Source organism: Loxodonta africana, chromosome 4 (genome assembly GCF_030014295.1).
Source record: "Loxodonta africana isolate mLoxAfr1 chromosome 4, mLoxAfr1.hap2, whole genome shotgun sequence".
NCBI classification, from domain to species: Eukaryota; Metazoa; Chordata; class Mammalia; order Proboscidea; family Elephantidae; genus Loxodonta; species Loxodonta africana.
The window spans coordinates 141971382-142215174 of record NC_087345.1 but is presented as its reverse complement, the minus strand read 5'-3'; the positions used below and the strand labels follow the sequence as shown (position 1 = coordinate 142215174).

General features: G+C 40.4%; 5 protein-coding genes across 18 annotated transcripts in view; 2 read left to right on the top strand and 3 right to left on the bottom strand.

Moving 5' to 3' along the window:
* Positions 1-245: 245 nt before the first annotated feature.
* On the top strand, positions 246-41021 carry BID (BH3 interacting domain death agonist). Of its 3 annotated transcripts, none has more exons than XM_023548970.2 (7): positions 246-356; positions 16580-16693; positions 28354-28433; positions 32532-32754; positions 36280-36419; positions 37719-37931; positions 40376-41021. In XM_023548970.2, the coding sequence occupies exons 3-7, from the start codon at positions 28422-28424 to the stop codon at positions 40385-40387; spliced, it is 600 nt and encodes a 199-aa protein (XP_023404738.1). In that variant the 5' UTR covers positions 246-356; positions 16580-16693; positions 28354-28421; the 3' UTR covers positions 40388-41021. The 3 variants fall into 3 exon arrangements, with proteins under 3 accessions (XP_023404738.1, XP_023404737.1, XP_010589079.1); XM_023548969.2 differs by having other exon boundaries at positions 16580-16709; XM_010590777.3 differs by lacking the exon at positions 16580-16693 and having other exon boundaries at positions 250-356.
* A 1798-nt stretch (positions 41022-42819) lies between these two features.
* On the bottom strand, positions 42820-138082 carry BCL2L13 (BCL2 like 13). 4 transcript variants are annotated; one of them, XM_010590778.3, is made up of 7 exons: positions 137626-138074; positions 121125-121295; positions 87748-87855; positions 85324-85480; positions 80835-80904; positions 71029-71172; positions 42820-49663 (listed from the first exon to the last, which is right to left on the bottom strand). In XM_010590778.3, the coding sequence occupies exons 2-7, from the start codon at positions 121243-121245 to the stop codon at positions 48857-48859; spliced, it is 1407 nt and encodes a 468-aa protein (XP_010589080.2). In that variant the 5' UTR covers positions 121246-121295; positions 137626-138074; the 3' UTR covers positions 42820-48856. The 4 variants fall into 4 exon arrangements, with proteins under 4 accessions (XP_010589080.2, XP_064140877.1, XP_003410803.2 ...); XM_064284807.1 differs by having other exon boundaries at positions 137630-138074; XM_003410755.4 differs by having other exon boundaries at positions 137747-138073.
* A 6026-nt stretch (positions 138083-144108) lies between these two features.
* Positions 144109-166375, top strand: ATP6V1E1 (ATPase H+ transporting V1 subunit E1). The gene is made up of 9 exons (XM_003410608.4): positions 144109-144299; positions 149451-149516; positions 152350-152459; positions 152899-152965; positions 160404-160493; positions 161031-161099; positions 162708-162802; positions 164523-164610; positions 165787-166375. The coding sequence occupies exons 1-9, from the start codon at positions 144267-144269 to the stop codon at positions 165847-165849; spliced, it is 681 nt and encodes a 226-aa protein (XP_003410656.1). The 5' UTR covers positions 144109-144266; the 3' UTR covers positions 165850-166375.
* Positions 166376-166619: 244 nt separating this feature from the next.
* On the bottom strand, positions 166620-175996 carry SLC25A18 (solute carrier family 25 member 18). The gene is made up of 8 exons (XM_023548972.2): positions 175650-175996; positions 175380-175435; positions 174257-174347; positions 173045-173163; positions 170650-170815; positions 169313-169467; positions 168572-168647; positions 166620-168130 (listed from the first exon to the last, which is right to left on the bottom strand). Exons 1-8 carry the CDS (start codon positions 175853-175855, stop codon positions 167989-167991), a joined length of 1011 nt encoding a protein of 336 aa, XP_023404740.1. The 5' UTR covers positions 175856-175996; the 3' UTR covers positions 166620-167988.
* A 16201-nt stretch (positions 175997-192197) lies between these two features.
* LOC104845975 (chromatin remodeling regulator CECR2) overlaps positions 192198-243793 on the bottom strand; it is a 172668-nt gene continuing 121072 nt past the window's right edge. For 5 of the 9 annotated variants that reach the window (XM_064284793.1, XM_064284798.1, XM_064284801.1 and 2 more), the window contains 17 exons: positions 241767-241950; positions 240229-240368; positions 239383-239487; positions 237189-237238; positions 235840-236009; positions 229531-229614; positions 221611-221764; positions 214991-215120; positions 214033-214070; positions 213855-213946; positions 213480-213606; positions 212017-212408; positions 211054-211182; positions 210018-210858; positions 206752-208174; positions 205416-205527; positions 192198-197322 (listed from right to left, as the gene is read on the bottom strand). In XM_064284793.1, the coding sequence (XP_064140863.1) occupies positions 197317-197322; positions 205416-205527; positions 206752-208174; positions 210018-210858; positions 211054-211182; positions 212017-212408; positions 213480-213606; positions 213855-213946; positions 214033-214070; positions 214991-215120; positions 221611-221764; positions 229531-229614; positions 235840-236009; positions 237189-237238; positions 239383-239487; positions 240229-240368; positions 241767-241950 (4177 nt within the window). In that variant the 3' untranslated portion in view covers positions 192198-197316. The other 4 variants (XM_064284795.1, XM_064284796.1, XM_064284797.1 and 1 more) reach the window with 4 other exon arrangements.

Genomic DNA, 243793 nt, shown 5'->3' with positions numbered 1-243793 from the left:
AGCCAAAGACATTCTTACTGTACTATCGTCTTATCTGCCAGGCGGAAATCAGGGTCCCACCCCCAGCTCTCGTCGTGGGCAGGGGGCACCGGCTTTGAGGACTAGCTCAGACACCAGAGTGCCAGGGACTCCCTGGGACTCGCCCAGAGGAATTTTCTCCCGGTGAGGCGGGAGCGGGAGGCGGGCCGGGGGTGGGGCCGGCAGTGGCGGGCTGGCCCGAGGCGGGCCGGGGAGTGCGGGTAGAGGGAGAGAGAGAGAGGAAGTTAGCGGAGCGGCGGCTGGTGCTGTGCCGTCTCGGCGCCTTGGGGACTCTGCCTCCATCTCGGCTTCCGCGCCCCCCGCTCCCGCCGCGGCAGGTGAGTGAATTCACTGCCCCTCTGGCGTCCCCGCGCTCCTGCGCTCCCGCAGTGGTCTGAGCTAAGCTGAAGTTGGGGGTCCCCCGTTCTCCCCCACAGGGCTCTGTGCCCCGCGCTGCAGGCCCAGCCCTCCTAGGCCCGGCCCCAGACCCCCTGCGCCTTGGGGTGGGAGCCGAGGCGGGGGGAGGGGAAATGCCGGCCGCGGCCTGAAGCGCCCCCCGCCCCTGCACACCTCAGACCCCCGCCGCTCGCAGCCGGCGCGACCTTCCGGTCAGAGCCTCCCGGCTCTCGGTACCGACTTGGGCTCCTCCGGGGCCGCCCTTCACCCCCGTCCGTTGTCCGCCTGGGTTCCCCTTCCTGGGGCGGGGAGGAGGGCAGAGTCCCCAGGTTCCAGTTACCGCCGGAGGGCTTCCCCGCTCGGGAGCCCGCCCTGCACTGGGGAACCAGGAACGGGAGACGAGCGGAGTCTGCGTGCGGCTGTTTCATTCTTTTCTGTTGCCAGAGCAGCCCTCCTTTTAGCGAGACGGGAGAAGCCTTTGTTGTCCCCTCTCCACGTGTGCCTCAGGTTTTCCTGGTGGTTTGTGAGCCCACCGCCAGGCCGCGATGGAGGTGGGGCGTCCGGCTCCTGACTGGCAGGTGTGCAGGGACCGCTGGGATGGATGGGTGGGGACTTGGACACCCCCCAGAGAAGAGAAAATCTACGGGAAGGGAAGGACTCAAGGTCACACTTCTCCTTCAGCACCAGATCGAGGACCCAAACCCAAACGCAGACAGTGGACTCTGGCCTGAGCGCTTTCCTCCCCTACCCGCCCCACACCCCCCGCCCACCTGCCGGCTTCTGATGTTCCCTTTTAACTGTTCAGAGCCTATGGTTAGCCAAGCCTGGCCAGAGTGGGCTCCTGCCAGACTTATTCAGTTCCTGTCTTAGAAGGTTTGAAATTCCTGTGCAAGTAATCGCTGCTGACAAAAGTTTGTTGAATGGCTAATGGCCCCTGAGGACCCTGGAAGAGGGCCGAAGCCCTCAGCCACCAAGTGGCTGGGCAGTTAGAGGTTCATCTCTTCATTCACTCAGCGAGTACGAATGTGTCAGCCAGTGATGGGAAGTGGTGGTGGCAGTGAAGGGAGGGCCTTGAGAAGACGGCTAAGGCATCTGTAGAGTTGGCCTTGGGTTTGGACCTGGGCTTCTGGGGTTGGATTGGCCTTAATCTGGCAGGTCAGGGAAGGGAGGGGGTGGGTAAGGAGTGAATGAGGACCCAGCACAGAGCTCCCCATCCCCCAGGCAGCTGCTTAATCCAACCCAGAACTTCTGCCATTGTCAGGCTTGCCTGCCCTTCCTCAAGTGTCTTATCTGCTTGCTCAAGCCTCATCTCAGTGGCAACTCCTCTGGCCTCTCTCTCTAGGATGGAGCTTCAGGAGAAGAATGTGATTTTTGCACATTCCATCTCCATCCATACTGGGTGCGTGGCTGGCTCCACGAGGGAGAGGGCTCTCCGGGCCTGGGTCCGTGCCATCTTGGGCAGACCCCGAGCCAGGGCCCCTGGAGTCCATTGGGAATTGGTGATGACTGGGTCTGCCTGTCCTGATCAGGGAGTTGGGAGGCAAGTGGAAGGGGGAATGCTCTGATTTCAGACCTATAGGTGGGCAGAGTTCTAGTGAGGCATGTTGGGAAGAGAACATCTGCCCGCCCTTTACCCTGCTACCCAGGGAGTGGCTTGTTCTTACTTCTCTGTTACACCTGCCCGGGAAAGGAATGTCAGCCCAGGCAGGAGGGGCTGTGCAGCACGGCGCAGTTGGGGGTTAAAAGCAGGCATCTCACAGCTTCCTTGAGCACGCTGGCTGCCTGTGCTGGGCACTGGAGGTGAATGGATCAGAGTGCTGTCTCAGGGGGAATGGAGAGGTGAGCCCAGCAACTGTGATAGGTTGGTATACAGGCTTTGGTGGTGTTTGATGCAAAGAGCTGCGCAAACATGAGGAGAGTTGCTGTTTGTTCTGTCTGAGGAGCTTTGTTCTGGGCTGGCAGAGGTGAGGCTATGCGAGGTGGACTCTGAAGGATGAACAGGAGCTTGCCAGATAGAGAAGATGGGGAGGTGCACTCAGGCTAGAGGCATGAAGGGGACCCTGGTGAGTGCAGAGAATGCTGGGGGAGGGGTGCCGAGGGGGTAAGGGACATTGTATGCCCTGCTTCAAGCCCAAGGGGGGCCTGGGGGAAAGAGGTGTCTCTAGGTGGGAAGGGGCACTGTATGCTCTGCCGGGGGAAGCCGCAGATTTGGCTGACCTGGGGAGACTAATAGTGGAGCTGGAGGCCCCGCCATTTGTAGAGGGAAATGGCCTGCCCAGGAGCCCTGCACTGCCAAGGCCCCTGGACTCAGAAGGAAGGATGAGGGCAGGTGGAGGAGTGTGGACATTTGATGACTGAGCCTTCTGGGAGTGTCAGCCTTGCAAAACGGCAATGAGTGCCAATACCACAGTTCTTCAAGGTGGAGGGATTAGCGACTGGGCCGACTCACCGTTTTGCAAGGTTGAGGTGGGATAATACCTTGTGAGATGGCTGCTGTGGCCTTGAAAACTAACAGAATCAGCCTGATTGTGGAGTGTGTGTTAGTGGTGGCAGCCAGGATGCTAGGTCTAGGAAGCCTCATTCTAGAGCTGTGGCCACTGGAGGTGCTTTCTCTACTTTGTAGGATGTGAAGAGCAGCTCAGGCCTGGAGTGCCCTGAAGCCAGCTGGCATGTCTGCCTCCCTCCACTGTGCACGGGCCTCCCCATGCACAGGCTCTGATTAACAGCATTCTTGGTTGCCACAGCTTCTGGCCACATGTACCCTTGCCCAAAGCCACTGACATGTCTGAAAAGACAGCTAACTAAGGCCCAAGAGGAAGAAGATGATCAAACACAACTGACAGAGCTCACTGTGTGTCAGGCACATAGAGAACTTTACATATGTTAATTAGCTTGTTTAGACATCACAGTAATCAGAGACTAGGTTATCATCCCCATTTTTCAGATGGAGAAATTGAGGCATGGAGAGGTTAAGTAACTTGCCCTAGGTCACAACCCAGGGAGTTAGACTCAAGAGTCCCAGCTATAACCCTTGTATGTACTGCCTGGATTCCCAGGCCTCTCACTGCTCCATTTCCCAAATTCGGCCCATCCACCTCCACACTCCGCCCTGTTAAACCTCAAGGGGTGAGGAATATTGAGAATGACAGTGACCATGGTCTTATGGGCTTGCTAGTCCCAGGGAAGAGAGACAGGCAGCCCATGTTAGAATACAGCTTTGCCAGCCATTGATGCTCATGGTGGGGGGGTGGGGATGAAGCTTCTGGGGGTAGTGCAGACAGTGGGGTTTGCCCTCCCACAACCCGTTCCCCCTCACCCCCAGTCTTCCCTCCCCTCCCTGCCTGGGCTGGCCAAAGTGGGGAAGTTTCAAATGAAAAGCAAACATGGTCATCATATGAACCACAAAGCAACCATTTCTAGAGGTACTACTGCCTTGCAAATTGAATTCTTGGGTGTTTCGTTCCATGGTCCTTTCCTGTAAAAAGAAGCCATCAACTTAGAAAACAAAAGAGTGGTTTGTTTTTTAAACTCCCCTCTGGGGTTTAGACCTGTTTCTCCAGGGAGAGCCAGTTGAGGTCAAAGCTGGGGGGACTGGGGTTCAGCGAGGAGCTTGGGGGCAGCAGGAGAACACACAGGACTCAGTGCCTGGTGGGGGCTGGCGCTCTGTGGACCGAGGAATGAGGGGAGTGGCAGCTTGGGGGGAGAGGGCTGTGGCATGAAGGCACCCAGGCCTGGCTGGTGGGGCCAGGAGGTGGTACACGTTCGTCCATGTGGGAGAGAGTCCAGGAGAGTGACCTAGAGGCAAGGGGCTCTGGTGCTGTGACACTACAGCGGGCTCTGAGGTGGGGGGCACTGCGTGACTCAGTTGGGGAAAAAGCCAGCTGGGTGGATGACTCATGCCCCACCATCAGCTTCGACAGCATTGGTGAGTGAGCTAATGAAGGAGCTGCCATCTGGGAAGTCAGATCTGGCATTAGAAGGCATGGAGGAGAGGCTCCCACACCAAGCAGGCGTCTCCTTAGAGACAGGAAGAAGAAAGTGGCCTATTCTAGGGTGCAACTGGGGAAACCCCAAGCTTTGGTGCTGGCTTCTGGTAGGGAGTTGGGGGACTACCTCCCCTTCCTTCCTCCTCCACTGGGCCCAGCTGCCTCTGTGAGTGTGTATGTGTGTGAGGAAGGAGGTGGAGGGACCACCGCCAGGCTCAGCTCCATTCTGGGACCCTAGAATCAAGGCAGGCCCATTTCTGGTTGAGGAGAGAACTAACCTTGGCTGGAACTTTTCCAGGAACTTTCCAACAGACATTTCCTCATCCTATCCTGTAAAGGGCAGGGTGTGGGCTGTGAGGCCGGCCCATGTGGGCACGACTGGCTAACAGCACCTGCTCCAGGAGGATGCCTCTCTGTAGCCCACCACACCCTCTCCCACCTGGCAAATGTCTTCATTCGGCTCACCTCCAAGCCTGGCTTCAGCTGAGTTCTAGGCAACAAAGTGAGGCTACCTGGCCTCCAGGTGTCCCATAACGTCTCAGAAAGCCTTGTTTTCTCTCGCCCTTATCTCCTACATGGCTTGGAGACATGTGAGCTCTAGTGCTCTTTCCTCCCAGACCAGGGAGCCGAGTTCCAGGGCCCTTGGTAACAGCATCTCGCGGGGGGTGGTGCTGTACAGTGCATAAAGTGATTGCACGAGCTGCCTCTGCTCTTCCCACCTTTCGTAGGTGAGAAAACCAAATTTCTGCCAGAATCTTGGGAGGCCAAGGGCTTTCTTTACCCATTGAAGGCCCCTCTGCTCGTGTCACTGGCTGTCTTTTTGCTCCTGCTATACATACCCTGGGCCACCCCACTCCTGGTTTTGACCCAGAGGACAGTGTGGGAACCAGGTCTGCCTTGGTTCTGGGGCTCTGCCTTGGCCTCGGTAACGTCACTTTTCTTCTCCATGACTCAGCTCTTACAGGAGAATTGTTATTAGCTGCTGTGAGTCCATTTCAACTCATGACAACCACACATGTGCAGAGTGGAACTGCCCCATAGGGTTTCCTAGGCTGGATTCTTTACAGCAGCAGATTGCCAGGTCTTTCTCCTGCAGAGTGGTTGGGTGCATTTAAACCACCAACCTTTCAGTTAGCAGCGAACGTTTAACCATTGCACTACCAGTATTCCTTTAAAAGAGGATAGTTGTGGAGTATTCAGAGAGGCAGTGGGACAGACAGAAGCTAACCTAGAAATTTTGGAGCACCCTCTGGAATGCTTCTCTCCCCTACCTTCCAGCCCATCTTGCCCCACCCAATGTTCACAGATCCCTCGGAAGCCCAGGGTCTGGACAGGTGAGGGGGAAGCAGGAGGGCCTGCTTTAGCATCCCAGAGGGCCTGGGCTGGAACAGCAGACCTATGTGAGAGGCTGTGCTGAGTTATCTGGTAAAGAGGCCCCACCTCCTTCTACTTCTTTATACAGTCTTCCCTCTGGCTGCTGTTTTTTTTTTTATTGAGATATCTCACAGACCATAAAACTTACCCATTTAAAATGTGCAGTTCAGTGGTTTTTAGTATATTCACAGAGTTGTACAATCATGACCACGATCTAATTTTAGAACATTTTTCAATGCCCTAAAAAGAAACCGTGTGCCGTGCCAAACCAAAAAAACCAAACCCGTTGCTGTTGAGCTGATTAGGACTCAGTGCTACACTGTAGGACTGAGTAGAACTGGCCCCGTAGTGTTTATAAGGGTGTAGTCTTTATGGAAGCACACTGCCACATCTTTCTCCCCCAGAGTGCCTGGTGGGTTCAAAGCTCTGACCTTTTGGTTACAGCTGAACGCTTAGCCACTGCGCCACTAAGGCTCCTTATACATTGCCGGTCATTTCCCTTCCCCATTTTCCCCTAGCCTTGTTTTGGTTGTTATTGTTAGGTTCCTGTTCCGACTCATAGCGACCCTATGTACAACAGAACAAACCACTGCTGGGTCCTTAACCATCCTTACAATCGTTATTATGCTTGAGCCCATTGTTGCAGCCACTGTGTCAGTCTTTCTTGCTGAGGGTTATCTTAGCCATCTAGTGCTACTGTAACAGAAATATCAAACAAGTGGATGGGTTTAACAAAGAGAAATTTATTCTGTCACAGTTTAGGAGGCTAGAAGTCCAAATTCAGGGTGCCAGCTCTAGGGGGAGGCTTTCTCTCTCTGTGGGTTCTGGGAGAAGGTCCTTGTCATCAATCTTCCCCTGGTCTAGGAACTTCTCAGCACAGGAACCCAGGGTCCAAAGGACATGCTCTGCTCCCAGCACTGCTTTCTTGGTGGTATGAGGTCTTCCCCCGACCTCATTCTCTGCCCACTTCTTTCTTTTATATCTCAAAAGAGAGTGACTTAAGACACAACTTAATTTTGTAGATTGAGTCTTGCCTCATTAACATAACTGTCTCTAATCCTGCCTCATTAAGATCATAGAGGCAGGATTTACAACACATAGGAAAATCACATTAAATGACAAAATGGTTGGACAGTCACACAATACTGGGAATCATGACCTAGCCAAATTGACACAAATTTTGGGGGGACACAATTCAATCCATAACAAGGGTCTTCCTCTTTTTCGTTGACCATCTACTTTACCAAGCATGATGTCCTCTTGCAGGGACTGGTCCCTGCTAATAACATGTCCAAAGTATGTTGCCCATATGTTAGGCAACCACTAAATCTGCTTTCTACTTCTATAGGTTTGCCTGTTCTGGACAATTTAAAAGGATTCATATAATATGTGGCCTTTTGTGTCTGGCTTCTTTCACTGGGCATACTGTTTTCAAGGTTCATCCTTGTTGTAGCATGTATCAGTACTTCATTCTGTTTTATTACCTAATAATATTCTGTTGTGTGCATACACCACATTTTGTTTATCCAGCATTGGTGGACATTTGGGCTGTTTGCACTTTCTGGCTATCATGAATGATGCTGCTAGGAACATCAGTGTGTAAGTTTTTGTGTGGATGTAAGTTTTCATTTCTCTTGAGTGTATACCTGGGAGTGGAATTCCTGGATCATGTGGCAACTTCATGTTTAACACTGAGGAGCTGCCAAACTTTCTGAAGTTACTGCATCACTTACATTCCCACCACAAAGTAGGATGGTTCTGATTTCTCCACATCCTTGACAACGCTTAGTTGTCTGTCTTTTTTATTATACCCATCTGGTAGGTGTGAAGTAGTATATCCTTGTAGGTTTTTTTCTTTTTTAATTGTACTTTAGGTGAAAGTTTACAGTGCAAATTAGTTACCCATTCAAAAGTTTATAGACAAATTGTTTTGTGACATTGGTTGCAATCTCCACAATGTATCAGCACTCTCCCCCTTTCCACTCCAGGTTCCCTATATCCTTTCAGCCGGTTTTCCTGTTCCTCTTTGCCTTCTTGTCTTGCTTTTGGGCAGAAGTTGCCCATTTGGTGTTATGTATTTGATGGAACTAAAAAGTGTGTTCCTTACATGTGTTGTTTGTTTTATAGGCCTGTCTAATCTTTGGCTGAAAGGTGGACTTCAGGAATGCCTTCAGTTCTGAGTTACCAGGGTGTTGGAGGGCCGTAGTCTCGGGGTTCCTCTAGTCTCTGTCAGACCAGTAAGTCTGGTCTTTCTTTGTGAATTTCACTTTTGTTCTACATTGTTCTCCCACTCTACCCAATACCCTCTATTGTGATTCCTGTCAGAGCTGTAGGTGTGGTAACTGGGCGCCATCTAGTTCTTCTGGGCTCAGGCTGGTGGAGGCTGTGGTTCATGTGGTCCATTAGTCCTTTGGACTAATATTTTCCTTGTGTCTTTGGGATTTTCAATTCTCTTTTGCTCTGGACAGGATGGGACCAATAGATGTATCTTAGATGGCCGCTCACAAGCTTTTAAGACCCCAGATGCAGCTCGTCAAAGTAGGATGTAGACATTTTCTTTATGAACTATGTTATGCCAGTTGACCTAGATGTCCCCCGAGACTATGGTCCCCAGCCCTCAGCCCCAGTAACTCGGTTCCTTAAGGTGTTTGATTGTGTCTAGGAAGCTTCTATGACTTTGCCTTGGTCAAGTTGTGCTTACTTTTCTTGTATTGTATGTTGTCTTTCCCTTCACCAAAGTTAACACTTGTCGACTATTAGGGATTTCCCCTCCCCACACACCTCCTCCCTCACCTAACCATCAAAGTTGCTTTTTTTCTGTGTAAATGTTTTCTTAATAGTGGTTTCATATAATATTTGTCCATTCGTGGTTGACTTATCTCACTCAGCATAATGCCCTCCGGATTCATCCATGTTATGAGATGTTTCGCGGGTTCATCATTGTTCTTTATTGTTGCACAGTATTCTGTTGTATGTATGTACCATTGCTGTAGTTTTTATATGCATTTCTGTAATGACTAATGATGTTGAGCAGCTTTTCATGTGCTTATTGACTGTATTTTTTGGGGGGGAAATGTCTATTTGAATCTCTTGTCCATTTTTTTAATCGAGTTGTCTTTTTATTGTTGACTTACTAAAGAATTCTAATGAGAGCTGTTTAATTTTGATGATGTTTGATTTATCTATTTTTTCTTTTATTATTTGTGCTTTTGGTGGTGTACCTAAGAAATCATTGCCTAACCTAAGGTCATGAAGATTTGTTCTGTATTTATTCTAAGAGTTTTACAGTTTCAGCTCTCACATTTAGGTCTATGACTTTCTTTGAGTTATTTCTGTGTATGGTGTGAGGGAGGAGTCCAAATACATATTTGCTTGTGCATAGCTAATTGTCCTTATACTGTTTGTTGAAAAGACTATTCCTCCCCCCTTGAATTGGGTTGGCCCCTTTGTTGAAGATCAATTGACCATAAATTTTATGGTTTATTTCTGGACTGTCAATTCTGTTCTATTCATCTTTGTGTCTATTCTATGCCGGTGCTAATCTGTCTTGATTACTGTAGCTTTGTAGTTAAGTTTTGAAATTGGGAAGTGTGAGTCTTCTAACTGTTCTTTTTCAAGATTGTTTTGGCTATTCTGAGTCATTTGCATTTCCACATGAATTTTAGGATCAGTTTGCCACTTTCTGCAAAAAAGCAAGCTTGGGTTTTGGTAGGAATTTCACTGACTCTGTAGATCAGTTTAGGGAGTGTTGCTATCTTAAAAAATATTAAGTCTTCTGATCCATGAGCACAGGATTTCTTTCCATTTATTTGGATCTTTTTAAAATTTCTTTCAACGGTGTTTTATAGTTTTAAGTGTATACTTCTTTTGTTAAATTTGTTCCTGTTTTATTTTTCTTGGTGCTATTACATAAAAATATATGTAATTGTTTTCTTAATTTCACTTTCGGATTGTTTATTGCTGTGTAGAGAAATACAGTTGACCTTTGTAAATTAATCTCGTATCTTGCAACTTTGCTAAACTCATTTGTTTGTTCCAGTAGTTTTTTTTTTTTTTGGCCTTTTCTGTATACAAGATCATGTCATTTGTGAACAGAGATATTTTTACCTTTCTCTCTTTCCAAATCAGTATGTTTTAAAGCTCCTCAGTTGACTCCAGTGTGCTGCCAAGTTTGAGAACGCTTGGGCTAAGTAAGTTGTTCCTTTCCCTGGGAATTGGGGGTGGGGGAGGGGGAGGCAGAGTAAATAGACAGTGTATTTGCATTTCTGGGGAATCCCCTTTACCCCCAGAAGGCTTCAGGGGATTGGAGCTCAGACAGCCTGGGGACAAAGAATGTAGACTTGCTCAGTGTCCTAAACACCAGCTTCCTCTTTTCTCAGTGAATTCCACTTGAGCTGAGTGAATGAAAGTGTGGCCTAAAATGTGTTCTCGGGTAAGAGTGGAAATTCCCCCTCCTCCACTCCAATACATTGTCAGAAAGAGCCACGTGAAAAGCAGTAAGTCAAAACCCAAAGGAAGAAATAGATAGGTTAGGGATCTCTGTGGTCTTCTTGGGAACTGTGGAAAGGGTGAAGTCTATGGGGCTGACCGCTCTGAGTGACCAGGGCTGTCAGGGCTGTCCTTGTAGGTCTGCCTTGGCCCTATCCACCCCAGATAATGGAACTCCCATACCCCACCATTCTCAGAACCCAAGGACTGTCTTCATGCAGCTCTAAACTGTTGGTTTTTTATTTATGAAAGTGGTTATTAGACACATTATTAAGAAACTAAACTGTATCATCTTACTGGCTCCTTCATTAATAAATGAACTTAATAAAATCTTTGACACGTTTATTTTATATTTGTATGAAAGTCATCGTTTCACCTTTTTAAAAAATCATTCTCTAGCAGTTTTGGTGCTCATCCACTGGATTCACGTAGTCTTTTCTTGGCTATCGGGTGAATGAATTCCAGGTGGCAGTAGAACTTTGCTGACTGATGCTGTTTCTCTGGGTTGTTTTTTCTTTCTGGACTTCGTGCTTTGTTTTGGTTTCTGGTTTGCACACAATGGAGAAATTATTCCCTGTTGGTGGAGCAATGACTGAGAATTTGGTTTTATGGTCTGACTGTTGGGTGATCTTTATAGCTGGAAGACAGAGATTTATTCTCTGTTGAATGAGAATTGACAGAGAATCTGGGTTGTTGGACTTTCTTGTTTCTGTCCTTAGCTTTTGAAGCTCAAACCAGTTCAGAAGTTTGCACCCACCACAAAGAACAGCTCAGCAGCTCTTTGACATCAGGACCAGTGTGTCTTTGTGTTTCTGTGTTTACTTTTGAGTTGGGGCTGAAGTTGTAGAACTGAAACCATAAGCCCTTTGTGTGTCTGTGATTCAGAAAGGCCTTTGCCTCTTGTGTGAATGTGAAAAAAAAAATGTGTTTTTATCTCTGGGAATTAGGTTATAAAGTCTCTTAAAATTGAAGAAACCCTGTTCTGACTGGCTTGTGGAGCTCAGTAAGAACAAATATTTTTTAAATTTTCAGAAAATAAGGAAATTGGACTTCTAATATTTTAAAGCACTAGAATTAAAAAAAAACTTACAGAAGTAAACTTAAAACAGAAATGTTTTAAGAATCCACATTCATATAATTAAATCTTTAGCAAATAAGACTAAAAAAATAATTTTGGTTTTTAAAAAAGCTATATATTTTCTCTGATTTATTAATATTAAATATAATATAACCAAAAACCAAACCCACTGCCATCGATTCCGACTCACAGCGACCCTACAGGACAGAGTAGAACTGCCCCATAGAGTTTCCAAGGAGCGCCTGGTGGATTTGAACTGCCAGCCTCTTGGTTAGCAGCTGTAGCACTTAACCACTACGCCACCAGGGTTTCCAAATATAATAAAGGTATACATTTTATTCTACTTGAGTTTTTTCCCCATAAAGTTCGATAAGTTTAATCATCAACCAAGCTAACATTCTCCTTTTTTTTTTTTAATTGTGCTTTAAGTGAAAGTTCACAGTCAAGTCAGTTCCTCATACAAAAATTTATACACACATTGTTATGTGACCCTAGTTGCTCTCCCTACAATGTGACAGCACAGTCCTCCTTACCACGCTGTATTTCCTGTGTCCATTCAGCCAGCTCCTGCCCCTCTCTGCCTTCTCATCTCGCCTCCGGACAGGAGCTTGCCCACTTAGTCTCCTGTATCTACTTGAGCTAAGAAGCGCATTCTTCACAAGTATCATTTTAGCTAACATTACTCTTACATACTGTTTAAGTATTATGAAAAATGTAAATTTGTGTTCAATTAAATCGAATAATGATTCTGACAATTTAAAAATTTTAACAGTAATTTTGTTATGAGCATGTCAGCTTGAAGATAATTTCCAAGATAAAGCTTAGGTAACTTAAAACCTTGAGGTTGATCAAGTTGGATTAATTAACGGGTAATCGTTTCATACTTAGGTGATTTCTAAATCAGACAGAATATTGAAACATTGATTATTAAGTATAAATTTTAAGCTTATGTCATTTTGCTTTAAAAAAAATGCTATGGAGAAACTATATCTGTGGTTAATGGGAATGAATGTGTTTTCACCACCTTGAGAAGGTATAAAGGAGACATGTGTGGCAGGAGAAAGTTGTGTTGTCTTTTCATTAGCTGTTATCATTAGGTGCTGTCGAGGTGGTTCTGACTCATAGTGGCCCCGCGTACAACAACAAAACAACGCCTGGCCCTGTGCCATCCTCACAACCGTTGCTATGTCTGAGCCTATTATTGCAGCCACAGTGTCAGTCCGTCTCTTCAGGGGAGAGTTCATGAGCTAGTCTACAGACATGATTGTGTATGACAGAATTACAGACAGTTCTCAATTATCTACTTCCAGTTCTGTGTGACATAGAAGTCAGTTAACTTTGGTTAAACGGCCTTGGCTGCTAACTGAAAGGTTGAAGGTTTGAGTCTACCCAGAGACGCCTCTGAAGAAACGCCTGACGAACTACTTCTGAAAAAATCAGCCATTGAAAATCCTGTGGAGCACAGTTCTACACACATTGAGTCCCCATGAGTTGGAATTGACTTGATAATTGGTTATTTTCATTAAAAGTTATAATTAATATGTATGAAAGAAAAAAACAGTTGTGTATATACTTCTTTTTTTTCAAGGGGAAAAGGTAGTTTTTCCCCTAAAGCAACATTTCTCAAACTTTTTGGTCTTCAGAACCTTTTATATATAAAAATTTTTGAGGACTTCAGAAAGCTTTTGAGTAAGTAGGTTCTATCTGTTGGTATTTACTGTATTAGAAATTAAAACAGAAATTAAAAAAATATTTGTTGATTCACTTGAAAATAGCAGTGTCCATTTTTCATCAAGTAAATATGTTTTTGAAAAATAACTCACAAAACAAAGCATAGAAACAGAGAAATAGCATTGTTTGACATTTTTGCAAATCTCTTAAATGACTGGCTCAATAGAAGATACTTGGATTCTCAATTTGTTGTGCTTTCTATGCCATTATCGCCTTTGGAGAACTACACTGTAGCTTCATGAGAGAATAAATAAAATAATTTTAGTATTAATTATGAAATATATTTTACACTGAGATCTTCTGAAAAGTGTCTCCAAGACTCTTGAGATTTCCTGGACTGCACTTTATCCTAAAATAACTTGTCAGTGTATGCCAGAATGTGAAAAAACATAATGAAGAATAAAACTTGGAAAATACATTCTATTGCCATGGTTTATAATACCTGAGTCTGAAAAGAAGCTCTGAAATAATGTCACAATTTAGGCATAGTTTTCTTGTGTTGATGCTCTTGCTTCCTTGGTTTACTCATTTCATGCCTTGGCTTCAAAACAAAAGGTCCTTCCCTTCTTTCTGTGTAATCTACCTATAGAGCAGAGATTCTAGATAGCATAAAAAAAATTGGTGCTTTATGCCAACTCTATTATGTCCTTAACTACTTAAGGAAAACGCACACACACAAAGAATGAAGATTCCTCGCTTACGGAAGAGCTAAGGTTTTGTTAATTCACTGAATACGTAACCAAGTTTCGTTTCTCTGGCACCCATGATCTTACCTTAATCAAGGGCCCAAATAGCCTCTGATAACGCTTTCGACCTGGCCTTTCAAAAACTGAACCCCACATTTAGGAAAAAAAAATTTTTTTTCAGCATTTCTTTTATACCTAAAACTATCATTGGCATTTCCCAGAGGGCCCCTGGAATGTCACAAAGATTTGGTCTTTTCACCTTATAAAACGGAGAAATGCTATAAAAAATAATTAGATTTGTTTCAGGTGTTACTCTTGTAAGAGGTACTTGCTTAGCCTTCACTGGGTTAAGTTCGTGTAGGTACAATGTTAATATAAATATTTCAGAAATCGTGTGCTGTATGGGAAGCCCCTTGTCAGTGCCCAGGCTGTCATGATGTGACTTCCTCTCAGGAGAAGCACAGGTCAAAGCTGTCATGAAACAGTTGTGTGCAGTAACCCAAAAGAGAAGGCGGCTTTCTTCCATTCTGATATTATTGGCCACCTGTTGCCGTCGAGTTGATTGCAACTCCTAGCGACCCTATAGGACAGAGGAGAAGTGCCCCATAGAATTTCCAAGGAGTGGCTGGTGGATTCAAACTGCTGACCTTTTGGTGAGCCAGCCGAGCTCTTAACCACTGAGCCACCAGAGCTCCATTACTGGTTAGAGTACTGAATTAACCCTGGCCAGTCAGTCTCTGCCATCTATAGATGATTTTTATTTTTTTGTTGTTGTTGAGAACATACACAGCAAAGCCCATACCAGTTTCACCATTTCCGTGTGTACAATTCAGTGACGTGGATTACATTCGAGCTGTGCAGCCATTCTCACCCTCCTTTTCTCAGTTGTTCTTCCCCCATTAATATAAACTCACTGCCCGCTAAGGTTCCTATCTAATCTTCCTAGTTGCTGTTGTCATTTTGATCCCGTATAGATAGTTCTTAAAAGAGCATAATGCTCCAGGCAGACGTTTTTTTACCAGTTAAGCTACACTATTGTTTGGTATTAAGAAGACTTCAGGGGATATTTTAGATGAAGGTTTACAGAACAAACTGCACATTTATAGGTACTGCAGGTGAAACCTGGTGGAGAGAATTTCTTAGGCTTGGTTTCCTACCTTCATGATAGCAAAAACAGAGGCTTTCAATTAAAAGCCCAATCTAGATTTCTGATTAAAATTTCTAGAGGAAGTTTCTTCTTGGCCTTGGTAGTTGTTCAATACTGCATGGCTCTAAATTTTGCAAGAGAAGCCTGAGGAGGCTTTTCTGGTTAATTAGCACTCTTGCTGCACCTATGTAAATTACCCGGCCAGCCTGATGAGACTGTCACCAGCACCACCACCAACAGTTGCCATCGGGTTGACTCGGATTGATGGCGACCAGCCCCCCTTTTTGGATGAAGAATAATTTTTGACATTTTTATCACGGGTAGGGATTGGGGGAAGGGAGTCAGGATACTGTCAGGAAAAAAAATTGTGAAAGACTTTGAAATGAACAAAAAAGATAACTGGATGTTCCTACTGGTACCCTCCTCTGAGTTTTAGTCCATGCCTTTCATTGTCTTCAAGCCACTTGTAAACAAAACCCCTTACCATGGAGTCAGTTCCGATTCACGGCGACCCCATGTGTTACAGAGTAAAACTGCTCTGTAGAGTTGTCATGGCTGTAATCTTTATGACTTCTCTTCCATGGTGCTGCAAATGAACTTTGTCCAGTGGAATGCACTTGATTATTGCCTTGTGGATCTCGATCAGTTTTACGTCTGTGTGTAAATTCAGTTCAGCATTCTTGATTGCTTATATGAATGGTTCTTTGACTTCTTTGAAGGGTTGTAACATTTTACTGTTTCCCCACCAATTAATGAGTTAAATAAATTCTTGATATGTGTTCCTTTAAGAAAACAACCAAAAAAGGAAATCTACCTCCTCCAAGTGCATTATTTTTCTGGACTCCAGGGACCAGAAAAGTGAAGTGATACTGGGAACTCTCCCTTCCCTGTCCCTGCCCTTTTCCGGGTTAATTCCTGCACATCCTTCAGCCCTCAGCCCAGAGAGCACTCTCTCCCCTCTGGGTCTGCAGCCTAGGCTCCCGTTCCACCTCTACTGTAAATCCCCTGGTCTAAGCTTTTCCCCTGCACCTGGCACATAGTAGGTGCGCTGAATATTTAATGGCTGTATTAATGGCTGGGTGCTATAGCAGCACATGCTTTTCTTTCATACTGTTTATCATATTTACAATTATACATTTTTTTGTAAATAGGCTGCTCTGGGGGAGTCCCTGGGTGGAGCAAATGGTTAAGCACCCAACTAACAGCTGAAAGGTTGGAGGTTCGAACCTACTTAGAGGCACCTCAGAAGACAAGCCTGTCTTCTTCAGAAGCTTGATCTGCTTCTGAAAGGTCCCAGCCTTGAAAACCCCATGGAGACGTTCTACTGTGCACTCATGGGGTCGCCACTAATAACAGCAGGCTGCCTTGGGGCAGACGCCTGTGTGTCATTTTTACCATTGTTCCTCAGCTCCACGGACATTGAACAAGCTCAAAATGTCTGTCAGTTGGTGAATGCTACACTCAGAGTCACACAGCTAGTTAAGTGCTGAGCCAGGGGACAGTAGAGTTGGGTTCTCCCAGCTTCCGGTCCAGGGTGCCCTTCTGGTGCAATGTTTGGGTGACCTGGAGGTAGGATGAGTGCTTGATGTGGTGAGGGGACTCAGGGAATGCGTGTTGCCCAAGGAGAAGCCTGTGCTCTGGAGGCTTTGTCCTGTAAAGATCTTTTTCCTTCTAGGAGCACTGTGTCTGCTTGCTCCTGCCCCATGTGGCCCGTGCTTGTGCGTTGACTGTGGGATGGTACTGGAGCCCTGGTGGTGCGGTGATTAAGAGCTTGGCTGTTAAACAAAAGGTCGGTTAACAAAAAGGTAAGCACCCACCAGCTGCTCCTTAGAAACCGTAGGGGGCAGTTCTACTCTGTCCTATAGGGTCACTGTGCGTCAGAATCGACTCGACAGCAAGGGGTTTGTTTTGGTTTGGGGTGGTACTGAGCTGTGGCTTTTGTGAACTTTGAGGTTTTCAGTTAATTGAGGGACATTTGGCTTCCAGGGTATGTGGGAAACTCCTGGGGCCTTAGAGAAGGGTGGCTAGAATCTGAGTAGGCACCAAGCCAAAAACAAACAAACAAACCCATTGCCGTTGAGCCGATCCCAACTCATAGCAACCCTGTAGGACAGAGTAGAACTGCCCCACAGAGTTTCCAAGGAGCGCCTGGTGGGTTCAAACTGCTGACCTTTTGGTTAGCAGCTGAGCTCTTAAGCATTAAGCCACCAGGGTTTCCAGTGAGGTATGTATTGTCTTGTCTTACTCATGAAAAAGAGGCCCTGAGGGGTTCCCGCCTTCCCTGCATCTTCAGAAATATCTTCTGGGTAAAGAAGCTGTGAGGATTGGAGAGATTCTCATAAGAACCACCTGGGGATCTTGTTTAAAATGTAGATTCTAATTCAGTTTATATGGGGTGGAAATGCAAATTATCAGTGGAGATTCGAACCACGGGGAATGAACCAGTTCAAAGCCCTGGAGAGGGCAGGAGAAGAATGAACCAGTTCAAAGCCCTGGAGAGGGCAGGAGAAGCTGGCCGGTATCGTGCCTGGTGCCTTCGGATGTTAATATTAGATGGTAGTTGCTGGGATGGTTGTTGTTCTTAGTAAAAATAGTTGTTAGCCCCGCACCACAGAGGCCTTGACTGTTAAAAGGGCGGGAGAGTGCAGGTTTCCAAGAGATAACCCAGAAAGGGACCAACGGTCCGGTCCCAGCCTTGCCTTATCACCAGTGAAATCCTGGCTTTGAACTTGTCTGGTAACAGGAAAGCGTTGTACAGATGTGAGGTGGTGGATTATTTCCAGCTTTCTGCCCACCTGGCCAGTTTCCCACTTGGGTCTCAGAAGAAGTGGAGGGTGGGGAATGAACTCTTGGTGGCTTGCATTTTCCTTCTTATGGAACTACTTTGGTTAGCATTGGGGTGTGGGGGTGAAACCATGGCTGACCTTAAGGATGCTGGTGGGTGCCCTCATCCCCATCCTCCTGGGCTCCACTCACAGCTGACAGTTGACTCCCTGAACTTCTCCTTAAGTAACAGAAAAGATAAGCCTGAGGTAAACTGAGGCAGACCTACTAAGGGTTTGTGCCCTGCCCTGATGGTAAATCGCAGATCTCCAAAGCCGCACCAGCCAGGCCTAGGAATGCGCCCCCTCCCCGTTTCAAAGACAGCTGCTGGCCAGGAGCCAGGGACCTTCATCCCTAGCGTGGATTCTGTGGCTGTGAGCCTGAGGCCTATGTGATTTGAGGACGCAACCCAGGCAAACTAGCCCCTTTTGTCTTTGCCTACCACCCCGGTGAGGCCTGTAGAGCAGATGGCATGCTGTACTTTCACATATGTTACCTCAATTGATTCTGGATTTAATAGGAAAATGCCACACCAGGATAATCCACCACAGTGCCTTTTTTAATAGTGAAAAATTGGAAACCATTTAAATGTCCAACAAGACGGGATAATTGCATTTTGGGGCATATGTCGATTTGGGGGCAATAGAACTGTCAGACTTGACATTATTGACATTTATGATGCTTTGTTAAGAGGCTCTTCTGTGCATTGTAGGGTGTTTAGTAGTATCCGCTAGATACCAGTAGCACCCCTCCCCGAGCTGTGACAACCAAAAATGTGTCTAGACACTGCCAGATGTCCTCTGGGGACAAAATAGCTCCTCATTGAGAACCATTGCAATAGAATAATATTTAAAAAAAACAAAAAATAAGCATTAAAATATTTTTCAAGAACGTTTATTGAGGTGGGAAAATGAGCACAATATAAGTGAAAGTAGAAGAATATTAACCTGTATGTAGATGTGGGGCATGTGTATAAAATTCTGGAAGGATATCAGCTGAACGAAAGTAATGGGATGATGGGTGAATATTTTCTCCTACGTAATTTTTTAAAAAATAATTTTTATTGTGCTTTAAGTGAAAGTTTACAAATCAAGTCAGTCTCTCACACAAAAACCCATGTACACCTTGCTACACACTCCCAATTACTCTCCCCCTAATGAGACAGCCCGCCCTCTCCCTGCACTCTCTCTGTTCGTGTCCATTTCGCCAGCTTCTAACCCCTCCACCTTCTCATCTCCCCTCCAGGCAGGAGATGCCAACGTAGTCTCAAGGTCCACCTGATCCAAGAGGCTCACTCCTCACCAGCATCCCTCTCCAACCCATTGTCCAGTCCAATCCATGTCTGAAGAGTTGGCTTTGGGAACGGTTCCTGTCCTGGGCCAACAGAAGGTCTAGGGGCCATGACCACCGGGGTCCTTCTAGTCTCAGTCAGACCGTTAAGTCTGCTCTTATGAGAATTTGGGGTCTACATCCCACTGCTCTCCTGCTCCCTCAGGGTTTCTCTGTTGTGTTCCCTGTCAGGGCAGTCAGCTGGGCACCATCTAGTTCTTCTGGTCTCAGGATGATGTAGTCTCTGGTTCATGTGGCCCTTTCTGTCTCTTGGGCTCATAATCGCCTTGTGTCCTTGGTGTTCTTCATTCTCCTTTGATCCAGGTGGTTTGAGACCAATTGATGCATCTTAGATGGCTGCTTGCTAGCGTTTAAGACCCCAGACGCCACTCTTCAAAGTGGGATGGAGAATGTTTTCTTAATAGATTTTATTGTGCCAGTTGACTTAGACGTCCCTTGAAACCATGGTCCCCAGACCCCTGCCCCCTGCTATGCTGGCCTTCGAAGCATTCAGTTTATTCAGGGAACTTCTTTGCTTTTGGTTTAGTCCAATTGTGCTGATCTCCCCTGTATTGTGTGCTGTCTTTCCCTTCACCTAAAGTAGTTCTGATCTACTATCTAGTTAGTGAATGACCCTCTCCCACTCTCCCTCCCTCCCCCCTCTCCTAACCACAAAAGAATGTTTTCTTCTCAGCTTAAACTATTTCTCAAGTTCTTTTAATAGTGGTCTTATGCAATATTTGTCCTTTTGCAAATAATTTCACTCAGCATAATGCCTTCCAGATTCCTCCATGTTATGAAATGTTTCACAGATTCCTCACTGTTCTTTATCAATGCGTAGTATTCCATTGCGTGAATATACAATAATTTATTTATCCATTCATCTGTTGATGGGCACCTTGGTTGCTTCCATCTTTTTGCTCTTGTAAACAGAGCTGCAGTAAACATGGGTGTGCATATATCTGTTCGTGTAAATGCTCTTATTTCTCTAGGATATATTCCAAGGAGTTGGATTTCTGGATCGTATGGGAGTTCTATTTCTAGTTTTTTAAGGAAACGCCAAATCGATTTCCAAAGTGGTTGTACCATTTTACATTCCCACCAGCAGCATATAAGTGTTCCAATCTCTCCACAGGCTCTCTAACATTTATTCTTTTGTGTTTTTTTGGATTAATGCCAGCCTTGTTGGAGTGAGATGAAATCTTATTGTAGTTTTGATCTGCATTTCTCTAATGGCTAATGATGGTGAACGTTTCCTCATATATCTGTTAGCTACCTGAATATCTTCTTTAGTGAAGTGTCTATTCATATCTTTTGCCCATTTTTTAATTGGGTTATTTGTCTTTTTGCAGTATCATGTAGATTTTAGAGATCAGATGCTGATCAGAAATGTCATAGCTAAAAACTTTTTCCCGGTCCGTAGGTAGTCTTTTTACTCTTTTGGTGAAGTCTTTGGATGAACATAGGTGCTTGATTTTTAGGAGCTCCCAGTTACCTAGTTTTTCTTCTACATTCTTTATAATGCTTTGTATACTGTTTATGCCAGGTAGTAGGGCTCCTAACATTGCCCCTATTTTTTCTTCCATGATATTTATTGTTTTAGATTTTATATTTAGGTCTTTGATCCATTTTGAGTTAGTTTTTGTGCATGGATTGCAGTATGGGTCTTGTTTCATTTTTTTTTTTTTCAGATGGATATCCAGTTATGCCAGCACCATTCGTTAAAAAGACTGTCTTTTCCCCATTTAACTGTTTTGGGGCCTTTGTCAAATATTAACTGCTCATATGTGGATGGATTTATGTCTGGATTCTCAATTCTGTTCCATTGGTCCATGTATCTGTTGTTGTACCAGTACCAGGCTGTTTTGACTACTGTGGCAGTATAATAGGTTCTAAAATAAGGTAAAGTAAGGCCTCCCACTTTGTTCTTCTTTTTCAGTAATGCCTTATTTATCCAGGGCCTCTTTCCCTTCCATATGAAGTTGGTGATTTGTTTCTCCATCTCATTGAAGAATGTCTTTGGGATTTGGATCAGAATTGCATTAAATGTATAGATCGCTTTTTGTAGAATAGACATTTTTATAATGTTAAGTCTTCCTATCCACGAGCAAGGTATGTTCTTCCACTTACGTAAGTCTCTTTCGGTTTCTTGCAGAAGTGTACTGTAGTTTTCTTTGTATAAGTCTTTTACATCTCTGGTAAGATTTATTCCTAAGTATTTTATCTTCTTGGGGGCTACTGTAAATGGCATTGATTTGGTGATTTTCTCTTCGATGTTCTTTTTGTTGGTGTAGAGGAATCCAGCTGATTTTTGTATGTTTATCTTGTATCCCGATACTCTACTGAACTATTCGTTTCAGTAGTATTCTGGAGGATTCCTTAGGGTTTTCTGTGTATAAGATCATGTCATCTGCAAATAGAGATACTGTTACTTCTTCCTTGGCAATCTGGATGCCCTTTATTTCTTGATCTAGCCTAATTGCTCTGGCTAGGACCTCCAGCACAATGTTGAGTAAGAGTGGTGATAAAGGGCATCCTTGTCTGGTTCCCAATCTCAGTGGGAATGTTTTCAGGCTCTCTCCATTTAGGGTGATGTTGGCTGTTGGCTTTGTATAAATGCCCTTTATTGTGTTGAGGAATTTTCCTTCTACGCCTATTTTGCTGAGAGTTTTTATCATGAATGAGTGTTGAACTTTGTCAAATTCCTTTTCTGCATTAATTGATAAAATCATGTGATTCTTGTCTTTTGCTTTATTTATGTGGTGGATTACATTAATTGTTTTTCTAATGTTGAACCATCCCTGCATACCTGGTATGAATCCCACTTGGTCATGGTGAATTATTTTTTTGATATGTTGTTGAATTCTATTGGCTAGAATTTTGTTGAGGATTTTTGCATCTACATTCATGAGGGATATAGTTCTATAATTTTCTTGTGGTGTCCTTACCTGGTTTTGGTATCAGGGATATGGTGGCTTCACAGAATGAGTTTGGTAGTATTCTGTCCTTTTCTATGCTCTGAAATACCTTTAGTAGTAGTGGTGTTAACTCTTCTCTGAAAGTTTGGTAGAACTCTGGAGTGAAGCTGTCCGGACCAGGGCTTTTTTTTTTGTTGGGAGTTTTTCGATTACCTTTTCCATCTCTTCTTTTGCTATGGGTCTATTTAGCTGTTCTACCTCTGTGTTAGTTTAATTAGGTAATGTGTTTCTAGGAATTCATCCATTTCTTCTAGGTTTTCAAATTCGTTTGAGTATAATTTTTCGTAGTAATCTGATATGATTCTTTTAATTTCAGTTGGGTCTGTTGTAATATCGCCCATCTCATTTCTTTTTTGGGTTATTTGCTTCCTCTCCTGTTTTTCTTTTGTCAGTTTGGCCAGTGGTTTATCAATTTTGTTGATTTTTTCAAAAAACCCCAGCTTTTGGTCTTGTTAATTCTTTCAATGTTTTTTCTATTTTCTATTTCATTTAGTTCAGCTCTAATTTGTATTATTTGTTTTCTTCCGGTGCCTGTGGGTCTCTTTTGTTGCTCTCTTTCTATTGTTCAAGTTGTAGGGATATTTCTTTGATTTTGGCCCTTTCTTCTTTTTGGATGTGTGCATTTATTGATATAAATTGGCCTCTGAGCACCGCTTTTGCTGTGTCCCGAAGGTTCTGATAGGAAGTGTTTTCATTCTCATTGGATTCTCTGAATTTCTTTATTCCATCCTTAATGTATTCTATAATCCAGTCTTTTTTGAGCAGGGTATTGTTCAGTTTCCAAGTGTTTGATTTCTCTTCCCTGCTTTTCTTGTTATCGATTTCCACTTTTATGGCCTAATGGTCAGAGAAGATGCTTTGTAATATTTCAATGTTTTGGATTCTGCTAAGGCTTGCTTTATGACCTAATATGTGGTCTATTCTAGAGAATGTTCCATGTGCACTAGAAAAGAAAGTATAGTTGGTTGCTGTTGGGTGGAGTGTTCTGTATATGTCTAGGAGGTCAAGTTGGTTGACTGTGGCATTTAGATCTTCCGTGTCTTTATTGAACTTCTTTCTGGATGTCCTGTCCTTTACCGAAAGTGGTGTGTTGAAGTCTCCTACTATTATTGTGGAGCTGTCTATCTCACTTTTCAATGCTGATAGAGTTTGTTTTATGTATCTTGCAGCCCTGTCACTGGGTGCATAAATATTTAATATGGTTATATCTTCTTGGTGTATTGTCCCTTTAATCACTATATAGTGTCCTTTCTTATCTTTTCTGATGGATTTAACTTTAAAGTCTATTTTGTCAGAAATTAATATTGCCAGTCCTGCTCTTTTTTGATTGTTGTTTGCTTGATATATTTTTTTCCATCCTTTGAGTTTTAGTTTGTTTGTGTCTCTAAGTCTAAGGTGTGTCTCTTGTAGGCAGCATATAGACGGATCTTGTTTTTTAATCCATTCTGCCACTCTCTGTCTCTTTATTGGTGCATGTAGTCCATTTACATTCAGGGTAATTAAGGATAGGTATGAGTTTAGTGCTATCATTTTGATGTCTTTTTGTGTGTGTTGACAGTTTCTTTTTCCCACTTGATTTTATGTGTTGAGTAATTTTTTTTATATATTGTCCTTTTCTCATATTGTTGTTGTTAATTTTGTTTCTGCTGAGTCTGTATTTTTCCCTTGTATTTTATTTTGATGAGTAGGCTATTTTGTCTCCTTTGTGGTTACCTTATTATTTACCCTTATTTTTCTAAATTTAAGCCTAACTTTTATTTCTTTGTATCGCCATATTGTCCTCTCCATATGGAAGGTGTATGATTACATTTCTTAGTCCCTCTTTATTATTTTAATGTTGTCTTCTTTATATAGTAATATCGTTGTTACCCTGTTTTGGGCTTTTTTTTTTTTTTTTTTTTATAATCTTGCTTTGTTTTTTTGACTTCTGATTGCTCTGCCCAGTGTTCTAGTCTTGGGTTGATACCTGATACTATTGATTTTCTAACCAAAGAACTCCCTTTAGTATTTCTTGTAGTTTTGGTTTGGTTTTTACAAATCCCCTCAACTTGTTTATCTGGAAATGTCCTAATTTCACCTTCATGTTTAAGAGACAGTTTTGCTGGATATATGATTCTTGGCAGGCAATTTTTTTCCTTCAATTTTTTAAATATGTCATCCCATTGCCGGCATGGTTTCTGCCGAGTAGTCCGAGCTTATTCTTATTGGCTCTCCTTTGTAGGTGACTTTTCATTTATCCCTCGCTGCTCTTATAATTCTCTCTTTATCTTTGGTTTTGGCAAGTTTGATTATGTCTTGGTGACTTTCTTTTCAGATTTACCTCATGTGGAGTTCGATGAGCTTCTTGGATAGATACGTTCTCATCTTTCACAATATCAGGGAAGTTTTCTGCCAACAAACCTTCAACAATTTTCTCTGTTATCCCTCCCTGTTCTGGTACTCCAATCAGTCATAGGTTATTTCTCTTGATAGAGTTCCACATGATTCGTAAGGTTTCTTCATTTTTTTAAATTCTTTTATCTGATTTTTCTTCAAATGTATTAATGCCAAGTGATTTATCTTCGAGTTCAGAAATTCTAGCCTCTACTTGCTCAATTCTGCTCCTCTGACTTTCTATTGAGTTGTCCAATTCTGTAATTTTATTGTTAATCTTCTGAATTTCTGATTGCTGCCTGTCTATGGATTTTTCCAGCTTATTAAACTTTTCATTATGTTCCTGAATAATCTTTAATTTCTTCAGTTGCTTTATCTGTGTGTTCCTTGGCTTGTTCTGCATATTGCCTTATTTCCTTCCTTATGTCTTGAAGGGTTCTGTGTATTAAACTTTTGTATTCTCCATCTCGTAATTCCAGGAAGGCACTTTCATCTAGAAGATCCCTGGGTTCTTTGTTCTGACAGCCTGTTGAGGTGATCATGCTGTGTTTCTTTATGTGACTTGATATTGACTGTTGTCTCTGAGCCATCTATTAGTTATTGTATTAGTTTATGCTTGCTTACTGTGTCATAGCTGCTTGCTTTGTTTTGTTTTGGTATACCCTTATGGGTTGCTTGAGTGAGCTAGCTTGATTATTTTTGCTTTTGGAGCTCTGGTGTCCTGTCCCCAGCTGGCTAGAGCTGTTATCAGGTATATCAGTCTAGGAGTCCATTCAGTTTTCTTGTATGAGTTCAGCTTAGGTTTCCGGGTAGCTGATCATCAAGTGTGTGGTACAGGCTCTGTCCTACAGTGTTAGAGGGGCAGGGGTGATTGGCGTATATACCAGTATCTGATTGTAGCAGGGGATCATGCTCTGAACAAGAAAATGCATCTCTGTTCCCTAGAGCATGCTGGTGGGTGGGTTCTGCAGAGGGACTATGGGCACCCAAAGTTTTTGGTTGTAAGGACTAGGAGGTACCAGGTATCTTTGGACCCCTGTTGCGGGTGGCTGAGTGACCTGAGTGGAGCTTCCAGTCCTTCGGTCCCTGATGTGATCTCCTAAGTAATTTTTTGAAGTTGCTTCTCTGCAGGAACATGGTGGTGGAGGGGAGGGGCACTGGACTAAGAGTCAGGAGGCCAGGGTTCTGGTCCAACAGTGCTGTTACCTTGGTAGCAACTCTGGGAAAATGGTTTGGCTGCTGTGGGCCTATTTCCTGAGGGCGGGCTTTGTTTTGTTCTTTGTCCTGATCCTGGCTCTGGCTCTGGCTCTTACCTCTTGCCCTGTGAAGGGCCTACTGGTGGCCTGTGAGCCAATCCTTGGGGCATTCTTCTCTGTCCACGCACACCCTGAGTCATTTGTTGTTGGTCACTTTTCCTCCCTAGCACAGCCGCAAACCCAGCCTGTAGGGTGTGCACTTCCAGACTCCCCAGTGGGAGGTTTGGAATGCAGCCTCTAGCTGTGTAGGTTCCCCAAGGCCAGTGTGAGCACCTAAGACAGAGACAGGGGCAGTGCCAAGAGTGGGAACACGTGTTCCAAGCTCCATAAGTACAGGGCTGCCTGGCGGGCCGGAAGCAGAATGTGTGCCCTCACCTGCCCCTTCACTGTAGGTGGGGACTTTGCTTACCCTTTCTTCCTGGAAACAAGTTGGTTGTCTGTTCTTCTGTTTGTTTTTAATTTCCTTTATATTTACGAACCAGATGAAATCGCCAATATTTGAGATTTTGCTGTACAAGACAAGTTTCATTTGGTTCATCCTAATACTGTGGAAGCACACACACACACATATACATACACACAGGCAAATACATTTTAAAATAGAACCATTCTATTTAGACTGTTCTGCAGGAATTTTTGTTCAGTCTGATTTGGTTGTCCTTCTATACTGGTACACACATAGATCTCTCACTCTTTTTAATGGTTATACATATCCCATTGTATAGGCCTCAGAGCTTTTTTTTTAATCCAACCACCAGTTTTTTCTGGTTAGTTGCTTGTGGCGGGTTATTTAGTTGGTGTATTTGTCATATAGCAGCTTTAATCTTTTAGGTAATTGTTAAGTGTATCAATCTTTTTCTTTCTTTATAAACATTTTGTAAAAAGCTATTTATATTTGGGACAGCAGTGGAATTCTTGCCTTCCATGTGGGAGACCCTGTTCAATTCCCAGCTGTGTGTCTCAAGCTCAGCCACCATCCAGCTGTCAGTGGAGGCTTGCATGTGACTATGATGCTGAATGTGTTTTATCAGAGCTTCCAGACTGACAGACTAGGAAGAAAGGCCTGGAGAGCTACTTCTGAAAACCAGCCAGTGAAAACCCTATGGATCACAACGGCCTGAGCTATAAGCGATCATGGGGATGATGCAGGACCGGGCAGGGTTTTGTTGTGTTGTGTGTGGGGTCGCCATGAATCAGGGACTGACTCAACAGCAGCTAACAACGATAACGTCTATATGTGAATGACTGCCCTGTCAGTTCCAGCAGCTCTTATCTAACCAGTGAAGCCAAGTGACTTGGCATTGAGAACTGACGTGCCCCTTCCTGGCTGTCACTTCCACTCTGTGACCTCAGCATATTATTCTCCGGTCCTTATTTTCTCATCCATTAAGTCAGGATTAGGTAATACCCTGCTTACTTCTCAGGATAGCTGTGTGGAACAAATGAGATAGTGATGTGCTCTGAGAACGGTTGCATGTTAAAGGAATGGGTTGGTAAGAGCCTTCAGTATGGATTGCACCTCACCATAAAGAAAACAAAAATCCTCACAACTGGACCGATAAGCAACATCCTGAAGGGGAGAAAATATTGACATTGTCAAGGATTTTATTTTACTTGGATCCAAAATCAATGCCCATGAAAGCAGCAGTCAAGAAATCAAAAGATGCCTTGCTCTGGGCAAATCTGCTTCAAAAGACCACTTCGAAGTGTTAAAAAGCAAAGATGTTACTTTGAAGACTAAGGTGCGCCTGATCCAAGCCATAGTGTTTTCATTCGCCTCATATGCACTCGAAGGTTGGACGATGAATAAGGAAGACCAAAGAAGAACTGATGGCTTTGAATTATGGTGCTGGTGAAGAATATTGAATATACCATGGGCTGTCAAAAGAACGAACAAATCTGTCTTAGAAGAAGTACAACCAGAATGCTTAGAAGCCAGGATGGTGAGGCTTCATCTCATGTACTTTAGACCTGTTATCAGGAGGGACCAGTTCCTGGAGAAGGACGCCATGCTTGGTAAAGTAGAGGGTCAGTGAAAAAGAAGAAGACCCTCAACAAGGTGGATTGACACAGTGGCTGCAACAATGGGCTCAAGCATAACAACGATTGTGAGGATGGTGCAGGACTGGGCAGTGTTTCGTTCTGTTGTACAGGGGATTGCTATGAGTTGGAATCAACTCAATGGCACCTAACAACAACAAAGAATAGTTGTGACAGTGGTTGTATTAGTAGTCATGATAAATAATAAACAGGTTCCCTGAAAACATCTAGGTACATTTTGTTAGCCAAGTTTATTATTGTAGGAAACTTACTAATGTATTTGTTTGAAAATACTTCCTAAATCATACTGCCCCTATTTGTCTGATCAGTGAGGTCTTACTGAGCTTGGAGTAAAAGAGTTGAATTCTGAGGGGAAGGGCTGGCTCTGGGGACTCTATGATGCCTTGGAAAGGCTCTGGAATGAGGGAAATCCAAAGCTTATCCCCTGGGTGTCTGTACACGGTCTGTGCTGAGAAGAAACCCCCAGGTAAGTGCTGGTTTCGGTGAGTAACAGAGATCAGCTGGGTTGGTTCAAGCTCCTTGCAGCCCAAACCCAGAACCGCATCTGTGAGTGGTTCCTGATAGGGGTTGTCTCTGAAAGGGGAACAGCTGCCCACTCCTTTTGTGTATGTATGTCTGTCCTCTTTCAGGCCGCTGACCTGACCGGGGTCACCTGTGAGCCAGAAGTGACTTGGAACTTCCCAACAGTGACAGTACCATGGCGCTTACGGTCAGACTCTAAAATTGTTTTGAAGGAACGCTTTGAGATGGGGAGGGAAGGTGGCTGGGGCCAGCTGTTCTTCGTTTGTGTGTCTGTCGGTGTTCCACAGCTCTGCGAAGAGGAGCCTCAGATTCACAGCTTTCCTGGGCACCGTAAAAGAAACACCCTTCCTCATTTTCCCTTGCCTCCGTCTTCCCTTTCTTTCCCTGCTTTTCCTACTGCTCTCCATCCCTTCCTCTCTCCTACACAGAGTACCTGGTCACTAACTGAGAGGGTGGGGGCTTTCTGATTTAAGAGCATTTAGAAGCCACTGTTCTTGGGTTGGAAATGTTACCCAGAGGTCATATAAGCCATTCCCCTGCCTCTGATAGGATGGTACCTATACTTTTCCTCCTCAACACCTTGGAATGGCCTTGAAGAGAAAATCATAGCATCTAATCATAAGCTTTTGGTTTGTCTACTTTCCACAGCTCTCCTTTGGTAAGTTCCACAGGCTCTTGAAACCACCCAGCACCAGGGCGTTTGCTATACATTAACCTGCTGCTCTTCGCACCAGGCACTATGGGCACAGCTACAGCAGTCCAGTGAACAGGCAGCAGTACCTGGTGCCCAGAAGGTTCTCAGCGGGTACTTGCTGACTACCCTTTTCAAAGGACGATAACCTGGTGGTTGGCCTGCTTCTAGCTGGAGGGCCTAAGACATAGTAGACAGAGAGAATAGGTGTCAGCTGCATGAACAAAAGGGATTTTGGAGGGTTCTCCCTTGTCCTGATAAAGGCGTTTTATCGGTATCCAAAATACTCTTCCATTTAGTGCTATTTACACCTGCCCGTGGAAACCCTGGTGGCATAATGGTTAAGAGCTACAGCTGCTAACCAAAAGGTTGGCAGTTTGAATCCACCAGGTGCTCCTTGGAAACTCTGTAGAGCAGCTCTGCTCTCTCCTGGAGGGTCGCTATGTGTCGGAATTGACTCGACGGCAGTGAGTTTGGTTTTTTTATTTATTATGTCTTCCACCCTGACACTGTTGTATCCTCTTCCCTCTTCTTGAGATGTCTGTGACTTAAAAGACAGCCACTTTAGACCCCAGAAGCACTTTAACTTGTAGGAAGTACTTTCTCCCACATGGTCCCATTTGTCCGTGCTCCTGCTGACCCTTCAGTGTAGGCAGGTGGAGATCATTACTCCCCAGGTTTTTCTTTTTATTTCCTTAAAAGTGAAAAAACGGAGACTCAGGAGTTAGGTGGCTTGCCCAGAGTCCCACAGAGTTGGGGTTCACAGTGAAAGCATTGATCAGTGTTATATTTAGAGGGGTTTGATTTTTTTTTTTTTTACATCAGAACTTCATCCTGCTGTAGATTTTTCTCACTTTCTCCTTTGAGTTCTTGATACTTGGAAAAAGAACATTGTGAGGTTGGTTTTGTTTGCTGCTGTTTTTATCAAGTTTGGGCACCAGGATTATTTTATGAGATACACTGCGTGGCTTTCTGCCTTTTTCTCTGCACTGGCACTGATTTCATAGCATGAGGATTATTTTTGCCTTTTCAGATCATTTTGTTATACGTCCAGCAGTGTTTCCTAAGTCTTGATCATTTTCCTTTGTTATGATTTAAAAAGGATGGACACCTAGCTAATCTTACATCTTCTGAGACACATCCCATTTCACCTTATCACTAGAAGATCAAAAAAAGGTCATCGTTCATACTTGGCATGTTATAAGCTCTATTTGTTCTCGGAAGTAAATGTGATCAGTCTTTAAGCCCCCTTCCATTTGCGTGGGCAGTCCAGCTGTTCTTGACACGCCCATCCAGACCGGGTCTGTCCACCTGCCGGTACTAACCATTTCAGACCACTCATGGCTTCTGAACCCATCATTCTCTAACATGAAAACCTTTCCTTTCCCTCCCCGCCAACTGTATTTTTTCTCCTTTGTAGAAAGACAAATATTGCTGAACTTATATTTGATAGCCTGATCTGGCATAATTGATAACTTCTGCTCTGCATTTAATCTTTAGACAGCTGTTTACCAACCCCTAACCCTGGTGGCACAAACGGTTGCGTGCTCGGCTGCTAACCAAAAGTTTGGCAGTTTGAACCCACCTGGAGAACGTGGCAGTCTGCTCCTGTAGAGATTAAAACCCACAGCCGTCGAGTTGATTCCGACTCATAGTGACCTTACAGGACAGAGTAGAACTGCCCGATAGAGTTTCCAAGGAGCACCTGGTGGATTTGAGCTGCTGACCTCTTGGTTAGCAGCCATAGCACTTAACCACTATGCCACCAGGGTTTCCCCCATAAAGATCACAGCTTAGAAAATCCTATGGGGCAGTGCTGTGACATGGGGTAGCTCCTGACACTCCAAGGCACCTAACAACAACAAGAAGATCAAAATGAAGCCCACAGGCAAAGATTGTCTGTGTTCATTTCCTAGAGTTGCTGTAACAAAATCCCACGAATGGGTGCCTTAAAACAACAAATTTATTCTTTCACATTCTGAGGCCAGAAGTCTGAAATAAAGGTGTTGTCAGGGTTAGTTCCTTCTGGGAGCTCTGAAGGAGGACGTTTTGTGAGTCTTATAGGTTCCTTAGTTTGTAGCTGCATCACTCTCATCTCTGCCGTGGTCTTCACGTGGTGCTGTGTGTGTGTCTGTGTGTAAATCCCTTCTTTCTCTTATGCCAGCCATTGGATTTAGGACCCATCCTAATGCAGTATGACCTTGTCTTAACTGAATTCCATCTGCAAAGACCCTATTTCCAAATATGGTCACAGTTACAGGAACCAGGGGTTAAGACTTCCAGATATCTTTTTGGGGAACACAACACTGCCCCAGTCCTCCTCTAATTTCTCCTGCCCAGGACGTCTTCTTGAGGCGGAAGTGAAGCCTGTTCGTGGGTTTCTAAGCTGTCTAGTACCTCATGGCCTCACTGTATAGGAATTGTAAGGATTTGATAGAGCAGGGCTTTTACATAAAACTTTTCTTTTTAGAAGAAATTTTGGAGGTATGAAGATTAAATAGCAATATGTAGCGCCTTATTTTAAGCATTTTATTTTAAACAATTTGCCTGTCTAACAGTTGTCCTCTAGTTTTCCAACTTTTCTCATGAAAAATAGTAAGGATTTGGAGGATAGAAGCAATTTTTACCTGGATCTTCTCTTACTGACCTTCTCTGAAAGCCCAGGATGTCTGCTTTGCATTTATATGGGCAGATCTCAGTACCCCTAGCCTTCCGGGTCATTTCATGCCAGGTCTCTGGTTGCTCTGGGCACACCTGGGCGCACCTGACTGCATGCTACAAGTGCTCACCTTTGTTTGCCGAGAATACCGCCCCAAATTCAGTCAAGGCACAGAAATGTCCCTGTTGACTCCCAAAGCACAGAGGCTGAACTGAGCTGCTACCGCAAGTGCTGCTCATGGGAATGGGGAGCTGAAGGGCCTGAGTAATCACCAGCTCTTCAGGTTAGACCAGGAGTCACCCTCGTGGCTCTCTGTGGCGGGGGGGAGGGGTGTTGGTAAAAAAGCATACACAACTGAAGTCAACCAAACCTGCCTGAAGGCAGGTGTTTTATATTCCTCCTGGGGTTAACACTACCCAGTAGTTATTGAAAACCTGTTTCCACAGTGCCATCCTGGCCCTACAAAGGGGATTATGGAAACAGAGAGCTTCTAGATGCGTAGCCACTAAAGGTGGGCCTGAGTTGGTAACAGGTACATGAGACTTGGCAAAAGGAATGTGAATACATGGACGGGCATCTAAATGATGATACTTGCTTAACTCCCTAACACAGCCTGTGGACCGTCCTGCCCTGATGAGGTGCACTCCAACCAGATGTTCTCAGGAGGCCACGCAAATGAATAGATAAGCCGCCACCTGCAGCTTTCTCTTTGGAATCTGCAGGTGGCTTTGCTTAACACAGGTGCTGTAAACCTGGCCCCTGCCCACGGAGATGAAACCTCTTGCAGAGCTCTCGTAGGCATAGAGCTATTCAGAACCTGTGGGCCAGTGAGGCTGTTTCAGGCCAGGCTGTACCCTGGAGCCCTTCAGGCAGCCAGAAGGGCTTCTGGCCCTGGACCGGGTTCCCACAGGTCACCATCTCTCCTTTCTTCTTAGGTCAGCAATGGTTCAGGCCTCCAGAACGAGCGCATCACAAACCTGCTGGTGTTCAGCTTTCTCAAAAACTGCCCCAGCTGTCATTTCCACGAAGAGCTGGCGGAGTTGAGCTACGAGCTTCCCCTGCCAGCTCACCTGCGGGAGGAGTATGATGAACTGCAGACAGACGGCAACCGGAACAGCCACTTCCACTTCCAAAGTTTTCAGGGAAGACTTGAGCAAGGTCGGCATCAGGCCCAGCCTGCTTTGCCCCGTATCTGGGCTTTGTTGTCACCAGTAACATTTAGGGAACCTAAAGGGCTGGCAGGGACCTTTGGGCTCAGGTTTTCAGTCTACCATATTTGGTCTGTACTTGGCTACCTCTGGTGGTGTTACACTCATCTACCATTTTTGGATGACTGTTAGAAATTTTTTTTCCTTCTGATGTGCCGAAATCTCCCTCCATGGTTCCGATTCTGCTGTCTGGGCCAGTACTTAATAATAACAGGTGATTCTGATATAGCCAAAGCTTGGGAACCACTGATCTAGATGATGTAACTCCAGGGCTCTTAAGCATGGGTTATATAATTGGAAGAATGAGTGGGCTTTAAAAACTACTGATACCTGGGTCCTCCCCCAAGAGATTCTGATTTGGTCTGCTGAAAGCCCCACAGGTGATTCTGCTAACACAGCCCCAGACTGCCTTGACCAGGCCTGGCTGAATCTCCATCAATTAAAATCCACTTGGCTTCTTTATAACAATGCTTCTGTATAGTGCCTTACACTTTTATTTTCATATATATTTATGAAATATGTATCTATGTTTACTTTAATAAACTTTTTATTATCTATAAGATAATTAAAGAGCCCTGGTGGAGCAGCTGTTAAGCACTCAGCTGCTAATTGAAAGGGCAGCCATTGGAACCGAGCCGCTCAATGGGAGAAAGATGTGGCAGTCTGCTCCCGTAAAGATCTGCAGCCTTGGAAACCCTATGGGGCAGTTCTACTCTGTCTTATGGGGCTGCTATGAGTCGGAATTGACACCGGTTTATTTTTTTTAATATGATGACTAGGCTAGGCCAGTGAAGTATTGTGAACCACTTTTCCAGATGAGGAAACTGAGGCCCAAAGAAAAAGGTAAATAACTAGCCCCCAAACAAATAGCTAATAGATGCGGCAGAGCCGGGACCTAGAGCCGCAGGCCTCTTGCCTTGAGCTTGGGCTCGGTTTCTTTACCCTTCCCTTGGACCTGCTGCCAGCCTCTGCCTTCATTCTCCTTTGCCACCAGTGCTGCTGCCACTGACACAGACTGTGGGGCTGAAGGCTGGGGAGCGTGTGGAGGTCTGATGACTCTCAGATCTGGCTCTCGGAGAGTGGTTCTCAATAGCATGCATGTTGGAATTATGTGAGAAAGTTTTTCAAAATGCCCAGGTCCTGGGCCGTACTCCAGTAGGATGGGGGACTCCGCAGGTGTTCTGATGCACACCCAGTTTAGAATCAACCACTGCCCTAAAAGTCTAATGTGACTCTGAGGGTCTCAGCGGAACCCAGGCCCTCTAAACTAGCAGGCAGAACATGGTCTGTGCCCTGAACTCTCCTGGCATAAAGGTTGCACTGCCCTCTGGTGGCCTTGGAGAAGATGCAGCTGATCCAGGCTTTTGGCCTCCGCCCTGCCTGGAATGGGGTGGGCGGGGATGGGACAGAAGTTCCTCCCCGGCCAGGGCGTGCCAAAGACTTTCTCTGCCTCAGAATCCAGCCAGCACGTCTTCTGGGCAGCTCCACACTGGAGTAAGAGCATCTGGCACCATGCAGCTTCCTTTTGGAAAGGTTTAGGAAGGGGTGGCGGAGGGATCGGGGTGAGGGAATGGCTTTGCTACCAGACGCTGCTGCAGGGGTAACTGCAACCAGAGGCTGTCCCCTGTGCTGTTCTCTTGCTCTTCTCTGCACTGGCCCCTGCCCATAGACTGCAAAGCCTGGCTTGACCCAAATGGCATTTGCAAAAGTGATTATGGGTTGTTCACTTAACTCAGGGGCAGATTAACCAGTAAGCAAGGTGTGCACAGGCTTGTTTAATTACCAATCTGTATTGCACAACTTCACGTGGGTTTCACCAAGTCTTTGATGAGTGAGTTTGGTTAGAACATTTGAAGGGAACAGTGGGAGGTAAGGTCAAAGGCAAGTCGAGGTTAGGTCATGACTTCCCACTGAAGCAAAAGTGAGTATATGAAAGGTTTTGAGCATAGAAGTGATGTAATATCCATACTTGTCCAAGTCTCATGGTCAGAACTAGAGGGAAGCCACTGAAACACCTGGGGCACAACATTTGAGACCTCACTCCCAGGGGGCACTCAATCCTCCTAATGGCCTCCTTAAAGCTTGCACCCAAAGTGCCTTGCTTGCCCTGCTCCAGTCCCGGCCCTGAGGAGTATATGGTGGAGAGTGGAGAATGGTCCTGGAGGGCAGTGGAGCAAGGAGTGGGGTTAGGGGATGGTTGTAATTAGCCAGATGAGAGGCGATGGCAGACCCATGCTGAAGTGGTGGCAGCGGCAATGGGTAGGAGAGATAAGTATGTCTGCCCTGTAAGACAGGACCCGACAGTTGGGTGCAGAGGCAGTAACAAAGATGAGGTAAGTATGAGGTTTCTGTGCTGGGTCAGTAAGAAGCCAGAGGGGAGCTGCAAGCACAGAAAAATATATAAGATTTAATGGGAGAAATAACATAGCTGGTATTTATTGAATAATTTCTAGGAGCTAGGTACTGGGCCCATCGGTTTACTCATTTATTTATTGAGCACCTGCTGTGTGCCATGCACTGTTTCAGATGCTGGATATTTGGCAGTGAACAAAACAGATGAAAAAATTGTGGCCCTTATGAGACTTACGTTATGACAAATAGCGTAAGGTAAAATATAAAGTAGTAAGTGCCAAAGAAGACAGAGGGCAGTAGGGGGGACAAGGAATAGGGGTTATTAAATTGGCCTGAATAGTGGTCAGAAAAGGCCTCCCTGAGACTGGCTGAGCCCGATGTGAAGGAAGTGAGAGAATGAGCCCTGCTCCCTGGGGATGAAGGCATTTAGGCAGAAGGAACAGCAGGTGGGGAGGCCAGTATAGCTGAGAAGAAGGGTTAAGGGGGCAAGTAGGGAGAGTTCCAGTTAGAGAAGTAGGGGAAGATTATATAGAGCCTTTTAGTCATAGGGAAGACTCGGGGTTTTACTGAGTTAGATGGGGTTGGAAGAGGAGTGGTCTCCACAACCACCGTGCGAGGAAGGTAGGAGACGAAAAGTTCAAGGTCTTGTGGCTAGGAAACGGTGCGGGTGGGACTCAGACACGGTCAGACTGCAGAGCCTGTCCTCACAGTGTCTAAGGCTGACGTCTGCTAGCTGTTGGGGTATAGAACTGGCAGCCATATAGGCTGCTGCCAGGTTTATGCTTCAGATGCCCAGTTATGAATGCCCCCAGCATCACTGAACCTTCCTGAGAGCAGATGTTGACTCTGTATTCGGGGAGAGACCCGTTTCTCAAGCCAGTATTCTGCTCACTCAGGCCGGTCTCTGGGCCCGATCCCGTGGCCCGAGCCACTGCTCCCATGTCCTCACCCTGTGGCCCTCGTGGAGCAAAGCCCACCATGGTGTGCTATGGAAGCAGGAACGGGGTCTGTTCCAGAGCTGAAGTCTTTCCTTTTTGGGGGTGGGGAGGAGTAGGGTAAGTGTGTTGAACAGGGCCATTGTCTGAATCTGCTTTGTCTCTCCTGCCCCTGCCTGAACATTCAGATTCTGGAAGTCAAGAGGAAGTCATCCAGAGCATCGCTGAGCGTCTTGCCCAAATAGGAGACGAGATGGAAAGCCAGGTCCACCCAAGTCTGGTGCAAAACCTGGCAAGGCAGTTTATGGACAGGAACCTGTCAGAAGAAGTAAGTAATCAGACTTACTGGTGCCTTTTCTGGGTCAGTGGGGAAGTGTGAGGATTTTCTCACTTGTAAGTTGAACCAACAAGATCTGTCTTTTGTTACCTATTAGGTAGGTAGACCAGTGACCAGTCAGGTGACCCAGTTCACCACTGTCAGGTCGGGGGCTTAATGGTCTTTGACAAAAGAATTGGAAATGGAGTCAGAAGGGATTTTCAGAAGATTGCTGGTTGACATTTAACAACTCTGAACCTTAAGTCAGAGCCAAGAATTTTTAGGGATAAAAGGCCTCCAAAAAGATTGTTAGCAAAATGTACATGGCTCTCCCAGAAATAACTTATGTTTCTTCAGTTCTAGGCAGGTGTGTAAAAATGCCAATAGAACTTACCCAGGTACGACAAGAAAAGCCAGCTACTTTTGGCTTTGTGGTCATAGCCAGTCAATATACAAATAATTACTGAGCTTCTACATTTGCTGGGCACCTTGAGGGATTCAAGATTAAGTCCAAGGCACTCTGTCCTCCCTGAAGAAACTTAATGGGAGAAATAAATGAATGATACCCCGATGCTGTCAAAAAAACTGCCTGTAGCTACAGGAGCTCAGAGGACAGAAAGGTTTTCTTTTGACTTCTACCTGCTGCAAATGCAGACACCTCTACATCTATAAATTTATTCATCTTTCAGGGGTCAGTCAGGTCAAGCCTTCTGTCCTCCAAGAAGTCATCTCCACTCTAGTGATGTCTCTTGGTCTGATGTCCTACAGCAGCTGTCACAGTATAAGCATCTCTCCTGCTCTGCCTTGCGACCACTCCCACAATCTGTTCACTTATGTTACTTAATTTCGTATGTGAGTCAGTGAACTTAAGGCCTTTTTAAGTCTAATGGTCTATGGTCTGCCTCTCCTGTGTAGGTTGTAACGTAACTTGTAGCTCCTTCGTCCCATTCCCGTAGCTAGATCTGCACCAGTAAGATGGGCCTAAGACACAGGGTCAGGGACTGACTTGGCTTTTTGTATTGCATCATTGTCTATAGTGAGCACGCTGTGCTCAGTCAGCATGTATTTGGTTAACGAACATCCCATTCTAGGGAGTGAGCTCAGACTTCTCTTTCCACTGCCTCTCAGAACTAAATTATTTCCCCGTCTCTCTGCTCGTCCTCCTTAGCTTTTTGATAAATACTTCCTACCGAAATGAAAGCATATCTTCATACTCATGGTTGAGGGGCTGTCTGGGACAGTTTTTCCTTTAAGAGGAAAGGATTTCAGTAAACTGTTCTGTGTGGCGCTTCTCTTTTTCCTCTTGTCCAGGACAGAAGGAAGCACCTGGCAACTGCCGTGGACCGGGTGATGCAGACCTGTCTCCTGGACATGGAGTTGGAAAAGAAAAAGCTCATGTTGACCATGCTGTTGGCCAAAAAAGTAGCCGATCACATGCCTTCCTTGCTCCGTGATGTCTTTCGCACAACTGTGAATTTTATTAACCAGAACCTACTCACCTATGTGAGGAACTTAGCCAGAAATGTAAGAACCAGTGATATCAGCTCCTTGGCCTTTCTAAGTCCTCTTGGTTCTCTGCCTGCCCCCCACCAGTTTCCCTCTCCAGTCTGGTGACCAGTAGCACCCTCTGCTTTGGGCTACCTGCAGCCCTTCTATGCTTGCTTCTCGTGACCAAACTGCTGCTTCCTGCTCAGAAAGGAAGGCTTGGGTTTGCTCTCCTGAGCAATAAAGTTATATAGTATAAGGTACTAACGGACACCTAGTATCATTTGAGCTTTAGCAGCTTTATGTTTAAGACATACTACTGTCCGGGGCTGGTGCAGCTTACTCTATACTGCTGGTAGAATCATAACCGCATGGTGTGGACATGGAGAACACAAGCTTCCTCAGTCTGGTCTCGTGACTTTCTCACAAAAATAAGTGTAATTTAAATTTTTAAAAACATGCTTACCAAGGATGATGGGGAGAGACCAAAAAGAATAGGAAAAAAAAAAAGGAGGGGGGGGTTCTTTTCCTCAGAACATGTCTGTCCCATAACCAGCATATTAAAAGTTACAGTTCTGAAAAATCTATGAGGACCACATGGTGAGCGATTAAAGCAAAGATGTAAAGGAAAGGGGGCAGGGAAACTAGGTTACTGGAAATGGAACAACTGGAATGGAAAAATGAGAATGTTGACACATTGTGAAGCATGTAACCAAAGTCACCGAACAATTCTGTAGAAATTGGTGAATGGGAACCTAATTTGTTGCATAAACTTTCACCAAAAACACATTATTTAAAAAGTTATAGTTCTTCAGGATGCTGTCCCAAAAGCCTGGATAAGCCTGAGTCTGGTGCTTTAAGTTCCACGGACCCAGATCAAAGTGCAGTGGATGGATTTTATCTGTAAATTTGAAAATATTAGTAATAGGTGTTTTTATGTGTCAAAAGCATTACTCAGGTATTCTTATTTTTTAAGTAAAATAGGTAGCATCTAATCCTCTTAATATTTACTGCTAAGCCTTAAAAACACTATCTGCCGTGGTCTTTAGTTATATAGGCGTTTTAAAACACGTATGACAGTAAATCTTAAGTCAGATGTTAAGCCAGGCTGAACTGCTGGAAGGAGGCACAGCCAGACCTAGACAGCCTTCACCAACAACCATCTACAGGGGGAGTAAGTGGGCAAGACGTCAACAGCAATTTGTATAGACAGCCTACCAACTACTGAAACCAAAAGAAAAAAAACCCAAACCGGTTGTCTTTGTCGATTCTGACTCATAGTGTCCCTTTAGGGCAGGGCAGAACTGCCCCATAGGGTTTCCAAGGCTGTAATCTTTATGGGAGCAGACTGCTACATCTTTTTCCCATGGAGCGGCTTAGTGGGTTTGAACCCCCTACCTCTTAGCAGCTGAGGGCTTTAACCACTGCACCACCAGGGCTCCTTACTGATTACTGAGAGGGTGAAAAACAATCCTTCTGACCTGCTAAGATGCCTTTATGGCACCTTAAGTGATTTAGCAGATGTGACTATCCAGTTGTAGAATGCAGTGATAATAAGGATCACAGGGCTCTGAAGATGTTTTTTAAATATTGTTTTTGGTCAAAGTTTACACAGCAAATTAGGTTCTCATTTAACAATTTTATACAAAAATATTTCAGTGACATTGGTGATGTTTTTCAGTCTGTCAGCATTCTCATTGTTTGTTGTTTCTATTAATCTAGCTTCCCTGCCCTCTTACCTTCTCATCTTTGTTTTAGGGTGAATGTTGATAGCCTGGTCTCTCTCATACAGATGATTTTTTAAGGAAGTACACAGTACTCACAGGTGATGTTTACGAGTCATCCTGTTATTAGCTAAAAGGTAACCTCAGGGGACAGTATTAGTTCAAAGTTTAGAGTATCAGGGCAGTAGTCTTCAATAGTTTTAACTGGTCCAGTAAGTTTGAATTTTTTAAGAATTTGAGTTCTTTCCCACATTTTTCTCCCATTCTATCAGACTCTATCATATCCCTGATCAGAATGGTTGGCAGTGGGAGCCAGGCACCACCTAGTTTTTTTGGTCTCAGAGCAGATGAGGCCTTGGTTCACATAGATAGTCCTGGAAACTACTTTCTTCTGTGAGTGTTTGGTTTCCTTCTTTCTCTTTTACTCTGGATGAGTAGAGACCAATAGTCATATCTTAGATGGCCACTTGCGAGCTTTTAAGACCCCAGACACTACTCACCAGAGTAGGATATAGAACATAAACTATGAATTAATAATACCGATTGACCAAGTTGTCCCACAAGACTATGGTCCTAAGCCCTCAAACGTTGAAAACCAACCCGGTGAAGTATTTAAGCCTAAGATGTATCGGTAACTGTGCGTGGAAAATGTTTCTGCACAAATCTCAAATTTACTTCAGCACTAAAATTCTTAAGTCTGGAGTCCTAGCTTGTGCATTAGACTGGCTAATTCTGGCTCTTGTTCCTTTCTTGCTCTAGGAGATGGACTGAATGGATGACCCTGCAAGAGCGACTGGTTAAAACTTTCTGTGGTGACAGCAGTACAGCTGCCGCAAAGGAAATGGAGCCGTGGCTGTTTAAGCAAAGTTCCTAGAGAACACAGGCACTAGATAATAGCTATTTATTTCTATTTTAAAGATGATTTTTAAGCTGGTGACCCATTTAGGAATTTCCAATTATACTTGAAAGAAAATGTTAACCTGCACATATTTGAATGGGTTTCATACCATCTCCCAAATTCATCTACAAATGGTGCCTTTATCTTGTTTTGGCTGTATAGGTTCCCACCTGAAATTTAAATTTAAAAACAGGTTGTAATGCAGAAGGAAAAAAACAGTGTTTGTTTTTCTGTAAGAAAGAAAAAAATCTTTACGGTTTATTAAATTGCACCCTTGGGGCATGATCTTACAGCAAGCAGTGTCCTATCTGAGGAGAGTGAAGATTGGAGAAGAAATGCTCACACCCCTTACAAATGGAGAATTCCACTCAAAATGGGGAACGTCTTAATACTGAGGAAGTAACAGTCTTCCTGTTAAAAACCAAATGACACAAGAGCTTTTGGGATAAAGTGCTGTATTTCAAATGATGGAAAAATCAGACCTCAATAAATAGGTTTTTTACTTTTTTCGATTCGATTTCCTTTGAGTCACGAGCCAAAGGCAGTTAAAAGGTATGAAGGTGCTATAAGGGCCCATGTCAATCACTGTTTCCAAAATCAGGTAACTGAAATGCACTTCTGTCTTTCCAAGAAGTCAGGCTTCGATAAGCATTTCAAGCTGATGGGGTACCAGAAGGTACTGCATGTACCCTGTGGGGCTGTTAATAATCTACAGCTTCCAATTCCAGTCACAGTCCTCAGCTAATGCCAAAAAACCTGCACCTGGAGAGGACAGGTGTGTGGAGATAAAAGCTGAAAGGGCAGTTAGACTTTTTGAAAGTCAACACTTTGCAGCGGTTCCTTTCCTCGGGGGCACAACTGGAATACAAGTGATGGCAAAAGCAAATCACTCAAGTAGCGCCAAAATGAGAGAGAGAAAGCTCTGGGTTTAGAAGCCACACAACACCGACCCGTTGCTCCCAACTACAGGCGAGTGCTTAAGGGTCCGTCTGCAGGTATGCCAGTGGCTGCTGGGTCTGTGTCACAGACATTGCCCTCACTTCACCACCACAGGTGCGGCTCTTGTTATTGTGAACATGCTGCTCCTGGGAAGCGTGCGAACAAGAGTAATGACCGTGCTGATAAGTTGTGTTTCTTGTTACCAAAAGCACTTCTGTTCTTTGAGAGTTTAAATTCACCAGAAAAGAAAGATGACTCCACATCGTAAGCTACAGGGGTGCACTTAAGCTGGTTTCAATCTGGTGTCTGCACTGTTGTTATTGTTAGTTGCCACCTAGTGGATTCCAACTCACAGCGACCTACTGCATTAAATTAGAAATATGAAAAGGAAAGACACTGCTGTGCAGTAGGAAGGCCACCATCTGGAAATCTTCCAGTAATGCTATTACAGTGAGTGTTTTGGAGTGGATTTTTTTCTTTTAAAGGATTCCTACCACAGTGGAAACAAGTGGAATCACACAGACACACACACTCAAACGTACACAAAGCAGTACCATCAAGTTCTCACTAAGGGGAGTTATTTTCTTCCAAAAGTTGCAATTTAAATACAAGAAGTCAACTCTACATTAATGGAAAAGTGCTCTAAAACACAACCCCAGACTGCATCTTGTAATACATTTAATCTTTCATAGCATCCTTACCCTCTGGTGTTTCACTTAGATTAACACAGTAGACCACCATTTTAATGCAGTTTACACATTTTGATGTAATGTTTTCCAGATCAAGTCTGATATGCTTTCTCAGTCCTAAAGCAAAATTGTCATCCCCTCCCCAAACCAGCCTTATAAAAAGATCCCACCGTATAAAACAGCCAATGTTCTGATCACGAGCACATCATGGCCACGGTGACTTAGGTGTATCCTGGAAGTTGGTGGGTTTTGCCCTGATAACATAATCCTTTGGATATAATTGAGAGGTAACTGTCTAGTGCAGAGAATGTGCTTTCCATTCTGTTTTTAAAATATCTGAATTAAGTGAAATTCCTTGATTAAAACTGGAACGTTTCCTCCTCCAAAAGACACTTGACGTATCTGAAAGTCAGGTGGTGTACTCAGAAGGTCAAATCATTCCTGCCCTCACCTCTTAGGATCCAGCATTAACTCCTGAGATGCTCAAGGCTGCCCGGTTTTATTTTCCAATAACTCAATTATCCGTACTGACTGAGAACTACAGTAGTGTCCTTTGGATGTTACTGTATTTTCAGGACCTGACGTCAAACCCAGTCAGTAAGACTGATGATCTGAAATGACCCCTCCCAAGTCAAGGGCATAAGGTTACCACATGAAGAGAAAGATGAATCTGTGGATTATCTTCAAATCTCATTTTATTACAACCTCCAATGTGGTTTCCCCAATACATTGCTTCTAACAGAAAGCACAATTCATAGATTCGAATTTTTATTCTTCTGGGTTTCTTCCCTCTCATGAAGAGTAGAATGGTCAAAAGGCAGGCAAGCAGGAGGCAAAAGGAGCCAGACTAATCCACGATAATAAATTCGGCAAATCAGAACTGTAACAAGAAGAGCTAATGGTACTTAAACAGAAAAGGGGGATACATATTGCTTAAGTGAAATAGTTGTATTAACTACATTATCAAAATTTCCATTTGATTCCAGTATTTCTGAGAGCACTAGAACCAATAACTGAACTCAGTTGAGTAACGAGTTAGGAAGAGGCACTTTTAATCTGAAGAAAGAAGTGGAAGACAACAGCAGGAAAAATGCAAGTGTAAGAAAAAAATTATTTTCTTTAGTGCAGGCCCAGGAACGATCTACATAATACAGTTCTCTTGCTAGAACTCAACAGAACTGAGTTATTCCAGATTCTGTAACAGGGAGATTGTACTTCAACTTCCTTTATTTCTGGGGAAGGAGGCAATAAACTAATCCTAAAATGTCAGAACTTTTGTTCTAAACTGTGTATTAACCAATTTCTTCCAATGGTGCAAAGAATACTCACTAAAGTGAGTGGTTATCACTTTAAAATCTTCCACTTAGAAGTGAGAACAGGGTAAGAATCACCTTGACCCTGCTGCTACTTTTTAACTTACTACAAGGCCTTGCAAATATCCCTGAGAACAATTCCAACCTGAGCTAACTATGAAGCAGCTGCCTGGCTAGGACTCTGTGAACAAACATGTGAAGGACCCTGATGGTTTTAATCCACTGAACATGACGATACAGGCTGAGGTTTAGTCTTGTGGGAAGACAGAATTGATGGTTTCCAACTCCATGGAGCTTTATATCTGAGCTAACTAAAATACTAAATTTTGAGAAATCAGTATTCTATAGCCAAGGCTACTATCGATTTTACATTCCTCAGGGTAGTGGGGAATGCTGTACGTGATCTTTCACTGGAAGTCACCTACTGCCAGTTTCTGAACAAGCTGTGCCTGTGGCTTTGTCTAGTCAACCCTCCTTACTGAGTCAGTGACCTCTTTGAGTATCTAGAGGCCAAGTGATGCCTAGAGGTATCACTTGTTCTAGGGGAACCCCCCTCTGGGCCCCACATTTCCACTCCAGGTTCAAGGCATAGGCAGGAGAGGAGGAACAGAAGGGAACACGTTAGGAGAAAGGGAAGAGGGAAAAGAAAAGTGTCATGGTGCTGCCTTCAATTGCCTCACTTCGCACTCGGTGGTGGTTCCCGTGCCAGACTGCCTAATCCTATTAAAAAGCAAAAACATTTAACGCATTAACCAAGAAAAGCTAATGAAAAGATCTGTACCAGGGGTAACTGTTAATTCTCTAACTAAAAGGCATCTCATTCGCTATCTAGAGAAAACAGCTGGTACCATCAGAAGTTGGAAACAGCCCTAAACAAAACGTTCACTCCCATTTTTCTGTACAATAACATACTCGAGAGCTGCCATTGAACCCTACAGTACTTCCGTACAAACTTGATGGCGCTCCTCCCAGGTGAGACCCAGGTAGACCTACATTAGGGCACAGGGTGTGGTAAGTGGAGCACAGGGCGCCAACGGTGCTTTGCAGGGTCACAGAAATAACTGGTAACAACGGGAAAAAGCACTAGACTTGGAGTCAGAAAAATTCAAATCATTGCCTTGCTTCTCATGCTAAAAGACTTTGGAAAAGTTAATAAACTATAATTAGGTTTCCTCAACCTGTAAAGTCGGAATAAAAGGAGTATCAATAGCTATTAAAGCTACAGAGTCCTGGTGGTGCAGTGGTTAAGAGCTACAGCTACTAACCAAGAGGTCAGCAGTTCGAATCTACCAGCCACTGCTTGGAAACCCTACGGGGCAGTTCTACTCTGTCCTATAGGGATGCTATGAGTTGGAATCAATGGCAGCAGGTTTGGTTTGGTTTTTACTAGAGCTATGAAGGTGAAATTAGGTATGTGACAGAACTAGAACAATCTCTGATACACTGCAAATGCCCAATTAATATTTGATAAAAATATTATTTACACAAAGGACTTTTGGGAAAAGGATATTCTAATATGGAAAAAATACGCACCCAAAACTCTAACCAATCCCAGCTGAACCTTCTCATTGATGAATGGTTTAACAGGAGTTATCACTAATGACAGATCTTGTTATTCCAGGGAAGAGGAAACACTTTTCTGGCATCAAGTGTGTTGCTGAGACTAAATGAGATAATGCCTGTGGGTGAATTAGTCTGGCGGCTTTAAGTTGGTTTTATAAACGATCAGATAGCCTACAATGAATGAATGTGATCACCACCTCAGATTCTTTGAGAGATAAGTTTGTGTGAAAAGACATGATAAAAAGAAGGAAACAAAATTCTTACCCATAATACCTTTCATTTCTGTGAAACATCTCAAAATAATTGAAGAAATTCTATGTGTAGTATATCTGTTCTCGTGACATGCCTTTAGAGAAAAAGGCAAGGAGCAGGCATTGCTTTTATATTAGTACAGGACATTAGCACAAAGGCTGAGAAAATGAATTTCCATAGGAAATTAACGGTAGCTATGTTTCTGGATTTACTGCTTATGCCCCTCAGGACAAGCCTAGGTAGTGGCTGTATTTGATGTAACAGACGGGTCAGAAATAGAGGCAAGAGGAGGTATCAGGGATGCCTTTGGGTGGAGAATGTGGGAACCAGAAGGTCGACAGTTGCATTTCTTTATTAGAAAGCTCTCTAAAGGGCACGGGTGATCAGGAGAGACCCCGCTAAGGCACACTGTAGGCACTGGCTGATTTCTGTAGGCCCAGAATATTATCACTTTAGTACAGAGAAGATACATGATAAATTGGCATTCTTTAGTTCTGGTATTCTTCTCAAGAGACCTTCACTGGCTTCTTGCCAAGTGATCAGAAATCACTACATTCAATAAAGCAGTAAAGAAGAGTTCTAGGGAACTTACCAATAAAACTTTTCCTCAGTAGTTCAAAGACTAAGGAATAATAAACAGGAAATGAAATTCTTAATTCTGACATTTGAGTTCCATAAACAAGTTGGATTTATTCTAATCTTTCCTTTACCTTAGATTTAGATGCTATACAAATCAGGGGGCAAGAATGAATAGCCTCCTACTACCAACCCCCACCAAAAAAGGGGGCAGGAAGCCGAGGAATAAGTTTTTAAAAGAGCAACAACCAGGAGCTACTGTAAGCAGCAGCCCTCATTAGGGCTAAGCCTGTCCGCTGCCAGAGGCAGAGGGGAAGGAAATGAGGAGGAATGAGGACACTGACCTATCCCATTACTCGGGAACTTCGGAAGATCGGCTGACACATTCAGCTGCTAACTGAAAGGCTGGAGGTTTGAGTCCACCCAGAGGCACCTTGGAAGAAAGTCCTGGTGATCTACGTTTGAAAAACTTAGCCACTGAAAACCCTGTGGAGCATGGTTCTCTCGACAGCAACTGGTCTCACGGAAGAGCCTGTCTGGAGAAAGCCAGTGGAGAGGGGTGTTTGCCACTACCCAGCAAGATACAACTGGCCAGAATAGTTCGGGGTAATGTTCGACAGGTGGGGAAATAACGCAGCAAGCATCACCATCAATATCGTACTGCCTTATATTCTTTCCTTTTGTGGAAAACAGTCCCAGATATCCTAAGCTGAAGATGTCATTTTTGCAGCTCAGAAACGAACCCGGCTTCTAACAGTGCTTAAATGTGCTTAGCGACTGTCAGCGGGTTTGAGGTCCAGGGTTTAAAAGTGTTCAACACTGGAAGGAATATATTTATTTTTCAAGGAAAAAAAATAACATACCAGTTTTCTCAGCTATTAACCTATATGAATAGCGATTAAAATGCACGCCAAAGGGAAAAAAGGTTCTTTACTTCACTAATACCATTTTTTCCCTCACCTCTAGCTATTAACCAAGGTGCACCCAAGCCCTTAAAACCATCACTCCCAAAATGGGGCACTAAAACTCAGAACATAAAGATACATTGCATCGTTGAGCTGTAACAGACACACAAACATACTTTCAGATCTTTTTTTTTTTTTTTTTTACCACCTTTTAAATAGTATTGCTTTAGGGAGAAAGAGCCCTGGTGGCACAATGGTTATAGCGCTCATCTGCTAACCAAAAGGTCGACGGTTTGAACCCACCAGCTGCTCCTCAGGAGAAAGATGTGGCAGTCTACTTCCATAAAGATTTACAGTCTTGGAAACCCTATGCAGCAGCTTTACCCTGTCCTATGGGGTCGCTGAGTCAGAACGGACTCGACGACAGTGGGTTTTTTTTTTTTAATGGGGAAGGTTTAATTAAAAAAAAAAATAATAAAACAAATGTCAAAAAGAAAGCACATTTAAAACATCAAGTTTGGGTGATCAGGGAAGGTAAAGTAATTTTATTATAAACTTCAGGACCTAAAAAGTAATTTGTTACATTTACTGCGATAAATCCGAGATGACTTTCTGTACCTAGTATGTATGCCCTCCATAGTGACACTGGGTCCTCAGGCATGAAAGGACACAGCTCCACCCCTCCTTTAGGGACAAGAGGTTGGCGGGATGAGAGAAAAGTATGCCGACTCACAACTAGCATACACTGACTGGGATCATTCTGGTCTATCACTCTGGCATATGGGCTGTGAAGAGTTCAGACTAAGAGGGTTCTGTTCTTGAACTCTGAAAGCCAGACTAGAATTTTGAGGGTAGCCTCAGTTTTGAAATGGAAGCCTCTCTTTTCCCACTTTTATTTTGATGATACTTAGGAGACTTTCTGTGTTTAATAAGAATTATGATTCAGATGGTTCTGTAAGCCCAAGTCTGGAAATCCTTACTACATGGCAAAAGACCCACAGAGGCGCTGGATGACTAGTAGTCAGACTGAGGCCAGATAAAAGCATACTAGTTCAGGGTCATAGGCAGTGACCATCCAACAACACAAACACTGCTGGCTGGCACGTAACCATAAGGTAAGTGGGGTGACCACAGACAAAAAGGGCGAGAAGAGACCTGAATAGGTCATTTAGGCCATCCTCCTGCCTCTACACAAGACAAATGCCTTTCTCTGGCCAGGGTTATTTACCCTTGGCACTCGTAGGCAGGAAACCTTAGGTCTCTTTTATTCTATTTTTAAATTTAATTTTTTTAAAAGATTCCTAAAGGCAGCATCTTTACAAGGTGGGTCTGAGCAGAAGTACAGAGCAAGCACTCCCACGGGATCTCAGAAGGAACATGGGGTGAAGAGGAGCAGTGCAGTACCTGAGGCAGCTGAGACATAAGGGAGAATGCCCTCATGCTACAGGACTACAAAGGTGGGAAGAGAAAAAGGGCCAAAAGGAGTGGCTGCAAAATTCCACCTGCTCATTAGGAAAGACGAAATTACAAGGGGATGAAGAGCTGACAAGTCAGTAGCTGAAGAGCCCACAGCTAAGCCCTCTTGCCTAGGAATTTCTCTCCCAGGTTCTCCTAAATTAACCCTCTCCCTCTAGAGCAGTAGCTCTCAATGGGAAAATTTTGCCCCCCAGGGGACATTTGGCAATATCTGGAGATGTTTTGGTTGACTTAACTAGGGGGAGGGTACTACTGGCATCTAGTGGGTAGAAGCCAGGGATGTTGCTAAATATCCTATAATGCACAGGACAGCCTCTTAGAACAAAGAATTGTCAAAATGTCGGTAATGTCAAGGTTGAGAGACCTTGTCCTAGAGGGAGTACTTCACTCACATGATTCTCAGTCTAGCATGAGCCCAAACCCCTGCAACCTATGATCAGACAAACACAAACTCCCTTTACCTCAAGCCCTAAAGTATGGATCAATCCCCTTGCTTTGTTTGATGGAAGTCTCCATTATCCCAGAGTGTTCCATAAATGTCCAATCAGCTCCTGAAGGGCGGTTCAAATTCCTATCAGTACAACTAAAACTTAGATCCTTTTTGTCTTCTTTCTCTTCTGGAAATCCTGCTATTTCTTTCTCAGAGCCAGTGCTACCCCAACTGCCACTGCTAGAATGGCAACAGCAGCGGCCCCTCCAAACAGCAGTATAGACTTGCCCTCAGACAGTGGGATGACCTTCTCTTCTCTAGCCAGGGAGGACTCTGCTCTAAGACTCTCTTTCCTGACACTTCTCTCCCCTTTGCTCAGCAGTGTTTTTGTGGGCTCCAGTGCAGGGACCACCTCCTCCTCCAGTTTAACAGCTTCAGTTGTTGCTGCCTTCACCTCTTCTTCATCAAGCTCTACAAACAAAGATGTAGCAGGGCTGGTTTTCTCAACTGCAACCACTTCTGCGTCAGGTTCCCTTGTCTCCAGCATGGAAGTGGCAGTGATATGTGGAAGCAAAGGGGCTGGGGTTTCGGAGAATGCCTCTTGCAGCTCCCTGGCCGGCAAGCCTGCAGAAGCTGCAGCAGCCTCTTGCACACTCTCGGGGATTTCTTCTTTCTCCACGTGCACAATGTCAGAATTCGAAGAGTTGTTCTCACTCTTCTCTCCAGCTTCATTGCTATCTAAGCTTTTGACTTCTTCAGGATCCATGGCAATCTGCTGCCAGGACTCAGGACCTAAGGACACTGGCAGGCTTTCAGCGTGCCAACTCTGGCTGGCTGACAGGGAGACAGGTAAGCTCTCTGATTGCCAAGAAGTGGTCACAGTTGGAGACTCTGGAGGACTGATTTGTCCAGAGTTGTCACTGGGCAGGATATAAATGTCATTGCTATCTTCTGCAATGACTCCAGGGTACTCCTCCTCCTCTGACTCGAGATTAAAAACAGTGCCCTAGAAAAGAAGGAAGAGAGTCAATATAAAGAACAGTAAATATGTTAAAGTAAATATAAATCTGGAAAAAAATTTCTTTCCTAAGCTGAAGTTTCAGGAATAAATATAAAGTTTAAGCCTATGTAGTTTTCTGGATGCAATGCATTTATTTGTAAACCAGTGTATAGGAACGATTTTTAACAAGACTACAGTTCTCTGACCCATTTCTCTGAAGCTAAAAAATGAATTAGTTTATATTCAAGTTAATTTATATTTATTCAATGAAATAATTAAAAAAGCCAAGAACCTTGTTGTCAAGGGATCTATCACTTAGTAGGGTACAAAAATAACAATTTCAAATGCTGTGTCATAAAGTGCTATTAAGAGTTCAGATGGGGAAATGACTTGGTAGCGGTTAGAGAGGCAGGCAGGGAGATTACAGGAAGATTCATGAGGAACCAGCATTTAAATTGGACATCTGAGGGATGAGTAAGATTTTGACAAGTGAAGGCCATGCAGAGGACACAATATGGGCAAAGGAATAGAGATTAAAAAAAAAGGAGACTAGCAAGTAGCCCAGTTTTAAGTTGTGAAATCACCTTGCAAAAAGCCTTTGTTTTTAGTTGGTTCTTTGAGCAGGTCAACACCCAAGGCTAATGAGTTGGGGCTGACCAGTCCAAGAGGGACCACATGGGGACGTGCTGCTGACTAAGCCTCATGAGGCATGGCGTAATCTACCATAGCCACATGATGAGGCCGATAAGAGCCCTGAACCCCGAGGCTCAGACGGAGCTTCCTGGTTGGTAAGAGCAAACACCTGCTCTTGGAACGGTAGCATGTCCCCTTGGGACACGAAAGCTCTACACTGGAGCCTCTCCCAGACTTTGCCCTATATATCCTTTTTTTTTTTTTTTCATTTCATTTGTATTCTTCTGTTGTTATATTAAAGTTGTTATTGTAGATATGGTGTTCTCATGAGCTCTGTGAGTTATTCCAGTGAATTACAGGACCCAAAGGAATAGTGAGGGCTGGCTGGTCTGAAGTGGAGGGAGTCATATGGACTCCTGAGCTTGTGGCTGATACCCACTTATCTAACCCCGGGTGGCTAGGGTCAGAAAGGAGGGCTGCATGGGCAGCTGGGTGTGAAATGAACAGGGAAGGGAAGCTGAGATTTCCACGGGATGCAGCTGGTGTATGGAATGGCATTTGTCATCTACCACACATCAGTTTAATTAGTGCACAGTGCACATAAAAAGGAGTAGAAAGTTCAGTCAGGATAGGATAGTGAAGGAAACTGAATGACAGATTCCTCTGCTAGCAGTGCCAGAACAGTCTAGAATGTCTAACCAAAAGTAATAAAGACCAATAGTGTAGGCCTTCATTTCCATGTTCAACAGTTTAGCAGGTACCACTGTGTGTCTGCTGCATATCAAGTGCTGTGTCAGGCACTAGGATTATAAGGAAGAATGAGAACCATTTTTTGTTCTTACAAAATTTACTATATAGCTGTGAAAACTGACATAAGAGTAACTAATTTCAATGATATTAAGCATTAACATAAGTGTATGCACAGGGTGCTAGCGGAAACCAGAGGTTAAGACATGATCAGAAAGGCAGGAAGATAACCAAAGGAACATTATGTTATAGAGATCCACAGAAAATTTTACCAAAAGGCTAGATGACACTCATATATGCTATGGAGAGTTTGAATAGGTTATGTAAAGCAAATTACTTCCTACTTTTTTTATGATTATGGTTGGTTGCTATTCATGTGAATTTGAGTAACTTTATTCTTTAGCCAAGACCAAAAACTAACTGTGTGCACCAAGGCTCTAATATACATCAGAAGTTCCTCTATCAGCCCCACAAAAATGATACCAGAAACATAACTAACCAAATCAGATAATCATGTCAACATTCTATTGCCCCAAATTCTACTTTGTTTCAGACTCCTTAATAAGAGGTCCTAGTAGGCAATGAATATAAGCAGAGAGACAAAACAGTACAGTGACTGAGAACACAAATTTTGCAGTCAAAAAGACCTGATTTGAATTTCTGCCCCACCACATACTAGCCAGTGAATACGGATGATTTGCTAATTTTTAACCTCAATTTCTTCATAAAAATGAGGACAACAGACTTGGTAAGAGTGTTACAAAATTAGACAAAGTATTTATAGTATCTAGCATAGTACCTTGCACACAGAAAGTAATCAATACATAGTGGCTGCTATTATTATCGGTGGAGCTTCCAGACTAAGATGGACTAGGAAGAAAGACCCACTAGTCTACTTCTGAAAATCAGCCAATGAAAACTCTATGGATCACAATGGTTTGATCCACAACAAATCATGAGGATGGCGCAGGGGACTGTTTCATTGTTGTACATGAGGTCGTTGATTTGATGGCAGCTAACAACAACAACAAACATCATTATTGTTTGTGTTACTGTTTTCAATGTCACTGTTGTTTTTGATGATACAGTGGTGGGACAAAGAACTACTCTAAAATGTCGAACAGGTAGCACAATACAAAAAGTAAAAACAATCTGAAACAATACCCTCTCCGGGGTAGAGAAGGTAATTTACAAACTCTTCTCTTCTCCATTTCTTCTAAGTAGAGGTATCACAAAAGTGCCACGTACAGTCTCTCTTTAGAAATTACAATACTATACAGTTAGGAAAATGGAAGGAGGGAAAACTGGAGGGGCCTTGGTTTTGAAGGTGGAAGAGGCTTCTAGGGCTGCCAGTTTTTTGCGATGATGGCTCACTCCAGCCCTGGTGAGGTAACTTTGAAGCAAGACCATTGGAAAGGTCCAGAAGAGAAAGTATTCAGGTAACAGAGAGACAGAGAGAGAGAGAGAAAGGAGGGGGAAGGCCTTTCAGGTTTTTTGGGCTGATTCATTCATTTCAGTTAAGTAGGAAAAGAGATATTCAGACTAGAGACTATAATCAGGACTTGAGTGTATATATTTAGCAAGGATTTTCATTAGTTTGAATCTTAATATGGAGGGTTTTAAAATGCTTTTCAATAGAGAAAAAGTTGAAAAGAAAAATATGCTCCATCCAAACTACTTACCTGTTAAAAAAAAAGAAGAAATAAGCAGATTTTTAAGTCTGATGTGAAAAGAATTCCGTGATATATCGTACAAAACCTCTACACAAAAAAACTAGAAAGCATTACTGAGAGAAATTAAAGATGATCTAAATTAATGGAAAACCAAAAAAAACCAACGGTTATTTCTGAGTTGATTCTGACTCACAGTGACCCTACAGGACAGAGTAGAGTTGCCCCCTAGGGTTTCCAAGGAGCACCTGGAGGATTCAAACTGCTGACCTTTGGGTTAGCAGCCATAGCTTTTAACAACAATGCCACCAGGGAGGAATATGTCATACTCAGGGGCCCCTAGGTGGTACGAATGGTTAATGTATTCCGCTAGATGTTCGAGTTCACCCAGAGGTGCCTCAGGAGAAAGACATAGCAATCTACTTCTGAAAAATCAGCCACTGAAAACCCCATGGAGCACAGTCCTATTCTAACGTGTGGAGTTGCCATGAGTCAAGAATTCATTTGATGGCAACTGGTTTGGTTTTTGGTTTCTATCATATTCATGGATTGGAAGACTAAATATTGTAAAGATTTCAATTATCCTCCAAATTATCTATTGGTTCAATGCAATGCCCAATAAAAAATGCTACCAAGTTTTTTCTTATGAAAATTGATACCCTGATTCTAAAACTCACATGGAAATAAAAAGGGTCAAGAACTACTATGCTATTGTTGAAGATCAACAAAGTTAGAAGGCTCATACTACCAGATACCAACATTTACTACACAAAGACAGCATGGTAATAGTTTAAGGAGAGACAGAACAGAATTCAGAAGCAGATACACACATGACCACTTGACTTATAGCAAAGATGACATTACAGTACAGTGGGAAAAGGAATGGCATGGTTCCATTTATGTTAAATACGATCCCATTGATGTCAAATACACACACATTGATTTATTTGCACACACCGAAACATACTTAAATGTTCATATAAGCATAAAAACATTTGCAAAAAATGTACACCAAATCACTATAGACGTTATTTCTGAGGGGCGAGATTAGAAGAAAAATGTGCATTATCTGAATTTTTTACAATAATCATAGATGAGTAAAAAAATAATGTAAATATAATGGGGTTCTGCTGGCAGGAAACTTGAGATTAGTAGCTATTCAACAATCAACCCGGCTGTGAAATAACTTGAATAGCAAGAGTCAGGTGAACCTTCTGAATTTCTTTTGCACATGTCTCTAGGGACAAAAAGCAGAGCATATATGGATATACTATTACAAGATGGTGTTTTGATATTTTATTCTTTTTTTTTTGAGATATAATTAATGTAACATAAAATTCATCATTTTAAAGTGTACAATACAGTAGGTTTTAGTACATTCACAATGTGGTACAAGCATCACTCTTTAATTCCAGAACATTTTTATCACCCCAAAAAGAAACCCTGTACTCTTTAGCAGTCACTCCCAACCCCCTATACTCTATCTTCTTCCTGGTCCCCTGGCAACCACTAATCTTTCTGTCTCTATGGATTTGCCTATTCTGGACATTTCATATAAATGGAATCATACAATATATGGCCTCTTGCGTCTGGCTTCTTTCACTTAGCATACTGTTTTCAAGGTTAATCCATGCTGTAGTATGTATCAGTACTTCATTCCTTCTATGCCAGAGTAATATTCCATTGTATGGATATAGTGAAACCTTTGAGAGCCCAAACTCAAGGAGATTCAGAGGCATGGGGGGGTAATTTGCCAGGAGGCCTTGTCTGGTACCCCCTTGGACTTGCGTACCCCCTACCCCGTGCCTCTGATGGGACTGCCTTGTTTTTCTTGGTCTTGCAAGTTTTTTTGCTTTTGACAGGGTGCAGTCTTACCACTTTTCTATTGCTCTCTATTAGTGGAAAATACTTGAGTTTTCTTTCTCTGACAGGTTTCCACCTTACACAGGTTCAGCCTTTTGCAGGTTTTACTGTACTACATTTTCTTTATTCATTCATCAGTTAATGGACATTTGAGCTGTTTCCACTTTTTGGTTATTATGAATCATGGTGCTACAAACATTTGTGTCCAAGTTTTTGCGTGAATGCATGTTTTCAATTCTCTCTGATACATATACCAAGGAGTGGGACTGCGGGGTCACACAGTAGTTCTATGTTTAACTGTTTCCAAAGTGCCTGCATCATTTTACATCCTACCAGCCACTGTATGTCAGTTCCAGTCTCTCCACATTCTCCACAACACTTGCTGCTGTCTTGTTTATTACAGTTCTTCTGGTGGGTGTGAAGTGGTCTATCACTGCGGTTTTGACATGCATTTCCCTGATGACTAATGAGGTGCATCTTTTCATGTGATTATTGGCCATTTGTACAACTTCTTTGGAGGAATGCCTGTTCAAAACTTTTGCTCATTTTAAAACTGGGTTAGTTGTCTTTTCATTGTTGAATTGTAAGTTTTATTTTCTATTCTTAAACAAGACTGCTACACAATTGGATATTAAAGCCAATTTTAGGGGGAGGAGGTGCTTGTAATTAGGTTGAGCCTAAAGGAAACAAGAGATAAACAGGTGTCGTGAAAAGCAGTTCTAAGACAGTGGCTGATAATCTACGCTATTTAATAATTCTTTTCTTTCTTTTTTTTAAGTTCTCTGCCATTAGTGCCATTCCTCATATGGACTCGTTTCCCAAGCCTCAAACCCCACATGACTAGAAAAGGGCTTCACAACTATAACCTTATGAGATTTCATCTCTTTTAAACTCTCATTATATTTTCATGAGTGTAATGGTAATGTAAAACCACTCAACATTTCTGGGACTATCATCAATAATGAATGCTAACAAAGAGTCCCTTCACAACCAAATGTAGCACAAAAAGACCGTATACCCATGAATAGCACGGCTTATTGATGACAGATAGCCAGAAGATAATGCTTGTCCCACTCAAGAATATAAACTACAAATATCACTTCTACATCATTTCTCTGCCTTACTCCATGCATAACAACTCTTTAATCTTAGCTACCATCTATCTCATCATCTTTCTTCTCCCTTTATTTAACCATTAAGTCCTAAATGTATCAATATATTTATCTCTAAATGTTATCTTAATATATTTAGAAGTCTCTCCTCCCCTTCTCCCACTATTTTCTGCTATTACTCTAACACCAACGATCTCTGTCTTTCACCATTACTAATGCAAAAGATCCTCATTGTCTCTTCACCTCTGCAATTCGATTTAAAGATGAAAAGCACACCATTTCACTGGATTTCTCCTATTCAGGAAGTAGCGAATTCTTACCGCCAGGAACTGTGCTATTTAGGTGCTAGTAATAAAGAAATATTGTCTCTGCCCTCGAAGAATTTAAAATACAATTTAAAACCCAGCGAAGGAGACAAACACAGAAGAGAGGAACTTATCTGAAGACTCACGAAAGGCTTCCTAGAGGAGAGAACAGAGTTGGATCTTAAAGAATGAATATGAACCAACCAGGTCAGAGAAAGATGAAAGATGCTCCAGGCAAGAGAAAAAGTATAAACAAAAATGTGGTGCTGAGAAATATCACACTATACACAAGCAACTACTAGCTCTTTAGTATCCTAAATCCTAAGTTCAAGTGCGAAGTGAAGGAAGATGAAGCTGGAGAAGTAGGAAGAGGCCAAAATGATGTGAACGCACAGAAAGTAAAATGTCAATGCGTATCTGGATATAAAACAGAGGCACATCTCTATCTCATGAAGTCTTGCTGAGATTGACAAAGATCTTGGTTTTATTGAGAAATAAATTCAACTTTCTCTTCGTATGGCCTCTTCTAGACACTATCAATAACTCAGGGCAGAAAAGGTGAATCTAAGGAACCATCTGACCATTAGGTAAAGGCTCAGTTTGAATTTTATAAAATAGAGTGGCGCTGCATTTGAAATCTATTTTTAATTATCTGACTCCTTTAGTTAAAAAAGGGAGCCCTGGTGGCACAGTGGCTAAGTGTTAAGGCTGCTAACCAAAAGGTCAGCAGTTCAACACCACCAGCCACTCCTGGAAAACCCTATGGGGCAGTTCTGCTCCGTCCTATAGGGTCACTATGAGCTGGAATTGACTCAATGGCAACGGGTTTGGTTTTAGTTAAAAAGAGAGGAAAATCATACATTTACAATAAGACACTATTCCCTCCTGAGCATATTAGCAATGTTTTCTTAGAAAACAAAATATATAAATTTAAAAGTTACAGCACAGAGGTAAGGCCAATCTTTCCTCTCTATCCCTAGAAAAAAAAAAAAAGCTACCATTTAAGCCCAAATTTGCCTTAATTACTTATCAGATGCCCCACTTAAGAGAGAAGGCCGATATTGGCGAGGTTGCTCACTGTCCCCTAAAAGTGCTGTACTAAATTCTCAAACCCTGTCTTCTGAATCATGTAGATACTGGTGTTCTTAACATTTTGGGGGAGCAGAGAACATTTTGCAAATATAATGAAACGTTTGAGACCTCTCCCTTAAAAATGTGAATCCACACAAGGCAACATACCATGTTAGGAGAAATTTCAGACTCCCTGAAGCATATCCACGGGCCCTGGCTCCTTCAGGATCTAGTTCAAATTCTGTCCTCTTTGGACCACTCAATTCAATCACCCTCTCTTATTTCTTCAAAACTTCTACAATAGCTCTGAGTCTGGGCCACACAAAGTATCATAATTATACATTTTGTATCATATTTCTCATTTTTTTTTTTACATGGATCACTAATCTCCCAACTAGATTATAAATACCTTAAAGGGATAAAACATGCTTTAAGCTTCTTTATCATCCCCCATGTGATGCCTCACACATGCTGACCAAATAGTTGTACTCAATAAATGCTTGGCTGACAGGAAAACTGGTCCCATCTTTGGATATAAAAGAAGCTCTGAACATGAGCTATTTTTAATTTCTCAGGCACTGCTAGGTACAGCTCTTTGTTCATCTCTTATTTCTACAAACAGGAGCTACACCTGGGTTTTGTACCTCAGGGTCACACAGTCCTGGTGCTCAACACTGAATTCAGTCTCCCATCTTTTGACTCAAATCACACTGTTCCCATTCATTCAGAATTCCCTCCTTCTCAATTCTGCCTTTCTGAATCCTTCGTATTATCTCTAAACTCTTACAGGATTCACCTGTTCCTCTTTGTTATAAAACATGGAGTAAATGGTATGCATCTGTCTTATATCCCACTAACTATAAACTCCTGGAGATCAAGGATATGTTTTATAATAACATCTTTGTTGTATCTGTTTCTTTTCCCAGTTCCCTTCTTTCCATATGCTGTACAGAATTCCACGTACATTTATTATATTAATGCCTAATCTTAAATTCCTTGGAAATTTAGACAAACTGGACCAGTTTTTCAACCTGGGGTCTCTTCCACTGAGAAACAGATGTCACTTCTCTTTTTTGCATGACTGTTGCCTTGGAATCACCAACCCGTACAAATGAAATGTTCTTTATGTACAACATAATGTGTACTACAAACTGCTGTGCTAGACCTGCAAGCTTCTCTGAAGAGGAAGTACATCTGTTTTCCAACTTCTGCTACATACAAAGAAGAAAGATACTCAGTGGAGTTCTAAGCAGGGCTGAATAGTTTCAAGACTTCTTTTTCTTAACAACGTAGCATATGTCCTAAATGGTTTAAACACAGAAGATACAGAACATAAGAAACATCTATGCCCTGGCAGCCCCTCCAAACTACCTAAGCTAGACACCAAATTCATCTAATTTCTTGCCATTTTCCAATATAAGTTCATCACCTCCTTCAAGCCTAGACTTCTTTCAAGAAGTTTTTCCTGATTAAGCACTACTTTATTGTATAACTATCATTTCCTTTCTTTGCATTTTACAACACCTAGTAAAACATCTGCACTTTACTGTGGCTTCCTTGACATTTGGTTAGTTTGAACAATTAAATAACTGGGCTTCTTTATGTTTAGGGTTGTGTTTAACTGTTCAGTATAACCAGCAATCTAGTAAATTCATGGTACACACTGTTATGTTTAAGAGAGAGTATAAAATCATGATCTCTGCTTTCAAGGAGTCTGTAATCTAGCTGGGGAGACTATGTAACACAGTGGTCATCAAATTTTGCTGTCTTATTAGTTAACTGTGGAACTTTCAAGGACTCCTACACTGAAGTTGCAATCCATAACAAATCAGAATCTGTGAAGGTGGGACCTAGGCATCATACCTTGCCAAATGAAAAAGAGTATAATTCTGCTATAATCAAGGTAAAAAATGGGCACTGGTAAATTCAACAGCTCCTCCAAACACAGTACAAAATGGGAGACCTAAAGGTCGCTCGGAAACCCTGCTGGCATAGTGGTTAAGTGCTACGGCTGCTAACCAAGAGGTCAGCAGTTTGAATCCGCCAGGCGCTCCTTGGAAACTCTGTGGGGCAGTTCTACTCTGTCCTGTAGGGTTGCTATGAGTTGGAATCAACTCAACGACAGTGGGCAGTGGTGGAAAAGCTAGTTTGCAGTCACAAGGCAGCCTTTTTTTTAAAGAATCCTTCCCAGGCTCCTGCCTTCACCTCTGTTAATAATTTGATGAGCAGCACTTACGGGGAGTTAGTTCTGTCACCCTTCAGAGTACTATTCCAAATTGTTTTCATCTCCTCTGCGGACCCATGTAAAACAGGACTACTGTGGGCAGATTAATCTCATCTCTTACCGTCCTTGCTCTCAGAGCCAAAGCCCGGACATCCTCTAGCACATTAACAGGCAGAGGTATGATAGACTTTTGGGTTATTGTTAAGGATATCCCTGAGCTTTGTTGATTAAATCAGCAATAATGAAGAATGACGGTAGGCAACACAACTGAAAATAGCTACTATTTGCTCAGGGAACTCTATCTGTAACTTTCTCAGAAAACTACTTGTGGAATTCCAAGAGTGAGGAAGACCCAGTCATCAAATCCAGATTGACAATGAAGCTACATCTTTCTGTAAAGGTTGTATTTGCCTACGTCTTTGCAAACACTGGTGGTGTAGTGGTTAAGAGCTACGCTGGTAACCGAAAGTTCGGCAGTTCGAATTCCACAGGTGCTCCCTGGAAACCCTATGGGGCAGTTCTACTCTGTCGTATAGGGTTGCTATGAGATAGAATCGACTTGACAGCAGTGGGTTTGGTTTGGCTTTTGGCTGCAGAACGGAATTCTAATGAGCCATACGGATCCTCCCACACCTGTTACAAGTTCTTTGTACTACATAATTTATATACTCAAAGGTTTATCTGTTTATTATATCATCTCTTCAGGAGCTCTACCTTGTGAAGACCAGAAATAAACCTTACATACATGATACTTGTGCAAAGAGGAAGGAAAAGGTAGTAAAGAAGAGCAGTTAATAATATAAAGTAACACAAAGGTCATATTTTTACTAACTTTTCTTTGGGGCCCTGGTGGCGCAGTGATTAAGCATTCATTCAGCTGCTAACCAAAAGGTCAACAGTTTGAATCCACCAGCCACTCCTTGGAAACCCTGTAGAACAGTTCTACTCTGTCCTATACGGCCACTATAAGTTGGAATCAACTTGAGAGCAACAACTTTACTTTAGTACACTTTTTTATTTATTTGTTTCCTCAAGAGTCTTCAAATGAGAAGCTATTAGTATGGCTTAAACCCATTGCCTCGAGTTGATTCCAACTCATGGCAATCCTATGCGTAGCTGTGTAATCCTCCACCCTCAAACCTCTGCAGAGTAGATAAAAAGGAAAGACATGACACTGATGATGACTAAAAACTTCTCTTCATTATTGAAACGCTGGACATTTTTAAATTGGGCTAAGTTTTTTTGTTAAGTGAAGAGAAAAAGTTTGGGGAAAAAAGTCAACAGAATTACGATACTGAATAAACCAATCACAGTCTGCCACCCTCAAAAGAAAATACCCACCCACTGCTGTTAAGTCGATTCTAACTCATATCCTACTTTACAGGACAGAGTAGAACTGCTTCATAGGGCTTCCAAGGCTGTAAATCTTTACGGAGGCGTACTACCACATCCCTCTCCCTCGGTTCAAACTGCAAACCTTTTGGTTAGCAGTCAAGCGCTTTAACCACTGTGCCATCAGGGCTCCTAAAAGAAAGTAAGATCATCCTACTTTCTCAAAAGAATTTGTATTTCAGAGTTATGCAAAATACTCAAAGAACATCAGTTACTTCACTACCCAGAACCCCACCTACAAGTGACTTAAAAGAGTGTATTCTTATAAATCTTTCATTTATACTTTAAAGTTTTCATCTAAAGTACCCAAAAATTTTATTGACTATCCTCACCCTACTTGAGTTATTCTGAAAAAAGGAATGTACTTTCTTATATCTTTATTCTTAGTCTTGGTATCACATCTGCTCTCACTCTGTTCACACTCTCTAAGTTTGTCATCTATTTTCATGCCATTTCAAAAGCTGTACATTCCAGTTGGATTCACAAAGCAGCCTTACAATTACACAGATGTTCAAACAGAAGGGTTATCCAAGGGTCAGAGAGTTTCTAAGTGCTCCCTGATAGGAATTCTCAACAAGTTACTTATCTTAACTTCTAAAAACAGAATGTCTAATACCAAAAACTGATTAAAAAAGCAAAACCAAAACAGAACAAACAAAAAGAGTCATAACAAAAAGGTAAGATTTTTAATCCTCAGAAAGGATATCTTTGCTACTTTTTTCTTTAGGGTTCTAAGCCAAGACAAGTAAAACAGAAATTTCAAAATTCTACCATGAAGAAATAAGGGAAAAGTTAACAAATATAGTGTAAGATGTCTTTCCCCTTACTTTTAACAGCTCAAAGCCAACAAAGCATTTAGGATGATTCTTTGTTCCACATCTAGAGAACGTTTTCATCTCATCCATGATTCTAGATCATCGGCTTCGTCAAATTAAAACTGTGAAGTACTGCTTCAAAAGCTAACTCTTTGCTGTCATGGCCTCCCTAACTGACAGCTTATTTTTGTATATAGCGCATGTGACATTTTCATGAAGATTCACCAAATATTTTTTGCTCTTATGTAAAAAGTCTTAAAGAAAGAACGAATGACCACTGGGACTTTTATTGCTGGGGACAGCTGTTGAGACTTTTACTACACAAGAGATCAGTTCATATAAAGCAAAAATATAAAGAGAGGCCTTTCTCTTGACAATTACTGTCATTTATGAAGAATAGGCTTTCACTAAAAGATAAAGAGCTGCTTTAGGAAATAACTAAAACTTAGCACATTAGGGGAATAACATCTCCAAAAAGTCTTAGAACCATTCCAATAATTTAAATTGTTTTTAACACAAAATATTTACCTCGTTGGAATTATCTGTTTCTTTGGCCCCACTGAAGAAAAACACAGGGGAGTAATTTCAAGGGCTCAAAAATATAAAACTAATTGGGACCAACCATCACAGTTTAAGCAGGCAAAAGGAATCTGAAAACGGCGTTTTTTTCTTCTTCTTCTTATTTTAAAGATGAAGCCCAGAGAGATTAAGACACTTGTCCACAGTCCCTTAGCTTGCTGGAAGAACTGGATGTCAATAAAAACAGCTAACGTTTATATATAGTTCTTACTATGTGCCATTCTCAAAACCTTATTTAATCTTTTTAAATCTCACAACAACCCTGTGAGGTAAGTCTTATTATTATTTCCATTTTACAGATGGGGAAACTGAAGCACAAAAAGAGGATAAATGACTTGTTCAACGTCATGAAACTGTGATATGACTGCTGGGATTAAAGGCCAGGCAGTTTGCCTCCAGAGTCCATGCTTTTATCAACTATGTTATTAACTCTTAGACTAAAGGTCTTCGATTCCCATCCAGGGCTTTCCCTACTGTATCATAGTGCCTCTTAAGTTTATGATCAGAAATAGATGGAAAAGGTTACTCTTGGTGTTTTTGTCAAGCAAAGACACAAAGATATGTGCATGAAACTCTTCAATTACACAGAGAAATAAAGAAGAAACTGAGATTTGGAGATGAAGAGATTATTTCTTAAAATGTGTTTTATATGAAATATAACTTTAGCTCTGGTGGTAGGAGCTAGGTAAACAAACAGCTCAGCGATTATTCAAAGAACCATTTAAAATTGTACAGAAGTTGATTCGTGATGCATTTTTTGTTTAACTTTTTTGGGGGTTCATGTCAATTACAAATTATCCTGTCACTTCAAGCAGTATTTCACCTTCCATAAGTCACAGCTGCTGCTAAGTAGGGCTCCTACAGACTTTTCCATCTGAAGCCCCTGTGGCAGAACTCCAAAGTCCATCTACATTGGTAAACTCATCTCTCTCTTCAGACATGTTGGCACAGACCTTTACCATTACTTCTCAGCCTTTACACAATCTCTCTCTTTCAAGTATTCACCGTATAAAATGAAAGCAGATATCTGCTTTTCTACATTCAAACAGGACACCGACAACTAAATGTCTCTTAGACCACTGTTAACCTAAGAAAACGGAGAGTGCGAAAGAAATTCTAGAGAAGCAATTTTCCACCTAACTCGATGACCAAAGCCCACAAAAAAATACATTTTAAAACACAACCCACTAAATACCCACACTCATATATGTAACAAACATGCTTCATGAAACAGTACTTACCCTTGCTACACTAAATTGATTTGTTTCTGTTCTAACGAATTCTTAACTTGAAAATTTCCAAGAGGAAGTATTCTGATATCCTAGATTTGAAAAAGCAAGACTTTTCAAGGTCTGCTCTTAAAATAGAAATACGAAGCTTCACGCCAAAGAGAAAAAACAAAAATTAACTTTATTTGAACTACTTAAATATTATGATATTCATTAGATAAATTTCTCCCAAGTAAGCTTTTATATAATCTAAAACAAAATCTTTCAAAGAATTTAGTTTAGCACATGACAAAAGGAGAAGAATAAAAGAGCAGCCTTACCACAGTGGACTTCCACTGCCCTTTTCAGGAGACAGGCTTACTTCTAAGGTAGCGACACAATCCGAGCAAATGAAAAGGAGTGAGAAAGAGGAGGGAGGGAACAAGGATGAGTCAGGAAGAAGTGAGCACACCAACCAGTCTGTGTCCTAACTGGGCTACAGGGCAAATAAAAGTCATAACTCAAAGGAAACTTCGATCAGGCTTAAGGAGAGGGTAAACAAATGCAAACTCTTATGCCTGAAAACTTGACATTTATAAAAATATAATGTTTTCACAAAACACTTTTATATCATAATCTCTGTGAGATAGAGAAGGAGTTCTTCCCTTTTTGAGGCTGAAGAAACAGGCTTAAATTCCCCTAAAACACAAGACTAGTATTTAGCAGAGCCGGGACTAGAAATAAATCTTGTGATTTCTCGACCCACCATTCTCTGGCTGAAAAGGCCAGGGTGAAACGACAAGGTTGAGAGAGAAAATAAACAAAATATAATAATACAAACAAACCCCAAACCCCCTTATCTTGTAACTTTAACGCCAGCGTAAACAGTAATAAAAGTTATACTCCAGTTCAACTCTGAAAAGCTAATTGCTAATTATAGTTATGTGTTTGTAATTGAACCTATATTTCTAGTCACGCCCCAATTAATCATTCCTTCCTTTTGCCCGCCCACTGCACTTTAAACAGATCTCCATCTCACAGCACCTAACACACTACATATGGTTATTTACATTTCTGTCTCCCAGTCAGATCTGAGCTCATAAGTAGGGCCCATATTTTATTCAAATTTTGTATATTCTGCATCTAGCATAATGCCTAGCATACATACCCAACCAATGCCGTCGAGTCAATTCTGACTCATATCAACCATATAGGACAGAGTAGAACTGCCCCAACAATCAATTAAGGTTTATCGCATACTGAAAATTAATCCCTGAAGGGCTTAAGTAGCATTATAGACATTAATTAATCTTCACAAAATCCTTACAAAATGGGCAGACACGATTAGTGATTTCATTAGTAAGCTAGCTTTATAAATATTCTGAAGAACACGAAGGGAGATGATTCACCTAAGGCCACACAGTTAAACAAGAACAAACACTACGAGGTCACTCCATTTCTCAAGGGAAGAACATGATTTGGTGTGCCTGTGATTACTGCCCCAAAGAACAGAAGTCTCAGCTTCCATATTCTATGTAGGGCATATAGGGATATGCTTCACCCTCACATGACAGTGAGTATCAGTAACTGGGAATGCTCAGAAGTAGGTCAAGAATCTTTCACACCTAAGGTATAGACTGTTGTTGTTCGCTGCCGTCTAAATATCCCCAGTTCATGGTGATCCCAAGCATAATGGAACTGAACTGTTGTGATACACAGGGTTTTCACTGGCTGATTTTTTTCAATAGAAGCTGCAACTATATGACCTAAGTCTAAATCTGAGGAATAAAGCCCATGGTTGAAGCAATTAAACACAAAACAACTTATATCATTTTAAAAAACACCCATAAAATAAATAATAAAACTTAAGAGGAACGTGGTCCTTAGAACAATCAATTATATGAGATCAAAAGGGCAACATTTGCCCAAAAGCAAAGATGAGATGGCAGGGAGGGACAGAAAATCAGAACGAAAGGAAACTAGGATGGAAATGAGGAGTGCTGACACATTGTGGGGAATGAAACCAACGTCACAGAACACCTTGTGTACAAACTACGGAATGAGAAACTGAGTGGGCCCTAAATCCAATGACTAGTGTTCTTATAAGAAAAAAGAACACAGACACAAGAAGGCTGTGTAAATAAGGCAGCAGAGGTTAGACTTATCCTGCCACATGCCCAGCCACATGCCCAGGAACAGCAGTAGCCACCAGAAAACGGGAGAGGCAAGGAAGGAATCTCCCTAGAACCTACAGAGGGAACGTGACCTTAATTTCAGACTCCTGGCCTCCAGAACCATAACAGAATAAATTTCTGTTGTTTTAAGCCACCAAGTCTGTGGTAATTTGCTGCATCAGCCTAGGAAGATAATATACCTAGCCACTTCTGTTTGTAACTCAGAGAACAAAATACTATTTTTCTCCCTGCAAATCTGTATGTCCAAAGCCCACCTGCTCCTAACCAACTACATGCTACTACTCTGCAATCACTCAACACATTTCAGCTGCCAGCACCTCCTCCTTTTCTGTAACCCACTAATCCACTGCTGTCAAGTATATTTCGATTCACAGAGACCTTACAGGACAGAGTAGAACTGCCCCATTGGGTTTCCAAGGAGTGGCTGATGGATTTGAACTGTCAACCTTTCAGTTAGCAGCCAAATGCTTAACCACTGTGCCACAGGGCTCCTCCTTTTCTGTAGACTTTCAAAACTAGTTTCACTTTGTAAGCTAGACAGTTTGCTTCACCCTGACGAGTGGCTAAAGACATACACACTGCCTGTGGAAACGGCGATACAAACATATATAACAGACATGCAACATCATGTAGTTAAAATGATTCTCCTCTGAAACTTAAGGGGCAGTGAGTTGATGTTAATGGCGGGGGGAACAACTCAGAAAGGAGGGTGGGAATGGTTGCACAACTTGAAAAATGTTATCAGTATCACTGAATTCTACATGTAGAAATCGTTGAATTGGTATATGTTCTGCAGGTATGTTCTTAACAACAACAAAGAATAATTTAAAAAAAAGAAAAGATTCTCCTCTGGAAGGGCAGTGTGATGATACTAAGACCTGCCAATGTAGTTGTTCAACTCAAATTACCTAAAAGATGATTCAGGTTGACATCTTGTATCAGAGGGTATGTCACCTAGCCAAACTAGTCTTCACCAACTAGCCAAAAACACAACTCTTCATTTTAAACATGAGCAAATGGACAGCTTAGACCTAACAATATGAAATTCAGATTAGGCATCCAAATTTAAAAATAAAAACATTTTAACATTAATGAACTAATGACCCAAATTACTGCTCTTTTCTATTATTAGCACAGATATTTGAGTTGAATAAGATACTTACCTTTCTCTGTAAAAAAGTATGATCACCCAAGAAGCTTTGGAGGACTACATCATAACAAAACCAGAAATCAAGAAGGGGATACATAACATTCCCTGCATTTTTCTTCTTCCTTTGTGGTAAAGCACTACAAAGGCTAAGTGGAAATTAATTTGGGGTGCCCCCTGGCTCTCACACACATCATAGACCATACTGGTCAAAACAGAAGAAAAAATACTACTAATGAAAGAAAATAATTTTTCACAGTTCTTATTTTTTAAAACAATATTTCTATTCTAAGACAAATGCTCAGCATTTCATTCAACGGGCCTTTACCAAGCACCTAAATCTAACACGCTCCAGATTAACATTGGAATTGTTTAAACTTCCACTTAAAAAAAAAAAGCCAAACCCCTAGATTTAGATGTGTAAGAGGCTACAAAGCAGTAATGTATACTATATATTCTGAAAAATATTCCCACTACAAAATCACTAAACATAGCTTAAAAAAAAAAAGAACAGAAAACATTTCTGGTCTCAAAGAAAGAAACTCCCAGGACAACAGCAGAAGGGGAAAAAAGTAACAACCAACAGTCAGATGAAACCAGGAGATAAACAAAGTGTGCTCAAACATCATTTTCTCGGTCAAGTTTCCCCTGGCGACCATATGAAAAACTTCAATCCCTATACTGTTTCCCTGCTTTATTGTTCTTCATAGCACTTACTGACATCTGACATACTATGTTGTTGTGAGCCGCTGAGTTGATTCCGACTGATGGCAACCCTACAGGACAGAGTAGAGCTTCCCCATAGGGTTTCCTAAGCTGTAATCATTATGGGGCAAATCAGCAGGTCTTTTCTCTGGTGGAGCAGCTGGTGGGTTTAAACTGCCAATCTTTAGTTTGCGGCTAAGCGCTTAACTGTTGTGCCACCAGGGCTCCTTCTGACATACTACATATCTTGATTATTTGTTTGTCTTGTATCCCTCCCCCAGAATATAAACTTCTATTGGGTCAAGGATTTTCTCTGTTCATAGTTGTCTACCCAGAATCTAGAACAAGGCATTGCTTGTAGAAGGCACTCAACAAATTGTTAAATGATGAAATGACTGTTTGGTATAAGAGAAGCTGGAGTTGAAAGGATATAGAAAGATTAGGGCTAAATGCTGGCACAGACGTATTAATATTAGAAAGAACAGACTTTAAGACAAAAATACTGCTTTAGGGACTAAGACTGTAACGATAATGACAAAAAGTTAAACTCACCAAAAAGAATGAAAAATTACAATTTGCAGTGGCCCAACAAAATAACCTGCAAATATATAAAGCCCAAACTGACAAAACTACAAGGAAAACTGAAAATCTATCACCATAGTAACACATTTCAACATATTTCTCTTAGTAAGCGATAGGTCAATTAGACAAAAAATTGGTAATGATATAAAAGATTTAAACCACAATTACCAAGATTGTTTGAATGGACATATTAGAACTCTGCATCAACAATTACAGAATATACATTCTTCTGAAGCACATGTGAATTTTATGTGTGTGTGTGTATATATATATATACATAAACCATGTACTAGGCCATAAAACAAGTTTTCAGTACATTTCAGAGATTCAGTACCATTCAGTAGCATGACGGCCATGCTTTCTGATGAAAATGCCAATTAAATTAGAAATCTGTAACAACAACATAATTTTAAACTCCCAAACCTTTACGAGTTTTTTTGAAACTCAAAATTATATTTCTAAATAATTCAAGCTTCAAAGATGATATTGTAACAGAAATTTAAAAATAATTGAACAGTAATGAAAAAACTATCAAAAATTCATGAGATGGAGCTGAAGTGGTAAAACTTATAGCCTCAAATACCTATGACAGAAAAAAAAAGGCTGACAATTAACGAGTTAAACAATCAACTTCAGAAGTTTGAGAAAAAAATGAATACATCTAAAGAAAGTAAAAGGAAGAAGGTAAAGATAAAAGCAGAAATTATATAATAGAAAAAATATAAAAGCATAAATGAAAATGAAAAGTTTGTTCTTTGAAGATACCTACAAGATACACAAATCTCAGAAAAGATATAAAATGGGGCACCAGGGAACTTTCTGGGTGGTAGAAATATTCTCTATTTTGTATTGGAAAGTTGTTACACAAGAGTATACAACTGTCAGAACTCAACGAACTAAATACTTAAAAAAAAAAAAAAAAACCTTAGGGTCTGTTAATGTTAAAAACAAAAGAAAGAAGGAATTAATAATATTAGAAATGAAAAAAGGAGATATAATTCCTTAAATTGCAGAGATTAAAAGAGAAAAAAGGATATTTTTGAGACATTCGGAAACCCGAATATTGATGGGATATTTAATGATACTAAAGTATTATTTTTTTTCATGTGTTAATGGCATTGTGGTTATATTAAAATAAAAAGAGAACCCTGATCTTCTAGAGATCTATACTAAAAATTCTATTAAGTAAAACACATGTCTGAACTTTGCTTCAAAATAACATTAAGGGCGAAAATGATTAGGGTGTGAATAAGGCATGACTGGCAACAGTTGATCGTTGTTGGGTGAGTGATGGGGGTTCATTATAATATCCTCTTCAAACACATATGTTCAAAATTCTCCAAAATAAAGTTTTCTAAAAAACGAAGTAGTAAAAAATGATTAAGAAATAAAAATTTAGTGCACCCTCCCACCAAAATCAAAAGCACTATGCCAACAGTTGATCGTTGTTGGGTGAGTGATGGGGGTTCATTATAATATCCTCTTCAAACACATATGTTCAAAATTCTCCAAAATAAAGTTTTCTAAAAAACGAAGTAGTAAAAAATGATTAAGAAATAAAAATTTAGTGCACCCTCCCACCAAAATCAAAAGCACTATGCCAACAAAAAATTTAGGGAAAAAAATGGAAATATTGCTAGAAAAATAATAAAAATTTCCAAAGAAAAAACAGAAGCCTTCCTCAAAGAACATTCTAGACAGTTTTACAGGCAAGCAAGGTACAAGTAATTCTAACTTTACAAAAACTATTCAAGAGTATAGAAAAAGAAGAAATGCTCTCTCCAACTCTAAATTCTTTTATGAAGCCACATACCCTTAATACTGAAACCAGACAAGAAAAATTACAGGCCACCCTCACTCACGCAATAAAAATCTCAGGCCAGCCTCACTCACTGACATTGATACAATTTAATGGTGAAACAATTAAAAACATTCTTTTTCAGTATCAGGAAAAAGACAAGCATGCTTGCTAACCCCAGTTCCATTATACTACACTGGAGGTCTAGGTTAGTATAATAATAATTTTTTTTTTAAAGATATAAGAATCATAAAGAAAAAAAAATTATTCATCGATGGTATGATTGTCTATGTAGAAAACTTAAAGGAACCTAGAGATAATCATAATTAATAAGAGAGTTCAGCAAAGTTGCTGGACATAAAATTAATATAGGAAAGTCTACTGCATTTCTATATACCAGCAAAGAAAAAAATTTTTTAGGAATATAACTAAATATGTATAAGACTTCTGTGCAAGAAATTAAAAACTTTATTGAGGCTTTTAAAAAAATCTAAATAAATGAAAGGATATATCATATTGATAAACTGAGAGACTCAATAGCATAAATAGTACATAAACTGATTTACAAAAATGTCTAAAAAGCCTCCTTAAGAGAGTGATAATGAAAAAGAGGTTGAGAAACAGTATCTAGGTGAATTTCAAAACCATATGGTTGAATGAAAAACAAGTTATGGAAGAATATATACACTATAATACCATTTGTAAAAAGCTGAAAAATATACAAAATAATATATTATCTAGGGATATGTACAAAGATATGAAACCCTGGCAGCGTAGCAGTTAAGTGCTATGGCTGCTACCAAAGGGTCAGCAGTTCGAATCCACCAGGTGCTCCTTGGAAACTCTACGGGGCAGTTCTACTCTGTCCTATAGAGTCACTATGAGTCAGAATCGACTCGACGGCACTGGGTTTGGTTTTGGTTTTTTGGTATGTACGAAGATGGTTAAACCATAAAAAAAAAAAACCACAAAATTCAGAAATGGGGTAGGTAGAAGCACAACGAAATCGAGGAGGGGCATATAAGGAGATTCAAAAGTGCTGGCTGTGTTCTTTCTTGGACTAGGATGGTAGTCATAAGCGTTTATTATTTCTCATCCCTTATTTATATATTTTTGTACGTATTAATGTTTTATAATTAAAAACTTTTAAAATATCATGAATCAGTTTACTATAAGTAAAATCTTAGTAATTTCACTTTAGCTATATGAATACCCTTTCCACTGATCATTACTCGATATTAAATCTATGCTGTTAACAACAACAACAAAGGGGCTTAATTTCTTTTTTTAAAGAAAAGGTTTTAAAAATGCATTACAGCTCATACCCAGCCACCTTGCTGAATGATGTACTCTGCTGCATGGTCCTCCAGATAAGTCACACCAAACTGTAGCAGTGCACTCAAGGGCTCTTGACCACGTCTTGTCAACTCCAAAAGCATTTGTCGTAGCAAAACCAGAGGCACCAAAATCTTCAACGCAAAGATGAGAGAATCAGAAACAAACTGAAATTCTTATCATTTGTTTTATATATTCAACTACTGAAAATTATACTCAGCTGCATCATTACAGAATTCTACTTTATTACAATAAAGGAAATAAAACACTAAATAGTAATAGGATTTTTCTGAATATTGTATATAGGTTTATATAATGGGGTGGCAAAAAATAATATATGAAAATAAGGGGGTTCCTACTATATAAAAAAAATATAAAAAGTACTCTGAATTTCACTAAAACACTTAATTTCATAACAATCCTAGGAAACAAGTATCATTATTGCCATCTCTACAGATGAGGAATTGAGGGTTCATGAAGTCAAACAAACTTTGAGTCCCGTTTTGCAATACAGGATTCAGAGTCAGATGTAACTTCAAAGCCCATGATTTTTCTTTACGTGAATACCATGGAAAAGCAAAGAGTCTATTCTTAGGTGATTTAAAAAGCAAAACAGGTTGGCCCAGGACAGGAACCATTCCCGAAGACTACTCATCAGACATGGAAGGGACTGGACAATGGGCTGGAGAGAGATGCTGATGAAGAGTGAGCTACTTGTATCAGGTGGACACCTGAGACTGTATTTGCATCTCCTGTCTGGAGGGGAGATAGGAGGGCAGAGAGGGTTAGAAACTGGCAAAACGGTCATGAAAGGAGAGACTGGAAGAAGGGAGCGAGCTGACTCATTAGGGGGAGAGTAAATGGGAGTATGTAGTAAGGTGTATATAAGCTTGTATGTGACAGACTGACTTGATTTGTAAACTTTCACTTAAAGCACAATAAAAACTATTTACAAAAAAAAAAAGCAAAACAGTAATTGTATGTTTAAACAATAATTCAACCAATTAAACTATAGCTTTCATTTTAAATATAAATAAAGGTATACATACAAGCACACATATATTTGACTAAGCAAAATGTTTCCAGTGTTAATCCCTGCTGGATTACCTGGATGGTGAAAGTCTGAATCTTTTTTTTTTTTAATCTCTATTTTCCATAATTAACAAGTGTTACTTTAATAGTAAGAAAATAAACACTTGATTCTTCTTTGACATATAGAAGCTAATCATATTTTTAAAGGTCACTGTGTAACATGTATACTCTTTGTAGTAAGATTATATTTTAGCAAATAAACATGTATTGAAAGAGATCATGAGAGAAATATCAAAATATAAATAGTGGGGTTGTGGGGGTGCTGGAAGTGGCTCACACTGGTAGCTGCTTATCCAAGAGCCATTCCCTGCAACTCCATCCGCCTTGGTACAGAGTCTTGATTTTAGTCAGGGGAACAATACACCTAGCCCAGACAAGAAATGATGGCTGATTAAAGTCAATTATGACGATGCTATTTCCTGTTGCTAAATACTTGCTTTCTCAGACTGCTTTGCAGCTGGGGTTGACCACATAATCCAGTGCTGACAACTCTGCTAGAGGGCTTCTGGGAAAGCTTTGGTATTCTCACAAGAGATGAGCTTGAGAGGAGAGCACACTGGTGCTCCCCCATCCCCCCTTTATTCTGTCAAACGTAGATGTGACAACTAAAGCTGTAATAGTCATCTTGTAGCAATTAGGAAAGAAGCATGATGACAAAAACTGCTGGCAGAGCAGAAAGAACAACGCTGAAACTCTGAGGCCACTGTTGAACTGTTGCTGCAACTAAGAGTACTACTGAGAACACTATTAGCTAGGATTTCTCTTACTTGCAGCCAAACATAACACAATTCTGGATTATTTTCTATTCTTGCACATCTGAATTTTCTCAAATAAATATTTCTCATATATTTGTATAATTTAAAAAACGGCTTTTTCAAGGTATTAGCTTTTCTTTAATTTTGTCTGTATAATAGATAATTTATTCATCACCTGTTAGAAAGTACTGATGTTCCTGGAATGTATTTTTTTGTCCTTTTTAAAAAATATATATATATATTTAAGATTACAAGATCATTTAGAAAACAATTTTCAGGTTATTAACCATGGCACCTGACCAAGAAATTTTATATAAACAAAGCTCTTCAGGCTATGAAACTTAAATTAAGCTGCATCACTAAACAGATTTGCCAGTTTGGCATTTTAGGGTATTGGAATAATGAATTATGACTATGTTTTCAGATAGCCATATAATTAACTTGACTTTTGGATGACTCAAAACTAGAAATCATCCAGGTAGAAAACTCCTTTTTTAAAAAATTTTTAATAGCTTTATACCATAAAATTTACCCACTTAGAAGTATACAGTTAGGGGTTTTCAGAACATTCACAGATTTGTGCCACGATCACTGGAGTCTAATTTAAATTTTTCCAATACTCCAACAAGAAACCTCGTACCCAGCAGCTGTACTCCCTATTGCCTTTCTTTCCTCAGTCCCTGGAAACCACTAAGCTGCTTTCTGTCTCTATAGATCGAACTATTCTGTACCTTTCAGATGAGGAAAACAACACATCCAGCTTCTCCACATCCTTGCCAACACTTGTTCTTGCCTATCTCTTTGCCATCTTAGTGGGTACGAAGTGGTATCTGACTGACGTTTTGATCTGCATTTCCCTGATGGCTCGCAGAGTACAGCATCTTTTTATGTGCCTATCGGCCATTTGTATATCTTTATTGGAAAAATGTTTATTCAAATTCTTTGCCTATTTTTAATTATGCTATTTGTCTTTTTATTGTTGCATTATAAAAGTTACCTATATATTCTGGATACCTTTGTCAGATATGTGATTTGCAAATATTTTCTCATTCTGTGAGTTCTCTTTTCACTTTTTTATGGTGTCCACTGAAGTGTAAACATTCTAAATTTTGATGAAATCAAATGTATCTATTTTTTTCAAGTGTCACTTGGGCTTTTGATGTCACATCAAAGAAACCAAAACCTAACCCAAGATCACGGAGATTTATTCCTATGTTTTCTTCTAAGAATTTCATAGTTTTTAAAAGTCATAATGTATAATAAAAATTGTTTCTGATCTTACTAAACTTGGTACCTTTTCCTTACATGCTGCTCAAAAATAACACATTTTTAAGAGAAAATATCAACTACTTGATATTAAAATATTTTAAAATGTGATTCTAAGAATCATGAAAAAAAAACCCACTTAATTTAACCATTGTACTTCTAAATCTCTACTTCCCATCTACTAAAGGAACAATGAATGAAATAAGTGAATAATATGGAAAAGTTTGGTGTTTTCTAAATTCTAACTGCATTAATTTTTACCTTAAAGTTTTTTTAACCTTAAAAAAAATCCTAGATCTTTTATAGAAAGATGAATATTAAATCAGTAAAAGTGAATACATCAACAGAAAATGACCAAAAACTGAAAACAGGTAATTCATAGAAAAGGAAACACAAATGCTCCTAAACATAAAAATACCCTTACCCTCATTTAAAATAACAGAAATGCAGACAAAAATGAAACGAAGATATCATTTTTCACCCGTAAAGTAACTCAATGTGTTGGCAGGGATGTAAGGAAACAGGCACTCGTATACACTACCAGTGGAGTATAAAATGATATGACCTTCCATTGAGAAAACTTTGGCAAAACCTATAGAGCTTTAAAGCTTCTCATATCCTTTGACTTAGCATTCCACTTCTGGAATTTATCAAATATAAGTATTCAGATAGATAGACGGGGAGAGAGAAACATATGAAACAACATATATACAAGAAAATTCACTGAAGCATTGTTTATAAGAGCAAAAGACTAGAAACAACCCAATAGGGGCTGGTAAAATAAATTTTGGTTATCCATAAAATATTATGCAATTGTTTAAAGTAATTAGGTTGTTTACTGGCCCAACCTCCAAGGCTTACTTTAGTGAATTACTAAGCAAAAAAGCAAGATAGAGAAGAGTGTGTACAATATGCTACCATTTGTGTAAAGACAAAATAAATACATAAACACACATATATGTTTGTATAATCCTATAGTATCTCTAGAAAAATACATAAGAAACTGGTAATAGTGGTTGCCTATCAGGAAGGGAGGAAACCCTGATGGTATAGTGGTTAAGAGCTACAGCTGCTAAACAAAAGGCTGGCAGTTCAAATCCACCAGGTGCTCCTTGGAAACCCTATGGGGCAGATCTACTCTGTCCTATAGGGTCGCTATGAGTTGGAATCAACTTGACAGCAACAGGTATGAGGAAGGGGAACTAGGTAACTGGTGGCAAGGATAAGAAATAAATTTTCTTTTCACTGTATATCTTTCTTTTTATATTCTGTATCATGTGCTTTTACCGTCTATTTGAAAATAAGAATTTTTAAAAATTATGGGCCATTAGACAAAAGTCATCAAAAACCTATAATAAGACAGTATTACCCATACCTAAAAACCCTATGCTCAATACTGAAAAGTCAAACCCATTGCCATGGAGTCGATTCCGACTCATAGCAACCCCATAGGACAGACAGAACTGCCCCACAGGGTTTCCAAGGAGCAGCTGGTGGATTCAAACTGCCGACCTTTTGGTTAGCAGCTGAACACTTAACCACTGTGCCACCAGGGCTCCCACTATTGAAAAGTCATCAAAGTCTATGACGAAAACTAACTTGAGTCCCTTGCCTTCCTAAAAAAAATTACATACCGAAAAGAACTAAATATTTTCAGTTAACCATCTGCAGATATTCCCTTTTGTCTAAAACATCAAAAGGTCTCCACATGAGTGGAAAAGGAATGCAAAAGGAAATTGAATCGATTTCAGTTCCTCGTTACTGGATTGCCAAGGTAATAACTGAGGAATGACAAAATATTTCTGCAAAAGAGGACAAACAGAAAAAACACTGAGTTTGTATCTCATATTAATAACCTTTGGCTTTTAAGTAAAAGCAGTCCAGAGGAAGTCTGTATTAAAGTCTGAATGAAACAAACGCAACAAACACTCCATTTTTGTACATTCTAAAAGAACTTTAGCCCAAAATATACTGAAAACCCTTTCTTAACAATAATGGAGAGGTAATGGGCTATAAAGAATAATATACTAGGTTTTTTCCACAATAAGAAAACCCGTCATACTTTTAAGGTGAAAACAACCACTGTTTTCCATCTAGCCCAGTATTTTGCCCCTGGCAGGAGCACTAAGGAATGGCTTGTGAATCTGCTTCACTGTCCTTTATACCAACTTCAAAGTCCTGGACGTTCTGTACCTTACAACATCCCAGTGCACCAGCAGGTAACATTTTAAAGTTATTTATGTTTAAGCTCTATTACCTCTTGAGGAGCTGAGTTGCAAACATTTTACACTAGCTATATAAAATAGTACTTTGTTCCAAATTTACCTCTTCCATACTCTAGTTTACAATAATCCAATGATAAATCTGCAATTCTCTTTTATTCCTTTAGTCATTAATCATATTTCATCTCATTGACTGTATTTCCAGGTTAGAATCTAATCTTTTATTCTGTCCTCATATGACAACTCCTCTACTGCTTTCATCATTTAAATTATCTTTTCCTGGCTCTTCGCCATCCCAGTTATATCCTTCTTGAGACGTAGTAACCATAGTGAAGAAACTTCACTTTACAGGAGAACCAACATTTTGTTTGGTTAAGAGTATTTTCCTCGGTGATACATGTTATGGCTGATGACGGCTGTTTTACCTTTTACTCCTCATACAATTATTGAATGACTTGTACACCAGGCTGATCATCTATTTGACCTGTTATACTATCTTCAGGGACCTGAATGATGACTTCCAGGTCCATGATCTTTTAAGTACAGTTCAGACAATTTTCTTTAAACGGTTAAACCTACTTCCCCTCTAATTTCTGTGCCACATACAAAGCTTCCTGAATTAGTTCTACACCTGATCTCCGTGAACATGGTAGTTTACTACACACAAGAATGTGACATAATCTGTACACCTGATATTTTGAACTCCCTCTCTCATATCATTAAAAGAAGAAAATGTTAAAACTAGATTCCCAAGCATCCATTCCTAGGAGTTCTCACTATGCATATTTCTAAGTCTAAAAAGCAACCAAATAGTCTTATCTTTTGAATTCCTTTTTCTAAGTCATTTCCTTACTAGTAATCCCCACAAGGCACATAAGTTTTTTTTTTCTTTCTTTCTTTCCTTCAACAGCTTTTGTGATGGAATGCTAAGGTACTTTTTTTTTTTTTAACAAATGTTAGTTTTTTTAATTGACGTCTTTCTATAATTCAGCTAATCTTTGAACATACAATGTTTAAATTGGAAGGGATGACAAGATTAATTGGGACATTTTAGCTTGTTAGAGCATGGTGCTTATATCATTAGTATTTGTCCAGGGGTGAATTACCCAGTAAGCGTGGTAAGTACTGGTTTACTTGCGCTTACTTACTAATCTTTAGTAACCAATTTCATATGGAATGTGACTTAAGATATTTCTTTTTATTTTTTTAATATAATTTTTATTGTGCTCTAAGTGAAAGTTTACAAATCAAGTCCGTCTCTCACATAAAAACTTATATACACCTTGCTAAAAAAAAAAACTTATATACACCTTGCTACATACTCCCAATTACTCTCCCCCTAATGAGACAGCCCGCCCTCTCCCTGCACTCTCTTTTCATGTCCATTTTGTCAGCTTCTAACTCCCTCTACCATCTCATCTACCCTCCAGGCAGGAGATGAGAACATAGTCTCAAGGTCCACCTGATCCAAGAAGCTCACTCCTCAGCAGCATCCCTCTCTAACCCATTGTCCAGTCCAATCCATGTCTGAAGAGTTGGCTTCGGGAATGGTTCCTGTCCTGGGCCAACAGAAGGTCTGGGGGCCATGACCACCAGGGTCCTTCCAGTCTCAGACAGACCATTAAGTCTGGTCTTTTTATGAGAATTTGGGGTCTGCATCCCACTGCTCTCCTGCTCCCTCAGGGGTTCTCTGTTGTGTTCCCTGTCAGGGCAGTCATCGGTTGTAGCCAGGTACCACCTAGTTCTTCTGGTCTCAGGATGATGTAGTCTCTGGTTCATGTGGCCCTTTCCGTCTCTTGGGCTCATAATTACCTTGTGTCCTTGGCGTTCTTCATTCTTGCTAAGGTACTTTTAACCATTGAAAGAGATTACTTCCACTGGTTCACCTTTATTTACATACTTTATCCAATCCCCTGACAGCTCATATATACATTGTAGTCTCTTCCTCCAACAGGTTAGTTTAAGTTAAATTTAATAATTTTATCCTTTTATTAACAAATACATGAGTTTGCCTGGTGTAGAAATAATGCACGCAAATTCACAGCGCTGATGGATCCTTCCAGTAAAATGGATATTTATGATGATAAATTACATATTTTGGCCCATCAATCTACCACCTTACCTTCCTGTGCCTTAACAATTCTAGTAAATGTCACAGCCCACAAATTTTACCTGCACTAATTTACTGATTAGGTCTGAATAATGTCCTTGACCTGTCTGCTTCAAAATATGACTTAAAAAAACAGTAAGACATTATGTGCCATCCAGTGTTAAAAAGCAAAGATGTCACTTTGAGGACTAAGGTATACCTGACCCAAGCCATGGTATTTCTAATCATCTCATGTGCATGCAAAAATTGAACAATGAATAGGGAAGACCACTGAAAAATTGATGCCTTTGAATTACAGTGTTGGTGAAGAATACTGAATATATCATGGGCTGTGAGAAGAATGAACAAATCTGTCTTTGAAGAAGTACAGCCAGGATGCTCCTTAGAAGCAAGAATGGCAAGACTCTGTCTCGTGTATTTTGGACATGTTATCAGGAAGGACCAGTCCCTGGAGAATGGTATCATGCTTGGCAAAGTAAAGGGTCAGTGAAAAAGAGGAAGATTCCCAACAAGATGGACTGACATGGTGGCTGCAACAATAGGCTCAAACACAGCAACGATTGTGAGGATGGCTCAGGTTCCAGGCGGTGTTTCATTCTGTACATACAGTCGCTATGAGTTGGAAGCAACTCAACACCACCTAACAAGTGTGATGCAGTAGGAAATACAAAACATCACCAAAGAAGTATTTTTGCCAAAAAGATTAAACCTGAATTTGATCAAGCCTCCACATCTATCTATCAATGGAAAAGTAATACAGGTATAGAGGAAAATGTTCAGTGACACTTCACGGATGCAGTCAATAAAATCCAGAAGGTAGGAAATTCTACAGGATAAAGAACTTATAAGTAAATTACAGGGGAAAAAGTAGAGTAGGGGGAGTGTTAAGACTATATATAAAAGAGACTTAAGCCACATATTACGTGTTTCTGCTTATATGAAATGTCCAGAAAACTAACATTTAGAGAGTTTAATTAACCTACCCCAAATTAAACATCCAGTCTTTGGTAAAGATGAGATTCAAAACAAGTCTGGTACCAAAGCCTATACTACTAATTATTATACTAAATGCCTCCGAAGTCTATATTAAGGTAAGGAAAAATAATATACATCAATTAGGTATCTAAGGTCACATGGCCTGACCCATATCATAAACAATTCTGAGTAGTAGGAGTAGCTATTTGTAAAATAATTTTACTGAATTTGTTCATCCCGAGTACCATGTTGGAGCCCTGGCTGCACAGCAGTTAAGCACTTGGCTGCTAACCAAAAAGCCAGCAAGTTTAAATCCACCAGCTGCTCCTTGGAAACCCTATGGGGCAGTTCTACTATGTCCTATAGGGTCACTATGAATATAGGGTCACTGTAAGTCGGAATCGACTCAATGGCACCGTATCATTAAGGGGCACACTTTCTTCTCATATTGAGCTCAGCAACAACAAAACCAAACCCACAGCTGTCCATTCCCACTCACAGCACACCTGCAGGATAGAGTAGAACTGCCCCATAGGGTTTCCAAGGCTGTAAATCTTTACAGGAGCAGGCTGTCATGCTTTTCTCTTGAGGAATGGCTGGTGGGTTCGAACTGCTGACGTATTGGTTAGCAGCTGAGTGCTTAACCACTGTGCCACCAGGGCTCCTACATGTTGCACTTAGCCACCTACACTGCATTCCCTTAGGCTTTCTGCCTTTTTGAGGTGATAAGTAGATAATACAGCCTGAGAAAATGGATGAGCAGTATGGCTTAGTGGAAAAAAAAAAAACACTGAAACTGGAATCAGAATATCTTAGTGTTGGTTGCAGTACTTCCAAGTCAAAGAGTCCTAGGCAAGTCATTTAATTTTTCTGATTCTCTAATTATACACCTGAACTAAGTAAGGAAACGAATAAATAAAAGCTAATAAAATCCATTCTGCCCTCTGCAACGAATGGTTGTGATGATGAAATGAGATATTTTGTAAACTATAAAACACAAATGGCATTATTCATTTAAGAGAATCAGAAGAGAGTGTTTGCCAACTGAAGTCCTTATTCTTTTCCCCCAAGACATACGCACATGTTAACAAATAACCATCTGGAGATAAATGTCACATCAAACACAGAGAAATTACAAAATTATGGGAAATTCAGGACAGACAGGAAGAAAGGATGACACACTATGGGAGATGGATTTTGGGGCCAGGCAGAACATTTCAGCATTAATGAGATAATCCACTTAACATAGTTGGCTTTATTTATACCCTACATAATGAGCTCTACTGGTTTTCTGCTATATCATGTGATCAATTCCTTCTGTACTTTATCATTAACACACTAAAGTCTTGTAAGAAAAAAGATAATTTGGTTAATACCTTATTCCAGCCGCTGGCATGAACTGCAGTCTCCAGTGTACATTCCCGATAAGCCTGATATGTCACTGGCCTGTAGAGATTTTTTTAAAAGTCTGTGTCACAAAGAAGGAAAATTCTAAATCTCCAGAGGAATAAATATACAGTTATTACTACGTTGTTGAACTTTTTGCTAAAGTGACAAAATATGTTATTTGGGGTAAGATGTGGCTTTCAGCACTTAGTATGCATTTTTCTGCAAGCACTTCCTGTAGGCTGAGATACATGCTGCCAGTACGGGAGAGCAGTTAGTAATATAACAAGATAAATATTTATTCTAATAAATATTTTTGTAATTGCTTGAAGTTTCTTTGGTAGGATTTCCTTGTTACAAATAAATGGGTTATTAATATAGGTTCATATAAAAATAATAAAAACGACTTCATTAGTGTGTGTGTGTGTGTATATATATATAGTACAATTTGAACATTTTTAAAAGGCAAATCATCTAAAATATTTAAAAACAAGAGACATATCACCTGGAAGATTTTTCAAACTGAGGATACATGGAGTTGGAATAAGTAAGAGTAATAAACAGAGCTCCATTTTTAACTTGGCATCTTATGATATAAAATCCTAAAGGGCATAAAAAAAATCCTTTCTGATTATTCCTATGTAAATCCTGTTCATACCAAAAACTCAAATAATTGATCTAACACTAACTTGTTGAGTGACTTTTAAGTGCTATATTCCAAGCCTTGTTTCACATGCAAATTAAGGGAAAAAAATACTTGATACAAAGTAATGTAAGGCGGCATCTATAGTTTGGACGGCAGACTTAATAAAATCTACCTCCCCCCACCCCCCGTCCGCCATCCTTTTTCACCAAGGTATTAACACGTGTAAAAAGGAGGGGGAGGAGTCTTGCTTACATGGGATTCAAAAATCTCATTCCAAAGGCATTTTCTGCTCTGAGCACTCAGAAAAGATAAAACTATCCCAAGACCACACAGCTGACAAGCAGCTGAGTAGGAATTACATACCTAATTCAATCTGGCTCCAAAAGCTACCCTGCTCCCATTTCAAGTTAGGATTTTAACACTTGCCATGACAATGTCTAGATACCACAAGTGGCTAATGAACTTCTGAAATGTGGCTAGTGATGTGCTGAAAGTGTGATACACACAGTAGATTTCAAAGACTTTGAGAGAAAAAGAGAATATAAAATATTTCATTAATAATTTTTTATAGTGATTACATGTTGAAATGATAGTAGTTTGGCTATATTGGATTAAATAAAATATATTATTGAAATTAGAAAAAATTACCCTATGTTTACTTTTATATTTTTAATCTGTTTTTAACGTGGCTGTTTGAAAAATTAAAATTACATACGTTGCTTATATTTGTGTTGGATAGACAGAGCTGATATAGAGATTTCAAGAAAACAGTTCTGGTGACAGGCACATCATTCTTTAAGACAAGTCAATATGAAATCAGTACTACAGTGATGCTAAAGGAGACGAGTTACCAGAGATGACCTTTTGTAATGATAAGGTGTTATGTACTACCTTCCTGATATCACTTTTCCATTAAAGTAACCTTTTCGTAGTTTTTAGAACACCTGGGCTAAATGCTAACTCTTGTAAAAGCTGAAGTTCAGCAGACACTGTATACAGGGATGGATCACCCAGTAAGCAAGGTAAGCGTGTGTTTGAGGCATCAACAAAACAGGGGCACTAGTTGTCCAAAGCAAAGACTAACAGATGCCAAGCAGACAGGACACAAGGAAAAGCGAGCGCCACAGTGGAAGGGAACTGGCAGGGCACTAAATGAAACTGATACCAGCTCCCATGTATACGAATGTGCCAGTCAGAAATAAAACTCATTCAGGGTCACAAGGGTGCCCATGCACAAGTCTGTTTAAGCTATGAGGCCCCTACCAGTTCAGTGCCTTCGTTGACATCTGTCTCCTATGGTCCCCTCCTATGTAAATGAAACTCCTTATCTCAGTGGGTCTTTTGAGAGTACACTACTTCTTTCTGATAAACAAGAGGTAGGGGTGGGCTTTCAAGTCTAACTCTTGCAAAATTCACCCACTGAAAATCTTACAATCCAGTTCATCCATTCCACTAAAATGGCATACGCCACTTTTACATTCAATTGTTAATATTATAGTTGCACTGAAAAACAGTTACATGGTGGACAGCTAAGACACACACACACCTATATACATATATACACACATGTGTGTATGTGTATATATACATATATATATAAATAAAACTCACATATCCCGTTTGAATGTGTGAGTAAGCATAGGAGGGGGTACCACAGATTATCAGTGTTTAGGGCCCTCACATGCCTTAATCCGGCCCTGACTATACAGTCTACCTACCTATAATTCTCCCTGAAGCTTTACTTGCGTGTAATCAGTCCCTTCACTTCCTTTCCTGAACTGTTTCACGCTGCTGTGGGTCACAGTAGTCTTTACTGGTAGCTTGTCTATCAGGTTAAAGTACTTTAGCATCCTTCAGAATGAAATACAACTTGAAACATTACACGTACACACATACATGCATGTAAGTGACTCAGTATATTAAACATTCAAAGGAAACCTAATGCACAGCAAAGTTAAGCAGCTGAACGACCAGCCCTACCTAAAGAAGAAAAGGGGGTTGGGGCACCATTCTGAAACTGTTGGTGCTCTTCTCTACGAGGAGTTCGGGATTAATTTCTCATTTTAATAAAACAGTTTAGAGGAGTAGGGGATATATTCTACCTTAAAAGATATTACCTTCAACCAGTATAGTACTTACAGTTCATAATCAATTAGTTATTTTTAAGGTATTAGTAATAAAGCTTAACAACTTCCAAACTAGAAAAAAAAATTATTCATAAAGAAACCTGACTGGGATATGCAACCAGAAACACTAATTTCAAAAATAATTGTTTTGGTATTCAAGGTTTGGGGGGAAAACAAAAACAAAATAAATATTCATCCAATATAATTTTCTTTTAAGTATAATTTACTTTACAGTGAGAAAGACAGCAATTTTTCCTGTAGACTATGAAAAGGACTGCAGAAACAATAATATTGGGTTGTTTACTTTTTTAACTACAGAACACTGTTCTCTGGAGAGCTTATTACAGATAGTAAAGTTAAAATTAGCAGATGAAGAAATCGAGATATAAAGTGAAATGGTTTGCTCAAAGTCTGCAGCAAATTTGGAAACAGTTTTTTTTTTGCCTTAAACCTCTCACTTAGTTATTTAACTCCCAGGCCCAATAGTTTTTATAAGGGCTGTTTTTTTTCCTCCCTCTTTTTTAATATAAAGCAGATTTCCTTCTTCAAATCTTATATGAAACCTCAATATATAAAACAGATGAAAGTATACTGGTTTTGGTTGAAGAAAAATGAAAAGGAGCTATAAGTCCCACCCACTCAACAGATCCCTCACCTCTTCAAGGACCCCTAAAGTACCTCAGTGGAATCCTAAGGCTCATAGAATACTTTTTGAAAACCACTGCTATAACCCCAAATTTCCTACCTAAGTTTTATTGTCTGACACCTGTATTCTTCTCTCCAGTTATTTATAAGATTAAAAAAATTTTTTCATGCCACTCTTTCCTAAGTGTTAAGTAAAATTTTTATATTTGCTCAATTCACCAGAATATGAAGAAACAAACAGAATTTTCTTAAGACCCAAATTGCTTCCTTCTAACAAATAGTAAACTATAAACTTTACTTAGTTGAAGGTAAGGAACTACCTTACAATAATCATTTAGCATCTGAATTTTGGCCCTTTCAGTGAAGGAGCAGTCTTCGATTCATCCTGTTTTAGAAAGTTGTCAATCTTTGTTAAGACAAAAAAAAAAAAACTTTTTTCCTAATTCATACCAATTCCTTAAAGGTTCTCAGCAAAGAATTAGGGGAAATGAATTTTTGATATTTACAATAAATTACTTGGTCTATTTTAATATACTTTCACTATTTATTACTTGCTTCTTGCCTTTAGCACTAACTGTCAAAACCACAGCTAGGAGCTAAGTGCCCACTATAAGTGTGTGGAAGTAGTTATACGGGCAAATGTGCAACCCCAAACTTTAGCAACATCTGGGACACCTAAAATACAAACATAACGTTAATCTCACATTACAATGTAATATACAAAACCCTCGGCACTATATCTACATGGGCCAGGGAATGGTAAGACAAGTGGTTAGGACAAACAAAACAGCTTGTATTTACAACTCGGTAAAAGCATTTGTTGAAACCTAACAGCACAACAAGTAAATAAAAATGATCAACTCCATGCTGAACAACTACATTACTGCTCTGATGCAAAGTTGTCACTCCAAACCACAAACAGAGATGCTTTGGGAAAACAAAAGTGAAGAAAAATAAGTCAGAAAAGAAGTGACAACGTTCACCTAAAACAAAGCCTTAACCAAACTGGTGCTGCACGAGCAATCCAGAGAAGCACAATCCCACTCAGCAATGGTAACTCACTGGCTGAGGAGCATTTGCAATGCTTTATGCAGAGGCTCTTTCAGTTCCTGGGACACTTTCCGTCCAAGATGGGCCAAGCAGTCTTCTATTGAGCTTTCTGGGTTAGCAGGGCTGAACACTGGAGAAGTATGACGGTCAAAGCCTGTGCTGGTGAAGGCTGAAGAGAGAACAAAATAAAAACCTAACGTAACTTAATAAACATCAAAGGTTATGTTCTAAAGCCCAGGAGTTAAGACATCTAATACTGGGAACAAGCTAACAGTTATGCACCACATAAAAATGTCAGATAATCATTATGGATATTAATCTTTCTTGGAATATAAAAATATACCAACCAATTTCATATAGTATTACTGCCCAATTTAGTATAAGCATGATAAATGAGAGGCAATTCTTGGTTCTATCATCCTTATCTTAATAATTTATAAGGTCTTGTTTTTACCTTAAAAATGTGGCACTTTTTAAACCAGATTCTAATCGGTTTATACCACCTTAGAGGAATAATCAATTACTTTCCCTTTCAAGGAAACCCTGTGGCATAGTGAGGAGGAGCTATGGCTGCTAACCCAAAGGTTGGCAGTTGGAATCTACCAGGCGCTGCTTGGAACCTCTATGGGACAGTTCTACTCTGTCCTATAGGGTCGCTATGAGTCAGAATCGACTCAACAGCAATGGGTTCAGTTTTTTGTTTTTTTTCCCCTTTTAAACTCAATATTCGCACACAGGGATAAAATTAATAACTGTGAAAGCTATACGTGAAGTATAAAAGTTGCACATTGAAAAGAAAAAGTCATATCCTATCTTTCTTCAGTTCAAACTATCAGGCTTATCTCCTTCCTAACTCCATGTTATACAGACCTAGCTATTTGGAAGAAAATACATAATAAGTGTTTCAAGATACAAATGAGATGAAAGGCAGAGAACCCTCGTAAAGCATGAGGTTTGCATCTAATTTTCAACAGTCTTCAATCACTTTTTTTAAAATGATTTATTGTGCTTTAAGTGAAGCTTTACAGAGCAAAATAGTTTCCCATTTAATAATTTGTACACAGAATTTTCCAAGATGCTGGTCGCAGTCCCCTCAGTGTGTCAGCACTCTCCCCATTTCTGCCCTGGGTTCCCTGTTACATTGTGTCTGGTTTTCCTACCCCTTCCTGCCTTTGTGTCTTTGCTTTTGGGCAGATTTTGCCCTTTGGTCTCATATAATTAACAGTTCTAAGGAGTTTGTTCCTCTCTATTATGTAGGCCTGTCTATTGTTTGGTTGAAAGGTGGTCTTCAGAAACAGCTTCAGGTCCAAGTTAGAAGGTTGTCTTAGGGCCATAGTCTCAGGGAATACTCCAGGGTTTACCAGGCCAGTGAGTCTGGTCTTTTTCATGGATTTGATTTTTGTTCTACATTTTCTCCCACTTTTCTGCCTAGGACCCTCTATCGTGATCCCAGTCAGAGCAGTCAGTTTAATTGCTTTCATAATGAAAAAATAATAGGATGCATTTTATAGTATGTGAAATATATAAAAATAAAGCTGTAACATTTGTGTACAAGTTTCTGTGTGGACATATATTATACTCATGAATTGTTACTTACGTAAAGCAAAACAGGAAATAATCCAAATGCTCCCCTCAATAACAGGGAAAAAATTAAGTAACTATTCATTCAATCCATGGAAATGATTACAATAATAACTATTTAAAAAAGATCATGCCAAGGCCTCCAGCTCTTGACCTTTCGTAGGAATAATAAAGCACTCTAGGAGTTTGAAAACCTTTTTTAAAAAGGCTTATGATGTAATATTACAACAATCTATCTAGAATTCTCACCTTTTATGCACGAGACCAGGGTTTGGTTCCCAGCCAATGTACTTTAAGTGGAGCCACCACCCATCTATCAGTGGAGGCTTGAAGTGTTGCTGTGATACTGGAAGGTTTCACTGGAGCTTCCAGACTAAGATAGGCTATGAAGGGAGCCCTGGTGATCTAGTTCTGAAAAATCAGCCAGTGAAAACCCTTTGGATCACAGTGGTACAATCCTATTGTGCACGAGGTCACCAGGAGCTAAGGGCTGATTCAACAGCAGCAAACAACAAAAGAGCATTTATACGTATGAAAATGAAATGTCCTGATTGGTACATAAAAATGCCAAAATCAAACCATATTGAATGGAAAGGACTTTAACGTGATCATTTAGCCCATTACTTAACACTAGAAAGAGTTACATCTAAACTATTGGGAAGAGTTAGGAAACTTTTACAAACATAACCCCAGGTGAGAAAAAGGCTACCTTCGAGTTTCATCATTATAAGCATATACCAAAAAAGTTTGTAATATTCAGAACACCCTACTATAAAAGCCAAGTTAAAATGACAATAATCAAACCGCACCAAAACAGAATCTACTAATTAACTAGGAAAATAAAAACAAACTGACCTTCAGAAATTTCTTTGTCCAAAGACTTCAGCTCTTCTTCAATTTCAGTTTTAACTTTTAATTGAACTTCTTGATCCAGAGATTGTGAAGCTATATCTAGCTGAGGCCCTAAAATAAAAAAAGGTTACTATAGAGAGAGGGAAACAGAAGCCAGAAGAATACTATATTAGTATTTTAACTACTAAAGCAGAAAATACAAAATCAAAACTCACTGCCAAGGGTACACCTACTGGAGTTTAGTAGGAGGTATTTTTTACAAAATAATTTAAAAAAGAAAACCCTTAGTAGAAGTATTTGGGCCTATTATTGAGAATGAAGTCTGTTACGTATAGAAACATGGAAGGGGTGCAGAACCATCAGAAACACATTAATTCAACAGAGGTTGGGAAAAGGCTCGTATTAATATGTACAAATCCTCTACTTTTATGCACAATGCAGACTTAAAAAAGTATGTATGGAACCCTCATCTATTGCTCAAGGAAGTATAAAATGGTATAGCCTGCTATGGAAGACAGTTTGCCGGTTCCTCAAAAAGTTAAACCCAGAACTACCGTATGATCCAGCAATTCCACTCCGAGGTATATACTCAAAAGAAGTGAGCAGGAAAGTAAATAGATACTTGTACATCAATGTTCATTGCAGCACTATTCACAATTGCCAAAAGGTGGAAACAGCCTAAATATCCATCAACAGATGAATGGATAAACAAAATATGTTACATACACATAAAGAAAACAAGTTTCAGAGTCTCTTCTGACATGTATTTTGGGCTTTTCTTTCCTGCTTTTTAATAACCTCTTAATTTTTCTGCTCTTTGATCACTAGCGTTCAATGCATCAAATCTATTCTTGAGATGGTATCTAAATTCAGGTGGGATATATTCAAGGTCATACTTTGGCTCTTGTGGACTTGTTTCAGTTTTCTTCAGTTTCAGCTTGAGTTTGCATATGAGCAGTTGATGGCCTGTCCCGCAGTCAGCCCCTGGCCTTGTTTTGACGGATGATATTGAGCTTCTCCACAGTTTCTTTCCACAGAAGTAGCTGATTTGATAACAGTGTATTCCATTCCATCCATATGTTTAGTTCCCGTTTGTGTTATTGAAAAAAGTTATTTCCAACGAATAGGTTGTTGGTCTTGCAAAATTCTATCACGTGATATCCGGTGTCATTTCTATCGCCAGCTACTGATCCTCCTCCTTTGTTCCCAACTTTCACATTCCAATCACCAGTAATTATCAAAGCATCTTGATTGCATGTTTGATTAATTTCTGACCACAGAAGTTGATAAAAATCTTCAATTTCTTCATCTTTGGCATTAGTGGTGGGTGCGTGAATTTCAACAACAGTCGTATTAACTGGTCTTCCCTGTAGGCATATGGATATTATCCCATCACTGACAGCATTCTACCTCAGGATAGATCTTGAAATATTCTTTTTGTCAATTAATATGCCATTCCTCTTCAATTTGTCATTCCCGGCATAGCAGACCATATGATTCTGTGATTCAAAATGGCCGATACCAGTCCATTTCAGCTCACTAATGCCTAGGAGATCGATTTTCAAACGTTTCATTTCTGACAACTTCCCAATTTTCCTAGATTCACACTTTGTACATTCCATGTTCCAACTATTAATGGGTACTTGCAGCCACTTTTCTCATTTTAAGTCGTGCCACCTCAGCAAATGAAGGCCCCGAAAGCTCTACTCCATCCACATCATTAACGTCAGCTGTACTCTGAGAAGGCAGCCCTTTACCAGTGGTATTTTGAGTGCCTTCCAACCTGAGGGGCTCATCTTCTGTCACTATATCAGACATTGTTTGCTGTTATTCCTAAGGTTTTCACTGGCCAATTTTTTTTAGAAGTAGGTCACCAGGTCCTTCTTCCTAGTCTTAGTCTGTGTCAGAAGAGACTCTGAAACTTGTTCTTGAACACAGAGTACCTAAAGTGAATGGAAGAAATGATAGAAGTAGAAGAGCTGAACAGAAGATTTCAAAGGGCAGCTTGAGACGACAAAGTATTATAACGAAATGAGCAAAGGCCTGGAGTTAGGAAACCAAAAGGGGAGAATATGCTCAGCATTTCTCAAGCTGAAAGAACTGAAGAAAAAATTCAAGCCTCAGGTTGCAATACTGATGGATTCTATGGGCAAAATATTGAACAATGCAGGAAGTATCAAAAGAAGATGGAAGGAATATACAGAGTAACTATACCAAAAAGAATTAGTCAGCATTCAACCATTTCAGAAAATACCACATGATCAGGAACTGACAGTACTAAACAAAGAAGTCCAAGCTGTACTGAAGGCACTGGCGAAAAACAAGGCTCCAGGAATTAAAGGATGCCAATCGAGATGTTTCAACAAACGGATGCAATGCCGGAAGCACTCACTCATCTATGCCAAGAAATTTGAAAGTCAGCTACCTGGCAAATCAACTGGAAGAAATCCATTATTTGTGCCCATTCTAGAGAAACATGATCCAATGGAATGGGGAAATTATCTAACAATGTCATTAATATCACACCCAAGTAAAATTTTGCTGAAGATCCTTCAAAAGCAGTTGCAGCAGTACATCGACAGGAAACGGCCAGAAATTCAAGCCAGGTTCAAAAGAGGATGTGGAATGAGGGATATCATTACAGATGTCAGATGGATCTTGGCAGAAAGCAGAAAATACCAGAAAGATGTTTACCTGTGTTTTACTGACTATGCAAAGACATTTGACTGTGTGGATAATAACAAATTATGGGTAACACTGTGAGGAATGGGAATTCCAGAACACTTAATTGTGCATAATCGGACCCTATACATAGACCAAGAGGCAGTCATTCCAACAGAACAAGGGGATGCTGCGTGGTTTAAAATCGGGAAAGGTGTGCACCAGGGTTGTACTCTTTCACCATACTTATTCAATCTGTATGCTGAGCACATAATCCGAGAAGATGGACTATACGAAGAAGAATGCAACATCAGGACTAGAGGAAGATTCATTAACAACCTGCGATATGCAGATGACACAACCTTTCTTGCTGAAATCCAAAAGGACTCGAAGCACTTACTGATAAAGATCAAAGACTACAGCCTTCTATATGGATTACACCTCAACATAAAGAAAGCAAAAATCCTCACAACTGGACCAATAAGCAACATCATGATAAATGGAGAAAAGACTGACGTCGTCAAGGATTTCATTTTACTTGGATACACAATCAATGCCCATGAAAGCAGTGGTCAAGAACTCAAACAACATATTACATTGGGCAAACCTGCTGCAAAAGACCTCTTTAAAGTGTTAAAAGCCAAGATGTCACTTTGAGGACTAAGGTGCACCTGACCCAAACCGTGGCATTTTCAACCACCTCATATGCATGCAAAAGCTGATGATGAATAAGGAAGATCGAAGAAAAACTGTTTTGAACTATGGTGTTGGTGAAGAATATTGAATATACTATGGACTGCAAGAAGAATGAACAAATCTGTTTTGGCAGAAGTACAGCCAGAATGCTCCACAGATGCAAGGACGATGGCAAGACCTTGTCTCACGATCTTTGGATATGTTATTAGGAAGGACCGGTTCCTGGGGAAGGACATCATGCTTGGTAAAGTAGACGGTCCGTAAAAAGAAGACGACTCTCAAAAAGACAGCCACACAGTGGCTGCAACAATGGCCTCAAACACGGCAATAATTGTGAGTATGGTACAGGACCGGGCAGGACCAGGCAGGACTGGACGGTGTTTTGTTCTGTTGTACATAGGGTTGCTACGAGCTGGAACTGACGACACCTAACACCACCACCACACATAAAGAGAAATGAAGTCCAGATACATACTACAGCATAAACCTTGAAAACATTACGCTGAATGAAATACGTCTGTCATAAAAGGACAAATGCTGTATGATCCCACTTGCAAAATATCTAAAATATGCAAGCACATATAGACCAAAGTTTATTAGTGGTTATGGGGTGGAGGTAGGGGGGTGTTGCACGCATGTTGGTGGAAGAGAGGGGATTCAGTGCTTACGGGACACTGAGCTTCTATTAAGGGTGATGGAAGAATTTGAAAACGGTGATGAGTGAACAACATAACGAATACATAATTAATGTCACTGAACTGTACATGTAAAAGATGTTGAACTGGTAAGTGTTTTGTTAAATTTACCACAATTAAAAAAAGACATGTAGGAAAGTTAAATATGATAAAGGCAAATAACAGAATTACAAGTTATTTTGGTGGTGGTGGGAGCTGTCTGTATTTTCTCACATCAAATTATACAGATTCCTGATTCTTTCTCACTTTTGGACACACTTTCAAATAGTATACTTCTGGCATTTTACACATGGTTCGTTAATTTTCTTGTTTTTCACATTTGAACATGGCTGATAATTGCTTACAAAGCATTCAACTGAGGCTAAAGTTTCACTACCTTGGGCATACTTAATTGTTATCTTTGTCTCAATCATATTAGGTTTACAAGAGTCACATTCATCACCAGTCTCTTATGCTTATTACTGGTATTTCCTTTTTGCACTAATGTCTTCAAAAAATTCAACAAACAAGTTATGTATCTCTGCAAGTCCCCAGATTACAAAGAAGTTCTGTTCCTAAGATTGTCTTTAGGTTGAATTTGTACATAAGTAGAACAGTCATGGACGGTTTGTACCTAACATCAGTTAGTCAAAAGTCTTAGTATACAGTACACCTTTGCATGCATAAAAAACTAATGATTAAAGACAAACTTCCAGATACACTGAAACACCTTTAACATAATAATACAGTAATAATAATAATGTTTTGATGTGCTTTGCAAAGTAGTGCTCATTTGTTATTATGAACCACGATATGTACCTCGAATTTTTAATATAGGCTTCACTGGGGTTGATTAAAAACTAAGGGTTGTAAGTAAGTCTTGTAACCAGTGGACTGCCTGTACTAAAAAGAAGATACTGCTGAACCCTGAAAGTGGCACCCCTGTCACAGCTTCACATATAACAGCCCAAATTCATTTAATAAAAGTTTGTTTTGGTGATATCAAGGTATCGTAATAATAGCCAATACTAAGTGCCAGGCACTATACTAAGTATTTTGTGTCTGTGTGTGTATATATATATATATGTATATAATATATATAAATAAACTCATTAAATCCTCATATCAACCCTTTGAGATAGGTACTATTATTATACCCATTTTGTAGATGAGAAAACAGGCACATGGAAGTTATATTACCTCCCCAAAGGACACAGACAGCAAGCGGTAAAGCTGGGATTCAAACCCAGGCAGTCTAGCTCTAGGATCTGAGCTCTCAACTGCTATCCTACATTGCCTCTCATAAAGCTTCAAAGTACAAACTCTAAAAATCAAAAACACCAAAAGCTAAGGACTGCCAATATAATGCCAATATAATAATGATCTCCAAATCACAGCAGTTCTTAGGCTTTCTTTTTTTTCTAGCCCCTTAGAGGTTTTGAATAAAATAATAAATGCCCCTCTTCCCAGAATGTTCTGTAAGCAGTATTAGGGCACAAATGGACTCTCTAGAGTGTCATAAGCCTTGGTTAAAAAATTGACTGATTAGCATCTCGTTCTCTTTCTTTCTCCTCCTGGTAGTCCACATACTCATTAAATAATATAGTCCTTTCATTCAGTTAATGTACTATATTTCTGTGCTGTAGGGTGACCTGATCTATAGCTTTGTATTATTGGCTGACTTTACTTAATGTGGAGGGGTCAATGATCAACCCTAAAGGGCCAAGGATATCAATCAAGAAGAGGGATCTAGGCCTGGAGGAAAAAAGAAAAGAAAGAGACTTGTATCCAGAGAATAATGTACGAAGAAGATCAAGAAAGATTCTCCAGAAGGTTAAAAGCAGGCACATTGTAAAACATATTCTTTCTTCATCAGATAAATTCTTCTTGTTTCAGATGATTTCAGCACTGTACAGCAAAGATTTTCATTTGGACAAGAAATTTTTAATACAACGAAGAGGTAAGTTGATACATTCAGCAGAATCCACATTCCTGCGACATACGTCAGAGTCACAATCACACCAATAATCCTAGACTGGTTTCCGCTGAAGTTGTTCATGAACGGCAGAATAATTCTGAGTCACTGTAGAAACCTGGATCATTTCTGGGACACACATACAAATTTATCTGAACATCCAGGGGATGTTTGAATCAGATACTTAGTAACCAAGCTTTAGAGTAGTACTTTATTTCCCTAAAGTCTTAAGATAAAAAACCAAAAACCAAACCCACTCATAGCAACCCTATAGAAATATGTGGTTATGAGTAACAGTGAATTCTTTATCTGGGTGAAGGGGAAGGGCCTTGCTTTCAACTATACTCTTTTTCTTTGCAAGAATCTCAACAAAAGGAGCAGCAGCACGATTTAGGCCACCAAGCTGTAGCTCCATCTACTATTCATTCATTCACTGAAAAAGCCAGTGTGTAGGGAACGCAGCAGCTGTGGGTGGAACGTGGGTTTTCCAGGTAGTGTGTAATGCTTCATCAGGGGACATCAGAGAGTCATGACTGGGGTAGTCTTGACTCAGTTTGCACTCTCAAGAGATTATCTGACTCCAACCAAAATCCCCAAATACATGTCTTTGATGTTTGCTGATTCCAGGCTAATTAGCTATATATCCTGTGAGTATTCTTTGAAATTGTGGCCCTCTCTCTCCAGGACCTATATCTATAAAACAAAGGTCCTATAACATAATGAAGTATATAAGCAAAGGTTACAGAGTTTATGAAAACTGGAATAGTCCCTGTTCCTTTCATTTATAAGTTAGTCATTCATCCCCAAACTTAGTGGCTTATAACAAGCATTTTATTATTTTTTGCAATGCCTTGAGTGGGCCAGCCAGGTGGCTCTTCTGGCTTGGGCCAGCTTGGCTGGGCTTGGGTGGTCTAGTACAGCCTCATTCCTGGGTGGCAGCTGGCTTGACGCCAACTAAGGCAAAGGGGATGGTTTGTTGGCCTGGACTCCTTCACAGGCTCTTATGCAGAGTTCCCCCAGAATGGCAAGTGTGCAAGCCCTAATGTGCAAACCTCTTTCGAATCTCTGTGGGTGTCGTATGTCCCATTGGCAAAAACACATCACATGACCAAGCACAGATTCAAGGGATAAACAGGCTCTAACTCTTGGTGGGAAGAACTGCAGAATTACATTTCAAGGGGGCATGAGTAGAGGGCAGGAATAACTAAAACAGTTTCTAAATCTACTCCACATCTAAAATAGCAAAGATTAACACACCATCTCCAACCTCACAAGATTCAGAGTCTAGCCTAGGGGGTGGTGATGGGGGTGGGAGTGGGGAACATTACTACAGTCACCATGGCACCTAACTAGTTTAACTACCACAAAATGAATACAATTTGTCCCATCCTCAAACTATTTATACCCTGGGAAGTTTAGGAGGAGAAGGAAACAGCAAGCAAATATCTCATATGCATTATTTCAGTTAATTTTCATGTCAACCCTATGAGAGATGAAATAACAGCTCCATTCAAAGAAGAAGAAGCTGAGGGTCGCAAAGGTTGCATCACTACTACAGAGGAGTTGTGCTCTGAACCCAGGTCAGTCTGGCTACAAAGCCATTAATCCATGCTGTGTCCTCTTCATCTTATAGTTGGAGGCCTCTGCAAGAGTTAAGCCATTCCAAGGAAAGAAACATCTCAGAGCCATTTTGAAAATAGTTAAACAGTAAAGGAAACCAGGAAGGTTGTCTAGATCAGTAATAGTATCTTCTGATGCTGACATTTGTGGCCCTTTATTTAATCTTCACTTCTTCATGCAATTTGCAGCCCAAGAGAAGACCTATGATCATCAACAGGTTCATATCCTACAACTTAAGAAAACTATGACTATACCAAAAGTACTGGGCACTAGCTATCTTCATGCAATAAAAAGAAAAATAAATTGAGAACAAAGGAAAAAATGAGGCAGATACTTGACAATTCACCAACTTCCTCTGCCTCAGATATTTGGAGCAGAGCTTCATCATTTCATTTAAAACACTGAATCCAGGCCTGACACCCCTCTCATTCAGACTGTATTTACAGAGGTATTTCCAGCAGTCTTCCTGTAGTTCATATCACTGTTTTCTACCACTGACAAGTTTTACAAAGAGAGAGACAAGCCTGTTGTGCAGTTTTCATTTTTTGCAAGCAAAGTAAAAAATTCTGAGTTCAGAAGTGGATTTACACATTTAGGTCAAGAAACTTGATTATTCCAATATCTGTAGATTTTTAGAATACTTTTGATATTATATACTCATTTTGTTGATAGACTGTTTTCCTGATTTCCTGTAGTTCTTTGTTCATGTATTCCTTTAGTTCCTTGAGCATATTTAAAGCAGTTGTTTTAAAGTCTTTAATAACAGCAGGCAAGAACTATTTTATGTGAAGGGAAAGACAACACACAATACAGGTGAGGTCAGCACAATTGGACTAAACTAAAAGCAAAGAACTTTCTGAAGACAACCGAGTGCTTTGAAGGGGCGGGGGTTTGGGGACTGTGGTTTCAGGGGACATCTAGGTCAATGAACATTAATATGTTCTGCATCCCACTTTGGTGAGTGGCTTCTGGGGTCTTAAACATTAGCAAGCGGCCATCTAAGATGCATCAATGGGTCTCAACCCACCTGGAGCAAAGGAGAATGAAGAACACCAAAGACACAAGGTAAAGATGAGCCCAAGAGACAGAAAGGGCCACATAAACCAGAGACTACACATCAGCCTGAGACCAGAAGAACTAGATGGTGCCTGGCTACCACCAATGACTGCCCTGACAGGGAACACAACAGAATCCCTGATGGAGCAGGAGAACAGTGGGATGCAGACCCCAAATTCTCGTAAAAAGACCAGACTTAATGGTCTGACTGAGACTAGGGGGATCACAGAGGTCACGGTCCCTGGATCCTTCGTTAAACCAAGACTGGAACCATTCCCAAAGCCAACTCTTCAGACAAGGATTGGACTGGACGATAAGCCAGAAAATGATACTGCTGAGTAGTGAGCCTCTTGACTCAAGTAGACAGATGAGACTATGTGGATGGCTTCCGTATGGAAGTGAGAAGGGAGGGCAAAGGGGGATAGGAGCTGGTTGAATGGACACAGGGAATACAGGGTAGAGAAGGGGAGTGTGCTGTCTCACTGTTGGGAGAGCAGCTAGGAGTATACAGCAAGGTGTGTACAAGTTTTTGTATGAGAGACTGACTTGATCTGTAAACCTTCTCTTAAAGCACAATTAAAAAAAATTAAGTCTCTAATAAGTGCAATATATCTTGGCTTTCTCAGATGATCTCCTTCTTTTGTTTCTTTGAATGGGCCATCCTTCCCACTTTCTCTGCATGCCTTTTGACTTTTTGTTGTTGAAAACAGGACATTTCAGTAATATAATGTGTTAACTCTGGGAATCAGCTTCTCCCCCTTCCTTGCAATTTGGTGGGTTTTGTTGTTGAAGGCTGTAAGTAGTCCGTTGGTTTAGTGACTTTTTCCAAACTATTTTTACAAAGAATAATCCCTTGCAGTCTTTGCAGGTTGGCTCTGTGCTGGGGCACCCCTTCCTCTCCTGCCCCAGGCAACAGACCTTTCAGGTCGCCCTCCAGTGTCCACAGCTCCTCCAGCCTGTGCTACCTTCAAGATGGAGAAAACAGAGACAAACACTTTGCTTCAGTCTTTTAGGTAGCAACCTGACAGATTCAAACAAACACAATAACACATAAGGTGTGGTCTGCACCCTTAAAAACTCAAGACCAGGAACCCAAGCTGGAAACAGGAGCTGCTGTTTCAAGCCAGCTGCCGAGCAGGATAGGTGGCCCGTGGTTTAGTAACAAAAGGCCACAGAGATTTCCTACCATTTTCTTGATGTTGTCTTTTTCTCAATTCAGCATTCGCTTGGTTGCTGTGAGCTTCTGACTGTTTACCAGAGTTCTAATAAAGTCAGGTCTGACACCTTCAGCTTGTTTTTTCGTGTTTCTTTGGGTGATGAGTGCATGAAGCTTCTTACTCCTCCACCTTGGTGATGTCACAGTCCACCAATTCTTTCAATTTTCTAAAATGTTATTACTTGACAATGATATTTCCCCCAATCCTTGTGTCTGTGAACAGAATCAGCTTGTCACAGATTACTAATCACCGATCCTTCTACAGAACCTGCTTTCAATACTTTAAGAGTTAGGATCAGCAGGAATGGCCTGTGGACAATTTAGATAATTTCAGGCAATATAAATAGCACTGTTACAATATAAACTAAAAGAAATGTTGATAGACAATTAATTTTGCTCTTCAATTGCTGCTAAAGAGAATGGCCCAAAATTGCAATAGATCTGAAACCAAAATCTTTTTTTTCCCAAGCATATGTCCAGCAGAGTTTAGTTGGTTTATATTTAAAAATTCAGAAGGAAGGTTAAGTTCTTTTATTATTTGAGGATATATGTCACAAGAAATTCATCTGAGAAGTTTTACTAAGATGCTACATTCTTTCATACCAGATGTTCCACACTCTTCTGTGATTCCAGGGATGATCGGCCACTAAGAAACTAGCCTCCAAGTTAAAATAATCTCTGCCATATTCAACAACGTCGATTTCTGATCAATCACTGCCATGAGCTTTAGTGAATGAAGCTGGTTTTAACAGGAATCCTTATTTTATCTACTGGTATTCCTTCAATACACTTCCATGGCAGAAACAGGATAACTACCATGTTGGGGGAAAAAAAAATCGGTTACACCCTTCCTATTCTACAGAAACATTTCAAACTAAATACCTACCATTTTGCTCTTGATTTTCCCTTAATCAGAAACACAGAATATCCGAACACTTCAGATCCTTGCCAGAGAATACAACTTTTTGGATCCAATTTTTTATAAGGTTTTCTAAAACAACAGTTTCTTCATTCCTCTGCACTCTAGATTTTATCCTCATTTTCAGCTGGACCATCAGAAAACTGCATACATATAGTCTAGGCCCCTAGATAGTATTAACTACATGTTTAACCTGAGTTGCACTTTGGTGTCATTTCCTTAGCTTTTATCTAGAATCACATTAAAAGACAGTGTTTTGAAACCCAATGTTGTATTTGATGTTAATTTTTTCTATTGTATTCCTGTGTGCTATATATTATAAAACTCTAAGTGAAAAAGTATTTTTTAAAAAATCAACACGCTTCCCAAAAGGAACAGTATAGTATCTAGTTATAGACAGAAAGACTCCTGAAACTAAGCATCCTTTCAGGTTTTTTTTTTTTTTTTTTCCGGGGGGGGGGGGGGGGTGGTTTGCCTCGGAACCATATTTACTACTAAATGCCAGTACAACTGAATAGGTCCTTATAGATGACATATCTGTGATCTATTATTTCCACTATGGAAATGTATAGTTTCCCTATTCTTGATTTTATTTATTATTTAGATTTTGTCATTATGTATTATTATTTTTAATAAATTATTTTTGTCGTTGATGAGAATATAGACAGCAAAGCATACACCAATTCAAGTTTCTACACAGACAATTCGGCAATACTGATTATATTCTTTGAGTTGTGCAACATTCGGACCCTCCTTTTCTCGCTCCCATTAACATAAACTCACTGCCCCCTAAGGTTCCTATCTAATCTTTTGAGTTGCTGTTGTCAATTTGATCCCATATATATAGATCTTAAAAGAGCACAATGCTCAAGGCAGATATTCTTTACTGGTTAAGCTAAATTATTGTTTGGTTTTAAGAAGACTCCCGGGAATATTTTTGGTTTAAAGACTATTTTAGCGCAATAGTTTTGGGGGTTCATCCAACCTCCAGAAAGATTGAATTCTACAAGAATTTGAAATTCTGTTCTCCATTTCCCCCCCTTTTGATCATGATTCCTTTATAAATCTTTGATTAAAATGTTCAGTAATGGTAGCAGGGCACCATCCAGTTGTTCATGGAGGCAATTAGTCACACATTCTATTTTCCCCTCCTATTCCTGACTCTCCTTCTTCCTCTGTTGCTCCAGGCGAACACAGACCAATTTTTGTGCCTTGGATGGCTGCTTGCAAGCTTCTAAGACCCCAGGGGCATTATACATTATTATGCCGTTGTTACTATTGGGTGCCATCAAGTCAATCCTGACTCACAGCAACCCGATAAGAAAGAGAAGAACTGCCCTATAGGGTTTTCCAGGCTGTAATCTTTACAGGAGCAAATCACCAGGTCTTTCTCCCACCGAGCCACTGGTGGGTTCAAACTGCCAACCTTTCGGTTAGTAGCCAGGTACCTAACCGTTGTTCTGCTACCAGGATGCCTTATGTATTATAAGCCTAAGTCACCTTATACATTGTGAGGAATAAAAAAAAAAAAAATCCATTTCTGTTTCTACCCAGTGTTAACTCAACGCCAGTGATTAAGAACTACAGCAAACTACAGCTACTAACCAAAAGGTCAACAATTCAAATCCACCAGCTGTTTCTTGGAAACCCTATAGGGCAGTTCTACTCTGTCCTATAGGGTCACTATGAATCAGAATTAACTCAACAGCAATGGGTTTTTGTTTCTTTTTTTTTGTTTTTGTTTTCTAAGTGTCTTCACTAACAAACAAGATATTACCTAAACTGTACTGTGCTTTTTTTCCCTGATTATTCAAATTCTATTCACCCTTCACGGATCAATTTAAGTCTCTACTTCTCCACTGACTACTTCCAACACCACTGACCTTTGGACATTTACGTCATTTAATCTGTGCCACATAGTTTGATACTTAAACATATACTATCCTATACTGTACAATGATTTCATACTTTGTTACCATTATTCTGACAAGATTACAAACTTCTTGGGATATTTCCTTTGTCCTAGACTTGTGTCAAGCATGCACTGAAAAAGTACTCAAATACCTGACTGATAAGTGATGTTCTAGAAAACACAAAGAATCACAAAGCCTTTCTGTTCTACGTATTGACGACAACCTAGCTGGGGAGAGAGGATACTTAAAAAAAAGATAAGACAATAAAATGAAAGTTATTCATAATTCAGAGGAACACAAAACAATAAAATTACCAGTGTATTTTGAAGTTATTGCAAATGAAAGAAGTTACAAGAAATAAAGAAAATGAGAGGTCATTTTAAACAAGACTATATGGGAACAGACCAACCCTATATACGTGGGACAGTAAATAGACCATTTAATTATGGTGATGGAACTGTGATAGAGAATATTGAGAACTGACTGATGGAAAGAATAAGACCTCATCTGTTATCTCTATGCTTATAAGAGTTTCAATCAATGACTGGATTACAGAATTTTAGAGTTTAAAGGGTCTATAGAGGCTGTTTTTTTGGTGTTATAGAGGCTGTTATAAGATTTAGAGAGTTTAAATGACTTGCCTAGGTATAAAGAAATTATGCCAAAACAAGATTAGAAATTAGGTCTTCTAATAAGTAAAGTTATTCATAAATACTAGAACTTGTGATTATAATTTTTGATGCACAGTGAAAAATAAGGAATACATGAATGCTTCATCTGCCATCTGCCTCTTTTTGGAAAATCTACATACCTAAAGCATGCACACACCCAATCACACCACCACCAATAAATAACAATAATGTCTTGGTTACCATATGCCCTACCCTGCCAAACTAAAGAAAAGCAGCTGATTAAAGGAGTGCCTATTCTCATGAGACTAATGTGATACTGACTACACAAGACAAGTTGTCATACTTGATAATAAACCATGTGGAAAACCTAACCCAGAAAATATCTACTGCTGTCAGGACACAAAAGGCTATTTATTCAGCTAACCAATGACATGGACAGATTCAGTGATTTTCATTTAATTAAATCCCCTCACCTAGACTTCCAAAAGCACAGAGCTACTCAGTGGGACCAACGCAGCATAAATCAAGCACTATAAACCCAAACAAAAATATTTCAAAGACAAACAGACTTTAGCACACTAATTCCCACCCACTTCAGCTTAAAATGAAGAGTCAAGTGAGTCAGCAATCATCATGTTCCAATCCTAAAAATCCATTTAAGAGCTTTCAAAATAAATGTGATTACCAAAATTTAGACCACTGCATGGACTAGAGCACCAAGACCAAAATACTCTTTAAACAGCTGGTTACCCTAACTACGTGTACATTAAAATCACCTAGAGAACTGATTAAAAATACAGATTCCCAGGCCCCACCATGGCAAAGTCTGGTTCAGTAAATCTGGGTAACTAACGTTCATGGTCTCTGCTTTCATAACTAGGCAATTAGCTTTGGAAAATACTACTCTTGACAGCCCAAGTAACTATAATCAAATTAAAAACCACTGAACACGTAAACAACTTGGTTCAATTTACTCAATCAACAGCAAAAATAAGTTTCCCCAAGTGACACTTTGCTGGACCACTAAGTTAAAAATCAGATTTTTTTAAAAAGCAACTAAATTCCAAAAAAAGCCAATGGTAACACTTTTCAGTTTCTAGTGTTACCACATCCATCAGATTGGGAACCGGATTTGATGGCAGACAAATTTGAGAGGGAAGAACACAGAGAAACACATAGAAACTCCACCATTCACCCACAGTCTAGATCAAACATCTCCTGTTCCTGGTAGACAGTCTGAGAGGAATGAAACAGTACACATCATCAGAAAGAATGACTTGTGACCCATAGTTTGATATGGGATTTAGATTTTTCCATTCCTAGTCATTACCTAGGGCTGGGATGGAGTTATAAAGAATTTTTCCTGAAAAGCTGATTTGAGATAGCGATACTACCCAAACTTATATACAGATTCAATGCAATCTCTATCAAAATTCCACTGCCCTTTTTTTTTGCAGAAGTGGACAAGCCGATTCTAAAATTTATGTGGAATTGCAAGGAGCACGGAATAGTCAAAGCTATCTTGAAAAAGAAGAATGATATTCTTCAGAATATATAATTCTGATCAGGATTAACCATATTCAGCACAAACTAGCACAAAGTTAATGAGTTAACTATTTCCGGAAAAGTATATACCAAGCATCCTCACATCACTCACTAAGGAAATAAGGAAATGCAAGTAATGTGACAGAAATCTTGAGTCATGAATAGGTTCACCTCCCTTGGCCTCTTCTTCTCACACTTACTGCTTCATGTACTTGAAACCAAGCCCTACCACATTACACCAATAAGCTCTTTTGGCAGATTCGATTTATAACAACTTGGCAAAGGAGTGAGTTCTATACCACATTTTAGATAACAAATAAGATAGCAAAGAAGAAAAGACAGCAATAAGAACCTAATCTTTTCTTCTAAAAAATTAGCCTACATGTTTGTATATACACTTCTACTTGGACTTCCAAAAAAAAAAAAAGTATGGACAACATCCAGGGGGAAAAAAATTAAAAAGGGTAAACTCCTCAGATCCTACAATGTTCAGGTGGGAAAAAATTCTATGCTCATGCAGAAACAAAAGTTAATAAGTACAGACTTACAAAATCTCTAAGGGCCTTACAAATTAGTAAACCACCATAGTTGAAAAGACCTGTCTTTTTGTGGAATATGAAGTTTACTACCATTGAGAAATAACACAAATAAGTAGAATTTGGATAGGTGGAGTAATGTGTATTAGGGTGACCAATTCATCCCAATATACCTGGGATTTTCCCAGTTTTACTCAGTCCTGGGCAAACCGGGATGGTTGGTCACCCTAGTATGTATAATTGGAAGACATATTAATTAGGATGGCACAGTGTTTAAGAGCTCGGCTATTAACCAAAAAGGTCAGCAGTTTGAATCCTCTAGCTATTCCTTGGAAACCCTATGAGGCAGTTCTACTCTGCTCTATAAGGTCGCTATGAGTTGGAACTGACTCGACGGCAATGGGTTTGGCTTGGTTTTTGGTTAATTAGGGCAGGCTAGTCTATGCTGCGGTAATAAATAAAGCCTGACATTTCAGTGCTTAACTCAAAGGTATATTCCTCCCTCATGTTATATGTCTAACCTTGGAGGTGGAAGAAAGGAAGCTGTTCCACAAAGCCACTCAGAAACTCAGACTGATGGTGGCTCTGCCCTGCTGTAACTATATCCTTAGGAACATATGCCCTCCCATCCCCCAAAGCCCCACAAGGCAAGGGAAAAAGAACACAGAAAAGGCATACGGGTTCTTAAATGCCACAGCCTACAAATGACATAAATAACTTCCACTCACATTTCACTGGCTAGAATTAGTTGCATGGCTCTGCCTAAATACAATTTTCCTATGTGCCCATGAAGGACAGATGAATTACATATGGGTAAGCACTAGTAATCACTACCACAGGAAGCTACTCTTCTAGAGCAACTCAGCTCAAATGACAAAATACCGATAGGAATAAGCATGGTATATTTAAAGTAAAAGCTGATTTCAGACATAAGACACACACATAATGAGACCAGATCATGGAAAACAATTAAAATGTTTAGGGTAGTTTTAGGCGAAAGCCAAGAATCATGGATTCTTAATGAAAGTGGGAGTGTTAAGAAGTGCACTCTGACTCCACAATGTAAAATGGATCATGGAAAGAAGTGAAGAAGGCAAATTAGCAGGTATTTGCAATAATTTACCTGTGAGGCAGGACCTGTAGTAAAATAACGGCAGAACTGTCACAGAAAGAAATGGCAGAACTTACTAACAGGTGAGAAAGAAAGAGGGCATGAAACAGAGAGAAGAGCTAAAGAATAATTTCTATGTTCTTAAGCCTCGGTGGCAGGTGGTATCACTAAGTTACTGTAAAAATAAGGGCTGGCACTATTCACAATGGCCAAAATGTTTAAACAAATGAAATGTCCATCAACTGATGACTGGATTAACAAAATATGGTACATACAAATAATGGAATATTACTCAGCCTTAAAGAGAAATGAAGTCCTGATGCACAACACGACATAAATGAACCTATAGGACAAAAGGCTGAGTGAAGTCAGACACAAAAGAACAAAAACTATATGCAACACTTACATTAAATTAGCAAATATATAGAAACCATAATTAATTGGTAGTTATATGAGGGGCGGGAGGGTGAAAGTTTCGACTTAAAGTGCATTGAATATGTGTTAATGGTGGTGTGATAATTTGGAGAAAGACAGGAAGAATGGTTGTACAACTTGAAGAATGTAATCAATGCCACTGAAGTATACATGTAGAAATTGGTGAAATGTTGTATGTTTTGTTGTATGTATATCATTATTTAAAAAAAAACAGACAACTAAAAAAGGTGGATAGAAAAAAAAGTACAAGGGTGCATATAATACCCCAAAATTAAAGGAAATATACCAAAAGAAAAATAAGACCCAAGGAGTCATAAAAAAGGATACAGTTATTGAGATTAAAACTGTGAATAATTAGAGTGGTATAAATGTTTTAGGAAAGAAAGGGAGAATCATGCAATAGTAAAAACCAAACCAAACCAACCCACTGCCGTCGAGCCGATGCCAACTCATAGCAACCGTATAGGACAGAGTAGAACTGCCCCAGAGAGTTTCCAAGGAGCGCCCGGCGGATTCAAACTGTCGACCCTTTGGTTAGCAGCCATAGCACTTAACTACTACGCCACCAGGGTGTCTATGCAACACCAAAGAAAATGAAAATTAGGTTGCAGCAGATAAAAGGATAACTAGAAAAAAAAAATGCAATTGACCAAATGATAGAGGAATGTGAAGAGGAAGGAACTGGAAGTAAAGAAAGAGAAGGGAATAAAAGGAGAGGGGATGGTAGGAGAGAGGCAGATAGATGAGGGGAGGGAGGGATGACTGAAGGAAGGGGGAGGGGAGGGGAGGAAAAAAGAGGGCAGGAGAGAAAAAGAGAGTTATGGATAACCAAAAAAAAAAAAAAAAACCAACACTGTTGCTGTTGAGTCAATTCCGACTCATAGCGACCCTAGAGACCACAACAGAACTGTCCCATAGGGTTTCCAAGGAGCGGCTGGTGGATTTGAACTGCCAAATTTTTGGTTAATAGCTGTAGCTCTTAACCACTTAACCACCAGGGCTCCGAGTTATGGATAAAAAAACCAAAAATGAAACCCATTGCTGCTGAGTTGATTTCTACTCATAGCAACCCTATAGGACAGAACAGAACCGCCCCATGGAGTTTCCAAGGAGCGCCAAGTGGACTCGAACTGCCGACCATTTGGTTAGCAGCCACAGCTCTTAACCACTACACCATCAAGAATCAGGAAAATGCATATGAGCATTAGGCTGTAACTTAAAAGACTTGATTAATAAAAAAAATTTCTTTAAAATAAAAAAAATATATGGGAGCTCCTAAAAATCAAACACCTATGCTCATCCAAAGACTTCACCAAAAGAGTAAAAAGACAACCTACAGACTGGGAAAAAGTTTTTAGCTATAACATTGCCAGTCAGTGCCTGATCTCTAAAAGCTACATGATACTGCAAAAACTCAACTACAAAAAGACAAATAACCCAATTGAAAAATGGGCAAAAGACATGAACAGACACTTCACTAAAGATGACATTCAGGTAGCTAACACATACATGAGGCAATGCTCACCATCATTAGCCATTAGAAAAATGCAAATCAAAACTACAATGAGATTCCATCTCACTCCAACAAGGCTGGCATTAATCAAAAAAAACACTAAATAATAAATGTCGGAGAGGTTGTGGAGAGATTGGAACACTTATACACTGCTGGTAGGAATGCAAAATGGTACAACCACTTTGGAAATTTGGCGCTTCCATAAAAAGGTAGAAATACAACTACCATATGATCCAGCAATCCCACTACTTGGAATATATTCTAGAGAAATAAGAGCCTTTACACGAACAGATACACGCACACCTATGTTCACTGTAGCACGGTTTACAATACCAAAAAGATGGAAGCAACGCAAGGTGCCCATCGATGGATGAATGGATAAATAAATTATGGTATATTCACACAATGGAATACTATGCATCGAAAAAGAACAGTGATGAATCTGTGAAACATTTCATAACAGGGAGGAATCTGGAAGGCATTATGCTGAATGAAATTAGTCAGTTGCAAAAGGACAAATATTGTATAAGACCACTATTGTAAGAACTCGAGAAACAGTTCAAACAGAGAAGAAAATATTCTTTGATGGTTACGAGAAGGGGGAGGGAGGGAGGGAAGGTGAGAGCGGGTATTAACTAATTAGATAGTAGATAAGAACTACTTTAGGTGACGGGAAAGACAACACACAATACAGGAGAGGACAGCACAACTGGACTAAACCAAAAGCAAAGAAGTTTCCTGAACAAACTGAATGCTTCGAAGGCCAGTGTAGCAGGGGTCGGGGCTTGGGGACCATGGTTGCAGAGGACATCTAACTCAATTGGCATAATAAAATCTCCTAAGAAAACATTCTGCATCCCGCTTTGGAAAGTGGCATCTGGGGTCTTAAACACTAGCAAGTGGCCATTTAAGATGCATCAATTGGCCTCAACCCATCTGGACCAAAGGAGAATGAAGAACACCAGGGATATGAGGTAATTACAAGCCCAAGAGACAGAAAGGGGCACATAAACCAGAGACTACATCAGCCAGAGACCAGAACAACTAGATGCTGCCCAGCTACAACTGATGACTGCCCTGACAGGGAACACAACAGAGAATCACTGAGGGAGCATGAGAGCAGTGGGATGCAAACACCAAATTCTCATAAAAAGACCAAACTTAATGGTCTGACGGAGACTAGAAGAACCCCAGTGGTCACAGCCCCCAGACCTTCTGTTGGCCCAGGACAGGAACCATTCCCAAAGCCAACTCTTCAGACAGGGACTGGACTGGACAATAGGATGGAGAGGGATGCTGGTGAGGAATGAGCTTCTTGAATCAGGTGGACACTTGACACTGTGTTGGCTTCTCCTGTGTGGAGGGGAAATGAGAGGGTAGAGGGGGTTAGAAGCTAGCGAAATGGACATGAAAAGAGAGAGTGGAGGGAGGGAGCAGGCTATCTCATTAGGAGGAGAGCAATTAGGAGTATGTAGCAAGGTGTACGGAAACCCTGGTGGCGTAGTGGTTAAGTGCTACGGCTGCTAACCAAAGGGTCTGCAGTTCAAATCCCCCAGGCACTCCTTGGAAACTCTATGGGGCAGTTCTACTTTGTCCTATAGGGTCGCTATGAGTTGGAATCGACTCGACGGCATTGGGTTGGTTTTGGTTGGTTGGTTAGCAGGGTGTACATAAGTTTTTGTGTGAGAGAATGACTTAATTTGTAAACTTTCAGTTAAGGCACAATACAAATTAAAAAAATAAAATAAAATACTTAAAATGACCACCAAACTTCAAGAACAAAACATTTTAAATATTTTTTATTTTCTCTGTGTACCCCTTGATGATGTGTTCATTATTCCCATTCATGTGTTCATACTTTTACTATAAAAGTTCATAACGCAGTTTTTCAGGTTATGTTATTTCATATACATGGCCAAGTCCAATGCTGTCGAGTCCATTCCAACTCACAATGGCCTACGTGCTATCTCCTGTAAGTTGCTTTTTCTCTAATCATTTGGGGAGATCGGTCCGTGATGACTTTCTTCCCTCGTTCATACATTTTCACTGCTACACGTTACTCCATTAGAGACTATATTATAATTCACTGATCTATTTTCTTTGATGGTCATCTATTTTGTTTCTATTACTTTTCTATAATAAAACAATGCTGTTATTAAAACAAGGGGGCTGGCTTGAAGGGGAAGATACAAAACTGAATTTTAGACTGTGCTGTCCAATACTGCAGTCGCTAGTCAAATGTGCCTACTTACATTTAAATAAAAATTAAATAAAATTAAAATTCAATTCCTCAGTCACACTAGTAACATTTCAAATATTCAATAACCACAAGAGACTTGTAACTATTGTATTTTCATCACTGTAGAAAATTTTACTAAACAGTGCTTCTCCAAATGTATCAATCTATATCTAGTAAGGATAAGGTTTTAAAAAGGTAAAAGAAAAATTTTAAGGAATTCATATATTAAAATATTTGAAGGACTATCATGTGTCCACTTCAGAGGATGCAAAGAGAACTGATGATTATCGTTTAACAGCAAACACTGATGAATATCCTATTCCCTACAGTAGGGAACTGCTTAAATAATTTATGGTACTTCCATTCAAGGAAATGTATACAGCCATTAAAAACAATATAGGTATTTACCGTCATGGAGAGATATTCAAATGTTATTAATTTTAAAAAACATTACAAAATATCATATATAATATTATCCTATTTTTATAAGCCATAAATTCAAATTCTTGTGTACTTAAAAAATTGTCTGGAGAAACAATTATGAAAATGTTACAGTTCATAATGTCAGCAACTAGAATCAGGATTTTTTCTTTCTCTAAATATTTTCATATATATCTATATGTATACATATATATATGTGTGTGTATATACATATATATACACACACAAAATACATACAAAACTTGTATAACACAAATAAATGTTTTAATTGATTTAATGTAATTTTTTTTTTTAGACCTACATACCTGAACTTAGAACAGTGGTATCTGGCATTTTCAGAAGTTATGTCTAGTTCCAAAGGCAATATGTGAAAACTTAAAAAGATATGCTATGATGATTTGCAGGGTACCTATTTATTTTAAATGACAAGCTACCCATAAAAATATTATTCCTCTCTGATTCAGCAGTTTGACTCTAAATAAGCTAGCTAAAGTAAATAACTCAAATAATTAAAAACAACAACAAAAAAAAAGGGCAATACACTGTAGAAGCACTCTTAATTGACCTCCACTTACGTGATTTGCTGGATTAAGCGACCGGCTCCATTCTCTCTGTAAAATTCACTGAATATGCCCATAGGAGACTGAATACATGCAGCTAGTACAACACGCTCTATGACATTTTCATAAGCATAAGCTATATTACTGCCAAGAATAAGTTATTTCACACCCAACCTGCACATGAAAGTTATACTTGTCACTGTAATTGTGAAATTTATTTAAAATGATGGACACCATTGAAATATGTGCAAAGAGACTTGCTAGTTCTATGAAAACTAAATTAAATACTTTGGAAAGATGCTTTAAAATAACTTATCAAACTAGGTGTGGGAGAAACAACTGTAAACAATTGGGGGGAAATCCTAAAAATTCAGAATGATTCTCTAATCAGACTGTTCTTTATGTTCCTACCCCACTTTAAAGAAACAAATTGGAGGTAATAAATACTAGGTATGGTTTATGCTAGAAAGATGACATGGAATTTCATTCAGCAGAATTGTGTTCAAAGAAAAAGCCTTGGCCCTACATCAACACTGGTATATAAATATGTTTATATTTTAAATTAAAAAATAACCTATTTACTAATGATTCTCTCTTCAGCTGACTTTTTCAAATAAAGCCCTACTATCAATTTTAGTGACCTAGGTAAGAAAGCTTTTATGAAAAACCAAAAAATTTTATAACAGCCCTATTGATTAAAAAAAAAAAAAAAAACTGAAACCATATAGACATATGACAATGCAGGAGATTAAGTACAGAAATATGTAAATATGTTTTAAAATAAAATTCAGTGAAAAAATAAAAATGACAAATAAATAATTACAATTATGTAAAAACTGTATATACATATTGATAAAGATTAGAACATAATAGAAATTAAAATAGTTGCTGTGTGACTTTGGTGAGATAATAAATATTTGGTGCCATATTTTCTTTTATGAATCTTTAAAATTATTTTGATGGATTTTGTTTAAATAGCAATCTATCCAAGGGTGTTTAAGATAATATTTAATTTACAAAAACAGAACATACCCACTAGTTACATGCAGCTATTTATATAACCATTGTCAGGATACCTATCACCCCATCTAATTTTTAGAAAGGATTCTACCATTTTTGAATGCTCAACATTACCCCTTATTGAGGTAGAATGGCAGCACATAATAAATAAAATAAAAACTACCTCCAGGACTGTAGTAGAAATTTACAGATAAAAATATTTAAGAAAGATGGGGGGCGGGGCCAAGATGGCAGATTAGCCAGACACTTCCGGTTAACCGTCTTACAACAAAGACCCAAAAAACAAATGAAAAGATTGTATTTATGACAAGCTAGAAGCCCTGAACATCAAAGGCAAAGTTAGAAAATGGACTGAGTGGCAGGGGGAGGGAGAGACGGTTCAGAAGCAGAGAGGAGTTGCAGGGCCCAAATCGCCAGGAACCCTCAGGCACCACTCCTGGGAATGGTTGCGGTGGGCTGGTGCTAGGGTTCGACAGCAGTCTCCTCAGGGAGAGACATCCAGATGCACTGCCTACTCACACCTCTGGAACCAGAGAAGAACGGCACGCTCAGCAAACACTAAGTATTTGCATATATTTTACTGTGCCCCCCTGCCCCGAAGTTGCCTTCAGTGGCTGTTGATTTCCTGGGGCCTGAGATAAGCCCTGTTATGCGACCTGAGCCATTCTCCTGGCCTTGGAAAAGGAATAAATTCACAATTGGGAAAAAGATAATCTGCCAGCTGTACTAACCTGGAGAGCTCAGGACAGAAGCGGCTCCTGTCCACGCATAAACAGTATGTGGGCTTTGATTACCTTTCCCCCTGAATGGACCTGTGCAGGACTATTTCAGGAGAACAGGCCCGTGGTGGCAGACTGCAACTGTATCAGCTGTGCAGTGCAGAGGTGAGTGTTTGATGTTTGACACCACTTTGCCTATTAAACAGGGACCTCACCTACCCATATCAGGGGCCTAAGGACTGGTGGCTCCACTCTGGTCACCCAGCCACCTGCAACTGGGGTCCAAGGATAACTGGTACCTCCCAGTCCTTACAACCAAAAGCACTGGATGCCCAAGATCTGTCTGCAGAACCCACCCATTTGTGTGCTCTAGGGAACAGGGATGGACTTTCCTCACACTTGGGGGATGGTTGTCAACCCCCTGCCTCGTTCAGAGCGTGACCCCCTGCTGCAACCAGATACCAGTACCTACACTAATCACCCCTGCATGCTAAGACTGTATGACAGAGCCTATACCACACACCTGATGACCAATTACCTGGACGACTCAGCTGAATCCATACAAAAAAAAGTGAATGGACCTCTAGGCTCATACACCTGGTAACACCTCTAGTCACCCAGTGACAGGACGTTAGAGCTTCAAAGGCGAAAATAATCAAGCTAGCTCACTCAAGCAACCTATTTGGGCATACCAAAACAAAACAAAGCAAGAAGCTAGGATACAGCAAGCAAATATAAACTAATACACTAACTTTAGATGGCTCAGAGACAACAGTCAATATCAAATCACATAAAGAAGCAGACACTTCAACAAGCTCTCAAAACAGGAAATCGAGGGACCTTCTGGATCAAAGTGCCTTCCTGGAATTTCTGCATGAAGAATACAAAAGATCAATATACAGAACTCTTCAAGACGTCAGGACAGAGATCTGGCAATATGCAGAACAAGCCAAGAACACACAGATAAAGCAGCTGAAGAAATTAAAAAGGTTATTCAAGAACACAAAGAAAAATTTAATAAGCTGCAAGAATCCATAGAGAGACAGCAATCAGAAATTCAAAATATTAACAGTAATATTACAGAATTAGACAACAGAAAGTCAGAGGAGCAGAACTGAGGAAGTGAAACGCAGAATTTGAGAGACTGAAGATAAAGAACCTACCACCAATATACTTGAAGAAAAATCAGATAAAAGAATTTAAAAAAGTGAAGAAACCCAAAGAATCATGTGGGACTCTATCAAGAGAAATAACCTACGAGTGATTGGAGTACCAGAACCCGGAGGGATAACAGAAAATACGGAGAGAATTGTTCAAGATTTGTTGGCAGAAAACGTCCCTGATATGAAAGATGAGAAGGTATCTATCCAAGATGCTCATCAAACTCCCCATATGGTAGATCTTAAAAGAAAGTAACCAAGACATATTATAATCAAACTTGCCAAACAAAAGATGAAGGGAATTTTAAGAGCACTTACGGATAAACAAAAAGTCACCTACAGAGGAGAGTCAATAAGAATAAGCTCAGGCTATTCAAGCAGAAACCATGCAGCCAAGAAGACAGTGGGATGACTTATATAAAGCACTGATGGAAAAAAACTGCCAGCCAGGAATCATATATCCAGCAAAACTGTCTTTCAAATATGAAGGTGAAATTAGGACACTTTCAGATAAAAAGAAGTTTAGGGAATTCATAAAAACCAAACCAAAACTACGAGAAATACTAAAGGCAGTTCTCAGGTTAGAAAATCAATAATATATCAACCTAGGACTAGAACACTGGACAGAGCAATCAAATCTCAACTCAGATAGGGAAATCACAAAAATAAATCAAGATTAAAAAAATGCTCAAAACAGGGAAACAGCAATATCATTATATAAAAGAAGACAACATTAAAACAATAAAGACAGACTAAAAAATGTAATCATAGATCTTTCATATGGAAAGAAAGACAAGGTGATATAAAGAAATCAAAGTTATGTTTAAACTTAGAAAAATAGGGGTAAATATTAAGGAAACCACAAAGGAGACTAACAATCCTGCTCATCAAAATAAAATACGAGAAAAAAATAAAGACTCAGCAGAAACAAAATCAACTACAACAAATAAGAGGAAAAGACAATATATAAACATTAGCTACTCAGCACAAAAAGTTAAGTAGGAAAAAGAAATTGTCAACAACACACAAAAAAAGACATCAAAATGACAGCACTAAACTCATACCTATCCATAAATACGCTGAATGTAAATAGACTAAATGCACTAACAAAGAGATAGACAGTGACAGGGTAAATTAAAAACATGATCCTTCTATATGCTGCTTACAAGAGACACACCTTAGACTTAGAGACACAAACTAAAGCTCAAAGGATGGGAAAAAATATATCAAGCAAACAACAATCAAAAAAGAGCAGGAGTGGCAAATATTAATTTCTGCCAAAACAGACTTCAAAGTTAAAACTACCACAAAGGATAAGGAAAGACACTATATAATGATAAAAGGGACAATATACCAGGAGAATATAACCATATTAAATATTTATGCATCCAATGACAGGGCTGCAAGATACATAAAACAAACTCTAATAGCACTGAAAAGTGAGACAGACAGCACCAAAATTATAGTAGGAGACTTCAATACACTACTTTTGGCGAAGGACAGAACATCCAGAAAGAAGCTTACTAAGGACACAGAAGATCTAAATGCCACAACCAACGAAGGTGACCTCATAGACATATATAGAACGCTCCACCCAACAGCAGCCAAGTATGCTTTCTTTTCCAATGCACATGGAACATTCTCCAGAATAGACCACATATTAGGTCATAAAGCAAGCCTTAGCAGAATTCAAAACACTGAAATATTAAAAAGCATCTTCTCTGACCAAAAGGTCGTAAGACTAGAAATCCGTAACAGAAAAAGGAGGGAAAAGAAATCAAACACTTGGAAACTGAACAATAAGCTGCTCAAAAAAGATTGGGTTACAGAAGACATCAAGGATGGAATAAATTCATAGAATCCATTGAGAATGAAAACACTTAATATCAGAACCTTTGGGACACAGCAAAAGCAGTGCTCAGAGGTCAATTTATATCAATAAATCACACATATAAAAAGAAGAAAGGGCCAAAATCAAACAATGCGAACAAATAGAGAGCAACAAAAGAAACCCTCAGGCACCAGAAGAAAGCAAATAATAAAATTAAAGCAGAATTAAATGAAATAGAAACAGAAAAACAACTGGAAGAATTAACAAGACCAAAAGCTGGCTCTTTGAAAAAATTAACAAAACTGATAAACCAATGACCAAACTGACAAAAGGGAAACAGGAGAGGAAGCAATCCAAGTAAGAAATGAGATGGGCGATATTACAACAGACCCAACCGAAATTAAAAGAATCATATCAGATTACTATGAAAAATTATACTCTTAACAAATTCGAAAACCTAGAAGAATGGATGAATTCCTAGAAACACACTACCTACCTAAACCAACACAAAACAGAGGGAGAACAACAAAATAAACCCATAACGAAAGAAGAGATTGAAAAGGTAATTTAAAAACTCCCAACAAAAAAAAAAGCCCTGGCCCTGGTGGCTTCACTGCAGAGTTCTATCAAACATTCAGAGAACAGTTAACACCACTACTACTAAAGGTATTTCAAAGCATAGAGAAGGACTGAAAACTCCCAAACTCATTCTATGAAGCCAGCATACCCCTGATACCAAAACCAGGTAAAGACACCACAAAAAAAAAGCAAATTACAGACCTATATCCCTCATGAACTGAGACGCAAAAATCCTCAACAAAATTCTAGCCAATATAATTCAACAACATATCAAAAAAATAATTCACCATGACCAAATGGGATTCATACCAGGTCTGCAGGGATGGTTCAACATTAGAAAAACAATTACTGGAATCCATCATATAAGTAAAGCAAAAGACAAGAACCACATGATCTTATCAACTGATGCAGAAAAGGCATTTGACAAAGCTCAACACCCATTCATCATAAAAACTCTCAGCAAAATAGGAATAGAAGGAAAATTCCTCAACATAGTAAAAGGCGTTTATACAAAGCCAACAGCCAACATCAGCCTAAATGGAGAGAGTCTAAAAGTATTCCCCTTGAGATCGGGAACCAGGCAAGGATGCTCTTTATCACCACTCTTATTCAACACTGTGCTGGAGGTCCTAGCCAGGACAATTGGGCTAGATAAAGAAATAAACGACATCCAGGTTGGTAAGGAAGAAGTATCTCTATTTGCAGATGACATGATCTTATACACAGAAAACCCTAAAGATTCCTCAAGAAAACTATTGAAACTAATAGAAGAGTTCAGCAAAATATCAGGATACAAGATAAACATACAAAAATCAGTTGGATTCCCCTACACCAACAAAGAGAACATTTAAGAGGAAATCACTAAATCAATACCATTTACAGTAGCCCCCAAGAAGATAAAATATTTAGGAATACATCTTACCAGAGACATAAAATACCTATACAAAGCAAACCACAAGACACTACTGCAAGAAACCAAAAGAGACCTACGTAAGAGGAAAAACATACCTTGCCCATGGATGTAAAAATGTCTATTCTACCAAAAGCCATCTATAGATACAACACAATTCCAATCCAAATTCCAATGACATTTTTTAATGAGATGGAGAAACAAATCACCAACTTCATGGTGAAGGGAAAGAGGCCCCAAATAAGCAAACCATTACTAAAAAAGAAGAACAAAGTGGGAGGCCTCACTCTACCTGACTTTAGAACCTATTACAGTACCACAGGAGTCAAAACAGCCTGTTAACTGGTTCAACAACAGATACATAGGCCAATGGAACTCAATTGAGAATCCAGACATAAATCCAACCACATATGAGCAGCTGATATTTGACAAAGGCCCAAAGTCAGTTAAATGGGAAAAGACATTCTCTTTAATAAATGGCGCTGGCATAACTGTACATCCATCCGCAAAAAAATGAAACAAGACCCATACCTCACACCATGCACAAAAACTAACTCAAAATGGATCAAAGACCTAAATATAAAATCTAAAACAATAAAGATCATGGAAGAAAAAATAGGGACACTGGTAGGAGCCCTAATACATGGCATAAACAGCACACAAAACATTACTAACAATGCAGAAGAGGAACTACATAACTGGGACCTCCTAAAAATCAAACAGCTACGCTCATCCAAAGAGTTCACCAAAAGAGTAAAAAGATTACCTACAGACTGGGAAAAAATTTTTAGCTATGACATTTCCGATCAGCGTCTGATCTCTAAAATCTACATGATACTGCAAAAACTCAATTACAAAAAGACAACCCAATTAAAAAATGGGCAAAGGACATGAAGAGGCACTTCACTAAAGAAGATACTCAGGTAGCTAACAGATACATGAGATAATGTTCACCATCATTAGCCATTAAAACAAAACAAAAAAAAAAAAACCCCAGTGCAGTCCAGTCGATTCCGACCCATTAGCCATTAGAGAGATGCAAATCAAAACTACAATGAGATTCCATCTCACTCCAACAAGGCTGGCATTAATCTAAAAAACACAAAATAATAAATGTTGGAGAGGTTTTAGAGATACTGGGACACTTATACATTGCTGGTGGGAATGTAAAATAGTACAACCACTTTGAAAATAGATTTGGCTCTTCCTTAAAAAGCTAGAAATACAACTACCATACAATCCAGCAATCCCACTCCTTGGAATATATCCTAGAGTAATAAGAGCCTTTACACGAACAGATATATGCACACCCATGTTCACTGCAGCACTGTCTCTAACAGCAAAAAGATGGAAGCAACCAAGGTGCCCAGCAACGGATGAATGGATAAATAAATTATGGCATATTCACACAATGGAATACTATGCATCGATAAAGACAATGACGAATCCATGGAACATTTCATAACATGGTGGAATCTGGAAGGCATTATGCTGAGTGAAATTAGGCAGCTGAGAAAGGACAAATATTGTATGAGACCACTATTATAAGAACTCGAACAATAGTTTAAACAGAGAAGAAAATATTCTTTCATGGTTATGAAAGCTAGGAGGGATTTTCACTAATTAGATAGTAAATAAGAACTATTTTAGATGAAGAGAAAGACAATACACGATACAGGAGAGGTCAGCACAGCTGGACTAAACCAAAAGCAAAGAAGTTTCCTGAATAAACTGAACACCTCGAAGACCAGCGTAACAGGGGTGGGGGTTTGGGAACCATGGTCTCAGGGAATATTTAAGTAATTGGCATAATAAAATTTACTAAGAAAACATTCTGCATCCTCTTTGGAGAGTGGCGTCTGGGGTCTTAAATGCTAGCAAGCGGCCATCTAAGATGCATCAATTGGTCTCAACCCACCTGGACCAGAGGAGAATGAAGAACACCAAAGACACAAGGTAATTATGAGCCCAAGAGGCAGAAAGGGCCACATAAACCAGAGACTACATCAGCCTGAGACCAGAAGAACTAGACGGTGCCCGGCTACAACTAATGACTGCCGTGACAGGGAACACAACAGAAAACCCCTGAGGAAGCAGGAGACAAGTGGGATGCAGACCCCAAATTCCTGCAAAAAGATCAGACTTAATGGTCCAACCGAGACTAGAAGGACCCCAGAGGTCATGGTCCTCAGACCATCTGTCAGCTGAAGACAGGAACCATTCCCAAAGCCAACTCCTCACAAAGGGATTGGACTAGACTATGGGACAGAAAATGATACTGGTGAAGAGTGAGCTCCTTGGATCAAGTAGTAGATACATGAAACTATGTGGGCAGCTACTGTCTGGAGAAGAGATGAGAGGGCAAAGTGGGGTAGAAGCTGGCCAAATGGACATGAAAATAGAGAGTGGGGGGAAGAAGTGTGCTGTCTCATTACGGGGAGAGGAACTAGGAGTATATAAAAAAAAAAAAATTTTTTTTTTTTTTTATATAGCAAGGTGTATATAAGCTTTTGTATGAGAGGCTGACTTGGTTTGTAAACTTTCACTTAAAGCACAATAAAAATTAAAAACAAAAATTAAGGAGATGAAGTTACATCTTAATATCTTATGAAGAAGACTACTTCAGATTCCAATAACTGTTTTAAGCTTGGTCTGGCAAATTATTTTTTAAAGGACATATATAACTTCACAATAAAAAGAATAAAATAATCCCTAAAGCTAAAAACTCTCTAAGTCTATCAGACATATGAATTAACTGTGTAAATCTAATATCCCTGAAATAAAGCCAATTTAAGAAACTTAATTCTATTATAAATTTTCATACAATTATATAATTCTTTTCAGAATGCTCACAGCTGATATACAGAAACCTGACTGATTTTTGTGTGCTGGGTTTCTATACATCAGCAATGAGCATTCTGAAAGGGAAACTGAGAAAACAATTGCATTTACGACATCATCTAAATGAATAAAATACACAGTAATAAATTTAACCTTGACCAGAGAACCAGTTACCATCGAGTCTATTCCAATTCATGGTGAACCCATGTATTGCAGAGTAGAACTGCTGTTCATAAGGTTTTCATGCCTGTGACCTTTCAGAAGCATACTGCCAAGCCTTTCGTTTAACAGTTAAGTGCTTAACTGTTTGTACCACCCAGAGACTCCTAAATTTAATCAACCAAAACCAAATCCATTGCCATCAAGTCAGTTCAGACTCAGAGCAACCCTATAGGACAGAGCAAAACTGCCGTATAGGGTTTCCCAGGCTGTAACTCTTCACGGAAGCAGACTGCCACATCTTTCTCCTACGGAGCTGCTGGTGGGTTCGAACTGCAGACCTTTCAGTTAGCAGCCCAGTGCTTTAAATCACTGTGCCACCAGGGTTCTAAATTTAACCAAGGAAGTGAAAAACTTACACAATGAAAACTAGAAATCATTACTGAAATTAATTAAAGAAGACCTAAATAAATGGAAGGAAATTTTGTGTTCATGGACTGGAAGATTTAATATTGTTGAGATGTCAACACTACCCAAAGCAATCTATACATTCAATGCAATCCCAGCCTTCTTTGCAGAAATGAAAAACTCAATCCTCAAATTTATGTGGAAGTGCAAGGGACCCTGAATAGCCAAAGCAAACTTGAAAAAGAACAAAGTAGAAGGACTCACACTCCCCAATCTCAGAACATACTATAAAGCTAAGCATACTATGAAGCTACAGTAATCAAAACAGTTTGATACTGGTACAACAACAGACATACAAACCAATGGAATAGAATTGAGAGTCCAGAAATAAACACACATCTATTGTCAATTGATTTCAACAAGAGTACTAAGTCTATCCAATGAGGAATGAATAGTCTCTTTAAATAAATGGTGCTGCGACAACTGGGTTTCCACATACAAAAAAATGAAGCTGGATGTATACCTCACACCATATACGAAAACTAACTCAAAACTGACCAAGGACCTAAATGTAAGAATTAAAACCATAAAACTCTTAGAAGAAAACATATGGGTAATGCTTCAAGACTTAGTATTTAGCAATGGATTCTTAGATATGATACCAAAAGCACAAGCAATGAAAGACAAAATAAGATAAATAAGACTTTATCAAAATTAAAAACTTCTGTTCACCAAAGGGCTTTATCAACAAAGTGAAGAGACAGCCTACAGATTGGGAAAAAAAAACTGTGATAACTACATATGATAAAGGTTTAATATCCCGAATATATGAAGAGCTTCTACAACTTAACAACAAAAAGACAAATAACCCAATCAAAAACTGGGCAAAGGACTTAAGTGAACATTCGCCAAGGAAGAAATACAAATGGCCAGGAGAGGATCAATGTCATTAGCATTAGGGAAATGCAAATTAAAACCACAAGGAGATATCACTTTATCCTCACTAACATGGCTATGGCTATGATTTAAAAAAAAAAGAAAAAGGAGAACAATAGGTATTAGCAAGGATACCAGTGGAATGAAAAATGGTACAGCCACTGTGGAAAACAGTTTGGAGGTTGTGTTGAGTATAGAAGACCAGCACACAAAAATTCCACAGAATTATCTAGCACATAATCCAGAATTTCAAAAGAACTGTAAGCAGGAACTCAAACAGATATATGTACACCAATGTTCACTGAAGCACTATTCAGACTACCCAAAAGGTGAAAAAATTTAAATGCCCCTCGACAGAGGACTGTGTACACAAAATGTGCTACACACACACAACGGACTATTACTCGGCCACAAAGAGAAATGAAGTCCTGATACGTGCTACAACATGATGAACCTTAACAACATTACACTGAGTGAAATAAGTCAGTCACAAAGAGACAAATATTGTACTATCTCACGTATATGAAATATCTAAAATATGTCAATGTATAGAAAGCAAAGTTTATTAGTGGTTACCAAGGAAAGGGAAAGAGGCAGTCACTACTCAAGGGCATTGAGCTTATGTTAAGGGTGATGGAAAATTTTGGAACCGAGTAGTGGTGACGGTTGTACAACACTATGAATGTAATTAATGTCACTGAATTACACATATAAAAAATGTTCAAATAAAAAAATAACGATGCAATTCTAAGCCATGTCTTGTTCGACGTGAAAACTCTAAAAACATACAGATTTCTATTTATTTATATGTATATAATACATTTTTACCTGTACCAATACCAATCATTTGAAGTATCAAGCTCTTAGAAAGCATTAAAATAGTTGCTTCTGGGTTCTGGAACTGGAGTGTGGGAAAAGCTAAAGTGTTATTTTCTTTATAAGCCTCTTAGTATTATTTGATTTTATAAACACATATAAATTATTTAGATATAAATTAAAATATATTTTTATATATAAAGCCCTCATTGCTATTTAATATCACCATTATAACCAAACCATAAGCCAAAGACAATACCTTGGGATGAGGAAAGATGCTGCTCCCGCAGCTTCTCCTGAGAGAAGAGTCCCAAGTAGCTGAGAACAACATACTTTGTTTCATAGTGAAATCCTAGAGGCACAGCAGTAGAGGACGCCATTGAGTTGGCTGGCAGAACTCCAAAGAGGTCTACTTACAGGTGTATAAAACCTAAAAACATAAAATACATTTTTTCAGTTTAAAGTTGATTAGATACTAGTACATTTTCCCATAACAAAATAAATGTTTCTCAGGTTTTTCTACACAGTAATCATAAAAAATTTAAGTTTCATTTACTTATGACTGGGAATTTACTCAGATTTCAGATCAAAAGGAAATTTCTCTTTCCGTTTCTAAGAAGCCCTGGTGGCCCAACAGTTAAGTATTCAGCTGCTAATGGAAAGGCTGGCAGTTTGAACCCACCCAGGGGCTCCACGTGAGAAAGACTGGCAATCTGCTTCTGTAAAGGTTACAGCCAAGAAAACACTATGGGGCAGTGCTGCTCTGTCACATAGGGTCACTATGAGTTGGAATCTACTCCAAGACACCAACAAGAAGTTTCCTTCTAGCTACTCTGTTTTCACCTAAGTAGGGAATACACTACTTTACTCCCCAACCTCTCCCTGAGCCCCTCACAGTATATGTTTTCTTATTTCCTTTCGCAACAAAACCTTCTAAATTTTAGCTAGGGCCATGGCCACAGAGCTGCAGACTAAATTTCCCAGGGGAAGCAGGCAAGTCTCTCTGGTGGAAGGGAAAAAGGAAGTGGAGATCAGGAAAGGCTTTATAAAGTAAAACCTGACCCAGTGTTGGAACAGGAGGTGTCCACTAATTGCACCAGTAGAGTATGGGATGGGGATGACTGTTAGACATAAAGAAAACTAGGAACAGGTACAGAAAGAAGCCTTTTGAAAACAGCATGAAGCAATACAAAAACTAAGGAGTTTAGCATGTCTAGATCATAAGATATACAGGGGCTTTGCTGTGTCTTGTACACCATGGCATGCTAGGAAGTTTGGATTTTACCCCAGAAGCCAGGAATTATTTTAACTATGTCAATGAATGGGCATTTATGAACCCCCTAAACTATATGCAAATTCTGTGGACGTGAGCATTTTTCTGGAAAGTCACTCCATTTCTTTCATCAGATTCTCAAACTACTCTATGATGCAAAACAGATTAAAAACTACAGTAGAACTCTGGAAGGAGGCACTGAAGGGTTTGAAATAAGGGATGTACCTTAATAGATTATAGAAAAACCATCCTAGAGGCAGTATGGAAGACAGTATGGAGAACGGAGGCAAGAAGATAATTTAGGACTGAGCCAGGGCCAAGATGGCGGAGTAGTCAGACGCTTCCAGTGATCCCACTTACACAAAAGACCCGAAAAAACAAGTGAAACAATTATTCATACGACAAGCTAGGAGTCCTGAACATCAAAGGCAAAGTTAGAAAATGGACTAAGCGGCAGGCGGAGGGACAGACCATTCAGATATGGCCAAGTACCAGACTTGACTTGGCGAGAACCCTTAGGCATGATCCCCTGGAGCAGCCATGCAGGGCTGGCGGTAGCATTCCAGATATGGTTTCCTCAGGGAGAGACAACGAGCCCCACAGCCTACTCACACCTCCAGAACCAGAGAAGAACAGCGCTCTTGGCAAAAGCTAAGTACTGTTGTTTATTTTACTGCACCCTCAGCCCCCAAGCCGGCTTCAGTGGCTATCGATTTCCCTGGGCCTGAGATAGGTCCTGCTGCATTCGCTGAGCCATTCTCCCACCTTGCAAAAGGAATAAATTAACAACTGGGGACAAAGATAATCTGCCAGCTCCACTAAGCTGGGAAGATCAGGACAGAAATTGCTCCTGTCCAGGCACAAAGGCTCCATGGGCTTTCAATAACTTTCACCCCTGCATGGGCCTCTGCAAGCCAATTTCAAAAGAACAGGCCCTTGGTGGGAGACTGCAACTGTTTCAGCTGTGCAGTGAAGAGTTGGGTTATTGATGTTTGACACCACTTATGCCTATTAAACAGGGTCCTTACCTACCCACATCAGGGTCCTAAGGAATGGTGGCACCACCCTTGTCACCAAGCCTCCTGCAACAGTGGTCCAAGGATACGTGGTACCTCCCAGTCCTTACAACCAAAAGCACTGGGTGCCCATGGTCCGGCTGCAGAACCCACCCACTTGTGCATTCTAGGGCACAGGGACGCGTTTTCCTCACAAACGCTCAGGGGACAGTTCTCACCCCCCTGCCTTGTTCAGAGTGTGACTCCCTGCTACAACCAGATACCAGTACCTACACCAATCACCCCCGCCCCTCTAAGACTGTAGGAAAGAGCCTGTACCACACATTTGATGACCAACTACCTGGACACCTGAGCTGAATCCATACAAGGTAAGTGAATGGACTCCTACACTCATATACTTGGTAACAGCTCTAGCCATCTGGTGACAGGATGTTAGAGCTTCAAAGGCGAAAATAATCAAGCTGGCTCGCTCAAGCAGGCTATCTGGGCATATCAAAACAAAACAAATCCCGAAGCTCGGATACAGCAAGCAAACATAAAATAAATTAATAAAATAACTTATAGATGGCTCGGAGACAACAGTCAACATCAAATCACATAAAGAATAAGACCACGATTGCTTCAACAAGCTCTCAAAACAAACATTCAAGGAATCTTCCGGATGAAGGTGTCTTCCGGGAATTACCAGATGCACAATACAAAAGATTAATATACAGAACCCTCAAGACATCAGGAACAAGATCAGGCAAAATGCAGGACAAGCCTAGGAACACACAGATAAAGCAGCTGAAGAAATTTAAAAGGTTATTCAAGAACATAACGAAAAAATTTAACATGCTGAAGAATCCATAGAGAGACCAAAAAACCCAGCGCTGCCGAGTCGATTCCAACTCATAGCGACCCTATAGAACACAGTAGAGCTTCCAAGGAGCACCTGGCAGATTCCAACTGCCAAACCTTTGGTTAGCGGCCATAGCACTTAACCACTACACCACCAGGGTTTCCCCATAGAGGGACAGCAATCAGAAATTCAGATTAACAATAAAATTACAGAATTAGACAACTCAACAGAAAGTCAGAGGAGCAGAACTGAGAAAGTGAAAGGCAGAATTAGCGAGATTAAAGATAAAACACTTGGCACCAACATATTTGGAAAAAACTCAGGTAAAAGCATTAAAAAAAAAATGAAGAAACCCTAAGAATCATGTGGGACTCTATCAAGAGAAACAACCTACGAGTGATTGGAGTACCAAAACAGGGAGGGATAACAGAAAATACAGAGAGAATTGCTGAAGATTTGTTGGCAGAAAACTTCCCTGATATCATAAAAGATGAGAAGATATCTATCCAAGATGCTCATCAAACTCCATACAAGGTAGATGCCAAAAGAAAGTCACCAAGACATATCATAATCAAACTTGCCAAAACCAAAGACAAAGAGAGAATTTTAAGAGCAGCTAGGGATAAACGAAAAGTCATCTACAGAAGGGAGTCAATAAGAATAAACTCAGACTACTCAGCAGAAACCATGCAGGCAAGATGGCAATGGGATGCCTTAAATAAAACACTGAAGGAAAAAAACTGCCAGCCAAGAATCATGTATCCAGCAAAACTGTCTCTCATATATGAAGGTGAAATTAAGACATTTCCAGATACAGAGAAGTTTAGGGAATTCATAAAAAGCAAACCAAAACTACAAGAAACACTAAAGGGAGTTCACTGGTTAGAAAATCAATAATATCAGGTGTCAACCCAAGACCAGAACACAGGACAGAGCAACGAGATGTCAGCCCACACAGGGAAATCACAAAAATAAATCAAAATTATACAAACACTCAAATCAGGGATACAGTGATGTCGTTATGTAAAAGAAGACAACATTAAAACAATAAAGACGGACTAAGAAATGTAGTCACAGATCTTTCACATGGAGAAGTCAAGGTGATATAAAGAAATAAAAGTTAGGTTTAAACTTAGAAAAATAGGGGTAAATTCTTAAGGTAAACACAAAGGAGACTAACCATCTTACTCATCGAAATAAAATACAAGAAAAAAATACTCAGCAAAAACAAAACCAACAACGAGTAGGAGGAAAAGACAATATATACTCAGCACAAAAAATTCAGTGGCAAAAAGAAACTGTCAACAACACACACAAAAAAACATCAAAATGACAGCACTAAACTCGTACCTACCCATAATTACACTGAATGTAAATGGACTAAATGCACCAATAAAGAGACAGAGAGTGGCTGAACAGATTAAAAAAAAACACGATCCGTCTATATGCTACCTACAAGAGACACACCTTAGACTTAAAGACACAAACTAAAATTCAAAGGATGGAAAAAAAAAAATCACAGAAACAGCAATCAAATGAGAGCAGGAGTCGCAATATTAATTTCTGACAAAATAGACTTTAAAGTTAAATCCACCACAAAGGATAAGGATACTATATACTGATTTAAAGGGACAATATACCAGGAGGATATAACCATATTAAATACTTATGCACCCAATGACAGGGCTGCAAGATACATAAAACAAATTCTAACAGAATTGAAAAGTGAAACAGACAGCTCCACAGTAAAAGTAGGAGACTTAACACACTACTTTTGAAGGACAGAACATCCAGAAAGAAACTTAATAAAGACACCAAACTAAAAACCAACTGCCGTTGAGTCGATTCCAACTCATAGCAACCCTATAGGACAGAGCAGAACTGCCCCATAGAGTTTCCAAGGAGCGCCTCGCAGATCTGAACTGCCGACCTCTTGGTTAGCAGCCGTAGCGCTTAATCACTATGCCACCAGGGTTTCCTAATAAAGACACAGAAGATCTAAATGCCACAATCAATTAATGTGACCTCATAGACATACACATAACACTCCACCCAACAGTAGCCAAGTATACGTTCTTTTCTAGCACACATAGGCCACAGATTAGGTCATAAAGCAAGCCTTAACAGAATCCAAAACACTGAAATATTACAAAGCACCTTCTCTGACCATAAGCCCATACAAGTAGAAACTAGTAACAGAAAAAGCAGGGAAAAGAAATCAAACACATGGAAGTTGAAGAATACGCTGCTCAAAAACAACTGGGTTAGAGAATAAATTAAGGATGGGATAAACAAATTCATGGAATCCAATGAGAACGAAAACACTTCATATCAGAACCTTTGGGACACAGCTAAAGCAGTGCTCTGAGATCAATTTATATCAATAAATGCACACATCCAAAAAGGAGAAAGGGCCAAAAACAAGAATTATCCCTACAACTTGAACAAATAGAAAGAGAGCAACAAAAGAAGCCCTCAGGCACCAGAAGAAAGCAAATAATAAAAATTATAGCAGAATTAAATGAAATAGAGAATAGAAAATCAATTGAAGGGATTAAGAAGACCAAAAGCTGGTTTTTTGAAAAAATTAATGAAATTGATAAAACATCAGCCAAACTGACAAAACAAAAACAGGAGAAGAAGCAAATAACCCAAATAGGAAATACGACGGGCAATATCACAACAGACCCAACTGAAATTAAAAGAATCATATCAGATTACTATGAAAAATTGTACTCTAACAAATCTGAAAACCTAAAACAAATGGGTGAATTTCTAGAAACACACTACCTACCTAAACTAATATAAACAGAGGTCGAACAACCAAATAAGCCCATGACAAAAGAAGAGATTGAAAACATAATTTAAAAACTCCCAACAACAAAAAAATCCTGGCCCTGATGGCTTTACTGGAGAGTTCTACCAAGCTTTCGAAGGGTTAACATCGCTACTACTAAAGGTATTTTAGAGCATAGAAAAGGAAGGAATACTCCCAAACTCATTCTATGAAGCCAGCATATCCCTGATACCAAAACCAGGTGAAGACACCACAAGAAAAGAAAATTACAGACCTACATCCCTCATGAACTGAGATGCAAGAATCCTCAATAAAATTCTAGCCAATAGAATTCAACAATGTATCAAAAAAAATAATTCACCATAACCAGGTGGGATTCATACAAGGTATGAAGGGATGGTTCAACAGTAGAAAAACAATTAATGTAATCCATCATATAAATAAAAGACAAGAACAGCATAATTTTATTAATTGATGCAGAAAAGACATCTGACAAACTCCAACACCCATTCATAATAAAAACTCTCAGCAAAATACAAATAGAAAGAAAATTCCTCAAAAAATAAAGGGCATTTATACAAAGCCAACAGCTAACATCACCCTAAATGGAGAGTCTGAAAGCATTCCCCTTGAGAAGGGGAACTAGACAAGGATGCCCTTTATCACCACTCTTATTCAACATTGTGCTGGAGGTCCTAGCCAGAGCAATTAGGCTAGATAAAGAAATAAAGGGCATCCAGGTTGGTAAGGAAGAAGTAAAAATACCTCTATTTGTAGATGACACGATCTTATATACAGAAAACCCTGAAGAATCCTCAAGAAAACTACTGGAACTAATAGAAGAGTTCAGCAGAGTGTGAGGATACAAGATAAACACACAAAAGTCAGTTGGGTTCCTCTACATCAACAAAGAGAACATCGAAGATGAAATCACCAAATCAGTACTTAGGAACAAATCTTACTAGAGATGTAAAAGACCTATACAAAGAAAACCATAAGACACTACTGCAAGAAACCAAAAGAGACCTACATAAGTCAAAAAATATACTTTGCTCATGGATAAGACTCAACATTGTAAAAATGTCTATTCTACCAAAAGCCATCTATAGATACAACACAATTCCAATCCAAATTCCAATGACATTTTTTAATGAGATAGAGAAACAAATCACCAACTTCATATGGAAGCGAAAGAGGCCCCGGATAAGTAAAGCATTACTGAAAAAGAAGAACAAAGTGGGGGGACTCACACTACCTGATTTTAGAACCTATTATACCACCACGGTAGTCAAAACAGCATGGTACTGGTATAACAACAGATACATAGACCAATGGAACAGAATTGAGAATCCAGGCATAAATCCATCCACGTATGAGCAGCTGATATTTGACAAAGGCCCCAAGTCAGTTAAATGGGAAAAGATGGTCTCTTTAACAAATGGCGCTGGCATAACTGTATATCCATCTGCAAAAAAAATGAAACAAGACCCATACCTTACACCATGCACAAAAACTAACTCAAAATGGATCAAAGACCTAAATATAAAATCTAAAACAATAAAGATCATGGAAGAAAAAATAGGGACAATGCTAGGAGCCCTAATACATGGCATAAACAGTATACAAAACATTACTAACGATGCACAAATACCAGAAGGGAAACTAGATAACTGGGAGTTTCTAAAAATCAAACACCTATGCTCATCCAAAGACTTCACACCAAAAGAGTAAAAAGATTACTACAGACTGGGAAAAAGTTTTTAGCTATGACATTTCTGATCAGCAACTGATCTCTAAAATCTATATGATACTGCAAAAACTCAACTACAAAAAGACAAATAACCCAATTGAAAAATGGGCAAAGGATATGAACAGACACTTCACTGAAGAAGACATTCAGGTAGCTAACAGATACATGAGGAAATGCTCACCGTCCGTCATTAGCCATTAGAAAAATGCAAATCAAAACTACAATGAGATTCCATCTCACTCCAACAAGGCTGGCATTAATCTAAAAAACACAAAATAATCAATGTTGGAGAGGTTATGGAGAGACTGGAACACTTATACACTGTTGGTGGGAATGTAAAATGGTAAAACCCCTTTGGAAATCAATTTGGCACTTTCTTAAAAAGCTAGAAATACAACTACCATATGATCCAGCAATCCCACTCCTTGGAATACATCCTAGAGAAATAAGAGCCTTTACACGAACAGATAAATGCACACCCATGTTCATCGCAGCACTGTTTACAATAGCAAAAAGATGGAAGCAACCAAGATGCCCAGCAACAGATGAATGGATAAATTCTGGCATATTCACACTATGGAATACTACGCACTGATAAAGAACAATGATGAATCCGTGAAACATTTTATAACATGGAGAAACCTGGAAGCCATTATGCTTAGTGAAATTAGTCAGTTGCAAAAGGACAAATATTGTATGAGAACACTATTATAATAACTCAAGGAATATTTTAAACAGAGAAGAAAATATTTCTAGATGGTTGAGAGTGGGGAGGGAGGGAGGGAGGGAGATGGGTATTCACTACTTAGATAGTAGACAAAAACTAGGTGAAGGGGAAGGGGAAGACAACACATTATACAGAAGAGGTCAGCACAACTGGACTAAGCCACAAAGAAGTTTCCTTAATAAACAGAGTGCTTCAAAGGCCAGCATAGCAGTGGCAGGCGTTTGGGGACCATGGTTTCAGGGGACATTTAGGTCAACTGACATAATATATTAACAAAACACTCTGCATCCCACTTTGGAGAGGGGTATCTGGGGTCTTAAACGCTAGCAAGCGGCCATCTAAGACTCATCAATCAGTCTCAACCCACCTGGAGCAAAGGAGAATGAAGTACACCAAAGACAAAAGGTAATTATGAGCCCAGGAGACAGGAAGGGCCACATAAACCAGACACTACATTAGCCCGAGAACAGAAGAGCTAGATGGTGCCCGGCTATAACCGATGACTGCCCTGACAGTGAACAAAACAGAGAATCCTTGATAGAGCAGGAGAACAGTTGGATGTAGACCTCAAATTCTCATAAAAAGACTAGACTTAATGGTCTGAGACTAGAAGGAACCTGGAGATCACAGTTCCCGAACCTTCTGTTAGCCCAAGACTGGAACCAATGCCAAAGCCAACTCTTTAGACAGGGATTGGACTGGATTGTAAGATAGAAAATGACACTGGTGAAGAGTGAGCTTCTTGGCTCAAGGAGACACATGAGACTATGTGGGCAGCTCCTGTCTGGAGGGGAGATGAGAAAGCAGAGGGGGACAGAAGCTGGCTGAAAGGACATGGAAATACAGGACAGAGATAAGGACTGTGCTGTCTCATTATGGGCAGAACAACTAGGAGTATACAGCAAGGTGTATATAAATTTTTATAAGACAGACTGACTTGATTTGTAAACTTTCACTTAAAGCACAATAAAAATTTTTAAAAAGATGATGATTAGGGAAATACTGGAAAATTTTGAACAAAAGAGGTATGAGAACCTGAAGTAGAGCAGAATACTAGAAAGAAGATGGGGATGGGTAGGAAAAACGTTAAGGAAGAGAATGCAAAGACATTAACATGTAATCCAAATAGGTTTATGTAATCCAAATAGGTTTATACTCCCATTTCTCCAACAAGATAATACAGGAAGAGATGGTTTTGTGGAAAGGATAACAAGTTCACTTTGGGGCATACTGCATTTTAAAGTCATATGGGCTGTCCAAAGAGCCGCACTGGCGCAGTGGTTGAACACTAAGCTGCTAACCAAGAGACTTGCAGTTCAAATCCACCAGCCGCTCAGCAGGAGGAGGATGCAGCAATCTGGTTTCCAAAAAGATTACAGCCTTGGAAATCCCCTAGGGCAGTTCTACTCTGTCCTATAACGTTACTATGAGTAGGAACTGACTCTTCAGCACACAACAACAACACATGGGTTGTCCAGGTGGAAATGTACAGTAAGTAGTTGGACAAACAGGTCTCCAACTAGGACAGAGGTCTGGACTGGAAATATAAGATTGTAAATACACTGCACAGATGCCAAGTCAATGAAATTACCTAAGAAGAGTGTATGAAAAGCAGTTATTGTTAATGGGAAGGAAGTTTCCGAATTTCAGGAGGGAAGAATACAGTTTGAAAAAGCATATTCAATATAGAGTTTCATACCTGGAAAATGACAAATTATCTATTGTTCTCAGATTACAAACTATACAAAGTAAAGCACAGTAAATCTTCAATCTTATCTGTATCTATGACTCTCATAAAGGGACAGGAGAGAAAAATAACTACATCCCTCTTACCAGAATAGAAGCAAGGGAAATTTTTATTTACCAAAATGGGACATGGGTTAAAAAAATATGTTGAGAAATACTGGTGTAATCTGAAAAAGAAACATAATTAGAACTCAGAGCAACACTAACATTTACAGGGCAAGCCAAAAATGAGAAAAGCCTTCTCAGTCTGGATTGGAACAGTCAGAGAGGTAAGAGGAAAACCAGGAACAGGTGGAGTAACAGAAGCCAGAGGGCATTTTAACAACAAGGTAGTGAACAAACGTGTCCAATGTAACAACACATCAAGAAGAATGAATAAGGGTGATGGGTGAACAAGAAAAACATACGTTAATATCACCGAACTGTATATGCAATGAATGTTTTGTTACTTATATATTTACAATAAATAAGAGTGAAAATGGAAAATCAACTGGATTTCGGCATTAGGAAGTTATCTGTAATCTCTGACAGAACAGTTGTGGTTGACTGGCAGGGGCAAGGATGAGAAGGCAGGGAGCTGAGGAATGAACGGGAAGAAGCAGGTAAAGTGAGTTTTAGTCTATTCTTTCAAAGAAAGAGTTTACTTTGAAGCGAAAAAAGGATGCCAGAGAGAGACAAAGGTTACCAGAGTTCATTTGTTTAGTTTTGTTTTTGTACACAATGAAAGAGACTTAAGCCTGTTTATACTCAATGGAAAAGGAGCCAATAAGGAGTTATAAATAAATATAGAGAGCAAGGAATAAATTATGGCGTAAAGTCCTAAAATAGAGGGGAGGAACAGATCAAATCAGTAATAATTTAAGCTTTAAAAAGTGTATTTGCATGGTAACAGACGTAAAGAAGTATTCATATTTTGAATAACGCTTTAAAGAAAAAAATTGATGTTCTCCAATTTGTTGTATTTCAATTTCTTGGATTTATCAAGAATAGAATCCATATTATTGAAGATACTTTTACTCATTCCCCCACTAATTTCCCAAATTTGAATCTTAGCCTAATGCTTTTCAAATTTTCTTACAAATCCCAACTGACAAATCATAAATGCAATCTTACTCATGGATTTCATAACTTCCCATCTTCCACATTTACTACCTCATTTATAATAAAAGTCCTTAGCTCCACTATATACGCCATACATTAATATCCATACCGCCACATAATTTGGTGAAATTAATCATGCATTTCTTAATTATGCACACTTATGGAGAATATGATCAAACTCTAATCATTTAAACCGTAGGATATAATTTTTAAATTCTAAATACGTATTTGGCATTCTAGTTATAAACGTGCCATACCCACAATACAAAATACTCATCCTAATTTAGCTTGAGTTTCCAATATAGCAGTGAAGCAGCTCATTCTGGCCTGTGGTTAGGTGATGGGGTAAACTGATACCAGAAACACTACTATACGTCTCATGTGTTTGTATTAAATTAAATTACAGGACAAAGGCATAGAGAATACGCCAGATGTAAACTCCACAGCACTACTACAGGGCCATGTACGCTAAGGGCAACCTGGGATGAGAGAGTATCCACTTCCCTCGCAACATTCTGCAGAGCCTAAATAGCATATTGCACAATGGGCTCTTGCATTTCTAACAAATACTATAAATAAATTACATCTGTACAACACCTCTATTTCCAAAGCACTTTACCATGTGTTGTCACAGAAATCCTCTACATCAGAAAGAAAAGGTAACAGTCTCAATTTTATAGATGGAGAAACCAGAATAGGCTATTTATAGTCACTTGGTTAGGTGCATCCTCTTCATTTCTTAACTCTCAGCCCTTAACCACATTCATTCAACTCAAATTTACTGCATGCCAGGCAGTGCGCTAGGTGAGAGGAAAGCAGAGGTGAAACACTAACATTAGGGGGAGGCAATGGCAGAAAAACAAAGTTGTTTTCCTAGTATCAGTTGGTGGTTTTCCTAATATTGAACACTCAAGAGAACTGAAATAAGCAAATTTGTCAATTTTGAGGATGGGTAAGGAACAAAAAATAGATTATTTTATTTTTTAAGGAAAAAAAAAAACAGATTACGTAGAAGGAAAATACGATCTGGGAACTAGTATCCAGCGCTTTCCTGGAAATGGGAGAATACTCAGGTCTCCGTTCCACTATCGCCTCACCAACACAAGCAGATTATATTTCATATCTATAAGACAGGCACTTCAAGCTTCTTTTTAAATGATGAAAAGGACAAATTGCTTGTACTCTTTAAATTTTACTTAATAGAACCCTTTATGATTGAAATTAAATCTTGGTATCAAAAACTGATTAAATATATGAATAATTTTAAAAATAAAAGTTCGTACCTTTTGCACAATTCAAATAAGCTACTGAATACATTTGTGTGACCCATCTGTTTCTTTCCCTGTCACAGATTTTTAGTCTGTTCGAGTAGTTGTCAGCCAGATGGGCAGTCTGAGGAAGCTTAGGGTAACTTAATCCTTTGTTTCTACATCAATTTGGTGGCATCTCTACAACTAACCCCAAAACATGTTGCCCTTCAGTCAATTCCAACTCATAGTGACCCTATAGGACAAAGCAGGACTGCCCCCTGGGGTTTCCGAGGAGTGGCTGATGGATTTGAAGTGCCGATCCTTTGTTTAGCAGCCAAGCTCTTAACCACCGCACCACCAGGGTTCCTTTCCACAACTAGTAGCAAGTAAGACACTATGATCCTTCGATAACAAATGCAATATCCACAGTCCTACAATAAATGGTTTGCTTTTTTAGACTAGACTTGAGTTATGGCTACAAAAACCAAATCCATTGCCATTGAGTTGATTCCAACTCATAGAGACCCTACAGGATGGAGGCGAACTGCACCCTAGAGTTTCCAAGGCTGTGACCTTTATGGAAGCAGAGTACATCTTTCTTCTGCAGAGAGGCTGGTGGGTTTGAACCACCAACCTTTCAGTTAGCAGCCAATCACTTAATCACTGCACCACCAATACTCCATTTCAATTATGGATACTAGTGCAAATTCAAGGATGCCAGCACTGATGTTACTAGATGGTGCTGCACAAGTTAAATAGATACATTTTACTTATGAACTATAACCAGAAAGTATGCAGCAACTATTGCATTCTATTGTAAATTCTCAAGAAAAGCAAATCTGCAACACTATCAGAGCTTTTTGCAGTTTTTTCCCAAACTTGTCTGACCATAATCATTTTGGATGCTTGTTAAAAACAGAAAATTCCTAGCACCCACCTCAGACGTATTAATTTAGAACACTTACGTTTTATTACTTAACCCTATAGAACAATAACCAAAATGCATTACAATTTGTTTTTTAGTTAAATTATTTCAGTAAGCTCTTTGTTTTTAAACCACTTACTTCCACTAAAATAAAATTATAACGTAATAAGATTGTTAAATACTCTAGTAACAGTTGAACTTACCTGTAATCCCAGTTTATAAAAACAAAAAAACCAAACCTACTGCTGTCGAGTCGATTCTGACTCATAGCAACCCTATAGGACAGAGTTGAACTGCCCCACAGAGTTTCCAAGTAGTGCCTGGCAGATTCGAACTGCCGACCTCTTGGTTAGCAGCCACAGCACTTAACTGCTATGCCACCAGGGTTTCCAATTCCAGCTTATGGAGAGAAAAATAAAAACCTAAAAATCCACAGATAACTCAGTCCTAAATTAAGACTCTGGAATTTTAAACATTAACACTTCTTGACTACCAGATCTCTAGACTCAAGGCTGATAGTTTGAGCAGGTAAGTTTTTTTTTTTTTTTTTAATTCTGCAAATTAACATGAAATCCAATAACTGCATTTTCTAAGCCATGTTTTACTTATTTTTTTTTTTATACAGTCCTGTCGACTTGAAGGCACAGAACAACAAGATAGAATCCTAAGACTTTCTTCAGAAGAAGCAGAATAATCCTAAAAAAGATTGCGGAAACCCTGGTGGCGTATGGTTAAGCGCTACGGCTGCCAACCAAAGAGTCAGCAGTTCGACTCCACCAGGCGCTCCTTGGAAACTCTATGGGGCAGTTCTACTCTGTCCTATAGGGTCGCTATGAGTCAGAGCCAACTCGATGGCACTGGGTTTTCTAATAAAGATTGTGAAGCTGCAAATTCATCCCACCCACCTGCGAAACGCAAGACAAGCAAGGTGTCATTTTTTTAAAACTCAGCAGACAGTAAGTTGTTATGTAGGCTCTCTTCTTCCAACTGAACATACATGCCTAATGGAAACACTCTAGTTCAATCTCGTGTTAAGAGCTGTCCCCAAAATATTTTCACTCAGCAGTTGGCATTTCTAGGTAATATATGTAGAGTTGCTACATATATTCGGAATCTAATCCACGGCAGTGGGTGGTTATATGTAGAGAGGAAGGCCTCATTCTCAAGTCTTCCCACAAACACACACAAAAAATCTGACTCCCACAACAGGTTAATTAAGCTTCCCATTTATATGTATATAGCTTGAGGACACAGAATTTTACATAAACATAACAGTCGTTAAAGACACAAATCCAAATAGACATAAAATTTGATTACTCTTTCACTTCCAGGTATATACCCAAGAGAAAACGAAACACAAGAATTTATACACAAATGTTCGTAACAGCATTACATATTCATTATTCATAAGAGCCAAAAAGTACAACTAACCTAAACCGACTAATGAATAAAATGTAGTATATTCATACAACGGAATATTATTTGGCCATAAAATGGAAAGAAATCACGATACATGCTACAAAATGGATGAATCCTGAAAATACTCTGCTAAGTCAAAGAAATCACCTACAAAAGACCAAATGTTGTGTATTCCATTTATGTGAAATTTCCAGAACAGGCAAGTCTATACACAGACAAAAAATAGATTAGTGGTTGCCTGGGATGGGGAGGGAATGGGTGAGGGCCAGGCATGGGGAACGACTACCAATGGCTATGGTGTTTCTTTTTGGAGTAATGAAAATGCTTGTACAACTCTGTGAATGTAGTAAAAAATCACTGAATTGTACAATTCGTAGATTGTATGGAATACTCATTATGTCTCAATGAAGCTGTTAAAAAAAATCAGCTACTCTGGAAATGGCTCCCCTTCAACTCTGTAATATACATTAAGTAAGAACTCTTGATGACCGTTTATTTGGATTAAGATATGGATCAAAATCATGTATGAAAAAGTAATAAGCAGCAGGGTGGGTACTAAGTGATTATTTAAAAATTGTCTAAAATATTTAAGAAAAATATTTTTAAAACAATGATTATTACTGAATAAATATATTATCTGATTTATTAACTGATGAGCTACTAAGCACACTTTTCTTTACAAAGCTGGCTGGATTCAACCTTAAACAAAAAAAACCTGTTGCGGTCAAGTTGATTCCGACTCATAACGACCCATCTTAAGTTGAATTCAACTTCTATGTCACATTCCTCCATAAGAAAATAAGTCATTTAAAAAAAAAATTTAGAATGGTACCGGGCCATTCAGATTAAAGAGGATTTACAAAACGCTTAACTGCCTATTATCAAATGAAGAGTACTTCATAATGGCTTAAGTATTTTCAGTCTGCAGGATCAAATGTGCAGGTACAAATGTCCAACTGTGTACGTGAAGTCTAAGCAGTTCACACAATACTTAATTTTCTGGGTTTTTTTTAAAAAAAGGCATCAGAAGGGTGTGGCATCTCATCCAAGGTCACACAACAAGTCAGGGCAGAGGTCAACATTCTGGTTTATACCAAGCCTCCGGGGAAAAATTCTACAGACAATTTCGTAAAAAAGGCTTTTTGTTTGTTTTGCTTTAAACCATAAAGCCAAAAAAAGAGGGAGGGGACAAACTGTCAGCTCAGTTCAAAACTTCTACGTAGAGACAGAAATAGTGATTACGGATAAACAACTTGTGCAGGGAGCGGTTAAGAGCTAAACAGAGCTAATATCAGTCAAGAGCATGTGAACAACTAGTCAGATCCGTCCGATTTTCAAAAACATTACGCTAAGTCAAAGAAATCAGCTTCAACTCAAAAATTCCAAATTCTCCCTCATGTTCGGTTATGAAGGAAAGAAACTTGGGATCTCCTTATCCTCTCCTTGGAATGTTGCGAGCAAAGAAGGACTCAGTGTGAACGGTATTGCCTCTGAGGGTAAGAATGCAGGTTTTTATGAAAAAATAATGGGCGTCAGAACAACAGTGAATTTAGAATAAGAAGTCCAAGATTTCTAACTATCTGTGACAATGAGCGACTGACAGAGCGGATCTATAATCATTCCAAGTGAGTCGCATAAAAACCTTTTTTGAGACCAAGAGAAGTCCACTCTCCCCAGTCTGGTCCTAAAAATGGAACCGGTTTTCCACGTGAAGACAGCCGTGGAGAATAACAGCGGTGCGGAGAATGGGCCAAGTTCCTGCGCCTCAGGCAGCCCACTCAGGGAGACGCTCCGCTCAACACGCGTTCACGGCGAGACCACGCTGGATAAGTCCGGTTATAATGAAACGGACCCCGTGGCTTCGCGAGCTCTCAGGCGAAGGGTCGTCGGCACACACACACACTCTTTTACTCACTCACGCTTCGCTGGGACCACTGGGGAGCCGGTGGGGTCGGCACAGTCTCTGGACACCGTCCTACGGAGGTGAAACCGCCTCCTAGCCCAGCTCTGCGTGCCCAGAACCCCACTCCCCTCACCTGGCCCTGGCCCCTGCCCCAGAAGAGATGAAAGTGGCGGCGACAGCGGCAGTTGCTTCCGACAGGGTCCCCCAGCGGCTGTGCCTGCTTTGACCCACGGCCCTAATCTACCGCCGCCGCCATCCGTCACCGCCAGCGTCAGGGCGGGCCCGGGACGCCGAGGAGCGCGGGAAGGGGGCGGTTCTGTTCTCCCAAACGGAAGCTGGGACAACTGAGATCTGGAGTTTCTTCGCGCAGACCTGACCCGGAAGAGCAGACCCTTTCTAGCTCGCTCTTCCCGGGAGTCGCTCAAATCTATGATCCATGGGATTTCGGAGGCGCCCTCGCCTCGAGTCATTTCCGGTCATAGAGGGCTAGGAGAGAGAGAGGGGAAAACGTTGGAGAGCCAATCGCGATGTTGGGAGAGAGGCTGGAGATGGCGCGCAGTGGAGCTTCGCTGCGTCCAAAGGATTATGTTCAGTTCTGCAGATGTGTGTTGAGCTTCGAGTATGTGCAAGCGAGCCAATTAGATAAGTGTCAAGAGCTTCTCAAGTGCTGCGGGATTTGGACCCACTCCTTAGGGAAGATAGTCCTTGAAGGTTGGGCAAGATTTCCGAGGGCATGATGAGGGGGTAAGATAGAGGGAACCTTCTAGGCAGAGGCAACTTCCTGAGCGGAGACGCTATGGCGATAACAGAAGCCTTCAGTACTAATCCATTTTTAATAGAGTGTAGGAAAATAGAGAAGTCAAGGCTGCCTTGGAGCCATTTGTTCCTAGCACCTAGCACGGTGCCTGGAATACATTGTGTGGCTATTAATCAAAGGGTCGGCAGTTCAACCCCACCAGGCGCTCCTTGGAAACTATGGGGCAGTTCTACTCTGTCCTATAGGGTCGCTATGAGTCGGAATCGACTCGACGGCACTGGGGTTCACTGGGTAATGGGTATTTGTTTACTTCAATCGAAGCGTCCTTTGGGGGAGTCACTGAAGGTATCTAGGGAAGAGGGTATAATAGCTAAACCATGTTTTAGGGCAGTCACATCGTCTGTGGTGTAGATGAGTCGAATTGGAACAAAGAGAGTTGAAGATGCGGAGTTAGGCTGTTGTAAGAAGCCAGATCAGAAGTGATAAAAACCTGATGAGGAGTGCCTTAGTTATCTAGTATGGCTGTAACAGAAATACCACAAGTGAATGGCTTTAACAAACAAATTTATTCTCTCAAATTTATTCTTCTAGGAGGGTGGAAGTCCGAATTCAGGGCGTCAGCTATAGGGGAAGGCTTTCTCTCTCTCTCTCTCTCTCTCTAGGTTCTGGGGGGAAGGTCTCTGTCATCAATCTTCCTCTGGTCTAGGAGCTTCTTAGCACAGGGACCCTGGGTCCAGAGGACTCACTCAGCTTCTGCATCTTGTTTGATGGTAAGGAGGTTCCTGTCCTCTATTATATCTCAAAAGAGATAATCCTGTAGATTGTCCTGCCTTATTAACATAAAAAAAAATAAATGCCTCTAATCCTGCCTCATTAACATCATAGAGGTTAGAATTTACAACACATAGAATGATTACATCGAATCAAAAAATGGAGGACTGCCACACACTATTGAGAACCATGGTGTAACCAAGTTGACACATTTCAGGGGGAAACAATTCAATCCTTAAAAAGGAGTGACTGCTAACGAGTACAGGGGTTCTTTTAGGGGTGGTAAAAGTGTTCTAAAATTGATTGTAGTGATGGTTGGGTAACTAAATGTTGAATTGTATGATATGTGAGGTATCTCAATAAAGCTGTTAAAAAGGAAGTGATGAAAACCTGTACTGACAGAGGTGTGGTGGAAATGAAGAGAAGACTGAGATGGGTGTCATAGGATTCTTTAAGCCTGACTGGCAGAAAATGGTGGTGCCATTATCAGAGAAATAGGGAAGAGATTTGCCAAGAAAAGGCTTAGTCAACCTCTAAGAGATTTACCCGTAATTTCCTAGTATTATGTAATAATCTAGTCCATATTTACATATCCCCAACTGCCCAAGTATTTCCTTCATAATTTTGTTTATTTTTAAGCCAGGATTTAATCAATGTTTATGCACTGCATTTGGTTATCTTTTATTAGTTTCTTAAGCCTTTTTTAATTTTTTAAAATGACATTGGCTTTTTGAGAGACCAGATGTAAAGACTTGATTAGATTCAGATTAAACATTTCTGGAGAAAAATTCTTCATACATGAGGCTGTGTACTTCAGGTTACATTATGTAGGAGCATTTAGTGTGCCTGGAGTCCTGTTATTACTGATGCTAAAGTTGATCCTGTTCCCCAATAACCTTTCACCTAATACTTTCAGCATTCATGTGTTATTCTTGCTTAAATAGTTTTCACTGAGCATTGAAAATAGTGATTTTCTAATTGCATCTTTCTACATTTATTAGCTGGCATTCTGTAAATAAGAAATTTTTTTATTTACAGAATCAACTGGGAATAAGTTCCACATGCTTTTGGCCGGGTGGGGGCGGGGTGAAGCAGAGTAAATACTTGAGTATTTCCTGTAATTGTCAATTTTTAGAGTCTGGAATTAGTGTAATAATCACTGTATGCTGAAACGAGTATTTTCATTTGTTTTTATTGTTTAACACTATGGACAAATGGATTTTTATTTATTAAATGCTTTAAAATACATTACAGTCATTGTTCTTTTTGACTTCCAAATTGTCCCTAATTTGGCCAGTGAGAGCCCTTTCAAGCACACTTCTATGTCAAAGGACACAGGAGTCTTTTTGAGAGCTTTCTTGCTCGCTGGTAAAATAAGATGTCCAGACTCACCTCATACCTTCCCCGCCCCAGACTGGGAATCAGCCATTTCTCCAAGGGCCTGTGGTTCCTTTTAGAGGGAAATAGGAGTTAGAAACCAAGTTGTGGATGTATTCTTATTTCTACCAGGTGTCCTTACTTCTAGGCCCTCTCAGTGGACAGATCTAGGAAATAGATATATATTTTTTAAGTCATAAATTCAAGTAGATACCTTCAATTCAAATATAACAAATATAACATGAAGGATTTTTCTTTTCTTATTCTGTATTTGTGTCTCTTGGTTCCTAATAACATTAATGTCAACTTGTTTGTTTTACCCTACAATATAATAATTTCAAAATTAATACATGGCTACTAATACAATAAAACTGAATAAAGTGTAAGATTTCTTTGCAGTTTTTTTGCCCACAGAATAGATCTTAGTAAGGATTTACAGTCCGTTCTGTTTAAAACATCAAACTTTAGGTATTGTTTACATAGAAAATCCTGTAGGACCTAAAAACAACTACTAGAACCAGGAACCAATAAGTGTATTTAGAAAGGTCACAAGATATAAAAATCAATTTGATTTCTATACTAGCGGCCAACAACTGGAAAGTAAAAAAAAAAAAAAAAATTAGATATTCCATTTACATAGCATCAAAAAATGAAAGTTATAACTTTTTTAAAAGACATGAAAACTCTACACAAACTAAAACATTGCTGAGAGAAATAAAGCTTTAAGTAAATGCAGAGCTATACCATGTTCAGAAATTAGAAGACTCAATATTGATAAAATATCAGTTTTCTAAATTGATCTATCTGCATATTCAATGCAGTCCCCAACAAAATCCCTACAGTTTTTTTGTGGGGGGAGGGGGGAGTTGACAAGTTGATTCTAAACACTAATGCAGAAATGCAAAGGACCTAGAATAGCCAAAATGATCTTTTTAAAAATTGCAAGTCTCACTACCTGATTATAAGATTTAATATAAAGCTGTAATATCCAAGATGGTTTATTGGCATACCAAACCCATTTCCATCAAGTCTCATAATGAACTTATAAGACAAAGTAGGGTTTGCCAAGAAGGAGCTGGTGTGTTCGAACTGTTAACTTTTTGGTTAGCAGCCGATCTCTTAACCACTGCACCACCAGGGCTCCATATGGGCATAAGGATAGACAAATCAGTAGAACATCAAGTCCAGAAATGGACCCCCACACATATGGTCAATTGGTATTTGATAAAAGGCACCAGTGTAATTCAATGAGGAAGGGCAAGTCTTTTCAGCTAATGGCTGTGGAACAGCTAGATAAACGTATGGAAAAAAATGGACCTCGATCTCTATCTCACACTATTTTAAAAAATTGAGATGGGTCATAGATCTAAATGTAATAGCAAAAACTGTAAAGCTTTTAGAAAAAAACAAAGGAATATCTTCACAACCTTGGAGTAGGTCAAGATTTCTTAGGACACCAAAAGCATGGACAATGTAAGAAAAGTTATTAAATTGAGCATCATCAAAATTAAAGGCTTCTGCTTATCACAATATACCATTAAGAAAATGAAAAGGCAAACCACAGACTGGGAGAAAATATTCACAAAACATGTATCTGACAAAGAACTTGTATCCAGAAAATTAAAGAAGTGTCTTGTTGAAAGGCCTGATCAGGCAGCACCCATAGAGGCCACGTTTGTGAGGTGTTCAGGAGCAAATGGAAGCTACTAGAGGATTATATATTGGGGAGTAAATGGATGCTACCTGGGTTTTAAATCACTGTTTTGTGGAAAATTGGTTAGAAAAGGGCAAAAGTGCAGGCACCTGAGTTAGAGATGTGCTACTTTCTGCTACAATTTGTTTTTCCTTTTTAAATTGATTCCTCAAACATTCAAAGACAGAAATTATCTACATTAATTTCTAGTCTTCCCCTTTATGTCCTACCCAGCAAACAAATTCATGAGTTAGCTCTTCTATTCTGCTGACTCAATTTCTAATTTAACCACATAGTGAAGCCTCAGCATGGTAGTAGGTGAGACAATGCCACAAATTATCGCTTTGTAACTAACCTAACAGTTATCTAGGCCAGTGATTTTGGTGAAGCCATAGGCAAATAGGCTTATCCAGGAGTGAGGATTTTTTAAATATTTCTAAAAAGCTGTTTTAATATTTCTTCACAAGACCTAAAGCAGTGTAGGAGGAAATTCAATTTGGAAAACTACTGATTGGTTACTCTTTGCGTGTACTCATTATAACTTTTTCACTCCAGGGATTCTCTCTGTGAAGTTTACCACGTTCTTATCAGACAGGTCCTGGCCTGTTCCTTAGTGCATCAGCAAAACACTGCAGAAGCTGTGGTCTTAGAGAGTATTAACATGGGGGATGGGCAGGGCTCAAAAGGGGGATGTTAACTGTATTTGTAAAAGTATTTCTTTTATTTAAAAATTAAAATCTTGAAGCAAATGTGATAAATGCTAATTGTCAATTATGGGTGGTAGCACATGGTACATGCATATTTCCAAACCTATTTGATATGTGGTATTAAATTGCTGCTCTCACTCCCCAACTCATTATTTGCAGAATATTTTAAAAATAAACTGGAGGGGGATTGTAATCCAAATGAGTGAATGCTACCTTATTCTGGCCTACGAATACCAAAGCAAGGCATAATCCTAGGAATCTGTTCTTTGGGATAGTGAAGAATGAAGTTATTAATGCAAAAATTAACAAAGTGAAAGAAACAATCCTATCATCTGGTTTAGCTCAGTTATCAGAATACTGATGAAGTTAAGGTCAACTTTAACTTGTTGCCCCGTTAATTCTATTGTCCTGTGGTTAAATCCAGAAACCCTGGTTGGTGTAATGGTTAAGAGCTATGGCTTTTAATCAAAAGGTTAGCAGTTCAGATCTACCAGGTGCTCCCTGGAAACTCCATGGGGCAGTTCTAATCTGTCATATAGACAGTCGCTATGAGTCGGAATCGACTCGACGGCAACGGGTTTGGTTTTGGTTGGTGGTTAAATTCTTTCCTTATCCAACATACCTGTCTTCTCAGATAAGTGTAACACTCCGTCACACACTACAAGGAACACAACTGGAAAACAACTTGGTAGCATATTGCAAAACTCTTGAAAATGTGTGCTATTCTCATTAAAAGGACAAACTGACACGTGCTGTTTGCTGTAATGCGCTAATGACACAATGTCACACGTGTAGTCCTCCTGCCATAGTGCACAACCTGAATCTAATAATGAGTTAAATATTAGACAAAACCAAATTGAGGCACTTTCCACAACCACCCTGGCCTCTTCAAAAATATCAATGTCAGGAAAGACAAAGTCTGAGGAACTATTTCAAATTAAAAGAGGCAAAAAAAAAAAAAAAAAAGGCCTGGTAACTAATGACTAATTTCAGACGCCAGAACTCATTTTCTGTGTTCTACAAGGCAGCAGGCGTTTCAGGAAAGCACCGCAGAATGAAGGCAAGAGCCAGTGATATAAAAGGACACCGCAGCGGGGCAGCCTGCGCAAACGCCTAGTCAAGAAAGAGCCAACCTGAGCCGGGCGGGGGCGGGACTTCCCGGAGTCCGCTTTTCTCCCATTGGCTGAGAAGAAGCTTGGGGTATGGGCTGCGCTGTCACCTGGCAGGAACCGGAAGCCAGGGTTATAAAGCCGAAACCTACGCTGGGTTTTCCTCTCTAGTTCCTTCCACCGCCCCCTTCAAACCCAAACTCCAGCCTGTTGCCCACCTGCATAGCAAATCTTTCGCCATGGCCCTCAGCGATGCTGACGTGCAAAAGCAGGTAAGGGCCTGGGGCTGGGTCCCGCGAAGCCGGGACGCGGGTTCTGGGGGTGGTGGGCTGAGGCCCGGGCTTAGGGAGGGCGGGGGCCTTGAGCAGCTCAGATGCTGGAGGAGGGCCCTTTTCCCAAGTCTTCGGGTCTGTCTGCGGGAGGGTGACTTGCTGACCGGCATTAACCCGTAGCTCGTGTGACTCCTGCGTGGGTCTTGCGCGCTGCCCACTTGCCTGCGCGCCGCCGCCTCCTTGATCGCCCAGTGCCTGTTTTCCCTGAGTATTTCGTGCGTAACAGAGCCGAGATCTATGCAACGTTTGAAAACAGCCCCTTCCCTTATTTTTAACTCTGAAGGAAGGGATTACGGTATATGGAAGGAAAGAAAGTGCTGAGGGAAGAGACCTGCCGCTAATGTTGTTTTGAGGCCGTCTGCTTTATGAATTGTTAAAATCGTCATCGTAGAGGAGTCTCTTCTATTATAATGAGTTGTAATGGTTTGACTCCCACGAGTCAGTATGTTAATATTTGTCACATGTTGGTACTTCTCTTTTTCGTCCATTTATGAGCCGCAGCACCTAACAGTGTTTGGCACAAACTAGATGAGTCAAGGTTTATGGAAAGAATCGTTAGGGAAGTCTTGAACCGACATCAACTTTGCCAGGTGTATACTCGGTACTGGGAAACTTTTTTAGTTTTTTAAAACGTTCCGTACCTTCAAGACTATGGGCTCTGGGAAATACTGTAATGCAAAAGTCTTTCAGGGGAATAGGCTTTGATAGACCTATAACAAACGCGACAAACGGGGTTGTCCTGTCAATAGATACTCTGAAACCAGGGACCTTGCCTTTAGTAGTATATTTAGTAGTCATATTGCCAATAAGATTTTTCAGAGGAGGAAGCTTAAGTCTGCTATTTAATCTCTGCACAGTTTAGAGAACTAACCCTACTTCTTTTTGAAGTACTAGGAAAATTCTCTGACTAAAGCACACTGGTTTATGAATCTTCTTAGATGAGCAATGGGATAAAATGCTTTTTTCCTTGGAAGTTTCCATTTCCTTGAAAATGCCTTTTCATTTTATTCTTTTTTTTTATTGTACTTTAGATGAAGGTTTACAGAACAAACTAGCTTCTCATTAAACAGTACACATATTGTTTTATGACATTGGTTAACAACCCCACAACATGTCAACACACCCCCTTCTCGACCTTGGGTTCCCTATTACCAGCATTCCTGTCCCCAGCTGCCTTCTAGCCCTTGCCACTGGGCTGGTGTGCCCCTTTAGTCTTGTTTTATGGGCCTGTCTAATCTTTGGTTGAAGGGTGAACCTCAAGAGTGACTTCATTACTGAGCCAAAAGGATGTCCAGGGGTCATTTTATTCTTAACCTAATATGCACTAGGAAGAATGGAATGCTTCTTCATTTCAGTGATTCTAGAGCTAATCACAGAGGGGAAGAGGGTTAATAAAAATAGTATCTGCAGAGAAATTTAAGAAATCTTCCAATATTCTTAGAGAATAATGAGCCTTTTTTTTTTTTACATTTGTCATCACTACTTCTGGCTTTTAATAGGGATAAACTTGATGTGGTAGAAAGGTGCGAGACCCTCCACGTACTCTGGTAGTCACAATTTTAGTACTAATTCTCTTCCTCTTGTTCCTTCATCGTCCCTCTTGTTACAATATACTGAAGACTAAGCCTTCACCAGGAGCCCTGGTGGTGCAATGGTTAAAAGCTTGACTGCTAACTGAAAGGTTGGCAGTTTGAACCCCCTCAGTGGCTCCAAGAGAGAAGACCTGGAGATCTGCTCCTGTAAAGATTACAGGCAAGAAAATACTATGGGGCAGTTCTACACTGTCCCATGGGGTCGCGATGAGCTGAAATCGACACATAGCAAGGCTGCGCCAGAAAGATATAAAGGCAAAGCAATGTATTTTCTTGGAATCTAGACCAAATCATTGTTTTTTCTGTGAGATGAAAGAATGAAGAAATGTTATGTATTGTCTGTACCCTTCTACACTAGAATGTAGGCTCCATGAAAATAGTGTGTTTTGTTCACTGGGTTCCCAATAGTGAATAGGCCAAATGCCAAGCACATACTAGGCGCTTAATAATTCCTGGATTCCCTGACTTTTTCCTCATTGTATCAAAGTATTTGTGTGTGTTTCTTTTTTGTTTGGGGAGTGTGGTCATCTATTTCATCAAATTTTCAAAGGAATTCAACCTTTCAAAAAGCTTAATTACTGGGTTAACAGGAAGAAGAAAGCTATGCTTTTAAAGACTTAAGATTTTCTGTATTAGGTGGCATAAATGTCCTTAAGGGTTTGGCTATTTCTTATCTTGGAACTCTTGAAAGCCTGAATATGACTGTGTTGACTGGTAAATAGTAAGGCTTCTCTGACCTGAGTTAAAATCAGTGTGTTTTGCTCTAAGCCATGCTGATCTAGTTAAATCTGGTAGCTGAGGGTCCAGCAGCAGCAATAAAGGCAGATAATGCAGGTTTGAAATAGCTCACCTTTATAGGCCAGAATGTGTTTTGTAGCATTTGTAAACAGCTGTTTTGATTACTGTATTTAGCTAAACTACTTGTAAAATTCCAGACTGAATAAGTTCAGCGAGGCTTCATACTGAATTTATGGAGACACCTTTCCTCACTACCCCCACTACCCTACAAACCTGGTCATCCTTTTAGCAAGGTCACAATAATTTTCCATAAATGAGCTCTGTACTGGTTATGCCAAATACTTCTAGGCTTGAGATTTTATATTAGTGTTGTGTTATTTATAAACAAGCTTTGGCTATCAAAATTATTTTGGCTTTTCAAGAGTAGTAGGATAATAATTTTGATAAAAGAATAAATCTGCCCCTTTTAAAATCATACTATGCCTTCTTTAAGACTTTGATGCCAGAAGACTGTATTCTTAACTCATATTGTACACATATGTGTGCCTTAGATTTATGGTATCTTTGTGTTACATGGAAAAGCTGCTATGGGAATCATTTCCCGATTGTTAAACCGGAAAGAGTATCTGGGATACCTTGTACTCCTCAGAAGGCTTGAAATTCCTGACTGATTCTCATTCACTCACAAGTATTTATTGAGCACATATTATTTTTACAGTTGTTACATGTTCTGGGGTTAGAGTGGTCTAAAAGACAGACAAGATTCCTATACTGATGGAACCTAGTGGGAGAAATTGAGCAATAATCAAAATGAATTCATAACCTTGGGCTCGTACATAATTATTTTTTAGTACGTTATTTCTTTTAGGTAGTGCCTCTGTGAAATGAAACTACTGTCCCACTGCCATGAAAACCCTGTGAAGCACAGTTGTACTCTGACACCCAAGGGGTTGCCATAAGTTGGAATTGACTTGATGGCAACTCGCTTGGGTTTTTTGTTTTTTTTTTTTTTTTGGCTTAACTCATAGTTTAGTTGGGAATAGGGACAAGTAAGCAAGTAATTACTAATCTGTGCTTAGGTGCCATGATAAAGGAAATACAGAGTGTCTTAAGGCACATAGATGAGGGGCTCAGAGGAGATTTCCCACAGGAGGTGACAGTTGAGTAAGCTGGGGCTGAGAAGTTTCCCATGAAGAAGGGGAAGAAGAGTGTTCCAAATGGAAAGAACAGTTTGTTTGACATCTTGGAGGTGAGAAAGAGAATGATGACTTTAAGGAACCGAAAAACTGAAATAAGCTTAGTATGGCAGGAACTAAGAGTTTGAAGAGCAGTGAGTGGGAAAGGGTTATTATATGTGATGCTGGAAAAGTAGGCAGTGATCACATCATTGACCTTCTAACATCTTTGTACTTTATCTTAAAAGGCAGTGAGAAGTCTGGGGAGGGGTTGTGATACTTGATAAGACATTTTAAAAAGCTCTCTCTGCAGTGTAGAGTACATTAGAGAAGGAAGAAGACTGGAGGCAGGAAAACAAATTTGGAAGCTATTCAAATAATTCGTCTGAGAAATGATGATGGCAGGGATTAGAGTAGTGGCTGTGAAGGTACAGAAATGTGGATAAATTAAAGAACTACTGATTATTGTTGTGTGCCGTCAGTTTGATTCCGACTATTGGAAGGGAGATTTGGTAGAACTTGGTGATTGATTGGATGTGAGGATTGAGGTACGAGAAGAGTCAAAATTGAGTGTTGGTACTATTAGAGATGCTGCAGGATAGAGATCAAAGTGGGGGGAGGAGGGGAGTAATAAGGAGTTCAGTATTGAATATGTTGAATTTGAGGTTACTGGGAGTAGTATATCCAAGAAGAGCTGTCTAGGAAGCAGTGGAAGATGAGTGACCCCAAAGGAGACTGAGCAGGAGTAACCAAAGAACAGAGGAGGAAGTCATGGAACCAGAGGGAAGAGATTGTTCAAGAAGGGAAAGTTCATCAACGTATCAAGTAAGATTAGGCCAAGTTTTAAGGGCAAAGAGAGTGTTGTGACTTTATGAGAGTACTTCTAGTGGAGTGAAGGGGGCAGAAGTCAGATTGAAGTGTGGTGAGAGTAGGAGGTAAGGAAGTTGAAAAAGAGTAAACATAGATAGCTCTTGGACACATTAGTGATGGAGAAAAGAAGGGATGCTGGCTGAAGTGTGATGTGACCTCCCTCTCCCATAGACTCTGAGTTCCTTGAGAGTAGGATGTTGTCCCATTCATCTTTGTTATTGTATATCGCAGGGGACGTTAGTGGTTCAGTGTTAGAACTCCCACCGTCCATGCTGGAGACCCAGTTCAGTTCCCAGCAGTGTACCCCATGTGGAGCCACCGCTCATCTGTCAGTGGAGGCTTGCATGTAGCTATGATGCTGAACAGGTTTCAGCAGAGCTTCTAGACTAAGATAGACAAGAAAGAAAGGCCTGGCAGTCTACTTCCAAAAATAGCCAGTGAAAACCATATGGATCACAGTGGTCTGATCCTGTTGTGCATGGGGCTCCATGATTCAGGGGCCAACTTGACAGCAGCTAACAACAACATTGTATATTGCATTTTGTTCATTTGGTAGTGCAAATTCCAGATGTAAATTCCCTGAGGGCATTTATCTTTGTACACAGAGCTTAGCACATAATATTTAATAATGTGTGCTTGTTGAATGAATCAGAAAACATAGATGTCATGTTTTCTCCTCATTAAATTCAAAAATAATCTTTTCTTTTTCCTCATAGATTAAGCACATGATGGCTTTTATTGAACAAGAAGCCAATGAGAAGGCAGAAGAAATAGATGCAAAGGTGAGCATCTGTTTTCTAATTTTAAGAAGTTATCACAGTTTCATGTTGTCTTGCCTTGTTAAATAGTATTGTAAGTAAACTCGTTTAGCTACATGTTGCATAGGACTATAAGAATGTCACTCAGTCAGAATCAACTTGACAGCAACAGGTTTGATATAAGAATATAAGTATCTTTAAAGTTAAAAAAATAAATTTCTCCTTCTGATTGTTTCTGATTGCCAATTAAAAAAAAAAAACCGAACCCGTTGCTGTCGAGTTGATTCGGACTCATAGTAACCCTATAGGACAGAGTAGAACTGCCCCACAGGGTTTCCAAGGAGCGCCTGGTGGATTTGAGCTCCTGACCTTTTGGTTAGCAGCTGTAGCGCTTAACACTATACCACCAGGGTTTCCCTAAGTGTCCTATAATTTTATGATAGGGGATAGAAATGGATGGGTTACTTTTCTCATGGAATCCATACTTCAGAAATTTAGCATCTGTGGTTGACTGGGATAATTAGATAGGGAAAGGTATAGTATTTTATGTTTGTTTGTTTTTGCTTCTTTATTAATCTGTGCTCATTACCGAAAAAAGAAATAGTTGGGAAATATAAAAACCAAAACCCAGTGCCGTCAGGTCGATTCCGACTCATAGCGACCCTATAGGACAGAGTAGAACTGCCCCATAGAGTTTCCAAGGAGCGCCTGATGGATTTGAACTGCCAACCCTTTGGTTAGCAGCCGTAGCCCTTAACCGCTACACCACTGGGGTTTCCTGTTTAGAAGTACATGAGGTATAAAATGAAAGCCTGTCCATCACAAAGATGACATTCCTTCAGCATTTAAAATTTTTATAGACATTTCCAGTTATACATTATCTATACCACTTTACCTTCCCTAACAGTGCATTGAATTTTTCTTTTCCCTAGGTGTAGTCATACAGACATTTTAAAAGTTTGCTGTTAATTTATGATTAGAATGTATTGTCTGTTTTATTTTCATCATCCTTTTAATTTGATTCTACTTTAGTTACACATTTGTTACTTACCAGGACAGCCTTAACATTGTATGGGCATGGTACTCCAGGACTAAAACTTTCTGAAACTTTGAACCATTTGACTAATTTATCATTTAAGAACAAAAAAAAGAGACTATTTTCCTTCCGCTAATATGTAATGGTTGCCAGGCTGTTATTTAATGTTGCTTTGACGGTCATAGACTCATTGCAGTATTAATGTCCTTTATTTCTTTTTGGACCAAATGTAGAAATTCATTTTGGATCAAATAGGTAAATGCATTATTATTTAAAGTTGTCTTCACCTTGTATACCACTGTCATCTGTACTTATTTCCAATGACAGGTATAGATATAAGATGTTAACCATTTACGTCAAATCCACCAACTGCTCCTTGGAAACCCTATGGGGCAATTCCACTCGATCCTGTAAGGTCTCTATGAGTCAGAATGATGATAAACCTTTGAGTTTGCATTGCATAAGGAATCCAGGTGAACAGGTATGAGTAAGGGGCTCAGGAGAGAGATTGGGACTTACGTATAAGAGAAGAGGGCCATGTAAACAAACTGAGAAGCTTCAAATTCAATAGGCAAGAAAATAAGAGACTGCTAAGGAAACAAACAGGGTAAAAGCAGTCATGTTGGAGGAGAATAAGAAACCAAGAGGACAGAAAATTTGAAGGACAAACTGGTAATCTAATTAGTGTTTAATGCTTCAGGAAATCACAGAAGAGCTCAAGTGCCTGTGCTGAACATCAAACATCCTGAACCAACAAATTCAGTTAATTTTTCCAAAATTACAATTTTTTACTGCTTGAAATCACAGAAAAGTAATTGCTCAGTAATTTTCACCAATAAAACTAATAACTTTTTATAATGGTTTATAATTTTAAAAGGTCTGTCACATTTATCTTGTTTATTCAACGTATGAAGAAAGAATACTTTTTTTTTTTTTTCCGTTTTAAAAGGGAGGACACTAAGACTGAGATGAGTTGACCTATCAGATTCCATAGGTGGTAACCCAGATCTTCTAAACTCTCAGTTCTGTGTTCTTTTCAGACCCCACTAGTAAACAAATGGATTAAATTTAGAGTACACAATACATTTTTCATGAACATAATCTTCTATCAGATTGTGTCCTTTGTAACTTTGCTGCTGGGTGCTATTATGCTTGGTCAGATTTTTCATTTTCTGGCTCATTGTTTATGATGAAAACTGCTGGTGTTTATTTTTGAATAAATTAGAAGTACTCTTTGAAGACAAGGGTCACAATATAGTCCCCATTTTACATATGGAATAGTCAAATACCCTTGATCATCAGCTCCTTAAAAATAGAACTGTTCATCAGAATCTGATGTAATGTATATACCCAAAAGAACTGAAAGCAGGAACACAAACAGGTACGTGTACACTGGTGTTCATTGCAGCACTATTCACGATAGCAAAAAGATGGAAACAACCTAAATGTCCACCAACAAATTAATCTTGAAACCATCATGCTGAATAAAATCAGTCAGTTACAAAAGGACAAATAGTGTATGATTCCATTTATATAAAATACCTAGAATGGACAAGTGTATACAGACCAAGGTTGATTAATGGTTACCAGGGGCAGGCAAGAGAGAGACTTACTGCTTAGGGGAACACTGAGCTGCTTTTAAGGGAGATGAAAAAATTTGGAGATGAATAATGACGGTTGCACAATATGATGAATGCAATTAGTGTCATTGAATTGTACATGTGAAGAATGTTGAGATGGCAAATGTTGTGTTACGTGTATATTTACCACAATTTAAAAGATCTGGATGAAATGAATTCATATGAATGAATCCCCCGGTAGGCAGAAGAAGAGTTCAACATTGAGAAAGGTCGTCTTGTGCAAACCCAAAGACTGAAGATTATGGAATACTATGAGAAGAAGGAGAAGCAAATTGAGCAGCAGAAGAAAATGTAAGTAGATCCTTGTCACAGTATTAAGCTAAAAAAGGTTTCTAAGGTCTGTGGGACAAGAGGACAAAGCAGGGGCTTGGGAGTCATGCAGATAGAGTTCAGGTCCTGACTTGACCGCATATTGTTTCTCTGACCTTGGGCAAGTGGCTTAACTTTGCTTTCTTCATTTGTAAAAATGGAAGCCTCACAGGATTATTGAAAATTTTAGTTGGAATAACAGATATGAAAGTGCTTGTCATTTGGTAAGCACTCAATAAGTATTTCCTATCTTTGAAAACAAGCTGGTAGCAACCACCAAATGTGTCTCATTGGGGTTCTCTTTGGTCATCAGAAAGAAAAGAATTGTCATTTACCAAATCTTCATTGTACTGTATAGGAAGCTATATATTTGTTTTGTTTTTTATGCTGTACTGATACCATTTTTCCATACTTTTTGCAGTCAGATGTCCAATTTGATGAATCAAGCAAGACTGAAAGTCCTCAGAGCAAGAGATGACCTTATCACAGTGAGTAATTAGCTCCTATTAGCTATAAAATTATTATGAGGGCAACAGGGACTTATAATAAGTCCAGAGAGGTAGAATGTCGGGTTAGTATAGGGACCACGAATACAACAGTAAAGAGCTTCACCTGTTTTGAATGGGCAGTCATTGAAGTTGTTTAGTTTTGTCTTTTTTTTTTTTTTTTTTCCTGGTGTGAAATATCATAAGTAGGGCTCATGTTATGGGTGTGTAGATTAATAACAGGGGAGGGAGAAGTTAGAAACAAGAAAACCAGTATTGCATCATTCAAGGAAGAGGGCAGACACCTACAGAAACTTATCACTTAGTCAAGAAGCTCTAAAGGTATTTGAATTATATTCAGGAACTAAATTGGGATGCCTGCTGCTTCCTCTGTTGCTCATTGTCATTGTGGAGTAAGTTTTAACTTGTTATTTCTTATCCTTATTTTCTCTTTGCCTGGATCTTTTCATTTACTTATTTGTATTTTGTTAGTTATTTTTTCTGATTTATTTTATATCTAATTTAAATTTTTTATTGGATATGTTTCTATAAGCTGTTTTAAATTCTTCTAAGTAAATAAATGGAAACCCTGGTAACATAGTGGTTCAGGGCTGTGGCTGCTAACCAGAAGGCTGGCAGTTCAAATCCACCAACTGCTCTTTGGAAACCCTATGGGGTTCCTTACGTATAAGAGAAGAGGGCCATGTAAACAAACTGAGAAGCTTCAAATTCAATAGGCAAGAAAATAAGAGACTGCTAGGGAAACAAACAGGGTAAAAGCAGTCAAGTTGGAGGAGAATAAGAAACCAAGAGGACAGAAAATTTGAACGACAAACTGGTAATCTAATTAGTGTTTAATGCTTCAGGAAATCACAGAAGAGCACAGTGATCTTTGGATTTGGCAATTGTTGTGGACAGAATTGACGCCCCCAACCCCCCCATAACCTGTGACTGTGACCTTGTCTAGAAATAGGGTCTTTGAAGATGTTATCAGTTAACATCTTTAAAGACCTTTAAAGGAGGTCAAACTGGAGTAAATTGAGTCCTCATCCCATCTGAGTGCTGTCTTTATAAAAGAGGAAAAGAGATAGGGAGAGACAAAAAAGGGTCATGTGACTGAGAAGTTAATGCTGCAGCTGCAAACCAAGGAATGCCTGAGGCTACTAGAAGCAGAGCCCCACCCAAAAACCAAAACAAAAACTGATTGCCATGGAGTTGATTCCCACTAGTAGGGACTCCATAGGGCAGAGTAGAACTGCCCCATAGTGTTTCCAGGGAGCAGCTGGTGGATCTGAACTTACAACCTTTGGTTAACAGCAGAGCTTTTAATGAGTGCACAACTAGGGCTCCAACCAGAAGCAAAGAGACAAGAAAAAGATCTTCCCCAGAGACTTCAGAGAGTGCATGGCCCTGCCAATACTCTAGATTTGAACTATTAGCTTCCAGAACCCTAAGAATAAATTTGTGTTGTTTGAAGCCCCCACTTTGTGGTGACTTGTTCGAGCAGCCCTGGAAACTAAGTAGCAGTCAAGGTGAATTGTAATGGAATTGGAATGATGAAGGCCCACAGCCAGATGAATGAAAAGTAGTATCAGGTGAGGAACTGAAGGCAGTATGTGTGGCCTCTTAAGAAGTTTGGTTATCAAAAGCAAAGAAGTTTCCTGAATAAACTGAACACTTCAAAGGCCAGTGAAGCAGGGGCAGGGGTTTGAGGACCATGGTTTCAGGGGACATCTAAGTCAATTGGCATAATAAAATCTATTAAGAAAACATTCTGCATCCCAGTTTGGAGAGGGGTGTCTGGGGTCTTAAATGCTAGCAAGCGGCCATCTAAGATGCATCAATTGGTCTCAACCCACCTGGAGCAAAGAAGAATGAAGAACACCAAAGACACAAGGTAATTATGAGCCTAAGAGACAGAAAGGACCACATAAACCAGAGACTACATCAGCCTCAGACCAGAAGAACTAGAGGGTGCCCAGCTACAACCGATGACTGCCCTGACAGGGAACACAACAGAAAACCCCTGAGGTAGCATGAGAGCAGTGGGATGCAGACCCCAAATTCTCGTAAAAAGACCAGACTTAATGGTCAAATTGGGGCTAGAAGGACCCCTGAGGCCATGGTCCCCAGGCCTTCTGTTAGCCCAAGACTGGAACCATTCCCAAAGCTAACTCTTCAGACAGGGATTGGACTGGAATATGGGATGGAAAATGATACTGGTGAAGAACGAGCTTCTTGGATCAAGTGGACACATGAGACTATATTGGCATCTCCTGTCTGGAGGGGAGATGAGAGGGCAGAGGGGGCCAGAAGCTACCTGAGTGGATACGAGGAGAGAGAGTGGAGGGAAGAACTGTGCTATCTCATTAGAGGGAGAGAATTAGGAGTGAAAAGCAAGGTGTATGTAAATTTTTGTGTAAGAGACTGATCTGTAAACTTTCACTGAAGGCACAATAAAAATTAATTTTAAAAAATGCAAAGAAAAAATAAGTTTGGTTATGTGGACTGTCAGTGTTTTCATCTCTTTCTGCCACATGAAGTCCAAGTGTACACAACTTGAGTTTTTATCTTTCTGATTTATAATGGAATTGTGTGAAAATAAAACATTTAATGTTTTTAATTATTCTAGATGTTCTTTCCTTTCTAGTTAACTTCTTTCCATCAAGTTACATACAGTTTAGCAAACCACATAAATAAGAGACTGGAAGGATAAGAAAACAAAGAATAAAGTGATAGGTCAAACAGTTACCTAAACTCGTTGGCTTCGAGTCAATTCTGACTCATACTCACCGTATAGGACAGAGAGAACTTGCCCCAAAGGGTTTCCAAGGCTGTAAATCTTTATGGAAACAGACTGCCACATCTTTCTCCTGCAGAGCGGCTGGTGGGTATGAACCACTGACCTATCATTTAGCAGCTGAGCGTTTAACCATTGTACCACCAGGGCTTCTTCAGACAGGGTTACACACAGATAAAAGTACACACATGCTTGGAATGGATTGTTATTTTAAAACATTTTATTTCTAGTTTTTATCCATAGAATAAGAAATTATGAAAAGAAGGGAGTTGTCAAGCAGTTAAAATAAAAACATAATGACAAGGTAGAAGGAGAAAAATACAGAACTAGGTAAAAATGGAAAGAAAAGGGCAAAAAAAAAAGAGGAAGACCCTCAATGAGATGGATTGACGCAGTGACTACAACAATGGGCTCAAACATAGCAATGATTGTGAGGATGGTGCGGGACTGGGCAGTGTTTTGTTCTCTTGCACATAGGGTTGCTATGAGTTGGGACCGACTTGATACCACCTAACAACTACCAACCACCCTCTTGACCTGTAAAATGGAAAACCATCTACCTGAAGGTTACTTAGAATTAAATGAGATAACCTAGGTAAAGTAACTAGTATAGCTCCTGACACAAAACAGTTGAATAAATGATAGTTCTTTATTATCATTTTCTTAAACCTCACAGCTTATTTATGTCTTCTTTGAAAAGGAAAATAAAGAACTATTTAAATTCTGATTTCATTAGTCCTGACATAGAGCTTTCTAGTGTGGTGGTTAAAGAGATACGAGATAGAAATATCTTCTAGGGAGGCCAGCTGACCCCTCAGTCTAGGCAGGACCCGAGAGACATGGTTTTGATGTTGTCATCATCATCATGCTTTGGTTTCCTGCTTTTCTGGACCAGGATCCTTAGTGGCAGTTAGGTTTAGGTGGGCAGAAATACCAAACTCAAAATACTGGTATATAATTTGAAATACGAGCTGCAGTATTTTACAATGAGGTATGCAACAGTGAAGAGCCATCTCCTTAATAGCTGCTTTGGGAGCCAGATTATAATTTGAAAGTTGTTTGAATTTAAAATCAAACCAAAGCGTATCACTAGGATATTCGTGATTGCAACATTGATCATAATTTACTCACCTCTAGTGACGTAAATTTTTTTTTTTTTTTTTTAGTGACGTAGCTGTTAAGCGACGGGAACACTCCTTAGAAAGGGTCAATTGGATTTATATCCACTAAGTTTCAGCCTTCTTAGCTGGAGTTTGGTTTATTCAGACCTCCTTACATCCTTAGAGTTTTGGATGGTGATAAAATTCCTCAATTACCGATTTCCAGATTATTTTCCAATGTGGGTTACTTTTAGACATAGTTAATACTGCCCTTTACAAGTTGATTTTTATGTAATGTTATTCTCTTAGAGCAAACGTGTCACCGTACTCATACGGTCCATCTCTGATTGATTCCAGCACAGAGAGAAAATTGGTTGAGGGATCTCTGGTAGGGAGGGGCTGAGATCTTTGTGGCTAAATGTTTTATAAAGTATATGCTTCAAATCCTGTGCCTATAAGCTTCCTCCATTTGAAAGGCTGTATTCCCAGGCTATTAGGATTTAGCTAATAAAACTTCTAGAGGTTAGGTTGTTTTGATGGACACCTAAAGTTATTTATCTATTAACAACTCTTAATGATTTCACTGTGTCATTGAGAAGTTTTAATTCTGAAAATGTCAAGGCACATGATATTCTCAGTTTATTTGATACCCCCAAAAATAAGTTTTCTCACTTTTTTTTTTTTTAAATACGTATTTTTCCTTTGAACTGAAGACATTCTTCACAGTGCTCTTGTATCACTTCTTTCCATTTCTGGTCTCACTCAGAATTATAACCCTTTGTCTTTAGTCTAGATCTTTGTAAGGCCATGAATTACTGTTTAAATATTTCTTGCTATGATGGTTTAGTCTGACTTATGCAGAATACATTTGAGAAGGGCTGTTGCTGTGGGGAGATTCTGAGATTCTGCTTTCTCTTGAGTCTTTGGGGACTGGAAAAATCTTAAAGCTAATGACATACAATATATTTAGAAGGGTAATGGCCTTACCGTTTCTCTGGTGAGTTCCTTTAATAGCAGTTGTCATATAAATACCTCTGTTAGCTAAATGCTTATGGTAAAAGCTGGCCAAGGACTGAAAGGAAGCGAAATACAGCCAACACTAGTATAACCACTAAGATGATCCCACCAATGGGAAGAAAAAAGTGACTGTCATCTAGTAATATTTAGAAGAGGAAGAAAAATGATTGTCCTGTTTGGACATTTTGTTGTAAACTTTAAAAGCACTTGTTTTTGCTTGGTAGATAAAATTAGCAAAACTTGCCTGCTAACTTGTTTCAGTCTTTCAAACTACTCTGGGAATTTTAATCATTTTATCAATTTTATGTGGAATGTAATAAAGAATGATTTTTAAGAAAAAATTAATCTGCATATGAAAGACTGAACTTTAAAGTTTATTTAAAATAGTTACAATACAAAATTCCTGCTTTTTCTCCACTTAACAAGCAGTGTGCTCCATTTAATTTACTAAAAATGAATTATAAATGATGAAAACATGATTCATTGACCAGTGAAGGGCATTCATTCATGTTTGGTTTGGGGACAGTATGTATTATAATGTAGAATGAAGTCTAAGAAGAAAAAATGTTTACATGTTAAAAGTTTCTAAAGTAGACAGAAACTTCATTACTTGATATTAAGGTCAACTGGTTTATTTTTGCCCTTTGGGAGAGAAGTTTCTTTTGTATTTATTTGTCTGTAAATAACTCATTTTTGGGGTGGTTAGCCTTTATTTCCAGGTATATTTTTTTCTTTCACATAGTTTTGAGTGTCCTGTTGTTGTTAGGTGCTGTGGAGTCAATTTCGACTCATAGGGACCCCATGTAACAGAGTAGAACTGCCCCATAGGGTTTCCTTGGGTATAATCTACAGAAGCAGATTACCAGGTCTTTCTCCGTTGGAGCTGCTGAGTGAGTTCGAACCACAAACCCTTCAGTTAGCAGCAGAGCACTTAACCATTTGCACCACCGTGGTGTTTTAGAAACATTAGAATGTGTAATATAAGAATTTCATTTAGATGTTTAATCCAGTGAAGATAATGTTAAGGCATATGTGAGATACACTGTTTATTAAGCAATCATTTGTTTTTTTTTTTAAATAGAAATTTAGTAGCCTTCATGACAATCTTGGATGACATGGATCCTCAGAATACCTTTGTGAAACTCTTGGGGGTTGTCCAACCACAGATTTAAAACCTTCCACAGTAGTGCATACTTACTGTTTAAAAATAAAATTCATATGGAGATTGTTTTGAATGCACTAATGAACTCAGCGTGTTTGCAACAGTCTTCATAAATCATGAGTGTGTTTGTAATTCTATTAGCTGTCTAATACCAGATTTGACTCTAAAAACTTTTCCTTGCAAAGTAAGTGTGTTGAGGATGGAAGAGCCACCATTTGTTACAATATACCATATTTAAATACTAGGTGGTGCTGTTTTGAGGTATTTGAATTTATCTTACTGTTTATTTTGTAAAAAAAAAAAAAAAAAATTTAATTGGCCCATGAAATGAGTACTCCCGATTTTTTTTTTTTTTTTTTTGGCATACTTGCACTTCCCACTGCCGTCGAGTCGATTCTGACTCATAGTGACCCTATAGGACAGAGTAGAACTACCCCATGGGGTTTTCAGGGAGCGCCTGACAGATTTGAACTGCCAGCCTTTTGGTTAGCAGCCGTAGCACTTAACCACTACACCACCAGGGTTTCCTACTTGCACGTAGCAGTTGTCTAAATAAATATTTGTTTTAAATTAGATGTGTGAATGAATTTTAGACAGTTCTCACTTGGAGAGTCTCAGTCATAAAACTTGGGGTGGGGGAGAAATGAGTAACAGCTGCCCTTGTACTCTTCTGGTAGATTGTTCAACTAACTCTCTGCCTTAGACCTTAGCAGCCAGAACTAGACGGGGAGGCAGTGTAGAGTTTTGAAGTCAGTCTGGATTGGAGCCCCAGCTCTGTCACTTGCTAATTGTGTTATATACACTTTATACAGATAAAGAAGATATTTAACAGTGGGTAAATTGTCTGACTAGTTTGCCATTAAACATGACAATTTGTCACATGTATCAACACCACAGTAAATTAAAAAATGCAAACTAGCATAAAGAAAATTTAAGTCATTGGTAATCCAGCCTCCCAGAGGTAAACATTGTCGATTTTTTGGTCTCTGGATTTCTTTATATGCATCATCTTTTTTGCTTCCTAAAAGTGGGATCATATTTTATAACTGTCTGAATAACTTGTTTTTCAAATCTGTATCATCTTTCCATGTCAGTTGTGTAGGTTTCTAAACCGATTGATAACTGAGCTATTCTTCCACTAAGCTGTAAGCTCCTTGGGAGCAGGACTGGTGCTTCATGCTTCATATATCAACCTACTTAGAACAGAGTCTGATTTATCATAGATCTTCAGGGCATGTATTGAATGACAACCTAGCGGTGAAATGTGAAGCGATTGGGCAGGGGACAGGACCAGCCTCACAGTGGGTTCTGAGCCAGCTATCCAGATGTGTAGATAACTTTTTTCTTTTCCATTCTTTGTAGGACCTACTAAATGAGGCAAAACAGAGGCTCAGCAAGGTGGTAAAAGATACAACCAGGTACCAAGTGCTGCTGGATGGACTGGTCCTCCAGGTACCCTTCCAGGCCAGGGCTGCCAGCTCTGGCCACCATTCTTAGAAGAGTTACAGGATATATTAGAGACCAGTTCTGTTTTTCCTTTTTTCTCAGCTTTTTTCCTTTTCCTTGTCTAATATGGAAATATGTGTTGCATAGGAGGATAGTAATGTCTGCCTGGTATGATCAGACTTACAGAGTTTTATAACTCGAGTCAAATTTGCGTACAGCCTCAGCTTTAGACTTCCTTAATTTGCTCGCCACTAAAATGCTTCCGTATTGGGGTTTAGACCAAAGACTGTATGCATTTTAATTGCTTACCGCTAGGCTGTGAGTCCATAATTTAATTAATTATAGTATTTGTCCTCAGCCTGGTTGATGTAAGACTGCCATATGAATTTTGTCTATACCACCAGAGCAGTGGATATATTTATCTTATATGTGATATCAAGATCTTATTTCCATGTTCTGAAAAGAACTGTAAAAATATTTTATTTTGTTGCTTTATTTTATGGTTTGCATTTTTTAAGAATTACATCTGATTGTATTCTGTAGGGTTTGTACCAGTTGCTGGAGCCCCGGATGATTGTTCGTTGCAGAAAACAGGATTTCCCTCTGGTAAAGGTAAAGAGCTTAGAAGAAATCTCTCTCTAAGATCAAAATGTTAGGGATGCAGTGAATGCTCTAATAGATGGCATCTTAACATAGGAATTTGAGGAGTCTTAGCACGCTATGGATATTGTTAATTTAATCTTACTCAAGCCTCTTAAGAATTTTTCTTAAAGAGTTCAAGTTGCCATCTGAGCTAATGCCCTCCTCCCTTTATAGGAACTTTATAGGGTTATAATCTTCTAAAAATCAAACAATAAAAGCAGCGCCTACTAGATTGGAGCAAAGGTAGGCATCTTAAAGAGACAAACCACTCCCAGGCCAGTGAGTCATGGCTATAAATTATAACCTAGTTAAATATATTCACATACCTAGAGAAAGAACATGGGTGCCAGAAAGGAGGTTGGACAGCAGTGAAAAATACACAGTCCGGAGGCAGCCAGTGCAGTCCTTCTCCCTGTGCTGTCTAAGGAGAAGCAGCCCCGGCCTGTGGGTGTGGCCCATCTAGCCCCATGGCAGGTACGCAGGCCGTAGTAATAGGTGGATGCTTCAGACAAAAGGAACCCTGGTGGCACAGTGGTTAAGTGCTCAGCTGCTAACTGAAAGGTTTGCAGTTTGAACCCACCAGCCACTCCACAGGAGAAAGATGTGGCAGTCTGCTTCCATAAAGATTACAGCCTTGGGAACCCTATGGGGCAGCTCTACTCTGTCCAGTAGAGTCACTGTGAATCAAAATTGACTCAGTGGAAACGGGTTTGGTTTTTGGTTAATGGACTCCCCTAGCTCTGATTCTGTGTCATCACGTTGCTCTTTAGACTATTATTCTTTTTCCATGTAGTTTGCTTTAAGGCAAAGATGTGAATTGTTAGTCCCCTGGCAATTACATTTCATATTATAAATAAATTTGTAATACACAGTACATTTACATTCTCATTATGATTTGTCTCCCCCAAGCAACTTGTCTCCTAGGAAAGAAAATGTGCCAGCGAGAGAACATAGGTGTTCATCCCCCTCAGTTGTACATTGTCCACTATAAATGTGGTTCCAGTGTATAAACCACCTCAGTGACCTAGGTCCATGTTTGTGCTGACAGCCTTGTTCGTGAACCCATAAAAGAGAGGGCTGGGCATTATAATGGAGAGTTCACCAAGGCAATGAAGGCCTGACTGAGTTGCCAGCTAGTCTTCTTAGGATTGCACCAAAATACTGCTGGGTACAAGCAAATTTTTTTCTTGAAACTTCCACAGTGTCCAGTGTCGGTGAGCAGCTCCCCAGAGTAGTGCTGCATTAGATTTGAGAAGCAGGCGAGAGTTGAATATATGCATCAATTTGTTCAGCTAGTAATATAGTCAGAAAAATATTTTAAGTTGCTTTAACTCCTTCAAGAAAATGTTATTTACATGTGTATTAGAGTGTGTATAATATTATTCAAAGACAAGGCTTGCCACTAATTATGTTTTGCCCCACTCACTGTAGCACAGCAGTGAAAACCCACTTCCATGTATTCTTTTACTTGGAATAAATGGGAATATCCGTACTTGTATACTTAGTGTATTGATTTTTTTTTTGGTATCTGCTCCATAGTTTTCTGCCAGAACCTCCCATAGCTTTCTTTTTTTCCAGGCTGCAGTGCAAAAAGCAATCCCTATGTACAAAATTGCCACCAAAAGAGATGTTGATGTCCAAATTGATCAGGAGGCCTACCTGCCCGAGGACATGTAAGGAGTATACCTGCTTTAACATGGGTGCTATCTCAGTGGGAGACAGGACTTAACACTGGGCTGTGATGGAAGTGTGTTTTCTGCAAGGTGCTCTCCGCCACAAGGAGCAGGGGTGTAGTTGTGTTCCACTTGCAACTATTGCTGCAGTTTCTGTCAGTGCTCTGTTGTTTGTTGTTGTTTGTGAAGATGAAGTGAGAAGCCCTTGTTAAGTTTACGTTTAGTGAGTATTTGGCACACAGTAGACATTCTCACTTAGTGTTAGCCTTCCTTCCCTCCCTCTCCCAACATGGAGAAAGAATTTATCACAGACACTGGGTCAGGATTAGCAAAGAACTAACCATGTGTCTTAGTTATCTAATGCTGCTGTAAAAGAAACACCACAAGTAGATGGCTTTAACAAAAAGAAGTTTATTTTCTCACAGTAAAGTAGGCTAAAAGTCCAAATTCAGGGCGTCAACTCCAGGGGAAAGCTTTCTCTCTCTGTTGGCCTTCTCATCAATCTTCGCCCAGACTAGGAGCTTCTTTGCACAGGAACCCTGGGTCCAAAGGATGTGCTCTGCTCACAGCACTGCTTTCTTGGTGTATGAGGTCCTGTCTCTCTGCTCCTTCTTTCTTTTATATCTCAAGAGATTGCCTCAAGACACAATCCAATCTTGTAGGTTGAGGCCTGCCTCACTAACACAACTGCCATCCATCCTCCCTCATTAACATCATAGAGGCAAGATTTACAACATACAGGAAAGTCATATAATACCAGGAATCATGGCCTAGCCAAATTGATAACACACATTTTTGGGGGGACATAATTCAATCCATGACAGCATGCCTGTATGAAGAATATATATAGTCTGTTTAGAGAAACTGAAGATAGGTGAAACAAAGCGGGAGAGAGGGGTAAGAAAATAATACTAAGGTCATATGTAGTCTGTTAAAATATTCCACAGAAAATGTGCAAAACCTTTCCCATTCCCAGCCTTTGGCCGATGGCCTGCTTATTTCAAGCAGTATTTGATGAAATAAAATTCTAATGCTGTAAAACCATTTCATTCACTGAAGTTCCTTGTAATAAAATTTGACCTGCTGACCTTAGGTTTCTTAAGTGCTGAGGAACTTTGAGGAAAGGAATGGCAGAAGTGAGGTGTGGCTAGAGGCAGAACTTTCTGAGGGTGAGCTTAGCAGAAGGCAGCAATGATACCTTTTATCTGATACACAAAGCAGTTAAAAGTGTTGCCTTATCAAAGTTACCTGGTAATTAGCAGTGTTGGGCTGTAAGAAATATTGAGAAGTGGAATCTTCAAATGCTATCAGTGAAGTCATTTTGTAGCAATTTATGGACTAATATGAATCCTGAATCTACCACTCAGCATCAGCTCTGTGACCTTTATCTGTCTTAATTTACAAAATGGGACTCAATTCTATCCTCTTCATTTTGTTGGAGAGGGCTGGTTAGAATTAAGTCAGGTGCTATAACATAAAATCAAATTGGCACATAGCAGGCACTCAGTAAATGAGTTATCGTCAACACACATACCTTAATTGTCAGAAGCTTCTAAAGTTAATTTTAAGCCTATTCCTTATGTTTATTGGCTATTTACACTATTTAGACACTCCACACACACCAAAATGGTATTCCTCCGAGGGAATAAAATAAGTGAACCATGTGTGTTTCTGCCTTCCTCAAATTTATAAAAATTGTTTTTTGCTCTGTTCTCTGTAGAGCTGGTGGTGTTGAGATCTATAATGGGGATCGTAAAATAAAGGTTTCCAACACCCTGGAAAGCAGGCTGGACCTCATAGCCCAGCAGGTGAGTGTGGGAATACTTCTCTTTAGCTGGTCTGTTGTTACTTTGAAGAGGCAGAGAAAATTTTTCCATTCAGTGATATTTGGGATTTGTCACTCTTCATATTTTCTTAAAAGGGATGAGGATTAGGCATTCAGTGGCATTTACAGAGGTGACACCATTCACCTGAGGGAGGATTTGGGGTCAGAAAAAGGGTTTTGTTTACCTAGGACTCCAGTGTATACATTTTACTACAAGTAGAGTTGGTGACCTCTCTCCAGCAAGAATGATGGAAACTGAACACTTATTTAAAGAAATTACCTTAGGGCGGCCGGCTCTTCCATTGTTTCCAGGTTTGCGTAAATGAATTCTAGGAAACAAGCTGGAAAAATTCCAGTTGTTCCAAAATACTGGGCAGTTGTCAGTAGTGGTTGTCTGTTTCTATGGCTGCTAACTTAGTTATTGCTAACTTAGAAGAGCGATTTCCTGTTTGTACGAGAACTTTTATACCTAAAGCACTTGGACCTTGAGTATGATTTTCTGATAACTTAAACCTTAGAGCTGTGCTGCCCAATACAGCAGCCACCAGTTACATCTGGCTATTTAAGTGTAATTAAAAGTTCAGTTTCTCTGTCAGGCTAGCCACATTCCAAGTGTTCAGTAGACACAGTGGCTAGTGGCTGCTATATTGGGCAGGACAGCCATAGAAATTTGAGGCCGAATCCTCCTAAGGACTTTTCAGTTGCCATAACAAGTGCTTCGCTGTGCTTGTGCACAAACTTGCATTTTCAGTTTTCTGTTCAGTCACTCCACACAGAGTAGGTACACAATAAATATTTGCTGAAAGAATGTAGATGAGGTTTATGATGAGGTAATAACTCTTAGTAAGTTCATCTCTTCTCCCTTCATCACAGTATAACAGAGGCCTTAGGCAGTAACGACTTCAGTTGTTTTTCATCATCCTCTTCCTTCTTTACGAAGCTTTGTAAGCAGTCAGATTTAATTCCAAGCGTGTGATTAGTTAATTCTTACCAAGGACTCTGTTACAGTGCTTCAGAGAAGTAAAGGACATATTTGATGTGCTTAGCTTTGTGCCCAGCCACATAGGGGTTGATGACTTGCCTGAGGTTAAGATGAGCAGTTCTTCACAAGTTCTCCAGTTGACAACACTTATTTATTAAAGAAAATTATTCTTCACAGATGATGCCAGAAGTACGGGAAGCCTTGTTTGGTGCTAATGCCAACAGGAAGTTTTTGGACTAAGCGTTTTGGAGGTGGAGTTCATGCCACTCTTACTGATACGACATGGAAGTTTCTGATATTTGAAGAACCAAGATTATCTGTGTAACCTCCTCTTTGCCGTTCTAATATTGTTCTGTATTTATCAATGGAATACCCTACTGTAGTCAGTGCCCTTGGCCCAGTTGTTACCAATAGGAGCAAGTTTCAGTTAAAATGATTGGGAGCCTACTCTAGTTCATTTAAAAGAACACAGCTTTCAGTTCTGCAGCATCAAGGTGAGGTGATCAGATGGTGGTTGCATGAACTTCACCGGGTCCCCCGCTTTTTCTGGCTCCAGTTACCTAGTCTCAACGGTGACGTGTTGGTGTTCTCTGCCTTCAGGTTCCTGTGCTTTAAGTTTAAAATCCATGTGGGGCATGCATTCCTTCCGGCTGCAATAGCTTCACCGTTACCTAGTTGGTCCTAGAAGCTTTGCTCATCTGTAAATGTGATTTAAAATCTAAACCATGAAAATATGCTTTATTTATTAAAAGAAAAGGTTTATGTGGATTTTATTGTGATTTCTTATGCAAGGCGTTACAAATGTGTGGTTTGAGAGAGAAAAGTTCTTACCAAGCTAACTAGAAAAGGACCATTTTCCAAGTTCCTATCACATTTGATAATTTACAGCTGTAACTACTTGGGTCCACTAACTTCTGTGTGTCCTGGCACTTTCTGGTCACTTTACCAGACCTTAACCAGCAAGTATTCTTTCCCACCCCTGATGATCCCATACGCACCCCCACCCACCCACCCCCACACACAGGTGTCCTCTACAAGAGTTTTACAGCTTTATGAGAATAAGGACACTAAAGATTTTGGGGGTTACTGCGTGCTAGGCCTAAACCCTCTCACAAAGCTCCTGTTTTTCTCTCAACCCTTCTCCTCTAGCTAGTTTTCCCTTGGATGACTACTGAGCTCTGCCCACGGTCTTACAAAGTTAGTAAATAACACAGCTGGAACTTTAACTCGAATCTAACTGGAGCCCGTGCTCAAATGCAGTCATCTTAATAAAAATGTCACCAAGGCTGACCATCTTAGCACCATCCTCTTCCTCATTCACCCTAGTTTTACATTAGGTGAGGACTTATGTAAATAACTCCTGGAACAGGTATTTTTTCCTCAGAACCTGACCCCACTTGTGTGACATTTCTCTCTAGCAGCCCTGTGGGGGAAGGAATTGAGGCACATGGGGAAAACTCTGTCACAGCAAACTCAGCTCCTCAAGACAATGCAATGAAGTTATCATTAACCAAGGCTTTAAATCCAAGGTAATTTAAAGTATCCCTATGGTTATTGTTCTCCATCCTCATAAGTAACAATTTGAAGTATAACTGATAGTGATCTGTCCAGTGTTTATTTTAATGTTGTTTGGTTCTGAAATGGACACAGAAAAGTAAATGACAATGTTCGTTGCATTTGAGATATTTCACCAGTCAACTTTATTTCAACTACTGTTCCCATGGACACAGGAAAGGGTGGCTTTGAGAGAGCCTGTGCTCCAGGTGGAAGATTGTGACAGATGGCTGACCTGACTTTGCCCAGGCTCTTAATTAGAGTCAACCTAACCCCTTAACCAGAGCAATTTGGAAGGGTTTACTTGGTTTCAACTAAGTCCTGACTTTGAGGGCTTTTGTGGTCCCCTTGAATTTATGATCCTCCCTTTCCCCAGTGGTAGAACTAACCATAAATTACTGTATTCAGGATTAGCAAAACTAAATCTTAAAACTGACTTGAGTATACTGAGTTTGAGTGTGAAATAGAAATAAAATATAGAAACAACCCTTATACCTCTACTGTTCGTTAAGGCCCTGCCATTAATACAACCAAATCAGGTACCATATTTGTTACTGTTGGAAAATAGGTAGTTAAGGGCTTCTAAAGATCCTTGGTAGTTATACCCCAAAGGAAACAAATACAGGTATCATGTAGGGAGAATGGGGTGATATCCAGCTTACTTATTAGAATAGGGTTGTTTCTTCCCAGATTGAGGTAGCACTACAAGTTAGAGGACAAAATACAACACGGGTGGGCCAGTTTGCTCTCACCCCCATCTAGTCTAGTAAAATGGGGGAGATAGAGAGATGGCACCAAGTGAAAAGACTCCAGCTCCAGCAGCATCTACTCAAAAGACTTTAAGATACGCTCTCCAATACCAATGAAATAGACACCTTGGGCAATCCCAAAGAGAGGTGCTATGACAAGGGCCCGGCAGCCTGCTCCTTTCATGAAGGCAGATGGTCCCTCCTGAATCCAGAGTTTCCTAGGCAGAAAGAAGAGCCTTGTGAGCTGCAAGGCAGAAGCACATGGCAAGCAGTACTGCCTGGTATATCCTCTTGAAACATATATACTTTGAGATAGGTGTCACTTTCCACAGCAACAAGATTCCCAGATGTCTGGAAGCCATACCTTGCCTATGATGTGTATACAGTTTGATTACTTAGCAATTGAATCGAGGCTCTGGAAAACAGGCTTGATCTGGCTAGAATCTTTGGGAGAAAGATGGTATAGGGATAAAAGGGAAAAAGAAAAAAGCTCCGAGTACATGCGGTTTTTTGTTGAGTGGTGAGGTAAAGTGACATTTCAAGGAAATCCAGAGCTCAGTGTAAAGTGATAAAATTGGTCTCTAGATCTGACATAGGTAGACATCAGTACAGAGGTAACTGCCCCAGCTACTGTCAGTAAAGGGATACTGAGCTCTCACCTGGCACAGTCTATGATCCCGCTGTAGACTTCCTCATCCAGGCCTTTCTTGAGGGTTTGGATTCGAGTTTTCAAAACTAAATTGAGGAAAGGTGAAAATAAGTAGTGGCTATCTTGCTTTTGGTGCCCTCTCAACATGAAGCAGGTGGGTTTTGTTTTAGAACCAACATACATAAAACTGAGTCATCAGGCCAGCCTACCATTGTGTTACCTATAATAGAGGATCTTCCCCACTTTGGGCCTCGTGAAGTGAGGGAATTAGAGACAACATGATCTTTGAGGTTATTCATGCTGAAGAAAGGTCTACCCCCAGGCCCTACCTGTGTGTCAGAGAAATAGGATGCTGCCCCAAATACAGAGCAAACCTTGTCCTCTCACTCTTTGTTTAGTTCCCGCTTTTGGTCTCGAATTTTAAAATGTCAGCATTTATAGCTGATGCTAATAACTCTGCTGGGGGACAGAAAGCTAATGAAATCAGCAGCTCAGCTAGAAGGTGAAGGAATTTGTCAGTGATAAGAAGCAGAGTGAAGGTCTCCTTGGCCCCTCATTCTCTAGAGAACCTTTGGTGCATTTCTGCCAGTGATCACAGGCTGAGACTCCAGGAGGGTTTTTAGGGTTGGGACTATTGCATCTTTATCCTGAATGTGCAAAAGTACTGTTTACCCTATAGACTACTACACAAATACCTAATGTCAGCCCTTGAACCCTAGGTACTCAGCCCCTATGTCTCCCATGCACTTACCATCCAGAGGTGTTACTGCAGTAGCAGCTACAGAACCTGCAACACAGCCTGACATAAAGGAATGAGCAAAGGAAGCCTTTCCAGTAAGCTCGTTGAGCCCAAGGTTGTTAAGGTTGGCGAACAGTGGGAAGTAGATGATGGAGAAGGGAATATCTCTGCAGGAGAAGAAGAAGAAACTGAGCTACATGCACCTCTGGGGCTTACCCCTAAGGTCATCCAGAAAGCCTTTCCCATAAGCTGTAGTCTGATGGGTCAGAGACAAGCCACAGCTACCTATTCCTACTCTGGCACCCCATGATAATGTAGAGGGGTAGACAATATAAAAGAAACCCATCTGCCCATCCCACCCTCCCAGTTCATTGCTCTGCAGCCTCTTAATGAGGAACCAGGTGCATATTCAAAGACAGTTAACCCATTCTACTAAAGGGGTAGGCAGGCAGGTAAGGGTTAAACTGAGCAAGTAGCTGGTGAAGAGCTATACCTGTTGAAAGGTAGGGATAAGTAGGAAGGTAAAGTTCAAGAATCTATTGCCTAGGTGACATGAGAAGACTAGTCCCTAGCCTGAGACTCTTCTGATCAACTTTAAGGATTTTGGCCAAAAGCTTGGTGGCTTAATTAAAAGCCAGGTAGCAAGGTAAGATGAGGGGTTATATTTACTCATTTGTAAAAGATCACAATCGTGGGCCACACAATACTAAATACTCAGTACTCATGTGGGCCTAGCTACTGAAGAGGGGACCTAAAGTTTGTCCTCTGGGGACCTAAAGTTTGTCCTCCAGGTACCCATTCTGTACAACCCTGTCAAATTCCGGACAAAATATGAAGTATGATCCCTGGACACCCCCTTAACTCAGTACTGAAGTAACTCCTGAGGTTCACCCTTTAGCCAAAGATGATACAGGTCTATGGGGCCACCAATAATACACGTGAAGGACATGCTTCATAGTTCAATCGTGTATACAAGACTAATGGGCACACCAGCCCAAAAGCAAAGATGAGAAGGCAGGAAGGGACAGGAAAACTGGACAAATGGACACGGAAGATTGTGCGGTTGGCAACCAATGTCAAAAAACAATTTGTGTACTAACTGTTTAATAAGAAACTGATTTGCTCTGTAAAGTTTCACCTAAATCAAAATTTTAAAAAAGACCACTCATACACACACACATATATATATATATGAAGCACGGAAACGGTTTGCTATCCTGGGTGTGGAATGGGAAGAATACAGAGGCAGATTAGAGCAGCAATTTCTCTGGCCTTCTGTTCCCTCTCCCTGTTCACTCAGGCCCCAGGAAGCCAAGGCTGCTTATGTCCCAAGTTCAGAAGAGCATCACCTGAGCAGAGTGGCCCCCAGGCCCTTGTAGAGGCCAGCCAGGCCGTGAGTGCGAAGCAGCTCCCGGGCAATGAGGGTGGCAGATGGGCGCTGGTGGGCGGGAGCCAAGCCAGTAGTGTAGGACACAGAGGAGGAAAGTGCTGAGGCTGGACCCTGATGGCGGACAGCTGAAAGGGAAAGGACAGACTCCCCATCACAGTCCAGTCCCAACAGGTGCTGCAAAACATTTCCCCAGAGTATGGCTCCCAAGGCCCACACCCGAGACACGTCAGAGCCAAGGCTGACAGTCCAATTAGAATGCTGAGGATTGTCCTAGTTTTGGAACATTAATTTTTGGCTCGAAGGAAATCCAAAGTCTCTATCTAATGAGTTACCCCTGCATAAGAACAGGACAGATGCCACTGAGTTGGACAGACTGACCAGCCATCCCTGGATTTGATTACACTGTGGTGGCAGCTGCACAAGATGCTTCCCAAGAACATCGCCGTTTCCTGTCCCGTTGTCCTACAGGAAGCTGTAGCAGTACTCCCAACTGCCTCATCCTGTTAATACTGTGTCTTTGGTCTACCTTCCATATCTAAACCATTTAGGAGTCGCATACGTCTCCCACCTAATATGTAGAGCAGCAAATTCCTTTTGTTTCTCCAAAAACTCTCTCCTTCAGTCTTCCGGGGTGACTTCTCCCTCTGATTCTCCAAGATTCTCCCTCTGAACTTGTCCTTCTTTCCCCTTGTTGTATCCTTATATGGAATCTGAGCCTTTAGATAGCAAACCATTTTAGTTGATTAATTCAGAGCCCATGATTTGATGACTTCAACACTGAGTAAATCAGATGTAATTTTTTTGTTTTTTTCCTGAGCATACCCATTGCAGTTGAGTCGCTTCCAATTCATAGTGACCCTATAGGACAGAGTAGAACTGCCCCATAGGGTTTTCAAGGAGCAGCTGGTGGACAGTAAATACAAAACCAAAATCAAACCCGTTGCCGTTGAGTCAGTTCTGACTCAAGCAGTTTCAGACGTGGGTGAGTTCCAGTAATCACCACAGAACAGGTATTTTCTTAAAGCTCAGTATCGGAGGAGTTTTGCTTATATTATAAGCCCTTGCTAAAAGGAAGCTTTTAATTTCTGAATTTTGTTCGGTGTCCAGCAGGGCAACATTTCCTACAAGGAAGATAGTTACTGTACATATTTTCCTATGGTAGTAATCTAGGTGCAGGGCTCAAACAATTAGCTTTGCAAATGGTTAACTTGCTCACTGCTAACTGAAAAGCTGGTGGTTCGAGTCTACCCAGAGGCACCTTGGAAGAAAGACCTGGCAATCTACTTCAGAAAAATCAGCCATTGAAAACCCTATGAAGTACAGTTCTACTCTGACACACATGGGGTCACTGTGAGCGAGAATCAGCTTGACGGTGACAGGTGTTTTTTTAGGCCAACATTTCAGACTAGGAAGACAGTTACTGTACACGTTTCCCTCTGGCAGTAATGTAGATGCAGGGCTCAAACATTAGCTGTCAGTAGTTAATCACTGTGGACGTTATTTTCCCTGTCATCTTTGAATGCACATAATTAACTCATATCCTTTCACTGCTTTTTAGTTTTAGGAATAACTAAAGCTACTCTCCCAGGTAGAGAAACTAAACATTATAGGCTTTTACCCTTTCTAGCCCCTGAACTTTATTCTTTCTGCAGTTTATATTTGCTTTGGGCCGGTCTAATCCACCTTAAAAATCTGGTTGAATTCTAGCTTGTTGAGGAGGGAAAAGGCACATACACTTACTGAGAACAGTTGGCTGCATGCCAGGTGCTCTGTTAGGCGCATTACCTGTTAGCTTATCTAACTTGGACAGTGTGGTTTTGCCCCAGCTGAGAGGAACGTCTGTGTCTTCCACTAGGGCTGGCTTCCTAGATGGCTAGTCCAAAGCACTTACCTATACACTTTGGTACCTACTCCACTCTGTTTCTGAGAGGGCCAGGATTTAGGAAATGGCCAAGCTTCTCTTCCAGGGAACGCCAAAAGAATAGAAGTGGCTCTCTTCTTCCTTTTTTATGCCTTCCCACTGAAGGTCAGCTTCCATGGCATAAAATTCCTAGTGACTGAAGTGTTAGTGAACGGGCCTTTGGCATTTCTTAAAATCTTTAGGAAATCAAGTCTGAGTGTCAAGGCGTTATGATAGTGGTATTAGGTTCTCCATCCCCCAAATCAAGATTCTTGTTTCTGCTGTTTGTTCTAGAGCTGGAAGTGTTGAAATCTCGAGTGGTAGTCATGAAGACTTCAGTGGCCTAGAAAGCCGACTGGATCACACAGTTTAACAGATGAGGATGGGGGTATAGGGAGTCTATTCTGATCACAGCCCTTTACTGATCCCATGTAAAGTCAGAGCTAGGGCTCACCCCATCGTCCAGCATCCTGTAGCTGAATCTTGAGCATTTCCATGGGACAGGTCACCAGCACCTGGCACATTCCAGCTCCACATCCAGCTAGCATCTCCATCTTCAGATTCCGCTGCCCCCTGTGGAACCAAGAGTCAGGATCCTCCAGTCACACACCAGCCCTGTACCCACCTTGGCCCTTCTACCCTTTCCTGGTGGTTGGGACTTCTTGTGGATGGTATTTAGCCCCGTTCCCATCAGCTGCCCCTCACCCAGCGGGGTAATTATCACCTGACTTCAGGCTTGGCCTCCTTAAAGACATGAGACTGTATTTAAAACAGGCTGCTAGGGAGGTAGCACCTGCGTTGAAGCTAAACCAGTAACAATGAAACCACCTATCCCGGGTATTTGATGCTTCCTGGTCCCTTAAGCGATACCACAGAGAGAATAGAAAGTATTTGGGGGCTGATTAAAACTCGTCAGCTAGCTGATGAGTGTATGTGTGTTTGAATGTGTGTGTATATAGCCTGACAATCTACTTCCAAAGATCAGCTAGCAAAAACACTATGGTTTACAACAATCCAATCTGCAAGTGCTCATAGGGATGGTGCAGGATCAGGCAGTGTTTCATCCACTGTGCATGGGTCACCACGCGTCAGGCCGAGTTGACGGCAGCCAACAACAACATATATTCTGTTATATATAATAGAATATATATATATTCTATTGGTTCCATATGTTCTCTATATATATCTATGTCTACTTCTGTCTCTCTCCATATGTATATATATATATAGTGGGAGCCCTGGTGGCACAGTAGTTAAGCTCTCGGCTGCTAACCAAAAGGTCAGCAGTTTGAACCCACCAGCCACTCCACTAGAGAAAGATGTGGCAATCTGCTTCTGTAAAGATTATAGCCTTGGAAACCCTATGGGGCAGTTCTCTTTGGTCATGCAGGGTCTCTATGAGCCAGGATGGACTCAGTAGCAATGGGTTTAACTCTCTATACACAGAGGGAGAGAAAGTAAGAACCTTCAAATTATACTAGCTCATTCTCTCCCCTCCCTTTACACCTGCTGTAACACACACTAACCCTCAGCCATGGGTGTACATATTTATATACATGCACACAGGTAAGTTGAGGCATAGCTGCCATTCTCCCCTTGCCTCTCCCCCCAGAAACCACAGACACTCCGTGAAGGATCTCCATCCCACCCCCAACCTGGCCCGTACCCATCTTCCATGAGCAGCTGCCGGAAGAAGTCATTGGCTGCCAGCTTGATGGCCTTTTCTGGAGTGACCAAGGTCAGGTTCACTGCAGCCCCTGGAAGTGAAAAACAAAAATGAGGTGTTTGTTCCTTCATTCATAGCAGAAGGAACAGCCCCACATCTGCCCACTTCTCTAGGCGGCCTGCTCTCAGCCCTAGCCAGGTAAATCTCTGGGGGCACAGGGAGTCTCTCGGGATCAAGGAGGACACCTCTGGCCTATTTTATTGAAACATAAATTTTCTTTTTATCCCTGCTGCGCCCCTCTCTCCACATTTTCCTTTTTTCTGTATTTGTTTTCTTTATAGGCTCATTAGTCTAAGTTGCCAGGAAGTCATTTTATTTTTGTCCTTGCTGGTACTGTCCTCCTTTAATGATAAAGGAGCAGTCCCAACATGAAAGCCAATAATAAACCCCTGGAGGACAGGGATGGTGTCTCAATTTCTCTCTGCTGCACTAGCCCAGCTCCACTGGCAGCTTTGTGGTTCCTGGAGGTTTCCATTTTATTCTTCGGGGCAATTAGCAATTCAGCTGTTTTCCAAGCATAATCACGGCGGTGTTGCCCTGGCATGGGGACACTGCACCGTGTTAGGGAAGAACCACCTCATGACTCCTCCCCAAGGAACTCAAAGCCCTTTCTATTCTCTGTCCCTTTCAGCTCCGCCTTCTTCTCCAGCTTTTAGTAGCTGGATGCCCTACAGCCCTGGAAAGAGGCAGGGGAGGGAGAAAAGAGGCAGGAGGGAAGAAGAAAGAGGAAGACAGGTTGGGGCTCGCTTGCTTTTGTCATCACAGAGTGAGGTAGTGTTGGTGCCAGGATTGGAACCCAGGCTCCAGGCACTGCAAGGGGTGACCACAGTGTGCTCTCTGTGCCCCCTGAAGCCTCAGCAGGAGTCAGAACTACCTCTATCTCCACCAAAGGACAGGAGGGCTAGTGAAAAGCACCTGTACTCCAGGATTACCTAGAATCCCCAGCCCCATCCCAGGAGTCCCCTGGGCAGAGGGAACACCAATTCCCAGTTTTATAACCTCACAAGGGCTGACACCCCTGCATCCTACCCGCAGGCCTCCCAGGGATGCCTGACAAGCCTACCTCTGTACATGCCCAGGAAGCCCTCCGCCCGGGCCGTCTTCATCAGACAATCTATCCTATGGAGAAAGAAGTTAGTGGTGAACAGGAGGCTGCTCCACCAGCCCCGTCCCCATCCCTAATCCTGCTGGGTACACCCCAGTTGACTGCCTCCCCAGCTCCCACACACATTCATTCACACACCCTCTAAAGAAACTGTGGAAAGAGCGAGGCCCCATACCCTCCTCTCGGAGTCCAGCTCCCCCGCCACCCACCACCCTCACCAGTACCTACATTCCTTTGTAGATATCATTGCAGTGCTGGTTTTGCAGTCGAGTCTTGGCCAAGTCGATGGGGAACACGCAGGTCACCCCCACGAGTCCTGCCACACCTCCGTTGATGAGCTTTGCTGTGACACTGAGGCCAGGGGAGGAGGAAGGCAGGGAGTGAGTGAAGGAAACAGAGACAAAAGCACAGAGCTGCACAGAGCTGCGGGACATGGGAGGTCCGAGAGAGACAGAACAGATGGGGGAGCAGGAACAGAGCAGAGAAAGGGTAGGAACGGACCTCACCCCCACAGGTCACCAGAGACCCCTCTCCCCAGCTTCCTGCCTCACCCCCCAGCAGCCCCTGGCCCCCTCCCACCCAGAGGCTCCAGTTCAGAGATGGGTTGGGGGCAGGAAGCTGGAGTGCCTGGCCCACCCGCTCCAGGAGAACGGCACTCACCAAGCCTGAAGCATCTTGGCCCAACCCGACAAGGAAGTGCCCATGAAGCCAAGGTGCTGCAAGGACTTCTGGGAAGGAGGTCCAGAGTGCCAACTCTACCCTCTGGGGCCCCACCTGGGCACAGGAAGCTCTCAGCTCAGGCCTGGAACAGTCCCCTCACCAAAGCTCTCTGGTTTTTTCCCACCCTTGGAGCCATGTGTGGAAGGGTTTTCAAACAAACCACATTCTTATTTTGAGCTTAAAGTCAGCCAGAACTGAGTTTGGCCGAGCTGTGCCACTTACTAGCTGTCTGAGGCAGGAACAGATTTCCCAATAAGTACGGTGTGCATAGGCTTAATTGTGTTTACCATGTCAAAGAAGTGGTGAAACCCATGTGAAGTTGTGCACTACAGATTAGTAAGTAAACACGATTAAGCCCGTTCGTAGCTGCCTTGCTGACTTACTGTAAACTGCTGCATACTGTGCTTATTGGCTAATCCACCCCTGGCTGTTTCCTTAAGCAAGTTACCCCACTTCTCTGATCCTTCTTTTCCCCTCTGTAAAACTGGCCTCAAGGGAATTAAATTGCTAATACACTCAGTAAACGATAGCTATTATTGTTAATAATAAAAGAACAGGTATTTCTGACAATCAGGGCTTCTAGTCAGCATGAGATAGAGATTATCTAATGCTAGCCAAAAGTAAAGAAATAAAACACTTTAGATAATCTGAGCTCCCTCATCCTGGTTAAGTTAATGAGTTTTAAAAGACTGAAAACAGAAAATAAAGCTTCCTCCAACTCCACTGAACCTCGTAAAATTTTTTCAGGACAGAGGCAGGCTGGGAGCAACATACTTGGAGATAGAGTACCCGGAAGTGATTAGAGTAGCAGTAGGTTTTCCCACACATGAACCTTGATAAGCAAGTAAGAAACTTCATGATGAACACACACACACACAAAGACTTTAAATTTGCAACCTAAGAAGCTGTATTCCCAGCAGTTAGAAACATGTATAGTTTTCCATTTGAAGAAAACAGTCCTCGCTTGGCCCACCCCAGGACTCAGCTAGTACTTCAGGAATCTGGAAGAAAAGCTGAGTGATGTGCTGTTGCCACAGCAACCCCAAACCTGGCCCAACCGACCGCCTGCTGAGCTTACTTCAGATCCTGGTTGGACATTCTGCTGGGGTCGTGGAGGGCTGGGGCAGCCCGGGCTGTTCGCTGCTCAGAGGCGGTGGCTGTCCCGGCCGGCTGAGGGGGGAAGAAGTTCTGTCATCTCCTTGACTCCAGCCCACCGTGGCGGAGTGGACAGAGCATGCGGGTTTTGAGAGGAGACCGGCCTGGGCCACCTACTGGCTTTGAGATCCGGCAAGTCACACAGCCTCCCTGAGCTGCAGTTTTCTTTTCTATGGAGTGGTCAGGACAACACTCACCTCAAGGGATGAGAACCACGTATGTGATGGGAAAAACATTACTAATGCTGACAGCTCACTTGTTCCTTCTCTATCTAGACCTTTGGGGCTTTAGGGTTTGAGAATCTGAAGAAAATGAAATGGGAGGGGGAAGGATAGGGACACAAATTAAGGCTCCAGGAGAGGAAATTTGGTGGCTTTTTGGAAGGAGAAGGAAGTGGGTGCAGCTTCGGCAAGGAAAGCTGATGGGATATGAAAGGAGGATTAAAATTGTGTGTGTGTGTGTGTGTGTGTGGTAAAACATGTAACATAAAAATTTCCATCTTAACCACTTTTAAGTGTACAATTCAGTGGCACTGATTACATTCACAATGTTGTGCAACCCTCACCACTATTTCCAAAATGTTTTCATCACTCACAAAAGAGGGATTTTAAGGAGAGTTGCTACGGACTAGGAATTCCCCTCCCAGTGTTCAAGACCCACAATAAAATACTTCAGCTGTTCTTTAGTTACTTTTTGGCTCTTAAATTGTGTTTTCTGAACTTCATATGACTCTAGAGAGAGACTAAGCTGCACTAAGTCTCTGAATTTATTTATAATTGTAATATATGGAAACCACTGGAACAGTGCTCAGAAAATGGAAGCTACAACATGTAACTATTATTTCTGCTTCTGAGGAGGGTCTGGGTTTAATTCCAGAGGGGCAGGGTCAGCAACAATTCTCCTGATGCTACAAAATGGAGGCTGGTCTGAGCTATGAGAAGCCTCTTTTCTTCCAGCCCCCTTCAAGCTACTTTAGGGCTCGCCGCTTTGTGCCTCACTGTTCCTGGAGGCTGCCAATAATTCTTTATTGTCTGAGGTATTATATTTTGGGGAGAGAGAAAAAGAGAGCTTAGTCATCCTCCAGGTGGTTTTACTAATCCATTCAAGAAAAAAAAATTGTTGAGTGCCAGGCACAGTTCTAAGTCTGGAGATACAGAAGTGAAACAAAAGACTAAAATCCTAGTTCTCAGGGACTTACATTGTAGAGAAGACAGGCAATAAATGAGATAAGTAAATCCTCATGGTTATCAATAGTGATAAATGCTGTGAAGAAAAATATTCAGAAGGGAAGAGGGATAGGAAATGGCAGTGGGGCGGGGCTGTTGGGGCTTGACCAAGGAAGGAAGCACTGAAGTGACTTCTGAGGATCAAAGGAAGTGAGGGAGTGAGCCATGCACATATCTGGGTTAAGAACATTTGCCATAAAGCAAGTGCAGAGGCCCTGAGGGCAGACTGAGGCCGGTGAGCTGAAGATAGCAAGGTGGTCAATGAGGAGTGAACAAGGGGTGAGTACTGAAACACAGAGAGATGATGAGGTGGAGGCATGATCAGGTAAGGCCTTTAGCTTTTACTCTGTAAAGAGAAGCAAATAGAGAGCTTCGAGCAGTGACAGGATCATTTTGACTGCTGTATTGAGAACAGACTGCAGGGGGTCCAGATAGAAGCAGAAATTCTTATTACTGCAATAACCTGAGCAAGAGATGATGGCAGCTTATACCTGGGTGGTGGCAGTGGCGGTGGTGAGAAGTGGCTAAATTATGGACATATGTTCAATGTAGGGTCAACAAAATTTCCAGGTGGACCAGACTTGAGAGAGAAAAAAAGCAATCAAGGGGACACCAAGGGTTTTGGTCTGAGAAACTGGAAGAATGGACTTGTAACATGGAGTGTGGACCTATAACCTGTACAGCTCAGATCTGTTGGAGAAGCAGAAGAAGTTGGTCTGCAGCCAGAAAGAGAAGTGAAGCAAGCACATCTGGAAGAGAGACAAAAGATGGAGACATTCCTAAAGTTTAAACCCTGGTTGCAGTTCATTCCTCTCCTTGGGTTCTGAGACACGCCACTGTTCTGCTAGTAAATTGACCTTATTGCTTCCCTTGCCAGATTTGGTTCTGTTACTTCCAACCAAAAATCTTAATTAGCCCTTAAATTAGTAATGGAAGTGGGAATTTGCAAATTACAGATCCCAAAGTATGGAATCGGCTGAGACAATGTAGAGTATAGGTCATGACAACTCTCCCATCCTGGGTTGGGACACTGGCAGTTCCTGTGCAGGATCATTTGTCTTCTTTTGAGACTTGAACCCTCTGCCTCTGAAAGCAAGAGCTTTAGGGTTTTTGGTGGCAAAATGTCAGGAAATTGAAGGGTGTTGGCTGTTCTCTGATTTAACAAGTTAATTATTATTATTATTAATCAACTAATAAGTTGTTATGAGAAAGTCACACTCTGATCTCAGGTAGCTGTCTTAAACATTGATTAAAAAAAAAAAAGGACATGTTGGTAAATATGTTCAAAGAAACCTTTTCTGTCTGAAGCCAATGAGTCAAAAGAATTGGGAACCTTCCATCTGCCCTAGCAGCCATATTCCATGCTGTTTCTAGAGCTAACTTGGTATTTTAGAAATTGTGGTTCCCTGGCTACTGGAATAAGATATTTAAGAGAAGCCAGAGAATTAGGGAGATCCAATCCCAGGGCCACTCCATAGCACCGCCAATGAACAGGTGTGATAGTGTCTCCACTATAATTGTTGTGGATGTGTCTGTGTGGGTGGGTGGGTACATTTCAGAGCTCCTAGCCTCATCGCCCCAGCTTTCAGAGATTTTGCCAAGCCACTGTAAATGCTAGCCCTGGCAGTTGCCTTTAACAGATTTAGGTATTCAAAAAGTATGACTTGACAAGATTTCTGGCATTAGAAAATGTATTAGTAAAGAGAGTCCCCAAAGAAGAAACTGATAGCCAGCTAAGGATTTAAAGGAGCCATATCACCATAAAAAAAATCACACTTGGCAACAGTGTCATAAGATCGAGTGCTTTGTCATTCTACAAAAACTTGTTGAATGCCTACTACGTGCTTGTTATTCTAACAAAAACAAGGTCCCTGCCTTCACTGAGTTTACCTTCTATTAGTGCCAGCAGTAATGGGAATAGACATTTAAAGAGATACAGTTCACCCTTCAACCTCCTACTGGGAACTCACATCCTCAGTGATCTCTCAATATAGGCCCCAAAAGATCCTGAGCAAAGGAAATTCTTCCGGCAAGTAGGCTTGAGGCAGCCAGATCGCCTGGCCAAAGAACTCACTAAACTGCTGAAGAATTTAGTAAACACAAGGACATTCATTAAATTATTTGGTCCTATCACTTATCACTTAAGGTGAGCCCTGGCAGCACAGCGGTTAAGAGCTCAGGCAGCTAACCAGTTTGAGTCCACCAGCCACTCCTTGGAAATCCTATGGGGCAGTTCTACTCTGTCCTATAGGGTCGCTATGAGTTGGAATCGGCAACGGGCTATCACATAAGGAATAAGCCCTGGTGACAATGGTTAAGCATTTGGCTGCTAACCGAAAGGTTGGCAGTCCAAATCTACCCAGGGATTCTGCAGGAGGGAGACATGGTGCTCTGCTTCTGTAAAGATTACAGCCAAGAAAACCCTATGGAGTTCTACTGTGTCGCACGGGGTCACTGTGAGTCAAAAATCGACTAGACAGCACCCAACAACAATCACTTAAAGTGTGTTCTATGCCTCAGACTGTTCTATTTCCTTTTCTTCCTTTCTAAGTGGAATTAGAAGGAGCCATATCTGGAAATCTTTGGGACCAAAGTAGAGACGAGATTGGATAAACGAAAGAACTTGGATGGACTTGGATGACAGAGGCTCCACGTCATTGCCTCTGGATGCAGTATCTGGTCATGGCATTGAGTTATTTCACACTGGGAAGACAAGTGCATTTACAGTTTTACAGGGGATAATTTACATGTGATAACTGAACCATATCAGGAGGAAGAAATTTGGATGTATGGAAAATAGCATGGGTTTGCATGTTCCTAGACATCAAATGGTAGAATGTAGTAGACAACTATTGTGTCTTTTCATTACTCCATTTCCAGGAACTAACACTCTCCCGTTCACCATTTTACCTGGCTGCAGTGGAAACCGCCATATTCCTAAAATGTGACCGCATACCCCTGGCTAATATTGATTGTCTGAGGATGGGCACCTGACTTACACTAGGTTATTCAATCCCTTCCATAGGAATTTTAAGAGTATGTAGCCTCTCTCAGAGTTTTTATCTGTCACATATAAAACTTGGGACTGGTCAGCAGTCATGTTTACTGCCATATGGTTTGTGAAACAGAGAAATGATTTGTAGTAATATTAAAGAATAAAGTAGATCCCACAGAGATAAGAGAATTCTAGTTGTGTCTGAAACCCTGATTACACAGCAACCCACTTCATTCTGCTCTTCGGCACCAAAGAGATAGCTCAGTACCCTTCTAATGAATTGACTTAGTGTCTTAAGATAGTTAGAGATAATTTCTGTAAATCATTAACCAAAGAATCCTTAACTAACAAACTCATAAAAAAGCAAACAAAGAAAAAAAAACCCTCAGGTTCCATTTAATGGCAATCGAGTGGCTTAGACGCTAAGTGCTAAGAGTTCAGAGAGGGACAAGGTTGTTAAGGGCTGGCTTGGAGAAGAAGGCAGAACTGGAAGTGGGCCTTAAAAAAAATAAGGGAAAATTTAAAAGCAGAAGAATAAAGGGTGGGCAGTCTGGACGTGAGTGCTGTGAGAAGAGGTGGAGCCAAGCAAAGTGGGCTCCTGGAGCAGTCAACCACCCTGGCTGGCACAAGTAGAACTGTGGGAAAGTAGGTTGCAAAGGTTGGTTAGGCCAGGTCATGGAAGACTTTGGTTGCTAGATATAGTATGTGTCCCCACAAATTAAGCAAATATTTTATTTGGTCCTGTACACAGAAAATGCTGAATATTTTTAAGTTGGAAACTATCATATTGAATGTGAATTGAGAACAATTATTTTTGAAAAATAGGCTGAGGGAAGGAAACAGGGAAAGAGGCCAGTTAGGAAGGCATCAGGATAAAGCAATGAGGTGGACAGGGAAGGATTAGGGTGTGGAGAGGGGGGCAGAAGGGTTGGCTGACAGAGAGCTTTTTACAGGAAAAAAAGGGCTTGGACTTAGGGCTGAAAGAGAAGGAAGAACAAAGGAGGTGGCTAAGGATGGTACTGTGCATGGACTCAGAAGCAGACAGGTTCTGGTGGTGGCTGAGAGGAAGTGAGTGTGTCAAAGTACAGTCCTCTTATCACTGATCTTACCACACTGACTGCAGCATTCCAGGGACTTCTCAGGCCTCCTCCCCATTTCACAGGGACTCCACTTGTTCAAACACATCTGCTCTGTGACTCACCCTGTCTGCTTTACTAGGTGAGAGAGCTCATTACACATCTTAGGGAGTGATCAATTCTTTTTTAATAATAAGGAATGTTTGTTCTATTTCTTAAAGTACTTAAATAGAAAAAAAAGTTTAGAAAATTCTGGAAGCACAGAAAATTGTAGTTTGATTCTTAATACATGGTTAATCATGATTTTATTTTCAACAAGATCATGCAGAGACACAACCCTTTAGAGAAGGCCAGTGTTTCCTGAGCTCATCAGATTACACTACTTTTTATTCTACCCATCTTAATTCTGTTTCCTGGACTTCTGTGACTCCTGTGATTCTCCCTAGTGGCTCTTCAGCTTCTATTGGTACCCTTGGGTCACTGACACTGAGTCCTGCCTAAGGTCCTTGACTCCCACTCATCCTGAGCAAGTCCTTCTTCTCCTGGCTTAATTATCATCTACTTGCTGATGACTCCAAAGTACCTCCAGCTGTCTCTCTCCCTCGAAACCCAGGATCATAATTTTAACTGCCTCCTGGACATTCCCACCTTAGTGGTCCATCCACACTCAACACTAAATATCCAACAGAACTTCTCCTGTTCCTCCTCTTTGTTCTCTAGCTCCGAGAACGGCACTGATATCCACTTGGTGATCCAGGCCAATCTGCACACCATCCTTGATTCTCCCTCCTTGCTCTTCCACAGCCATCATGTTCTGTCAAATCTACCACCTAAGGCCAGTGCCACCAAAGGGTGGCATGTGGTTTGGTGCTGGTTTGTGATGAGTACACATATTGAGAATAAATGTTTAGAAATTTTTATAGCAGTTCAGCAGAGTAATTTTGTTTGTGGAATCTATTAATTTAAAAAGTGGGCTTATATCTTCTTTTTTAGTTCTATTTTTCCAGTAATTCATTTTTATTGTATTTTACAAAAATATTTTTCCATATAAGCAGTCCTGGTGGTACAGTGATTAAGTGCTCAGCTGCTAACTGAAAGATTGGTGGTTCAAAGCCACCAGCTGCTCTGCAGGAGAAAAAATGTGCCACTTTGCTTCCGTAAAGACTTACTGCCTTGGAAACCCTATGGGCAGTTCTACTCTGCCCTATAGTGTCGCTATGAGTTGGAATTGACTTGAAAGCAACAGGTTTTATTGCTCCATATGGACTGGGGGAAAAACTGGGTCCTCATCATAGTAAAGCACTGTCCTATGTCTCTCTAGAGCCTATTAATGGCTCCCGTTCCCGGCAGCCACTGCTAGGCCACATCAGTGTCACCAATTGTCTGAGCACCTGGCAGCTTTCTCACTTGGCTGCTGCTTCCAGCCTTGTTCCCCTCAAATCTATTCTGCACAACATAGCCAAGTGGCCTAACGGGCAAATCTGGGCGCCGTGTCCAGCCTGTTTAAGCACTTCCCTGTCTAACGTTCTTCGCTAACATCCCACTGCGGGGATCTGGCCCCTACGCGTCCTAGTTAGTCCCCTCTCCAAGCTCACCATGCTGAACTTTCACTTCTGGGAACACATTTGCCTGGTGCGTCTAAGCCTTGCATCTACTGTCCCCTCCGCCTAGAACACTCTTTCCCCATCTACACCTGCTGAATTACAAATGGTTCTTTGGGCTTTAGCTCAGACATCACTTTCTCCCATAAGCCTTTTTGAACTCTTCAAACTTGGCTAGGAGCCCTTTTCTGTGATTTCACTTTAATACCTAGTTATAGTACGTACCATGTTGTATCACAACTGCTTGCTTACTGGCCTATACCCGTTGCCGTCCAGCCGATTCTGACTCATAGCGACCCTATAGGACAAAGTAGAACTGCCCCACAGGGTTGCCAAGGAGCAGCTGGTGGATTTCAACTGCCAAACCTTTTGGTTAGCAGCCTGAGCTCTTAACCACTGCGCCACCACTGGCCTATATCCCCATGGAAACTCTAAGTTACTTAAGGGAAAAGACGCTCTGATGGCTGGATCCCTGAGCCTGGTGCAGAGACATTCAATACACACTGTTGAACCAATTAACCATGACGGTGACTACCTCTTTCCTTTACCTTTGCAGAGTCGGTCTTATCAGGAGATAAGACAATTATAATCTTTAGCTACCTTTAAGTTGTGAGGAGCTGCGGAGTGGGGTTGGGGCTCAGGGATGAGGGATGAGGACCATCAGGACCACCTGTCTACCTCTTATTAGCAGGGCGAGCAGTTCTCTCAGGAATGAGCCCCTCACACTAGTAGACGAGAGCCAGTTCTTGACTCGGTGCCAAGGACATGACTTGCTTCCTGGCTTAGATGTTGCCTGGGATGCCCCAGAGCCAGGGAGAGGGCACCTTCTTCTGCCCACCCACTTCCTATTCGTGCAGCAAATGAGAGATGAGAGACCTTTTTCTACTGGCTGTGGGAAAGTGTTTACTGGGATGAGGTGTTGCTAGGAGCTGGTCTTTTCCTATCACCTCTAAGCTTGATACAAACAAGACGTACACTTACCTGCTTTCAGTAAGAACCTCCTGCCTTTTCCCAACTCCAAGATATAGGCCAGATTACTTTGAACTGCAGGTGTTTGTTTACAATCCTGGACAGCTGGTGTGTTTTTTCCCTTGGATTTTGTTAGTAACCCTCCCTCCTCATCTCCACAGCAGCACTTTAACCTTGACAAAGCAGAAGGAGTGGGCAATTCTAACCCCTCCTCCTTCTGGTGTTGCAGCTTCAAACAGGTTGGGTTTGACTCAAACCCCAAAGAGGCTACTACACAGCCAAACCCTAACTCCGCAGCTGGAAAGCAGGCGGCTGTCCACTTAAGTGCTGGTACGCCTGGGACAAATGTTTGGGGTAGAAAGATATTACTGAGCTAGCTTAGGGGGTGAGTGGAGACTCATCACCCACTCAGAGCCCTAAAGGCCAGGGAGGATAAACAACTGAAAATCAATGCGGTACAGACTGGGCAAAGGGCACTTGGTGCCAGTAGCTAACGTGCTGCTCAGTTTCATCCACTTTTCTAATTGATGGTGATCAACTGCTTCATTGGCTCTGTAATTTCAGTGAGAACATCTTCCTTAAGCTGAGTTTCTGAAAGGCAGGAACCAGTACTTCATAGCATTTCCTTGCCTACAAGGCTCACTGTCTGCAGGGATACATTTTCTGTTGTAGCATTGATTTGTCAGGGACTAACATGTTTTTTAACATGCACTAGGAGCCCTGGTGGCACAGTAGTTAAGGGCTACGGCTGCTCACCAAAAAGCTGGCAGTTTGAATCCACCAGCTGCTTCTGTCCTACAGAGTCATTAAAGAGTCAGAATCGACTCGGTGACAGTGGGTTGTCAACGGGTACCACGCATTCAGCCGTGGGAGGGCTGCATGTTGCTTTGGCATATTCCCTGCTCTCAAGGTTGCTACAATTGCGTCGTGAACCCAGGGCTGGGGTTTGGAGAGCTGGGAAGGTTTCGCTAAGTGGCATTGGGGCTTTGAAGACTAAGCTGTTGAAGAAATTAAAAGAGGAGCAGAGAGGTAAAACTGAAACCCAGGTTGCTCTTCAGGGACAGGTTAGATAAGGGAAGAGAGGGCAGATTAAAGCTGGTCAATCACATTGCATCCAGATGGTATAGGACCTTGTTGTCAGGCCAACCTAGGATTTGGGAAGAAATGAGGAACCAGATGGAACAAAATCTGGAGTCAGAATCTCATGTTCAAAGATCAACACCCAACTTGTTAACAATCTCACAACCTACGAAATTTAGTGCCCTTCTTCCTCTCTCGACAGGAGATGGGATATCTACTTCACAGGAGTACCATGAGCCCCTCACTCTTAGTGAGGTACTTAAAATGGGCTTGCGGGGAGGGGGGAGGCTATTTTTGAGTTGGCTTGAATCTCAGTTTTATTACTAGCTGTGTGACCTTAAACAAACTAGTTAAGGTCTCTATGCCTGCTTCCTCATCTATGAAGTGGGTGGGACTCATACCTACTTGTAGAGCACTTAGAACAGTGCATGGTATATAAAGGGTGGCCACTAAATGATCATTTTCTTCTCCCTTTTTCTAGTGGACAATGGAAAGAAAGCTGATATGGGATGCTGAATAGGGGCTCAAAGGGTCCAGGTTTATGGGAGTGGTAATTTTTAAGCACAGAAGCTACTAGATTACATTTAAATGGGTGGTCTTGAGGTAAGGGGTAGAAGGTCAGCATTACATGGGAATTACATTAATCATTAAGAAAGGATTTTTAAAAAATAGGCAAGCTGTAGTGAAGTAGTCTGGAAATAAAATTAAAACCACCTCAGTAAGAAAAAACAAAAACAGTGGCAAACAAATCACTGAACAGTGGCAGCAGGATGTCCAGGTGGCCACGTCCAGAACAGGAATTTGGATAGGGTGAACAGAATATGGCAAAGAAGTTTAGACTGAAGATGGACATTCTTGTCAACTGCATAGAATGACACACCTGCAAGGTAAAAACGAAATCATCCAGAGAAGCATAAAGAAAAGGACTGCATCTTAGGAAGTGCCTACCTTAGGGAAGCAAAAGAAAGGTAAAGACGGAAGACAAGTATATGAGAGAACTGGGACAATGTGGCCTTGTGGCACCAATGAGGGCCAGTTTCGGGACGGGGTCAATCGTGTGAATGGCTACACAGGGGAACTAGAGAGCCGAGAAAGGTATCTGGAAGAGGCTCTAAGTTAGCAGTTCTCCAAAGGTAGGGAAGCCACACTGCAGGGGGCTGGCAGTAGAGAAAATAAGTGTAAATTATGTTGTAAGGAGTCTGGATGGTGATATGCTGTAGCTGGGTGCCTTTAAGTCAGACAGTCAATTCCAACTCATAGCAACCCCACGTGACAGAACAGAACTGCCCAGTGGTTGTCTTGGCTGTAATCTTTAAGGAAGCAAATCATCGGGTCTTCCTCTAGTGCAGCTGCTGGTTGGGTTCAAACTGCCAATGTCTCAGCTACCAGCTTAGCACTTAACCACTATGCCACCAGAACACCTTAGATGGCAGCAGACAGAGATAAGTAGGCCCTATTTAGCAGAAACTGCAGCAACATTCACAGGCAGAGAAGAATCCAGTGACATGGAATCATGGATGGGATTTAGTCATGAAGGAGACAGGGAAGGTTGGAATCCAAGCACAGGTAAGACAGTCAGCTTCGGCAAGAACATTACTGGCAGGGAAAAAAAAAAAAAAAGAAGATGGTTTGGAAAACACATGAAAGTCAGAGGAATATGTCAGGTGGCCTCCCTCGATAAGTAACAAGGTAAGATAATTAGCGTTGGAGAGTCTGGCCACTCTGCAAGTGTGGTCTGGCGAACAGCAGCACCTAGATTACTAGAAATGCAGAACTCAGGTCCCAGCCCGGACCTAAAGAACCAGGGAAACTGATTTTAGCAAGACTCTGACTCATGCACATATTGCAGTTTGCAAGGCACTGGTTTGGACAGTGGTTTACAATACTGGCTGTATGATATAATTACCCGAGGAGCTTTAAAAAATCTTGTTGTCCAGACTATACCCCAGACCAATTAACACAGAATCTCAGGGTGCAGCCCAAACACCTCGTATTCTTTAAGGGCTAGATAACCCCTAATGAGCGGCCTAGAGTGATAACCCTTGGTTTAAAGGCATTGCAAAGCCAAACATGAGCTCACTACAGTTTGCTGAATAAATACATTGCAACGGCAGCTGCAGGAGATGTCACAGGGACCACAAAGGAGCTTGTTAAACAACAGCGAGGGCCTTGCATTGGTGGATAGCAAGATGCTGGAACAGGACTGGTCTCTTGGGTTTAGATTCTAAAAAATACCACATAGTCCAGAAGATGGAGCAGAGAAAGCTGAAACTGGGAATGAGATCTGAGGAGGAAGGTGGGAGAACACAAGCAGGGTGTCAACAAGGGCAGGTCAGTGTGATGGGGTGGACATCCGGGGTGGACAGCCAGAGTGGCACTGGCTCTGGGGTGGGGGTGAGGAGTCGGCAATGAGGAAATTTCTCAATTTCGCAGCTATTCTTGTTCTACTCTGCTTCCCCTGACTTGGAATAGATGAACATCCATTCCATTTACTCCACGTTTAACCAGTACACATGGGACGCATTTCCTACAGTTTATCAGAATACTATCTTATTCAACTGGTTTGAATGACATAATTCAACCCAGACTGTGTCTAGGTCCTAGTGGTACGGTGGTTAAAGCACTCAGCTGTTAACCAAAAGGTCAATAGTTCGAACCCACCAACCACTCCATGGGAGGAAGATACGGCGATCTGCTTCCATAAAGGTTACAGCCTTGGAAACCCTATGGGGCAGTTTTACCATCCTACAGGGTCACTATGAGTCAGAATCAACTCGATGGCAATTGGTTTGGTTTCTGGTTTAGAGCCTAGAAGGAGTCCCTGGGTGGTACAAAAGGTTAACGTACTCAGCTGCTAACTGAAAGGCTGGAGGTTCAAGTTCATCCAGAGGCACCTTGGACAAAAGCCCTGGTGATTTACTTCAGAAAAATCAGCCACTGAAAGCCCTACAGAGCACAGTTCTATTCTGACACCCATGTGGTAACCATGAGTCAGAATCAACTATATGATAAATGGTTACTGGTTAGGGCCTATAAATGCCAGGGCCATTCCTATAGGTTTGTCTTCAAACTTTATAGTTTATAAAAACCACCAGGAGCGCTTGTTAAAATAGATTACTGGGTCCATACTCAGTTTCATTCTGTGGGTTTGGGCTGGGGCTTGAGAATTTGTGTTTCTCACAAGCTCCTAGGTGATGCTTATGCTGCTGCTTGGAGGCCACACTTTGAAAAACACCTATAAATAATGTGCTCCAACCTCTCCTACCTACTTCCTTTAAAAGGTAAGAGACTTACAACAGGCTGAGGAAAAGGCATGTCATCACCTCTCCCAGGCAAATTCCAAAGGCTGCTGAATAGGAACAAGCCATAAAACTTCAGTCCCCAAACTCACTATGAGTCCCCAGCTTTCCAGATCTAGCCTGTGTGCTGAGGTCTGTCCAAATTAAGTAAGCTGAGAACACCAACACTCCACCTTCCTGCTAGGACTGATCCAACTGCAGGGAGGCGACAAAAATAATCTTTCCTTAATTTACTAGTTAACTTTGCAAACACTAGCTTGAAAGTTCCTGGGAAACCAATCACATAGATTTCCTAGCTAAGCAACGTACTCTTTTTAGTAGCTGATTACAGCCTACCTTATTCTCGTTTTTCCACTTTTTTCCTTTTTTTTGTGAAGTCTTGAGCACAGGAAGCCGTTTTTCCCCTTTCCTATTCTTAGTTGCTTGATCTTCATCTCATAGGCCAGGCTGCTCTTGGATCTCGTCTTTGCCTTCCTACTGCTGACTCAATTCCCTCCAAAGCCAAAATGCTGGATACAATCCAAGGAACTGGCTCTATTCCTTCTTAAAATTCTGAGACACATGGCTACAAATCCCAAACGAGTTTCAAATCCGGAGGGTTAGTAGCATGTTGGGCCTTTCCAAACCTGAAGAATTCTAAAAAAAAAAAAAGGGCTCCTAAATTTATATGCATGTCATGGACGCAGAAGGGGGTTGGCATTTCAGCACACAATAGCCAAATCTGGGCATTTTCAGCTGCCTTCTTGGCTAGGACTGCAGTCCATCTTGTCCTTAAGTTTTCTGCTTAAAGTGCTTAAGGAAACTGGAGGAGGGAGGCTTGGTAGCAGTTAGGAAACTAAAATAGATACACAGATGTTCTCTTTTAAAAACCGAAGGGAGAACCACGAGTCCAGGGCAACAAATCTGCAGGGCCACTGTACAGAAAATCCAACGGTGGGGAAGGGGACAGCGAAGGCAGTCCAAGGAACAGGCTGCACAAAACTGCCTCTCCCCTGTGGCTGAGCTGGCCTAACATCCAGCCGTGGAAGGGAAAGGTCCAATGGCATTTCTTCCAAAAAGCACCTCTTGCATAACAGCAAATCTTGATTCTTTTCTCAATTCTGTTAATAGCGATCAGGGCAAAACTGAGCCCGTAAAGGGTTTATAAAACTAAGATGTCCTTCCTGCCCGTAAGGAGTCCCTGGGTAGTGCAAGTGGTTAATGTGCTCAGCTGCTAACCAAACGGAAGTTTGAACCCACCCAGACGTGCCTCCGGAGGCAGGCCTGGCTACGTATTACTTCCAAAGAGTCAGCCAGTGAAAACCCTATGGAGCACAGTTCTACTCTCACACACACAAGGATCTGTCATGGCCTGGAGTCAACTGGATGGAAACGGGTTATTTTCCTCCCAATAATAGGAATCGATTCACTGACAAAGGAGGTTAATCTTTAACTAGGGAAGCATATTTGGATGTCTCTAATTGTCATCATGGGAAGTTCACCAGGGTTCTCAGACTAATCCACACGAGCAATTTATGGTTTCCTTTCTTTTTCCTAAATCTTGCCCTAAACTTGTCTGTTTATTTATTGGGAGTGGGGGGGTCCCAAGGAGGGAAATCTGGGAACACCCTAAACTATACTAAGTTTCTTTTTAAAAAACAGTTTAAACCCTATCATTCATTAACTGTCAACTGTCAGAAAATTCTGGCCTTTGGTGATGAATTCCCATCATAGCAGGAAGGGTTCCAGTCAAAAAACTCAAGTTACAAACAGACCAAAGTGCCCTGCCACTCTACCCCACTAGAACAAAAACGAGAGAAGCAATTAAGATGACCTGACCAGCACAATAACGTCAAATCTGTGGCTTACTAGTGATTTTTGCTTTAAAGTTGATTTTTCTGTTTTGGAAATTATATGGAAATACAACTTCTGAACTAGAAAATGCTACTGACATATTTTATCGGAGAAATGTTTCTTATGGGAGAATTACCAAACAGTGAACACAAATTTAAAAGTGAAAAGATTAAGTCTCCAAAATATATTAGCCAATAATATAACTATGAGGATAATCTGACACCACACAATTGGGGGTCAAAACTAAAATATCTGTCATTGCTTAACCCCCCAAAATCTGAGTGAACAACAGATTTAGAAACTGGTGGTACTATTCGTTGTGAGATTTTTACTGAATAAGGTTCCTTATTTAAGGATAAAAGAGGCCAGAAGTTTTGATGTCTTAGTTTAGACTATACCTAACTGATGAGAATATGGTTAATTTCTACCTATTCTCTCCTGACCCCAATAAGAAAAATCCTCCCGGAACTGGAAATAAAAAATAAAACGGGCAGGCAGGAAAGCACTGGGTTCCTCAGGCTTTAGTTCCCACTTGCGGCCACTTGTGATTCAAAGCTGGCTCCAGACACTGCTCCACTCTGCCCCGCCGGGTACACACACCTCTGGCCTTCCAGGGTTCCTGATGAAGCAGAGTTGAAGTGATGGCATCTCAGATGATGCCACTGTGGCCTACTACAAACCTTTGGCCTGAACAGCATTTGCCCCGAGGATAAAAGTGACACGTAGACACACACACCACACACACACACTAGAACCTTGCTATTTTAAGAATGTACTTTATACAAAATAACCAGTTCATATGGAAATAAATCTACAGACCTCCAAGAATCAAAAAGCTTTTTAAAAAGTTCTTTTAAAAAATTATCCAACACACAATATCGAACTAACTATTGAGGTAAGTGTCGCTCTCAGTGAAACAGGGAATCAGCAGACCACGACAAAACATACACAATATAAAAATAAATAGCATTCCCCTTTCCAGTACTGGCCAGGAAAGTTCACACGGCTTCTGCAGCAGGATCAAAGAATCCCTGACACTGTGTGCCGCAGGCTGGTGGTGACGGACGTGGGCTCCCAGGAGCTGTGTGGAAGGCAGCAGTGAGGTACCCGAGCCCCACGGGGAGGAGGAGGGGTCACGTATAGCACACTGAACGGGGTTCAGCATTTCAATAACTTACTCAACACCCACACCCCTGTTCCCACCCCACCCCACCCCTTTCAAAACCACATGCAGGACAATCAATCAGCTAACCAGCTGATCAGTTATTTCTACAGAAGAGTTATATCAGTGCCCTGGTGCAGAGTAAGAGATTAAGTAAAAAGTTCAAGCTGAATCCAGGAGACAGCCCCTCTAAATGTCTGCTTAGCAAAGGTCTACAGAGCTTAGAATGACAAAACATGGAGCTTGGAGACAAAGCTTGTATCACAGCTTAACTTGGGAGATGGGATACAGCAATGTTCACCCAAGTTCTGTTTTCTCAAAGGGAATGCAAGGCAACACCCACTGGCCTAAGCCTGCATGGTTCAGAAAGAGCCCAACCCACTGAAAAAGGAAAAAGGGAGTCTTGGCCAGTTCCTTTCACAGTCTTAGTTATTGGACAGTGATGTGGGTCCAGGAATAGAAGCCTCTGCACATACAACCATGCTTCCAAGTATTGTTGCTGAAACTGTTGTCTAGGAGGGCTATCTGCAAAGACACTTAACCCCAGAACCTCACAGGATTTCAAAGGACACAGCTCATTAATAAATAGAAATGGCTTCTGCGAGAGGGGTCCATGAAGACTCTGGTCAGGGGGTGAACAAACAGACACAAAGGGGACCATAATGCTAGAAACCCCTAAGCCTTTCTTTCACTTCCTTGAAAGTGGAGGACCACTGAAAACATGCGAGGTTTCTGACGCTATGTAACTGCCCTTGCTTTGGGACTGCTGGGCCAAGAATGCTTGTGAAATTTCAAATTAGGTCTCGAGAGTAGTATATTATAGATTTGAACTTCCATTAACAACATAAAAATTAAAAAGTTCAACCAAGTAGTATGGATCAAATGTGTGCTGCTGACATCTGTAGTGACCGCAACACTGGGATTTTATGTTTTGGACGGTATTTAGCATATTCCTTGACTCCTGTAGGAATTACTATAAAAAAGATAATAATGACATCAAATGGTTAGTTACAAGAAGCACTTTCAAGGCCTCAGGGCTGGGTGAGGGTAGAACCTACTCTTAAAGCTGAGGGTTGACTGAACTAATAGGCACAATCTATAGCTCTTTAGGTTTTCGATATACACAAAAGATGGGCAAGAAAAACTCTGCCTTTTGAGAGCAGTCTCACAATTCATGTGCACTACCAGAAAAACTAAGCCAATCTGATGCGGGAGAGACGGAGTGGCTTAATTTTATTTTTAAGGGGTAGGGTGGTAAAAGCTACACAAAAAGAATCTTGCATATTTTGTCCTTATTCTCCACATGTATCCATCGTAATACATTTTATAGCCAAGCTGCTGCCACTTTTTAAAATGAACAGATTCTGAGGGAAAAACAAAACAGCAACCTTCCCAAAGGCCCTACTTTTATTTCTTTCGGGTGCTGGGGGAAAAGGAGCCCTGGTGGTGCAGAGGTTAAGCACTTGGCTGATAACAAAAAGGTCGGCAGTTCAAAGCCACCAGCCACTCCACAGGAAAAAGATGTGGCAGTCTGCTTCCGTAAAGATTTACGGCCTGGAAACCCTATGGGGCAGTTCTACCCTGTCCTACAGGGTTGCTAGAGTTGGAATCAACTGGATGGCAGTGGATGGGTTGGGAGAAAACAGTTTGGAGCTTATTAGCAACTCTAACAAAGGTTACCCATGAATGTTTAATCAAATGTGATGGTATTTCTAATTACCCCTTCTGGGAACCACTGCAAGCCAGCACACTGACAAGCGACAGTGACCTACAGCGTGAAATGGCCTTCTAGCCTGAGAGCAAACCTTTTTAGGACACCCTTACACACTACTTCTAATTATAACATAGCACTTAATCACCATTTCCCTAGTGGAGACGATGGCAAATTCGCCTGCATCTGCTTTAAGACATTGCATCTGCTTAAGACACTTGGAAAGAGAAGTGCTAGGAGAGGAAGAAGAGGTGAGAAGAGAGATCCTCTGTGGGTATGCGTGGTTCAGTGGTTTCCAGCAGCTTCTGATCCAGTGTTTCTGCAACCTTGTAGTGCCTGACAACTCCTAACAGGTCTGTGTGTACTTCAAAGAGCAGTAAAAGCTCAGGACACACTAGACAAGGGGATGATGCCTGATACCTGTTAACACACAACCAAATTCCCACGGGGGATGCAAAGAGGCCGACAATTTTGCTGTTGCTCTTGTTCACAGTGTTATAATAATTTAATACAGTAGTTCAACTTCCTATTGCTCTTCCTTAATATTTTCTCACCTCTCTACATAGCAAGAAGGGGGATCAAGGACGAAGGAAGTTACTGGTATCTTCCTATATTGTTCACAGCTTCTTTCTAGCAACAAGTAATTGGGGAGGGAGCTGGAAGAGCAAGGAGAAAGGGTTACCAGGACCAGTGTGTGTACCTGGCTACTCGAATACTATGAGCTCAGAAGAAAAGGGTACAAATGAGCCCAACTATTGCTTAGAGTCCACACCTACCCACTGCACCCCCCGACAGCTTTAGCACCATGGTTAGTTAGGGAGGAGCCACAGGCCTCTCACTCAAACCAGCTTTAACAAGAACACAGGAGCTGTCAGTGGCAGACTGCTCTGGGACTGGACCAGGCCTCACCAGCCCCAAACGAGCCATAAAGACCAGCTGGTGGTGTTCTCCTCCTTGCTTCTGCATAAACACAGAAACAGAAGTAGTAACCTTTCAACCATATTAGCTTATACTAGCTCAAGGGCAGACTGAGGTCTACCACAAATCTGCTGATCTGTTCTTCCTGAAGGGGAAGCACTGACCCTCTCTTAGGCCAGATTATGGCAGTGGTTAGATTCCTAAGAATCAGGATAAATGGAGAACATGGCCTCAAAACTTATTCCACTTGAAAACATTTAAAATTAAAGTCCCTCTTGGTGAAAAATTAGTATTTCTATGCACTGCACCTCAGAGGCCTCTGTATTCTCAACTCAACCCTGCCTGAGCCCTAGGCCACACCACCAGGTTAATAAGCAATCACTTCTTCGTATGATCTCCACTATACTGGAGCTGGTGTCTTGGGTTCCACCTGTATAACACGAACGTCCCGCATTTTTTTTTTTTTTACTTTCCCACCAACAGCATACATTTAGCAAACTTTAAACACGACAGTTCCACATTCCATCAAGGACTCTGGGATTGGAAGGAAGGGTTCTATCGGCCCCTCCAGAGTTCAATTTATAAAAAGCTAGGACAGATTACTATTTTGTGGAAGCTCTTCTACTATCCCAAAAGCACTCCTAAAAATATGCCTTTCTTTACAAAGAGCTGTAATTTCAGGAAATTTTCCTTAGTGTTCTTTGTGGGATAGCCATAAATTCAAAACGTATGGGCCCTAACTTTGGTGGGATCTCAGCTAAAAATCAAATAATGAATGCTAAACAAGGAAAACCCAGTGTAATTTACTTCTAAAACTGTAGTAAAGTAATTTAATACTGTAAAAGTGTTTCCTATCACAGATATGACAAATGATCTCCAAAGATTTGTTCTGGATAGGTATTTTAAATCACCATGACTGATTTGACTATGATTCACTTAAAATGAATAAAAACTATATATACGGAAATATTCCTAAATTCAAACTGTAAATCTACAGAATACATTTTTTTCCTATTAAAAAACTGTGCAATATCTTTATTGATACTAACATATACAAACCTGAGTAGTCACTTCCACAAAATGTGATTTGTGCCAGAAAGCTTTGTGTGAGGCTTTTTAGATCACAGTCCTGGCAGGTCCACCAGAAGAGGACAATTCATTTAACCTTCTAAAAAGTGAAACACTCCAGTGATCCCAATTCCTGATACTCGTTTACAACTACTTGGTAGGGCTGGTGGCAAAATCAGGACTGATAGGATTTAAAGGGGCACCACTTTCTCAAATCTAGGACTGGGGCCACCAGAGTGAGAGAACAGCCTGTCTTTTGAGTTGAAGTTTCTTGTAGGCCATGTGAGAGCACTCTGCCTTGAAACTGAGAAACTAATGGTTAGGCGGACAGGTTTAACTGTACTCTCTTAGTTGGACTGGAAGGCCTTCAGCTCTTAAAGGACGGACAGTCACTAACGAAAGTTAGTGAGGTATTACAAGATAAAACCTTTTCTACCCTCTTCTCCAGCTCCCAGAAAGTATTCAGTGTGACATGATTGTAAACAGTTAAGGATCACTCCAGTGCTGTGTGCCCACCACAGTTGGGACACCCAATTCTTCCACATCCCCACCCACCCTTCCCACTTTATGTACAATACATTCACCACCAACAACAAAAATTATTTTAAAAGGCAACAGGAAAATTCCGTAAACTGGACCCAGCTCCAAACACATTAATACTACGAGTAGTAAATTACCTCTCCCTTCCCAAATATATACCTGAGTTTAGCTGCTCATGAAAGTTTAAAAATACCACTCCATTCTTAAGTATGCCCCCTTCCCCAAGTCCAAAATTCTCTTCCCTGAACGAGAGTCTCAGGACTTGAAAAAGATCACTAATTTCAGGTTCACTTGGTCTTGACTGTCTACATCAACGATGCAAGAGGACCGTGGCCCAGGAGCACTGCAGGCTATGTGTCAATCATCTAAGGAGTGTGCTTCTGGGGCCCCGTGAACGGCTCCAGCTCTGGGATGGCAGGAAGTGATGCGCTGTGAGGGTGCCGGGACCGAAACAGAGCTGCATGAGGATCGCTGCCCCAATTCTCCACGTTCTAGGCTTCATGTGCAGCTTTCCATTTCCTTGGGGGACAGTCCTCCTTGGACTAGCTCTGAGAGAGAAACAAGACACAATTGTTAAAAAAAAAAAAAAAAAACTCAGTAAACCAAAGAGGAAAAAGCTGTACACATTCCTGGACATCTGAGAAAACGGCTTTTTGTTGTTAAAGTTTTTAAATTTTATTGTGGTAAAAAATACACCTAACTTAAAATTTCCCATTTTCGACATTTTTAAGTGTACAATTCAGTGACATTATATTCACAATGTGGCACAACCATCACCTCTACCTGATTCAAAATCTTTTCATCATCCCAAAAGGAAGCCCCGTATCCATTAAGCAGTCACTCCTCATTTCCCTTTCCCTGGCAACCACTAATCTGCCTTCTGTCTCTATGACTTTACCTATTCTGGATATTTCATATAAACATAATCACACAAAATGTGGCCTTTGTGTGTGATTTCTTTCACCCAGCATAATGCTCTCCTAGGTTCATCCACATTGTAACAAGTGTTAGTTCTTCCTTCCTTTTTATGACTGAATAATATCCCACCATATGCATGTATTACATTTTGTTTATCCATTCACCTGTTGATGGACACTTAGACTATTTATACCTTTTGGCTATTTTTTTTTTTATTAACTTTTATTAAGCCTCAAGTGAACGTTTACAAATCCGATCAGTCTGTCACATATAAGTTTACATACATCTTACTCCATACTCCCACTTGCTCTCCCCCTATTGAGTCAGCCCTTTCAGTCTCTCCTTTCGTGACAATTTTGCCAGCTTTCCTCTCTCTCTATCCTCCCATCCCCCCTCCAGACAAGAGTTGCCAACACACTCTCAAGTGTCCACCTGATATAATTAGCTCACTCTTCATCAGCATCTCTCTCCTACCCGCTGACCAGTCCCTTTCATGTCTGATGAGTCGTCTTCGGGGATGGTTCCTGTCCTGTGCCAACAGAAGGCCTGGGGAGCATGGCCGCCGGGATTCCTCTAGTCTCAGTCAGACCATTAAGTATGGTCTTGTTATGAGAAATTGGGGTCTGCATCCCACTGATCTCCTGTTCCCTCAGGAGGTCTCTGTTGTGCTCCCTGTCAGGGCAGTCATCAATTGTGGCCGGGCACCAACTAGTTCTTCTGGTCTCAGGATGATGTAGGTCTCTAGTTCATGTGGCCCCTTCTGCCTCTTGGACTCTTAGTTGTCATGTGACCTTGGTGTTCTTCATTTTCCTTTGCTCCAGGTGGGTTGAGACCAACTGATGCATCTTAGATGGCTGCTTGTTAGCATTTAAGACCCCAGATGCCACATTTAAAAGTGGGATGCAGAATGTTTTCATAATAGAATTATTTTGCCAATTGACTTAGAAGTCCCCTCAAACCATGTTCCCCAGACCCCCGCCCCTGCTCTGCTGACCTTTGAAGCATTCATTTTATCCCGGAAACTTCCTTGCTTTTGGTCCAGTCCAACTAAGCTGACCTTCCATGTATTGAGTGTTGTCTTTCCCTTCACCCAAAGCAGTTCTTATCTACTGATTAATGAATAAAAAACCCCTCTCCCTCCCTCCCTCCCCCCTTCGTAACCACAAAAGTATGTGTTCTTCTCAGTTTTTACTATTTCTCAAGATCTTATAATAGTGGTCTTATACAATATTTGTCCTTTTGCCTCTGACTAATTTTGCTCAGCATAATGCCTTCCAGGTTCCTTCATGTTGTGAAATGTTTCACAGATTCGTCACTGTTCTTTTTCGGTGCGTAGTATTCCATTGTGTGAATATACCACAATTTATTTACCCATTCGTCCGTTGATGGACATCTTGGTTGCTTCGAGCTTTTTGCTATTGTAAACAGAGCTGCAATAAACATGGGTGTGCATATATCTGTTTGTGTGAAGGCTCTTGTATCTCTAGGGTATATTCCGAGGAGTGGGATTTCTGGGTTGTATGGTAGTTTTATTTCTAACTGTTTAAGATAATGCCAGATAGATTTCCAAAGCGGCTGTACCATTTTACATTCTCACCAGCAGTGTATAAGAGTTCCAATCTCTCCGCAGCCTCTCCAACATTTATTATTTAGTGTTTTTTGGATTAATGCCAGCCTTGTTGGTGTGAGATGGAATCTCATCGTAGTTTTAATTTGCATTTCTCTAATGGCTAATGATCGAGAGCATTTTCTCATGTATCTGTTGGCTGCCTGAATATCTTCTTTAGTGAAATGTGTGTTCATATCCTTTGCCCACTTCTTGATTGGGTTGTTTGACTTTTTGTGGTTGAGTTTTGACAGAATCATGTAGATTTTAGAGATCAGGCGCTGGTCGGAGATGTCATAGCTGAAAATTCTTTCCCAGTCTGTAGGTAGTCTTTTTACTCTTTTGGTGAAGTCTTTAGATGAGCATAAGTGTTTGATTTTTAGGAGCTCCCAGTTATCGGGTTTCTCTTCATCGTTTTTGGTAATGTTTTGTATTCTGTTTATGCCCTGTATTAGGGCTCCTAGGGTTGTCCCTATTTTTTCTTCCATGATCTTTATCGTTTTAGTCTTTATGTTGAGGTCTTTGATCCACTTGGAGTTAGTTTTTGTGCATGGTGTGAGGTATGGGTCCTGTTTCATTCTTTTGCAAATGGATATCCAGTTATGCCAACACCATTTGTTAAAAAGACTATCTTTTCCCCAATTAACTGACACTGGTCCTTTGTCAAATATCACCTGCTCATACGTGGATGGATTTATATGTGGGTTCTCAATTCTGTTCCATTGGTCTATATGCCTGTTGTACCAGTACCAGGCTGTTTTGACTACTGTGGCTGTATAATAGGTTCTGAAGTCAGGTAAGGTGAGGCCTCCCACTTTCTTCTTCTTTTTCAGTAATGCTTTGCTTATCCGGGGCTTCTTTCTCTTCCATATGAAATTGGTGATTTGTTTCTCTATCCCCTTAAAATATGACATTAGAATTTGGATCGGAAGTGCGTTAAATGTATAGATGGCTTTTGGTAGAATAGACATTTTTACTATGTTAAGTCTTCCTATCCATGAGCAGGGTATGTTTTTCCACTTAAGTATGTCCTTTTGAATTTCTTGTAGTAGAGCTTTGTAGTTTTCTTTGTATAGGTCTTTTACATCCTTGGTAAGATTTATTCCTAAGTATCTTATCTTCTTGGGGGCTACTGTGAATGGTATTGATTTGGTTATTTCCTCTTCGGTGTTCTTTTTGTTGATGTAGAGGAATCCAAGTGATTTTTGTATGTTTATTTTATAACCTGAGACTCTGCCAAACTCTTCTATTAGTTTCAGTAGTTTTCTGGAGGATTCCTTAGGGTTTTCTGTGTATAAGATCATGTCATCTGCAAATAGTGATAACTTTACTTCCTCCTTGCCAATCTGGATACCCTTTATTTCTTTATCTAGCCTAATTGCCCTGGCTAGGACTTCAAGTACGATGTTGAATAAGAGCGGTGATAAAGGGCATCCTTGTCTGGTTCCCGTTCTCAAGGGAAATACTTTCAGCTTCTCTCCATTTAGAGTGATATTGGCTGTTGGCTTTGCATAGATGCCCTTTATTATGTTGAGGAATTTTCCTTCAATTCCTATTTTGCTAAGAGTTTTTATCATAAATGGGTGTTGGACTTTGTCAAATGCCTTTTCTGCATCAATTGATAAGATCATGTGGTTTTTATCTTTTGTTTTATTTATGTGATGGATTACATTAATGGTTTTTCTGATATTAAACCAGCCTTGCACACCTGGTATAAATCCCACTTGATCAGGCTGAATTATTTTTTTGATGTGTTGTTGGATTCTATTGGCTAGAATTTTGTTGAGGATTTTTGCATCTATGATCATGAGGGATATAGGTCTATAATTTTCTTTTTTTGTAATGTCTTTACCTGGTTTTGGTATCAGGGAGATGGTGGCTTCATAGAATGAGTTGGGTAGTATTCCGTCATTTTCTATGCTTTGAAATACCTTCAGTAGTAGTGGTGTTAACTCTTCTCTGAAAGTTTGGTAGAACTCTGCAGTGAAGCCATCCGGGCCAGGGCTTTTTTTTGTTGGAAGTTTTTTGATTACCGTTTCAATCTCTTTTTTTGTTATGGATCTATTTAGTTGTTCTACTTCTGAATGTGTTAGTTTAGGTAGGTAGTGTTTTTCCAGGAATTCATCCATTTCTTCTAGGTTTTCAAATTTGTTAGAGTACAATTTTTCATAGTAATCTGAAATGATTCTTCTAATTTCATTTGGTTCTGTTGTGATGTGGTCCTTCTCGTTTCTTATTCAGGTTATTTGGTTCCTTTCCTGTATTTCTTTAGTCAGTCTAGCCAATGGTTTATCAATTTTGTTAATTTTTTCAATGAACCAGCTTTTGGCTTTGTTAATTCTTTCAATTGTTTTTCTGTTCTCTACTTCATTTAGTTCAGCTCTAATTTTTATTATTTGTTTTCTTCTGGTGCCTGATGGGTTCTTTTGTTGCTCACTTTCTATTTGTTCAAGTTGTAGAGACAGTTCTCTGATTTTGGCTCTTTCTTCTTTTTGTATGTGTGCATTTATCGATATAAATTGGCCTCTGAGCACTGCTTTTGCTATGTCCCAGAGGTTTTGATAGGAAGTATTTTCATTCTCGTTGCATTCTATGAATTTCCTTATTCCCTCCTTGATGTCTTCTATAACCCAGTCTTTTTTCAGGAGGGTATTGTTCAGTTTCCAAGTATTTGATTTCTTTTCCCTAGTTTTTCTGTTATTGATTTCTAGTTTTATTGCCTTGTGGTCTGAGAAGATGCTTTGTAATATTTCGATGTTTTGGACTCTGCAAAGGTTTGTTTTATGACCTAATATGTGGTCTATTCTAGAGAATGTTCCATGTGCGCTAGAAAGATAGTATACTTTGCAGCAGTTGGGTGGACAGTTCTGTATAAGTCAATGAGGTCAAGTTGGTTGATTGTTGTAATTAGGTCTTCCGTGTCTCTATTGAGCTTCTTACTGGATGTCCTGTCCTTCTCCCTGAAAGTGGTGTGTTGAAGTCTCCTACTATAATTGTGGAGGTGTCTATCTCACTTTTCAATTCTGTTAAAATTTGATTTATGTATCTTGCAGCCCTGTCATTGGGTGCATAAATATTTAATATGGTTATGTCTTCCTGATCAATTGTCCCTTTTATCATTATATAGTGTCCTTCTTTATCCTTTGTGGTGGATTTAAGTCTAAAGTCTATTTTGTCAGAAATTAATATTGCTACTCCTCTTCTTTTTTGCTTATTGTTTGCTTGATATATTTTTTTCCATCCTTTGAGTTTTAGTTTGTTTGTGTCTCTAAGTCTAAGGTGTGTCTCTTGTAGACAGCACATAGATGGATCGTGTTTCTTTATCCAGTCCGAGACTCTCTGTCTCTTTATTGGTGCATTTAGTCCATTTACATTCAGCGTAATTATAAATAAATAAGTTTTTAGTGCTGCCATTTTGATGCCTTTTCATGTGTGTTGTTGGCAATTTCATTTTTCCACATACTTTTTTGTGCTGAGACGTTTTTCTTAGTAAATTGTGAGATCCTCATTTTCGTGGTGTTTGACTTTATGTTAGTTGAGTCGTTACGTTTTTCTTGGCTTTTATCGTGAGTTATGGAGTTGTTATACCTTTTTGTGGTTACCTTATTATTTACCCCTATTTTTCTAAGTGAAAAGCTAACTTGTATCGTTCTATATCGCCTTGTATCACTCTCCATCTGGCAGTTCAATGCCTCCTGTATTTAGTCCCTCTTTTTGATTGTTGTGATCTTTTACCTATTGACTTCCGTGATTCCCTGTTATGAGTATATATATATATATATATTTTAATTAATCTTAATTTGTTTTTGTGATTTCCCTATTTGAGTTGATATCAGGACGTTCTGTTTTGTGACCTTGTATTGTGCTTGTATCTGATATTATTGGTTTTCTGACCAAACAATATCCTTTAGTATTTCCTGTAGCTTTGGTTTGGTTTTTGCAAATTCTCTAAACTTGTGTTTATCTGTAAATATCTTAATTTCGCCTTCATATTTCAGAGAGAGTTTTGCTGGATATATGATCCTTGGCTGGCAGTTTTTCTCCTTCAGTGCTCTGTATATGTCGTCCCACTCCCTTCTTGCCTGCATGGTTTCTGTTGAGTAGTCTGAACTTATTCTTATTGATTCTCCCTTGAAGGAAACCTTTCTTTTCTCCCTGGCTACTTTTAAAATTTTCTGTTTATCTTTGGTTTTGCCAAGTTTGATGATAATATTTCTTGGTGTTTTTCTTTTTGGATCAATCTTAAATGGGGTTCGATGAGCATCTTGGATAGATATCCTTTCGTCTTTCACGATGTCAGGGAAGTTTTGTGTCAGGAATTCTTCAACTATTTTCTCTGTGTTTTCTGTCCCCCCTGCCTGTTCTGGGACTCCAATCACTCGCAAGTTATCCTTCTTGATAGAGTCCCACATGATTCTTAGGGTTTCTTCATTTTTTTTAATTCTTTTATCTGATTTTTTTTCAGCTATGTTGTGTTGATTCCCTGGTCCTCCAGATGTCCCCGTCTACATTCTAATTGCTCGAGTCTGCTTCTCTGACTTCCTACTGCGTTGTCTAATTCTGTAATTTTATTGTTAATCTTTTGGATTTCTGAATGCTGTCTCTCTATGGATTCTTGCAACTTATTACTTTTTCCACTATGTTCTTGAATAATCTTTTTGAGTTCTTCAACAGTTTTATCAGTGTGTTCCTTGGCTTTTTCTGCAGTTTGCCTTATTTCATTTGTGATGTCTGGAAGCATTCTGTAAAATAGTTATTTATATTCTGTATCTGATAATTCCTGGATTGTATCTTCATTTGGGAAAGATTTTGATTCTTTTGTTTGGGGGGTTGGAGAAGCTGTCATGGTCTGCTTCTTTATGTGGTTTGATATGGACTGCTGTCTCCAAGCCATCACTGGGAAACTAGTTTTTCCAGAAAATCTGCTGACTGGTACACTGGCTCCAGGCTTTGAAAACAATCGCTGCCTCCCCGTATTTGTTCGTTCTCCGTCTCTAAATCTGTGTTTGTTGTTCAGGGTTTGTAGATTGTTATGTATGTGATCGAGTCACTTGTTTTTCCGAGTCTTTGTTGCAAGAGGGATCCGCAGTAGCGTCCACCTAGTCCGCCATCTTGGCCCCGCCTCCTTGGCTATTTTTAATAATGCTCCAACAAACACTGGTATACAAGTATCTGCTTGAATTCTTGCTTTCAAACTATTTGGGCATATACCTAGGAGTGGAACTGCTGAGTCATAAGGGTCGCTATGAGTCGGAATCGACTCGACGGCAGTGGGTTTACGGTATGCTTCACCATTTTACATTCCCACTGGCAGTGGACAAAAATTCTAATTTTTCCACATCCTTGTCAATATTTGTCATTTTCCTTTTTAAAAATAGTAGCCATCTTAGTGGGTGTGAAGCAGTATCTCATGGTTTTGATTTACATTTTCCTAATGGATAATGATATTGAGCATCTTTTTAGGGCTTGACTTTGTTTCATGAGTCATGATTTACTTCCAGAGGGTGGGCTCTAAAGTCCTTGACCTCTCGATGTAAACCCCAGACCCATCACTTAGTATCTGTAAAACTTCTTGCCCGTTAGGGAATAACGATGATGATGATGACAATTACATCATGTGGGTTGAGAAAAGGATTCGATAAGACATGAGCACAGTGCCTGGCACAGAAGCAGCACTCAAAGGTAGCTACTATTCTTCTAAAACTTGACTAACTAGTCCCCTCCAAATAAAATAGTGGAATGAATAAAATAGACAAAGAATTCTATCAAAGGAAATGTTAACAGCCAGCTTGGAAAATAAAAAAAAAAAAGAGGTTTACGTAGCCCTACAAAACCTGGATTCCATATAAGAACAGGAAGAAGGAACACGTGGAAACAGCACAGAAGCTACTTCCAAGTCCTCTTCTCTTGCTTTTTCTCTGTAGAACCAGCTGGGAGCATAGGGTCCCGGTGGCCCTTTATACCTGGCTGCCTGCAGGACATCAAGCCCTTTTCAGGAAAGGTTCCTGTATGGACAGAATACATTTAAAGATTTTTACAGAACAACAATGTGGTCATACACTCATTTCCAAACCACCTGGAGTAATAAGGAAAACTCCAATATTTTATAACGCTTACCTGATCCAGAGGAAGTGTCGGGGGTTTCTGTGGTGGCAGCTCTTCCTGCGATGCTGCTGATGCTGGGGTCTTCGGGAACGAGGGCTGTGAGTGGACAGGATGCATCTGCATTCTATAACCAGAAGAAAGGAATGGTTAAGAATTAACAAAGGTGTATTAACTACTAAGAATAAAAAGACACTTTAATAATGGCACAAACTGATATTATGTGCTCCTGGTCTGATGCAATAAAAAGGTACATAACATCACCTACTTAGTATTTCTGACAAAAGTGCTTAATCTGACTCTAAACATCAGTAGACAATGAAACAAATCCAGAACCTGGGAAAACTACATGAGGACCAGCCTGGACGCTTTAAAAAACAAAGCAAAATAAAACAACAACAACAAAAATGACAAGAGGATTATTGTACATTAGACAGCCATAGCTGTCAAACGTGTAAGTGTTGCCCTGCACTGGACCTGGGGTCATAAAAAATAAAGCAAAACAGAGAAACATAGAAGACGTTCTGGGGACAAATTGGGAAATTTAAATCTGGTCCCTAGATTAGATACTATTAACACTATTCTCCTCGGGAACGATGATGGTTTTGAGATTGTGTAGAAGGATGTCCTGAAGTATTTGGGGATGAAGGTATAAAGCAAATATGGCAGAGCGTTACTAAACAGCGTGTTGGGAAGGGTGAGGCTGTGAGACAACGGGGATGACACAGGGGAGGAACACACTGGTTTTTAAGTTGGGTGGTACTGGCTTCATGATTAGGCTTTATAACTTTAATATAAGCAGCTCCATCTAACCATGTTTTACATATTATTAATTTGAAAACTTTCTGGATTGCAGATCACCTCACTGGGTCTTGAAAGGATCACTATGTAAGAGTTCTCACGGGTTAATACTCGATTTGTTCCAATTCTGGATAAACCTGACATTTTTATTCAAAGCTGGGGAAGAGATGAGAGCAACAGAGTAACACTTTAAAAGCACACATAATCTCTTCTCTCCGCTCCTCCAGAGTTTGAGAGGCCTCTTTCGTCACGGTCAGAGTGTTGAAATTCTGCCTCTGCCAACGGCTGTCCAACTGTGGTTAACAAGTTTCCAATATCAAAACCTAAATAGTCACCTAAATGCCAATTCCTTTTAATGAGAAAAAAAAAAATAGCCAAAGATAAAGTGTGGCTTTAAGCCACAGTAATTTCCACCAAGTCTCCAATGTTAATGATTCATGTGCTTTTCTTGGTCTCAGACCACCGAAGTTTCTCTTCATTCCTAAGTCCATTTTTCTTTTTAGAATTAACATTCTTTTTTCAGAAACAAACAAAAACAACACAATCTTACCCTGATGGTCTGTACATTTCCTGGAAAGGTCCCCTTATCCCACTTCCAGTGCCAATTTGTTCCATCATTACAGCTTGAAAGTGACCCATGCCTTCTTCTTGGCAGTGGTAGATGGGGCCCTCCTGAGGGAGGCCATTAGGCTGAGCAGCCACTGGATGGTGAGGTGGGTGAGCAGCCACAGGGGAAGAATAAGCCCTGGGTTGGAAGTGACTGGTTGGCTGCTGAGGTGTGTAAGGAGGCCCTGTTTGTAGCATCACACCACGGGGTGGGAAAGCAGATGAACAAAAACCCATCCCTGAACTCAGAGATGGAGGAGGAGTTCCATAAAGATATTCGCTGGCTGACAACGAACTCTGTCGCTTCGTAGCTGCATTATGGTTGTCCAGGTCTAAAAACTCTTTGGGACTCTCTGGCCTCTCCATAGATTCATCCAGCTTCTCTTCCTCTGGACCAGGATTCTGCCCGTCAGTTGGGACAACCTTAGTAGCCACTGCATCCATTCGGGTTGGGGAAGTTAAGGCAGCATTCAGTGTCTCACAGCCTTGCAGGCTAGCCATGGCATTCTTATCTGAGAAGATAGGCCTTGGTGGGGGAGGCTGAGTAAATGGGGGCCCACTTGGGCTTCCCTGGGGATGGAGAGGTCTTTGCCAGTCAGAAAAGCCCTGTGGACACGTGTAATAAGGAGTTCGCTGATAGTGATGATAGGAAGGCTGAGGTGGTGGCTGGTAGGAATACGTCATTCCTTGGTGGGGGCGATATCGGGGAAAGATGCCAGAATGAGGGCTATTAGATTGAAAGCCCCTAGGGGGGAAATGCTGAGGGTGTGATACTGAGGATTTCCCTCCCATCACAGGGCCCAAACCCTGCAGGCCTGGACTGACGTGGTAATGCGCAGCTGAATTTGGATACTCCAGGCCTGGCATGTACAGGGGAGAAAACTGGCTTACAGGGCCTCCCATCAAATTGGGATCTGCACTGGGAGGTGTAGTTGCGTTCTGTCCTGTACACAGCATGGTTTCCTGCAGTATTTTGCCTCTGGGGCAGAGTGGCTTTTCTGAACCACTAGCACCAAGGCTCTTCCCCTCTGATCCACAAGGGGATGCTTCACTGATCACTCCATTTTCGGGTAGAGCCCCTCTCTCTGCCACAGTGGAAAGGTCTCTCATACATCCTTGGGCAGCTGGGCTGCTGTAGCTGCTATCTGAGGGCCAGGTATTCTTTCCCTTGGTTGCTTTGCAGTTGTCTCCAGATTCTGAGGAGTCGCTTTTGAGCTCGGGGGCCTCTGTCTCCCTTTCTTGGGGTGAGCTCTGCCTGGTACAATCAGTCTGCAGGGGAGGTGCAGGGTGAGGTAGTTGTTTGAGGTACACCTCCTCTGAAGCACCAACACTTGGTGGTTTCTCCTCAAGCCCAGGCAAAGGCTCTGCTGCAAGAAAAATGGAGAACAAAATAAACTGGCAGCTGATAATGGCAATACTGATGGAGATGGTAATGAAAGCAACAAGATAAGTAGCCAGATGAGGAAAGGCAACGCTGAGGTGCATGTGGGGCCACTCAAGCCACAGCTAGAAATTTTTAAAAGAGTCCCTGAAAGGGGTCCTTAGATGCTCCATTTCATGGCCCTCTAAGCTACTCCAAAAGCCTGCCAAACAACAGAGACGCTCTTGCCTCCCTCTTCATATGTTGTTCTCGTCAGATCAGTAAGAGGATGTGAGATAATTTATGGCTTATGGACTACGCGTAGACACGTGTGAAATATGGCAGGAAGCTACGGTTGTCACTAGAATTGCTGGCTAGACTGGGAAGCTTTGAAATTCACACAGTGGGGACTAGGGCCTCATCGACACTCAGGAAAGCTAGGGTCCCTGATTTCCACTCCATCAGAATATAAGCTCTACAGGAGCTGGGCTGTTTCCCACTCTGTTCTCGGTACTTGCATACAGTGGGGACTCAATCGATATTTGTTGAATGAACATATTCATCTTGTCTGGATATCTTGAAAACACTGTATACAGCATGAAACTAAAAAAGAAAATTCAATCAAATTATTACACTAGACGCAAATTCTTAATCACAACCTCAGAATTCCATATCTCACTACCCAATCAACCCATGAACACAGACTTCTTAGAATCTTTTCTAGGGACAGAGTTGTTTCCTAGGCATGTTTTCAAAACATGCCACACAGAGATTATGCTATCATATTGAGAACAAGAGTAAGGATTCATAAAGACCTTTAAATATCTATTAGGATCCAAGGATACCTGTGAAGCCGGCTTTGAAGAACAAAGGTATGAGTTGTGCAATGCAAATTAAAATCCGCACTTTTCATTATTCAGTTAACATAAAACATGTCAACTAGCAGACTTACCCATGGTTTCACTACTGGGACTCTTTTAAAGCTCTGAAGTCCAGACATCATTTGAAACCAGTACTAGAAAATTCTAATAGTGCTGGTATTCACAAAGTAGGCCTTTCCCCAACAGAAACACTGGAAGTAAATTTGAGTTCTAGGCCTACCACAAATTTAATGTGGAATTTTCGTACTTCATAAATGTTCACATCTTCATTCTCCATCGTGAACTGAGAAATTATATACAACATATGCTAGACAGCTATCCTAGAAATAAGCTTTAATTACACAAAGTGTTCTTTTCATCTCTCTCTCTCCCAGTTTGAAGTTTACTCTTAAGTGGTATTTTTGCTTCAAGATCCACTACCCAGCCCACCAGATCTCACTATTCCTCTTCCTAAAGGCAGGTATGTGTCCAAGGAACACAAGGATGGGAAGAACTACGCTTTAGGTAAAACACTGAAAACTTATTCCGTGATATTTTTCAAGGCAGTATGATGATGCAGTGGTTAAGAGCATGGATGCTGGATCTAGCCTGCCTGGGTTCAAATCTCAGCTCCGCAACTTAAAACTGGGCAAACCGTCTGTCAGTGCCTCGGTTTCTCCATCTGTAAAAACACGAATAAATAGCCATCTCCATGGCTTGTTCTAAGGATTAAACGAATGTATGTACAATTCTCGAAAAGGGTGCCTGGCACAGAGCATGCTATATCTATGTAGCGGTCATCGTTATTACCAGAAAATCTTTTGGATCTTTGGACCGAAAGCAGTACTATGGTTGGTCCAACCCTGAGAAGTTCAAGAAAAGGTGGCTGACGCCAGTTTTCATTTGGTTTGATGCTCTGTGTGACAAGATTACTTATGTGTTAACAGCTTAAAGAGCCCAAAGTCAGATAAAAGTGACAATGTCAATTACCTCGGTCATTCTCAGGCTCTTTTGTTTCACTGTTATCCTGTGTCCTCCCAAGGTTCCCCAAGGCAGGCTTGGGGGCTGATACACTTACTGATGCTGAGTGAGCTACCTGTGGAAAAGGGCCAGGTAAATGGGGAGTGGGCTGTCGGGGGTGGTAAGGCACACCTGGTGGGCAAACACGGGAGGAAAGCTGCTGCATGGCAATCATCTCTGGGCTGTCCATCATGGAGTCCCCTCCCTGGACCCCTCGCAGAGCCGGGGAGGGTGTTCCAAACAAAGAACCATGCGCTGCGGCTGGAGGCTGTAACCGATGTATAGCAGATTTACAGGCTGGGCGCAGATACCCTGAAGAAGGAACTCCATGAGGTAGGAAGTTTGATTGTTCAGTCCACTGGTTTGGCGGGAGAGGTGGTCGCATCACTCGGGAATCCATCATATGACCAAGAGTGCGAGGCTGGTGAGAGGGTCCTGGCCCCAGGGGGGGCTTTTCATCTGGCCCCAAGGGCCCTGGGTTTGTAGCACCATGGTTCCCATTCCAGACAGCAGGGTGTACTCGATTCAGGTACTTATATGAGCGGTACATGTGGCTGGGAGGAATTTCTGAGCTTTCAGGAAAGTCTGGGGGTCGGGTTGGAGCCCCACCATGCCTGGGAGGAATAAATCCTGGCTGGAATTGAGCTGGGGGATACATGTTTCCATCCTGACTGGGGCCACTTATCTGCCCAAGCTGCAAGGATCCAGGATGCGAGCCCATGCTAGAAAGATGTGTCAGCCCCCCACACACTTGCTTCTCTTCAGGTGTTCCTAGCCTGGGTCCTCGGTGGCTGTTCATTCCAACTGGGGACTGGAAGAAGAAAAGAGAAAGAGCAGAGTTCACCAGACTTACAGATTAAGGCAGGTCTTGTAATGTGCTTCACCTATAAGGACAGGCTCTTCAGGATAGGAAATGGTGAATTAAATTTAACATGGAAAGAGGTTGTATCTCTGAAACTTACTTCTGGGATCCTCTGCACCTGCATTTTCTGAAAAGGCTCCTTACCTGCATGCCAAAGGGTTGATGATGCTGAACAGGCTCTCCAGGATGTGGTTCTGGGACTCTAGAGGAGCCATATAAGACGGCAGGATCTGATCCCTGAAGAGGGCCAAATGCTCCTGGTACTGCTGGTCTCTGGAAGCCATTGGGGAAGCAAGAAGAAAACAAAGAGAGAAAGCACAGACATTAGGTAGAGAACTGGGAGTTGCCTGACGAAGAAAAGTACTGTTAAAATAACAATAACACAGACCACTAACAACTCGGCATATAGTTCCAAGAAAGGGAACACAGCTAGCACACACGGTTGTCTAGACCAGGATTAGCCCTGAGATCAAAGCAATTTCCATCTCTAGGAGACAAGATTAAATCAGTGTTTCTCAATCTCTTCTTCATTATTGCCTCCTAAGGAGTCTTTCTGGAGTCCCTGAGTGTTCCAAACCGTTAGGGTTAATGTGCTCGGTTGCTATCCAAAAGGTCTGAGTCCACCCAGAGGTGCCACGGAAGAAAGATCTGGTGAGTTACTTAAAAAAAAAATCAGCCACTGAAAACCCCATGGAGCACAGTTCTATTCTGAAATACATGGGGTTGCTATGAGACAACCGGTTTAGTTTTGGTTTTTATGGAGTCTTCTTAGCCATTTTTCCCCCCCAATTGCCCCCACCATGAAATTTTAGCACTAGAGAAAGGCTGTGTATCAGATTGTATAGTGTACATGTATCTGAGCTTTATCCATAAAGAGTTAAGATTTTATTCAGCCCCCCAAGAACCAATTTGAGAAGGCATGGATCAAAGGATTAAGAGAAGGGACTTTTAAAATAAAGGAAAAACAAAGAAAGGGCAGATGGGGGAAAGAGAAAACATCCATTTACAAAAAAGTTATTTTGGAAGTGGAGTTAATTAAGTAACCTTTATTTCCCTAAGAATTTACCACCTAGGGGGAACCACAACAGAATTTAGGCTGTTCCTTACCATCTGGTTTAAAAGAGGTGCCTGGTTGGGCATCCCACTGTAATGCAGGGAAAGAGAAAAGCCTTGGCCATTGGAAGCCCCCACCTCCCGAGGGAGCTGTGTGGAACTGCTATTCTGATCATCCCCAGAAGAGGAAGCGCGGCAACGTGCAGGAGGCAGTGACTTTCCTCCATTTTCCACGGGCTGCTGTTTCCTGCCAGGCCCATCAGGTTCTCTGGAGCGGGTCCAAACATGGCTACCACTACTTCGCCCAGCTCGACTCCGTCTCTTTTCTCGCTTTTCATCCTCTCTGATCCAAAACTCTTCATCCGTGTCTCCATCTTCGCCAGGAAAATGCTTCATCATTGCCCGATGGAAACACCTCTCTAAATTGTCAGACATCTTGGTATACTCTATAGTCATAGGAAGACACAAGGATTGGCCTCCATGTAGTTTTTACAGGCTGTAAAACAACTGTCTTACTAATAATTGAGAAAAGATGCTATCGGGGTAAACCTTGAGCTTAATTCAACTTGAGCACATACTATATTCTAGGGCTATGGATACAGACATGGTTTCTGTCCACAAGAAGCTCAAGGTGGTATGGCTGTGATAATGACTCTAGAACTATTATCCCAAAGCCTGTCAAAATTTAATTATTTAAGCCATTGCCAATCTTCTATGACATGGATACATTTTTTCCAGCCTAAATCTCTAATGTTCCCTTATGGACTATTTCCCCTTATAATTAAGTTGAAGGTAGAACATGATAGAGGCAGAAAATCCAAAGAGCTAAATTCCAGAAATATTAAATCTAGTCATTAGATCTACTGAGTTTTCAAACTAAGGCATTTTGAGTGAAAAATTCAGATACCCACAGAACTATAAACTATAAGAAAATTGTAAATAAAGTCATCTAAAATGTATTGTTTGCTTTTCAAACATCTCAGAAGCAGCGCACTGGTACATGGGGGTGGGCAAGACAAATAATTATGACAGTTGAGAGCATCCCCGCAAGTCTGGGAGGGTAACACAAGGTTTCTAAGTTTGGCAGAATGCATAAATCAATCAGTTTCTGTACGTGGGAGCCATAATTACTTTATCAGAGTTCTATTCTGCTGATTTCTCAGTATGGTTTCAGAGTCAGCTCCACGCAGGTTCAGTCTAGCATCTAGGTAACTGTGTTAAGGAGGCATTGTACAATCTAGGTCCAGGTTGGTCTCGGGGATGATGAGAAATAACCTGAGCCCAGTTAGCCGCCAGCTGCCCTCTCCCCCAGTGTAGGACAGGACAGAATTCCTAGGAAAAAATTGTGTAAGTGGTTGGAATGCCCAATCCCACAGCTCTTAACATGCATTCTCTTTATAGTCCTAAAGAAAGGTCTGAATCATTGGGATGTGTCCTTCTAAAAGAGAGGACATTTTATTCTTGATTGTAACAGCACAGCAAATGGCGCAGCCAGAGCAAACTCCCTCCCCACTTACCACTACTTTCCCCATTATATTTTCGACAATTCCTGAACATAGTCTTCATGTCATTTACAAATTCCTCCTTGGTACAGTATAAACCTCCGTTCAGTTTCTTCTCCATACTTGAAATATCCATGGGGACCTAGAAAAGGACACGTAACTGTTTAATTACAATATATCGGAGAAAAACAAACAAAGAAACAAACATCTCTTAGTCCCCATGAGGTTAAGGAATCATGCTGTTATGAGTTGCCCTAGAGCATGATCTATACCCAGCAGCCATGATTTTCAAGGAACAATAGTTAAACGAAGCAAGATGAAATAACACACAAAAAAAAACAAGAGAGACACCGATGGCATAATAGGTATAATTAAAAAGAAAGCCTCTACCTTAATAATCTGGTAATAGTTAGGGGCATAAGATTCATCCACAGGTTCCAAAAAAGGCCAGGAATCCTTGTGAGCCTTTACCACATCTAGAACTGAAAGCCAAAGAGGACAGCTTACTTCACAGACTCACACAGGAATACTTCCTTCAGAAACCTAACAGTTGAGGATGGGAACTGACCTTTATACATGGCGGTGAAATCATCATCCAGCTCGAAGCTGTAAATCACAGAATAAGAAATTAATGGTAACTCTGATCGCCTTCTTTTCTTAGCTCCTTATTTGAATCATAGTCACATAGATGACTGAACCAAGATTTGAAATACTGCTAATAGTTTTACTTAGTCTGCAACACTCCTAACACTCCCTAAAAATATGAAGATGAGGGACTGCACACTTTAGCAAAAAGGGAATAACTTTCCTCATCTATAAAATGACTGGGCTGGCCTGAATGATCCAGAATTCAAACTACGATTCTATAATGTTAGTTATTTAACAGCCTATTCCTACCCGGGTTTTATTTCACAACAATGAATATTTCTGTGATGTAAAGAATAACAATCCAAAATATGTAATAAAATGCGATTTTTGTATATCACTACCATTTACTGAAATTCATTTGTGGTATAAAAATTACTAGAAGCAGGAGCTCATAAGCATTGAATATATATTTGCTTGCTTGCTTCTTGAATTTTTAATAAGGAACAAAAAGAGAAAAAGCACCTAGTTACTTCACAAGAAATAACTGAAAAACTCTAGTACACTGCTCTTCACACATCCAAGATGCCATTTTACATTGTAATATTGGTTCTGATTTCATTAAAGTAAAAGGTTGGAGGAAGGAGAGCTTTTGTGAAAAATATCACTGTGTTCTTATAGAATGAGAGCAAGAATGTAAGAGAAAAGAGACGGACACAGTTGTGTGTCTATGTGCACAGTCAAAAAAAGCATTGTTGTTAGCTGTACATTCAAGTCCCACGTCTGCCACTTGATGTTTTCCACACTTTAAAATGGTGAAACCACTGCCTACTGCATAGGGTTGTTAAGGATTCAGTGAGAGTGAGAAACAAAAATGCAGAACACAATGCCTGAGTGCTAGTAAATGTTACCAGTTGCTAATGTTGTTATCAAATACTCACAGGTCCTTGGTCTTTTTTTCTTCCCTCATAGGGGAACTGGGGTCCAGATGTGAAAGTTCTGGGGGGAGCTCTTTTCCTTGAGCCAGCAGCCACGCCCGTTCTTCCCTGAGCTTTCTCCTCTTAGCTCGATCTACAATGAACACAAAACATTATGGTACAAGAGGTAAGTACTCTATAGGTGATCAGATGTTTATTAATAGTTTTGAGACAAAGAAGAAACAAGTATCACTGAAGTAGTGCCGCGAAATTATTTTTTGCTCTTCCCTCTTCTGCCTTCTTTTTGGTAGTTAGGATGTTTCTGCACATGGAATGTTTTACGAAAAATAGAAAGTAATGGGATCCATTCCCCTCAACTCATGGTGTTCTCACAGTGGGTGAGGGGGTGGGGGTGGGGGAGGAGGGCAAGATAGAAGAAAACAGAGAACTGGAAGAAAAATGAAAAGGTAGAAGGTTCAGTAACGATTATCTTCCTCTGACTACCAGAGGCATCTGCTTACCTTTCTCTCAAGAAAACCATACTGCTTTTTTAGGACTGCTCTCAATCCAGACACACACAGGATTTTATATGCACATTTACGTGCTCAAGCTTTTGCATCTACAGTGGCATCCATGTACTCGGATTGTCTCTGCTCCCCACCCCCACAGCTGGCAGCAGGCCCCTAGCAAGCCTGAGAAGTGCCAAGTTTGGCTGGGAACAAGGAAAAAATACCAGCTGGAACTGGCAAAGGAGCTAGGTGGCAAGGACAAATTTTTTTCTGGCTCACAGAGATGACCATGTGAAATACACTTGGCACTCCACTTTTCGCCTGACAGGATACTACTGCTAGCAGAGAACAAGGTCAGGCATAAAGAAAAGAGGAGAGGAGAAGAAGAGGCACAACAATGTCAGAGAGCAAGAAACAAAGCTGTAAGGAAGAGAAGCCAGGACAGATAGTCTATTTTCTTTCCCAGTTCTAATTTCTGTTCCCCAAGAGAGAGGCTCCATACCTGATCACAGCTACCAACATGGCATGAAAACAATTTTCTCTGTCAAGTTATATTTGAATTATTTTCATTTATAAACTCAGAAGAATCTGTATCTGCTTTAATGAGTCAAAGGTACATAGATATCACTTTTATTAGTGGTTTTTTTTTTTAAAAAAAAAAAAGAAAATGATCTCAAGTTTAAAGAAAATTATAACTAAATGAATAAATACCCACACCTATCAAACAATCAGATCTTAAAATTTTACCTTATTTCCTACAATACAGTATCTCATCATATGATTATACCACAGGCTATTAATCCATTTTCCAGTTGATTTCGATGTTCGAATCTTGCAAACAATACAGTAATGAATCATTTATTTAACACATCTTCTCCTACACATATGTGAGTTCTCTAGGATGCAAACCTAGCAGTAGAATTGCTAGACAGGAAACTATGTATATAATAACTTTATCAGGTATTGTTAAAGTGCCGTCCAAAGAAATATTATCAATGATTCTTCCAATAGTGATTTGAATTACCTCATACTCACTTGGTATGGTAAAATGTCAAAATTATGCCGTTGTTGATTCTGATGGGTACAACATGCAATTTTGTTGGCTTCATTTGCATTTTTATGACTAGAGAAATACTGAACACCTTTTAGTGTTTACTGGCCATTTAATTTCCTTTTCTGCGAATTTCCTGATATATACATGGCCTTCTTTTCTAAAGGTTGTTGGATTTCTTACTGATTTAGAGAGGTGCATTTTATAATCTGAGTAGCTCTTTGTTGGTTATGTTTCAAAATTATCTTCTTCCACTCTGGTTTGTTTCTTAACTTTGTTTTTGTAACATGTAAGTTTTAAAAAATACAGGAAAATATATCAATCTTTCTTCTCATGGCCATAAGAAGGTTCCAGGTAGACTAAAGACCTAATTTTTTGGAAAAAACTGATGAATATCTTCAAGATATTGTGAGAGGGAAGAACTTATTATATGAGGAGGGATATAATTTTCTCCCCGATCAATAATCAATCATCCTGATACCACTTACTGAAAAACCCATCATCATCAGCTTTTTAGCTAGTGCTTTTTAGCAGCCATTGCTGATTAACCAGGGTTCCAAGAGGAATTAAGATGTGGAGAAAAATAAATTGACTATTTTCTCAATACTTCTAAGGACCATATATACCTAGTACCCTTAAAGAAGTTAATTCATCGCATACAATGTATGCTTTAGGTTTGCAAACAGCAAACCACAGCATGTAGGGCTGCTGGTTGATTTTGTAAATAAAATTCTAAGGAACGCATCCCTGCATGGCCTCCAAGGCAAAATATTCACTGTCTGGATCTTTATAGAAAAAGTCTGCTTATATCTGGCTTAGGGCATTAAGGCTTAATTGAAATGGAATGCTGAGAAAAGCTTTGTCTAGATCTATTCTTTCATTACTTGTTACTCTATTATTCCTGATGTATTTATTGACCATAATTATTCTTTTTGTCACCAATTATCTGAATATTCTGAAATAGTCTGTGAAGAAAACAGTTAAATGCTTGACTCTTTCCCTCTATTTTATCAGTTTTCAGAATAACAAGTTGTTGTTCTATTAACCTACTAAGGTCACCAGTGATTTTTAAAAAATATTATTATGAAACCATGAGTTTTAAATTTATTTATTTAATGCTTCTTAACCTATTGAGGGAAACCCTGGTGGAGTAGTGGTTAAGTGTTACAGCTGCTAACCAAAAGGTCAGCAGTTTGAATCCACCAGGCACTCCTCAAAAACCCTATGGGGCAGTTCTACTCTGTCCTGTAGGGTTGCTACGAGTCGGAATCGACTCAATGGCAACGGATTTGGGTTTTTTTGGTTTACCCTATTGAGGGTTTTTTTTTTTTTTTTTTTTCTTTAAAATGCTAAAAGTGTCTCATCTTAGGCCAGTGAGAGACTATTCAGGTTGGCTTCGACATTTTTTTGATAGACTTTCCAGGAATCTTTCATGCTTCCTGTTACAAGATAGTGTAGACTCAGCATTTTTCCTGTTCCTATACAGAATTCAACCATTTTTTCAGAGTCTTGGCTCCTTTTGGTGGTAAAGTATATTTAGAGAACACCGTTAGAATATCAGGAATGCTCATTATTACACTTCTTTGTAAAAAAGTATTCATAATGGTATTTGTATAATGATATTGAATCCAGATACTTGGCCGAATTCTTATTAGTTACAGTAATTTCTCGGAAGATTCTGTACATTCTTTAAACTATTTATATTCTTTATGGAAAATAAAAGATGGCACAGGATTGGGCAAATGTTTTGTTCTGTCATACATAAGGTCGCCACAAGTCAGGACTGACTCAAAAGAAGTAACAAAAGAGAATACAGTTCTATAATCATATATGGAAAAGAAGCAATGATAGAGGAAATCCTTGTTTTCCTCCTGACTTGAAAGGGAATATTTCTAATGCTTCTCCCTTAAGAAGAATGTTTTAGGAAGCTTTACCTCAACGACGCTGTCCTGCGAAAGCTGGAACCTGTATAAGGCAGAAACCTGTTAGAGAAGGAAAACTCAAATATTTTCCACTAAAATGAATGATGGAAAAAAGGTAGGACCACACTCTGTCAAAGGCCCCTGGAAAAACAAGACAGTCCAGTCGAGTTTCAGCTCTCACAGGTTTCACTGTATTATCCAATATTTTAATACTACATTGTTTCTGTATGCTCCCAAATCTGTAATTTTTATTATTGTTCTGCAAAGTCAATTCTTGAATAGATTTACTCACGTTTACCAGTTTCTTTGTATACCCTGTCTTCTAGTATATTGCTCTTCCCTTGTTGGTTTCACAATATTAACAATATTGTGAAAATACTCACCATATAGTAAATATTCACAATATTTAAGGCCTTGTGTATTATAAAAGTACTCTTTGTGTTTGTAATCCATTCATTTTGGTTTTAATTTGGCTTTTAAACTTTCTCTCAATTAAATATGGAGCAAATGTTTATTATTGTGTTGTTAGGTGCTGTCGAGTCAGTTCCGGCTCATAGCGACCCTTCGTACAAAAGAACGAAACACTGCCCAGTTCTGTGTCAGTCCATCTCACTGAGGGTCTTCCTCTTTTTCGCTGACCGTCTACTTTACCAAGCATGATGTCCTTCTCCAGGGACTGATCCCTCCTGATAACATGTCCAAAGTATGTGAGACAAAGTCTCGCCATCCTCACTTTCAAGGAGCATTCTGGCTATACTTTTTCCAAGATAGATTGTTCGTTCTTTTGGCAGTTCATGGGATATTCAACATTCTTAGCCAACAGCATAATTCAAAGGTGTCAATTCTTCTTTGGTCTTCCTTATTCATTGTCCAGCTTTCCATGTATATGAAGTGATTGACAACACCATGGATTGGGTCAGGCGCGCCTTAGAGTAGTCTTTTGAAGCAGATTTGTCCGACGCAAGGCGTTGTTTTGATTTCTTGACCGCTGCTTCCATGGGTGTTGACTGCGGATCCCAGTAAAATGAAATCCTTGTCAACTTCAATATTTTCTGTTCATCGTGATGTTGCTTATTGGTTCAGTTGTGAGGATTTTGGTTTTATGTTGAAGTGCAATCCATACTGAAAGCTGTATGCAGTCTTTGATCTTCATCAGTAAGCACTTCAAATTCTATTTACTTTCAGCAAGCAAGGTTTTGTCATCTGCATAAAGCAGGTTGTTAATGAGTCTTCCTCCAAACCTGATACACTGTTCTTCTTCATACAGTCCAGCTTCTTGGATTATTTACTCAGCTTACAGATTGAATAAATGTGGTGAAAGGATACAACCGTGACGCACACCTTTCCTAACTTTAAACCATGCAGTATCCCCTTGTTCTGTTTGAAAGACTACCTCTTGATTTATGTACAGGTTCCTCATGAGCCCAATTAAATGTTCTGGAATTCCTATTCTTTGCAATGTTATCCATAATTTGTTACGATTCACACAGCTGAATGCCTTTGCATAGTCAATGAAACACAGGTAAACATCTTTTTGGTATTCTCTGCTTTCAACCAGGATCCATCTGACATCAACAATGATATCCTTCATTCCATGTCATCTTCTGAATCTGGCCTGAATTTCTGGCAACGTTTATTAACTCCCTTCATTTTATCACAGTGTTTTAGCTCAAGATTATCACTTACACATGGAAAATTTTTAAAAGTTAACATAATTGATCACAAAAACTGGTGTTCAATTCTTTCTTTACTACATTTTCCTCAAGAAATAAATGCTGTAAGTTTAAATATAAACAGAATGAAATCTCATTACACCAAGACCTGAACTTGGGTCTAAGACAGCTACTTTACCCTAGTAATATTAATTTTAATATTCTAGATTTGTACAGTGGAAAAACTCTTAGGGCTTTTCTAAAGTATTCTTATTCGCATTCAAATTATTTCTGATGTTGTTGTTCTTAGGTGCCATCGAAACGGTTCCGACTTATAGCTACTCCAAATACAACAAAACACTGCCCAGCCATGCGCCATCCTCACAATCGTTGCTATGTTTGAGCACACTGTTGCAGCCACTGTATCAATCCATCTCATTGAAGGTCTTCCTCTTTTTTGCTGACCCTCTACCTTACAAAGCATGATGTCCTTCTCCAGGGACTGGTCACTCCTGATAACATGTCCAAAGTATGTGAAGGATGATGAAGTCTCGCACCCTCACTTCCAAAGGGCACTCTGGCTCTACTTTTTCCAAGACAGGCTTGTTCATTCTTCCGGCAGTCCATGATATATTCAATATTCTCCACCAACACCATGATTCAAGGCATCAGTTCTTTTTCAGTCTTCCTTTTTCATTCTCCAGTTTTTGTGTGCGTATGAGGCAATTGAAAATACCACAGGTTGGGTCAGGCGCACTTTAATTCTTAAAGTGGCATCTTTGCTTTTTAACACTTTAAGTCTTCTGCAGCAGATTTGCCCAGTGCAATGCACTGTCTGATGAAGAGCCCGAAAGCTTTACTCGATCCCCGTCATTAAGGTCAACTCTACTTTGAGAAGGCAGCTCTTCCTCAGTTGTATTATGAGTGCCTTCCAACCAGAGTGGCTCATCTTTTGGTACTGTATCAGACAACATTCTGCTTCTGTTCACAGGGTTTTCACTAGCCTGTTTTTGTTGATGTGTCTCACCAAGTCCTTCACCCTAGTCTGTCTCAGTCTGGAAGCTCCACTGAAACCGGTCCACCATGGATGACCCTGCTGGTGTTTGAAATACTAGTGGCATAGCTCCTAGCATCACAGCAATACGCAAGCCATAACAGTATGACGAACTGACAGATGCATGGTGGTCTGTGAGGTTAGCTGGCTTCAATACCTTACTACCTTTTTCTGTTCTACAAGTGAGATAGAGCAGAAATCAGAGCAACAAGTAAAAGACTATATGGTACAGGAAGAATGATAAATACAAGTGTTTTAGCAGGAGTGCAAAGGCAACAAGACTGTTGGATACAGATAAATGAACATGCCAAAAAAACAATTCAGAAGGTATTTAAATAGGTATTGCCAGAAATAGAATAGATAAACGATGGAACCTAGCTTGATTCAGCTTTGGTTACAGGAGGGCTATTCCATTAACACGTGCACCACTCCAGACTGCACAGGAAGCGCACATACCTTCCACTGCCTTGACCTTTTCCTCTAACTCCCGTTTCCTCTCTTCCCTTAGCATCTGTTCCTGCTCCTTCTTCTGAACTGCTAGAAGAATTTGACGTTCTTCTTCCTCCTCTTTGCGCTTTTGTTTTTCTATTCTGGTAAGCACAGGAGTTTCCTATGAGAAGCCAATAAGTGTATCAAGTCAATACCCATAAAGCAAGACCAGTTCTTTGCTCTGAATAAAATTTAATATATTAAGTTCAGTCTAGTCAATAAATAATACTGGACAGACAGAATTGATAACATAAATACAAGTTGATTTCATCATCTGTAAATATATATGTATGCATGGATATATATAAATACAACAACACTGAAGAGACGGTCATCACTAGGGAAATACAAAAGAAAACCACAATGAGATACCACTTCATACGCATGAGGATGGCTACAACAAAAATAAAAACAAATCAAAGCAAAACAAACAAAAATATCAGATAATAACAAGTATTAATGAGGACATGGAGAAATTGGAATAAAGTACCACCACATGCTAAAATGTGAATGAACCTCAAAGATCACATATTGAACGATTCTGTTTCTATGAAGGAAACCCTGGTAGTATAGTGGTTAAAGAGCTACAGCTGCTAAACAAAAGATCAGCAGTTCAAATCCATCAGGCACTCCTTGGAAACCCTGTGGAGCAGTTCTACTCTGTCCTATAGGCTCGCTATGAGTTGGAGCTGACTCAACAGCAATGGGTTTGGTTTTGGTTTCTATGAAATATCCAGAAGAGGTAAAGCCATAGAGACAAAAAGCAGACTAGTGGCTGCTAAGAGCTTGATGGAAGGCTTATGTGGAGTGACTGCTTAATGGGTTTGAAGTTTCCTTTAGGAGGTATGAAAATGTTTCGGAACTAGATAGAGGTGGGATGATGGTTGTATAACATTGTGAATATACTAAATGCCACTGAACTGTGTACTTTAAAATGACTAATTTTATACTGTGTGAATTTCACATCAATTAAAAAACAAAGTTTTCGAATTTAAAGAAAAATACATACACTCGCACGGTGCAGATTTAAAACGGTGAAAGTTTTACGTCTAGTGATTTACAAAAATTACGTAATTTGTAATCCTTAGGAGATAATCTAATGAAGTAATTTGGTGGACAGGAAAAGAGAAGCTGAGGCAGTTGAGATATACACCAGTCCCTTAGATTTAATATTTGATAAAAGTGTTATTTTAAAAGGCATCCTTACCTGAGTATATTAAGAAGGATGAAAGACAGCCACTAGACAGAGCACAGGCTTACAATTTCAATAATGTGTATGGCTTTGAAACCCATAACTTTTATATTTTTTTAATTAGCAAAACAATGAATAAGATTAGGGGTTTGGTTGCAGGGAACACCATTATGCTTAAAATACAGAAAAGATACATGAGAGACCACACAGAAATTCGTATTTTAGTTTGAGAAAAACGTAGAACAAAATTCAAAGTCACCAAAAAAAAAAAAAGAGAGAGAGAGAGAGAGACAGAAAGGAAGGAATGGAAGAAAAAAAAAGACTAGGCTTGCTGGTCTGAGAGAGACTGGAGAAACCCTGAGAGTATGTCCCCAGTCACCCTTTTAACTCAGTATAGAAGTCACTCCTGAGGTTCTCACCCTTCCGCCAAAGATTACAGAGGTCTATGGGGTCAAAAATAACACACGTGAAGGATGTGCTTCACAGTTCAATCATGTATAGAAGACGAAACGGGCACACCAGCCCAACAGCAAAGACAAGAAGGTAGGAAGGGACAGGAAAACTGGATGAATGGAAACAGGGAGCCTGGGTGAAGCGCAGAGTGCTGGCACATTGCAGGGTTGGCAAGGAATGTCACAGAACAATTTGTATATTAACTGTTTAATGAGACACTAATTTGCTCTGTAAACTTCCACCTAAATCACAATTAAAAAAAAAAAAAAAAAAAACTTCTGTATCAGATGAGTCTTCACAGAAGTTTTATACCGTAGAAGTTATATTTGGTCTTGATGTAGGGGGAAAAATAAGACAAATGTATGCAGACTACCATTTCTACGTTACCATTAAACACCAAAATTGTTTCTGGTGAAAATTTTATATTTTCTTTATGGTTCTTAAAACTAGGTTAAAAACCAAAAAACCAAACCAAACCCAGTGCCACTGAGTTGATTCCGACTCATAGCGAACTAGGTTAGATTTTAATTCAAAATTTGGAAGTGGTCTTGCTAAGATAGTATACTTTCTCAATGTCATTGTTCATTCAAATTCTATGATCTTGACTTTAAAAGAGTTTTTGACACGTATGACGTAAAAAACTTTAGTGAACAAGGGAGTGAAAATGGAAAAAAAAAATTTCATTGTGCACGTAACACTGTGGATACGGAGTCTTAGGAGAACTAAAGAAAGTTCCCTAAAATCTTTTTACCCTTTACCCTATAACCACAGCAGGCAGTTGAGATATGATGGATATTGATTCTGAAAAGAGGGCTTGGCAAGGACAATTCCTCAACAGACTGCATGTCTGGCCATTGCCTACTAAATGCCAGGCATCATGTAACTTCCCTGCATTCCAGGCTTGCCCCCCGCCCTCTGCCCCATCTTCATTCATACAAACTCTGGCAACATGACCACCTGGGTGAGAACTTGTGATGGAACTACTGTTAAGAAACCAAACCACCTTTGCTTCTTTCAGCTATATAGTAATTCCAGGCAGATACCATAAAGATATCGATTGACTAACTGGTAGGGGAAAGGGGAGATACTGGTAAACTGAACCTTGTCAAAGAAATTATTTCATTTCTAGAAAATTTTAGTGCTTTGTATATGTTAGGCACAAATACAATGGTGAGGAAAACATAAGTTATATATATATAATAACAATATTTATGTGTATTTTACCCCTTTTTTAAAGGGCAGTGGGTCTAAACATGTTGTAAAATATACTTCCTTTAACCAGGATAAAAAAACTTAAAAACTAGAATAAAGAGATATTAAATAATTTTAATAAAACTGAGGAAATGCAAGTTAACGACTTATGAATAGGAATAAAAGCCACTAAAGACTGACTCTGTGAACAAACATGGGAGGCATTTCACACATTAAGTGGAAGGAAGGAAAAAGAGCTAATTACATAAAATTTTAAAAAAATATATAATTTTATTTGCAAGAAACACGACAAACATTTATTATTCCTAATATGTAAAGACATCTTACAAATGAATTTAACAGTAGCCTTCTGCAGAACAAGGACTATAAGTATGCAACATATAGAAGATTGATAAAACACATTAAACAAAAGAAAATTAAAATAACTTTTTCACATACAAAATTCTTAAGATGATAATAAGTGTTATTAAGTGGGATAAAATGAGTGCTATCAGTCTGCTGGGATACAAGCCCTCTGGAGGACATACAGCATGTATGTATTGAAAACCGAAACAGAGTAATTATACTTCTGTAACTTAATCTTTAAAATGAGATACACAGTCAAAAATTTCTATAAAAACAAAACAACAAAAACTCAGCTGCTGTCAGGTGGATTCGAAACCATTGCAACCCCACGTATTACAGAGAACTGCTCCCCCCAGAGTTTTCAAGGCTGTGTGACCCCTCAGAAAACCAAACCCACAGCCCTCGAGTCAATTCCGAGCTTAGCAACCCTATTAAGACAGAATAGAACTGCCCCATAGGGCTTCCAAGGCTGTAATCTTTAGGGAAGTGGCTGATGGGTTCAAACCGACGACTTTTCAGTTAGCAGACAAGCGCCTTAACCACTGTACCGCCAGGGCTTCTTGACCTTTCAGAATAATTAACTTTTGTGACTTTATCTTAAAAATCAGATAAGCTGTAAAAAAAAATTTTTAAGTAGGTTTGAATCAGTATTATTTTAAAATAGCAAAAAATTGCAAACAGACCAATTGTTTAATAAGAGAATGGTTATATAAACTACATAACCATCGTTGCGTGGTCATGAAAAATTGTATTTCTGAGAAATACTTAGATCATATATGCAATGTTACATGAAAAACACAAGGTCACAAAATAATAAAAAATAATACTCAGTATAATATCAGAGTGTTACACAGAAAAAAGGCCTGAAGGAAATATGTAAACATGTTAACAGTATGACCCCTGAACTGTGGGATTATTATGACTTCTATAGCTTTCTACAGTCTCCAAGTTGTCTATAAGGACATGTGATTCTTTTGGATGGAGAACAACCCCTTCCCCCAATAAAATGAGGAATCAACTAGTATTACATGTTCCAAGTGACTGATTTTTTAAATTCACTTTTTACTTCCTCCACTATGTCATTGGGGCCCTGGTGGCACAGTGGTTAAGAGCTAGGCTGCTAACCAAAAACGCAACAGTTGGAATCCAACATCGGCTCTTTGGAAATCCCATGGGGCAGTTCTACTCTGTCTTATAGGCTCCATCATGAGTTGGAATCAACTTGATGGCAACGGGTTTTGGGTTTTTTCTATGTTATTATATATTCAGTGATCTCTGTTAAGTTCCAGAAAATTAAAATATGTCAAAAGTGCAAAAAAGATAGAACCTGTGGATTTTTAAGGTGAAGTATTAAAAATCGATCAAAATAATTTAGGGTATTTTGATAACAATGAATAAGAATTTTAAAACTTAGGAAAACTATATATGTAAATGCTGCTCTATTAAATAGGCTCTATGTCATTTTTGGTTTTTGTTTTTTTATGTCATTAAAATATGTAAAGATTATCTTCCACAGTTAGTTGATTTTTAAACACACTAAGATTTACGCTAAGCACGTCAGATATAAGGTAATCCGAATTTACAGCATCTTAAAGAAATAAACTTAATGCTCTGCTAAGGTGAGTAAAATCTAGTAGAGAAAACAAAGGAGGGTCAAGAACCCACGCTGGCCTCGGCCTGGCTGCCTCTGCCCAATTGTGGCCCTATATAAGTGGCCCACCTCTGTCTTTATTTTTTTAATTTTTATTGTGCTTTAAGTGAAAGTTTACAAATCAAGTCAGTCTCTCACACAAAAACTTGTATACACCTTGCTACATACTCCCAGTTGCCCTCCTCCTAATGAGACAGCCCACTCCCTCCCTCCACTCTCTCTTTCTGTGTCCATTTCGCCAGCTTCTAACCTCCTCTACCCTTTCATCTCCCCTCCAGACAGGAGATGCCAACATAGTCTCATGTGTCCACCTGATCCAAGAAGCTCACTCCTCTCCAGCATCCCTCTCCATCCCATTGTCCAGTCTAATCCCTGTCTGAAAAGTTGGCTTTGGGAATGGTTCCTATCCTGGGCCAACAGAAGGTCAGGGGGCCATGATCACTGTGGTCCTTCTAGTCTCAGTCAGACCATTAAGTCTGATCTTTTACCACCTGTCTTTAATTCCACCTGTTCTCAGATCATTTTCTCCAAAATATCTCCCACCTCAGTACTGCCCTGGCACTTGAAAACACCTATTTAGTTGGAGACCTCTTTGTCTCACGTTTCTTATGCCCTTTTCTCTTTTATCATAATCTGTTATAATTTTAGTAGTCTTATCCGATATGAATTATCAACAATTATTATTTTATATAAACTGGATCATACACATCTGAAACAAAACAAGCACAAAAAACCATGTTGTGCAGCAAGAATCTATGTTAAAATTCCCAGCAACCTTACAGCCTCCATACCAGCCCAAGGTAAGAAAGTATAAAGAAAGGACAGGACTACCTAAAGACACTTTTGGTAATGTTTTGGTAACTATTAAAGAACAAGTACAGTCTAATAAACAAAAATCAAAAAAGCAAGCAAAAATACTGAATAGTTTAAAAACAAGTCTTACAGTCTTACACTGCAGTTTTTTGGTTTTTTCTTTAAAAGGGGTCAGTTGCAAATGGGGTAAGGATTGGTGTTTAAATGCTTTGTAGACAAGAAAGCAGCCTGCTAGAATCTAGGGGGGATTTTAATGAGAAGCTAATTAGAAACACCACTTTGAAATCCTCTAAAGGATTATAAACAGAATTGGGTTTACGCAGTGTCCATGACACCCTTTACACACACACCCCCAGGGGTAGGTTATCAGACTCACTGGCACCCTCACCAACTGTAGCAGCACACTTGAGACTGTACCACCACAAAGAGCTCCCTAGCAACAGCAATGTCCAGAGTCTCCCCATTAAAATAACCACTACAGCCCTAATCCCAGACTTCACAGAGACAGTCTCCCTTTGCTGCTATTTTCCCCAGGAGTCACAATTAAAAGAGTTGTGAGGCAATAAGATTGGACTCCTGGTTGACCGATATAGGTCAGAAACCCTGCCTGTAGGCTTTAAAAGCCTCAGGATTTTCTGCTGTTGAAACAAAAGCACAACTCATGTTACTACTAAGGTTTTCTCCATAATTTTTGGTATGGTAACAGATATTAAGAATCTTTATAAAACCCTGGTTACTTGTATCTAAGACCAAAGAGGAAAATTAAAAAAAAAAAAAGAAATACTGCCAAGAATAAAAGAACTGTTAGTGTTTGATGCTAAGCCTTTGCTTGCCATAATTTTGGTAAATACTAACTATGCAATCTTACGTGTATTTATATAATTAGGGCATTTAGGACTCAGCCCAGAGCAGGGAACAGAAAATAGGAAAAAGGGAGCTTTCAAGGAGGTGTTAACGGCCAAGGTAACCAAGACAGTGGAGAGGACCAACTCCGGCTGGATACCAATTACCAAACACCATTCCGAAATGAAAGACTAGGGGGAAATAAGTGATTGGGGAGGCTAGAAGCCTGTCATTACAAAATTGCCAATCCAAAGGCAATTAAATGTTGGGCAATTTAATTTCTGGCAAGAAAACACCTATTTGGTAAAAAAAAAAAAAAAAAGAAAGAAAGAAACGTTAAAATATACTGTAGTAAACACGAATTTAAAAATTAGTGTTTCCCTTTTCAGGGCTCAAAGTAGAATATATCTAGTTAATGACAAAATCTCTATACCACACCATCATGTAGTCACTTCAGTTTAAGAGTCATGAAAACATTATGTCAGGCAGTAAGAAGGCTCCACAAAGCAGCAGATCAGCCAATGACAGAGTCTAGAGTGAAACTGTAAGTTCCTGGGTGGTACAAAAAGGTTAACGTGCTAAGGCTGCTAACTGAAAAGCTGGAGGTCTGACTCCACTATATGTTACAACATAATTCTATGTGCCAGTGACATCTGAATATGCAGTGTTCTCTGACCACATTATACACTTCGCTACCTCTGTGCTTTTAAGTTATTCCTGCAATGTGGAATATCCCTCTGCCCCAACTCCTCTATCCCCACTGTCCACCCATCAAAATCTTAACCATGCCACTCAGCTCAGGTCAAACACAGCTCTGCTTGCCTCAATTATCCCTTCTTTGCCCAACTTAATTCCATCCATCTTTACCTTCATGAACTTCTATTACATACATATCGACTATAAAAAACAAAACCCACTGCTGTTGAGTTGGTTCCAACTCACAGTGACCCTACAGGACAGAGGAGTACTGCCCCATACAACTTTCAAGGCTGTAATCTTTATGGAAGCAGATTGCCACATCTTTCTACTGCAAAGCAGCTAGAGGGTTTGTATCACCACCCCTTTGGTTAGGAGCTCAGCGCTTGACCACGGCACCACAAGGACACCTTGTATCTACTATAGTACTTATAGTGATCACCTATATTAAATACACATGTGTCTATCACCCCAGGAGATTGTAAAGATCCTAAGACTTCATGTTTTATTTGGACTTCTATAATTCTTTCTTTTTAGAAAGGTATTTACGTAGAAGAGTGCTCAATGAAGATCTGAGATAAATAAATGATGTAAAGGTAAGAAGCAGGACTAAAATTAGTGTATAAAATGGGACAACTCTTTTTGAACACTTAGAAGTCCTTATTTCTACTCTCACACTCACCTCGTGCTTGATGGATTTGACAGACAGGTGGTCAGACATCCACCTAGGTTGCCACTCTGCCTTTTTGTGCTGTGGACGCTTTCCCTAGAGTTGGAAGCGAGGAAGAGAAAGCAGAAGATAGATTAGGGGGTTCTCAGCTACTGCTACTGCTGCTGCCAGTAAAAGAGCGACTGGACAGATGTTGTTTAGGTACACAGGTGATGGCTTTACCTTAGATGGAGGCCACAGTCAGTGAGAATGACCCTTAAACTCCACAAGGTACCAAGCCAGTTTATTCTCTTTCTCTCTTTTTTAAATAAAAAAGAATTTATAAGCAGACAACTAAGTGTCTTCTCTGGTAGTTTTTACTGACTGACAGAAAACTTCCTGAATGGTTTAAACAAACAAACAAAGTTCTGGTTCAAATTATTAAGGGAAAGTCATGTTTGACCACCTTCAGCTGAAGGGGATGGATTTAAAAGGGTACTGCAGCAGCTGGAGGTAGACCTCTCTTTAAAAGCCAGACCAGTGGCAGTAGTGAGAATTGAGAGCAGCCTCCAGGCTGGGAGCCAAAGTAAGAGGAGGAAAAAGAAAAAGACGGAAAAGATTAGAGTCCTGAGAAAACTGAAGTGGCTTGAAAGCTATTGCTGTAGGGAATTTCAAAGGAGGAGTTTTGGGAGCTATCTAAAGCTTGGTAATTATTTTGAAGGCCCATATTTATTAGTACATGTAAGGTCTGGAATTTTTGTGGATTGAGCCCCACAGGTTCACCACTGAAAGCCACTATTAACAGTAGTAAGCAAAGGCCTTGCAGTTAGAACAATGTTTAACTTCCGTGGTTTCAGTATCAAAATTTGCATTATTTGGGCTTGGTTTTGACACTATGTAATCCAAGATCTTGACACTTCCTGAAGTGTAAGTGAGGTAAGACAGAGATCAAAGGATGGAAAAAACCTCAATGACAATAAGGGGTAGTTTAAATCTCTTAAAGCAATGGTGGTAGATTTAATGAGAGAGTACCTTCAGAAAACTTTTCTGGATCCAAGATACAGAACCACCGGGTCCAAGTGCAAATGAAATTTCTATTATCAAAAGGTGTCATGAAACTAGCTTCCCTCCAAAACTACCCCAGCAGTTTCTTCAAATATGCCTATGAGATTCTCCTTTATAAACTTCAAGACCCCAGTAGGAAGATCTCTTCCACTTTAAATGAACATAAAAACTTACCATGAACTGTCTTCCAAAGAGACTGTACCAGTTTGCAATGCTGTTAACAACAGGCGAATACCAGTTTTGCATCAACTTTGCCAAATCAGAGAAAAGTTATGAATGAGGAAGGTGGTACTCTTCACAAAGAGGGTAAACGCGTTTCCCTACATACTTTGCTATTACGTTTGTGTGAATTATCTACACCCCAATCAATTTATTTATTTAGGACCTAAAGTTTATAAGCTGTATAAATACTACTGTCTATAACACTAGCTGGAGCCCTGGTGGCGCAGTGGTTAAGAGCTCAGGCTGCTAACCAAAAGGATGGCAGTTCCAATCCACCAGGCGCTTCCTAGAAATCTGACGGGGCAGTTTTATCCTGTCCTATTTTTTTTTATAGGGTTGCTATGAGTCAGAACAGACTTGAGGACAATGCGTTTTTTGGCTTACAACACCAGTTGTGATACTTTTAAAACCAGTTGCTGTATAAGTACTTTTACTAGTTTATTTTTTCCGTTTATTTAGATTTCATCATAAAAGTCAAACTGTCAAAGCAGGCCTTACTTTCTTTTATTATTTCACAGTGTAAAGGGCTATCATACCTCCAAAGATTTATCAAGTCTGCTTAATTCTCTTCTGACTTACATTTAATTTGTTCAGAAATGTGGTTTCCATTTTCCAACAAAATTTCTCATCAATTATCTGTCACCATAAACAATGGAAGTGAGTACCTGCTGATTACTTAGTACTAGCTAGCTACACTAATATGGGTTCATTCCTTTAATTCTCACAGAAACTTACCCAAGGGATAGCTAGAAAAGGGCAATGCCATAATTCAAGGAATTCTGAAAGAAAAGTCCGTAACTCTTCCACTGTACCACATTAACCCTTTACATACACTTTAATGTGCACCAGGGTCTATCTGTCAGCGTCACATTCTGTTCCGCCAATCTACTTCAGTTTACGCCTTTTAATCACTGGCTTTTCAATAATAGAACAGAATCACTCTTGGCCTATGCAATTAGGATGGAAAGTGGTAGATTAACATAGTCGGTTAAAAGCAAGGAATTAAAAAAAAAAAAAAGCCTCACACATGTATTTTAATTTAATATATAAATGTAATCCCATTCATCTAATCTATGACATAAGGCCAAGGCCTTTCTTTCCTTTGATTCTAGTTTCACAGATGGCGGTTCCGGTGATACTCTCACTTAAACCACCATCCTAAACCTTCATCTCATCTTCTAGTTTGTTTCTGTTTTTTCTTTAAGTGAAGTGAGACCATGAGGACACTTGCAAAACAAACAGAAAATCTTTCTAAATTTCAATGTTTTCCCCCACTTAATCTTTTATAATTGTTTTACCCTAATGTGACAATAAACTTTTCAAAAGCAATTTATCTTTAATGATTTTTTAATAAAGACTTTTTATAGAAACTTTTTATGATATTTTATCGGTTTCAAGACAACTGCACAATTACAATAATAAGTACAACGAGCACAAACAGGTTTGTAAAAATCTTACAATTAACTGCTAACGAACACAGAACTCAACTGGTCGATGCCAAGTGCAAACATAACAGTTGATAAATCTGTACAGCCTTAAGCAAATCATTTACTCTAACTGGTTTATTAAAGGCACCCTGGTGGCTCAGTGGTTAAAAGCTCTACTGTTAACCAAAAGGTCGGTAGTTCAAATTTACCAGCCACTCCTTGGAAACGCTACGGGCCAGTTACACTTGGTCCTACAGGGTCACTATGAGTTGTAACTGATTCAAAGGCAGAGGGTTTTGCAGTCTATTAAATAAAGGCCCTTCAAGAATGCTTTTAATGTACTGAATTATGCATTAATACATTGTAGGGATAGTCACTTGATTGCTCCTAGAGTAAAATTTGGCGAAGGTTATAGTAACTTTCAATTTATCTTGGTGAATATTGGCATCTAACTTCACTCTTTCCTTCAAGGAGCAAATATGTCTCACCATCTGCATGAGACTGTAAAAATGTTTATCTGCTAATAAATAGTATTGTAGCTTTTTTTTTTTTCTTATATACTATGCACAACTCAGTGGAGCCCTGATGGCGCAATGGTTCAGAGGCTGGCTGCTAACCAAAAGGTCAGCAGTTCAAATCCACCAGCCGTTCCTCGGAAACCCTATGGAGCAGTTCTGTTCTGTCCTATAGGGTCACTATGAGTCAGAATCGACTCCACAGCAAGGGGTTTGGTTTGTTTATGCATAACTCTAGTTAGGTTTATTGCAAAATCTGCTTTGCTGCTACTGTCATGGGTTTATTTTCAGTGGTTTAGTTGCCGTATGCACAAGAATCACCTGAAGGGCATTTGCAACTAAGTATTATCAGATATCACCTCTGAATCTCTGATGGAAGTAGTGGTACAGTGGCAAGAACATGAAGTTTTAAAAGTATGCCAGATGATGCTGATGTAGCTACCAAGCATCATGACTAAAATTTAAATAAGCATTTAAAGCCGATATATATGGCTCTATTTTTAAGTAAAACATTACAAAAATCTGCCTCTTCTTTTTTTGTTATATTACACTGGTTGAGACTTTCAAAACAATATTACCAGCATTACATTCTTAGGATTAAACTTGACGGGTTAGGATGTATTATTCTTTTGGTGGAGAGATGGCTTTTATTTCCTAGTGTTAAGAACTTGACATTTATAATAATGTATGAGGAGAGTGGGTGTTTAATTTTATTAGTACTAAGGATCTAAGGTATCTATGTCTGAAAGAACTGGGTAAGCTTCCCATTTCTTTCTTCATTTTTGAAATCGTCTGGAGGTTCTCCTTTCCTTGAAGGTTTAGGAAATTTTACCTGCGAATAAATCCAACTAGCTCTGGAGCTTTTGATGGGTATAATTTGGTAAAAACACTTCTTCCCTATTATTGGTCCGCTGAGATTTTCTAACGCACAATTTAGATTTCTCTTATTTTTGTAGTTAATAATCCATTTTTCACTGAGGTTATCAAACTTATGGCATTATATAACTTTCAAAATCTCAAATATATTGTTCTTCTTTCTGGTTTCTAATTTCATGGTTCTTTAAAATTATATTAAGGTTTTAGTTTTTTCTTCTCTTGCAAAGAATCAACTTGATTTTTTTTATATCAGTACCAGCAGTTGCATGCTCGTAAGGTTATTTATTACTTATCCTACACCCTAAAATATTAGATTGAATATTGTAGTAAAAAAGCAGAAATTATAAATTAGCTGATTAGGCATACGATTCACAAATGATTTAATGTGCCATCACTGGTCATAACAATAAAGTCACGAAAAGTCATAAAACTTTCTCTTTACACTATAGTTATTTTAAGAAAATTAAATTATGTATTTCGATCCCAGGAAATTGTCACAGTGGGTTGCAGATCATAAAAACTAAGTGTAATGATTTGTCTTACACGGTATGAAGTATTTTGACAGGGAAACAGATTTTCTTGATCATCCATGACAATCTAAGTTGTGACTATATTTACATGACTATTTGTAAGCTTTTTCTGTTGGAGAGAAAGGTGATTTTCTGGAACTTTCCCTAAAGTATCAACCTGTTTAAGGGTTAGAAATGTCATTGGACTCACAAACAATCAATATACTTGTTATTTTACATTCCTCTGGAGGTATTACAACAAAAATTTATAAATGCTTTCTCTTTAGCTTTCATTGGCAGCTAGTCAAATTCTTCTATATTAACATGATTAATAATCAGCAGTATTCGCATTACTGAAATAAGCAAACTCAATGATTACTGAGCATTTCACCATAGATAAGGCATTACATTAGGTGCTGTGGGGCTAAAAAAGAGACAATTTGGTCCCTGAACTGAAGAAGCTTATACAACTCACAATGAAATAAAGGAAGGCATAAGAATAGAAGCACGTAGAGAAGAAAATCCTGTAACTGGGAGAAACAGGCAGTTCCTGGGGGAGGGACATTTAAGCGGGGCCTTCGAAGAGTAATGTTTGAATGGATAAAAAGGTGGAGGGAGAACGATGTTTGAAAATGTCATCAATAAATGATCACTGATAAAAATATACGGTACACTGTTTCTGAAACTACTACTTGACCTGTTACGTTGGAGAAGAGGGTGCACAGAACTCAGGGAGCCAGGCACAGGGCTAGCACTGAAGCTACAAAGTATTTAATGTGAGAGACACAGACCCATAAAGAGATGATTTTCAATAAATACATATATACAGGTATGGACAAGGTGATATGAGATACCTCCTGGGGGCTCAGGGACTACAGGCAGTCCTTGGGTGATGAACAACACCTGTTCTTGTGTAAGTCAAACCTGTAGCTAAGTCAGAACAGGTGCGTACAGCTCTTATTTAGGCTTTCTTTAGTGCCAGACAAGGCTCGAAGCCTATTCGATGATCTAAAAGTTGCACATGCAGCAGGTGTAGGTCATTGGGAAGAAGAATTTTTTGCAATTGTTTCAAAGTGAGGGCAATTTTACGTAACATTAAAGGGCAAGTACTAGACTTTCATAACCAGGGACTGTCTGTATTCCCTTATTACGGTAGTGGAGAGGGAAACCCTGGTGGTGTAGTGGTTAAGAGCTACGGCTGCTAACCAAAAGGTCGGCGGTTCAAATCCCACCAGGCGCTCCCTGGAAACTCTATGGGGCAGTTCTACTCTGTCCAGTAGGGTCGCTATGAGTCAGAATAGACTCCACGGCAATGGGTTTTGGGCTGGGTAGTGGAGAGGAGCCCTGGTGGCATAGAGGTTAAGAGCTACGACTGCTAACCAAAAGGTCAGCAGTTTGAATTTACCAGCTGCTCCTTGGAAACCCTATCAGGCAATTCTACTCTGTCCTAAACAGTCACTGTGCATCAGAATTGACTCAACAGCAATGGGCTTGGTTTTATTTTTCTTGGTAGTAGGAGAAGGAATGTTGGTTTCAGGCAGTGAAATGCCACTGTGAGCACTGAGAACTTCTTGGGGGTAGGGAGAACATTATATGACCAACTTACAGTGAAATAAGAGCGGAAGAAGGCCTGCACCAACTCCCAGGCAAGTGGAACATATTCAAAAGTTGTAATTAATAATCTCACCTATCACTGAGGGGAGGAAGCACCGGTCAGTGTTTACATACCTTCTGGGCAATCATGTTGCAGATTTCAGGCAGGAAGTCCTCACTGAGGAGCTTGTAGAGCTGCCTTTCTCGCAGGGAAGTTCTCTCTCGAAAACTCTCAGTGACCTGTCTCCATTCTTCTTCTGTTTGGCACAGGAGCCACCAAGTACCTTGGCCTGGCCCTTGGGACCCTAGAAAGAAGGGATGGGTTCACTACAATAGCTTCTATTAGGGCCTCTCTTCCTATTTATTCTCAATTTTACTTCTACCCTGGGTCATAACTAAAACCAGGGAGTCAGAAAAAGAGGAGAGCAGTTAATTTTTACTTCAAGGTTGACAGAGTATAGTTTTGGTTTTCCTGCTACTGTCGCTGTTTACAATTAAATGTTAAAAATACTTAAAGGCAATACAAATATAACTGTTATGGCCACCATAAGATAGATCTTAGTGCTCTGTTGATAGCTACCGTTGAATCAATTCCAACTCATGGCAACCTCATATATGGTGAGCACAACTGCTCCCCACAGGTTTTCAAGGCTGTGACCTTTCAAAAGCAGATTAATAGGCCTATCTTCCAAGGTGCCTTTGGGGGGATTCGAACTGCCAGCCTTCTGGCTAGTACTCAAGTGCTTAACCCTTTATACCACCCGGTGGGGCGGGGGGTACTCTTGTTAGTGCCCTAACTAAAAACCAAACCAGCTGCCCTTGAGTCAATTCTGACTCACGATAACCCTATAGGACAGAGCAGAACTGCCCCATATGGTTTTCAAGGCTGTAGTCTTTATGGAAGCCGACCGCCACATCTTTCTCCCATGGAGTGACTGGTGGTTCGAACTGCCAACCTTTCATTTAACAGCCAAGCTCTTCATGGCTCTGCCACCAGGGCGCCTTTCAGTGCCCTACAAAGGCTTATATGTATCTACTCTTCTACACAAATGCTTTTGAGTTTGAGGTTTTGCAGAGCCCACCGTCTTTCATGTATGCTGTAATGTTATAAATCTGTATTTCCTCCAAATTACTCCCTTATGTAGTAAAGCATTTGACATTAAAAAGATTGCTCTCTGAGAAACTGCTCATTCATGTAATGTCTGTGTATCTACTGTAGCCCTGATATATTAAACTGTGCCCAAGAACAGAGCACAAACATGAAAAAAAGACCTAGTCCTGGTCTCAATTTGTCTACCAGATGGAGAAATGGACACAGAATCAGGTTTCTGGAAGACGGAACTGAAGAAGAATAAGGAGGCTCATTAGAAGACTACTGCAATAATCTTAACTTTGTATGACTCTGGAAATGATAGGGACACCATCATAATATAAATTAATCATGTTTACTTAATCTAAACTTAAACTCCAGCAAAGGTCATTACCATTTCTTGTCTGTGGCTCAGATGCCAAGGAGTTCTCTTCCTGCTTTTCACTGAAACACAGAAAAAGGAAGCACCAATTAAAACAAAGGCATGTTCAAAATTAATATAAGGATTGTGTTTCCATGTGAAAGAGGCAAGGTTAGGAGAAGAAACTATGATATGGAATCAGCGAACGCCAGAATGCGGAGCTGTCAGTATAGAGCAGAAGACGTATTTATCCACCAAGTAATGATAGTAGGTACTCAAAGATAACCATTAACTTTTAAAACATGTTTTGGAAATCAAACAGATGAGGTTAAGTGTTAATTGTCAAATGCTGAGAAAAAAAAAAAAAATGTAGGAATTCTAATGTCCTCCGTTATTCAGGGATACACCTTAAAAAAACAAAAAAAAACTCACACCAAGTCATAGCAACCCTATTGGACACAGCAAAACTGTCCCACAGGGTTTCTAAGGAGTGGCTGGGAGACTCAAATTGCCAACTTTTTGGTTAGCAGCTGTAGCTCTTAATCACTGCACCGCCAGGGTTCTAACACTGAAGATAAGGCATATTTAATTTAGCCTTATTTAAGGTAGAGGGATAGAATATGGCCTCTGAAGTCAGACTCCCTCTAGCCAAGCTCTGCCACTCACCATGTGACCTTAGGGAAGGTTATTAACTTTCCTGTAAAATGGGGCTATCCGCAAAGCCTGCCTAACACAGATGCTGCAGATTAAATTACAAAATGCAAACGTGCTCAGAACAACAGTGTTAAAGTATTGTCATCTGTGTTTCTGAAACCTACAGGACGTTCTCTGTGGATTTTTCTTTTTTCTTTCATGTATCTAAAGCAGTGCTGTCCTACAGGACTATCTTTGAGGATGAAGATACTCTTTACTGTGCTGTCCAATAGGGTGACCACAGCCACATGTGGCTACTGAGCATTTGAAATGTGGCTAATGTAACTGAGAAACTGAATTTTAAATTTTATTTAATTTAAAAGTCATATATTTAAATACATATTGGATACAGAGTTCTTAAGGATTAAAATCACCAGTAGAGGGTAGCAAAAGTCCATGTACACTTGTTAAATGATTCTATATTCCCAACACTAAGCTGCTTTAATTGTTGGTACATACATGGAAATGGAGATAGGTATACAACAACTTTCTCAATGTGTAAAGGTTGGACCTCTAATAAAATGAAGAGGTAGATGGCCTGTGTACAGAACATGAATGATTATAAGACATTTCTCGCAAGAGCTGCTGAAATAGGCAGCTGCAATCTGTAGTCAAATTTTGGAAAGTTAAGTGAAACTGAGGTTTTAAAAATCAAGTTCTAACTGATCTATTCATAATCTCATTTCCTAGAAATGTTTCTCAGTGGTTAATCAGCAACACAGTGAGATCTGGCCTAACCCAAGCATTAAGATGAAGTATTTAGTAGTTCTAAAATTTACAGGGAAGAAGTTTGTTTGCCCCGTGTTATCAAAATCTTCACGAATATGGCCTAACTTCCATAGGTTTATAATGATGAACCTGGCAGTGCAGGTCAGAGTCTAAAAACCAAGCTTCATCTGGTAGAATTTCCTAAAAGACAATGACAAAGAATGTATGTTTTTAGTGGACGCATAAAATAAAATTTCTCAAATGTAACAATTTTTTTCCCCTTGTTATAATTAAATATAAAAATGTTTAAGATTTTACTGTTTCTTTATAAAACAAAGCATGCTGGGGCATGCTTGTTACTAAAATCTCCTTAGTTGGAAAGAATTAACTCCTAAACTCACATATGATACATAATACATTAAAATGCTCACATATGTCAACACAATGATAGAAAGAACTTGCTTCACCCTTCTGTAAGAAAATGTGCAGTGTATCAGGTTTTAAAAGCTCTTACTACGGATTATGCATGATTTTGAGCTCTTTACACGTTGTCACATGCATTGTCAATTTAGTCCTCATTAGTAGTCCATTGTCCAGTAAACAACAATTAGTACCCCACTGTACAAGATAATTTGCTAGAATTTGCCCAGTTATGGCTTCCTGATTCCCTAGTGCAGGCTCGGTAATTTCATGAGGGCTCTAATCCAGGTCTCCCTACTCCAAGCTCAATGCCCTCCCTCCCCATGGCCTGACCAAAAGGCAGGGGTGATGGAACACATAAAATCTAAGGTCTTGTCCAGTAATCACAGACTAACAATTTTCTTACCTCACCGTAATCTCCTCCTGCAGTTTTTTCCGTTTTGGAGGTCTTCCTCTTCTTTTTCCTGTTTTTCCAGGAACATTTGAGACATTTTTTTGTCCTTCACTTTCCCTGATAAATAGTATAATAAACAGAAATGTTCGGGCGTAGGACTGATGTGTTATATAAGATTTCTGAATTAGTAATTATGGTATTTCTGGCTATGATCTCACCAAAAAAGGATTAAATGCAACAGTCGCAGGGAACTAGGGAAAACAGATATTTTGCGATATTATAGTCTGAGTCAGACCTAGTACCTTTCTAATAGTGAGCACTACTCCCAGCAGCGAGAAAGTCTAAATAAAACAAGAGGTTAGTATCTTTCTGGGATGCTACGGAAAGGAGGCCCCTTCCTCATTTAGGAAGGCTTATGCTTCCGGTATTTTTTAAGGTCCTTCTAGTAGAAAAAAACATATTCTCAGTGTCTGACCATAAAAGATGAAAACTGTAACAGTGAAATGAATGGACTGCTGAGAAGAAGCCTAGCTGTACAGAACAGTCTGTGCTAAGGGTAGTGATGTTCTTCAGGAACCTCATATCAAAAGATATTATCTTTTCCCACTGGTAGGAGAGGCTACAGATTAATATAATTCCTTTATATTTTTCTATAACTCCTTGCCACTTCTTTGTATGCACGCTGTTACAGCTAATTCCTCCATTAGGAAAAAAAATTTTTTAATGTGCTATAGAATTCTGATGCATTTACTTTTTTTTTTTTCTTTATTGTGCTTTAGGTAAAGGTTTACTAATGCATTCACTCTTACTGACATTTTTATACAATAGCTATCAGAGCCTTGCCCTTGAAGAATGTACCTGCTCAAAGAGATTTCTCCACTGGATTTTCCTTGTACAGGGTCCTCCTTGTACATTCGTGTTCCATAGAAATACCAATAGAGTGCCCCGGAATTGTCTTCACCCAGTGGTTCCACACGGAGACTATCTGCATCCAGACCCTAGGGAGAAGAATAGGAGAAAAAAGCTTGAGGAAATGGAGAACAAAATAAAACAGGGGAAAACTGTCATGAGGAGAAAAAAATTTATACTCTGACACACCTGATGTTAAAAATTTTCAACCACATCATATGAAACAGAGAGAATGGAAAGGTGGTACTGTCTTTGAACAGGGTATGGAAATACTTCAAATGCTCCCCACCTCCGTATTTCACCAAAAATAAGGGTAGCCAAAAGGAATTCTGATGTACATTTTATATATTGGTTTAGGTTTATTCAGACTTTATGTGTGCACCTACGAAAAGAAAGACAATTACAGCAGAGCAGAGTAAGATGTTGTAGAAGCTCTGTCCCACGTGATCCTCTATTGTGGCTCCATCATAACCTACAGCAACCTCTTATTCCAGCTGAGCTCCAGCAATACAGCTCCCAATTTACCCCAGGGTCTGACCTGTATTCTCACTGCTATTCAAGTCCTTGAGTTCTCAGCAAAGACTGTGCTAAATTACACAATGATTTTTATAACATGTCCATGAGCGGGGCTGAACTGAGAAGTCATCAACACGTTTAATCATTTCTGATTGAACAGGATTAGAAACTGACCTCCCTATGAATGAAAAGCAATAACCCACAACCTCCCTCTGAGACAGACTTCTAAAATCGGTAACAGCAATAGCAGAATAAGGGGAGGGATGAGATAGCCACATTTTTCTTCTCCAACACATTTTTGGGTAATGTGAATGGGAGACGAACTTAACTAGCATACAAGAAAGTTTAAGGTCCTCAGAATTTTCAATAAGTATTTCAGTTATGTTCAATCAAATTTAGACCTTGGGAATAAAAGACATTCCACAGGCTAATTTAGTTGCAGTTTGGTTGATAAGAACAAATTACAAAAAAACCAAACCCATTGTCATCGAGTCAATTCTGAAGCACAGCGACCCTGTAGGATAGAGTAGAACTGCCCCATAGGGTGTCCAAGGCTGTAAATCTTTAGGGAAGCAGACTACCACATCCTTCTCCTGTGCAGCAGCTCGTGAGTTCAAACCACCGACCTACCTTTCGGGTAGCCTCCAAGTATTTTAACCACTGTGCTACCAGGGCTTCTTCGGGAGAGCAAATAGGCGCTTCCAATTGTTCCTATGTCAGCTTGGACTCAGAGCAACTCAAAGAAAATAAAACCAAACTAGAAATTAAACTAAATAACATACAGCCATATAGACTGCCTTGGCTACAGTGGTCATGGTTTTGCATGCAGTGTTATTGTCAACCAAGTGCCCCAAGAGTAGTAACACATGCCAAACTCTGGCTTCTCATATTATCTTCAGATTTTACATTCTAAACACATTCTCGATTGCTGACTTTTTTCCCTCTAGGGGAAGGCCTTGACAGTTAAGCACCTTGAGAAGATCGAAGACATCATCTGCATCTAGCCGATAATCACAGAGGCGGTGTAGTATCTCCACACGAGTGCGAAGAGGCAGTTCTTGGAAACTGGCTTCTCTCAGAGGGTTAGGTTTCCCTTCTTCAAGCTCCCAGCGGTAGTTGATGATGTCCTCTAGGTAGCTGTGGAATGTCTGAGGCCTAACCAAAGGGCCCCAAACACAAAAGTATATTAATGTAAAATACAGGACAAGTAGGGAATGAGGAGAGAGAAATGATGGTCTGCCAGGTGACAAATCTTAAATAGAAAGGAAGGAATGAAAAGCAGTATCAGGAAGGCACTCACTGAAGATTCATATTGTCTTTTAATTGTCAAATCACAAAGAAGATCAACATATTAAGAGGATTTTTAGGTGGCTATGCTATAATAGGTAAAAGTTTTGATAACCCAAGATATAAATTGTGAAACTGAGATAACAGCCTTACCCTTGCTCATACAATTAAAGAAACTCTATGCAGTTCAGATAGATGATTAGTTCAAAATTAGGCCCATCATTTAGATGGCAAACAAAAAGGACACTCATTGTCCTGCCTAAATCATACTTCGAAGTTAAGATGAAAAGGTGGAAGACTTTTCCAGAATGCAAGGGGCTATTCCAGTGTGAAACTTAGATTTTATGTTCAATTGTACATAAACTTTAGACCATGTTACAAAATACTATATTCTACAATTTGAAGACAGTTTTTCTACAAAAAAACATTTAAAGACAGCTCAACAGCCAACTCAGACATTTTGGGATAGAGTTTGATAAGCAATTCTACAACAGTACTTTCATCAGTACCTCAATGCACTTTGCATGTAAGATAACATTTAATTGTTAGATGGTTATTCTATATCTTAACAATTAAAGAATCGGAATATAATTTCATCTCATGCTTGATTTGAAAAGGGTCTGAAGGAGCTATTTGTCAAATTATTGAAAAAGAGAGATGTACCATGTTGACTTATAATCTATAGTAGTTATACTTGTAGAAAAAGACAAAAGAAAGATTCATGGAAAAAATTAAGTAACGAATAAGAAATCAAAGATTTTGCTTTTTAAAAGAGAGGGAAAAAAAACTTGACTACCTCACTGGGGAACATGTGCATGTGTTAGCTTCCCAAGATACAGCATAAAAATCCTACATATTAAGACTCCCACATTTTGATTTGATTGCAGCATTCACATCTGAAGCACGAGCACTGACTTGCTTGAACCTCAGCGGGTTTGGAGTGGCTTCCCCGCTCCACTGCCTATGAAGCTGGTGCGCCCCTTCAGGAGTGAGGAGCTGGGCAAAGAGGAGTTCAAACTGGTGGTAAAAAGCAGATAGTGTGGCTATGGTGAATTTAAAAATAAAATGCCCTTTTTTTAAAAAAAAAATAATAATTTTTAATAGCCAGGACGGTGAAGACAACAATCTTCCTTTGGTAACAAATCCCTTATCTACCAAATGTTTTCTAGAATTTCTTACGTATGCCAAGTTTCCAAAACAACAAGGCCTGTTTCTCCTGCTGTAAAACGAAGTATTTAATCTGTGACACTGTGATTGTTTCACCGGACTGGCAGCTTTGCTGGAGCATGCTTTAGAAGACACGCTGGGCCACGATAGGGAGACCTCTCTTACTCAAACACGAGGCAAAGGAAGCACACAAACAAAGCAGTCGAACAAACATTGCATGTGTATAAACAGTGTTGTTCTTTGTACCTACAGTCTGTCTGAAAGCCTCTACTTGTCTCAAAGAATTGCATGTTTGAGATTCTTTTCCAATAGCCTTATTCTACTGTTTCAATTACATCCCTTTTCCTAGACGTTTTCTTAAGTAAGATGTCTCCTTAATACCTTACCAAGAAGTACTTGACGGCTTACAATTCAAGATAATTCCATTTCCTTGTATATACAAAATTCTTTTCATATAAATCTGTATCCCTTTCTTTTCAACATTAGAAACTGAAGGGGGGAAAAAAAAAAAAAAAGACTTGTGGAAGGCACAGATACTGGCCAA

Excerpts from the sequence above, each read along its gene's own strand:
- BID (XM_023548970.2), top strand. Across the intron at positions 32,755-36,279 it reads TCAGGGAAGACTTGAGCAAG|ATTCTGGAAGTCAAGAGGAA; the intron begins GTCGGCATCAGG and ends CTGAACATTCAG. Across the intron at positions 36,420-37,718 it reads ACAGGAACCTGTCAGAAGAA|GACAGAAGGAAGCACCTGGC; the intron begins GTAAGTAATCAG and ends CCTCTTGTCCAG.
- BCL2L13 (XM_010590778.3), bottom strand. The coding sequence starts at position 121,245 with ATGGCGTCCTCTACTGCTGTGCCTCTAGGATTTCACTATGAAACAAAG. Across the intron at positions 80,905-85,323 it reads TTGCAAATGCTCCTCAGCCA|GCCAGTGACATATCAGGCTT; the intron begins GTGAGTTACCAT and ends AAATCTCTACAG. Across the intron at positions 71,173-80,834 it reads ATGCCAGCGGCTGGAATAAG|ATTTTGGTGCCTCTGGTTTT; the intron begins GTATTAACCAAA and ends TTTGCGTTGAAG.
- ATP6V1E1 (XM_003410608.4), top strand. The coding sequence starts at position 144,267 with ATGGCCCTCAGCGATGCTGACGTGCAAAAGCAG. Across the intron at positions 160,494-161,030 it reads TGGATGGACTGGTCCTCCAG|GGTTTGTACCAGTTGCTGGA; the intron begins GTACCCTTCCAG and ends TGTATTCTGTAG. Across the intron at positions 164,611-165,786 it reads TGGACCTCATAGCCCAGCAG|ATGATGCCAGAAGTACGGGA; the intron begins GTGAGTGTGGGA and ends TATTCTTCACAG.
- SLC25A18 (XM_023548972.2), bottom strand. The coding sequence starts at position 175,855 with ATGTCCCGCAGCTCTGTGCAGCTCTGTGCTTTTGTCTCTGTTTCCTTC. Across the intron at positions 169,468-170,649 it reads CTGGGGGCCACTCTGCTCAG|AGATATTCCCTTCTCCATCA; the intron begins GTGATGCTCTTC and ends CTTCTCCTGCAG. Across the intron at positions 168,648-169,312 it reads TGCAGTAACACCTCTGGATG|TTTTGAAAACTCGAATCCAA; the intron begins GTAAGTGCATGG and ends TCCTCAATTTAG.